Here is a 267,908-nt window from a genome sequence, read left to right on the forward strand (position 1 = left end):
AGTAAAAAACCTTCCTCTAATATCCCCCTTGAACTTCCCACCCCTTACCTTAAAGCCATGTCCTCTTGTATTGAGCAGTGGTGCCCTGGGGAAGAGGCGCTGGCTATCCACTCTATCTATTCCTCATTATCTTGTACACCTCTATCATGTATCCTCTCATCCTCCTCCTCTCCAAAGAGTAAAGCCCTAGCTCCCTTAATCTCTGATCATAATGCATACTTTCTAAACCAGGCAGCATCCTGGTAAATCTCCTCTGTACCCTTTCCAATGCTTCCACATCCTTCCTATAGTGAGGTGACCAGAACTGGACACAGACTCCAAGTGTGGCCTAACCAGAGTTTTATAGAGCTGCATCATTACATCGTGACTCTTAAACTCTATCCCTCGACTTATGAAAGCTAACACCCCATAAGCTTTCTTAACTACCCTATCCACCTGTGAGGCAACTTTCAGGGATCTGTGGACATGTACCCTGAGATCCCTCTGCTCCTCCACACTACCAAGTATCCTGCCATTTACTTTGTACTCTGCCTTGGAGTTTGTCCTTCCAAAGTGTACCACCTCACACTTCTCCGGGTTGAACTCCATCTGCCACTTCTCAGCCCACTTCTGCATCCTATCAATGTCTCTCTGCAATCTTTGACAATCCTCTACACTATCTACAACACCACCAACCTTTGTGTCGTGTGTAAACTTGCCAACCCACCCTTCTACCCCCACATCCAGGTCGTTAATAAAAATCACGAAAAGTAGAGGTCCCAGAACAGATCCTTGTGGGACACCACTAGTCACAATCCTCCAATCTGAATGTACTCCCTCCACCACCACCCTCTGCCTTCTGCAGGCAAGCCAATTCTGAATCCATCTGGCTAAACTTCCCTGGATCCCATGCCTTCTAACTTTCAGAATAAGCCTACCGTGTGGACCTGATTCTAATTTCTTAATGGTCCATCAGCTTCGTTACTCCCTTTGGATATGCACTACGTATTTATTTGTCATTTGTAGTAATTTTATATCTTTGCACTGTCCTGCCCACAGAAAAAGATCACCACAAATAAGTCAGTGACAATAAATCTAATCCTGATTCTAAACAGGACAGATGAATGTCATCAATTTTTTTAATTCTCTTTTGCAACAATTTATACTTTATTACAATTTCATTTGTTTACCTTAAATACATCCTCTTAAAGTTTTAATTTGAGAGAACAACATATTACGATAGATACACAATACAAGGTGATATCTACTTCTAATAATTATTGCAATATAACACACAATTTGCACAGTATAAATGTTTCTACTAGTACAAATGTTAAATAATAGTTATTTTTGAAAACTGCATTAAAATAGATTTATATTTAGGGTAGCTATTAAATAACACAGAATTAAAACAGCTGTCACAGTAACTACAAATAATGAGAACGATACCACATGGAGAAAATGTAAAAGGATTTCCAAAAAGCTTTTGAATTAATACTCAATGTCTAAAGCTATCTGCAAAGTTATGCATTCAACATATTCATAGAATTCACCACAAAATTCATCTTAAAGAATGGCTGGACAGAGAATATTACGAGTTAATTCCATCTTGTTGATGGGAAGCTCATATAATAAAATATAAAATACCTATCAGATCTATTATTAAATGAAGTGACTGAATCATTAAGGAAATAAAGAATGCAGTGCTACTGTTTGTGTCATTTGAACAGTTACTGTTCACACTGGAAATAATTTATAATCATGAATAGATCAAAAGAGGTAAATTATTGACCGACCTTTTGGAACAGGAATGTGATAGGAATTAAAATGGTTGGTAACTGGGAAATTCCCAGTTTTGGCAGATGGAGCAGAGGTGCTTAGCAAAGGGGTCCCCAGTTTTCATTGGCTCTCACCAATGTGGAGGAGACCATATTGGGAGCACTGGACACAATACATGACCCCAACTGATTCAAAAGTGATGTGTTGCCTCACCTGGAAGGACTGTTTGGGGCCCTGAATGGATGTATGGGAGGAGGTGAATGGGCAGGTGTAGCATTTCTGTTGTTTGCAGGGATATGTGCCAGGAGGGAGATTAGTGGGGAGAGATACGTGGACAAGGGAATCATGGAGGAAGTGGAGTGTAGGACGGAGGTAAAGATGAGTTTGGTTGTAGGATCCCAGTGAAGATGGCGGAAGTTGCGGAGAATGATATGTTGGATGCAGAGGCTTATGGGGTGGCAGGTGAGGACGAGAGAAACTCTATCCTTTTTAAGTCAGCAGGAAGATGTGGTGATTGCAGATATCCAGAAAATGGAGGAGTTATAGATGAGGGCAGCATCAGTGGTGGAAGAAATGAACCCCGTTCTTTGAAGAAGAAGCAGTAGATATGGCCGCTCCCCACCTTTGAGCACTCAATAAAAAATGTTGCAAGAACGCAGCATCCATTATCAGAGATGTTTACCACCCAGGTCAGGCTCTCTTTTTGCTGCCGCCATCAGGAGGAAAGTGCTGGAGCCTCAGGACTCACATGACCAGGTTCAGGAACAGTTATTACCTATCAACCATCAGGCTCCTGAACCAAAGGGGATAATTTCACTCAACTTCACTTGCCAGTCTTTGAAATGATTCAACAACCTATGGACTCACTTTCAAGAACTCTTCATCTCATGTTCTTGATATTTATTGCTTTTTTATTTATTATTATTATTATTTCTTTCTCTTAGTATTTGCACAATTTATTGTCTTTTGCACACCTGTTGAACACCCAAGTTTGTTCGGTCTTTCATTGATTCAATTATGGTTATTGTTTTGACTCGAGAGGCTTCGACGAGAAGCTTGCTCGCAGTTAGTCTTTACAATGCCTCCTGAGACGGTGATGTGCCTCTCATGTGAGATGTGGCAGTCTTGGGGGAACGCCCTTCGCCCACAGAGTCACATCTGCCTGAAGTGCATACGGCTGGGCGATCTGGAAGACCATGTAAGGAATCTGGAGCAGCAGCTGGATGACCTTCGACTCATAAGGGAGAATGAAGCAGTCATAGATGAGAGCTACAGGGAGGCAGGGTTTGAGAGTCGGCACATTGTTGGCCGAAGGGTCTGTAATGTGCTGTACTATTCTATGTTCTATTTCTATGTTTTATTATGGATTTATTGAGTATGCCCGCAAGAAAATGAATCTCAGAGTTGTATATGGTGACATATATGTACTTTGATAATAAATTTACCTTGAACTGTCGAAATGTCATTTAATCATTGCAATTATACCCACCTTGAGCATTTCCTCTGGCAGCTCATTCCAGATACTCATGACATTACATTCATCAGTGCCCTGCCACACATTGTATAAAGCATACCCTGGTTTGACAGTCGAGATACATACCTCACACTTATTTTCGTTGAAACACATTTGCCATTCCTCAGTTCATCTCCCTAACTGATCCCTATCTGCCCATTTATTTCTTCCACCAAAGTGCATGACCATACACTTTCCAACATTGTATTTCATTTGCCACTTCTTTGGCTATTCCCCTAAACTATCTAAGTCTCTGTTTCCTCAACACTACCCACTCCCCCACCTATCACTGTATCATCAGCGAATTTAGTCACAAATCCATTACAGTAATCCCATAGTCCAAATCATTGACATGCATCGTAAAAACCAGCGGTCCCAACACCAGCCCCTGTGGAACTGCACAGAATAGGATCCCTTTATTCCCATTCTGTATTCTGCCAATCAGCCAATGCTCCACCCATGCTAGTGTAGCACGCTGTAATGTTTCACTGCTAATGTAATGGTCTCGGTGTAATATTTCACTGCTAAGGCTAATGTAATGGCTTCTCTGTAATGTTCCACTGCTAAGGTAATGGTTTCTCTGTAGCAGTAATGTTTGGGTTATGACTAGAGATAAGGGGGCATGTTAGCCAATGAGGGGGATGTTCTTTCTTGTGTGGCTGGGAGCAGGGATGTCACAGTCTTTTGTCAGGGAGTGATGAAGAGAGAGGATGCAAATGGAGAGAGTTGGTAGACCGCTGGATGGAGCAGACTGAGGAGCGAAGGTCCGAGGGTCGGCTACGCTCGGAGGAGGTCGACGGGAACAAATGGATGACACTGTGAGCTCTAACGTTGCACATTAGACTGTTTCATGAGAGTGGGCCCTTTTTTTGTTTCTTTACTAACCATTTAGTCAAATTAAGAATTATAAAGTTCAATCGTTTAATTGCATATTGTGTACTGTTTGTTATTTCGTGGTGCTGATTTGCAACAGAGGACACATCGCGCGGCATCCACTCAAACGAGATTTCTTAAGTTTGGCCGGGCTGGAGCTGTCATCCCAAGATTAAGCCGCTCGCCGAACCGAGGATTACACTGGTAACTTCCCTGTAATTCCTTGGGCTCTTATCTTACTAAGCAGCCTCATATGCAGCACCTTGTCAAAGGCATTCTGAAAATCCAAGTAAACCAGATCTACTGCATCTCCTTTGTCTACCCTGCTCGTAATTTCCTCAAAAAAAATTGCGGTAGGTTTGTCAGACAGGATTTACCTTTCAGGGAACCATGCTTACTTTGGCCTATCTTGTTGTGTGCCTCCAGGTACTCTATAATTTCATCCCTAACAATTGATTCCAACAACCTCCCAACCACCGATGTCAGGCTAACAGGTCTATGGTTTCCTTTCTGCTGCCTCCCACCCTTCTTAAATAGCAGAGAAACATTTGCAATTTTCTAGTCATCCAGTATAATGCCAGAATCTATCAATTCTTGAAAGATCGTCGTAATGCCTCCGCAATCTCTCCAGCTACTTCCTTCAGAAGCCGAGGGTACATTCCATCAGGTCCAGGAGATTTATCCACTCTCAGACCATTAAGCTTCCTAAGCACCTTCTCAGTCATAATTTTCACTGCACTTACTTCACTTCCCTGACACTCTTGAATGTCTGGTATACTGCAAATGTCTTCCACTGTGAAGACTGATGCAAAATACACATTCAGTTCCTTTGCCGTCTCTGCGTCTCTCATTACAATATCTCCAGCATCATTTTGTATCTGTCCTATATCTACCCTCTACTTTCTTTTACCCTTTATATACTTAATAAAGCTTTTAGTGTCTTCTTTGATATTAGTTGCCAGCTTCCTTTCACAATTCATCTTTTCCTTCCTAATGGGCTTCTTAGTTTCCTTCTGCAAGTTTTTAAAAAAGCTTCCCAATCCTCTATCTTCCCACTAGCTTTGGCTTCCTTGTATGCCCTCTCTGTCATGGTCCAGTCCGTGAAGTCCGCATTCTGGTTCACGGTCCAGTCCATCGACCCTTGCTCCAGGTTTTCCTGTTCCTGTTGAGCACTAATTGAAGCAGCTAATTCTCATTGGGGCTGGCTGCATAAATATCTCCAGAGACCAGAGTGTGGCTTCTGGATTGTTCTTGTCCTTACTCCTTGTATCTCTTCCCCTGCCTTCTGTTTCCTCACCTTAAGTCATGCCTTGTCTTGCCGGTAACTCTCGCCTCGCCTGAAGTTCTTGTCTCACCTTGCATTGCCTGAGGCCTTGCCTTGTCTTTCTGGTAACTCTCGCCTCGCCTGAAGTCTTGTCTGGGAGTCACCCTGTACCTAGCTCCCTTCCTGTCCCTTACCTCCATCGGGTAAGCCAGGCCAGATTGCCGTTACCCTGCAGTTGGTTCTGTCCCTTCCTGTCCCTTGTCTCTGACGGGTAAGCCAGGCCAGATTGCCGTTACCCTGCGGTCGGTTCTGTCCTTTCCTGTCCCTTGCCTTTGACGGGTAAGCCATGCCAGATTGCCATTACCCTGCGGTGAGTTCTGTCCCTTGCCTCCGTCGGGTGGAGATCCGCTCCCTGCCTGGGAGAAGCTTCAAGACCCCAAGCCTCTAGCTCAGCCTCGCCCCAAGTCTCAAGCCTCCAGCCTCGTCCGGCCTGCCAGCCAAGTCATGTCCTTGCCTAGTTCTGGGGTCCAAGCCAGAGGCAAGACCCAGGTTCAGAGTCCTTGTCCAGTCTCTGGCTCAGAGTCCAAGCCTGGGCTCCAATCCTCTTGTCCAGTCCTGTTCCGGGTTCCCGGTTTTCATGTCCATGTCCTAACCCTCACCCTGTATCCTAGTCCTATCCCTAGTACTTCAGTGCCTGGGTCTTGCACTTGGGTCCGTTCCCAGCCACCTCCGTATGACAGCAAGATCCAGCCAACCATGGACCCAGGGACACAGACAGTGTCGTTTTCCTCTTGCCACCCGGGGTTCCCTTCTGTTAAATACCCTCCCACCCGGCCGGGTCATCCATAGCCTGGATAGCCTGTTTGGTCACCAGGAGGCTCCCATAGGGGGGTGGGTACTGTCATAGTCTGGTCCGTGACATGGAGAGACTTCCCTATTGCTCCGGCTTAAATCCCAATAACTTCCCAATCGATCCTCTGGCTGTGTACAAGTCACTGGTATTTGCTTACTGGAATGAGGACCTCACGCAGGACCCGGTCATGGAAAACAATGCGGTTTTAGATGAGGGCAAAACAATATCGTATACTGTCCATGCCAATGGCCCATGGCAAAGCAATGAGATTAGCAGATTTAGTAACTTCAAATTTGGCTGCAACCCTTTCCACAATGCGAGCTTACAAGTCGACAGACCATGGGTAGTAGAAAAACTCCAGGCTCCTGCCAGTCTTCTCCCTTCCAATTTTGCTCCAAATGTCGCTGACAGCACTCAGACTGAAGTAGTTGGCAGGGATTCTGCACACGCCACGAAAAAGAAAAGAGTTGACCCTAATGCAGGGAGATTCAAAGTGACACCTGCATGGAAATCTACTGACAGGATTGTCCTTCGGACACCTGACCATGTCCATTTTCCTTACGGCTTGCTAATGAACATTGCGTTCAATGCAAAGGCACCACAGATCCTCATGAAGTCCGATCCAGGCTACTCACCTGACGTTAGCATTGTTAAGTCTGTTGAGGGTTACATTAGGATTTACATGAAGAGCGAGTACAAACCTAAGTTCCCAGTATCTCAGTGGAATTTAGAAACACTTCCAGACACTAACAAGCAAGAATTCGATGCTTCTAAAGTAAAAGATATTTTCCCTTACGCAGAATCTACTGCCAGAATTAAGCAGAGAGAAATTAAAGACACAACTACTGTACCCTGCTCATTCGACATGTCGGATGTGGAGTTCGAACTTCAGACACCAGGCAAAGTACCAGGCACACCGCCGCGGTGCAGTACCGCTCAGGTACCGAGTGTCACTTCAACATCAAGACAAGCTTGATATTGTATGAATGTATAATGAAACCTATCTGTACTGTACTGACTACATTGCTAATCATTTCAATAAAGCTCATTCAATGACAATTGCCTAAGGACTACGTTATTCATGTGTCCACCACCACGCAGCTAGCCGGCATCAAGTCCTAACTCCCTTTCCCACCACCACCCATGTTAATATATAACGGGTGACATGGCAACGACACATGAGGGGCAGAGCTAGGGTTGTCAGGCGTCCAACCCTAACTCTAATCCTAAACCCAAGCAAAACCCTAACCCTACCTGGGGTTAGCGGCCAGCGCAGTCGATCTGCCTCTTCCTGCCCTTTGCCTCCTTCGGGTAAGTCAGGCCAGATTGCCGTTACCCTGGGGTGGGTTCTGTTCCTTCCTGTCCCTTGCCTCCATCAGGTGGATATCCACGCCCTGCCGAGGTGATCCACGCCCTGCCCAGGAGGAGCTTCAAGACCCCAAGCCTCGCCCCAAGTCTCTGGTCTCCAGCCTCATCCCCAAGTCTCAAGCCTCGCCCTGCCTGCCAGCCAAGTCACGTCCTTGCCTAGTTCTGGGATCCGAGCCAGAGGCAAGACCCAGGTTCTGGGTCCTTGTCCAGTCTCTGACTCGGAGTCCAAGCCCGGGCTCCTAGATCTCTTGTCCAATCCTGTTTCAGGTTCCCGGTTTTCGTGTCCATGTCCTAGCCCTCACCCTGTATCCTAGTCCTGTCCCTAGTACTTCAGTGTCTGTGTCTTGCACTTGGGTCCGTTCCCAGCCACCACCTTATGACACTCTCTTGTAATACTAACTGCACCCACTTCTCTCACACCCTTCAACATCTGGCACACTGCTAGTGTCTTCCACAATGAAGACTGATGCAAAATATCAATTAGTTCATCTGCCAGCACCTTGTTCCCATTGTTATTTCTCCAATCTCGTTTTCTAGTGGTCCTATATCCACTCTCATCCCTACATTTAACATACTTGAAAGCTTTTACAACCCACTTTGATATTGTTTGCTAGCTTGCTTTCACATTTCAGCTTCCCTCCTAATGATTCTGTTAGCTGTTCTCTGTAGGTTTTTAACAGCTTCCCAATCCTTTATCCTCCCACTAATTTTTGCTTTGTTGTATGCCCTCTGTATTGCTTTTACATGAGCTTTGACATCCCTTGTCTGCCACGGTTGTACTGTTTTGCCATTTGAGTATTTCTTCATCACACGTGGCTTGCACATCTTGAAGACAGCTAAGGCACAATATCGATTGCCCACCCTGACCAATGGAGGGCTTCTAAGAAAGAAAAAAGTATGGTGGCATAGATGTACCTTGGTAATAAAGTTACTTTGAACTTAGACAGACATACAGCTTGTTCATGCATACTAGTCAGGGGGGTGGACGTGGATGGATTTGTCTGTTACTGTGCAGTTACTGGACAGGGATAGTGCTTTTCTGCATGACTTCCCCCCACAAATCCCTCCCTCCACCTCCCTCCCCCCCCCAAACACATCAAGCCAAGTGATAGCAACGAGCAAACTCACACTTGAGTGTTAATAGCAGCTCTTCCAACACTTGCTCACTCCTCTGTCACAGTTGTATTGGATCATTTCTGACCCTATGAACTTTTTGGGTTATGGACAATTCTTGGGAACAGAACCTATAAAAGTCCTGCAAGCAAAAGTAAGAATTTATACTTGTAATTAAAAGTTAAGCCAGCAGGTTATCTCCGAGTACTGCTAGCTGTCCAGGCATGAGGTGAGGGACGGGCCCATTTAACTTGTTTCTCCACTCTGCTCTGAACCATCTTTAGGGACTGACCCTCCATGGACTTCATTTCAGAATGCTATTTATTGTTCGTATTATTTGTTTTCCCCCAACCCACCCCCCGCACATTGGGTGTTTGATGGTCTTTGTTTTTTTTAAAAAAAATATGGGTTCTTTTTGGTTTTCTTTGTTTCAAGACCGTCTGTTAGGAGACAAATCACAAGGTTGTATAATATATACACATTTTGATAATAAATGTGTTAGAGTGATTTTTGGGTTTAGGTCATTTACATTTAGCAAATGGCTTTGGCTACCTGTCTTGTTCCTTGATAATCGTATCGTGGATATAATTTGGAACAATGCATTTCCTAAAAGCTGCAGATCCCAGTCCAGATGCTGCTGGCGCCTGTGGGATGGATGTGATTTAGAAGGTGTGAAGTTTGTATGTAGCTTCAAAAGAAGCATTGTCTATACTTTGTAAATATGAAATTGTCCTTTGTGCTTAGCAAATAAATATCGAGCCCCACCTTGGGCCAGCAGACCTTTCCACCGAAAGCATCTCCATATGACGCCTGCTGTACCTTGTTTTGTCGAATAAAGAAGCTGCTTTGTATCTGCCAGTAACACTCTCTCCGGCGATTTCATTCACGCAACAACAAAGCCTTAAGTTCTTTTACACTGTTTTAATTTAAGAATCACAATAGCCAGTATGCATACAGCAAGGTACTATAAACAAATGCATCAGTGACCAGATAATCTATTTTAAAGAGAAAAAATAGATAACGATTGGCTTTATTCATCACACATACATCAAAACATAGTGAAGTGTGTTGCTTGCATCAATGGTCAACTCAATCCAAGGATGTGCTGGGAGCAGCCCACAAGTGTCAGCATATTTCTGGCATCAACATATCCCGATCACAACTGACCAACAATTACTATGTCTCTGAAGTGTGATAGGAAACTGACACCCAGAGGAAACCAACATAGTCATAGCAAGAACATGCACACTCCTGCAACAAAGCCTGATCATTGGCCCTTTAAAGTGTTACACTAGCTGCCACGCTACCATGTAATGTATAATATTGACTGAGGGACTAGTAATGAAGACAACTCAGCAACTCTAGTAATGAAGACAACTCTTCTTCAGATAGATTAAATAAGACCATTGGGTCCAGCAGAGAAAAGGGACAGGACTCGAGCTTAAAATTTCATCAAAAAGTGCATCTCTGATGGTGATAGACACCTTCAGTGCTGCAATGAAAGCTGCAAAAATATTTATGTATATAACAATCAATTTCTTAATAAGCTAAATATCTAAAAAACCTAAAAGCATGTTCTGTCAGGCTTAAGTACAATTTCTATTTCACTGTTATAAGATTATCAAATGGACTTTTTGCTAATAAGATGGATACTTGACTTCAGTCTACCTGGTCATAACCTTGCGAATTCCTGTCTGCATGTACTACACTTACTTTGTAATTGTCACACCTTGGTTCATTCTGTACATGTGACAATAACAAATTTAAAACTCACCACAAAAGATAGAAAATTATTTTCTTAACAAACAAATAGATGGGTGTGCAATCATCAGTACATTTGATTTGGAGCTGTGGCTAGTTTTGTGGGCATAACCAGCTATTGCCAAATCCACCTGCACCAAATGAAATTTTTGCCCGAAATTCAATCCTAAAGTTTATACAAAATGTTATGCAAGCTGAACCGGAATGCAAAATTGCAACCAAATGGGGATTTGGGTCTGGATGAACATTGGCAAAAGTATTCTGGGGTTAAAATACAGGCCACTACAAATGGAAGGTGAACTCATTGAGACATCCAGCTGGGAAACAGAGCCTTCACCCCACCGAATCTGAACTGATCAACATTCTATTTGCTGAACTTGTCAACAGTTATTATCCTCAATTTCAGTATAAAACCAATGTATGGAGTTGAAAAGATTTAATTTGGCTGCACTTCATTTCATTTATCCTTCTCCAATAGAATTTTAAGACGTATTTAGTTTTACACTCTGATCATAGGTTTAGTGGAAACTGAAAATGAATCACTCAAGGTTTTGTTTAGGATTAGTTGGGACTGGTAGATAGAGGAGATTGCCAAACAAAGAGGGCACCCTAACCCAATAAGACAAATATTCCTTTCTCACATTTAAAAATTTAAGGCTAAAACACAATTAGATAAAAGTATGCAGATAAAAGTTAATTCTGATGTTGCTGAAGGAGATGGTAACAACAATCAATCATCACATATAGTAAATTATGAGAATGATGGAGATGAACTTGAGCTCCAAGGTGATACCACAAGCCTGGTTAGTGGGGATTCACTGATCATCTCCACTGCGGCTCCACTTGAACTCGTCACAGCGACCAAGGATGAAGGAGTTGTTGGCAAGCTCAGGTTCCCTCGAATAAATGAACTTTGAGGATTTACAGCAGCTGAGGTCATTTGGTTAGTTGGACTAACCGAACGATTGCCCACGGCCCAATGACACGTATACTGGCTGAAAATAATGTATAGACAATTATTATCAAACACTTTAAAAACTACAAAATAACATTCATGCATTATGTAATTTGATCAAAGATTTCAAAACAAGCATTTTTAAATCATTTTCTAGATTATTTGTAGGCAACTACAATTACTCAGTTTGGAGTGAAAGAGGGGAGTTCTCAAAACCCTCACTTTAAAAAGTGCAATATTCTCATCAACTCATGAAAATATTTGGCCTGAATGCTCAAAATGGTGGAGAAGCTAAATATAAAATAAGTCAAGGTCAGCATGGTTTCTGTCAAGAGAAATCTTGCCTGACAAATCTTAGAGTTCTTCGAGAAAGGAACAAGCAGGGTGGAAAAGGAGAGGCAGTGGATGTCATTTACTTGGATTTTCAGATGGCATTTAATGCAGCACCACAAACGAGGCTGTTTAACAAGACAAAATGATATGGTATTACAGGAAAGATACTGGCATGGGCAGCGAGTGGAAACAGAGACAGCCTTTTCTGGTTGGCTGCCAGCGACTAGTGGTGTTCCTCAGGGAACTGCTACTTTTCACATTGTATGTCAATGATTTGGATAATGGAATTGATGGCTTTGTGGCAAAGTTTGCGGATGATACAAAGACAGGTGGAGGAGTAGGTAGTGCTGAGGAAGCAGTGCAACTGCAGCAGGTCCTAAACAAATTGGAAGATTGAGCAAAAAAAAAGTGGCAGACGGAATACAGTTTTGGGAAATGAATGATAATGCATTTTGGTTAAAGGAGCAATAGTGAGGACTATTGTATAAATGGGGAGAAGGTTCAAACATCAGAGATGCAGAGGGATTTGTGCAAGACTCCCAGAAGGTTAATTTACAGGTTGAGTCTGTGGTAAAGGGAATTGCAATGTTGGCATTTATTTCAAGGGGAATAGAATATAAAAGCTTTATAAGATGCTAATCAGGCCAAACTTGGAGTATTATCAACAGTTTTGGATCCTATATCTCAGAAAGGATGTGTTGTGATTGGAGAAAGTCCAGAGGAAGTTCATGAGGATGATTCTGGGATTGAAGGGGTTAATATACGAGGAGCATTTGGCAGCTTTGTGCCTCTACTCACTGGAATTTAGAAGAATGTGGGGATTTCATTGAAACCTATTAAATGCTGAAAGGACTAGATAAGGTGGAGTGGATGTTTCCTATGGTGGGGGTATCCAGAACTAGAGGGCACAGTCTCAAAATTGTTGGGCAACCTTTTAGAACAGAGGTAAGGAGACATTTTTTTAAGCCAGAGAGTAATGAATCTGTGGAATGCTCTGCCACAGGCTGCAGTGGAGGCCAAGTCTGCAGGTAAATTTAAGACAGAAGTTGATAGCTTTCTTAACAGTCAGGGCATCAAAGGATATGGCAAGAAGGCAGGTGTCTGGGGTTGAGAGGGATCCGGGATCAGGGACCAACCATGATCCTATGAGTCTATTTGAGTGAAAATAAACTCAACAGGCTGAATGGCCTAATTCTGCTCCAATGTCTTCTGATCTTATGGTCCAAGTTTGAGGAAAGGCAGTAAGCACAAATTTCTCCAGGTGTACATGAGTGCAAAATAATCAGCTGAAGGGTAAGGGGCTTGTTTTGCTGACATTGTTTCGCTGAACATTGTGGGAATGCCATGTTGGCGCTGAATGTGTGGCAACACTTTTGGGCATATTGGCTGTACTGAGAATTTCACATTTCTGTGTACCTTATGATGTACGTGATGAAAAAAAAATCTGAATCTGATGTAAGAACAGGTGATGGAAAGCAGGTAATTTCAGTCTCCAGACACTATTCAGAACCCCCCCAAAAAAAAAAAAAAAAAAAAAAAACAGAAATTAAAGCAGGTCACTTTTAACCCTGAAGGATTGGCTTAGCAGAAGAATTAGGCAGTTGAAACAAATTGTTTTTAAAAGGGCTTGCTACAGAAAATAGTATGATTTTTAGGGAACTGTAGGGAGTCATAAGCCAGTTGTTTTTGGATCAGTTGAATTTCCACAATGGAGCAACATCCACTCAAAAAATTTAAATTGCAAGCAATTCCTACTTTTCCCAATCACAAGCAAGAGAAAGTCTGCAGATGCTAGAAATCCGAGCAACACAAACAAAACGCTGGGGGAACTCAGTTGGCCAGGCAGCATCTATGGAAGAGTAAACAGTCAACGGTTCGGGGCCCAAAACTCATTTTGTGTGTGTTGCCTAGATTTCCCAACCTGTTTTCCTCACCTGGAATTGGATCCAGTTCCAGATGCATGAGTCAGTGGTAACATGTTGGCATGTGGAGGTGGCGGTAAGGTTGACCAATTGTCATGTCCCGGTAAAGCCTGAAAGTTGTTAGTGTTTTCTGCAAAGGGCACTTGTTAAAAATAAAATATTGTTCAGTAACCAGAACTTTAGCATTATAAAGAAATAAGTAAAACACAAATCCTTACTACCTAGCTTAATCATTCTCAGAGGAAAAATTCCATGCTAAACTTTGGAAAAAAGAAAATCCTATTCCTTTCAGTTAAAGCTGGAATCTTTTTCAAGCCTCCATCCACTAGAACATACCTATGAAATAGAATTAAAACTGGTCATCTAACGATGATAAAAATCATTTAGATTTCTCCAGTATACGTTTTGTCTACAATTAAAGTCATTTTCTATACACATAGATCATCCCTAGGGTTTACATCAACACATTAGTTCTAAAGTTATAGAGCATGCAAACAAGCCCTTTGGCCTTACTTGACAATACTGAGCAACTTTACTAGCTGAGCTGGTCCTATTTTGCCTGCATTTGGCCCATATCCCTCTAAACCTTTCCTTTTCATGTACTTGTCTAAATGGGTTTTAAAGTACACTTGTACTCAGTTCTACCACTTCCTCTGATGGTGTAGTCCATTCACCACCCTCTGGAAAAATCTGTCCCTCAGATCCCCTTTAAATCTTACCCTTCACACCTTAAATCTCTGCCTCTAGTTTTAGACTCCCTCATCTGGGGTAAAAGACTAACCATTTATCTTATCAATGTCCCCCATGATTTTATAAACCTCTCTGATGTCTCTGTCAAGCCCTCTTGACTGCAGGGAAAACAGTCCTGCTGCCTATCCACCCTCTCTAATTCCATCCCTCCAATTCTAGCAACATGCTTGTGAATCTCTTCTGCATCAACTCACATCCTTCCTATAGCACAGGAGATTGTCACTTTCCATAACTAGGAACTCACTAGCTTTTCACCTCACATATAGCAAGAGTCCTCCCAGTATGTTATAAAAAAAGGAAATACTCAGCAGTGGGAGATGTGTGGAGTGAAAAATCAGAATACAGTCATAGAAAAATTCAGCTCAGAAACAGGTCCTTTGGCCCCTCAAGTCCATGCTAAACCATTTAAGCTGCCAACTCCCATCAACCTGCACCAGGACCAGAGCCCTCGAGACCCCTACCATCCCTGCATTTATCTAACCTTCTCTTAAATGTTGAAATTGAGCTCTCATGCATCACTTGCACTGGCAACTCATTCCACACTCACAACCCTGAGTGAAGAAATTTCCCCTCATGTTCCCCTTAAACTTTTCACCTTTCGCTCTTAACCCATGACTTCTGGTTATAATCCCGCCCAACCTCGGTGAAAAAAGCCTGCTTGCATTTACTCTATCTATAAACCTCAATTTTGTAAACTTCCATCAAATCTCCTCTCAATCTTCTACATTCCAAAGTCCAAACCTATTCAATCTTTCCTTATAGCTCAGGTCCTCCACAACATCCTTGTAAGTTTTCTGTATTTTTTCCAATCTTATTTATACATTTCCTCTAGGTAGGTGACCAAAACCAGACACAATACTCCAAATTAGGCCTCACCGATTTCTTATACAACTTCAACACAACATCCCATCTCCAGTACTCAATACTTTGATTTATGAAGGCCAATGTGCCAAACGCTTTCTTTATGACTCTATCTACCTGTGACACCATTTTCAATGGACTATGGACCTGTATTTAAAGATTGGAGTTAAAGTTTTAACATGTTTAAATCAGTCATGGACGTTTTGTTTTATTACCAATATATCTTGAAATACAAAACTCATTTTGAAATATTCTGATTTACTGTATATACTTAATATCTAAATCGGAATCTTAACAAATCAGAGCTTACCTGCTGAGTAATTTCTATGTACATATGACGTTGGATATGGAGTGGCAAGGTGGCTGCAACGCGAGCTGTACCGTTCACTGTTGTGGAGTGTGTGGGCACCACTTGGAAGTGGTAAGGCAGAATGGTACTGATAACTTGGATTTGCTGGGATACAAATAGTCTCACCATTAGGTATCAACCAGCTGCTTACTGGAGAGAATAAAATCAGTAATAATTCAAAATTATGGAAAATAACTACCAGAATTCATTGACTTACTGTGTGAAACGCCTCACCGACAAGAGAATTTCAAATATCTGGGCCATGTATAGAACATGACAACACAGACCTTTTAGTTGACAGTGCTCTGCCAAACATTTACCCTACTCCAAGGTCAATCTAACTCTTTCCTCCTACATTGCCCTTCTTTTGTCCATCATCCATGTGCCTTTCTTAAATGCCCTTAACCTATTTGCCTCTACTACTAACCTTGGTAGGACTGTATACATCTACCACCCTGAAACCCTTACCTCTGACATCCCCCACTCCCGATTCTCTATTCCAATCACCTTAAAAGATGCCCCCTTATACATTAGCCATAACATTTACATACTCCAATCGATCAGCATTGACATTTTCTTAATAGCCAGCAAATCAAATATTACAGATCATACGTCAAGAATAAAATTTGATAGTTTCAGAATATGAAAGTTATGAAAACAAACCTCATTTAGGGGATTCAATAAATGATTCACATTTTCTAATATCTCAGAGGTTGCCAATATTAGTGGCAAGATGCTGAATTAGAAATACAAGCACAAAGTAATAATGGCTTAAAAATGTTACCTTAAAAATTAACGTTGACGACTTTGAGATACAAGTTATTTTATCTAATTAAATCACACACAAGTACAAATCTGAAGAACAAGCAATAGAAAAAAAGAGCAGCAGTAGCCAGTTCTAGTCAATTAAGCCTGTGCTGCCATTTAGAAGATCATAGTCAATCAGAATGTGCCCACATCTCTACATTCCCACCTACCTCCGGCATTCTTTTAACCAGTAATTTTAAATCATAAACCTGCCTCTACCTTAAAAATATTCAAAGACTCAGTTTCCACCAGTTATCAAGGAAAAGAGTTTGAAGGATTCATCTGCCCTTGAGAGAGAAAAAAAAGTCCTATTTGTCTTAAATGGGCAACCCTTAGTTTTAAATGGCAACCCCATTCCAAGTTAATTTACTGGGGGAAAGAAAGAAAATCACTCTCCACATCCACACTATCAACATCACTCAGGATCCTACATTTCAATCAGGTCCCCTGTCACCAAGTTCCAGTTGACAAGTGTCTCATTCTGATGAAGGTTCATCAAGCTGAGACATTAATTCTCATCCTCTACCCACAAATGCTGCCAAACTTCTACGTGCCAAGCATTTTCCAGTTTGACTCTGTTTTTGTATTCTGAGCAATAATCAGAACTAATCAAATCATATAGAGTCACTGTACAAATCCTTTAAACTCTTAACTACATTAGAACCTTAAACTGAATACAGGGAGAAATGGCCTGTGGATAACTATTCAGCCATTACAAACCAGAAGGAGGTTTAGCAGATGTTTGAACAGCCTGTTGGTACTTTTTCCTCATCTGTCATCACACCCTTGTTTTCAGAATTCTGTGATTCTTAACACACGGCACATTTCTACACCTTCAAAAATCCTACAATATTATTTATGCATCTTTGAAATTTAAAGCTCAAGTTAATACTTTACAATATTAATATGGTGAATGTAGTTCAATCGTCAGCAAATATCCCTCCTTCTTACAACTGATGAAAGGTCATTGGTGAAGTAGTTGATGGTTGACACCAGGACACCCTGCAGAGATGCCCTCTGGTTGAGATGATTAACCTCCAGCTACCACAGCCTTTGTGCTAGGTTTGATTCCAACCAGCAGAGAGTTCCTTCTTCCATCAATTCCCATTGACTCCAATTTTGACAGGGCTCCTTGAGGCCATAGTCAAATGCCCCCTCTATTCCAGGAGCAGTTACTCTCAATTCACCTCTGGTTGATTGCCATGCTTTATTGTCCATGTTGTAATGTCAGCATTATTAAAAATAAGTTAATGCTAATTAGGACAATGGGGGGTTTTACTTCAGTTCTTTTTACTTCCGGTGCAATGCCGTACGGGCTGTGAAAGCCTCTGTATATACATAGCTGTTTTGACGTTCGAGATAAAGTTGTTTCTTTGGGCATGAAGCTGTTGAGTGTGCCTTTTTCAAGGTAGAAGTTACCACATATTTTTGGCGACGAGGTGAACTGGTTTTGTGGATGTGTCGGCACGTTTCGAACAGGAGCATCAGCGCTGATAAGGGGCCTCACTTTCAGATGGCTATGTTTGGGACTATCGTTGAATTTGTGGAAGTAATGGAGGACTGGCCGGAGTATGAGGAAAGGTTGGGACACTTTTTCTGTGCTAATGGAATTACTGAGGAGGAGGCTAAGAAGCGCTCTATTCTCCTGTGTGTGTGTGGGGCAGAGACTTACAAGCTAATAAGGAATTCAGCCACACCACGGAAACTGGGGGCCATTCCATATGACGAACTGGTCAAGCTCGTGGGGAACCACTACAATCTAAAACCTTCTGTGATAGTCCAACGGTGTAAGTTTCACAGCCGTTTCAGGAAGCCAGGTCAGTCTGTGGCCGATTTTGTGGCCGAGCTTCGGCAGCTGTCGGAGCATTGAGATTTCGGAGCGGTGTCAGAAGACATGCTCTGGGACAGATTGGTATGCGGCATTGATAATGATGGTATACAACGCTGCCTATTAGGGGAAACCCCACCGTTGACTTTCAAGAAAGCCTTAGAGATTGCCCAAGGCATGGGGACGGCTGCTAATAATGTCAAGGATATCCAGAAAGGACATGGAGGGTCGCAGTCGGCGGCAGTGCATCAAGTCAGGAGGGAGACCGGTAAACAGGCAAAGCGGGTGGAATGTTTCCAGTGTGGAGGGACGCACTACGCAAATGATTGCAAATTCAAAGACACTATCTGCCATGCTTGTAGCAAAAAGGGACACTTAACTAAAAAGTGCAGAAGTTCAAAGGGTAAGATTAAGCCTGAGCAGGGGAAAGCTCAACAGGCTCAGGCAGCCACACACCACCTAGAAGATGCAGATGAAGAAGCGTGGGCCTACAACATGTTTGGAGTGGAAACGGATGAGGAACCGCCTGAACCATATAATGCCACAATCACTGTCGGGGAAAGGACATTAAGTTTGAGATTGATTCAGGGGCTACAGCATTGGTCATTAGTGAGGAGACCTACAGGACGACGTGGGGGTCCAACCTGCCTCCCATTAGACCGTCAGAGCTCAAACTTAGGACCTCTACGGGGCAGCCCATACCTCATTTAGGGGTGTTATACGTGGACATTTCAGCCAGGGGTCAGAAGGCTGAAGCCAGGCTAGTGATAACTAAGAGCAGGGGGCCCAGTCTTTTGGGTCGCGATTGGCTTCGCAAAATCTGGCTAAACTGGCATGAAATTAAGTATGCACACACAACGTAGGACATTCTGCAGCGGTATAGCGACGTTTTCAGGGATGAGCTGGGAACACTGAAGGGTGTGACAGTGAAACTCCATGTCGACCCTGAGGCTACACCACATTTTTTTTAAGCCCAGGTCTGTGCCCTATGCCATGAAAGGCAAAGTCGAGGAGGAGCTGGAACGTTTACAGGGGCTGGGCTTTATTGAGCCCGTCCAGTTTTCAAGGTGGGCGGTTCCCATTGTTCCAGTTTTGAAGGTAGACAAAACGGTGAGGATATGTGGGGATTATAAGCTTACGGTGAATCAGGTCTCTAAACTGGAGGAGTATCCATTGATACGGGTGGATGACCTGTTTGCGACCCTGTCAGGGGGTAAGCTGTTCACAAAGCTGGACATGAGCTACGCCTACCAACAGCTGCTGCTCGACGAGGGTTCCAAGGAGTACATCACAATTAATACGCACAAGGGATTATTCAAGTACAATCGCTTGGTGTTTGGAGTGGCATCCAGCCCTGCCATTTTCCAAAGGAATCCCCTTTGCTGCAGGGGATTCCACACGTAGCAGTGTACCTTAATGATATTTTGATCACGGGGGCTACAGAGGTAGAGAATCAGGCTAATTTAGAATGGGTGCCTAAGAGGCTGTCAGACGCAGGGCTGCGGTTGAAACGCGGAAAATGTGTGTTCCTGGCATCAAGGGTGACTTACCTGGGACACAAGATCACAGCTGAGAAACTTTGCCATGTGGAGGACAAAGTGAGAGCTATTAAGGAGGCCCCAAGCCCTAAGACTGTCACGGAACTCAGACCATTTTTGGGCATGGTGAATTATTATGGCAAGTTTCTTCCTGACCTCTCAAGGGTTTTGACCCCACTGTATAAGCTGCTTCACAATGACACTAAGTGGCAGTGGGGTGAAGAGCAGGAGAAAGCTTTCAAGGAGGCGAAAGAATTCCTCCACTCAGCGAAGCTGCTTGTTCACTATGACCCAAACAAGGAGATCACCCTTGCATGCGATGCCTCGCCCTATGGAGTCGGGGCAGTTCTCTCACATGTAATGGAGGACCATTCAGAGAAGCCTATTGGTTTTGCTTCACGCACCCTAACAGCTGCTGAGAAGGGATATTCACAGCTCAACAAAGAAGGTCTGGTCATTGTTTTTGCGGTCAAACGCTTTCATCAGTACCTTTATGGATGTGTATTTACAATTTATACGGACCATAAACCACTGATGAGCCTGTTCAGTGAGACTAGATGCATCCCACCGCTAGCCTCAGCCAGGATACAGCATTGGGCTCTTACATAGTGTACAGAGCGGGTGAGGATAATGCAAACGCCAATGCACTGAGTCGACTACCTTTACCTGAGACACCTGTTACTACACATGTGCCTCCAGAGACTGTGTTTTCATTGGAGAGGCTGTCAGAGACACCTGTAAAGGTGACCCAGATCAAGCAGTGGACAGAGAAGGACCCAGTCCTGTCCCAAGTCAAGACTTTTCTTTTACAAGGTTGGCCCAGAGTCGTGGAAAGAGAGGAACTGAGGCCTTATGCCAAACACAAGACAGAAATCAGTCTGCAGGATGGCTGCATTTTCTGGAGGGCGAGGGTCATTGTGCCTCCCCCTGGCTGTTCACAGATTGTGGAGGAAATTCATGAGGCTCACCCAGGAGTGTCTCGAATGAAAAGCCTCGCAAGATCCTACGTCTGGTGGCCAAGAATGGATCAGGATCTGGAGAACAAGGTAAAATCATGCACGCAATGTCAGACTAATCAGAATATGCTACCACCAGCTCCTTTGCACCCATGGGAGTGGCCAGACCACCCCTGGTCCAGGCTACATTTGGACTTTGCTGGCCCTTTTATGGGGCAGATGTTTCTTGTAATGGTAGATGCGCATTCTAAATAGATCGAAGCTCACATCATGAGCAACATCACAGTCCCCTCAACCATAGACAAGCTCAGGCAAGTGTTTGCAGTCCACAGGTTGCCTGACACTCCGGTCACTGATAATGGCCTGATGTTCACCAGTGAGCTCTTCAATGAGTTCATGCAGCAGAATGGCATTCAGCACATTCGAACAGCCCCTTTCCACCCAGCCTCCAATGGTTTGGCTGAGCGGGCCGTTCAGACAGTGAAGGAAGGCCTGAAGTGGATGACAGGGGACTCTCTTAGCATGCGGTTTTCATGTTTCCTGTTTAAGTACTGCCTCACGTCACAGACTACAACTGCCCACACTCCAGCAGAGATGCTGATGGGGCGTAGGCCCAAGTCAAGATTGGACCTGCTGCGTCCAGACATGAAGGCAAAAGTGAAACAGACTACTGTGGAAGCATGTCCACCAGTGACTTTGCCAGAGGGAGAGACACTGGCAGAGGGGTCGGGGTCCCCTGAAGAGGATGGACATTCTCATGTAGACATACAGACCCCTCTCATGCCCCCAAACCCAGATCCACCCAAAACTCCATCACCAGTGGTGCCTGCTGGGTCACTGGGGGTAGTGTGCAGATCACAGCGCACTCGTAAACCTCCTGACAGACTGAATCTTTGACGGGACAGTCTTTTTGTTGTTGTTGTTAGATTGAATGTTGAATCTGTTGTGTTTCCCAGATGTTTTGTATTGCTAAACTGTTGCTGAGATACTAGTATAAGTTTTCAGGGGTACGCAAGTTAATAACACCACTGTTTTTATTTCCTAGTTTTTACATTTGGGGAATGTTGGATTTTAAAGGGGGAGAAGTGTTGTAATGTGAGCATTATTAAAAGTAAGTTAATACTAATTAGGATTCTGGGGGGGTGGGGTTTACTTCCGTTCTTTTTTTTTAAAAACTTCTGGTGTGCTTTGTATATAGTGTTCCTGCCATGCCGTACGGGTTGTAAAAGCCTCTGTATATACCTATCGGTTTTGACGTTCAAGATAAAGTTGTTTCTTTGGGCATGAAGTTGTCGAGTGTGCCTTTTTCAAGGAAATAGTTACCACATTCCACATTAAACTTCTTGGTGTAGTTTCAGTTTTAACTATAATGACAATTAAAACTTGCCATTAAAAACCTTCACACAGCAATCTATGGGGAAAAAGAAGAAAATATTCAACCAAAGGAGAAAAATGTTGAAAGTGAAGTTAATCCTTTAATCAGTGATTATTGTAAATGATTGGGATAATGTTCTCCCAGGATAAAACGGGATAATTTTCTCAGTTAAAAAAAAATGTATATTGGAATAATATGCACTTCAAATACTAGTGAAGTCCACTTGCACAAAAGTCTAGCTAGTTTTTTTCTTCAACAAACAGGATACATGCTTGCAGACTGATCTCACGTCCTCCCATTATTCATCCTCCAGAACCAAGAACCTTTCATTCTACACAAAGTTATGACTTACTGTGAGAGTAACTCAAGTGATGATTTCCAGGAATGTCATCTGAACTCTCCTTATAACTGACTCTGTAAGAGCACAAGTAAAGATAACATCATGCTAAATGAGGGAATTGAGCAACTAAATTATAAAGTTGTTTTTTTCTAAATGTAAATACCATTTATTGTGTCTATGTGAAAGGCAGCGGCACATGCTGTATTAATAATTCTTCTTAACTAAAAGTTTCCCAAATGTGCGTGAAGAGTTTTCAGTATCACTTGTGTTCCCTTTTACTTATTCTTAGATGGCTTAATTATTTAATTTGCAGTACACTATATTTCTCAGGTTGCTGGACCTCAAGTTGCCTCTGATTATCCTGAAGAATTTTGATCCGAGGTGCAATTATATTTACAGAAAAGCTGTAAGATGGGTATTACTCTCGACTTCTGGCACAAGAGATTGTGAGGTTCTTGATTATTTACAACAAAACTGAAGCACTTTGCAAATGTGTACTATCTCCAAGCCAAGCCAGTAAGGGGGTCTCTCTAAAGCAGAGGTTCCCAAGATGGGGTCCGCAGACCCTTTGCTTTGTGTTATTGGTCCCTGGCACAAAAAGAAAGGTTACGAGCCCCTGCTCTAGAGGAAGCTAAAGGATGAAATTACCAGTTCTACCGTCCACGGGTAATTTTTCTTCCTGGGCTCGTGCTCCTGAGAAAAACCATTCAGCAGGGCCAACATCACATTACACTCAACATCCTTGTGGGTTTAATGCATTGCCTCCATTGACTCTGCCTACTCATTACCTCAGTAAAGCAACCAGCATAATCAAAGACCCCACTCACCCCACACATCCTCTCTTCTCCCCTCTCCCACTGTGCAGAAAGAACAAAAGTCTGAAAGCACGTACCACCAGACCCAAGGAAAGCTTCCATCCCTCTATCATCAGACACTTGAATGGACCTCTTGGAAGATAAGATGGACCCTTGAACTCAGTGCATCTCATTGCGAGTTCAAGGGTCAATCTTATTAACGCAAAACAAGTGCAAATGGTATGTAAAACTACACTGCATTTTCTCTATAGCTTTCACATTTGTTCTGCATTGTTATTGTTTTACCTAGTTCAATCTTAATATATTGTATAATAATTTGATCTGCATAATCAGTATGCAAGACAAGCTTTTCACTGCATATTGGTACATGAGTCTGGCCTGAACCCATCAGGGCAAAGTAAAATCAGTCATGACCTAGGACCCTTGCAAAACTTTGCATAATTTAGTTAATTTTACTATGATCTGACACATTGTCTACGTGTATGGCTCTTTCTCTGTAGCTGTTACACTTTATTCTGCATTCCGTTGTTGTTTTACCTTGTACTACCTCAATGCACTGTGTAATGATTTGATCTGCAAGAACAGCATACAAGGCAAGCTTTTCACTGTATCTTAGTGCACGTGACAATGACAAAACAATTCATCGGGAGACAAAAAGCAATGTAAACCAAGGCAGCAAAATGACCGTCAGCATGAGAACAGGAGGAATCAGACACACTGGTTTACAGTTAAAGGGCAGAAAGATGAATTATCAGACACATTACACAACTGCATAAGGTTACCAAACACATTATACAACTGCATGTAATGAATTGTAGAATATGCCATGCAATAAAATAAAATAGAAATGTATGCAAAAATGCCCATACCTACATTGGCATTTCCTGAGCTGCTAATAGATGTCTTCTTTACCTATACTTAGATTTACATTTTTTTAAAAATTTCTTTAATTCAGGCCCTCAGTAGCTGCACTTGAAGGGTTTAAAATCACTGCTTCTGGTCACTTTGACTAGCATGCCAAGTGCAAAAAAAAATGCAACTAATTTCATAACTACAGTAATGAAGAAGCAACTTAAATCAATCAGCAGAATAACTTGCCGTTCTGTTGCAAGCCATTGCCTTACCTTTCTTTAGAATCTAGGAATGCTTTGGCGAAGGGATTATTCTTAATCTTCAGTGCTGTAACCTTAAAAATAATTATGCACAATAGATACTGTTATGCAATTAGATAATTACCTAGACAGCAAAATCCAACTAAATGTCAAAACTAACGCAAGAAGCAGGCCATTTTCCCTACAAGGCTGTTCAAACAGCGAATTTGCAGCTGCCTGTAAGCAGACAAATTCCAAGGTGTAAAACTTATACATTTATGATAATAAATGTACTTTGAATCCCTTTTGAAAGTTGTAGCGGTTTTACATTTCCCACTTCTAGCAGGTAACATTATGAAGTTGCAAAATTTTGAAAAAGTGAGACACATTGAAAAATTATATATTATGTCCATGCCAAGCCAGTAAAGGGAACTCCGACGGTAGTTACTAATACACCACCAGGGTGGAAGTGACAATTCCACCATCCCTGGGCCATTTTTCTGCCCAAGCTAGTGCTCAGATAGGCATATGAAAATGCAGAGAATGGATGGATATGGACCATGCACAGACAAAAGGGGCTAGTTTAATTTGGTGTAATTAGTTTCGCACAACAGCATGGGCCTGTTCATGTGTTGTACAGTTCTATATCGATGGAGAGAAGAATCTTGCACTCATAGCATTTTTAAGTTCTGGCAGACTACCAGTAAGCCAATCAGGAATAAAAAATGGCTTGCTTATTGGCCAACTGGAAAAGCAGCATAATTCAGAAGGAAGACAATGTAAGTACTACCTGCAGGAAGAAACAGTTGCAATAATATATTTAAACTCCTTTAATCCACCAAGCTCAGGTCCTGGAATTGAATTGACTTTATTTCTTACATCCTTCACATACACAAGGAGTAAAAATCTTTACATTACATCTCCGTCTAAATGTGCAATCATAGTAATTTATAATAAATAGAACAGTCAATGTTTCAGAGTACACTCAAATCAGTGTGAGTCTGATGGCCTGGTGGAAAAATTTGTCCCGGAGCATGTTGGTCCCGGCTTTTATGCTGCGGAATAGATTGCAGTTGGGGTGACTCGGGTTCCCAATGATCCCATGGGCTCTTTTTTTTGGCTTTGCACCTGTCCTTGCAAATGTCCTGAATCATGGGAAGTTCACCACTACAGATGTGCTGGGCTGTCCACACCACCCTCTGCGATTGAGGGAAGTACAGTTCCCATACTAGGAACCATACTGCACCATACTGATGCAGCCAGTCAGGATGCTCTCAAGTGTGTCCCTGTAGAAAGTTCCTAGGATTTGGGGGCCCCTATACCAAACTTCCTCAACCATCTGAGATGAAAGAGGCACTGTTGTACAGACCACGTGAGAATCTCAGTGATGTTTATGCCGAGGAACTTAAAGCTGTTCACCCTCTCAACCCCAGATCCATTGATGTCAACAGGGGATAGCCAGTCTCCAGTCCTCCTGTAACCCACAACCAGCTCCTTTGTTTTTGTTACAAAGAGGGAGAGATTATTTCTTGACACCACTGTGTCAGAGAGATGACTTCTTCCCTGTAGGCCACCTCGTTATTGTTTGAGATAAGGTCTATCAATGTAGTGCCGTTGGTAAATTTAATTAGCAGATTGGAGCTGTGGGTGTCGATACAGTCATGGGTATACAGGGTGTAAAGGAGGGGAGTTAGTACACAGCCCTGAGGGGCTCCTGTATTGAGAGTCATTGGGGTGGAGGTGAGGGAACCCATTCTTACCACCTCTTGCGATCTGACAGGAAGTGCAGGATCCAGCTGCACAAGGCAGGGTCAAGGCAGAGGTCTCTGGGCTTCTTGTTGAGCCTGGATGGAACTATGGTGTTGAATGCTGAACTGTAGTCCAAGAACAGCATTCTCACATAAGCATCCCTCTTCTCCAGATGTGCAAGGACGGTATGTAGAGCAGTGGCTATTGCGTCATCTGTCGATCAGTTGTGTTGGTAGGCAAATTGTACAGGGTCCAGTTTGGGTGGTAGCAAGCTGCAGATGTAATCCCTGACCAGCATCTCAAAGCATTTGCTTATTATTGAGGAGAGTGCGACAGGAGGCCAGTCGTTCAGACATGTTACCTTGGTCTTTTTTGGTACAAGGACAATGGTGGATAAGAAGCAGGAGGCACTCTACACTGGGAGAGGGAGAGATTAAAAATGTCAGTAAACACCTGCCAGTTGTGCTAAGCACATTCTGAGTACTCGCCCTGGGATGCCATCTGGTCCTGCAGCCTTGCGACTGTCCACTTGCTGGAAACATCTGCATGCCTCAGAGATGACCAGGTTGCAAATTGCAGCGGTGGCTTTCCTCGGAGGCTCAGATTTAGCAACATCGAACTGAGCATAAAAATGATCGAGGTCATCGGGGAGAGAGGCCGCGATGTTGGCGGCACCACAACGTTTTGTTTTGAAGTCTGCGATGGTGTACAGCCCTCGGCACAAGTCACGTGTGCTATTCATTGTGAATCTTGACTCAATCTTGTCCCTGTATTGTTGTTTCACAGCCTTGATAACTTTGCGCAGATCATAGCTAGATGGGTGCTGGGTTAGCAGAATGTTGCAGACTATCTGATATTTTATTGATGCTGCAACATGCACAACTCACTTTCTCCGTCAATGTTTCACAATAAGACAATGCATTTTTCCAGCGACCCCAGTCAATTTAAAGGGAGCATGTTGTACAAGGCCCCTTTAAATTTAGTGGCAATATTAAAGGAGCCAGGCACCAGGGCCCTCATGAGTGGACTGTTTGGTTTAGAGATACCACGACAACAGGCCCTTCCAGCCCCACAAGCCTGTGCTGCCCAATTACACCCCTGTGACCAATTAATTAAAGTAATTAAGAGAAGTTCAATACAAGTTGGCATTGCAACAATGACTGTACTGACCTCTTCATTCTGGTATGCAGTCACAGCAATGAACTGAGTTTCAGGGAAAGTGTGATTAGAAATCATTCTGTGAGGGCCTCCAACACGCACTATATGAACTTGGGGCTTGTACTTATGCAGAGAATTTAAAATCACCTGAAAAATAATGAAAATGACATAAAAATTAAGTGCAAACCACATGGATGGAGTTTATCAATGAAGTAAAATCACAACTGGAATGATCTAGCTGCACTGGCTGATGATACACACTCCCAATTCATGTATACAAAGTAAAAGCTGCCCCTCATTTTTGCTATGAATGAGGAATAAGTATGTTATCAGGACCAATATCAAGTGACGCGTGCTTATTTTTTTTTTAAATGACCACCAAAGATGACAAATTTCTAAACCAATAAAATCTCTTTGCCACTTGGACTCACCACAACGGGCCTTTAAGTGCAATTGCTGTTCTTCTTGTACTTGGTTATAATTAAGAAACAAATCAACAGATTTTCAGCATTCTTGTTACCAGATTCCTCACTCAGTAACCCCAGTTTTAAAGATGCTAATATCCCAAGGGCCATCAATCAAGCACACTCGCAAAAAACAAAAGATCCTGGCTGCTTTCTGCAACAGTGATGCACATTTCAAATATCAATAGGCAGGTTTGCATTTACACCCCCAAAACGTACCAAAATTCTTCACAATTTTAAGTGCTTGTGAATTATGGATCTGATTCCCTCTTCTCACAACAACACACTGTCTTATAACCACAAAACCTCTTCCTAATTCTGTAGTGTATTTAACATTTCCATAACATTTGAGTAATATTGTAAATATATTGTTTAAGTATTATTTGTTTACACAATTCATTACGAGTTATATGTAAAAATTGCATGAATGGCATAGGTCGGTATGCCACCACATCATATGTAAGGCCCCACTGAAGAAAAAATAGATCCGTTTCCTGACAACCATGTTTTCCTTTCATAAAATTTCAGGAGCTGGAAATCAATAGTGGTGATGAACAAGTCTAAAATAAACTGAGTTAACTACCTCCTGTTCAAATGCAACATGTTTTTCTTCACAAGGAGAGAGGTGTTAGAGTTTTTAGAAGCGCAGCACATTTCTTTGGAAGGAGACAGAGATGATCAAGTGTTTTTTTTTATAAAGGCAGAGATAAAATGAAATCTGTTCATAAACGAGTAGCAGGTGATAATATTCAAATTTTTATTTTAAAAAGAGCAGAAATGGCTGGCTCAAAAAGATAGGTGCATTTGATTGCACAACAGATGATGTATACTGAATGAATTGAGCAATAGTTTGAAGCAAATTAAATTGCCAATGAAAAGCAAGTGCCAGTGTGACTGAGCGCAATAGGTGGGAAAACACACTTAGAAGTTTGATTGCTCCAACCACACCAGCTGAAATGAGTTTTGCTTATATCATGAACATAATGCAGGAACATTTAGAACCAAACCCAATGTAGACAACAGAATACTTTAGGTTTCATAAATAGAACCAAAAGGAAGGGGAGTCCATTCATTGGCTGAACTGAAAAAATAGTCCAAACAATGTCAGTTCAATGATGAGCTTAATGATGCACTGAGAAATTGTTAGTTTTTTTTGGAATCTTACAAGAAAGCATTTAAAAACAGGTCCCGACTGAAGTACAACTCCATTTAAAAGAGCAGCTGAAATTGCTGTATCAATAGAAACAGCAGCCAGAGACACAATTTAATTGCAGTCAGAAATTAACGTGTGAACAAAATTGCAACGTCTTAACAGAAAAACTGCCTGGCCAAACAAATTGTGCAGCAGCTGTGACGCAGGCTCACTTACGCCAGACCAAAGAAGATTTAAAGGTGAAACTTCCAGAAAATACAACAAAGTAGGACAAATACAAAGAGTAACAGTGAAATACAACAACCAACTAGCCACATTGGGCTCGTAGGTGGTAAAAAGAGGAGGGCCAGCATTGTGGGGTTGAGAGTGGCTGAGACAACCATAACTTGATTGGAGATCCATCCAGCATTTGCATGCCACATCCCCTGCAATAGAGTCGACTGAAAGTGAATTAATAAAGATATTGGATGATGCCACAGCAGTTTAAGGACTCAAACACAAAATGGATAAAATAGTGCTAAATGAGAAAGCAGCACCCTAGTTTACAAAGCTGTCTGGTTCTGTATACCATCTGTGATAAATTAGCCAGTGAGCTAGCTCACATGGAGGCTGAAGGAATTCGTTCCAAGGTTGAGTGGAGCCCATGGAAAATACCAGTGGTCCGAGTAGCCAAGATGAATGGGGCTGTCAGGATCTTGGTGATTTTAAGGTAACTATAACCCAGTACTGAAAGTAGGTCAATACTGTCTGCCCAGGATAAAGGTCATCTTTGCAAACCTTTCTGGAGGAAAACGCTTCAGCAAAGTGGACTTAGCTGAGGCCTACCTACAGATAGAGATGGAAGAAAACTCCAAAGATTTCTCACTCATTTAGTAAGTAAACACGCAAAGGGCTTATCACTATAATCGGCTTATTTTTGGAGCAGCATCTGTACTTGCAGGCTGGCAAAAAGCTATGAACCAGGAGCTGCAAGGCTGCCCAGGCGTTCAGTGTTACCTGGATAAGATCATTGTTATCAGTGAGGATGACAAGGAACATCTCCAAAATCTTAACACAGAGTTAAAAAGATTAGAAGATTATGGGCTCAAGCACAATGCAACAAGTGTGAATTCTTTAAACCAAGCATCACTTACTGTGGTCACAGCATTGATGTACAAGGATTACACAAGTGTGCTGAGAAAATTCAAGTAGTGGTGGCTACCCCGAGGCAAAAGGACACGTCACAATTGTGGTCCATTTTAGGATTGTCAATTACTATGACAAGTTCCATCAAACCTGGCTACTATATTCTTCCTCTTGAGCGCGTTACTACATGGCTTTCCAAAAGGCAAAGGAAATGGTAGCATCAGACACTGTACTCACACATTATGATCCACATTGTACATTGAAGCTTGTCTGGGAAGCTCGCCTTATGGTATAGGGGCAGCTATGTCACATGTGATGAGTGATGGAGGTGAATGCCCCATAGCCCTTGCATCACGTTTACTAACCACTTCAGAGAAAAATTACGTGCAGATTGACAGAGGCCTGGAGCCTGGTTTGAGGTGTAAAGTGTTTCAACCAGTACCTGCATCGGAGAAAGTTTACCCTCATTACTGATCATCAACCACTAGAGTCCATTTTCAACCCACAGAAGGGTGTTCCACTAATAGCAGTAGCACAAGTGCAGAGATGGGCTCTGTTTCTTGGAGGAAACAATAACAAGATGGAATTCATGAAGACAACTAATCATAGAAATGCTGATGAATTGTCCCATTTACCCTTGGAAAAGGAAATACCTGAAAAATTTACCAAAGAGGAGACTCCTCTTACTGTATTCTCCCTATTACAGCAGAGATGATTCAAAGGGAACCAGAACCAGGAGCCAGACCTGAGTGTCATTGTACACCAGTCATTGAAAGTGGGCGTGCAGGTACAGCAGGCGGTGAAAAAGGCGAATGGTATGCTGGCATTCATAGCAAGAGGATTTGAGTACAGGAGCAGGGAGGTACTACTGCAGTTGTACAAGGCCTTGGTGAGACCACACCTGGAGTATTGTGTGCAGTTTTGGTCCCCTAATCTGAGGAAAGACATCCTTGCCATAGAGGGAGTACAAAGAAGGTTCACCAGATTGATTCCTGGGATGGCAGGGCTTTCATATGATGAAAGACTGGATCGACTAGGCTTATACTCGTTGGAATTTAGAAGATTGAGGGGGGATCTGATTGAAAGGTATAAAATTCTAAAGGGATTGGACAGGCCAGATGCAGGAAGATTGTTCCCGATGTTGGGGAAGTCCAGAACGAGGGGTCACAGTTTAAGGATAATGGGGAAGCCTTTTAGGATTGAGATGAGGAAAAACTTCTTCACACAGAGAGTGGTGAATCTGTGGAATTCTCTGCCCCAGGAAACAGTTGAGGCCAGTTCATTTTCTACATTTAAGAGGGAGCTAGATATGGCCCTTGTGGCTAAAGGGATCAGGGGGTATGGAGAGTAGGCAGGTACAGGGTTCTGAGTTGGACGATCAGCCATGATCATACCGAATGGCGGTGCAGGCTCGAAGGGCCGAATGGCCTACTCCTGCACCTATTTTCTATGTTTCTATGTTCCTAAAAGACCCCACACTGTCTCAGATCTACATGGCAACACAGAATGTCTGGAATGTGCAGTTAAAATTCTAGTTCCCTCATTTCTACCAGTGCCAAGATGAACTTGCTTTATGTGGGTATTCAAAGTTGTTGCACCTTCCAAGCTGACAGCTAAGTATTGGAGGAACTACATGCCGGTCATCTGGGTGTGGTCTAAATGAAAGCCTTAGCTCAAACTTTTGTCTGGTGGCCTGGGATAGATCAGCAGATCGAGCAGCTTGCTATACACTGTTCTGGATGCCAACACAACCAGGAGAAAGGCATTCAGAGCTATCAGGGCCACTTCCTGCAGTCCCAGAATCAACTCTTGCAACCAGGAGAAAGGCATTCAGAGCTGTCAGAACCACTTCCTGCAGTCCCAGAATCAACTCCTACAACCACCACGGAGAGGCCACAGAATCTGAGATTATTTTCACAGCCACAAGTCTCACCTGCCAAGCAGAGTGACCCCTCTTGTCAGGAAAGACATTATCCCACAAGAGCGAGGAGTATGGTATATTTAATATTTCAGTAATACGTATTTGAGCAATATTGTAAATATTTGTTAGATTAAGCATTCTTTGTTTACACAATTTCTTAGTGTTATATGCAAGCAGCACATGAATGGCATACTTCTTTATGCCACAACGTCATATGTGAGCACCTCATTAAAGAAAAACTAAGTAGACCTGTTTCCTGGCTCCAGAGTTGTTCTTTCACAAGTTTCTGGAATCACAAAACATATCATAATCCCCACACCCCTTGATTAGATAATAGCCTGAAGATTAGAAGAAAATGTATTCACCCAAGACACTTCTTATAGGGAAAATATAGGAGGATACAGCAAACAAAATCCCTCAACAGTAGATTGATGATTTAAACCTCAGTGGGCTCAGGCACTGATTAAGTAGTCAGAGAGAAATCCAGCACCTGCAACAATAACACAGGGAAATTTCCAACTCTATGCAACAAAAGGACTTGCACCTAAACAAGAACAGCTGATGTTACCCAGCAGAATGCTAGCTGATACCAGCTAAATAATTCTTTAGTAAACAAAAATGTGCTTCCCTGCCCCCCCCCCACAAGAATGGATCAAGGCTTTCTGCTGATTGATGGAGAAAAACTGAAAGGCCTTCCATTATATTACTGTAAGTTCATTCATAATAAATTATAAGAAATGCCAATTTATTAACAGGAGTCATAATTGATTTACTTGTTTACAAGGAACCTTTTGAAACAGGGTTTAAAAGGGAAGGGACTATGTGATATTTTGAAATATTGAAGATGTCATACAAGGCTAATCAAGGATTAAATGACTATCATGGATGTTGATCATTTTAAATGCAGCCTTGCAACTTTGTCCCAGAACTAAAAACACCATAGGCTTACCACCACCCCCCCACCAAAGTAAATTTGTATATTCCTTAGTGTGATTTTATTAGGCTTTTTTAGGCATTCTAAAAGATTCGCAATTAATTTCATAATTACAAAACAACTCCAATTATGTAATTTTGCATAAAGCACTTACTTTTGTTTGTGTCAATTTTAGAAAATTTTGTGCCAAGAAAAACATAAATGACTGAATTCATTACAAATGCTTTTACATGAAATTGTATTCATAGGGAGATCTCTTAATGCTTACTGGGCTGCATCAAGCAAACCCTTTTTTCCCCTGACTACAACATGATGTCCATTAAACTCTGAATATGCCAATTAGTCCCGTTTATTCTTGTTTACATTTGGTTTCCTTTCAAACAATAGCCTATATGAGTAGAGCAGGATGAGTGGATTGCTATAATTACATTAATGCACACTTGATATTTCACAATTGCCCTGCTTGTGATTACTAAATGAGAGGAAAAAAAGAAAGCCTTACCTGTCCAGTGGTGTTTGCTTTATTCGTCAACTTGACTTTACTGAAAGATATTGGTGCTTTCATCCAGTGTGCGCCGAAGTTAGGGGATTCTGGGTGGATGTAAACACAGCTTTGTGTCAGGGGTTCCAGTTTACCAGCTGGGATCCATTCACCATTCACGTATTTCCAGCGATGACTGTCAGCAGCAACAAAGTCGAGCAGGAATGAATACATGCCATTTGGATCTAATCCAGATACACTTATTTTCAGAACTGGAAACATCCGCCTGAAACAAGGAAAGAAGCGGGTGGGGAGGAGGGGATAAAAAGAGTTGGGGGGGGAGAAGGAGGAGGAATATCAATTTTTGCTTTTGGGAAGTATAAAGATAATTCCAGAAAATACCAAGAAAGCATAATAATCATTTCAAAAAAAAAAGCCTGATTAATATTCAGGTGCAAATACTAATTCTCATGTTAGTCCAAGCACATATTTAGGCAAGTAGGGAGTCAATAGTTTCAAAGCCATGGTAGCATAGTGGTTAGTGTGACACTATTAGAGTTCGGGGTGGGGGCGGGGGGAGTAGATTTGGGACAGAGATGAGGAGGAACTGCTTTTCCAAGAGAGTGGTGAACCTGCGGAATTCTCTGCCCAATTTAAGCAGTGGAGGCTACCTCAGTAAATATATTTAAGACAAGGTCGGATAGATTTTTGCATAGTAGGGGAGTTAAGGGTTATGGGGAAAACAGCCGGTAGGTGGAGAAGAGTCCATGGCCAGATCGGCTATGATCTTGTTGAATGGCAGAGCAGGCTTGACATGCTAGATAGCCTCCTCTTGCTCCTATTTCTTATTCTGGAGTTTGGAGTTCAATTCCAGCACTATCCTGTAAAGAGTTTGTATATTCTCCCTGTGGATTTTCTCCTGGTGCTCCAGTTTCCTCCCACAGTCCAAAGATGTACTAGTTAGAGAGTTAATTGGCCATTGTAATTTGTCCTGAGATTAGACTAGTGTTAAATAAGTGGGTTGTTGGGTGGCGTGACTTGCTGGGACAGAAGGGCAAGTTCCACACTGTATCTCTAAATAAATAAAGTGTTCATCAAATCAAAGGCAGATGGAAAGTAACAGGATTAAAAATACAAGTTGCAGAATTGATCTTTCAGGACAGGTGTAATTTTACTACATCATGGAACAAACCAATACAGTGAAAAGAATTAATATTTTTCAAAGGCAAAATTTATCAGTGCATTATCAGATAATAATACAAAGAGTGCATAATCATTTGCAACTTTCAGCATGTTATCTAAAACCCTACATACATTTCAAACAACTTATCAACATTAATCCACTGTTGCATTATGAGCCAATGACCATTTTGTTTATGGACCTATTACATAAAAATTCAGAAGCATCGCGAGACATCTTGTGATGCACAAAAGCAAGCGTTCTCATTAAAGGAAGCCAGTTTGGTTTGGAGACAAAGTGCAAATGGGCAGTTACAGAGTGCTACAGCAAGACCACAGTAGTAAGCAAGGACTGTGGGGCTCAAGTTTTATTGGAAAGGGTTTCCAGTACAGCGGCTGTGAAAACAGTGAGGCAGGAATTTACACATACTATTTTAACATTCATTGCTCAGAATGACAGCTCTTCTGCTATGGAGGCACTAAAGCGAGGATGACTATTTGCATAAACTTCCCCAATTCATCCAGAAATGTGACCACAAGCTTCAGCCCCTTACACTATTCCAGTGAAAACTATTGTGTGCCCAGGGATCATCATCTATCTGGGCAAACTGCAGCCATCAAAGTTCAATAATTTCGGGTTATCAGCAATTCAGCCTTGTATCTCTTAATTCCAATTTCATTTTTTCCCCTCCAAGTCCAGTTAATAATTCATTCTCTCCCCTTTACTATTCCTCTGGGCCTACTTTTGTTATGCACAACTGACTACCATTCTTTCACATTACACTAAAATAGCATTTGTTATTCAATCTCTCCTTCCCTTGAAATGTATGTAGGATTTTAGATGTGCTGAAAGTTGCAAATGCTTATGGACATTCACTGCATCCTTTTCAAAAGGTCAAAGTTTCTGCTCATCTTAAAACTTATTTTACCTCTGACTTTAGTTCTAAAGGAAGATCATCAGCCTGAAAGATTAACTCAATATCTTTCTGTATAGGCATTACCCAAACAACTCTTTGCTTTACTCCAGGCATATTGAAATTAGTAATAATAAGGCTTCTCTGAGGATTTTCACTTTGTCATGGGGGAAAGGCTTGTGAGTTCCTCGGATGTCAAGCGTGATGCCTTCTGGAGCTCAGCTCCTGGTGGGGTCACGCATGATGGCAAGGTCAGAGGACGGGGTTCAGACAAAGTGAAATCCAACCAAGACCTCAGCAATGGAGCTGGTAGAAGATGATGCCTCACAATGGCAGTGAAGGCAGACGAAGGCTGCAGCTGTGAAGCATCCCCAGTCACCTTGCATTCCATGTAACCTGACCCTGACTCTGATCTGTCAAGATCTGCCGTGCATCAGTCTTCCTATATTAAACAAAGCCAAGCATGGCTGTTCTCCAATAATAGTTAAAAAGATAATCACTATTTTGCTTCAGTACATACAAAGCAATGGCCTGGTGATAATTCTGGGAATGGTGTGAATGATAAGAGTGATGTGTAATCCAGAGATTTTTTTGTATTTAATCGATTCGTCTCAAATATTTCCTCTGGTGGAAAGTCTCAAACTCAGTGCTGTCAATGTAAACAGAATGATGAGAAAGTGGAACTAACTGTCAAGGGTAATTTAGGAAAATAGCTCAGATAGTAAGAGAGGATACTTGGTAAGCATCTTCTAATGAGAAAGAAAGAGGATTATATTGATACATATGTTGTAGGGTGGCACAGTGGTGCAGTGGTTAGCACAATGCTTTACAATACAGGCAACCCAGGTTCAATTCCCACCACTGCCTGCAAGGAGTTTGTACATTCTCCCCATGACCACGTGGGCTTCTCCAAGTGCTCCACAGTCCAAAGACAAACTGGTTGGTAAATTGTAAATTGTCCCATGATTAGGATAGGATTAAGTCAGGGGATTGCTGGCTGTTGAGTCTCAAAGGGCCAGATGGGACTACTCAATAAATAACAATAAAATGGAAGGAAATCTCATTTGAAACATAATCACATCGTGTGGTGCCATGTATTCCACATCCTCTCACAATAAAAAAATTGTCATGGACTATAATATTTTGCTGTGATAGGCAAATGGATTGCATTATAAACACAACATCTTGTACACCAAGTAAGATTTTCAAAAGAAGAGATTGGATCAATGGGGATTGGATCGGCACAGTACCTCCAGCAAGATATCATTCAAGTAGTTGGGTTTCAACTTATTCTCGGTAAGAGTGCCAGCAATTGCAAGCCATGGTAGGTGAGATAGCACAAAGAAAGCAAGGACTCTTTCATGAAAGTTGAAGATGACAAGTCCCAGAGCAGAGAACAAGTGGGACAGGGGGTGGAGGAATTAACTGGGCAACACCAACCACAGTACTGCCACAGTCCTCAGAGCTGCAGGCGGGAACACCAGCCGCTAAGACCCCGCCTTGCCGTGGGCAGGAACACCAGCCACCCAATTTATTTCTTCCATTCCCAATTTCAGGCCATTCTCCATCTCAATTCTCAGCAGTTTTCACCAGTGAAAACACAATGAACCAAATACACCTTCACGCTCAGTTATTTACCAGGCCGTCAGCAGAGCCTTTCAGAGTGAGAGGGGAAAAAGTAATTACCAGACTTCTTCTACTCAACGGTGCCAATAACATTAGTTTTAATTTTTAGAAACTGTAGGCTTTGAAAAGGTAATTAGCAAGTGCCTTGTTTGCTATATTACATTCAGTGTTAATGCCAATACACTCCATCTCATTGAATGTGCATAGAAAAAAAACTGCAATCCAGGAATTGCATTCAAAAGTTTTAAACACTGATTTAACACACAGTAATTCCAATAACTGAAACAGAAATTTTCATTCAGCCGGTCCTGGTTTGGCACAGGTTGCGATTTGTGTAACTTAATGATATTGTATATGCAACTGCCGGCTCTCCACAACTAGAGGTCAGAATTCAAAGGATTCTTTGGGGAAGTTTGTACTCCGTTGAGGGTTAGAACATTGACACTGCACTGCAAGATTTACGCTTTTTAAAAAATATATACTTCAAAATTCCAGGATCTACTGTAGTTTTAATTTTTTTTCGTTGTATGGAACTGGGTACCTTTCCAGTACTCTCTCCCGCACGCCACATCATCCGTGCCCTTAATCAGGTCGTGGGGCCCCCACGAAGGCTATTAAAGTGGTCCAAAGCTACGCTCACAGCTGGGTTCGCCATCAATTGTGTCCACGTGAATCGGGGTCACTTTCAGCCTTGTGGTAGGCTTGCTGGAGACTGCACCCGGAACGTGCCCAAGGGACCGCACCCGCCACCCGGTTTCAGACGCTGCCTAACCAACCAAAATTGGCAATATATTGGTTTAATCTTTGCCACTTTCGAAGTTAATTCTATCATGCCTTTTACAATGGGAAACACTGAGGATTCTCTCTCCTGACCCAGTTTTGAAAGACATTGAAAAACTGACGAGAACGATACGATTTTCTCCCGGGACCCCCAACTCTGCCTTTTGACAGCTCGCTGCTATTTTTCTGAAACTAAACACATGCAAAAAGTTCACACAGAAACAAATAATTTCAAAATAAACATCTTTTAGTAATTTAATTGTGACTTTTAAAGACCTAAGCAATTTACGTGCACGGAAGTCAAGCCCGTACACAGAAGAAATGTTATCATCTGGCCCACTCTCGTTCATTTCTTTATTCGTCATCACTGCTATTAATATTCCAGGAATTCACTTTGCTTCTGACCACCCTCGATCCCTCGCTCGGTGAAAGTTGATTTCCAACTTCCCTTTCTCTCGAACATCACGTTCTCGGTTTTGTCATTATTTTGCAATTCTATCAAGCCCTGTCTTCACATGTGAAGATGTTTAACCCGATTAAGTTCATCACTTAGTTTGAAGTTTTCCTTTACCTCTTAAGGAAAGGGACATAAGTGAATTCTCTCTTCCCCAATTGTCACGAGGGAATGAACTGCTTAACATAGTACCAGTCTTCACTTTTGAAACATCTTGTTTTTTCGGGGTATTTTTAATAATTAGTACATTTTTCAGATCAAAATGCTGGATGAACTCAGCAGGTCAGGCAGCGTCTATGCAAAGGAATAAACAGCCGACGTTTGGCACCGAAACTCCTCGCCACTTGAACTCATTAAAGTTATCTGCTTTTACTGCACATTTGTCTAAACTCAACACCCATCCAACTAGCTACTACAATGACATATTTACACAACTCCCATATAATCTGAATTCCTTTTCCGTTTCAAATAATAAAATGAATAAATAAAATGAAGAAATGCAAACAAATGATAATCAGAGACGAATCATAGGAATTGAACGAAAGAGAACAAACAGAAAAACAAATTAACTGAACTAGGTCAGAGTAAAAATAGTTTTGTATACATCTCTTTAACATCCTACCGTTGGGGGGGGGGGGGAGGTAACAAGGACTTTGTTAGGCTAGGTAACAGTTTCTTCCCCCAAGGCTGTGAGACTTCTGAGCACCCAGTACACATTATTTATAACAGCGCCAGTAGCAGTAAAACTGTTGCATACTTAACTATATGCTTTTATGTCAACTTGAACAGCGTCTCCACAGAGTACTTTTTTATCTGTTAATAATATTTATTGTGCTGTATGTTGCACATTGGTCCCCGAGGAACTTGGTTTTCTTTAGCTGTTTACATGCAAGTGTTGAAAGACAATAAACTTGAACCTGAAACAAACGTACAATAAGCAGTTTGCCCACTAAAAATAAAATTTCATTAAGAACATTTGAAAATGTATATATAAAAATTGAACATTAGTTAACAGCACCGCTAAGTATCATATAGAATATGAACATGGTAGAAGATATGCATAAACATGGTGTATATCATAAGTATTTGAGCCATACTTTTTCAATTAAATGGTTGCAATTAATTATTCACAATGTTATTAATAATTATTTTACCAACACTATTTGACTAAAGTTATCTTATTCCAGTAACTTAAGATTCTTGAATCCTAATGATCGCAAATCTATTAATGTATTCTACATTTAGCTGGCCTGTAGGTTGATTAACTGACCTTCCATTCTTGGTGACAATCATTTCGTTGGTGACTGCTTTGAACTTTTGCCAAAGATTTGCATCTTCCAGGACCACTTTCAATTGCTTTTCGGTGGGATCTCCCTTCTCACTGCCCGCCACCAGGTCACATTCAACTGCACTGAGCAAACGGGCCACACTCGTCTTCCCCTCAGCTTCATTCATTTCAGTTGGACGAAGTTCTTGGAAGGCCAGTCGAATTTAAAGTGAAACTAAGCTAATATGAGCATTGGCTATTGAACGTTCCGGTTAAAAATAAAATTCACCATAGGAGGGTATTCGAAAATAATCGTAACACAAACTACTTCTCTTGTCACATGACTTTCACCCGATTTGCTATTGGTTTGGTTGCAATATCAGGTGTTGCAGAAACCGTTAGTTAAAACCTGTTAGATTTGCCACTGCCCAGTCGCCCGTTAAATGTTGCGAGAGTAATTAGCTGATTTACCGTTGTTAATTATTCCCAAATTGTTTTGGCAATCTTTTCTCTAACAAAAAAAGTGTTTATTAATTCAACATGTAGTTAAGTAACTTGCAGTTTTATTATAAATGTAAAATTGATAGATTATAATTCTAAGTAATAGAATGGTAAACTGCACAGTCCATATTCAGTATTCGCACATTTGCTCTAAGATAATGTACCTTTCAAAATAAAAGAATAGTTAAGATGACTAGCAATGAGTAATAATGCCGCTTACAGACAATTCTTCTTTTACTTGCAAATTTGACTTATTTTGTTTTATAACTGAAGATACTTCAATTTCTGTAAAAAGTGAGCAATTTCAAAGTATCTTTGACTGTATTGGGTCGGATTCTGACGCTTTGTATATTATACATAAATTTTAAACGAACAAGGCACGTAGGAATGTAATAATTCTCTCACACACACACGGATAAGCTAATGCGTCCTCTCTGCTATTAATTATACGGTTATGTTCTCTTCACGGGGGAAAAAAATAATTGAAGATATGTAATTGTAGTTAGACCTTAAATTAGGAACGATTTACAAATTTGAGTATCCGCCTTTATACGGACGGGCCTTTGAATTCATAACTAATAACGAATTGAAAGAAATTGGCACCATTAAGATCACTGGAATATAGTCAAAAGCAAATAGCTGGTAATCAAACAAAACACATTAAATGGGAAGAAATTCTATGAGCCATAACAACCATCAGTTTCGCACAATATCAATAACTCGATTATTCCAAATATTATTCCTTGACGCTTTTTCTGTCTAGATTCATGAGCATGTAGCGTGTTGGTTGTAACCATATACAGTTGCTTTAAAAGGTGAGATTCTCACCACTTGTCTCGCAGACATCGTTATAACAACAATTTTATAACAATTGGAACACATCTGAGTGAAATAGACACATTGCGCTGCAGGAGCTCAGCAAGTCAGGCAGCATCAACAAACAGTCGACATTTCGGGCCGAGATCCTTCATCGCATCTCGGCCCGAAACGTCGACTGTTTATTCCCATCCGTAGATGCTGCCTGACCTGCTGAGCTCCTCCAGCGCATTGTGCGTATTGTTCTAGATTTCTAGCATCTGCAGTACCTCTTGTGTCTATGAAATCTGAGTGTCAGCAGTGTCCTCCTGAGGGAAACCTTTTGATTATTATTGAGATATTCAAGGCCTAATACAGATTATCCCGGCAAAAATAAACACTGTGATTGTTTCTCACAGGTTACAGTTTGGGAGCGTTGATTGGATATATCAATATCAGAGCAGCCAACTGGGACATGACCCACCCAGGATAGCCTTGGTCGGTCTCCTCTCGCTGCCGCCTGCAGAAAGGAGGTACCGGAGCCTCGGGAGCCACGCCACCGGGTTCAGGAAGAGTTATTACCCCTCAACCATCATTCTTGAAGCAGAGGGGATAACTTCAGCCACCATAACACTGAATTGTTCCCATAGTCTATGGACTCACTTTCGATATTTATTACTTATTTCTTTATTATTATTATTCTTTTTGTATTTGGACAGTTTTGTTGTTTTTTGCACATTGGTTGTTTGTCCGTCTTGTTGTGTGCGGGTTTCCTTTGATTCCATTGTGTTTCTTTGTATTTACTGCGAATGCCCGCAAGAAAATGAATCTCAGGTGACATATATGTACTTCGATAATAAATTCACTTCGAACTTCATTCTTAGTGTTCCAAAGGAAACGACGCTGAACTGAGCACTGTGCCCTTTAACGTCGCGCTTTTGTAATGTTTTAAATAAGGAGCGAGTCGTATTAGGCTGCACATTTCCATTGCTCTTTTATTAATTTGAGAACACTATAGCTGCAGGACATTTTAATCGCACCTAGGAAAAAAAATAAAGTCGTTGTGTTCAAAAGTAGCCTCATTGTCAGACCTAATCAATATCGGGACTCGTTCTATTTACCAAAACATACTAAACATGTAAGTTGTGGCCATTATTCCCTCAGTTCAGTTCTGTTAGGATAAATCAGCGGTATCATTGTAAATTAACCCTTTGTCTTTTGGTGTAGCAGGGAATAGCGTTCTATCTTTGTTTTCTTTTTTATTTCTATTTTAGATTGAAATAATCTCTATGTGAGATTCCATTTTTTTGTCCGAGTCCTGTTTATTTTGCACTTCAATACTGCCTTTAATAGAGTGATCATTGCCCCATAGTCCAGCAACCGCAGTGTCTTTTGTCTCTCCACTGACTTTAATGTTGCAATAAAATGCAATATAGTGTTAACTTCCCCCCCCCACCACCACCACGACCACCACCACCACCACCTCCACCCCCAAGACTACGGAGAAGCATAAATCGGGATACCTGCTTGTATTTTATTTACCGATATACATTGGTATGGTTTCTGCGATATTACTATCGTAAATTCAGGATGAAATGTGTAGCTCGTTTCTGACACTGGGCCGGCTTCAGGCTACGATTCGATTTTAATTATCTGCGCCAGGTCATTAAAAGAGCATCTGGCGACTTTTTTCTAAATTTTCTGACATTGGTGTTCATTTTCAGCGTATTCTTCCTCTCTAGGTCACCTGTGATTACTTTACCTTTTCCAACCCTGATCTGCCTTATTGGTGATTCATTTGTACCGGCGGTTCTTCATTGTTTTGTCACAAAGCTAGGAGATTATGGAAAGAGCAAGTGAAATGGGATTTTTTCCCTGCAGGTCACCAATTAGGTGTTTTAATATTCTGATCGATTTCTGCACCTTAGTGTAAATTATCTCTAGGAGTTAATATAAAAATGGAAATATTAAGGAAGATTAAAAATATACATTTATTTAAAATGAAATACACAAATACTCCTTCAATCGCGAGAGAAACGATTAAGAGAAATTGAGAAATTAAGAAAAGTGAAAAACGATTGAGAGAAATAGTTAAATCAATTGATCTCCCAGCAGAATATAAATGAGTGCAGTCCAGCACAAGAAAAGCATTGAGATGAGTGCCCACCCTTATCTTTTTTTTGGTTATGTGTTCAGATAATATTTTAGAAAATGTATTTTTGCTCCAGATTTCTGGTCTATCAATAAGGATCTGCACTACCAGGATTTTCTATTCAAGATATTCTAATTCCTATACACGCATTCAACTGTGACTTGTAAATATTGTAAAAATGTATGAAAAAACATAACCATCCGGGAGAAAAAGAAACGGGCAAGTGATTAATTCATATACAGCTCTTAGTGACACTTTACCTATTTGTATTCACTTAACACAAGACTGAAGTAGAATGATGGTGAATTAAGAACTACAGAGCGGGAAAACATTAGATTAGATTAGATTCAACTTTATTGTCATTGTGCCGAGTACAGATAAACATGAAGGCAGGTGCACAGAGTATGTATCAAGAATGCAATGCTTGACGGTAAACCGTGGCAGACACTTAGAAATATCTGTCGCTGATTATGGAGACGCACATGCACACTAGCTCCAAGATTTGTCTTCCGAATCAAGCTGAATCCAGGACGGAGATCGCAGAGAGCTCAGCGCCAGATAGTTGAAGAAAGTTAGTCTAGAAACTATAGTTTCTCACTTGGTGATTTGACTTACTAGTTAGTACCTTCTGGTGGAGAATGAACCCCTTGTTCAACGTGGTTTAACGCTTTTTTACATATCACGGAGTGGAACATAACACATGGATGCAGAAGCTGAGGAGAAACATCAGCGAATATAAAGATCAGTTTCACACATTTTTATCAATCCCGTTTAGTATTTAATATATAGTAATCATTCAGAGAGATGCTATTACTAGAATGCATAAAATATATACTAAAAGATGCAGTTGACAATAGAAGACACACAATGAAGAGTAGCAGCGATTATATAAACTCTTCTGAGATCTGACTTGATATTCCACGAATTTTCAAAAACCTTTTCCTTTATACCATTAAAATTAACCTGTCAAATAATAAACTGAAAGCAATTAGATAAACGATTAAAACAGCTTTTGCAACTCAATAAATTCCCATGCAGCTTGGCTCTGGTGGTCTCAGGTGCTAATTACTGTTGTTACGGTTCTGGGTTTTGAGTAATTATTGGTTGCATTTCTGTTGAAACAAATGCTTTTAGGGTATAGTTAATATCTAATAATTGAATGTATGCTTGTAGTCATTACCAAACTTAACCCTGTTGTAATTTGTACTGGTGCGATGAAATGATCGGCAAGGATGCCGTGGAAAACATTATTTTTCTGCCTATGTGACAATAACATCTCAATAAATATTTTAACAAATAACAGTTTTAAGTCGGATCAAGGAAACAGAATATACACACGAGACGCCACAATGCCGAGCATAAAACAGCGGGGACTACAGGCATGGTCAACGTTATTTATTGGTGAAATATCCCGGTTCATTCTCAAACCGTTAAGCTTTCTTTTTGTTTTTGACCGAAAAGAGTTTGAATGGGAGAAGGTACATTAACACGAATGGATGATTTATCAGGCAAAATAGTTGGAATGAAAAATGTGAGGGAGACATTTAAATCAATGCGTACGGAGGGCTATAGTCCGGGTGCAGGTCGTTCGGACTAGGTAGTTTAAATGGTTCGGCACGGACTAGATGGGCCGAAGGGCCTGTTTCTGGGCTATACTTATGACTCCATAAATCACAAATGATCATTCTGCTTTCCAAAAATCGATCAGTTCAGAGTTCAGCTTCTTAAATCTCTCTATGAATTAAATATATCAACATTTTATTCTTATATTTTATTTTTTATTCTCAAGATGGGGTTTATTGATACAATAACCATTATATTCCGAATACCTGGTTCAGCTAAAGTTAAAGTCACATTTTTTCTCTCTGGATATTTGGTTTCTAAGCGGGAAATGATTTTGTTTCAACAGACTATTGACAGACATACGTTTTCTCCACTCCTTTTCATATACTGTATCATTTATCCAGTCATTCTTCTAATTAACCAAATGTTTGTCCCAGCTGCGTGACGAAACCTGGAATTAGGAATGTGATGTTCTGTTAGGTTTCACGCAAAAAGTAGTGCAGACCATGAGATGCGTACGCAAGTATACATGACTCAGTTCAAAGTAAAGTTATTACATTTCGTGACATTGTTCTAATAAGCCGCTCTGAATAACGTATTTAAGGTCAAATAGATTGGCATGTAGTCACCGGATGACATCAGATGCAAACTTCACTGTGTTGGAGAGTGGTCTCGTTCTGCTCTTAATCTTTCCCAGTACCCATTATTGATCTCCTCTATAGTCCCTCACCAGGAGTATTTGTCCAGTAGTAAATCATTGAACCTTCTTGTTTGAGGAAACCTCAACTTGTTTCAGCTGTTTGTCCTGCAAACTCCTCCTGATCTGGGTTTGAGGAGATCCAAGCATGTGCGTAAGAGACAATGCAGGGATAGCATAGCTGGTGAGTTGCTGGCTGTGGGGTATGCAATATGCTAAGAGGAAATTGGCAAGCTTCCGATTCAGTGTAGTGTGTTCTGCTGATATTGATCATCGTGCATTCTTTAGTCTCTGGACAAATCTCTCTGACAAGCCGCTTGTAGTTGGGTGATACGGTGCGGATGTAATATGTCTTATTCCATTCATTTTCAGGGATGACTTAAACAATCCTGCAACAAATTGTGTCTATTGTCACTGACTTAGTGTTCTAGAACTCCAGTCATCAAAAAGGGCTTCTCAACACATCAACAGTGTGCGAGGCAGTAGTGGAGACCATTGGGAACACTTCTGGCTACTTCGTACCTGTACCTACTACTAAGAAGAAATTTGCACCCATGGGTGGTCTGGCAAAATCTACATGAATCCTCTGCCAGGACAATGTAGGCCATTCCTAGGATTGAGAGGCACTGGTCTTGAAATCCTCTGGTTGTGTTGGCATCTCGAACAATGCATGACAAGATGCAGATCTATCCCAGGCCACCAGACAAAGTTTCAAACCAAGGCTTTCATTTTGACCAAACCTATATGACCGGCATGTAGCTCCTCCAACTCTTTTGTTCTCAGCTTCAATGGTACAACAACTCTCAATCCCCACAGAAGCCAACCTCTGTCAAGGGCAAGTTCATTCTGGCACTGGTAAAAATGTGGGAACTAGAATTTTTGCAGCACATTCCAGCCATTTTGGGTTGCCACGTACACATGAGGCAGCATGGGGTCTTTTCTGATTTCCTTTTAGGTCATTTCTGCCGTGATAGGGAGACTTTCAAATTGCAATGGGAGAATACATCAAAGGAGTGTCCTGGTCTGTAAATTTTTCAGGTATCTCTTTTTCTGAGGGTAAATGGGACAATCCATCAGCATTTCCATGATTAGTTGTCATCTTGAATTCAATCTTGTAATTGTGTCCTTCAAGAAACAGACTTAAGACCTCTTTGTAAATCTGTGCATAATTTTTCTCTGCAGTAGTAAGTGAATGTGATGCAAAGGCTGTGGGGCATTCACTTCCATCAGCCATAATATGTGACATGACTGCACTTAGACTGCAAGGTGAAACATCAGAGGCAAGCTTCACTGGACAATATGGATGATAATGTGTGAGTACAGTGTCTGATACCACCATTTCCTTTGCTTTTTGGAAAGCCACCTCACACTGCTTTCTTCCCACTCTACAGTAATGAGATCAACGTGTGAAGCACTGTAGTTGTCATAAAGGGGGCACTGGTAACAGACCCAAATGCAAGACACAGACACTGAAGTACAAGGAACAGGACTTGACTAGAGTAGGGACATGACAGGATACAGACCAGGAGCAGGGACAAGAATGCAGACTTGGGCTAGGACATGGACAAGACAGGGAACCCTGACAGGGAACTATGCACTAGGAGCCTGGGCTTGGTCTCCGAGCCAGAGACTGGACAAGGACCCAGAACCTGGGTCTTGCCTCAGGCTCAGGCCCCAGAACCAGGCAAGGACATGACATGACTACAGGACAGGCTTGAGGCTGAGGTCTTGGTCTTGAAGCTGCAGGCTGGGTCCTTGGGTCTTGAGCTTGGCTGTAGGCTCTTCGAGGCTTGGGTTTTTGGAGCTTGGCTGCAGGATCTTTGAGGCTGGGGTCTTGGTCCTGAAGGCTTGAGGCTGGGGTCTTGAAGCTGGAGCTTGGCAACAGGCTGGGGGTCTTGAAGGCCAGACAAGGACATGATGGGGCAAGGGTACTTTGAGGGAACTCCTGGGCAGGACACGGGACTCTAACCCGACAGAGGCAAGGGACAGAACCTACCACAGGGTAACAGCAAATAGCCTGGTTTACACAAAGGAGGCAAGGGGCAGGAAGGGACAGAACCAGCTGCAGAGTAGTGGCAATCAGCCTGGCTTACCCGACGGAGGCAAGGGACAGGAAGGGAGCTGGGTCCGGGGTGGCTCCAAGACTCGAGGCGGCCAGTAACCTCAGCAGGCTATGGAACAGCCAAATCCATATCTCAAAGACTGCACTAGCCTTCCACTGGTGGGTTGTTCCAAGGCGAGACTGATGAGGCACAAGCGAGGCAAGGCTTCAGACAAGGCAGGACGAGGCAAGGCAACAGAAGGAAGAGAAGGGATTCAGACAGGAACAATCCAGCAACAAAGCCCTGGTCTCTGGAGGTATTTATGAGTCTGCCCAAACTAGAATCATGTGGCTCAATTAGAGTGTTCAAGAGAAACAAGGTAAACAGGAAAACCTGGAACAAGGGTCAATGGACCGGACTGTGAATCGGAATGCAGACATCATGGACTGGACCATGACAGTAGCGGGTTTGGCAGGAACCTGTTATGCTAATTGACAATTCAAAGTTCAAAGTAAATTTATTATCAAAGTACATATATGTCACCATATACAACCCTGAGATTAATTTTCTTGAGTGCAAACTCAATAAATTCATAGAATAATAACCATTACCATCATCATCATTGTCATCATGTATCAGAATAGAGTCAACGAAAGACCACAGCAACTTGGGTGTTCAACCAATGCACAAAATACAACAAACTGCAAATACAAAAAGGAAGAAATAATAGTAATAATAATAATAAAGATATAAACATGAACATTGGACTGGATAAATGCAGAACATTAAACATAAATGATAGGTGCAATACAGCTAATAGAGTACAGAATACAATTCGACCGATGGATGAATATGAAACATATAAGTATCTGGGATGTCAGCAAGGAAAGAAAATAGACCACAGTGTGATAACAGATAAACTTTTGACAGAATTTACTTCAAGGCTTAAGAGAATCTGCTAAACAGGGCTCAATAGTAAAATATGACAAAGGCAATAATCACTTTTGCTATACCTGTATTAACGTATTGTTTTGGCATAATATCTTGGTCCAAAGCCAGTCTGGAAAATTTACAAAGAAAAATAAGAACTGAAATGACAAATCTCAGGAAACATTATGTACACTCCAATGCACTTAGATTAACACTACCTAGGACAGTAGGGGTAAGAGGTATAACAGACATTAGAAATCTTCAGAACAGTCAGATAAAACTTCTAAGAATATACTTTCATCAACGAAAACAAGAATCAGCACTCCAAGTAAGATATGATAAAAAGTATACACTACTAAACCTAAATGACAACACAACCCAGAAAAATGAAGGCATCATCACTAACGAAGAAAAAGGGAACCAATGGAAAAGCATGACCCTCCATGGAAGACATCCCCACAATCTGAGCAGACTAGATGTTGACAAGGAAGCCTTGAACGCCTGGCTCCGAGTTGGAAATCTCTTCTGAGAAACAGACGGGTTCCTTGAGACAATACAGGACCAGATTGTTAACACAAAAAATATCAAAAATACGTAACAAAAGTCCAACAAATTCAAGATGATGAATGTACAAAATGCCAAGAGAAAACAGAAACAATCCAACACTTACAGGATTCTGTAGTTTAACTCAATCTGATTTCTTACACAGGCACAATAAAGTGGCAAGCATCATTCATCAAAATCTTTAAAATACACTCATAAGTGCAATCATACCTTACAAGCCTGATCCAGTTTTATGACCAATCAGTTATTACAGATAGAACAATCCATAATAACTTTCTTGATATAATAATACAGGATAAACAAGAAAGAACAACTTATTTAATAGATATAGCTATTCCAAACACACATAACTTACAGAAATCAATAAGTGAAAAACTTCGGAATTGTGCTAAGTTGAAAGAGGAAATTGCAAGACTTTGGAATACAAAACAAGGTATTTTCCAATAGGAAAATGTGCAACTGATGTCATCCCAAAGGCACTACACAATAGCATTAAACAATTAAGCAATATCTATTTAGATATTCAGAAAGCCACAATACTGAACACCACCAGAATAGTCTGAAAGTTCCTAGCAATTGACGAATGAGTGTGCTTTGCCATGCCCATACCTCAGGTTTTACCAGATTGAGCCGAGAAAAAAAAGATAAATAAGCAATAAACATCGAGAACATGAGATGAAGAGTCCTTGAAAGTGAGTCCATAGGTTGTGGGAACATTTCAATGGTGGGGCAAGTGAAGTTGAGTAAAGTTATCTCCTTTGGTTCAAGAGCCTGATGTTTGAGGGGTAATAATTGTACCTGAACCTGGTGATATGAGTTCTGAGACTCCTGTTCTTTCTTCCTGATGGCAGCAGCAAGAAGAGAGAAATGGACCACAACTGCCACATGTCCTTTGGCCTTGGAGCATCCGCCACTGCTTGAATTTTCTCAGCACAATTGTCCAAGTCTTGAACATCAATGGTGTGACTGCAATAAGAAGAGTTGGTTAAAAGAATTCACACTTGTCCCATTGTGCTCTGAGCCCATAATCTTCTAATCTTTTTAACACTGTCTTGAGATTTTGGAGGTGTTCTCTGTCATCCTCACTGATAACAATGATGTCATCCAGGTAACACTGAATGCCTGAGAAGCCTTGCTGGTCCATCACTTTCTGCCAGAGTGCAGGTACAGATGCTACTCCAAAAATAAGCCTATTATAGCAATAAAGACCCTTGTGAGAGTTTATGGTGAGAAACACTTTGGACTTTCCTTCCAAATCTGTTGGTAAGTAGGTCTCAGCTAAGTCCACATTGCTGTAGTGTTGCCCTTCAGAAATGTTTGCAAAGATATCCCCCATCCTGGGCACAGGATATTGATCTACTTTCAGTACTGGGTTGATGGTGACCTTAAAATCACCACAGATCCTGACAGACCCATTCTTCTTGGCTACTGGGACAGCTGGCATTGCTCATGGTCTCCACTCAACCTTGGAAAGAATTCCTACAGCCTCCATGCAATCACTGGCTACTTATCACAGATGGGCTTTGTAAAACTTGGGTGTGGCATTTTCATTTATTATTATTTTACCCTTGATATGTTTGAGTTTTCCAATGCCATCCTTGAACATTGCTGTACCAGCACCCGGTACCTTTCTTAATTCGCTTTCAGTTGACTCTATTTTAGGGGGTGTGGCATGCAAGTAGTGGATGGTCTCCAATCAAGTTGTAGTTGTCTCAGCTAATCATGGCCCAACAATGCTGGCATTTCTGCTTTTACCACATACAAGCCCAATGTATCTTGTTGGTTGTTGTGTTTCACTGTTACAATTGTCATCCCCACAGAAGTTTTTAGCTGATACCTGCAGCCTTCGGTTCACTATCTTTGAAATGCTATTCAAACTCATTTTATGGAATGACTGAAACAGCCAAGCCAGTATCCAATTCCATTTTAATTAATTTGCTGTTCACTTCTGGTGTAAGCCATATTGCTTGTCTCTTGTTAGTTTTCACAATGTAATTCTCAAAGCTACTCAGTCTTGTGTCACTCTCGTGATTATCAGATTTTTCATCAATAGCATGCAGACTAGTGCTCTTTTTGAAACTGCAATTTGACTTTTTTTTATCTTTTTCGCTTCTTTGTGCAGTCCATTTATCTTTGTCTGTCCAACATACTCTTTGTATGTGTCTTACTTTGTTGTATTCTCTGCAAGTATCACCTTTATACCTGCGTTTGGTCTGGTGAATGTGAGCCCCTGCCACAACGATAACACAGTTTGTTTGGCCAGGCAGTTTTTGTTTACATATTGTAACCTTGTTCATGCTCACTTTCATTTCTGACTGCAACTCAATTGTTGCTCTGGCTGCTGTTTCCATTGATACAGCAATTTCAGTAGTTCTATTAAATGTTAGTTGTGCTTTAGTTAAAGCATTTTTGAATGCTTTCTTGTAAGATTCCATAAACTAAACGATCTCTCAGTTCATCATTAAGCCCATCATTGAACTGATAATGCTTGGCCAATCTCTTCAATTCAGCCATGCAAGTTGAAATGGACTCCCCTTCCTTTCGATTCAGCTTATGAAACCTAAAGTGTTCTGCAATCAACAATGGTTTCAGTTCTAAATGTTCCTGCATTACATTCAGGAGTAAAGCAAACCTCATTTCAGCTGCAAACAACAGAAATTCTGCAGATACTTGAAATTCAAGCAACACACATCAAAGTTGCTGGTGAACACAGCAGACCAGGCAGCATCTGTAGGAAGAGGTGCAGTCGACGTTTCAGGCCGAGACCCTTCGTCAGGACTAACTGAATGAAGAGTGAGTAAGGGATTTGAAAGTTGGAGGGGGAGGGGAAGATCCAAAATGATAGGAGAAGACATTTTAATTCCACATCCCATTCCCATTCTGACATGTCTATGCACGGCCTCCTCTGCTGTAAAGATGAAGCCACACTCAGGTTGGAGGAACAACACCTTATATTCCGTCTGGGTAGCCTCCAACCTGATGGCATGAACATCGACTTCTCTAACTTCCGCTAAGGCCCCACCTCCCCCTCGTACCCCATCTGTTACTCATTTTTATGCACACATTCTTTCTCTCACTCTCCTTTTTGTCCCTCTGAATATACCTCTTGCCCATCCTCTAGGTCCCCCCCCCCACCTCCTTGTCTTTCTTCCTGGACCTCCTGTCCCATGATCCTCTCGTATCCCCTTTTGCCTATCACCTGTCCAGCTCTTGGCTCTATCCCTCCCCCTCCTGTCTTCTCCTATCATTTTGGATCTCCCCCTCCCGCTCCAACTTTCAAATCCCTTACTCACTCTTCCTTCAGTTAGTCCTGACGAAGGGTCTCGGCCTGAAACGTGGACTGCACCTCTTCCTAGAGATGCTGCCTGTCCTGCTGCTTTCACCAGCAACTTTGATGTGTGTTGCTCATTTCAGCTGGCTTGGTTGGAGCAGTTAAACTTCTAAGCAAACTGTATTCTTTCTACCTATTGCACTTAGCAATACTGACACTCGTTTTTCACTGGCTATTTCACTAGCTTTGAACTACAGCTCAATTCATTCTGTGTACATCGTCCAGTTATCTGATGTGCAATCAAACATGTCTATCATTACAATTTAGCCAGCCATTTCTGCTTTTTAAAAATATTATTATCATCTGGCACTCACTGTTTCTGAACCTGTTGCCATACTCATTGTTTGTTAATTTCATCTGTTTTCTGCCTTTTTTTAAAACTCGAATATCTCTATCCCCTTCCGAAGAAAAACATGCTGCACTTGAACAGTCTCCTCAGGTTTGTTTTAAAACTTCCTCATTGCTGCTGTTTTGTAACTCCAGAGACTAATGAAAAGAAAAGCAGAGGAGCGAAGATAATTGTCTACTTCATTTTTTTTCTTTATTTCTAGTGAGGCACTCACGTGTGACCTTTTAAGCAACCTTGGTGTCCGCCCCAACAAAATTTATTCCACACTGCATCTCCGCAATTTAACACAATCTGGCTTGCATCACATTTGGAAAAGTGAAAATATATCAACCTGAATTATTAATTCTCTTTTTATCTCCACAGGCATTATCTCATTGGAAGATTGTTTCTAACTAAAACTTTCGGATTTTATTTTTGTTTTTTAATTACAGGTACTGGTTTGCTTGTTGTCCTCATATCCTGGGTGGTAAAAGTTTCGAGTCTGAGAGATACCAGGGAAGAAACTTTGGGAAGTTGCTGGAAGGCATCATGTAAATAATACACACTATGACTTTATGTATCTCAGTATCTGTAAGTGATACATATTTATTTATAATTGATGCAATGATACCATTCCACTCAATGGAGCATGTTGCATATGACATACCATTCATTAGATGGTGCAGCTTTGCTTTAATGTAGTTTAACAGCATTTGACCAAAATGTCCTGCACTACAATATCATCTCATATCTGTTTTGTCTCAATAGTGCAATTACCTTTTGATATCCAGTGCAAGTCACAATCCAGAAGAACTGTTAATTTTAAAATTAATTTTAGATTATTGGTCAACTGACTCACAGACTTCAGGGAGGGTGAAGGTAGAAAACATAAATAAGAAATGGCCAGTAGTTTCATTAAGCACATTCTGCTCTCAAATAGCCAGAGCTTCAAGGCAAAACATCTCTTTCAGCTCAAATTTTTGGCCACTTCTCCTGTCATGTAATCTCCTGGGAAAGGGAAGAGTGCCAAAAAATTATAAAAAGATAAAAATCCTCTGTAAAGTACTTTTCCGATTATCAGAAATAGTCTAGGAGTCTCACAATCTAATTATCAACCTTAAACACAGTCATGAATTTGTTGAAGCACTCCCTTTTGAAGCACTACGGCAAACACATCGCACCAGCTGATTATGTCTATCAGTGCTTCCTGGTCCACTGGGTAACATGAAGAATCTAACACCCTTGCCGTTGGTCCTTGAATGACACAGTATATCAATTGCAACACATTACTGACTGTTATTTATATCCTAAATGAGGCTGATAAATAAATGCTGTTCTAAAATGAACAGACCAAATTTAAACCTGAGGAGAAAAAGTATGAAGGAATTATGCTTATCCCTTCTCTTTTTGCCCCCAAGGCCACCATGTAATTCAGTTTGAGACTAGAATCAGCCATGGTACCCAGTCAATCTGATTGGTGGCCATATAGCAACAAAATACTGCCCTTCGATTTATTAGATCCATTGGTACAACTGAATATCCAATTAACTTTATCTACATTTACTCTATATTTTGCATAAGCCAGAAGTGATCTCTGACCTACTATTGAACTGTTTTGGTTTTCTCACAGAAGTCTCAAGCCTGACTCTCCAATAAAGTTATATTGAAGGACGTTCAGGAAAGAAGAAATAAAAAGGGTAAAACAACCCCAAGTTCAGGTTCACTGAAAATCCCAGGAAACCTTTGTATGCTGTGATACCAATCTCAGTTTGTTGGTATGTTGTCCCTGCTCACCAAGTTAATCAAATTTAGTTCTGAATTTACTTATTTTAGTTATTTATACATTTAAATATAAAGCTGGAGAGCCTGTCATATTGTTGTAACAAAGGCAAAATAAATTAATATGAGAACTATAATTCAAACCATTAGGAATATGAGAAATCTTATCTGCACATTATTGCTTTGTTTCCAAATCAACTGGGAACAGTCTCTCTAACCTGCAAAGCTGTAATCACCCACTCTTACCAGTCATGAAGCACCTGTATCTACTCAATGGCATTTGAATAAACTAGTACATTGTTTTAAAATTTGCAAAACAAAATGAAGTGATGCAAGTATTCAATGTTATATCAAAATTCTGTTAAAAATTCAACTGCACATTCTTGCATGTGTGAATTGTCTTGTAATTATCACAAAGGTAAACTCAGTGAAAGATTGCATTAACACAGTAACTTCACAGCATGTCTCCCAACATTTTGATCTATCTCGATTTCCTCTTTTTTTCACAGTGTGGCTACTAATAAATGTATCATGTGAGAGATTGGAAGCAGTAGCCAAAGCCCAGAGTAAATTAGCTTTGTAAATACTGACTATATGTTGTACATCATATATGACAACAGTTTCTTGGTGTTCTGAATCCAATCAAATTAGGAACTTTATGGAAAAAGCATGTCAAAATCTTATTTTTAAACAAGTAGCATTTTGATTAGAATTTACATTCACAAATATGTTCACTTGTACTAAGTTTTGTATTTCTTCACCTCAGGTTCTCATTTAAACTTCTTAATTTAAAAGTGTCGACAGGTGTTTTAAATAACTAAGGAAAGGTATTAACTGTCAGCCTCCCAGCTGACATCTGATCATTCTGTTTTGTTCTTTGTCCGCTCATAATTCTGCACAAAATCAACACATCAGCCAAAATCTAAATGAGACAGTTGACTAATATTTCCATCTCCTGTATATTATCCAAATCACTTGAAGCAGAAAAGTGTCCTCAATGTACCAGAAGCCTGCAGAAATCTAATCTCCGAGAAACTCAATCTCCTACTCTGTACACTATTGTCGACAACCTCAAGCAGCACGTTGCTTTAGGCAAGGCGAAGATATAATTGAATTTCTAAAATAGCCATCTGTCTACTCATGCTTTTAATCACTGATAGGTTGTGCTTTAGGATTATAAAATTTAAAATGGCTTACCATTGACATTAAAAATTGAGATTGGTTCCGTAGAAAAAGGCTAATTGAACCAATCTCTTACGACAAGTTCAGGTGGTGAAAATACCAAACTACAAATCTCTATTTTTTTTGGCACTAGCACTTTAACAAACTCCCATCGATCCAACTAGTAACTATAAGAAGTTATTTGTTTTTGCTATATCTTTCTTTTAAGAAGTGTTACTATTGTACTATTTATTAAACTGTACACAGATCCCATTTGCTCACATTAGCCTATATCCCTCAGCACTTTTCCTATCCAAGTACCTGTCCAATTAATTTCTGAGCATTGCAGTTGTATCTGTCTCTACCACCTCCTCTGATAGCTTGTTCCAGATATTCACTATCTTCTGCATAAACAAATTACCTCTCAGATCTCCATTAAATTTCTCTTCCTTTCATTTTATACCAGTACCCTCTAGATTTAGACTCTGTTCCCTGGGAAAAAGATTCTGACTATCTATCCAATCTATGGACCTCTTCATTTATAAATTTATATAAGGTCATGACTTGATCTCCAAGCTTTCAGTAAGAATAACCCCAGTCAGTCTGATCTTTCCTTATAACTACAGCCCTCTATTCCGGGCAACATGCCTGTGAGTCTCTTCTGCACTCTCTGTTCCTACCACATCCTTCCTGTAATGTGGCAACCAGAATTGTACATAATATGTGGTCTAATCAATGTTTTGCATAAATGCAACATGATGTCCTAACTTTTATACTCACAGCCTTGGCCTATGAAAGCAAGCTTACCAAATGCATTTCTCTCTACCCTATCCACCTGTAGCAGCACTTTCTGGGAGCTATAAAATTTGTACATCAAGGTCCCGCTGTATACGAACACTAAGGCCCCTGCAATTTCCTCTGGCTGTCCTAACATAGTTTGACCTCCCAAACTACTTTTATCTCCCATAGGACATGGGCAAGCAGTTCTTTTGATGTTGACCATTGGAGTCACTCACCCCAAGTACCCAGCTCTTCCTACATTATGTGTTACACTGCCAGATCGCAATAGTGTAAAGGCTTGTGATTACAACTGGACTTATTGTTAATTTCTTTCTCCACCAGGCTGAGTAATAAATCTCTGCAGCAGGGACGCTGCGTGGCCTCAGTCACGGTGACTACTAGGCCTCAGGCTGCCCAGTGCGCTCCACCAGGATGCCAGGGGCAGCAAGGCATCCAAGCTGGAGTTAGTGCTACTACCAGTGTTTGCTTGGCAGAAGACAAGCTGATATGGTGTTTGACTGCAGACTGCTGCAACTTTCAGTCTTGGACCATATTTTTTGTGTGACTGTAATTTACTGATATCTTATACGTGCCTTGTGCAGTGTATGACTATTGGTACTGTGTTTTGAACTTTGGTCCTGGAGTAACACTGTTCAGCTTGGTTGTATTCATGGGTATTTATGTATGGAACAATTAAACTTGAACTCCTGATTACTGCTTTGTATTCACCATAGGAAAGTTTACAACATGAATTTCAGGAAAAACAAATTCAACTCTGACATCTCTGGTTACAGAGTATCACAGTCAAAGGATAATGCACAGTATAAGAGAGGCAATGTGAAGTCTACTAAAGAATGCAGTCATTCCAAAGGATAGTTTTTTAGTTGGGGTTCCCAATTATCAATTATTTATGGCAATTGGTACTCAGCTTAGCAGTCACATTGAAGTGAAGCATTCTGAGGAAAGGATTTTGATCTGAAACATTAACTCTTGTCTCTCTGCAGCCTGACTTGTTGAGCAATTTTTGTTGTTAATTATTGAAGTCAACAGAGACCAAACTGGTGTGTAATTTGTGGGTGCACCCATAATCAATTTATAATGTGGAAAATTAATGTCACTTTGAGGATGAATAAAAGTTGCTGTACAAACTAGATTGATGGTTTTGGCCAAGTTTGCAGACAATAAGAAGATAGGTGGTTGGCAGGTAGTGCTGAGGAAGCAGGGAGACTGCAGAAGGACGTTGGCAGATTATGAGAATATGCAAAGAAGTGGCAGATGGTACAGTGTAAGGTCATGCACTTTGGTAGATGGAACTAAAGGCATGGACTATTTTTTAAATGGCGAGCAAATGCAGAAATGGGGTGCAAAGGGACTTGGGAGTCTTTGTGCAGGATTACTTAAAGATTAGATAGTAAGGAAGGCAAATACAATATTAGCATTCATTTTGACAGGACAAGAATATAAAAACAAGAATGTAATCCTGAGGCTTTATAAGCATTGGTTAGACTGCATTTGAAATAGTGTGAGCAGTTTTGGGCCCCGTATCTAAGAAAGGATGTGCTGGCATTTGAGAGGGCCCAGAGGAGATTCATGAGGATAATCCCGGAATGAAAGGATTAACATATGAAGAGCTTTTGATGGCTCTGGACCTGTTCTCGCTGGAGTTTAGAAAAATGAGGGGTATCTCTTTGAAATGTATCAAACATTGAAAGCCTAGAGAGAGTGGATGTGGGGAAGATGTTTCTAATAGTAGATGAGGGGTAAGTCGAGGATCAGAGGGCACGACCTCAGAATACAAGGACATCCCTTTAGAAAAGAGACGAGGGGGAATTTCTTTAACTAGAATATGGTGAATCTGTGGAATTCATTCTCACAGAGACTGCGGATGCCAAGTCATTGGGTTAGAGCAGAGGTTGATGTGTTCTAGATTAGTCAGGGCGTCAAAGGTTAAATGGAGATGGTAGGGTAATGTGGTTGATAGGGATTATAAATCAGCCATGATGGAATGGTGGAGCAGCTACGATGGGCTGAATGGCCTAACTCTGCTCTTATATTTCACTGTGCAGAACCCTATCTGTGTGTGCATTTAACAGTAAAAGTTGTCCAAGAATGGAATCTAGTAGCTATACTACAACACATAAGCATTACCATTTCTTAACTTTCTCACAGAGTATTTAATTGCAGTTCCTTTTTAAGAAGTAATTTCAGTTACTGATCGTCGGTTCCAGTAAGGGTCTGAAACATTTCAAATGTTGCAAGCAATCTACAGTCAATGCCAAACACATTAGCTAACCAGTGTCACAGATGTTTGCTTTGTACATCTTATAACGCAATATGGAAGCAACATCTTACACTATTTTAAATTAATAACAAACGGATATACTTTAAGTCTGATAATTAGCATAAAATGAAATAAATTTAGGGGTTGCAATTCAGAATTTTATGCTGTCTGTGGATTGCATTTTCATAGTGCTGCCCTTCCACTTATTAGGAAATCATTGGCTATCAAGAAAATCGCCGCCAAGGTAAAATATTTCCAAAGATAGCATTTTGATAAAAAATAGACATGTAATACATTATCCCTGAAACTGAAGCTCCCTCCAGTGGTAAGATGGGACATAAAGGATACAAAATATTCAATTCAAGATCATCCCTAAAAAGTTAAAGGTTCAAACCAAATTTATTATCAAAGCACATGTACAACCTTGAGATTCATTTTCTTACCGGCATGTTCAATAAACCTATAGCATCATAACCGTAACAGAATCGATGAAAGACTGCACTAACTTGGAAATTCAACCAATGAGCAAAAGACAACAAACTGCAAACACAAAAAGAAATAATAATAATAAAGAAGCAATAAATATTGAGAAGATGAGAAGAAGAGTCTGTGGAAGTGAGTCCATAGCTTGTGGGATCATTTCAATGACAGGGCAAGTGAAGTTGAGTGAAGTTATCCCCTTTGGTTCAAGAGACTGACAGTTGAGAGTAATAACTGATCCTAAACCTAGTGGTGCAAGTCCTAAGGCTCCTGTACCTTCTTCCTGAAGGTAGCAGTGAGAAGAGAGCACGTCCTAGGTGATGGGGGTCCTCAATGATGGATGCTGCTTTCCTGCAATGGAGTTTCATATGAATGTGATCAATGGTGGGGAAAGCTTTGCCCATGATAGACTGGGCTGTATCCAGTACTTATTGTAAGACTTTCCATTCAAGGGCTTTGGTGTTTCCATACCAGACTGTGATGCAGCTGGTCAATGTACTCTCCACTACATATCTATAGTGGATGTGTACTTGAATGAATATTCAAATACTTTTATTTGAACACAAGTTCAAATGTCAGGAATGTTAAGTCTATTGAGAACCACCCATCCATATCAATCAGTAACAGGTTTTTTTCATTACCTAAATGCAGGTTATAATTGGCAAATAGTCATAGTCATAGTCATGCTTTATTGATGCCGAGGGAAATTGGTTTTCGTTACAGTTGCACCAACCAAGAATAGAGCATAAATATAGCAATATAAAACCATAAAAAATTAAATAATAATATGTAAATTATGCCAGGAAATAAGTCCAGGACCAGCCTATTGGCTCAGGGTGTCTGACCCTCCAAGGATTTGATGTTTGATGGCCGCAGGCAGGAATGACTTCCTATGACGCTCAGTGTTGCATCTCGGTGGAATGAGTCTCCAGCTGAATGTACTCCTGTGCCCAACCAGTACATTATGTAGTGGATGGGAGACATTGTCCAAGATGACATGCAACTTGGACAGCATCCTCTTTTCAGACACTGCCTTCAGAGTCCAGTTCCATCCCCACAACATCACTGGCCTTACGAATGAGTTTGTTGATTCTGTTGGTGCCTGCTATCCTCAGCCTGCAGCCCCAGCACACAACAGCAAACACGATAGCACTGGCCACCACAGACTCGTAGAACATCCTCAGTATCGTCCGGCAGATGTTAAAGGACCTCAGTCTCCTCAGGAAATAGAGACAGCTCTGACCCTTCTTGTAGACAGCCTCAGTGTTCTTTGACCAGTCCAGTTTATTGTCAATTCGTATCTCCTGGTATTTGTAATCCTCCACCATGTCCACACTGACCCCCCTGGATGGAAACAGGGGTCACCGGTACCTTAGCTCTCCTCAGGTCTACCACCAGCTCCTTAGTCTTTTTCACATTGAGCTGCAGATAATTCTGCTCACATCATGTGACAAAGTTTCCTACCGTAGCCCTGTACTCAGCCTCATCTCCCTTGCTGATGCATCCAACTATGACAGAGTCATCCGAAAACTTCTGAAGATAACAAGACTCTGTGCAGTAGTTGAAGTCCGAGGTGTAAATGGTGAAGAGAAATGGAGACAAGACAGTCCCCTATGGAGCCCCAGTGCTGCTGATCACTCTGTCAGACACACAGTGTTGCAAGCACACGTACTGTGGTCTGCCAGTCAGGTAATCAAGAATCCATGACACCAGGAAAGCATCCACCTGCATCGCTGTCAGCTTCTCCCCCAGCAGAGCAGGGTGGATGGTGTTGAGTGCACTGGAGAAGTCAAAAAACATGACCCTCACAGTGCTCGCTGGCTTGTCCAGGTGGGCATAGACATGGTTCAGCAGGTAGATAATGGCATCCTAGTCGGGGCTGGTAGGCAAACTGGAGGGGATCTAAGTGTGGCCTGACCATAGGTCGGAGCAGCTCCAGAACAAGCCTCTCCAGGGTCTTCATGATGTGGGAGGTCAATGCCACTGGTCTGTAGTCATTGCTCATCTCCCATCTCTGGCTAGTGTTATTAGCCAATCCTCATGATCTGCTACACATAAAGAAATCAGGTACAGAGTTGCAGGATTTTTCCCCACCATGAATAAGGTCTAGCAGTATGCACTCCGATGATAGTGGCAAGCAACTTGGAGGGGAAATTGAATGTAGTAGCCATTTAGGCTTGCTGCCTACAGGTTGATGGATTGCACTTTGCAATGCTACACCTTTGAAATATTTGCTTGATGGCAGGGAGGGTGTTAATGTTTAACCTGATTATCATACTACTTATTGGTTGCTGGAACTACACTTAGCCAGGAGATTGCAGAGTACTTCCTCACACCTCTACTTTATAATGGTGATTCCCCCAAGATATTCTGAATGTTGAGTAACTCACACAGAGTTTATAACCCTTGATTCGCACCTAGTGAATTTGGTCTTAGTATTAAGAAAGCTCTCTTCCTGTAAACTGTATGGAGGGGTGGGGGAGAGGGCAAGGTTGCATATCCTAGGGAGGCAGTTAGACCCTCTACTGCCAGAAAGAATTACTTACTAGCACTTAGAATATTATTTTTGATACTTTTGAACTCAAGCAATAATGTTGGCTAGATGCTCTGAGATTTACCAATGGAATATTGTAGAATTTTAATTATTAAAAAGGGAAGGTCATTGAATAAAGAACTGAATGATCAGACCTGAGAGACTGTGTGGGGAACTCTTACAGTGACAGACTGGGGCTATAATGATCACCCTTCCCTTTTTTCCAGGTTTAACGAGTGACTCCCGTGAAGCTGTTTGATCTCATTCAAGTTATTTCAGGACAACTCCTCTTCATGTTGTGGCAGCACAGTTGGTCTGATCCATCAGCTTCTAATGTTTAGTATGCAATTGTCATGTATCAAGCTTCAGGTTACTATCCCACTATTTCTATATATAAAAGTACATCTGGAATCACTTTATGCCAATGAGCATTGGCAGGAAGAGAAACAGTTTGAATGGTTCGGGTGAAAGACCTTTAGTCAGAACTCTCGTACTGAGATGGAATGGGAGGAGAAAGAGAAAATAATAGTATGGAGGAGGGGTAGGACAAGTAACAGGTGAAACAGATAAAAGAGAACTTATGGAGGAAGGGTGAAGAATGGGAAAGTTGCAGGGGGTGGAGTTGGAATGAGAAGGGACAGAACATACAGGAGTTTTATTGAGGATATGTGCTTTGTCTGCAATGGCCATCTTGAGCTTCCACTTGCATGCCACTTCAAGTCCCACTTCTATTCCCACACTGACCTGACTCTCCTTAGCTTTCTGCACAGAGGTGAAATCCAAACTACAAAAACACCGCCTAATTTCACTCCAGCAGTCTGCACTCAGTGTTCCTTACCCACTCCCACCAATCTTCTTGGCTTCTCTCCCCTTTGGCTTATTTTTTTTCCATTCACCCCGCTTGGTCTCATCTGCCCATCATTTCCCTCTTCAAACCACCCACCACCTCCAGTCTGCTAAACTTCAAACCACCCACCACCTCCAGTCTGCTAAACTTCAAACCACCCACCACCTCCAGTCTGCTAAACTTCAAACCACCACCTCCAGTCTGCTAAACTTCATACACCCACCACCTCCAGTCTGCTAAATTTCAAACCACCACCTCCAGTCTGCTAAATTTCAAACCACCACCTCCAGTCTGCTAAACTTCATATTCTAGCCATCTTTCCTCTTCCTCCCCTATCCTGACCTGAAGCGTCAGCTCGTTCCTCCCTCTTGCCTCTACAATGGCATAAGGTCAAAATCCAAAAGGAGATAATTAAACCAGATCATTTATCTTTCTGCAATTATACAGAAATTAACTTGTATAAGCCTAATCGGTAAACAATTTCTAAACTACTACCCAAGCTTCCTTATATAAATGCCATGCTAGTTCACGAGTTAGAAATGAGTAGCAATGACATGATTAAGAATTTGGGGCCAACATCATGAACAGCAAGACTTTCTTTTTACCATCCTCCTCTACCTCCCAGTGTCATTGGAGCTTTTGTATTCCCCAAATCACAAGAGGAAAACAGAAGCTGTGTTTTGTCGATGGAAACACTTCAAATGAAATTAAGCTGTGTTCAAGAATTTGATGCAAGAAGAATTTAAGAGGCATTGACCCGAGTAATATACTAGCATGACAATCACTTTGTATTTGAAGATCGTTTTGTTTGAAAGAGAAGCTTCAAAAGAAACTGAAAGCTGTTTTGTTTATTTGCAATTAAATAATGTTTTACAATAATCAGAAGCCAAGAGAACATTTTAGTGAAAATCTACAGCACAGCATGGTACCAATTTATTCTAGTACATATAAAGCAATAAACACCAGTAAGCAGGAACTCTTCAGAGAGCTAACAGGCACTTTGCTCTTGGTTTACTACACATTAACCTGTACAAATCAAAAATGCAAAATCCATTTCAACATTTGCTCAAGTACAGAGTTAACACTTCTATAAAAATATTCATTTACATAAAGTATACTACACTTCCATCATCTTAAGTGTGCAAAATCTAGAACAGATGCACAGTTATTATTTAATACAACTATCTCTACGTGCAAGTGCCGATGGAGATGCAGGTTCATAGCTTTAAAATATAGATACAATATTTTCTCTCTGAGCAAGTGTGCAATGAGAGACTAAGACATGCTTTATTTTTTTTCTTGAAACTGGTTAGCAATAATTACTTACACAATTTGAAAAAAGTCAAATGGAAATTGAGTTGGTAAAAAACATGCAAGTTAAAATCAAATTTCATTCAGTATCAGTACATATTATTCTCTGAAACTTCATCTCAACAAACAACTCATTCAGAGAAAATAGCAATTTTAACCAAAAATTATTTCTCATTAGAAGTTCAGATACTAGACATGAGGAATTTAATAATAGTCAATTTCACTCATGGGTTATACAGATGCAAATTTTGATTTTGAAAAGTGAGATTTGCACCAATATCATAATCAAACCATCTTTGTATTACACAAGAAGGAATCTCAAATGGGAGTATGTAAAGGAAAACAAAGGAATTCTTTCTTTGTCCATCCACAAAATAACAATTCAATGTATCCACCCAATGGACACTGATCTAAATGAGTGACTCAAATTTAAAATGAAATAGAAAATGCTGGAAACACACTGCACGTCAGGCAGCATCAGTAGAAAGAGTTCTACAAATAGTCCTGGACTTGAAACATTAGCCATTTCTCTTTCTACATATGCTGCCTGAACTGCTGCAAACTTTCAACATATTCTTTGCTTTTATTTCAAATTTCTGGCACCTGCAATTTTTTCCCCTTTTATTGACTCCAGAGTTTGATCTCCAGTCTAGCTACAATGTCCTTGAAAAGTCGATCTGAAAGCTGTTTTAATGTTAATTCATGCAGTTTAATCTTCAATGTTTAAATAGAAAATGCGAAAAAAGATTAAGTATTACAGTAGATAAGACTAGATTTTAACATCAGTCATAAACAAAGCAGCTAATTAAAGCACATAACTACAATCCTACAATGCATATCTGCTCTAAGGCACTTGTTGCTCAAAAGTGGGCTGAGTATATTGCTGTTACAGAATTGACAAAAACATTCTGATCATACAGATCCAATTAGCAAAAGAAAAAATATATACAAGCATAGACTTCAAAACCAGAAGCAACTTTCAATGTCTGATGTATTATAAGCACTGATGGAAGTAGCTTTATTTACAGCAAGTACTTCTATACTAAAATATCATCCTTTCATCCTAGGTCTCAAATATTACCTTCGATACTACAATTGGCCAAAGTAAAATCCCTAGAATAAACTACATCCCAATCTACAGAATGGCAAGCATAAATTGGTCCCAAAGTTAAATTTAGTTTTTGCCCTCCGTTCAACCTTCATCCATACTTCTATAAAGTTGAAACTTCAGAATCAAAATGGAAAATCTCAGCTCAACACCATCTAACATTTTAAACTATTGTTACATTTAACTGAAATAGCTTTATAAAGGTTAAACTTGCAATAAGCTGCACTTCAATATTTGTAATGGAAAATAGAAAAAATAGAAAAAGACAAGTCATTAATGCAGTTCACCAAAATAGGTTTTATAAGCGTTAGTGATTTACCAAATTATTGATACACTGTTGAAACATCTATATTAATTTTCCTCTGATTTTTTACATTGCATGCAGTTCAGATGCTTTGAAATAAAAGTAATCATAAATCCTATATTATCAGCTTTCATTTACCATAAAAAGATGGATAATGTTTGGTGAGTGCATTTAAGACCTACATCATATTAATCCAAAAGGCACACTTGTAACCTGCAGCCCCAAGATATTTAATATCAAAGTGTTGTTACTTGGAGTTCACCAGGCACCTGGATATTAGTAGATTGAAAATTGTCTGATCATTGTACACTGCAGCTAAAGACAGCATCTGAATTCCCAAAAAATAAAGGCACTGTTGTTTATACTTCTGGTGTAAGCCCTTTAAAAATCATTGGATTTGTACTTTTAGGAAATAAATAGGAGCATCACATTTGACAAACTGTTTTTCCTTTTGATGATTCAGTAGTGCAGAAAACAAAAGCTAGTTGTCATGATGATACATAATAAATTAAAATTAGCGAGTTTTGTAAAAACTATACTTTCCCTCCAAAAAATGTCAATACCAAAAATATTTTGTTTCAATCACAAAATTAAGGTAATAAGGCTACAAAGCTTAAACCACTGTGGTCAATATTCAAAATGGTTCAGCTTAATGAATTACCATGTGTTTTCAGTTTCATGTAAGATTTCATTGTCACAAAACCCTTGATGCATTTGCAGAAATTGCAACAGCATTTCTGAAATCCCTCTAATCCATGTTCTGATGGTCATTTATGGTTATTCTGATGGACTTTATGATCAAAAGACTAAACAGAATAATGACCATTGGCCCCCTTATTACAAAAGGAGTAAATGGTCATGAAAATGTATATTATTTACATAATATTAATAATGACCATTTACCCCTTTTATTATAATTAGATGATCAGGTCAAGCGGACAATAATTTTCTGAATGGTAAACAAGAATTCAAGAAGTATAGATACAATTATTGTCATTACTGAAGCATACATTAAGATATTTAGCAAAACTTGTGATTCTTCGTAACAGACACAGAAAAACGCAGAATGCGAAATCTGCCTTTAACATGATGTTGCTCCTTTCCACCTTCAGGCAAGTAGTTTTCACGCCAAACATGTTGTAAAGCACTTTATCACTGCATCTCTGTGAACAAGATTCAAACAGACATCAAAACAAAGCTGCCACTTCTCAAACACCAAGTAAATGCTGCCTGATGGCAACATTTCAATTATGTAACTTTTGTATTAAAACCGAAAAAAAAACTCTACTTCAGATGTCAGGTGCAAGGGAATTCCAGTACAATTTAAGTGCATACAGGTCAAAATTTACAAAATAATAGCAAGTTTTGTGTTATACATTCACAGAGGAAACACCATGTCAGTTATATGTAAATATAAAATCCCCTTTAGCAGTGGGTGTGACTGCAATTCACTAAATTAGAGTAGCATGATGATTAGGTAGAAAATTGGCAATCATTAGAAAGGAACCTGTGTGTTCAATTAAGCTGAAACAACAGCCAAGAAAGGCCAGTGATCCATGGACCTGAGAAGAATACAGGAAAAGCAGATACTGGGATACCAACATAAAACTAATAAAATCTAGATGTTAAATATCAACTTAATTTGACTAATAGCATGCAAAATAAGAGCTTTCACACTAACTGCAATGCAAAGATTGTTTTGGTAGTGTAGTCACTGTGACACAGGAAAAAACAACAACCGACTTTCTTAGGTTAGGACAATACAGCAAATAGCAGTGGTATGGAGGGCAAGCTAAACAGTATTGGTTTAGGATGAATATTGGCCAAGACATCAAGACATTATTTGCTGCAAAATAAGTCACAGCAAGCATCAAACTCAAGTGAAACTGAGCATCTGATATAGCAATATTCCTTCAGCATTCCACTGAAGTGATACTTCAGAATGCCTACTTTACTCCTGGAGTGAAGCAACAGCAGTTCTTCCAACACTGGCTGATACAATATTTTCTCAAATACGTTTTATATAGGATGTATGATTTCTAAATACTGTATATCCTTAACAGAACAGATTTTGTTCACATGTTTTCAGTACTCTAAATGATGTAGGTTAATGACACTGCTTAGATGCCTATAGCTTGGAAATAAATTGTAGTAATCTGAGGGATTATCAGGTTTGGGTAGGAAATAGTATTTCTATGATACTCACAGTTCTGTTGAAAAATGCACCCAAAAGAAATAACCCACTTTTCTTTATTTTTTTAAGAACAGTTAATTACCAATGTACTCCTTAAATTCCTCTTTCTATTTCAGATGGCTGTGGAGGCCAAGTCATTAGGTATATTTAAGGCACAGGTTGATAGATTCTTGATTAGTCAGGGCATGAAGGGATATGCGGAGAAATCGAGAGATTGGGGCCGAGAGGGAAATGGATCAGCCATGATGAAATGGCAGAGCAGACTCGATGGGCCAAGTGGCCTATTTCTGCTCCTATGTTTTATGGTCTTATACACATTCTTACATTTGTATTAAGTACTCACCTTGCAAATGGAATATATGAAATACTATACCTGTTGAAAAGAAGAGGAAACAATTATTACTGTCACGTTTTTTTTTACACTAACTGCTGTTGTCAAAATTCAGAAACAGTCCAATTTTAGCTAAAAGATAAAGGACAACTCTGGCCACAGACTTCTTCACATCCCCCTTTAACACAACTAAAATCAACTAGTAACTGCAATACGGTTCTCTTTTAACAGCAATATTGTGGCTAACTTTTGTTTATGTCCTTCTCACCTACTCAAGAACAATTTTCTATTAATACTGAGCAGAACAAAAGCAACCAATTATAAGCACAAGATACTTACATTATGATTCACATACGATGCATTATCAAAAAGAATGCAAGCAAATACAAAAGGTGGCTCATGGTTGAAGCCAAGGAATGAGGAAGTGCAAGTATTCTTGTATCAACTGATGACAGTGTGCATTGCTGAAATTTCCAGCATTTTCTGCTTTCACTTGGACAGAAAGTACAAGAGGAACCAGGAACTAAATTTTCTTCTTACAACATGCTACATATACATTTTATGATTGGGCAGTGTTTGAAAGTGACATGCATTTCTTGCTTAGTAGCGCTCTATAAAATAAGTGCATGTTAAAAATTAATCCTATGGTAGGTTCAAACAATTATAGCTTTCACATTCAGCCAAAAAGGTCAAGTTTATTTGAGCTGACTCTTAAAAGATAACTGATCGTTTAAAGTGGATCATTAACTTTGTGTAAAGCAAAAGCCTCCCATGTTTAGATTTTCCTCTAACTTGCCCAGTACTAACTTTGTCTTTTTGTGAATTTACAACTTGTACTCAATCAAATTATCTTCTCACTTGCGTAAACTAGTGAGAACATCTGCTCCCTTTGGGAAACTGCCTTTGAATCCAGCCCTCTGTTATAAGGCTGGATTCAGAACGTGCCAAACCCATTTTCGTGTCCACCACTGCACAGCAGCCTTTAGATTTCATTTCAGTAACTGTACTGGACACCATTTGATCTCTTTTCCTTCATGGTTCAGAGTAGTTTGGAAATTTTATCAGCCATCTTATTGACCTATTCAATGATCATGCAAAGCAGCAAATGTCATGCATGTTAACTGACACACTTGCAAATAAAGTAAATTTGAAGAACTTTCAGTATAAACTTGTTTGCCTACCAAGTCATGGCAAAGAACTGCAACACACAGAATATCAAAGCAAGTCCTGCTTTCTTCCACTGCAAGAGAAAATACAAATGGATTTCACATTTTGAATAATTTTCTCTAAATAATTTCCTTTTACATTTTTAAGGAAGAGAGACATACCCAAAATGCGGAGCACAGTGTACACGCAAGGCAAACCTGTAGAAAGAAAACATTTCACACTTTGAGATAACATCAATAAACAAAGTGACTATTTCAAGATTTCCACACATCTACCCAACAGTTAGTTGATGTCAGGAATACTGTAACACTGCCAAATTCTGTTCAGCACTATTCAATTCCAAATCTGTAATTTCAAGATTAAAAGGCAGACTCAACTAAAGGAACTAAATAACATTTTCAGATGTTGTAATATTTAGTTCTTGGATACCTAGACTTACCAGAAACTTCACCATTTCCACTTCCTTTCTTAACATCTATCCATCTGCTTTTGTAAAATGCCCAACACAAAAACTGTGTGATGGAAAATTTTGTTGCAAGGTGGCAGACTTCGTAATTTTTAGTCATACTGCTTTAAAAAGAGGTAATTCTAAATACAGGAAGATAGCTTTGTGCTATGTACACATTCGAATACTTAACTGTTGGAATACTTTTGAACCCTCAACTAAGAGACCTTTTTTTTGTACATGGAGATTCCTGATTCTTTGAATATACAGTATTTATCATTGCCTTATCGAGTCATGGAAGCATGCAGCATGGAAACTGTCCATTCAGTTCACAGCATCTACATCAGTCACTGGGCACTCATCTGCACTATCCCGTCTCCATCATTTGGCCCATACTTTTCTACGTGTAATTGATTCAAGAGTTCATCAAAAGCCTTCTTAAATGCTATCAGTTTCTACCATTTGTTCATGACTAAATTCCAGCTACTCACCGCTCATTTGGTCACAAAAGTTACCCTCACTTCCCTGGTGAATCTCTTCCCCCTTTTTCTACAACCATGTCCTCTGTGCTCACATCCAATATGCATTAAGGTTCAGAGAATTATCACACCACTTAAGGCAACCTAGAAATTCACAACCTCCAAAGATTTTTAACATTTCAGTATCACTTCTCATTGTTCTAAACACCCAAACTCCCATTTAATGCAATGACAGCGTCTTATCTTTGGAATCAACTTTGTGAATCATCTCACCACTTACAACCCTTCTATCTCCTCTTCTTTCCATCTCATCTCACTAATGCCCTGCATAATTGCAGACTTACCATAAAACTCAAATACTTGTATTATCATTTAAACATTTTACTTTCTGATCAATTGCTGTACCTGCATGTATACAGGAACAGTTAAATCCTTTCAAAATATCATTTGTTAGGTCATTATCTTTCAAAATAAAATTAAAATTTATATATTTACTAACAAGTGGATGCTTGCAATAGTCCACAATTACCTGCACCTACCGCCTTTTTGCCCAATCATTTAACCCTGAGACATCTCCCTATGTGATCTCACGTCTTCATAGCTTCCTTTCTTCATTTAGCTCTGTTTAATATGCAAATCTGATTAGATTTCTCAAACTCAGCTCAGTTATACCTGGATGAACCATCTTTTGTAGCACTATACATCAAAGTTAATGCAGGCCAGGCAGCATCTCTAGGAAGAGGTACAGTCAACGTTTCGCGCTGAGACTCTTCGTCAGGACATCGGCCCGAAACGTCGACTGTACCTCTTCCTAGAGATGCTGCCTGGCCTGCTGCGTTCACCAGCAACGTTGATGTATGTTGCTTGAACTTCCAGCATCTGCAGAATTCCTCGTGTTTTTGTAGTACTACACAGGACGCAATTCAATCAGCCAAAAATGAATGGTTTCAAGAGATCCAAGTTAATGGATTTGATTAGTGTTATTCATAACACCTTTTTATTTCATAATCTGATAAAACATGGAAGACCGTTTCTCAATATCAGCATTACATTTGAATGTACAATAATTTTTTAAAACTTTATCAATTAAATATTGTTTTGAAGTAGAAAAGCAAATCTGTTAGATAAAAATATACATAGGTAGTTTCCACCTCTCAGTACAACCCAAGACAGAACAAGGACAGCCCTTTGGAACAGAGATAGAGGAATTTCATTCACTAGAGAATGGTAAATCTGCGTTGCCACAGATGGATGTGGAGGCCAAATTATTGAGTACATTTCAAGCGGAAGTTGATAGGTTCTTGATTAGTAAGGGCGTCAAAGGAGAACAGGATTGAGAGGGGTGATAAAAATCAGCCACGATGGAATGGTGGAGCAGACCCAATGGGCCAAATGGCCTAATTCTGCTCCTAGGCCTTATGGATGTTATCAGCAAATAAGCCTAATTATGATTATAATTCCAACCAAGGAGTCGTGCATAGTCCAATTCAGAAACAGGATACATATATAGAATTATGTACAAGAAAATTGCATTTGGGAATGCCAGAGAAAGTTCTGAAATGCTCAAATAGAGATACAATAAAATACTCAAATACTTACAAGCATAACAATGGTAGCAATTAATCGAGTTGGCTCAAACATTTTTTTCAATTGTTTGACAGGCCCCATCAAGAACAATGTACTGAAAAACAAAAGCGAAGCGCAAGATCATAAATTATCAATAACAAAAAATTGAGAAAAGTATGCAAGGGGAAAAAGGTTTGGAGAGCTGCTATTTCTTTATGGTTCAAAATCTCATTGACAAAGGAAATAATTACATTTATATAGAACCTTTACAACAGCAGGCCATCCCAAAGCCCTACAAATATTTACAAACTGTAGACATTGTTTTAACGTATTAATAATTTGTACACAATAACCTTCAACAAGTAACAGTATATTGCCGTCTCCATCTCCAAGCCTACTGCTTCGGCAAGGACTCTTCCACCCCCACCGATGACCCCTTCTCCCGTCTTCAACCCTCCTCCTCTTCATGGACACCCCGCTCTGGTCTTCTGCCTGCTCTGGATCTCTTTATTGCTAACTGCCAATGGGACATCAACCATCTCGACTTCACCGCACCTTGTTCCCATTCCAACCTTACTCCTTCTGAACGCTCTGCTCTGCACTCCCTCCGCACTAATCCTAACCTTACTATTAAACCCGCCGATAAGGGGGGTGCTGTTGTAGTCTGGCGTACTGACCTCTACCTTGCTGAGGCACAGCGACAACTCGCGGATACCTCCTATTTGCCCCTCGATCGTGACCCCACTAAGGAGCACCAGGCCATTGTCTCCCACACCATCACCAACTTTATCCGCTCAGGGGATCTCCCATCCACTGCTACCAACCTTATAGTTCCCACACCTCGCACTTCCCGTTTCTACCTCCTACCCAAGATCCACAAACCTGCCTGTCCTGGCAGACCTATTGTCTCAGCTTGCTCCTGCCCCACCGAACTCGTTTCTGCATACCTCGACACGGTTTTATCCCCCCTTGTTCAATCCCTTCCTACCTATGCTCGTGACACTTCTCACGCTCTTAAACTTTTCGATGATTTTAAGTTCCCTGGCCCCCACCGCTTTATTTTCACCATGGATGTCCAGTCCCTATATACTTCCATCCCCCATCAGGAAGGTCTCAAAGCTCTCCGCTACCTTTTGGATTCCAGACCTAATCAGTTCCCCTCTACCACCACTCTGCTCCGTCTAGTGGAATTAGTCCTTACTCTTAATAATTTCTCCTTTGGCTCCCTCCCACTTCCTCCAAACTAAAGGTGTAGCTATGGGCACGGGTATGGGTCTTAGCTATGCCTGTCTTTTTGTTGGCTTTGTGGAACAATCTATGCTCCAAACCTATTCTGGTATCTGTCCCCCACTTTTCGTTCGCTACATCGACGACTGCATTGGCACTGCTTCCTGCACGCATGCTGAGCTTGTTGACTTCATTAACTTTACCTCCAACTTTCACCCTGCCCTCAAGCTTACCTGGTCCATTTCCCCACCTCCCTCCTCTTTCTGGATCTTTCTGTCTCTATCTCTGGAGACAGCTTATCTACTGATGTCTACTATAAGCCTACTGACTCTCACAGCTATCCAACTATTCCTCTTCCACCCTGTCTCTTGCAAAAATGCCATCCCCTTCTCGCAATTCCTCCGTCTCTGCCGCATCTGCTCTCAGGATAAGGCTTTTCATTCCAGGACGAGGGAGATGTCCTACTTTTTTAAAGAAAGGGGCTTCCCTTCCTCCACAATCAACTCTGCTCTCAAACGCATCTCCCCCATTTCACGCACATCTGCTCTCACTCCATCCTCCCACCACCCCACTAGGAATAGGGTTCCCCTGGTCCTCACCTACCACCCCACCAGCCTCCGGGTCCAACATATTATTCTCTGTAACTTCCGCCACCTCCAACGGGATCCCTCCACTAAGCACATCTTTCTTTCTCTGCTTTCCGCAGGGATCATTCCCTACGTGACTTCCTTGTCCATTCATCCCCCCCATCCCTCCCCACTGATCTCCCTCCTGGCACTTATCCTTGTAAGCGGAACAAGTGCTACACATGCCCTTACGCTTCCTCCCTTACCACCATTCAGGACCCCAGACAGTCCTTCCAGGTGAGGCAACACTTCACCTGTGAGTCGGCTGGGGTGATATACTGCGTCCGGTGCTCCCGATGCGGCCTTCTATATATTGGCGAGACCCGACGCAGACTGGGAGATCATTTTGCTGAACACCTATGCTCTGTCCGTCAGAGAAAGCAGGATCTCCCAGTGGCCACGCATTATAATTCCACATCCCATTCCCATTCTGATATGTCTATCCACGGTCTCCTCTACTGTAAAGATAAAGCCACACTCAGGTTGGAGGAACAACACCTTATATTCCGTCTGGGTAGCCTCCAACCTGATGGCATGAACATTGACTTCTCTAACTTCCGCTAATGCCCCACCTCCCCCTCGTACCCCATCCGTTATTTATTTATATACACATTCTTTCTCTCTCTCTCCTTTTTCTCCCTCTGTCCCTCTGACTATACCCTTGCCTATCCTCTGGGTTTCCCCCCCTCCCCCCTTTCCTTCTCCCTGGGCCTCCTGTCCCATGATCCTCTCATATCCCTTTTGCCAATCACCTGTCCAGCTCTTGGCTCCATCCCTCCCCCTCCTGTCTTCTCCTATCATTTTGGATCTCCCCCTCCCCCTCCCACTTTCAAATCTCTTACTAACTCTTCCTTCAGTTAGTCCTGACGAAGGGTCTCGGCCCGAAATGTCGACTGTACCTCTTCCTAGAGATGCTGCCTGGCTTGCTGCGTTCACCAGCAACTTTGATGTGTGCTGCTTGAATTTCCAGCATCTGCAGAGTTCCTCGTGTTTACAATATATTGATGAACAGATAACTTTTTTAAAGTGTACAATCAGACAAAACAATCACTAAAACATCAACTCTTCAAAATATTGCCACTGGATCTTTTACATATGAAAAAAAACACTGATGAAGAATGATAAGTTCAAAGAGCCAGGGTAACAACTCATTGTTCTGAAAGGATAACAAACAGGTGCCTTATAGCAAGTCAGCCTCAACTTTTTTTGTGTGCTCAAATCTCTAGAGTGGGCCCTGAACCCACATCCTACAATCGTGGAGACAAGAATGTCAAAAATGGAATCACAGCTCACATTCAAGAATAATATTAAGTTGGCTTAAATCCCTAAGCAAGTAATCAGCAGGCTAAATTCTGGGAACTAACACTGCTACACTACAAAAGCAAATGATTATAAAGACCATCCAGAAAATACTGGAATGTCTACTTGAATACTTATGCACATTTAGCTAAGCCATTGCAGAATGAAGATATTGCATCACCTCCAAAAACCAGAGGTTAGGCAAGAGTAGATAAGCTTGAGTTCTACTTCTTGGCCTCCAAACACTCATTTTCATACCAGAAGTGCATTTAAAAACTGAAAAGGTCAGAATAAACTTTAGCAGTGTTTTAATCCAAACTAAGATATGCCTCAGAGTAACTGTACACAACTATGAAATGTAGAATTCCTGCACTTCAAGAACTATTTGCAATAAAAAGTGAAAAATCTTGCACTACCTTACAAATATCAAGTATTCCTACAAGCTGCATGCTTTTAAATACTTGAATCTTTTTGTGGGATGCTTTTTGCATCATCTATTTTATACTGCTGTAATTCAATTACCAGAACCAAAGGTTTCATGGCAGAATTTTAAGTGCAACCCAGATAGGATGTAAATAAAGTTTCCATGCATCTAAATTAAGTGAATTTGAATAAAGCCACTATAATTTCATTTTTTTTTTCCATTTAGTAGTGCAAACTCCTCATATTATCAATCCTGAGAAAACTAAAAATACTAACGGAGCAGAATAATTGAAGGAACCAAAGTTTATGTTCATTGTTGGGCTAACTTGGAAGATCAGCTCTTCGTATCACATGCTGAAATAGGCATTGGCTTCTGAAAGTGCACAAAGACAGTACAGCTCCTACATTTCATTTGAATTGTATAAATCACAAAAAGACTCAAAAGTAATAAACAATTAAAAAAAAGCCTCAGAACATTTCGTTGCATTAACAATTTGTAAAATATTCTGGGATAAAAAGCTTGAAAATTCTGTATGGAATAACAAGCAAATAACTGCCATTTTGTAAATTGGACAAATGGCTTAAAAATGTTTAGCATTTGCTCTGATTTCACGGTAGTTATTTGTATACTAATTGTGACTTACCTACCAATGGATGATATGTTCCCAATGCTATAAAACACAGCGAAAAGTATTAAGCCTTTTTTTGGAATCCAGAGAAAGCATACACCCTGGGAAAGAAATGTATTTGTAAACAGACTGTTAATTAACTAACACAAACTATGTATGTACTTTTTAAACAATATCCCTTTCATTTCCTGATTTGGAGGTGTGGCAGGGAAAAGTGTAGATGTCTCAACTTGGCTTTGACAGCTGAGTTAGACAATGAAGTTTTTGTATTATTTTACCATTGGTTATATATAAAAAGATCAATTGCAATCTAACTTAATGGCACTGCAAGAGCTTCAACACACCAATTGCTGTGCCCTAAGGAGGCAGATCACCATCTTCTTTTGTAATGCAAAAAGTGTTCGGAACTAGATGCAAACTTTGTCCCCAAGGGCTGCATGGAGTATTATATTAAAAGAAATGTCTTTGCTTGTAACTATGCATTGCATAATCCTTCAGTTTGATAGTTTTGATTTAAACACCCTGGTAAACAAAAAGTGGCTACAAATGTAAAGATAATTTATGGACTGCCCCAAGAAGTGTAAATTAGATGTCATAAATATCAAGTCATAAAGATGACTGTGGGGAAGCAGCTTTGCTTACTAGGTTGAACATTCATTTCAAGCATTAGAAATATCTAAACCAGGTCCAAAGAAAGGGCAAGGATTGAACCTAAGTATTTCAGGGTGACAATGAGTTTCTGTTTTCTAAACCGAAGTTACTGAAAGTTTTAGGTGCTACCAAAGTTCAAAAGCTCAAAGTTCAAAGTAAAATATATTACCAGAGTGCATACATGTCACCACATACAACCCTAAGATTCTTTTTCTGCAGGAAATCTAAGCAAATCTATGGAACAGTAACTGAAAAAGGATCAGTGGACAACAAACTGTGCAAATTCAGATATAAATAAATAATGAGCATGAAATAATAAGATAAAAGAGTCCTTAAATGAGAAAAGTTATCTCCTTTTGTTTAAGAGCCTGATGGTTGAGGGGTAGTAACTGTTCCTGGACCTGGTGATGTGACTCCTGGAGCTCTTGAATCTTCTACCTGGTGACAGCAGTGAGAAAAGAGCATGGCCTGGGTGGTAAGGATCTTTGATAATGGATGCTACTTTCCTATGGCATCATTTCATGTAGCAGCACTCAATGTTTGCAAGAGTTTTACCATTGATGTACTGGGCCAAATCCACTACCTTTTGTAGGATTTTCCGTTCAAAGGCATTAGCGCTCCCATACCAGGCCACCATGCAGCTAGTCAGTGCACTTTCCACCACACATCTATGGAAGTTTGCCAAGGTTTTTGATGATATGTCGAATTTCCTGAGACTCCTGAGGAAGTAGAGGCACTGCCGTGCTTTCTTCGCAGTTATATTTATGTAACACCCTGGGAAAGGTTTCACTGCTAATGTAATGGTTTCTCTGTAGCAGCAATGTTTGGCTTATGACTAGAGATAACGGGGGCTTTGGAATGTGTGCCGGCCAATGAAGGGAGTGTTTTTCCTTTCTTGCGTGCCCGAGAGTGAGATTCGTGGTCTTTTCTTCGGCAGAAGGTGGAGAGAAAAGATGCCAGAATGGGGAAGTCATAGACTTGCAATAGGGCCGAGAGTCGAGGCTGCCCAGGGGAAATCGATGGAAGACTAACAGACAGGAAACTGTGAGCTCCAACATGCGTATTAGACTGTTTCATTAAAATGGGTCTTTTTCTTTTTGTTTTCTTTACTAACCCGCTAGTCAAATTAAGAATTATAAAGCTAAATCGTTCAATTGCATATGGTGCAGTTTGTTATTTTGTGGTACAGATTTGTAACAGGGGTAACACATCAGGCAGCATTCACACAAACAAGAGGTTTTGCACCTCAGATTTCACACGTTTGGCGGGCCAGAGACGGTCTTCCCTAGACTCACTCTGTCCCCCAAACCTGAAGGTCACATTTATATAATGGGCCTAGAACAAGTCTTCTGAGATAGTGACACCCAGGAATTTAAAGTTACCGGCCCTCAGCACCCTCTCCTGAAGTCTACAATCAGTTCCTTGGTCTTATTGACATTGAATGAGAGGTTGTGTTATTACACCACTCAGCCAAATTTTCAATCTCGCTCCTGTATGGTGATTCATCACCACCTTTGATACAGCCCACAACAGAGGTGTCATCAGCAAACCTGTATATGGTGGTGGAGCTGTACTCAGCCACGCCAGCAATCATGGATGGATTTAGCAATAACCCCTTTATTGGACGGGCAGAGAAATTGTGGTGAGTTGTTTCGGAGAAAAACTTTGTATTAATATTACTCCTACAAGAATAGTATGAAAAGGACATCAGAAGAGTGGCACTGAATTGAAAAAAAACTGGGAGAGTTAGTAATCGGGCAGCAGAGAAGAGCAATACAAATCTGCTCAATTTTAGTGGTAGCCTTCAATGTATCTAAACCTTCAGGAAAAAAAACATTTCCAATAAATCAGATACTAACAAAACTGCAAAAAAAAAAATCAGCCAAATTTGAATTGATTTAAAATAACACTTACTGTAAAATCAAAAGAATGTTCTTAGGGTCAAAGGAAAAATAGATAGGCTATTGCTATTCAAATGACATTTTTTTCCCAAAAATCCACACAGGCTATTTTTCTATTGGCAAGCCCATTTTGTGCATCATGGAGACAATTAACTTACAGTAAGATAAGCATAGAACCAACCAGAATCAAAAACAAGGGATCAGTGATTAGAAAACTTATAAGTTACCCACTTGTGCTCTTAACACTGCCATCAAAAAATATGATTAAGTTTGTAATACATTTGGACAGTTATATTTGTGAATGTAGGCCTCAAAAGAAGAAAACGTTTCAATAAGAGAACCGCAGCACTTATCATGAACCCACCGTCATTAAGAACCCTCCAACTTTCATTTCATTAGAAAAAGAAATTTTTGAACACTTTTGGTCCTTTGCCTCTCAATCTTACCCTGGATAACTCAGATATTAGAATGAAACTTTAAGTAGCAAACATAGTGATCATAGTGTGCGTTTAGTACAGGTGACCCCACAATACAACAGTTTGGGTAACAGAATTTCATCCTTGCAGAAATCTACTTTTTTACAATTTTCTTGACATGCGCAAATGACACTACTTCATATTTCATAAAATCAGAATAAAGATTGCTTTCCAGAAAGACAATTCCCCAGTAAAGTGGGGGTTACTTGCATAACACTTTAGAATGCAAAGTTCCAACTTTGTACATACTTCAGATAGAATAAAATCTGTCAATTCAAATTAGCTTACCAAAATAGAGCACAGAATTCCAGCTACAAAACAGACAAGAAAGCCCTTCACTCGAGTTCCCCATCCTAAGGTGCTTCCTTCCATTACCTACAAGAAAAGTAAAATAGCATCATATTAATTAGGAAGGGGAAAAAAGATTATGAGAGAAAACTGGCAGGGAACATAAAAACTGACTGTAAAAGCTTTTATAGATATGTAAAAAGGAAAAGACTGGTAAAGACAAATGTAGGTCCCCTACAGACAGAAACAGGTGAATTGATTATGGGGAGCAAGGACATGGCAGACCAATTGAATAATTACTTTGGTTCTGTCTTCACTAAGGAGGACATAAATAATCTTCCAGAAATAGTGGGGGACGAGGGTCTAGTGAGATGGAGGAACTGAGGGAAATACATGTTAGTAGGGAAGTGGTGTTAGGTAAATTGAAGGCATTAAAGGCAGATAAATCCCCAGGGCCAGATGGTCTGCATCCCAGAGTGCTTAAGGAAGTAGCCCAAGAAATAGTGGATGCATTAGTGATAATTTTTCAAAACTCGTTAGATTCTGGACTAGTTCCTGAGGATTGGAGGGTGGCTAATGTAACCCCACTTTTTAAAAAAGGAGGGAGAGAGAAACCGGGGAATTATAGAGCGGTTAGCCTAATGTCGGTGGTGGGGAAACTGCTGGAGTCAGTTATCAAAGATGTGACAGCACATTTGGAAAGCGGTGAAATCATCGGACAAAGTCAGCATGGATTTGTGAAAGGAACATCATGTCTGACGAATCTCATAGAATTTTTTGAGGATGTAACTAGTAGAGTGGATAGGGGAGAACCAGTAGATGTGGTATATTTGGATTTTCAAAAGGCTTTTGACAAGGTCCCACACAGGAGATTAGTGTGCAAACTTAAAGCACACGGTATTGGGGGTAAGGTATTGATGTGGATAGAGAATTGGTTAGCAGACAGGAAGCAAAGAGTGGGAATAAACGGGACCTTTTCAGAATGGCAGGCAGTGACTAGTGGGGTACCGCAAGGCTCAGTGCTGGGACCCCAGTTGCTTACAATATATATTAATGACTTGGATGAGGGAATTAAATGCAGCATCTCCAAGTTTGCGGATGACACGAAGCTGGGCGGCAGTGTTAGCTGTGAGGAGGATGCTAAGAGGATGCAGGGTGACTTGGATAGGTTGGGTGAGTGGGCAAATTCATGGCAGATGCAATTTAATGTGGATAAATGTGAAATCCACTTTGGTGGCAAAAATAGGAAAACAGATTATTATCTGAATGGTGGCCGATTAGGAAAAGGGGAGGTGCAACGAGACCTGGGTGTCATTATACACCAGTCATTGAAAGTGGGCATGCAGGTACAGCAGGCGGTGAAAAAGGCGAATGGTATGCTGGCATTTATAGCAAGAGGATTCGAGTACAGGAGCAGGGAGGTACTACTGCAGTTGTACAAGGCCTAGGTGAGACCACACCTGGAGTATTGCGTGCAGTTTTGGTCCCCTAATCTGAGGAAAGACATTTGCCATAGAGGGAGTACAAAGAAGGTTCACCAGATTGATTCCTGGGATGGCAGGACTTTCATATGATGAAGACTGGATTAACTACTCACTGGAATTTAGAAGATTGAGGGGGGATCTGATTGAAACGTATAAAATCCTAAAAGGATTGGACAGGCTAGATGCAGGAAGATTGTTCCCGATGTTGGGGAAGTCCAGGACGAGGGGGAAGCCTTTTAGGACTGAGATTAGGAAAAACTTCTTCACACAGAGAGTGGTGAATCTGTGGAATTCTCTGCCACAGGAAACAGTTGAGGCCAGTGAAGATTGATTTAAAACAATTTCTGGTCATTAAGGGACATTGCCACAGTTGCTCATTATAGAAGTTCTAACAGAAAGCAAGACTGAAAGGTAACTAAGTAGAAATACTTTCTTCTCAGATAGATGCAAACAGAAAAAATTACATTGAAATATATAAAGAGTGATATTTTGAATTTCTACATTTTTAAAGATATTCATAGCAAGTGCCAGGGCCTTTGTAAAACTAATTGAAAAAGCCTATGGGATCTGGAGCTTTAGCTGTTGCATAATATAATAAGGTATTTGGTAGAAATAATGAGGTAGTCAGGTGTCCCTGGTGACAGTTGGAAAATTTTATAAAATATTGTAACCATGGAAGAAAAAATTGAGGAAATGAGGTCTTATCTAGATCTTTAAACAAGCCTAAGTATTGATTCTGGATCAATGGTAACAGACTGCGGTGGAGGCCAAGTTTAAGTTTAAGGCGAAAGCTGATTGTTTCCTGATCAGTCAGGGCAACAAAATATATGGCGAGAAGGCAGGTGTATGGGGTTGAGTGGATTCCAGGATCAGCCATGACGGAATGGCAGAACAGACTCGACGGGCTGAATGGCCTCATTCTGCTCTTATGTCTGATGGTCTAAGTTCTTATACTCTATTTGTGAAAAATAATGTAGTCACAATAACCTTTATAAAAACAAAAGTTTGACCACACATGGAGCATATACTGGGCACCATACTTTGGGAAAAGTTAAGGCCAGAAGAAATGTACTAAAATGCTTCTGGGAATGAGGGATTCTAGTTATGTGCGGAAGCTGGAGCAGAAGGAGATTGAGAGCCTTTTAAGATTATGAATGGTAAAAGGTAAGAAGAATGAAACCACACCCATCATTAAAGGATACAGAATTAAAGTGTACAAAACAGCCAAATTTGACAACAGAAATGACGTCTTTATTTCAAAAAAAAAGTTAGTGGTAACAATACCTAACGTACTGATAAAGGATTAATTGATACAGATCCAACTGCCGATCCATTAAGCATCTGAAAGATAAGATGGGCTCTGTGGAGCAGGCACAGGAATTGGACTAATTGAATTGCGGTTACATTGAGCTAGCACTGACTCCATGGGCCAAATGGTTCTCCAGTTGTAATTGTTAGCTTCTGCAAAAATCTTTTGCAATTGAATTCCTTAATGCAGCTGTAATCTGGCATTACTACTGTTGTCATTGACTTTGTTTTTAAAAAAATCAGCCTCACTCAAAAGGCCAGTGCTTTTACTCATCTCTGGCTGCCCTGGAAAAGTGGACTGAGGAACGTTCAGGAACCACAGACCATCATTTATTACAAGCGAGTGTACGGTCAGATTACATCAGAAGGTAAACATGGCTCAAGGTGGAGTCTTCCAACAAGAGAGACAGAGAAAAAAGGCTAACTTTCAAGATGAAATAGAGAACAAATGAAGGAAGAGTATTGGTGAGATGCAAGACTGAGGTCAATAAATATAATTTTAGAATAACACATATTGTCCACATACTCATTGTTTTCTTGGGAACTTTTTTCACTTTTGAGAAGTATCCTTCTACATACCAAAACTGAAAATATCTGAATCAAATGTTCAGCCACTACATAATGAAATACAGTGGATTCTGGTTAATTGGGACAGCTATTTATTTGGGACAACTCAAAGAACAAAAACCAATTGAAAAATATCCAAGATTCCCTTAATTTGGGATACTATGCTGCTTATTTGGGGCAGGAAAATGTTGCCGTTTCTAACTAGCATCAGTTGAACGCACCTGCAGGGCCATTAGACGCAGCACTGTGCTTCGAGCAACCAGTTTTTAAGTAGTGTCAGTTGTATGCATGTGTGTTCAAAAGCAGCAATTTTTGTCACAGATGGTTTGCACGAAATAAGGAAAGAGACAATTCAGAACTGTTTTGCTCACTGCGGTTTCAAGCATTCAGGCTTGGATGCGAGAAATGGCTGGGAGTGAAAATGAAATGATTTCACTAATTCAACAAGTTAGGAACTATGAGGAAATGAAGGTATCGACAATCATCTTGAATGTTACAATGAAAACTTGGAGAATGCAATTGTCAACAACATTGTAGGAAGGCCGTCCAGCATCTGCACAAGATGCCTGCGCTGATTTTATTTAGTCAAAAGAACGCGACGCAGATGAATTCCTCCACTGACTAGCACTGCAGCAGTATTAGTAGTGTTCTAATTTGGTCTGTATTTCTTTTAAATACATAATTTGTTACTCAGTTAAATGGTAACTCATCTTTTTAAAAAGTATCTTTTCAACTATTTCTATGAAACTTCGGCTAATTGGAGTAGCTGATTGATTAGGCCAAAATGTACTGGTCCCGATGTGTCCCAACAAGCTCATGATTTAAAAATCTTTGAAGTTTCAAGGGCAGCTTTTTCTCCCCCCCACAACATATTTAAGCTATTGGTTTTTAGTCTTTTCTTCACAAGGACAAAATTCCAATAAGCTTCTTCAGCATTACTTTCCCCAGCTCACAAAATGTTAATAGTTTTTCTTTCGACATATACCGCCTGACCTGCTGCACATTTCTCAGCACGTTCTGTTTTAATTTCAGATTTCCACATCAGCCATTTATTTGATAGTCATTTATTCAACTCTCTTCAACTAAATACCAATGATTAACTAAGGTTTGTACACCAATTACAATTAAAGCATTTTGGTCAGTGAAAGGTAAATTGAAAGGTAGTTTGTCAAGTTATTTCAAAGCTTCTGTGCAACACTGGAAGAATTAACTCCTCAGATGGATAACAGGCAGCTAGTGGAGCCACATATGCAATCAGAATATCCAATTAAATGTCACCATGTTCCGAAAAATCATTGCGGAAACTGTGGATGCTGGAAATCCAGAGGAACATCATTAACAGAATCCTCCTCTGCCATCTCACACCTCCTCTTCAAAAACTGCCACACTGGACCCTCTTAAGAGTGAAAATTTCCCTCCAATTTTCCACTACACTGGTAGCTTGTTTGCTCCCATAAGTCGGTCGAATACACACAAGGGGAAGTTGGGGAAAGAGAGAGGCTGACATCATAGCCCAAGTTGGGCAAGTCCATTCAATGCTCAGAAAACACGCTTCACGCTCCTCTACACCCTACCGCCCTCTCCTCTGAGCAATACAGCGCTCACCAATTATCAACAACCTCCTCTATCTTGTGTATAAACTGAGAATGGACGCAGCCAAACGAACACGGTCCAACTGTGCACTGCCATAGTGGGCTGAGGTTGCTAACAGGACTGCTTGGTCAATGCTCACCACTGTTGCACAATGCTAGAAAGATGATTTTTCATAAATCACCATCTCTTGCAGAACCCCTGGGCTATAGCATTAAATTGTGGGGTTGCTGGGTGGCATGCTCAAAGGGCCGAAGGGCCTACTCCACGCTGTATCTCAATAAATAAATAAATAAATAAATAACACCATAAGACATAGGAGCAGAATTAGGCCATCTGGCCCATCGAGTCTACTCCACTAATCATGGCTGATCCTTTTTTTTCCCTCCTCCTCAACTCCAGTTCCCGACCTTCTCCCCGTAACCTTTGATGCCATGTCCAATCAAGAACCTATCAATCTCTGCCTTAAATACACCCAGCTGCATGTGGCAACAAATTCACCACCCTCTGGCTAAAGAAATTTCTCTGCATCTCTGTTTTGAAAGGGCATCCCTCTATCCTGAGGCTGTGCCCTCTTGTCCAAGACTACCCTATCATGGGAAACATCCTTACCACATCTACTCCGTCTACGTCTTTCAACATTGGAAAGATTTCAATGAGATCCCCCCTCATCCTTCTGAATTCCAGTGAGTACAGACCCAGAGCCATCAAACATTCCCGTATGAAAACCCTTTCATTCCGGGAATCATCCTTGTGAACCTCCCCTGGACCTTCTCCAATGCCAGCACATCTTTTCTAAAATGAGGGGCCCAAAACTGTTCACAATACTCAATGTGAGGCCTCGTCGGTGCCTTATAAAGCCTCAGCATCACATCCCTGCTCTTGTATTCTAGTCCTCTTGAAATGAATGCTAACATAGCATTTGCCTTCCTTACCACCAACTCAACCTGCAAGTTAACCTTTAGGGTGTTCTGCACAAGGATGATGCTTCAGGCCAAGGTCTGATGAGGGTCTCAGTCTGGAGTATCTTTGCGTACAAATTAACATAGATCTAATTTAGATTATGAGAATACTCAGTCCTCGTTGATTGTCATTTAGAAATGCATGCATTAAGAAATGATACAATGTTCCTCCAGAGTGATATCGCAAAAAAACAGGACAAACCAAAGACTAACACTGACAAAACCACATAATTACAACATTTAGTTACAGCAGTGCAAAGCAATACCATAATTTGATGAAGAGCAGGCCATGGGCACAGTAAATAACGTCTCAAAAGTCCCAATTGACTCCCGAGTCCCCGATAACAGGCAGTAAAAGGGAGGAATCCCTGCCATAAACCTCCAGGCACCGACAACTGCCGATGCATTGGAAGCACCCGACAACAGCCGACACTGAGTCCATCCATCCGAAAACTTCGAGCCTCCGACCAGCCCCTCCAATACAGCCTCCTGAGCGCCATCGACCTCGCCCCAGCCGCTAAAGCAAGCAAAGCCGAGGATTTGGGGCCTTCTCCTCCGGAGATTCCGGATCTCACAGTACCAGCAGCAGCAAAGCGGGCATTTCAGAAGTTTCTCCAGATGTTCCTCCGTACTCTCACGTCTGTCTCCATCAAATCAGAATTGTGCACGGTACCCTACTTGACAGATTACAGATATCATTCACCGGAGTAGCCGCGCGCGCTGCGTCGCACCGCCATCTTCTCCTCCTCCTTCTATAATTAGTATAATTAGTCAGTACTCTTCAGTATTATTACTTACTTTATACTTTGTCGCCAAACAATTGATACTAGAATGTACAATCATCACAACGATATTTGATTCTGTGCTTTCTGCTCCCTGGATTACAAATATTAAATATAGTAAAAATTAGTAAATATTAAAAATTTAAATTATAAATCATAAATAGAAAATAGAAAAATGGAAAGTAAGGTAGTGCAAAAAAAACGAGAGGCAGGTTCGGATATTTGGAGGGTACGGCCCAGATCCGGGTCAGAATCCGTTCAGCAGTCTTATCACAGTTGGAAAGAAGCTGTTCCCAAATCTGGCCGTACGAGTCTTCAAGCTCCTGAGCCTTCTCCCAGAGGGAAGAGGGACGAAAAGTGTGTTGGCTGGGTGGGTCGTGTCCTTGATTATCCTGGCAGCACTGCTCCGACAGCGTGCGGTGTAAAGTGAGTCCAAGGACAGAAGATTGGTTTGAGCGATGTGCTGCGCCGTGTTCACGATCTTCTGCAGCTTCTTCCGGTCTTGGACAGGACAACCTCCATACCAGGTTGTGATGATTGGATATATATAAGATATGTATTTTACTCAATACATCAAATATGATCAGTCTAATTTCAGCTGGAATAAAGAATTCTATGGAACAGAAAGGGGCCATTTGCTCTTTATACTTATGCTAGATTATTTCTTTGTCAAATATTATAGTTCTTTACAAAGCTTCTAGGGAACATTTCACAATTACAGTAATCAACTTTGTAAACAATTTCAGTCTACTGTTAAAGTCACTTGTAATTGCCTTTATGGTCACAAAAAATGAATGTGGTTATCTAAGTTCTAACACTTTGCACCCTTCAAGTTTCTATACAGCCTGAGAGAAAAACAAGCCTAAACCCCTGGGAAATATCACCGCTTACCATTATTCAATATTAATAAAACTCTTGATTTCTGTGGTTTTCCTGAATTCAGTCATGCCACCACATTCCTGCAATCATTCTCATGTTTGACCCCAGGCTCTCTGGGAATACTTCTGAAATTCAGAAAGCCATTTCCATAAAGAGGTAAAACTGTGGATTTCTGGTGCATGCAATCAAGATCACTAGCATAATAACACTGTATTCCTCTGGCATTCAGGTGACTTCAAAACATCACTTTTGCATTCTCTTGGGCATTCTGACATAAGTGTTATTTAACTGAGATGCAAATGGTAGAATCTTTAGAATTAACAATAGCTCCAACAGCTGAAACACTAAACAAAATAATTCAAAGCCAGTTGGAGATGTTCCTATGCAGAGCTACAGATGATTTTAAAAAAACACTGGTATTTTGCATTATTTAGAATATTAAAAAACTTGTCCAAAGTGATTCCATCATAAATGTCAGGATGTCTGTCTAGATTATTAGATATCTCAATCTAATTTACTGACATTTGTGCAGACTGACTTGGCAAACATGTTCAGGGTCTTCTAGCAATACTCCGCCAAATATGGTCTACCAGTCCCAATGTGAATGGATCTCTAACTAAAGATTACCTGCTGCAAATGGGAAAAGCAGCTTTGGAGGTGTTTATTCACATGTTGCAGAACAAAAGTAGTGAAACAAACAACAACTTCTTTGGAGAAGTAGCAGTAGAAACAGGAACGAAAAGAAAAAGAAACAATTTGCAGATTTTAAGAAAGTACTTATACCTATCAAATAAAAAGTTGACTACCAAGTTATGAAATCGTACAAAAGTCCAAAAATAGGGCCACACAATAGACTCTATTCCGTCATTTGACACACTAGCTTAGGGGCTAACAGTTTGAAGATATAAATTCTAGAGTTACATTTTCTGGCAACTTACACACACACAAATGCAGTACTTTAAACAAAGGCACCAGACAGAACTAAACTGGAGAACAGCAACAAAGACTTACATGCAAAAAAAAATCATAGCAGAGCACAATGAATCGTTACAAAAATCAATATAAAATCAGAACTTGATTTAAGTACAAACTACAATGCACACATAATCCTGACATTTTGTACAACACATATAAAACAAAAGAACAAATTTTGTAGACACAAATATATAATCAAATGCGAATCGACGTGATTAGCATGCACTAGTTTTAGAGTTCTGTTTCTGACCGCTCGACTGACCGATAAGTTTGCAGACATCACTGAGACTTACCCTCGACACTAATAAACTGCTAATAGCTAATTTCCATAAGGGATTTGAACTATGACCTGAAAGTTACACCCTTGTTACAGGTTAGAGCAGCAGAACTAAAAATTCTTTAAATGAAATGTGATACGTACGTCTAACATCAAGGAATGCCCACCATCTGAGACGTAGATAATACCAAGATACCAATAAATAACATAATAAAGCGACAGCACAACAGGAAGCACTTCTATTTAGAATTTAATTTTCCCAAAATATGTACTCTCCCAAGAAAGGCGTTTAAAACAAGGTAGGATTTATGTTTAAATGGCGATCTTAGAGTTCAGGAGTCCGCGTTAAAGGTGAAAGGCTGTAGAGAGAGAGAGGCACACGCCAGCGTCCAGCACCGTCCTTGCCCAGGCTGCCCGGCCTAACCCCTAACTCTAAGCCACGGCTCCACGACTAACCCCCACTCGGGACGTCGCCTTACCTCGCTCAAGGCGCCTCGATCATCCGACGAATCCTCCCCGTTCAACACCTTCTTCAGCTTGTCCATCTTTCCGTGACCGATCTCGCACCCCTGACTGAATGCGCATGCGCAAGGTCACTACTAGCGCCCCTCGTGGCCACAGGATGCATTAACACCACAAAGCGCACCGTAATCTGAGATAGAAGGTTCTTTCTCAGTTGGGTCGCCTAGTCCATTTCTCTCTGCAGAAGCTGCCCGACCCGCAGAGTCAATTATCACTGGGTTTCTTTGTGCAAGGAGACTCAAGTTGCACCTGTTGTCCAAGATTGCTCTTTTAAATCATTCACCATGCTGTGTAAATGGATCCGTGACTCCTTCAGTGGGAGACCACAGTCTATGAAGATCGGAGATAACATCTCCTCCTCGCTGACAATCAACACTGGTTCACCTCAAGGATGCGTACTTACCCCACTGCTCTACTCTGTCTAAAACCACAATTGGATGGCTAGGCACTGCTCAAATGCCAGCTATAAATTTGCCAACAACACAACTATTGTTGACAGGATGGTGATGGGACTGAGGAGGCATACAGGAGTGAGATAGATCAACAGTTGAGTGGTGTCACAGCAACAACCTTGCACTCAACGTCATAAGACCGAGGAAGTGATTGTTGATTTATGGGAGGGGAAGTTGAGGGAAAACACACCAGTCCCTGCCATGGGTCAGAAGTGGAAAAGATGCGCATTTTCAAGTTCCTGGATGACAACATGTCTGAGGATCTAACCTGGGCCCAACTGATGCAATTACAAAGAAGGCACGACAGCAGCTATACCTCCGTTAGGAGTTTGAGGAGAATTGGTATGTCACCACCAAAGACCCTCACAAGTTTCTGTAGGTGTACTGTGGAGAGCATTTTAACTTGTTACATCATTGCTTGGTACAGATGGACCACTGCACAGGATCAGAAAAAGCCGCAGAAGTCTGTAAACTCAGCCAGCTTCATCATGGGCACTAGCCTCCCCAGCATCCAGGGCACCTTCAAATGGTAATGCATCAAAAAGGCAGCATCCCCCATTAAAGATCCCATCACCCAGGCCATGCCCTTTTCTCATTGCTACCATCAAGGAGGAAGTACAGGAGCCTGAAGACACACACTTAACTTTTCAGGAACAGCTTCATCCCTTCTGCTGTCAGATTTCTGAATGGACAATGAACCCATGAACAGTACTTCAGTATTTTCCCCTCTCCTTTAGCACTACTTACTTAATTTAATTTTCTTATATATATATATATATATAGGGGTTATGTCAGATTGGTGGAGGAATTATGTTTTACATAGTACATTAAACAAGGAAATTACAACTCAGTATAGACCCTTTGACCCAGAATGTTGTTTCAACCATTTAACATACTCTAATTTAATCATTGGCTCCTACGTAACCTTCCTATTTATTATTATCCATGTGCCTACTTTTTGCAGGTGATTATCATAAAGCTGTCCTCCTATACAAATCAGTAATGAATTTCATCTTGTTTGGTCTCCAAGTGAGTACACATACAATCATTCATTTGGATTGACATTGGTTCCAGAGCGCAGATCAGTTTGAATCATTTCCCAAAGATTAAATTCATTCCGTTGGGAATTTGTTGGAAGTGAGGTGTAATATTATAGCTTGAAAAACTGTGAGTAAGGTTAGAGGAATGACACAGCCTTGATGACCGGAATCTGCACTGGGACAGGCTCTGTGCTAGTTATGTTGTTAGAATGATGTAGCAGGTGTAGAATGGAGGCAAATTTCTAAGGACGTCGCCTTTGCAAAAGTTTCCTTACATCTCTCCTCAGTTTTCAGAGTCAAAAGCTACTGAAAGTTTTAAAAGTTGATGCTGTCCATGACTTTACTTCGAGTATTTGCATTGTTCAGATCATGCAATAACTGCAAATCAGCGAGCAGCCCATTGTCCATTAGGAACTGTTAGGATTGATCTGCTGTCACCTTTGATCTTTAGCATGTAAGATGTCATGTCGTATTGGGTCAAGCAGGCCTCCTCCTCCAGGAGTGTCTCATTTTGTTGAATGAAACACTTCTGTATCCACTGGCTTCAGTTTCCCTCTGGTGACTCTGTTCACATTACATTTGGGGCCTCGCCCGGAAGAGCTTCATGTGACTTCTTTCTTCTTCAAGGTGGCTGGTGTCCTGTCGGAATCCGTGATCTACAGCTGCACTCAAACTGTGTTTGTCATGGCTCTTATTTAAAATTAAATTTAAATCTTACATCCACTCCACAATGTGAGGGAGTAAAAATCTTTGCGTTATGACTCCCTTGCAATACACAGACACGAAAAAGGTTTGTAGAAAGATGCTGTCCTGGAGCCTGTACGTCCCGGCTTTAATGCTGCAGTACTGTTTGCCAAATGAAAATAGCTGAAACAGTTTATGGATGGGGTGACTGGTGTCCCTGATGATCTTCCAGGCCTTCCTTCTGCACCTGCTGCTGTAAATGTCCTCAATGGAGGGAAGCTCACGTCCACAGATTCGCTGGGCTGTCCGTACCAGTCTCTGCAGTGCCCAGCAATCAAGGTTGGTGCAATTCCTGTACCAGATGGTGATATAGCTAGTCAGGATGCTCTCAATAATGATCCTGTAGAAGGTCTTGAGGATCTGGGGCCTCATACTGAACTTCTTTAGTCGTCTGAGGTGGAAGAGATGCTGTTGTGCTTTTTGGTCACAAAAAGGATGTGTATAGTCCAGGTGAGATCATCGGTGATATGTATACTGAAGAAGAAGAAAGCCCTTAACTCCAAGTGGAGTCACTGGGATGCCGTCATGACAGCGTTTTTTTTAGCAGGCCTTCTTATTTTCACAAGGCCAAGTTGCTAGCTCAACACTCAACCCAGCACAGATGGAAAGCATGCAAGGGAGTTGGCTGGACTTGAACTCGGGAGCCTTCGCTCCGAAGTCCGGCGCTGGTGCCACTACACCACCAGCCAGCATGTATACTGAGGAACTTGAAACTACTCACCTTCTCAGCTGCAGACCCATTGATATCGATCAGGCAAGCCTGTCTCTGGTCCTCCTGTAATCCACAATCAGCTCCTTCTTTTTTTGGACATTGACGGAGAGGTTGTTATCTTGGCACCACTGTGTCAGGGTGTCACCTCTCCTCTGTAGGCTGTCTCATCACCGCTAGGCCAACCAAAGTTGTGTCATCTGTGAATTTGATCAGCAGATTGGAGCTGTGTGTGGCAGCACAGCCATGGGTGTAAAGGGAGTAGAGGAGGGGATTCAGAACACAACCCTGGGGGACACCTGTGTTGAGGGTCAGAGGGATAGAGATGAGGGAGCCCATCCTTACCATCTGTTGGCAATCCGATAGGAAGTCGAGAATCCAGCTGCACAAGGTGGGGTGCAGGCCGAGGGCTCTGAGCTTCCTGTCAACTCTGGAAGGTATCATGGTGTTGAATTCTGAAAAGTAGTCCAGGAATAGCATTCTAACTTATGCATCCCTCTTCTTCAGGTGAGTGAGGACGGTGTGTAGTGCTGTGACTATGGCATCATCAGTAGATCGGTTCCACCAGTAGGCGAGCTGTAGGGAGTCCAGTGTGGGTGGTAGCATGCTGCAGATGTAGTCTCTAAGTACAGGGACAATGGTGGATGATTTCAAACAGGACAATACACACTGGGAAAGGGAGAGATAAGGCCACTGAAGTTGGAGTACATTGAGTGGCCTGGCGTTTCGATATCTCCAAGAATAGCCTGGAAGACGGGCGCCTTCATGCTGCAGCCCCGATTCCATGCCAGAGCCTGAAGATTTCAGTTCGGAACATTGAGACAGCAGTGTACGCTTCAGACTGTGAAACAGTGAGCTGTTGGCCTCCCTCTCACTGTGGCAGGAGCAATACTTCTCTTTCCCTTGTTAGTGAGAGAGAGAGAGAGAGAGAAGGCCTGTGGCACCCCCTGGGGAGAAGCAGAACATTTTGTCAGAATTGCCCTCAGTTAAGGTCGCCTGTGGGAATGCAGAATTCTGGCGCAAGCTCAAGGAAATGAATGAAATTCACCAGATGCCCCTAAAGATATACATGTGTTGGTAAAAGTGAAGTGCCCAAGGAATATGTGGGACAGAATGGCCTAGAAAATGCAGGATAGTACATGGACAACTACTGGAAACACCAGCAATGAAGAGAGATATCATTTCTTTAAGGGGGAAGTGAGGCAGCAACTGGGGGGAGGTGAGAGTAATTTAGGAATGATAATGGCAGTGATTCAGAGAGTTGATGGATCATGCAATATGTAAATATCGAATGTGTGAGTCAGGGCTGGTTAATCCAGGGAGGGATTACTCAGCCTTCCTGAAAATGCTGAGGTAAAGCTTGAGCTCAGTCCACCAGGAAGTTTTAGATGGTGGAGGAATCAACCTACTCCACGATAGTATCATGGACCAGTGAGACAGACCAGAGGAGGGTGAAGAGAAGTGGAAAAATGGCTGTAATGAATGTAGCTGCTGTGATGTCACAGAGAACTTGCTTTGTATGCCAGCAGCCGGGGCATGTAGCAAGGAACTGTTGGGAGGGTAAAGGAAGTGATTTCTTACAGCTGCAGCTCCCCAGGCCACGGTTGGAGACAATGTCCTGAAAAGAGAGCAAAGTGTGAGAATCGCTCACCAAAGCAGGCAGAATCCACAGCAGCACCCTCTCTTTCCGATTTGAATGCTGAATCCGATATGAATCCGATAGAGCGGGTGAGGTTAGACAGATGGCTGACGGTAGCCTCTATTGCCTGTGGTGGTCATCCATGGATGTATACAAGAGGTTTATTAGGGGGTCAGCAATGTGAAATGTTAGTGGGATTATCAGTATCAATAACTGATCTACTCTTGCCCACGACTCCTGATGCGATTTACATTACCAGTGGGGGAGGTGAATCAATATGGGCGGAGAGGAATCAGCCCCAGGTTCTTGAGACTGAGGGAGTGTAGCTTCCTGTAGATTTTTGGGTGTGCCCAAACAATTAAGGTACTATCCTGGGGATAGACACACTGAGTAAGGCAGGTGCAATCATAGACTCAGGAGAAGGAGAAATAACATGGACAGCAAACATGTGTGACCTACAAAGCGGCTAACATGTCCACAGTGAGACAGCAGCCCCAGAAAGTGAGGAGAGATGGGGCCATGTGTGGGAATTATGTCACGAAGTCCCAAGGGGAGGGACCAAGTACAGTCAGGAGCTGTTAGAAGTAATGGAGCTGCCCGAGCAGTAAAGGCTCACCACAAAGGGGATAGTAAGGAGCAGAAAGGGAACGAGTGGGCAGACATCAGTGCGAGGAGAGCAGCGGAAGAACAAGAAGCAACAGAAATTACACATGTACAGGAAGAAACTACAATACCAATTTATTAGGATTACATGGAGATGTGAAGGGCCACTGTAACCTGGGTAACACAGTGAGGGATCAAGCAATGCAGCAGCAACATATTGTGGACAGCCAGATGACCAAGTCATGGTAAGGGAGCTGGTTGAAAAGGCAGGAAACAATCCCGGGTGAATAGAAACCGGACAAGTGAAGCCTGTGTTGGGGTACAGTTGCGGCAAGGCAAGGCAGCCGGTGGAAACGCTGGTCTCAGGTTAAACTGTATAGCCCACTGTCTTGTTGCCCTCACAGACAGAGCAAGAGATCAAGTGTACCTGGTAACAGTGTCACTGCAGAGAACCCAATATTGAACACCAGCCTAACCACAGCTGATGGAGGCAAACACACCATAAAAGTGAAGGCAGATCACACTGAGAGAACGCAACAGCAGGCTGTGAATAGCACGTTAAAGTGTAACGGTAACAGTACTCTGTAATGAATGCTGGTTGCCGAAGAACATAGAATAGTACAGCACACTACAGGCCCTTCAGCCCACAATGTTGTGCCGACCCTCAAACCCTGCCTCCAATATAACCCCCCATCTTAAGTTCCTCCATATACCTGCCTAGTAGTCTCTTAAACTTCACTAGTGTATCTGCCTCCACCACTGACTCAGGCAGTGCATTCCACGCACCAACCACTCTCTGAGTAAAAAACCTTCCTCTAATATCCCCCTTGAACTTCCCACCCCTTACCTTAAAGCCATGTCCTCTTGTATTGAGCAGTGGTGCCCTGGGGAAGAGGCGCTGGCTATCCACTCTATCTATTCCTCTTATTATCTTGTACACCTCTATCATGTCTCCTCTCATCCTCCTTCTCTCCAAAGAGTAAAGCCCTGGCTCCCTTAATATCTGATCATAATGCATACTTTCTAAACCAGGCAGCATCCTGGTAAATCTCCTCTGTACCCTTTCCAATGCTTCCACATCCTTCCTATAGTGAGGTGACCAGAACTGGACACAGTACGCCAAGTGTGGCCTAACCAGAGTTTTAAAGAGCTGCCTCATTACATCGCGACTCTTAAACTCTATCCCTTGACTTATGAAAGCTAACACCCCATAAACTTTCTTAACTACCCTATCCACCTGTGAAGCAACTTTCAGGGATCTGTGGACATGTACCCCCAGATCCCTCTGCTCCTCCACATGACCAAGTATCCTGCCATTTACTTTGTACTCTGCCTTGGAGTTTGTCCTTCCAAAGTGTACCACCTCACACTTCTCCGGGTTGAACTCCATCTGCCACTTCTCAGCCCACTTCTGCATCCTATTAATGTCTCTCTGCAATCTTCGACAATCCTCTACACTATCTACAACACCACCAACCTTTGTGTCATCTGCAAACTTGCCAACCCACCCTTCTACCCCCACATCCAGGTCGTTAATAAAAATCACGAAAAGTAGAGGTCCCAGAACAGATCCTTGTGGGACACCACTAGTCACAATCCTCCAATCTGAATGTACTCCCTCCACCACGACCCTCTGCCTTCTGCAGGCAAGCCAATTCTGAATCCACCTGGCCAAACTTCCCTGGATCCCATGCCTTATGACTTTCTGAATAAGCCTACCGTGTGGAACCTTGTCAAATGCCTTACTAAAATCCATATAGATCACATCCACTGCACTACCCTCATCTATATGCCTGGTCACCTCCTCAAAGAACTCAATCAGGCTTGTTAGACATGATCTGCCCTTCACAAAGCCACGCTGACTGTCCTGATCAGACAATGATTCTCTAAATGCCCATAGATCCTATCTCTAAGAATCTTTTCCAACAGCTTTCCCACCACAGATGTAAGGCTCACTGGTCTATAATTACCCGGACTATCCCTACTACCTTTTTTGAACAAGGGGACAGCATTCGCCTCCCTCCAATCCTCCGGTACCATTCCCGTGGACAACAAGGATATAAGGATCCTAGCCAGAGGCTCAGCAATCTCTTCCCTCGCCTCATGGAGCAGCCTGGGGAATTTTCCGTCAGGTCCCGGGGACTTATCTGTCCTAATGTATTTTAACAACTCCAACACCTCCTCTCCCTTAACATCAACATGCTCCAGAACATCAACCTCACTCATATTGTCCTCACTGTCATCAAGTTCCCTCTGATTGGTGAATACTGAAGAGAAGTATTCATTGAGGACCTCGCAGGTGATTAGATGTGTAGTTCAGTATGGAAAACAATCTGGGTAAAATAGATGGGAAGGGATGCAAGTTATAGCAGAGACATCAGGTTCCACAGTTTCGATGGCATGGCAGACCGAGAAAGAAAATGAATTACACTCTGCCTCACCCCTTCAGAGGTTGAGCCATCGATCCCCTTGACAGATTGGAAGGGGGTGCCACTGGGGTGAGTTCCTTGCAGCCAACCAAATAGAGACCACCCAAACCCCTCCTGTACATCAATGAGAGGGTCTGAGAGACCTGTCGTCAAGATTCTGACAGTCCTTTGTAATGACATGGAGCATGAACTGTTGCCTGTGAACCTGATACGTGAAGGGGTGAAGATAAAGTAGGTGATAATCTAGAGTCGGCCGTTAGGGAAGGAGGCAAAAGGCACAAGAATGACAAAGCTGCATTTTAAAGACTTAGTCAAATTTCTGGAACAATCTCTGCTTAGAGAATTATGGGTAGCCATTAGGGATGATAGCATAGATGTAGATGCACATGTTAGCTAATTTGGGACGGGGTTCCAAAGTACAGGTCATTTTTGATGCCCTATTTGATTGGATCCTCCTAAAAGTTTGACCTTTGCTGGAAAAAAATTATTTTTGTCCAGGAGGGCCAAGAGGAGGGATTGTTGGGGTGTATTCTGGAGTTAGGGTATATAACAAGTATTAAGTTCAACGACACACACAAAGTGCTGGAAGAACTCAGCAAACCAGGCAGCATTTATGGAAAAATGTATTGTGACAGTATACTCTTTTCCACAGATGCTGCCTGGCCTGCTGAGTCCTTCCGGCATTTTGTGTGTGTCGTTTGGATTTCCAGCATCTGCAGACCTTCTCTTTTTTTGTTAAGTTCAACATCAGCAATTATTCAGACCTGAAGGTGGATTGTAGATTAAATTTCAAATGCAACGCCGAACAATAGTTTTCCTGGAGCTATGAGCTAGAGTTAATTTCAAATCAGCTAATGCTGATTAACATTCATTTTGGGTGTCTGAAGTGTGGGTTGGGCACGTGGCCAAGTGGTTAAGGCATTCGTCTAGTGATCTGAAGGTTGCTAGTTCGAGCCTCAGCTGTGGCAGCATGTTTGTATCCTTGAGCAAGGCACTTAACCACACATTGCTCTAGTGTCTGTGCAAAGAGTGGCATCCCACACAGACTTCCAATCTGTGCCTTGTAAGGCATGAAAATGCCTGACGCATGCCTCTCATGGTCTGAGTCAACGTTCCCCCTCCCTCCCCGAAGTGTGGGTGTGAAGAAGGAGGTGTGTGTAATTCAGAGGAAGCATTGTAGATACATTGTAAGTATAGAATTGTCCTGATGTTACCTTTGATCTTTAGCATATAAAATGTTATGTAATATTGGGTCAAGCAGGCCTCTTCCTTCATTTTGTTGAATAAAACCCTTCTGTATCCACTGGCTTCAGTGTCTCTCCAGTGACCTCATTCACGTTACAACAGGAACAATGGAATAGGGATCATGCTTGACTTTCCCCATGGAGTGGGAGACACCCCTCTGTTTACACAATGGAAATTATTTCTTTACTGGAAGATGGTCATGTTTACACTTCCTGAGGTCCCCTAGCATGTCCTGCACTTTTCAGATAAAATAGGTGGGGCCTTGAATTTGTTCTTAGAAGTTTTAAAACTTCAGCAGAGATATTGTCTGCTCCAGAGGCATTATTGATTTTCTTTTGGAATATGGTGTTTTCACCCTCCAGTTGGACTTTGGACCAGATGGCATGCCATGAAATGACAATTGCATCAAGGATTGATTGAGGAATTCTTCCAGTGGGTGTCACTGCTTTGCTATCCTTGATAAGCTCTCCTCCTTTCCGGGCTCTCTGTAAGGTGGCCCCTTGTAATTTTGGCCCATAGCCTCGATAGTGGAAAAAACTATGTACTGTACATTGTAATAATTAACAAATTCTGACATTTTGTGTACTCTTTCAGTACACCATCTGTTCTGCGGGTCAAGAAGCTTACGATGGAATTTGGTCCTCACAAACATGTAGAACTATTTTCTTCCCTTGAGTCATGACTAAATTTCCAATGCCAAAACATTTGAGCTGTGATCAATTAGTGGCAGATCTGGCTCCTTTCATCAAAGCAGTTTTGATGTTTGCTAGTAGAGAAGCCAAGAGTTCTTTCACCAATTCTAATGATACTGGGATTTCAAGGGAGCACAGGAACAGCTCATTTGGCTCATTTGGTTGCGGGACAACAGGCTTTCTATGAGGCATGAACTGTGAAAAGCAATTTTTAATATATTCTGAGTTACAGTATGGTAACAGATCCTCCCGACCCAACAGGTCTGCGCCGACTTCTAACACACATGTGATCATCTCAAGTCAAGTTTACTGTCACTTAACTATATACCTGTGTACTGTGAAAAGAGTGAAAGCACAGTACTGCACATAACATACGATAACTTACGAAAGTAAGGATAAAGTCTATAGCTGAATCATGCACAAATAACAAACTAAAGTGCATAAATTAAATATTATCAGGTACAGAACAGATTAACTAGTGACACTTTGAATGCGATGTGGCAGGGAGGTTAGAAGCCTAGTAGCTTGAAGGAAGAAACTGTTTCCCATCCAGACCATTCTTGATTTTTATGCATCAGAGTTTCCGGCCTGGTGGTAGAAAGTCAAAGCAAATTCTGGATGGATGGGAGGGATCCTTAATAAAATGCTCTGCTTATGCAGCACACCTAATAAATGTCCCCGATCTGTGATGTATGGTAGGGAGACCTCTACTAACCTACTAAGTCATACATCTTTGCAATGTGGGAGGAAACTTGAGAGGCTGCAGGGAGAATGTACAAACTACTTACACACAGCAATGGGATTGAATTCAGATCACTGGCATTATAATAGCATAACACAAACGGCTACCCTGTCCTGTAGATTCTTTCAGATCTGTGGATTTGACTGTCTTGCAGCATTATACTGGTTAATGTTATTACTTTGGAGCCAAGGTTAATGGAAGTAACAGTGGGAAGCAGGCAATGGCTCATCAACAACTGTCACATTACATAGTATTGCTCAGATGATGACACAGTCTAAGCGGTACCAAAATGTGGACCAGAGTTGTTGCTGCAAGGTTTTGTATTTGTCCACTTGAGGAAGCAGAACCTTAATTGAATAAAACTATGTGCCAGGTATTTTATCAGAATGACTTCATTGATGTCAGCTTTCCCTTCTTCTTCTTTACTAATCATACGTTTGCAGAGGTTTGCATAGAAGCAGACCCTTATCCTACCATGCAACCAGGGCCAGATTAACCTAGTAGCAAAAGTAGCGTATGCTACAGGCCCCGCATTTTCGAGGGCCCCACCCACACTAAGTGCTTGCAAGCTGCAGTCTGGTGCGGCATCTCGCCGTATTCTCACGACTGTTAGAGTGAGTTTTGGGTATACGATTCATTTACACTTAAATAAATGACTTCAGCCATCAGTCTTCTGTTCTTTGACAAAGTATTGTGGATTGAGTTCATGACAAAGCATTTCCTAAACGCTGTGAACCCAGTTTCATTTGTAACAATGCATCTCTGGCGCCTCTGAGACAAGAATGCTAAGTTTACAGGTAGTTGCGAAGACACCATATCTATGCTTTTTGAATATGAATTGTCTTCTATGTTAGCTCGTAACATACCAAATAATCTATTAGGGATTTTAACTTGCATTCCTAAAGGCCATGAATGCCAGTTTAGGCATACTGGCGCCAGTAGAATGAATTTAATCAAAAGATGTGAAAACTTCAAAGAATTGTCTATACTTGTAACCATGAACTGTTCTTTGTGTTTAGCAAATAAATATCCAGCCTCAATCACGAGGCAGTTAGACCTGTTCTGCCAGGGGTCTCTGCCTGCTGTAACTTTGTTTTGTCGAATAAAGAAACTGCCTTGTACCTACCGGTAACTCAACGCTCCATGATTTCGTCCACGCCACAACAACAATGATCTGGCAACGCTGTTGTTTTCATGTCGGGGGAGCTGCATGCTGCATGGTACAGTATGTGTGTGCAGGTGTGTGTTGGCTCCTTGCTGTGTCGTGGTATAAATGTTTATGCAAACCAAGGAAGGGGACATAAATCATACCTATCTAAAACAACATGTGAGGAATTCATCAATTTGATTGGATCCAGCATACTGGATCACATTAACGGTGAAGTGAAGAAATACAAGTATTATTTTGTTTCATTGGATTCGACTCCAGATATATCTAATGTGGACCAGCTGACTTTGACTGTGCGCTATCTTTTGCCATCTGGACCAGTTGAAAGATTTGTGAAGTTTTTGGATATGGAAGGTCATAGTGCTGAACAGCTCGCTCAAAGTTAACTTGACTTTTTAAAGAAAAATGACATTCATATAAAAGACTGCTGTGGTCAAAGTTGTGACATTGCCAGCAACATGGGTGGCAAGTGTAGTGGCTTACAAACACAAATTAAAGAGCTGAATGAGTTTGCGGATTACATTCCATGTTTTGCACATTCACTAAATTTGGTTGGAAAATGTGCTGCTGAATGTTGTCAAGAAGCATTAATTTTCTTTCAGCTTGTAGAAAGCCCGTACACATTTTTTTCTGCTTCTACTTATCAGAAGGATCTCCTTTCTGCTGCATTATCTGATGGTGGTGCTCATTTGCCCATTGTGAAAAGAATATCAGATACCAGGTGGTCAGCTCGTGCAGATCCAACAGAAGCACTTTTACACAGCTTTTCTGCAACAAAACAAGTTTTGGATGACATTTCAAATAACAATGATCAGAAGGCACAGTGTCGACAACAGGCTCGTGGACTACTTTCAACCATGATGAAGTTGGAAACAGGAATAATGGCCATATTGTGGGATCAAGTATTACAGCATTTTCAAATGATCAGTGCTTCTTTGCAATCTTCTGGCCAAGACTTGAACACAGTTTGTGCACTCTATGAACCCTTGCATGGATATATTCAAGCCCTGCAGTTTACTTTTTCAGACATTGAGCAAAAAGCCAAGGATCTGACTAAGTGTGAAGATTATCAACAGCAAACTCGAAGAAAACACAAGCAAGATCGTGCGTCTGATGATTTCAGTGGTTCCAGCACTCTTGATCCACTTGTTGAATCTCAAACGCCTTCTCAGAAGTTTACAAGCCAAATGTTTCTTGCCATTGTTGACAGCTTGCTTTCTGCCCTGTCAAAAAGGCAGAAATCTTATCTAAAGGTGAATAGTGCTTTTGGATTCCTTCATCAGTTACAGTCATTTACACCTGAAGAGATCATAAAGAGGTCATCAAATCTTATTAAATCATATCCAGAAGATCTGGAAGAAAGTCTTAATGAAGAATTTTTGCAGTTTATTGAACTGTTGAAAACTGATTTGCTTCTCATATTGGCGCCAAACAAGATCTTGTAGAGTTCCAGTTGTACCGTTTGATAACTGGCAATTCTTTGGAGTCATGTTTTCCAAATGTAGAAAATGCCTTGCGCGTCTATTTGTCACTCATGGTTACCAACTGCAGAGGAGAACGCTCATTTTCAAAACTGAAAAGGATTAAAAATGAACTAAGGAGCACCATGGTTCAAAACAGATTGAACAATCTCCCTCTAATGAGCATTGAACATGAACTGCTGCATGAAATAGACATCTCCAGTATCATCAACAAATTTGCTCATGCTAAATCTAGAAAATCTAAATTTTAAATTGTAGTTTTGTTACTTTTGACATTTGAAATTGGTACCTACATGTAAGTAATACTATTACTGAAGTGTCAGACATTTGTCGTATTATCTGGCTGTATTGCAAATGAAAAAATTGAATTACTTTACTATGCAAGTAAATAATTAGCATTTTAATACTTATGTGCATTTTTTTAAAATTTAGGCCCCCTTTATAACATATGGTCGCCGAATTATAGGAAAGATGTCAACAAAATAGAGAGAGTACGGAGAAGATTTACTAGAATGTTACCTGGGTTTCATCACCTAAGTTACAGAGAAAGGTTGAACAAATTGGGTCTTCATTTTTTGGAACATAGAAGGTTGAGGGGGGACTTGATAGAGGTATTTAAAATTATGAGGGGGATTGATAGAGTTGACGTGGATAGGCTTTTTCCATTGAGAGTGGGGGAGATTCAAACAAGAGGACATGAGTTGAGAGTTACAGGGCAAAAGTTTCGGCGTAACATGAGGGGGAATTTCTTTACTCAGAGAGCGGTAGCTGTGTGGAACAAGCTTCCAGCAGAAGCGGTTGCGGCATGTTTGATGTTGTCATTTAAAATTAAATTGGACAACTATATGGACAGGAAAGGAATGGAGGGTTATGGGCTGAGTGCAGGTCGGTGGGACTAGGTGAGAGTAAGAGTTCAGCACCGACCAGAAGGGCCGAGATGGCCTGTTTCCATGCTGTAATTGTTACATGGTTATATATGGTTAAATGGTTATATGCTACAGACCCCGCACTAGCTTAATCCGGCCCTGCATGCAACACACACAAAATGCTGGAGGAACGCAGCGGGCCAGGCAGCATCTATGGAAAAGAGTACAATTGACATGTTGGGCCAAGACCCTTCAGCAGGACTGGAGAAAAAAAGATGAAGGGTCAGAGTTAGAAAGTGGGGGGAGGGGAGGAAGAAACACAATGTGATAGGTGGAACTGGCAGTGGGGGAGGGGTGAAGAAAAGAGCTGGGAAGTTGATTGGTGAAAGAAATACAGGGCTGGAGAAGGGGAATCTGATAGGAAAGGACAGAAGGACATGGAAGAAAGAAAAGGGGGAGGAGCACCAGAGGGAGGTGATGGGCAGGCAAGGAGTTAAGGTGAGAGAGGAAAATGGGAATGGGGAATGGTGAGGGGTGGGGGGGGGGTGTATTTCCAGAAGTTCAAGAAATTGTTGTTCATGCCATCAGGTTGGAGGTTACCCAGATGGAATATAAGGTGTTGTTCCTCCAACCTGCGTGTGGCCTCGTTGTGACAGTAGAGGAAGCCTTAGACTGACATGTCAGATCGGGAATGGGAAGTGAAATTAAAATGGGTGGCTACTGGGAGATCCCGCTTTTTCTGATGGAAGGAGCGTAGGTCCTCAGCGAAATGGTCTCCCCATCTACATCAGGTCGTCTACCACGTCCCACTCATCCCATATCCTACCACGTTCATGTGGGCTACCAATAATCCATCCATACTAATCATTTTTACCAGCACTTGGTCAGTAGCCTATCTTGGTAATTCAAGTAGTTATAAGGATACTTCTTATATGTTTTGGAAGTATATCAGCCTCCACAATGCCTCTGCTTTGCATTCCACATTCCAGCCAATTTCTGGGTGAAAGAGATCTTCCTCTGTGTGCAAACCAGTTGTATATTAACAGATTGGAAGCCTTGCCGATTGATAAAGTTGCTTTGATTGCCACATGTGCTGTCCATCACCCCTGAACCTATGGGAAACAGGCCAGCCCAGTAGATAAACAACAGGTCGAGCTCAAGGTGGTAGTGTTCTACTGCCACCTGGTGTTTTACCTTGAGCAACGCACACGAAACGCCAGAGGCATTCAGCAGGTCAGGCAACACCTATGCAAAAGCATACAGTCAATATTTCAGGCCAAGACCCTTCATCAGGACTGGAAAAAGAATTTGGGAAGAGTAAGAAAGTGGGAGGAGGGGAGGAAGAATCACTAGGTGATAGGTGAAACCAGGAGAGGGAGGGGTGAAGTAAAGAGCTTGGAAGTTGATTGGTGAAAGAGATACAGGGCTGGAATCTGATAGGAAAGGACGGAATGCTATGGAAGAAAGAAAAGGGGGAGGAGCACCAGAGGGAGGTGATGGGCAAATAAGGAGATAAGGTGAGAGGGAAGTGGGAATGGGGAATGGTGAAGGAGAGGCAGGGGTGGGGGCACTACTAGAAGTTCGAGAAGTCAATGTTCATGCCATCCGGTTGGAGGTTACCCTGATGGAATATAAGGTGTTGCTCCTCCAACCTGAGTGTGGCCTCATCGCAACTGTAGAGGAGGCCATAGACTGACATGACAAAATGGGAATGGGAAGTGGAATGAAAATGAGTGGCCACTAGGAGATTCTGCTATTTCTGGCGGATGGAGCGCAGGTGCTCAGCAAAGCGGTCTACCAATCTGTGTCAGGTCTCAGTGATATACAGGAGGCCACACCAGGAGCACCAGATATAGTAATGATCCCAGTAGATTCACAGGTGAAGTGTCGCCTCACCTGGAGGGACCATTTGGGGCCCTGAATGGTAGTGAGGAGGTGGTTTCAGGGCAGGTGTAGCACTTGTTCTGCTTGCAAGGGTAACTGCCAGGTGGGAGATCAGTGGGGAGGGATGAATGGACAAGGGAGTCACGTAGGGAGCAATTCCTGTGGAAAGCAGAAAGTGGGGGGAGGGAAAGATGTGCTTGGTGGTGGGATCCCATTGGAAGACAACAGCAGTGTGCCAGTGGTCTACAAGTGTCAGGGAATAGAGGTACCATTGTTATAACAAAGGAGAAAGTGCTAGGAAAACTCAAACATCTTAAGGTGGATAAGTCGCTTGGACCAGATGGACTACATCCCAGAAGAAAATGAATGCATTGGTCATGATCTTTCAAGAATCACTCAATTCTGGCATGGTCCCAGAGGACTGAAAGATTGCAAATGTCACTCCACTCTTTAAGAAGGGAAGAAGGCACAAAAAAAAAGGAAATTATAAGCCAGTTAGCCTGACCTCAGTGGTTGGGTAAGTGTTGGAGTCTATTATTAAGGATGAGGTTTCAGGGTACTTGGAGACTAATGATAAAATAAGTCAAAGCCAGCATGATTTCTGTAAAGGAAAAGGTTGCCTGACAAATCTGTTAGAGTTCTTGAAGGAAGTAACCAGCAAGGCGGACAAAGGAGAGGTAGTGGATATCATTTACTTAGATTTTCAGAAGGCATTTGATAAGATGCCATAAGATGCCAAACATGAGGCTGCTTAACAAGATAAAATCCACAGCATTACAAGAAATATACTGGCATGGATAGAGGAATGGATGAATGGCTGACTGGCAGGAGGCAGTGATTGGGAATAAAGGGGACCTTTTCTGGTTGGCCGCCAGTGACTGGTAATGTTCCTCAGGGTTCAGTATTGGGACCGTGACTTTTCACATTGTTTGTCAATGATTTGGATAATGGAATTGATGGCTTTGTGGCAAAGTTTGCAGATGATACAAAGATAGGTAGAGGGGTAGGTAGTGCTGAGGAAGCAATGCGATTGCAGCAGGACTTAGACAAATTGGAAGAATGGGCAAAAAAATTGGCAGATGGAATACAGTGTTGGGAAGTACATGATAATACATTTTGGTAAAAGGAACAATAGTGCAGACTATCATCTAAATGGGGAAAAGATTCAAATATCAGAGGTGCAAAGGGACTTGGGAGTTCTCTTGCAGGACTCCCAGAAGGTTGACTCACAGGCTGAGCCTGTGGTTAAAAAAAAGGCAAATGCAATGTTGGCATTTATTTCAAGGAGAATGGAATATAAAAGCAAGGAGATAATGTTGAAACTTTATAAGACCACACTTGGAGCATTGTCAACAGTTTTAGGCCACTTATTTTAGAAAGGGTATTATCATTGGACAGAGTCCAGAGGAGGTTCATGAGGATGATTCTGGGATTGGAGGGGTTAATATATGAGAAGTGTTTGGCAGATTTGGGCCAGTACTCACTGGAACTTAGAAGAATGCGGGAGGATCACATTGAAAGCTACCAAATGTTGAAAGGACTAGATAGAGTGAATGTGGAGAAGATGTTTCCTCTGGTGGGGGTATCCAGAACTAGAGGGCACAGCCTCAAAACTGAGGGGCAACCTTTTAAACAGAGGTAACGAGGAATTTATTTTAGCCAGAGAGTGGTGAAACTGTGGACGGCTCTGCCACAGATTGTGGCCGGAAGCCAGGTGCATGGGTATATTTAAGCAGAAGTTGATAGTTTCCTGATTGGTCAGGGCACCAAAGGATATGGTGAGAAGGCAGGTGTATGGGGTTGAGTGGGATCTGGGATCAGCCATGATGGAATGGCAGAGCAGACTCGATGGGCTGAATGGCCTAATTCTGCTCCTACATCTTATGGTGTTTCTCACTGCAGGAGTGCAGCTTTGAACAAGTCATACTGGATGATTGCAAAACATTTTACCAATGGAAAATGCTGCTGTGACAATGTTCCAGTGGTGGAGAGAGAGGCTGGTAGGCGCTAATCAAGATAGGAGTTGAATCCTGGGTGATGTCAAACCTTTTGACTGTTGTTCATACTGAATTCATCCATGCAAGTGGAGAGCATTTCATTATATTTAACCTGTCCTCTGCCTCATGCGTGTTTTAAAGAGTTTGGGAAGTGAAATAACTTTCTTACTAAAGAAGTTCATTAATTTATTAATTGCTTTGCCACAATTATGATTGGTTGACTAGCAAGCCTCTTAGCTATTTTTATAGAAAATCACATTTAAGGGTGATCGCTCAACCCTCACACTGTTGATGGTAGCAAACTGCAAGGTATATTTCAAGAGACATGGTAGACTCTCTCATTGCCCTGTCAATGGCGTACTGTGATTATTATGCCACTTCAAATCCATCATTGAATGTTTACCAGGGGTACAAACACGTGCAGTTTTTGTATTGTTCATTTAGCACCATGGTCCTGAAACACATTGTCTCGTTTTTACTGTGTACTGTACCAGCAGTTATGGTCGAAATGACAATAAAAAGTGACTTGACTTGACTTGAATGCCGGAGGAACTCAGCAGGTCAGGCAGCATCCATAGAGAGGAATAAACAATCAACATTCCAAGCTGAGACCCTTCATCTGGACTGGAAAGAAAAGGGAAAGAAACTGGAATAAGGTGGGGGAGGGGAAGGTGATAGCTGAGACCAGGCGAGGAGGAAGATAAGTGGGTGGGGGAGGGGGGAATGAAGTAAGAAGCTGGAAGGTGTTAGGAGGAAGGGGTAAAAGGTTGAAGGAGTCTGATCAGAGAGGGTGAATTACTTCTGACAATTCGCTCTCCCTCATCGTCCACTTTTTCCATTCCCCTTTCTGCCCCCCTCTTACTATTACTTTTCTCTGCAACTCTCCATCACCTCCCTCTAGCACAATTCTTCCTTCCCTTTCTCCCATGGTCTATTCTCCTCTCCTATCGGAATCCTTCTTCTAAAGCCATTTATCTCTTCCTCCTATCACCTCCCAGCTTCTCACTTCATTCCCTCCCCCCCCCCCACCTTTCCCCTCACCTGGATTTACCTGTCACTTAAACAACAGGAATTCTGCAGATGCTGGAAATTCAAGCAACACACATAAAAGTTGCTGGTGAACGCAGCAGGCCAAGCAGCATCTCTAGGAAGAGGTGCAGTCGACGTTTCAGGCTGAGACCCTTCGTCAGGACTAACTGAAGGAAGAGTGAGTAAGGGATTTGAAAGTTGGAGGGGGAGGGGGAGATCCAAAATGATAGGAGAAGACAGGAGGGGGAGGGATGGAGCCAAGAGCTGGACAGGTGATAGGCAAAAGGGATACAAGAGGATCATACGAGAGGAAAGGGATACGCATCTCCCCCATTTCACATACATCTGCTCTCACTCCATCCTCCCGCTACCCCACTAGGAATAGGGTTCCCCTGGTCCTCACCTACCACCCCATCAGCCTCCGGGTCCAACATATTATTCTCCATAACTTCCACCACCTCTAACGGGATCCCACCACTAAGCACATCTTTCTCTCCCCCCCCCCCACATTCCGCAGGGATCGCTCCCTACGCGACTCCCTTGTCCATTCGTCCCCCCCATCCCTCCCCACTGATCTCCCTCCTGGCACTTATCCATGTAAGCGGAACAAGTGCTACACATGCCCTTACACTTCCTCCCTTACCACCATTCAGGGCCCCAAACAGTCCTTCCAGGTGAGGCAACACTTCACCTGTGAGTCGGCTGGGGTGATATACTGCGTCCGGTGCTCCCGATGTGGCCTTTCATATATTGGCAAGTCCCGACGCAGCCTGGGAGACCGCTTTGCTGAACACCTATGCTCTGTCCGCCAGAGAAAGCAGTATCTCCCAGTGGCCACACATTTTAATTCCACATCCCATTCCCATTCTGACATGTCTATCCACAGCCTCCCCTACTGTAAAGATGAAGCCACACTCAGGTTGGAGGAACAACACCTTATATTCCGTCTGGGTAGCCTCCAACCTGATGGCATGAACATCAACTTCTCTAACTTCCGTTAATGCCCCACCTCCCCCTCGTACCCCAACTGTTACTTATTTTTATACACGCATTCTTTCTCTCACTCTCCTTTTTCTCCCTCTGTCCCTCTGAATATACCTCTTGCCCATCCTCTGGGTCCACCCCCCTTGTCTTTCTTCCCGGACCTCCTGTCCCATGATCCTCTCATATCCCCTTTGCCTATCACCTGTCCAGCTCTTGGCTCCATCCCTCCCCCTCCTGTCTTCTCCTAACATTTTGGATCTCCCCCTCCCCCTCCCACTTTCAAATCCCTTACTCACTCTTCCTTCAGTTAGTCCTGACGAAGGGTCTCGGCCTGAAATGTCGACTGCACCTTTACCTGTCACTTGGCAGCTTGTGCTCCTTCAGCAACCCCCCCCCCCCACCTTCTTGTTCTGGCTTCTTCCCCCTTCTTTTCAGACCCGGTGGGACTCGGCCCAAAATGTTGACTCTTCATTCCTCTGCGTGGATGCTGCCTGACCTGCTGAGTTCCTCCAGCATTTTGATTTCCAACAACTGCAGAAAATCTTGTTTTTATGATTGTTTATGAGATTTTGCTGCACATGAGCATAGGTTACTTCATTATCTGGAGGTTTTTTCCCCCGTGTCTTGTGGTGCCTCACTGTTTCTGTAGCATTTGTCTTTTTTTTTTAAAAAATGAGGGCCAGTTGCTAGCTTGACCTCAGCCTCGCATGGATGAAAAGCATGCGAAGAGCTGGCCGGATTCAAACATGGGAACACTCACCTCAAAGTCTGGTGCAGATGCCACTACACCACCAGCCAAATATCAGAGGCGTTGAACACTCTCCCTCAATGTCACAAAAGCAAAGAAGTTGGTTGTGGATTACAAGAGAAATGGAGGCAGGCTAACTCCTATTGACATTAATGGATCTGGGGTTGAGAGGCTGAACAGCGTTAAGTTCCTCGGCATCCACATCACCGAGGATCTCACGTGGTCTGTACATATCAGCTATGGTGAAAAAGGCACAGCAGTCCCTCTTTCACATCAGACAGTTGAAGAAGTTTGGCATGAGTCCCCAATTCCTCAGGACTTACTGCAGGAGCACAATTGAGAGCATCCTGACGGGCTGCATCACTGCTTTGGATGGGAAATGTACTTCTCTCAAATCGCAGGACTCTGCAGAGAGTGGTGCAGACAGCCCAGCACATCTGTGGACGTGAACTTCCCACTATTCAGGACATTTACAGGTGCATTAAAGGGGCCCAAAGGATCATTGGGGACCTGAGTCATTCCAACTACAAACCGTTCCAGATGCTGCCGTCTGGGAAACGGTACCACAGCATTAAAGCCAGGACCAATGGGCCTTGGGACAGCTTTTTCACCCACCATCAGACTGGTTAATTCACACTGCCACAATAGTATTTCTAAGCTATATTGACTGTTCTATTGTGTATCTTACTGTTTATTATAGATTACTATAATTGCACATTCAGACAGAGATGTAACATAATAATTTTTACTCATGTATGTGGAAGATGTAAGAAATAAGGTCAATTCAACTCAAATAGCCCCATTTCGGTTTTTATTTATTATTGCTTTATTATTCTGTTAATATGTCGAATCAATCACTTTTGCTGGAACATAATTTATAGAGAAATGAAAATATTAATTTAAGAATAACATTTTTAGAAACTAGACACATCAACATATGTATATTGCAATAACATTATTTAACAAATTTAATATGTAATGATTTCTAGAATTTTCATTTCCTATATTTCCTTCTGCATTAACATTCATATAACCAAACAAATTCAGTACCAATTGAGTTGTGACAGGTATATTGTTCCCAATATATAGTAAAGGTATGAAAAGCTTCAGAAAGTCAATGCACTTCAGGCAGCAAAATTAAATAGAAAATGTATCAATTTAAAAACAAATATATACATTCTTTTGACGTTATCTGCTAATTAAGACAGTTTGAAGATTGATTTTGGTCCTTGCTGAAACAAAGATTGCATTTTAACTACACTCAGTAGCAAACTGAAACAATTGTACAATATTTAAATTAATAAATGAATCAACTTCAATGGCTGTGCTTGTTTAACGACAAAACTACTTAATATATTTTTCAGTTTTAGAAAATAAATACTCATTTCATCCATGATATATACTGCTTACCAGACTATATATTATTTAGGACTGCATAAAAAGAAAATCTAAGTTTATCTTCAAGGTATTTATTTATAAAATGTTTCTACAAAAAAAATCTACAATTTTTAAATGGTTTCAAGCTTTCATGTTCAATCTTTTGCATACTGCACATCATGTATAGATCTTACAAATCCTGTATATTATGTAAATATGAACTTAGAATGCTTAACATTTTAAAATGGTAAGTATGTAGACACATAAAAAAAAGTAATTGGAAGAATACTCAAATGTCTTAAATGCTGAAGGCAAAATAAGAATATTTGAGTTCGCCAAATGTCAAAAATTCTGCAATTTTTCAATATTTAAACACACATTGAGATCATTTGACTGAAGACAGACAGACAGACACAATAGTAGATATTAAGAGCCATTAGGCAGGGAACAGGAAGAGAAGGGTAGCCCAGAGCTGTTTTCTTCGGAGGTAGAGCTCTGACAGCATTAGATTTGGAAGAGAAGGCTGAGTTGGATGGGTGGAGGCGTTAAATTAGGGTTAGGGTAAGGGAGGAGTCATTTATATTGCCTGAGGGGGTGGCCAGCACAGGCTGTTACCATCATGTGTAGGAGTGAGGGATGGCGTCAGTATTTTTAATCAATGAAGAAAAATGCTATTATATATTCTATCAACATACACATGGGATGCACCTTTACCTTCATGAACTACAGCAACATAGTAGTGCTTCTATTCATTTTATCTACTCTATGGCTTCATAAAGACACATCCCTCCCTAATATTTCCAGTTAATTCAATATTTTTTTTTAATCCAGGATTCCAAATACTCCCAAGTTTACTTAGTCTTCTTTTTTTCCCCCGAATAACCACCACAGCAACAACCACATCCCACCACCCCCACTCCAACACATATCCATGTCCCAGCTCTGCCAGTTATGAATGAGCAAATTAACTATCTGTTGCTGTGGCTGGCTAGATTTTGTCAATAGGGTAGGATTTTGGAAAGCGGTGATGAGTGGGTTGGCGGCTGGATGCTGTTTTGAATTCTGGCATTGACAATATGCTCAGGTAGCTGTTCTGAAGCCCCATGGGGAGGATTACACGGCTCAGTAACTCACTCACACCAGTAAAGGAGCACGATTCGTTTGCCTTAATTGAAAACAGTATATTTAAGTATCATGAAGCAGCACTGATGTGAAGATTGCGTGTAGAAGTATACTGCAGTATTATTAATTTTATTTTCTTAGGGATACAGCATGGAGTAGGCCTTTCTAGCCCCATGAGCCACACGTCTCCAGCAACCCCAATTTAAACCTAACCTATTCACAGGAGAACTTACAACAGCCCAATGTGTCTTTGGACTGTGGAGGAAACCAGAGCAGCTGGGGAAAAGCTCGTGAATGCCACGGGGAGGACGCACAGAGACTCCTTACGGAGGATGCCGGAACTGAACTCCGAACTCTGACGCCCTGAGTTGTAATAGTGTTGCTCGAAGCTACCGTGCTGCCGATTCTGGCAAATAACTGAGAAATTCTGGATGTTTAGGGGGTGCGAACCAAAATTCTTACTGAATTTTCTTCCGTCTGATTCTAAGTTGGGGCAGCATAGTGGCATAGTAGCCAGCACCACACTTTACAGTGCAGGTAAGCCAGGTTCAATTCCCACCACTGTCTGTAAGGAGTTTGTACGTTCTCCCCGTCACTGAGCAGGTTTCCTCTGGGTGCTCCGGTTTCCTCCCACAGTTCAAAGACGTACCGGTTGGTCATTGCCAACTGCCCCAGGATTAACAATTCAGGGGAATAGCTAGGTGGTTGGCTGGAAGGGCCGGAAGGCCTATTCCACACTGTATCTCAATAAATAAATGAATAACAACTGCACCACACAGCAATACTGCTTTCTTTAAAAACACTGTTGCAACAGTTTCTGATGTTTTCCAAAACCTTTCCAAAATACTTTCCATCTAACTTATGAAAAACTGTAAACCTTTGTTAGGTATAACTGGTGGATCTAAATGTTAGAAAGTGATTCATGCTTGTAGAGCGTGTTTGAAGTAATGTGATGAGTGCCTTGTTCATGGGAAGAAGCATGTGATGCCAGATATCACATAATCTAATAACGTGTCCTCAATATCACAGCATCATGAAAACTACAAAGTTTACAATTAATTTCTTGCTCCTGAAAAATGTTTTAGAGGTAAAGAAATATGTTAGTGTTATAGTTTGTGGAGGACCATTGTAGTGAAAGGCACCTGTTCACTACATACAGTTGAATATGCATTAGGCAGTCTAAATACTCATATTTCTATCACTAGACATGCCTTTTAGTCAGTCCTCAGTACAATGACAGGAGAATACTTCTATCTATAAAATGGTCCAACAGAAAAACATTATTGAATAAACCCAGCTGGGAATTTTCTTGGAACATATCAGTCACCATGCCATTATCATAAGATTGCGAGTTTGTGGGAAATTGCATTCGTGGTGGCTAAATTTAAAGATACCCTAAAGGCACCAATAATTTCTCAAGTAGGACTAAGATTATTTATCTTAGTTTGCAAGGTTTATTTGCTTTCTTAACCATAAACATATGTATAAAGTACTCAAGACTTCACTACAAACATAAAAATCAAAGATGATATTTCATGCACGACAGAATCATGGTTACAATATTACTGCAGATACTTCAAGCATCTGAAGGTAGGCACAGGGGACAGGGGAAAGTAAAATTTTACCTTTGACTAAGCTTGAAGTGGACCAGTTGGAATCCTTGAGCTAGCATCAACTTTCTTTCATATCAATGAAGAACAGATTTTTCGTTCAGTCTGAGCCTGCCCCATGGAAGGGGATAGACCAATTTCTATTAGCCTCAGCTCAAAATTTTCCCTTTGTAACTTCCACTTTTTAAGCGCTTTCATGTTTTATGTCCTATTATCAGCAAAATCGTACTTTTTGTTAACTAAAATGAACAACATCAATCTAAAGCATTTTACACTTTCTCATGGAATGTCAATGGTATTAATAAACTGGAATGCAGCCTGTATTCAGAAAGGTTAGACTTTCAAGATTCATTGAAATTGAAGTCAGATTCTACTCTCTCAGGCAGCTAAACCACATTTTACAAATCACCTAATTCCTATTTTGTTTTATGTTTTAGAGCACAAAAAGTGAAATTCTGACAAAAAGATGCATTTCTGCCATCTTCCATCACTGACAAAGGGTAGAACGCAGTATAAAGTTCTGATTATTGCCAAGTTACTCAATACCACCATCAGACTTGTCAGAAATTATGGGCAATGCAGGAAAGTACAGACAGTAGATTTCATTATCATGCATAAAGTTATTAACTATCATCGACACAGGTTTACCCAGAAGAAAGCCCTCAACCAAATATTAAAGTATTTTCTAAAAAGGCAAATTCTAGTAATAAAGAAGGCACAGTAGTAGCAAATAACAAGATTTATCTGGCTACATTTCTTCTTCAGTCTCTTGATCTTTCTCGGTTGATTTAAGCAGTCCCATCTCCAGAGGCTCAACATGTTTTAACTTTGTATGAATTATCCTGTAAATTCACATAAGGTATGCGTATAAGTTTGATGAACATAGCCACAGTGAGAATGATACCAATTAGTCTTTATGTTAAATAAATTTGATTGGTACCCCATCATGACCATAAACTTTAATTCCCTCCAAAATTGGTGCATTATGGCTGGACTGTGAACCGTTAACAATAAGGGTCTGAAAGTACCTCTTAAACCTGTAAAATCTACCGATAATGGCAGCAGACACCACTTTCTACAGGTTTTCTTCCAAGTCTCAGACAGTCCTAACTTTGAAAAAAAATCCCCAGTTTCTTCATTGGTGTTTAGTATCAATCCTGGAGTTCACAAAGACAAACAAGGATGGACAAAGAAAAAAAAACTGGTCTTACCAGTAATACCCACAACACAAAAAGTGAGAAAAATATAGTTTTAGCTAAAAACGTAGAATACATTCACCATTTATTGCTACGTTCCATGCTATGGGTGATATGGTAGCACAGCGGCTCGTTCAATGCTTTACAGTACGAGCGGTTGGTGTTTAATTCCTGCCACTGTCTGAGAAGAGGTTGTACATTCTTCCCATGACCACGTGGGTTTCCTCCACGTCGGGGATGGTGGTAAGAGTGGGCTCCCTCAGCTCTGCCCCTCAACACAGGAGCACCCCCAGGGCTGTGTCCTAAGCCCCCTCCTTTACTTTCTGTACACTCACAGCTCCAATCTGCTAATTAAATTTGCAGATGATACTACATTGATTGACTTTATCTCAAATAATGAGGCAGCCCACAGAGAAGAAGTCATCACCCTGACACAGTTGTGTCAAGAAAACAACCTCTCCCTCAATGTCGCAAAAACAAAGGAGTTGGTTGTGGACTACAGGAGGAACCCCTATTGACATCAATGGATCTGGGGATGAGAGGGTGAGCAGCTTTCAGTTCCTCAGTATACACATCACCAAAAACCTCACTTGGTCTGTACATACCGGCTGTGTAGTGAAAAAAGCACAGCAGCGCCTCTTTCACCTCCGATGGTTGAAGAAGTTTGGAATAAGCCCCCAAATCCTAAAGACTTTCTACAGGGGCACAATTGAGGGCATCCTGACTGGCTGTATCACTGCCTGGTATGGGAACTGTACTTCCCTTAATCACAGGATGCTGCAGAGTGGTGTGGACAACCCAGTGCATCTGTGGATGTGAACTTTCTGCTGTTCAGGACATTTACAGCAACAGGTGCATAAAAATGGCCCAAAGGATCATTGTGGACCTGAGTCAGCCCAACCACAAACTGTTAGGGCTGTTGCCATCTGGGAAATGGTATCGTAGCATAAAAGCCAGGACCAACAGGCTTCAGGACAGCTTCTTCCACCAGGCCATCAGACTGATTACTTCACACTGACACAACTGTATTTCTAAGCAATATTGGCAGTTCTGTTGTTTCTTACTGTACATACTACTTACTACAGATTACTACAATGTGCACATTGCACATTCAGACCGAGACGGAATGCAAAGATTTTTTACTCCTCTCAGGTATGTGAAGAATGTAAGAAATAAAGTCGATTCAATTCAATTCCAGGTGCTCCAGTTTCCTCCCACATTCCAAAGACGTACAGAACGGGTTAGGATTGGTAAATTGTGGGTGGGCTACTTTGGCTCTGGAAGGATGGCAACAACTGCTGGCTACCTCCAGCACATCCTGGGACCTTGCTGGACACATTTCACCACATGTCTCGATGATTTGATGTACCTGTGACCAATCAAGCTAATCCTTATCTTTACATTCTGCTTTTAATTATCTTGAGAGTCACACGTTTGGCTAATGTTTTTATCCCCATTATACAACTCCATTTCTTCTTCAGTTTCTCCTGCAGAAACCAGCATTAAAAAAAAACACTAGAATGCATTTAGCCTTCCAAGGCTCAATAAATTCTACTGATACCTTCTGGGAGAAATCTGCACTCTGTTTTAAAACTTGAAATGATTTGATCGCCTTGTTATTTAATCAATTTGTGTGAATTGAACACCAGGGGGCAAGATTGCAACTTCAGGCTTTCACATACTGTACCAATACAGCTAACCCAACCAATTTTCAGGTTTCAACATTCAGGACTGTTTAATTTCATCTCCAGTACACAAGTGGAAAGGAGAGCAAAATAATTCTTACTCTGGATTCAATGCAGCACCAAAAGAAACACAATAAGATAAAGAACACCATCCTAAAAAAATGCATGGCTTATATATATGTATTGATTGTAAGTTCATAAAGTGACACCAGACACAGGGGTGTCTGTATGGAAGATGACTGACAATAAAAGAGCAAGTAGTGGTGTTGGTGGGAGTGGGGGTAGTGAGGTGGGTTATTGGTTGAAGGTGTTGATCAGCTTTATTGATTAGGGAAAGTAACTATTTTTGAGCCTGGTTGTACTGGCATGTATACTACATAGTCTCCTCTCTAATAGGAATGGGACAAAGAGTCATGAGCAGGGTGGTGTCCTTCATGATGTTACAGGCCTTTTCCTGGGGCCTTTTGGTATACATGTCCTTGATGGTGAGCAGGCTGGTGGTGATGTGTCGGGCAGTTTGACTACCCATTGTAGAGACTTCCTGTCTGCCAAAGTGCTGTTTTTGTACCATGGAATGATGGAACATGTTAGGATGCTCTCTACTGCACATTGGTAAAAGGACACAAGTATATATATCTATAGTCCGGCTCTCTTCAGTCTCCTCAGAAAGCAGAGGCATTGGTGAGTTCCCCTATTTGTGTAGAATGTGTTCTGGGCCCAGGAGTTTGAAACTGCCTGATTTAGATTTGTCGCCGATTTAGAAAGTGTACGAGTTTCACCTCCTCCCTGTATGCATCTCGTTGTGGGTGACGAGCCCTACCACTGTTGTGTCATTGGCAAACTTAGTAATATGATAACGTGAGTGTTTGGTTGTGCAATCAGGTGTGTCATTGCCAATAATATACTTTTGCACATGGAATGGTAATGAATTGACACATCTCTGTCGCATAATTAATCATACTTTCAAAAGTGCTGATTGGCTGAATTTTGACTGATGTTTAGGATAGTATGAGGCAATCTTTGTCATGAACAGGGATTTTTTTTTAAAGCAGCACAGTGGAACTGTATATAGAACTGCTGTTTCACAGCTCCTGGAGTATCCTATCTCTGCGTCTGCCTGTTGTGCCTGTCTCTCCGAGTCTGTGTCCATCTGAGTGCTCGCCTGTGCCCGCGTGCATGCCCCTGTGTGTCCGTCCATGTGTGGTGTTGGCATGCTTTGTGTAAATGTAAGTTTCTCCCAGGTGTTCTGGCTTTCTTGCACATTAACAGGGATGGGTGAAATTAGAGTCACAGAGTCAGCGAGCCCTACAGCACAGAAACAGGCCCTTCAGCCCATCTAGTCCATGCCAAACTGTTATTCTGCCTGGTCCCATCTAACTTGCATCCATCACTTCCGCTGGCAGCTCGTTCCACACTCACATCACCCTCTGAGTGAAGTTCCCCTTTCTGTTTGCCTTAAATATTTCACCTTCCACCCTGAAGTTGAGTTCTAATTCTAGTCTCACCCAGCCTCAGTGAAAAAATGCCTGCTTGAATTAACCTATCTACACCCTTCACAATTTTGTCTACCTCTATCAAATCCACACCCCACCCCACAATTCCCCTATGCTCCAGGGAATAAGATCCTAACCTATTCAACCTTTCCTTATAACTCAAGTCCGCAATTCCCAGCAACTTCCTTGTAAATTTTCTCTGTACCCTATTTTACTGATACCTTTTCTGTAGGCCGATCACAGGAACTACAAGATCATATTATAGTAGAAATTGGGCGTCACTGAATGATATAACTTCCAACAAAGCTTTGCATTCCTGTACTTTGACCTATGAAAGCCAATGTGCTAAAGGTTCTCTTTACAACCCTATCTGCCTGTGATACCACTTTCATGCAATCATGGAACCCTCTGTTCAACCACACTTCTCAGTGCAAGTCCTACCCTGGTTTGTTTTCCCAAAGTGCAACACCTCACACTTGTCCACATTAAATTCCATCTGCCATTTCTCAGCCCGATATTCCTACTGGTGCAGATCCCTCACAAGCACTGGTTGCCTTCATCGTTGTCCACTATGCCACCAACATTTGCAAATGTGCTGATCCAGTTTACCACATTGTCACCCAAATCGTTGCTATCCCTGAGAAACAACACCAATCCCCATTGGAGGTCACAGACCTCCAATCAGAGAGGCAACCATCTACTAAGACTCTCTGGCTTCTCTTGTGAAGCCAGTGTTCAATCCAATTTATCAGCTCAACTCAAATGCCAAGCAACTGAAACTTTTGGGGCCAGCCTCTCACGTGGTACTTTGTCAAAGGTCTCGCTAAAGTCCACGTAAACAATGTCTGCTGCCTTTCCTTCATTTACTTTCCTGGTAACCTCTTTGAAAAACTAAAAGATTGGTCAAATACGACCCAAAACAAGCAAAGCCATGTTGACTATCTCCAATCAGGCCCCGTCTTTCCATTTATATATCCTGTCCCTTAGGCAATGCTTGTTTTACTTTAGTTTAAAGGTATTTTCCAAATTTGCATTAGTTTTAAATTACAAGGGGAGAAGACTGGGTGTGTGCAACCACATTTTAAATGTTCATCAGGTACAGACGAGTGCAGGAGCAGGACAGAGAAAATTCCACCCGCAACAGGTTTTTTTTGAATTTTGAATTCATTAATATTCAGACCACTATCATGAACTTCTCTTGGAGATGCCGATCAATATTTGGGAAATGAAAATCTCCCACCACGACAACCCTGTTATTATTGCATCTTTCCAGAATGTCTCCCTATCTGCTCCTCGATGTCCCTGTTACTATTGGGTGGTCTATAAAAAACTCCCAGCAGAGTTATTGACCCCTTCCCTGTTCCTAACTTCCACTCACAGAGACTCCATAGACAATCCCTCCATGACTTCCTCTTTTTCTACAGCCGTGACACTATCTCTGATCAGCAGTGCCACACCCCCACCTCTTTTGCCTCCCTCTCTGTCCTTTCTGAAACATCTAAAGCCTGACACTCTAAGTAGCCATTCCTGCCCCTGAGCCATCCAAGTCTCTGTAATGGCCACAACATCATAGCTCCAAGTACTGATCCACACTCTTAAACTCATCTGCTTCGTTCATGATACTCCTTGCATTAAAATAAACACATCTCGGACCATCAATCTGAGGGCATCCCTTCCCTATCACCTGCCTAACCTCCCTCTCAAACTGTCTATAAGCTTCTCGATTTGTGAGCCAACTGCCTCTTTCTCCGTCTCTTCAGTTTGGTTCCCAGCCCCCCACAATTCTAGTTTAAACTCTCCCCAATAGCCTTGGCAAACTTCCCTGCCAGGATATTGGGCCCCTCGGATTCAAGTGCAACCCGTCCTTTCTGTACAGGTCACACCTGCCCCAAAAGAGGTCCCAATGATCCAGAAATCTGAATCCCTGCCTCCTGCTCCAATCCCTCAGCCACGCATTTATCCTCCACCTCACTATTTCTATACTCACTGTCGCATGGCACAGGCAGTAATCCCAAGATTACTACCTTTGAGATCCTGCTTCTCTGCTTCCTTCCTAACTCGCTGCAGTCTGTTTTCAGAACTTCCAACCCATGTCATTGGTACCAATACGTACCATGACTTCCGGCTGTTCACCTTCCCACTTCAGGATATCGTGGATGCGATCAGAAACATCCCGGACCCTGGCACCAGGGAGGCAAACTACCATCTGTGTTTCTTTCCTGCGTCCACAGAATTGCCTGTCTGACCCCCTAATTATAAAGTCCCCTATCACTGCTGCCATCCTCTTCCTTTCCCCATCCTTCTGAGCCACAGGGCCAGACTCCGTGCCAGAGGCACGGCCACTGTTGCTTCCCCCAGGTAGGCCGTCCCCCACAACAGTACTCAAACAGGAGTACTTATTGTTAAGGGGAAACAGCCACAGGGGTACTCTCTAGTATCTGACTCGTACCCTTCCCTCTCCTGACTGTTACCCACTTATCTGTCTCTCGAGGCTCAGGTGTGACTACTTGCCTATAGCTCCTCTCTATCGCCTCCTCACTTTCCCTGACCAGACAAAGGTCATCGAGCTGCAGCTCCATTTCCCTAACCCGGTCCCTAAGGATCTTGCAAACACGAGGAAATCTGCAGATGCTGGAATTTCAAGCAACACACATAAAAGTTGCTGGTGAACGCAGCAGGCCAGGCAGCCTCTATTGGAAGAGGTACAGTCAACGTTTCGGGCCGAGACCCTTCGTCAGGACTAACTGAAAGAAGAGCCAGTAAGAGATTTGAAAGTGGGAGGGGGAGGGGGAGGGGGAGATCCGAAATGATAGGAGAAGACAGGAGTGGGAGGGATGGAGCCGAGAGCTGGACAGGTCATTGGCAAAAGGGATATGAGAGGATCATGGGACAGGAGGCCTAGGGAGAAAGAAAAGGTGGGGGGGGGAACCCAGAGGATGGGCAAGGGGTATAGTGAGAGGGACAGAGGGAGATAAAGGAGAGAGAGAAAAAGAATGTATGTATATAGGTAAATAACGGATGGGGTACGAGGGGGAGGTGGGGCATTAGCGGAAATTTGAGAAGTCAATGTTCATGCCATCAGGTTGGAGGCTACCCAGACGGAATATAAGGTGTTGTTCCTGCAAGCTGAGTGTGGCTTCATCTTGACAGTAGAGGAGGCTGTGGATAGACATATCAGAATGGGAATGGGACGTGGAATTAAAATGTGTGGCCACTGGGAGATCCTGCTTTCTCTGGTGGACAGAGTGTAGGTGTTCAGCGAAACTGTACCCCAGTCTGCATCAGGTCTCGCCAATACATAGAAGGCCGCATCGGGAGCACTGGACACAGTATATCACCCCAGCCAACTCACAGGTGAAGTGTCGCCTCACCTGGAAGGACTGTCTGGGGCCCTGAATGGTGGTAAGGGAGGAAGTGTAAGGGCATGTGTAGCACTTGTTCCGCTTACAAAGATAAGTGCCAGGTGGGAGATCGGTGGGGAGGACGAATGGTGGGGCAGGTGCAAGCTGAGACAATAGATCTACCAGGACAGGCAGGTTTATGGAACTAGTTAACTGCCGATGGGACATCAACCGTCTCGAATTCACCGCACCTTGTTCCCATTCCAACCTCACTCCTTCCGAAGGCTCTGCTCTCCACTCCCTCCGCATTAATCCTAACCTTACTATAAAACCCGCCGCTAAGTGGGGGGGTGTTTTTGTAGTCTGGCGTACTGACCTCTACCTTGTCAAGGCAGAGCAACAACCTGCGGACACCTCCTCTTACTTACCCCTCGATCGTGACCCCACTGAGGAGCACCAGGCCATTGTCTCCCACACCATCACCGACTTTATCCGCTCAGGGGATCTCCCATCCACTGCTACCAACCTTATAGTTCCCACACCCTGCACTTCCCGTTTCTACCTCCTACCCAAGATCCACAAACCTGCCTGTCTTGGCAAACCTATTGTCTCAGCTTGTTCCTGCCCCACCGAACTCATTTCTGCATACCTCGACACGGTTTTATCCCCCCTTGTTCAATCCCTTCCGACCTATGCTCGTGACACTTCTCACGCTCATAAACTTTTTGATGATTTTAACTCCCTGGCCCCCACCACTTTATTTTCACCATGGATGTCCAGTCCCTATATACTTCCATCCTCCACCAGGAAGGTCTCAAAGCTCTCCGCTTCTTTTTGGGTTCTAGATCTAACCAGTTCCCCTCTACCACCACTCTGCTCCGTCTAGCGGAATTAGTCCTTACTCTTAATAATTTCTCCTTTGGCTCCTCCCACTTCCTCCAAACTAAAGGTGTAGCTATGGGCACCCGTATGGGTCCTAGCTATGCCTGCCTTTTTGTTGGCTTTGTGGAACAACCTATGTTCCAAAACTATTCTGGTATCTGTCCCCCACTTTTCTTTCACTACATCGACGACTGCATTGACACTGCTTCCTGCACGCATGCTGAGCTCGTTGACTTCACTAACTTTGCCTCCAACTTTCACCCTGCCCCCAAGTTTACCTAGTCCATTTCCGACAGCTCCCTCCCCTTTCTAGATCTTACTGTCTCTATCTCTGGAGACAGCTTACCTACTGATGTCTACAATAAGCTTACTGACTCTCACAGCTATCTGGACTATTCCTCTTCCCACCCTGTCTCTTGCAAAAATGCCACCCCCTTCTCGCAATTCCTCCATCTCCGCCACATCTGCTCTCAGGATGAGGCTTTTCATTCTAGGATGAGGGAGATGTCCTACTTTTTTAAAGAAAGGGGCTTCCCTTCCTCCACCATCAACTCTGCTCTCAAATGCATCTCCCCCATTTCACGCACATCTGCTCTCACTCCATCCTCCCGCCACCCCACCAGGAATAGGGTTCCCCTTGTCCTCACCTACCACCCCACCAGCCTCCGGGTCCAACATATTATTCTCCATAACTTCCGCCACCTCCAATGGGATCACACCACTAAACACATCCTTCCCTCCCCCCCCCCCCCCCCCACTTTCGGCAGGGATCGCTCCCTACCCAACTCCCTTGTCCATTCATCCCCCCCATCCCTCCCCACTGATCTCCCTCCTGGCACTTATCCTTGTAAGCGGAACAAGTGCTACACATGCCCTTACACCTCCTCCCTCACCACCATTCAAGGCCCCAGACAGTCCTTCCAGGTGAGGCGACACTTCACCTGTGGGTCGGTTGGGGTGATATACTGCATTCGGTGCTCCCGGTGTGGCCTTCTATGTATTGGCGAGACCCTACGCAGACTGGGAGATCGTTTTGCTGAACACCTATGCTCTGTCCGCCACAAAAAGCAGGATCTCCCAGTGGCCACACATTTTAATTCCACGTCCCATTCCCATTCTGATATGTCTATCCATGGCCTCCTCTACTGTAAAGATGAAGCCACACTCAGGTTGGAGGAAAAACACCTTATATTCCGTCTGGGTAGCCTCCAACCTGATGGCATGAACATTGACTTCTCAAGCTTCCACTAATGTCCCACCTCCCCCCGTAACCCATCCGTTATTTATTTATATACACATATTCTTTTTCTCTCTTTCCTTTTTCTCCCTCTGTCCCTCTCACTATACCCCTTGGCCATCCTCTAGGTTCCCTCCCCCTTCTTTCTCCCTAGGCCTCCTGTCCCATGATCCTCTCATATCCCTTTTGCCAATCAACTGTCCAGCTCTTGGCTCCATCCCTCCCCCTCCTGTCTTCTCCTATCATTTCGGATCTCCCCCTCCCTCTCCCACTTTCAAATTTCTTACTAGCTCTTTTTTCAGTTAGTCCTGACGAAGGGTCTCGGCCCGAAATGTCGACTGTACCTCTTCCAATAGAGGCTGCCTGGTCTGCTGCGTTCACCAGCAACTTTGATGTGTGTTCCCTAAGGATCTGCGGCTCAACACACCTGGCGCATATGTGGCCATCCAGGAGGCTGGGAGTCTCCCGGTCTTCCCACATCTGACACTCAGTACAGAACACCGGCCTTACAGACATACTTCACAAGAAACTTAGCTCGCCTCGACCCATTGAGCTGAAGCCCTCCTACTCTGACTCCCTCTAGTCAGACACCCGCTCTATAAAGCTGTCTTCCTTTAAAATTCTTCCCAGCAATCCAGCTCGCTGACGTCCATGTGCCTGCACATTCTGCGCAGTCGTGGCTCGAATAAAAAAGCTGAGATTTAGGGAAGGGGTTTAAAGAAGCAGTGTGGGAAATGGATGAGCTTTGGTCAACAGTTTTGTTAACAATGGTGGAGGGGAATCTCTGTTTCATGAGAGATGAAGACATCTTACCACACTGATGGCAACTTTCTCATATGAGGAGAAATTAAGATGACCATAATTATGCTCTCCACAGTTTAGAACAGGGGTTCCCAACTTTTTTTTTTTTCACATCATGGACCTTTAACATTAACCAAAGGCTCTGTGGATCCCAGGTTGGGAACATCTGGTTTAGAAGAATGAAATTGGTCTCATTGAAATACACAAAATACTTTCAAGGTTTGGCAGGGAGAATGTAGATTTGCTGGACTAACTAGATCCAGATGTCACTATCTAAAAATCAGGGATCAGGAAAACAAGATACAGAATAGAATAAAACTCCTTCAGTTAGACAGCTGTAAAACTCTTCCATGGGTGGTTCCAAGCCTGAATGGGAAAGGAGGAGGATTGCACAAGCAAACCCTATCCCGAAACAACCCAGAAACACCAATAGGATCTCCAAAGACCTCATCCCTGGGAATGGAAGGATCTTCACCAAGACAGACAAGATGAACTACACCAGGGGACAACTTGAAAGACTAGTCCAGGACAATCGTATGCCTTTTGAATCCTCTACCCAAAAAAAAAACGCTGTGTAGGTTGAGTCAATAATTATATTGAAGACAGAGACTGATAGATTTTTAGATATTAAGGAAATCAAAGAACATGGTATTTGTGTAGGAGGATGGCATTGAGGCAGAAGGTCAGAGATGACCTTAATATATGCAAAACGGGCATCAGGATGGAAAGACCGCTCATACTTCCGTCTCCTAAGCTCTTAACCACACTTGGCTTCAGATACATGAAAGAGAAGTGCATCCACTCACCAACTGACAATTGCATAGCTAATGGCCACAATGAGAAGCGAAAAGGCATAATGCCAACAGTAGCACATAGTAATAAACATCAGATTGTCGTGGCTGCTTTGGTCCCATTCAGGGCTTCCATTTGGAGGATATAGGATAAACCCAATCTGTAAAAGAGAAATTAAATTATCTCAATTAAAAGAATTAAAAGGTATGCAGATTTATTTATTTATTTATCCATCCTCGAAAGATCCATCAGGGTAGTTATTAATTCAGCTCCACCATGGACAGTCCCAAGCCCGGCTGTGAAAGGAGGGGGGGTTGGGCAGCCCCATCCTATAAAAACCAACAAAAGCTCCAAAGACCTCATGCCTGAAAGAGGAAGGACATACCAAGATGATGGGACATCTTGAAAGAACGGACCAGGACAGAGGAACGCTAGCAAACTACTGTTGGTGGCCAAAGACCAAGAAGGGGTGATGCACTCATGAAGAAAAATAGTTATAAATTCAGAGTCTTTGTGTGGAAAAACTTGAAGAACATTGTAACCAAACAGTAAGAATTGTTTCACATGGTTTTCTTACATGACACTTTTTTTTTTAGAGCGATGGATTAAAAGACAGAGTTAAAAACACATTCACTTTGCACCTGGAAAAGGGTTCAGAAAACATTTTACAGTGATCAATTTTAGAATTCAGGCACATAAACAGGATGGAAATAAATGCTAGTTTTGGATCGGTATCATTCTAATTGCTACTGTGAAACCAAACGTACAAAATATGATTAAATATTTAAACAAATACAAAACTAACCTAATGATACTCATTAACTATTTAATTTAGTGGTTTTAGGCTAGGAAAACTAATCATTCCACTCTAAGTGATATTATCAGCTCACCATCTGGAAACACTGCAAGTATGGCAGCAAGCCCATCAGGAAACATACCAAAAGAAAAACATCACTCAGACACAGGGGAATTACACAGACTGGCCCTTCTGGACCATTACTTCTGCATTTGTTTCTTCACAAGTATCAGTTATCACCAAGTATATGATCTAGATATAATAAACGCACATCACATTTTTAGCTAATGTAGATGAGCACTATTGTATCAAGCAACACACATCAAAGTTGCTGGTGAGCGCAGCAGGCCAGGCAGCATCTCTAGGAAGAGGTGCAGTCGACGTTTCAGGCCGAGACCCTTCGTCAGGTCAAGTCTGAAGGGTCTCGGCCTGAAACGTCGACTGCACCTCTTCCCAGAGATGCTCCCTGGCCTGCTGCGTTCACCAGCAACTTTGATGTATGTTGCTTGAATTTCCAGCATCTGCAGAATTCCTGTTGTGAGCACTATTGTATCCTCACTGGAAAAAAGGCAACACAATATTGCTATTGCAATGAACTTTGACTGAAAGGCATTAATAACAAGCCTGCAATGTTAACTTTAGAACAATAATCCTAAATCCTAAAGACTAAAATATCAAAATTAACTGTATTCCAGAATGGTATGAATCCTTTTTACGATTGTTTAATTCTGAAGGTCAATGATAAATTTTTCGTATTGTCAACTGTATCTAATCCACCCATATAAGCAGAGACGACACTTTGAATTTTGAGGAGCAGCAAATACAAAGTACTGGAGGAACTCAGCATGTCAGCCGGCATCTAAACAGCCAGCTGTTTATTCTCCTCCATAGATGCTGCCTGACTGCTGAGCTCCTCCAGTGTTTTATGTATGCTGCATAAGATTTCCATCACCTGCAGAATTACTTGTGTCTATGATTCGGAACACAGCCTCTTTTTACAGCTACTAATTAAATACCTGTATGTTACTGAAGAGTGAAGATTTATTTCACATTTCACTCATATTTTAAACCAATTGCATCAAAAGAGCCAATCAATTAACCATACCCAAAATATTAAGCAACTTATTCAGAAAAAGCACGCTCTCTGCAAAACATCCATGATTCTTTCAGTTTATAGAGCCAACTTCATCCATACGTTCTTTAAGTTGTTTTCACTTGCACCCACTGGTTTTGCCACCTAATTTTCAAGGGAAAAAACTTTGCTCTGCACATTAATCTCGAGTGCAAATAGTTTTGCCAGTACTATTTCGTTGGTGTAAACATGTTCCAGATGTTAAGCATAGAGAATGAAACCCAAAGGAACAAGCAGTTTCTGCTTATGTATTGTATGTTATGCCTCTGTGTTTGAAGCATTAGCAGAGGCCATTCTGATCCCTATTCTCATACTTGGGAGTTTTTGCTATTTTTTCTTTCACTGGTACATATAATTATGCTCCAGTAACCTCATTATTGTATCCTAGAACATCTTTATTGTTATTTTCTTTCCTATGTTCCCCTCTATTGTCCCTTATTCTGTTTTGCTAGTGTAACCAGGTGACCATTGAATACCATTTTTGTTTATTGTTTAAGAGCACTTATGTATTCACCTTGGTAATGCTAAAATAGCTGCCTGTGCCTTTACGAGAAAACCATGATGTCATCTTGCATGGGTGGAGTAGAACGAAGAGTTACCATGTTCTAGAAAGGACAATGTTCGAATGCTTTTCCCAGGTTTGGTGAGGAAAGGTGAATAATATTTGATAATATCTATGTAAATTCATTTATATGGTATATTCCAAAAATACCATATAAATGGACAGGTATATTCCAAAAAAGAAGAAATTTTCGAATGGAAAAAGGATGCAACCGTGGTTGACAAGAGAAGTCAAAGCCAAAGTTAAAGGAAAGGAGAGGGCATACAAGGAAGCAAAAATTAGTGGGAAGACAGAGGATTGGGAAGTTTTTAAAAGCTTACAAAAGGAAACTAAGAAGGTCATTGAGAGGGAAAAGATTAACTATGAAAGGAAGCTAATAATATCAAAGGGGATACTAAAAGCTTTTTCAAGTATATAAAGAGTAAAAGGCAGGTGAGAGTAGATATAGGACAGATAGAAAATGATGCTGGAGAAATTGTAATGGGAGATAAAGAGATGGCGGAGGAACTGAACGAGTATTTTGCATCAGTCTTCACTGAGGAAGACATCAGCAGTATACCGGACACTCAAGGGTGGCAGGGAAGTGAAGTGTACGCAGCCACAATTATGACAGAGAAAGTACTCAGGAAGCTGAATAGTCTAAAGGTAGATAAATCTCCCAGACCAGATGGAATGCACTCTCGTGTTCTGAAGGAAGTAGCTGTGGAGATCGCGGAGGCATTAGTGATGATCTTTCAAAAGTCAATAGATTCTGGCATGGTTCCGGAGAACTGGAAGATTGCAAATGTCACTCCGCTATTTAAGAAGGGGGCAAGGAAGCAAAAAGGAAATTATAGACCTGTTAGCTTGACATCGATAGTTGGGAAGTTGTTGAAGTCGATTGTCAAGGATGAGGTTACAGAGTACCTGGAGGCATATAACAAGATAGGCAGAACTCAGCATGGATTCCTTCAAGGAAAATCCTGCCTGACAAACCTATTACAATTTTTTGAGGAAATTACAAGTAGGCTAGACAAGGGAGATGCAGTGGATGTTGTATATTTGTATTTTCAGAAGACCTTTGACAAGTTGCCACACGAGGCTACTTAACAAGATAGGAGCCCATGGAATTATGGGAAAGTTACATACGTGGATAGGGCATTGGCTGATTGGCAGGAAACAGAGAGTGGGAATAAAGGGATCCTATTCTGGTTGGCTGCCGGTTACCAGTGGTGTTCCACAGGGGTCCGTGTTGGGGCCGCTTCTTTTTACGTCAACGATTTGGATTATGGAATAGATAGCTTTGTGGCTAAGTTTGCTGATGACACAAAGATAGGCGGAGGGGCTGGTAGTGCTGAGGAAACAGAGAGTCTGCAGAAAGACTTGGATAGATTGGAAGAATGGGCAAAGAAGTGGCAAATGAAATATAATGTCAGAAAGTGTATGGTTATGCACTTTGGCAGAAGAAATAAATGGACAGACTATTATTTAAATGGGGAGAGAATTCAAAGTTCTGAGATGCAACGGGACTTGGGAGTCCTCGTACAGGATACCCTTAAGGTTAACCTCCAGGTTGAGTCAGTGGTGAAGAAGGCGAATGCAATGTTAGAACATAGAATAGTACAGCACACTACAGGCCCTTTGGCCCACAATGTTGTGCCAACCCTCAAACCCTGCCCCCCATATAAGCCCCCACCTTAGATTCCTCCATATACCTGTCTAGTAGTCTCTTAAACTTCACTAGCGTATCTGCCTCCACCACTAACTCAGGCAGTGCATTCCACGCACCAACCACTCTCTAAGTAAAAAACCTTCCTCTAATATCCCCCTTGAACTTCCCACCCCTTACCTTAAAGCCATGTCCTCTTGTATTGAGCAGTGGCGCCCTGGGGAAGAGGCACTGGCTATCCACTCTATCTATTCCTCTATTATCTTGTACACCTCTATCATGTCTCCTCTCATCCTCCTTCTCTCCAAAGAGTAAAGCCCTAGCTCCCTTAATCCCTGATCATAATCCATACTTTCTAAACCAGGCAGCATCCTGGTAAATCTCCTCTGTACCCTTTCCAATGCTTCCACATCCTTCCTACAGTGAGGTGACCAGAACTGGACACAGACTCCAAGTGTGGCCTAACCAGAGTTTTATAGAGCTGCATCATTACATCGCGACTCTTAAACTCTATCCCTTGACTTATGAAAGCTAACACCCCATAAGATTTCTTAACTACCCTATCCACCTGTGAAGCAACTTTCAGGGATCTGTGGACATGTACCCTGAGATCCCTCTGCTCCTCCACACTACCAAGTATCCTGCCATTTACTTTGTACTCTGCCTTGGAGTTTGTCCTTCCAAAGTGTACCACCTCACACTTCTCTGGGTTGAACTGCATCTGCCACTTCTCAGCCCACCTCTGCATCCTATCAATGTCTCTCTGCAATCTTTGACAATCCTCTACACTATCTACAACACCACCAACCTTTGTTTCGTCTGCAAACTTGCCAACCCACCCTTCTACTCCCACATCCAGGTCGTTAATAAAAATCACGAAAAGTAGAGGTCCCAGAACAGATCCTTGTGGGACATTTGTGTTGGCATTCATTTCTAGAGGAATAGAGTATAGGAGCAGGGATATGATGTTGAGGCTCTATAAGGCACTGGTGAGACCTCACTGGGAGTACTGTGGGCAGTTTTGGTCTCCTTATTTAAGAAAGGATGTGCTGACATTGGAGACGGTACAGAGAAAATTCACTAGAATGATTCCGGGAATGAGAGGGTTAACATATGTGGAACGTTTGTCCGCTCTTGGACTGTTTTCCTTGGAGTTTAGAAGAATGAGGGTAGACCTCATAGAAACATTTCGAATGTTGAAAGGCATGGACAGAGTGGATGTGGCAAAGTTGCTTCCCATGATGGGGGAGTCTAGTACGAGAAGGCATGACTTAAGGATTGAAGGGTGCCCATTCGGATCAGAAATGCGAAGAAATTTTTTTAGTCAGAGGGTGGTGAATCTATGCAATTTGTTGCCACGGGCAGCAGTGGAGGCCAAGTCATTGGGTGTATTTAAGGCAGAGATTGATAGGTATCTGAGTAGCCAGGGCATCAAAGGTTATGGTGAGAAGGCGGGGGTGTGGGACTAAATGGGAGAATGGATCAGCTCATGATAAAATGGCAGAGCAGACTCGATGGGCCGAATGGCTGACTTCTGCTCCTTTGTCTTATGTCTATACTTGTTTGTAAATATAGAATATTGATAGTTTGAGATGTTTTACTTGCCTTAGATTTCTGCAAGTAAAATTGATTGATGCTGGAATAGCATGATTGTGAAGTTCCATAATCGGCCGACTAGGTTAGCCTTCTTAGTAATCCAACCACAAAGTAAAAGCTTACTTGTCTTTCTTTATTGTTTCATGACCGAATGTGAATGTAACAGTAATGTGAATGTGTTAATCTCTGTTCACGTAACGTGAGCGAGGAGACCTCATTTCAAGGTTAGCCTATATGTGTTTGGAAGTTAAGCATGTGCGTGCCAAGTGTGAGTATCTCTCTTTAGTTAAGATGAGATGTATTTATTCACATTTTCGTTGTTGTGTATAAGATACAGGGTTGGTGGGATTCTAACATTGTTTGTATTTTTTTTAAAAGAATTGCCACTACCGTATTGGTTTGATATAGTTTGTATTTAGTTATTTTCATACTGCATACGTAACAAGGGTGTGATCCGAAATTAAGCTGAGATTTTAACAGCAGGAACTGTGTTTTTTAAATTTATTGATTTTAGTTTGTCGTTTTTTTTATTTTGATACCTTCTTTCTGTAATAAAACATCTATAACATAAAGGAATTTAAGACCTAAAAAAGTATTTGATGTCCTGCATGTGTATCTTCCCCAGGCTACACTAGTAATATATCAGATTTAGTGGAATGAGGGCAATGTCTCAATTAGTGTTCACCTACGTTTATAAACGACTAACACAGGTCTCTTACCTGCCAGAACCAGCTGCCCTGCAGTATACACAGGCTTGTCCTCAAAAGTTCCAGTACGATATTCCCACGGAGAAAGACTTCAAGAAAGATGCTAATGGAACCGCCAAACACAGCCACCAGCAGCAGAATATGGACATGAATATCAAGCATTGCACGCCCATGGACATGGTAATAAAATAAGAAACCTGTTTAAAAGAAAAGATGAAGGCTGATTGTAAGAGACATGATTGCAGACTTCGGATTTTTCAAAGTGGCATGGAGGTCAAATCCTAAGGAGAAATTAAAGGCCAGAATTTTTGTGGGGTTGTCCTAATTGCCTTATGTAATGTCAAGAGAAATTAACCAGAATTCAAATCCATAGCATATTGTAATTAAATTCTGATTCTCTGTCACTTAATTATTCTAGAAAATTTTCCATTGCTGCACTTAGTTAAGCTTTGTGTCCAAAAGATGAAAGGATGAACTTTAACTTTGCCTAATCATCTAAATACATGTGTCATAGTTTTCTTTCACATCAGTGGCATTAAGAGCACAGAATCAATTAAACCTGTCCATAATGTTGAGCAATATATGAAGAAAAATTTGTGATTCCTCTTCTGGTAATGTAGAACAAACAGAAATTTTCCATGTGGGCCAACTTAATCCATATTTATTCTCATTTATACCTACAGTCACTTGTTACACCATCTATACCGAAGGAAGTAATATGCTCAACATATTAGGCTGAAGGGTACACATTTCAATCAAGAGCATTTAAAAGTGCATTCAATTTCAGCTTTAAAAACAGTTGTTATTACTCATGCATGTAAAGAAACTTCAGAACTTGGGACACCGATGCTGAGATACATCCTAGGACGTGCTGGGACACATCATCAGTGATGTATCCTGGGGTTACCGGGTGCTTCGTGTCTTTCAACATCAAATACTCTCACCCAGGCAACCCAGCCAGGGTTGATCAGGCCCTGGCTTGTGTCTCAGCAACATTGGTCCACGGGTACACCTCTTGATACATAGCCATTTGGAGGCTTACTCAGCAGGAGTTCGAATACAGACTGGGAGTCATTGACTAAAGCTGAAATTTTTTAGTACTTGTTCGGAAAGAAAATTTAAAAAGCAGCTTAGAAGAATTTGTCTTGATGCTGCAGATCTCCATTTTAAGTTGCAAAACTGCAGCCTTCTTGCGTAACCCAACTGATCCAATTCCATATGCAGACTTATCTGCATTAAAGTGATATTAACATATGCTTTGTCTGACTTTCTGATAAAGTTAGAAAGGAAAAGCAAAAGGGAAGATGAACATTTAGGGAGCTGAATTTCAAATAAATAGTTTAAAGAAAGATAGCTTTAAACAAAAAGATTCAAGCACAAGATATACGGTGTGCATCATTGGCAAAACCAGAATTTATTGCCTATCCCAGACAGCCCTTGAAAATAGTGGTGAGCCTTTGTCTAAAGGTTTTGCAGTCCAAGTGGAGAACAATCTCCCATATTACATCGGGAAGTGAGTTCCAGCATGAATGGAGGAACTGTAATGTAAGAATGGTGTGCATTTGGGCCTGCCTTAGTATTGTGGTGTTCCCACATGTCTGCTGCCCTTACTCCTCTTGATAATAAAATCTGCCGTTGTAATTTTCTTTGCAGAAGGGGCACAGAGGCTCATCTTAAAGCATCACTAATGCATCCAAGAAATTCCTCAGATGCTGGAGACCCAAAGCCACGCACACAAGTGCAGAAGGAACTCAGCAGGTTCACCAGCATCTATGGAAATGAATAAACAGTCAATGTTTTGGACCAAGACTCTCCTTCAGATCCTGAAAGGAAGGGGGAAGTTAACAGAACAAAAAGGTAGGGAGGAGGGAAGGAGGATAGCTGGAAGGTGACAGGTGAAGCCAGGTCGGTAGGAAAGGTAAAAGGCTAGAGAGGAAGGAATCAGTCCTGAAGAAGGGTCCCGGCCCAAAACATTGACTATCTACTCTTTCCCATTGATACCGCATGACCTGCTGAGCTCCTCTAGCACTTTGTGTGTGTTACCTAGGAATCTGATAGGAAAGGCGAGTGGACCATAGGAGTAAAGAAAGGAAGAGGATACCCCGGGGAAGCTGATAGGCAGGTGAGAAGAGTTAAGGTGCCAGAGCGGGGAATAGAAGAGAGGAGGTGGAGGAAAACTTTTTATAAAAAAAACTAGGATAAAACAATATTCATGCCATCGGGTAGGAGGCTACCCAGACAGAATATAAGGTGTTGCTCCTCTGCCCAGAGGGTGGCTTCATCATGGCACAAGCAGAAGCCATGGACCGACATGTCGGAAAGGGAATTGGAAACGGAATTCAAATGTTTGGACACTGGGAAGTTCTACTTCTGGACATCCATCCTGCCTTCCTATAGAAGATGCGCATTGCATTCATTGTGGGTCAACAGTGGGAGCAGCCAATACTCTATTTTATAAAGTGAAACACAATTGAAAGCATGTGAAAAATAATTGGTTCAATCTACATGAAGAGCTTGCTATATTGTTTAAGGATCTCTGAAGATATAATTGATTAAAGGATTTATCAGTGAGTTCCGGGGTCGATACCGAAGATCGAAGCCTGAAGGTTGCCCAGAGGACCAGAAGTCAAGGCCTGATTGCTGAAGTACTTGCTCTACAAGTCCAATGGATGCTGCAGGCCTGGAGACAGCCTGTCCTGTGAGGGAAGGAGTGTGTGTGTGTGTGTGTGTGTGTGCGCATGCACGCGCGCGTATAGAAAGGGACTTGTTTTGCTGCTGTTCTGCTGAACACTGTGGGCATGCCCTATTGACACCAGATAGTGTGGCAACACTTGCGGGCTGCCCCCAGCACGTTCTTCAGTCGTGTTGGTTGTTAATGCAAGTGAGACATTTCACTGTATATTGCAATGTATATATGAGAAATTAATGAATCTGAATCTGGTTAAAAACATTGTTTTTACATTAATTATAACTACTGATCTGCAAGTTGGGTAGACACAATGTCACTATGAAAAAGGACAAGAGATAGAGGAAAGCAGCATTTAGCACCTTGTTTGAATCTAAGCAGAGTGAACCTGGTCCACACAAGCGGGAGTGCCTTGTATAGAACTGTGGATCAGTCCGCCTTGCTTGGGACAAAATGAAAACAGTGGAATGAGGGGACCTGGAGCTTTATCAATGGCTTCCTACCTCCTGCACTGAGCAAGGGGCAAGCTCAACTTGGGGGACAGCACACAGTCCACCTCATGGAAAAACTGCAGCCTTCCAGACACAACATTTATTTCAACAACTTCAGGTAACTCACTTTCTTCGGCTAGTTCTACAAGTTAAACATCTATAATGTAACGGGGCAATAGACTGATTGCCTGAAAACAATCAGATGTAATAGTGGCCAAATTACCTAGGGTAATGGATGAATTGAAGGAAATTTATATTAGGCAGGAAATGGTGTTGGATAGGCTGTTGGGTCTGAAGGCTGATAAGTCCCTGGGACCTGATGGTCTGCATCCCAGGGTACTTAAGGAGGTGACTTTAAAAATCGTGGACGCATTGGTAACCATTTTCCAATGTTCTATGGATTCAGGATCAGTTCCTGTGGATTGGAGGGTGGCTAATGTTGTCCCTCTCTTCAAGAAGGGAGGAAGAGAGAAAACAGGGAATTGTAGACCCGTTAGCCTGACGTCGATGGTGGGAGAGATGCTGGAGTCAATTATAAAAGATGAAATTACCACACATCTGGATAGCAGTAACAGGATAGGTCTGAGTCAGCATGGATTTACGAAGGGGAAATCGTGCTTGACTAATCTTCTGGAATTTTTTGAGGATGTAACTATGAAAATGGACAAGGGAGAGCCAGTGGATGTAGTGTACCTGGACTTTCAGAAAGCCTTTGATAAAGTCCCACATAGGAGATTAGTGGGCAAAATTAGGCCACATGGTATTGGGGGGCAGATTACTGACATGGATTGAAAATTGGCTGGCTGACAGAAAACAAAGAGTAGCAATTAACGGGTCCCTTTCGGAATGGCAGGCGGTGACCAGTGGGGTACCGCAGGGTTCAGTGCTGGGACCGCAGCTGTTTACAATATATATTAATGATTTAGATGAGGGAACTAAAAGTAACATTAGCAAATTTGCCAATGACACAAAGCTGGGTGGCAGTGTGAAATGTGAGGACGATGTTATGAGAATGCAGGGTGACTTGGACAGGCTGGGTGAGTGGGCAGATGCATGGCAGATGCAGTTTAATGTGGATAAATGTGAGGTTATCCACTTTGGCGGTAAGAACAGGAAGGCAGATTATTATCTAAATGGAGTCAAGTTAGGAAAAGGGGAAGCACAACGAGATCTAGGTGTTCTTGTACGTCAGTCACTGAAAGGAAGCATGCAAGTACAGCAGGCAGTGAAGAAAGCTAATGGCATGCTGGCCTTCATAACAAGGGGAATTGAGTAAAAGAGCAAAGAGGACCTTCTGCAGCTGTACAGGGCCCTGGTGAGGCCACACCTGGAGTACTGTGTGCAGTTTTGGTCTCCAAATTTGAGGAAGGACATTCTTGCTATCGAGGGAGTGCAGCGTAGGTTCACAAGGTTAATTCCCGGGATGGCGGGACTGTCATATGTAGAAAGATTGGAGCGACTGGGCTTGTATACTCTGGAATTTAGAAGGCTGAGAGGGGATCTTATTGAAACATATAAGATTATTAAAGGATTGGACACGCTGCAGGCAGGAAGCATGTTCCTGCTGATGGGCGAGTCCAGAACCAGAGGCCACAGTTTAAGAATTAGGGGTAGGCCATTTAGAACAGAGTTGAGGAAAAACTTTTTTCACCCAGAAAGTGGTGGATATATGGAATGCTCTGCCCCAGAAGGCTGTGGAGGCCAGGTCTCTGGATGCTTTCTAAAAAGAGATGGATAGAGCTCTTAAAGATAGCGGAATCAAAGGTTATGGGGATAAGGCAGGAACTGCATACTGATTGTGGATGATCAGCCATGACCACAGTGGATGGTGGTGCTGTCTTGAAGGGCCGAATGGCCTACTCCTGCACCTATTGTCTATTAAAACACCAGAGATCCAGATTCAATTGTAATTTTGGGTGCTACCTTTGTGAAATTAGCATGCCCTGTTGACCATGTGGGTTTTCTTCAAGTGCTTCAGTTTTAACTCGTTTTCCAATGACTTGTGGGTTGGCAGGTTAATTGGCCATTGTAAACTTGCAATTGGTGTGCAGAAGAGTTGTTGAATCTAGGACTAATTGATGAGAATATGGGGAGAACAAAAAGCGGGATTAATTTAAGATTATTGTGAAATTCTCCCTCCTTTCATGAACCTATCAAGCATTAATTGCTCTGGTGGCATACTGCAGCTTCTCCAACAGGTCCTCCCCCAAGCCGCAACCTACCAGAGGTATTTGTTTTGTCCTATCCATCCCTCTCTTACCCATCCTCTAATTTAAAAACAACTCGTTTTCCTCTCACTCACTCAGTTCTGACAAAGAATCTTTCACTTGAAAGATGCTATCTCCTGTTTTCTCTCTGCACAACTGCTACTTGACCTGTTGAACATGTCCAACATTTTCTGATTTTTATTATAAACAGATACAAATGTAACTGACAGACTTAGTGCCTTGATACCAAAAGGCAGCATGGTAGCATTGCAGTTAGCGTAATGCAATTACTGCGCCAGATTTAAGATTGGGGTTCGATTCCCACTGCTGTCTGTTAGGAGTTTGAATGTTCTCCCTGTGACTGTGCGGGTTTCCTCCTATACGACGGTTAGGGTTAGTGAGCTGTGGATGTGCTATGTTGGCGCCAGAAGCATGGCGACACCAGCACAGTCCTTGCTGATTTGACTCGATGCAAACGATACATTTTGCTGTATATTTCAATGTACACGACAAACAAAGCAATTCTTTAAATGCCTTCCAACATGAAGCACTTCAGAAAAACAACAAAAAAATTGTAGATGCTAGAAATCTGAAATAAGAACTTGGTCTGATTTTAACTACTACATCGTCTCACCCTTTTCCAAGAAATTCTCACCCACCACCCTACCCCTCCTTCTCATGGAGGAACTTGTTTCTCTCCTTCTGATGAAATGATGAACAGTTCCAGACCTGAAACATTACAAAATGCTGCCTAAGTGGCTGAATTTTTCCACCAGTTTCAACTTTAAATACTTTTGAAGTCTGGTTACTATGGTTAAGTGAGGAACATGGCAACACGTTTGTGCATATGAAGGTTCCACAAACATTATAAGCAAATAATATATCTTTGGATATTTCCTGACAGCCAAAAGGTAACCAGCATGTCCAGAAAAGACCTGTTTGCAACTCCACATTCAAGCTGGTTCAACCTTTTACCCTAAAGTTCTTGTAGAGCTAACTAACACATCACAAGTGTCGGCCAAGACACAGTTCCAATTTCTGGAGTGGAGCTTCTGATTTTGAAAGCCATTACTGAGCCATAGCTGAGAGGAAGAACCTCATCTGTCAGGAACGTGTAAGAAAAGACAGAAATTGTTTCACACTAACAAGAATGAAAACAGGGAACCCTCATCTCAAAGTAAACACCATAATATTTTGTTTAAGAAAGAAAAATGCACAAATGTCTGGCAGTCAGACTGCTAAATAGCTGCTCTACCCGACTCTACTTTGGACACTTTTAACTTGCACTAGACACTTATAACTTGATTTTAACGGACATGTGGCTGTTGTGTTTTACTATTTATTGTTATGTTTATTATTTAGTATTGCGTTTGTTATGTTATGATTGCACTGCTCCTGAGAAACGCTGTCTCATTCTGCCCTGCAGAGCTGATGTACAGTTAGAATGACAATAAAGTTTTTTGAATCTTGAATCTTGAAATACTCCAAGGATCATGGAGAAATTAGACTGATTAGATTCCTTTTAGAAAGATTACATAAACCTTGCTGTCTCCATTTAATTCTTTCCATGCTGTGAAATATGGTGCAGGAATTTGTTATTTGTGATGAAAGGGCTCAGCCTGTCATCAATTAACATTTAAAGTCAAGGACCCTTTACCAGAGCTGATACAGAGTCTTTGACTTGAAATGTTGACTGCTTCTTTCTCCATGGATTTTGCTTTCTGTTTTCGTTGCCATGAGTTAGAAACTATGCGCACAGCACACACACAAAATAATGGAGGAATTCAGCTGGTTGGGCAGCATCTATGAAGAGAAATGAACAGTCAACATTTTGAGACAAAACCCTTAATTAGTTTTGGCCTGAAACATCGACTGCTCACTTCCCTCCATGGATGCTGAGCTCCTCCAGCATTTTGTGCATGCTACTCAAGCTTTCCAGCATCTGCCGAATTTCCCATCTCTAGTACGCATATCTTACTAAACTAACATATCAAAAGATATCACATAGACCAGCTAAACGACTGCCTGTATAACATTTTAATTTACTGAGGCTACTCTTAACTTTGAAATTTCCTTTACATTGTAAATACAGGTAAACAATGAATCATAGCACCTGTTTCTGGCTTAATACACTGATTAAGATAACAGAGTATGATTGTCCTGATAGGTATAAATACCGTCAATAAGAGTTATCCTCTTGAGCAACTGTGAAACCGCTTAATTAAGGAAATGAATTCTCACCTTTGGGAATGGAGGAAGAAAACTAGACAGCTATCAACTGGACTGAAAAATAGCAGTATCTCGGTGGGAATCCAGTTGCTAATGCTTTGTACATTTCTAATTGAGCTCAAATGCAAATATCACCAATTGACCCATGAGTCAGAAGATTTTAAGCTCTAGATCCAATTTCATGACATCAACACAATTTCATTTCTGACTGAGTTCTCCGTTTTCAGGCCCTCAGGGGGTCTCATTCATTCCAGTTATTCAGCCAATAACCATTTTCTTGGATAAAAGAACCAACTAGGATGAGCATTTTAGGATGTCAGCAGACCACTAATGAACTGGGTTATAGGTACTCCGTTGGGTTATGGTACAGTCATGAATAATATACATTTGTACAATTAAGCCAAAACACTGAATTTAAGAAAGAATGGCCAACCTTCAATGAAGACTGCAATAGCCAACATGAGTCTATCCAGGGCTAATGGCACTGCAGGTGTCAAATGGACAATAATGTCCACAATCCCTGAGATACCATAGAAGAGATACATAGTCGCATGCTGCCAGTTCATCAGATGATCCCAATGCTGTTCCTCATAGTTGTAGAGCTTCAGATGGGGTCCATCGGGAACAAATTGTTCAGCTAACATTCCTGTAACACAAAATGGAAGACTTGGAGGATATTTCAGTCTCATACTAAATTGGTATTGTTTTTCAAATACTGAACACTTCACACTTATCTATAGAACTTGATTAACTATATTGAAAAAAGCAAAATTATCATTTTCCCTTTTTTAAAAATTATTTTCAATACTACTCCAGCAATAACTGCAACACCAATTTCCTTTTAGAACATTCAGGTGCCACCTCCTGAAAGCAATCAGCATTTCTGTAGATCCTGTAGTGTGGTATGTGGGAGATAAGGCAACAGAGATATATGGTCCCTGGTTCTACTGTACCCACTGCATGTCAGACTATCTCATGCAGAATAGCCAATGTAAATTAACTTTACTTATCATATTCTAAGCTCCAATATTTTATCCTCTAACAATTCAATATATTGTTAGTTCCCCCCCCCAACTAGAAAATCATGTCCAGGATGTACCCTCCTGACTTAGATCAAACTATGCCCAATGCCAGAATGTTGGTGGTTCTTTGTACTATAAATAAATGAAAGTTCAAAGCAGTTCATTGTTTCATTATACTGTTAAGATCAATATCAACTGTAGCTAAGATCAATCACAATTGTTCTGGTAATGTCTATAATTACGCGACCTTCTGTAAGTTATCCGGAGATCCTGTATACATCTCAAGGAAGAATATTTAACAAGGGGTCATTAGATGCAACCATTCAAATAGATACAAATCACAATTAATAAAGCAGTAACTCTTGGGTATAAAAATTGCTTACTTTTTTGTATAAGTAAGTGGAGTCCATTGTCCGTGACTCCATTTTTCAAAAGCTTCATTACCTGACAGTTGATTAGGTGAAAATATTTCTGGATTTACCCAAAAAGTTGCATACCCTGTATTAGATTGGTTTTATTTGCATTAATTATAATTTAATCCTGTTCATCCTCTTCTCATTATCTCTTGTCCACATAATTCCACATTCTGTTTTGGTGGTTACCTGGCCCCAATGCCTGGGAAGTCAGCCCAGCAAGATCAAATTATGAAGACCAAGATACCATTTTAGAAATGCATGACATAGAAACTAAAATATTGCATTTAATCTTAAAAGTACAATATATATATATCAAAAGCAATAATAATTGTCTTTGCGGGTCAATTACAATATTTAAAGCACTGAGAGAAAAAATAACATAATCTAGCAACAATAAATGGTAACATTCAGATTTTCAAACAATTAATAAATAGTTGCAGTGCTTAAACCTTTTGTAACAACAAATGGAGGAACTCAGCAGGTCATTTTGGGTCAAAGTCCTCCATCAATTCCCACAGAGGCTACTTGACCCAATGGGTACCTCCAGCACATTGTTGGTCCAGATTCCAATATCTGCATCTTGAGTGTCTTTTAAAGCTATTGTACTTCCAAACATTTCAGGAACTTGCCACACGTTAATTCTACGTCTATGTTATCACCACGGTTTTCCATTTGCTCCATCTTCATTCATATCAATGTCCAGCACTGCCTAACACCTCATTGTATATCAAAGGCATTTGAGACTTTGTAAGATGTTGTTTTATGGAAAAGCACAACTACAAAACCCAATTCTGTAGCAGTACTATTACGACCATTTCATGTTTATCTTTGGTGTGTGCTAGAAACAATTGTAATGAACAGTTTAATCACCCGGCATCTCTGAAAGAAAGCTGCTAATGTCCTAAGCCATGAAATCCTTCAAGCGAAACATGACATACCGTACATATCCAGTTTATTTTTATTTCAATTTTCCAGCAAATATAATCACCTTTTCACATCTCTAATGCTTTTGATCATTATGTTTTATGTCATGTTGTTGTCAGTGCTATCTGCCCAGCTCCGAGTTACAGACTGAACAAGCTGGATATAGTTAGGATCATCAGCCTGCAGTAAATGAAGCTTTGATGAGTATAATCAAGAGACCACACCATGGCAACAGGTGAACATTAAAACTAGGTCAGATTAACACTCGTCACATAGGTAGCAAGGTTGTAAACAAACCTAGTCTCTAATTACAATGAGAAAATTACCAAACCACCAAAAAAATTTCAAACAGACACAAAAATCAAATGCCATAGAGCGCTGTCATTGGTATGTTTTGGTCTTATACTTCAGTGTTTTCTAAATATAATTTAGAGCATTGGTAAAGAGAAAATATAGGTATTTAGCAGTACATTTCATTTAATAAGTGGTTCTTTCAGTCTGCAGATGCCTCCTGGACTGCAATATATTTACAGCAGTTTAATTTTATTTTCAATCTCTTCAGATCTTTTTAACCATTTTCTTGACTGATATATTCAACTATAAAGGTGAAGGGAACATTTGCACACAGACTGATAGAGCTACTGCCTCATGGTTCCAGTAGTTAAATCCTAACCCCGAGGTCCGTGTGGAGTTTGCACATTCTCCTTGTGAGTTTCCTCCTCGAGCTACAGCTTCCTCCTACATCCCAATGACACTGGGCTCGGTAGCTTCATTGGCCATTGTGAATTGCTTCCAACGTGCAGGTGAATAATAAAATCTGGGATGAGTTGATTGAACAAACCAGGATTACTGCTGGATTAGTGTGCCAGGATGCTGGGAGGTCCTTGCAGACTCAGTGGGCTGAATTACACATTTTTGGAACTGTAACTCTCTTGTTATATGTAGTTATACTTGCACTCTACTTCACCAAATGATGTCTTTGAGTAAACTCTGTTCTATTGCAGGACCAAGCTAAATTCTTGCTCTTCCTTTGCATTCACAATTTATTGCTATCCCTTTTGGCTCAGCACACTCTTTTTTTAATCTTGGAGTATGTGGTACTGAGTCAATCCTGCCCTGCAATGACAGTAGCTACAAGTACTGTGGGACATAAATACTTACCAAGAACATTGAATTAGTTAAAGGGTCATAGAGAAATGCAGCATGGATATTCTGGCCCAACACATCCATGGTGCCCACTCAGCTAGTCCAAATTTCCTGCATTTGCCCCATAGACCTCTAAGCCCTGTTCCTCCACATCGCCATCTAAGCGCTTCAAAAATGATAAATGTCTCAACTTCCTCTTTCAGCTCGTTCCATATACTCACCACACTCCACATGAAAAGTAGTCCTTCAGTTCCCTTTTAAATCTTTCCTCTCTCACTCTGAATCTAATCCCCATATTTTTGCTCTCCCCTACCCTGGGGGAAAAAACTGTTGCTATCCATCTTATTTATGCCTCTCATAATTTTTAAACACTTCTACCAGATCACCTCTCATGTTCCAAGAAGTTTCATGTTCTTGGCCAACCTCCCCTGAACTCAAGCAACATTCTCATAAATCTTTTCTGCACTCTTTCCAGTTTAACTACATCTTTCCTACAACAGGGCAGCCAAAAGTATACATAGTACTCCAGGTGTGGCCTCACCAATGACCTAAACAGCTGCAATGTAATATCATATCTCTATACTCAATACCCTATGCCAAACACCTTTTTCATCATTCTTTCTACCCATGTCACCACAATAAATGAACAAACACTTGTACCCCATGGCCCCTGTGTCCCATTACACTCCCTAGTACCCAACATTCACAGAACAAGTCCTACACTAGTTTGACTTTCCAAAATGCATCATCTCACACTTATCTCACTTTGCCACTTCTTTGACTCACTTCCCTAACTGATCACGATAACCCTGTAATCTATAATAATCTTCTTCACCAGCAACATCTACTTCCATATCATCCACAAGCTTACTGATCAAGACTTTATACTCGCATCCAAATCAGTTATCAAAACTGAAGAGGTAGCCCATGGAAAACGCTGAGTTTCAAAGTAAATGAACAAACCGGAAAAGACCAAATAATCTTGTTAGACTTACCTATCAGTGCAAAGCTAGCTTTTACAATTCCTTCAATGATATCTAATCGCCGATGCCCAGATATTGATGTTAGATAACAAATGTTCTTATTCTTTCTGCAGAGGTACCTCATAGGATATTTCACTGACCACCAGAGGCCAAAGAGAAGGAAAAAGCTTCCAGGAAGTGCATGTCCTTTGAAGTTGCCCATGACTTCTTATTTCCTGGAGTAAAAAAAAGGAAGCACAATCAGTAACAGAAGAAAAAATAATGAATATAAATCCATTCCCCATATAATAAAGTATAATACCCATGTATTTAATAGATTTAATTAATAAACATTATTCTACATACATTTTTAAATCTGCCTCTATTTTCTTTTATGAGATTTGTTAAAATTTTGATTCATTTCATTTTCAAACTATGAGGTTAACAGAAAATAAATACATTGATTGAATTTATATTGATTTTTGAAAGTTGTGGTGCAGCAAAATCGATTTGTATATAATACTGATCCCTTTACAAGTATGCAATATGATAATAGTCAGTCTCTGCCCCCTTACATCACTCAAATCATTAGTAGCTTCATAGAGAAGCATATGGGGAAAGGTGGTGGCTACAACTGGACAAGTGGTGGAAAGAATCATCTTCGCCAATGCCTTCCTCACTGGGCACTTGGCTGTGTGTATGTGGGGTGTGGGGATCCTGAATCCTACTCTTCATACACTCGAACTCTGTCAGAGTGCCAGCATTCTCAATCTATCCTGTTCAGTAGGCCTGCTGACTTTCTATTCAAAACACCCTCTCAAAGTCATTTGAAGGGCTACATCTCACAGCCACTTGCATTTGTATTGTTATTCTTTCCCTCTCCTTTCAGTCCACCGTTTTGTTTCGTCAATTATTAAATTTCCTCTATAGATTATTCGTCCTTCCACAGTCACAAAAGCACGTTCGAGTGTATAATCTGATAATATTGTTGAGAATTTTCTCATTGTTGAGGATCTAAATGCTGAGTATCATTTCATTGGCTCTTCACTCAACCCTGGAACATCTGGGCAGTGAAGATGCATATATCAGGATACTCTTCATTGACTACAGTTCAGCATTCAATACTATCACCCCCTCAAAACTAAACAATTAGCTTCAAGACCTTGGCCTCAATACCTCCTTGGGCAATTGGACTGTCAATTTCCTCACTTGCAGATCCCAGTCAGTTTCGATTGGCAACAACATCTCCTCCACAATCTCCAGCAGCACAGGTGTACCACAAGGTTATGAAACAATCTCAGGTCTGGGGCCTCCACAGTGGTGGCTGTAAGAGCTAACTCTAGAACTTTTTGAAGTGGCTTTGACAGCTCTGGGCACATTTCTTCTCAAACAATCAACTCTGTTCTCATCAACTGATTGATGCATTGCCTCCAGATGAGATCAGCCACAATCTCCATTGTGTAGGAGAGTGGTCCAGTTCTGTCCTTAATCATTCAAAGTATGCATTTTTGATCATCTCTGTAGTCTCTCATAGGACTGCTTGTCCAGGAGTGAAACATCAAACCTCTTTTTTTGAGGACTCCTCAATTTGTCTCAGCTGTTTGTCCTGCACACTCCTTCTGAGATTGAGATTGAAGAGATCCAAGCATGAGCCCAAGGTACAATGCTGGAGGAGCATTGCTGGTTGTAGAGAGTGCTGCATTGTGATATGCAAGGAGGAAATACTGTATGTGAGCTGCCGATGTAGTGCATTCTTTATATTCTGGACAGACCATATCCCCAAGCCGTTTGTAGTTGGGTGGTATGGTGCAAATGTAACATGTCTAATTCCATTTATTTTCAAGAGTGACTGAAAGTGCTCCACAACAAACTGTGGTCCACTTTCACTAAGTGTTCAGGAACAACAGTCTTTGAGAAGAGGCACTCCATCCCGGGGATGGAGAGGCACAGCTCTTGGCATCTTCTGGACATGTTGGCATCCTGAACAGTGCTTGGCAAGCTGCTCGACCTGCTGATCTATCCCAGGCCACCAGATAAATCTTCCATCCGACACTTTCATTTAGTCTAGACGACTGGCATGTAGCTCCTCCAACACACCAGCTCTCAGCGTGGATGATACAACAACTCTCAATCCCCACACAAGGCAAACCTCAGCAAGGACAAGTTCATTCCAGCACTGGTAAAAAAAAAAATTGGGGAACTGGAACTTCCACTGCACGTTCCAGCTATTCTGGGTTGTCCCGTAGACCAGAGACAGTGTGCATCTTTTCTGGATTCCCTTTGGATCATCGCTGCCACAATTGGGAGAATTTTGACTTGTCTTACGGAGAATACTTCAAAAGGAATGTCCTCTTTTACAAATTTTCCAGATATTTCCCGTTGCAGGTGGCGGAAGTTATGGAGAATAATATGTTGGACCCGGAGGCTGGTGGTGTGGTAGGTGAGGACCAGAGGAACCCTATTCCTAGTGGGGTGGCGGGAGGATGGAGTGAGAGCAGATGTGTGTGAAATGTGGGAGATGCGTTTGAGAGCAGAGTTGATGGTGGAGGAAGGGAAGCCCCTTTCTTTAAAAGTATTATTCTCCGTAACTTCCGCCACCTCCAACGGGATCCAACCACTAAGCACATCTTTCCCTCCCCCCACCCCCGCTTTCCGCAGGGATCGCTCCCTACGCGACTCCCTTGTCCATTCGTCCTCCCCCATCCCTCCCCACTGATCTCCCTCCTGGCACTTATCCTTGTAAGCGGAACAAGTGCTACACATGCCCTTACACTTCCTCCCTTACCACCATTCAAGGCCCCAGACAGTCCTTCCAGGTGAGGCAACACTTCACCTGTGAGTCGGCTGGGGTGATATACTGCGTTCGGTGCTCCCGATGTGGCCTTCTATATATTGGCGAGACCCGACGCAGACTGGGAGACTGCTTTGCTGAACACCTATGCTCTGTCCACCAGAGAAAGCAGGATCTCCCAGTGGCCACACATTTTAATTCCACATCCCATTCCCATTCTGACATGTCTGTCCACGGCCTCCTGTAGTATAAAGATGAAGCCACACTCAGGTTGGAGGAACAACACCTTATATTCTGTCTGGGTAGGCTCCAACCTGATGGCATGAACATTGACTTCTCTAACTTCCGCTAATGCCCCACCTCCCCCTCGTACCCCATCCGTTATTTTTATACACACATTCTTTCTCTCACTCTCCTTTTTCTCCCTCTGTCCCTCTGACTATACCCCTTGCCCATCCTCTGGGTCTCCCCCCCCCTTGTCTTTCTTCCCGGACCTCCTGTCCCATGATCCTCTCATATCCCCTTTGCCAATCACCTGTCCAGCTCTTGGCTCCATCCCTCACCCTCCTGTCTTCTCCTAACATTCTGGATCTCCCCCTCCCCCTCTCAAATCCCTTACTCACTCTTCCTTCAGTTAGTCCTGACGAAGGGTCTTGGCCCGAAACGTCAACTGTACCTCTTCCTAGAGATGCTGCCTGGCTTGCTGCATTCACCAGCAACTTTGATGTGTGTTGGTTGAACTTCCAGCATCTGCAGAATTCCTGGTGTTTGCTATTATAGCAGTAACGCCCTTTGTGATTGTTTATGGTGAGAAACTCTTCTTCCATCTCCATCTGCAGGAAAGCCTCAGCTAGGTCCACTTTGCTGAAGCGTTTCCCTCCAGAAAGGCTTTGTGAACAGATCCTCTATCCTGGGCAGAGTGTATTGATCTACTTTCAGGACTGGATTGATGGTGATCTTTAAAATCACCATAGATCCTGTTAGATCCACTCTTCTTGGCTACTAGTACCACTGGCATTGCCCATAGACGCCACTCAACCTTGGAAAAAATTCCTTAAGCCTCCTTGGGATCTAGCTCACCGGCTACTTTATCACAGATAGTATAAGGAACTGGATGAGCTTCATAAAACTTGCTTGTGCCATTTTCATTTAACACTATTTTACCCTCAAGTTTTCTTCATACTATTCTTGAACTCTGCTGTGGCATCATCCAGCACCTTTCTTAATTCACTTTCAGTTGACTCTATCGCAGGGGATGTGGCATGCAAATAGGAGCTGGATCTCCAATCAAATTGTACCTATCTCAGCCAATCACAGCTCCACTATGCTGGGTTCCCACAACCTATCAACTCATTTTCAAGAAATCTCCATCTCATGTTCTTAATATCTATCGCTTATTTATTTAAGCATTTGTCTTTTGTATTTGCAGAGTTTGTTATCTTTTGCACGTTGGTTAGTATCCGTCCTGTTGGGGGCAGCCATTCATTGATTCTATTGCGTCACTTGGATTTACTGTGCATGCTTACAAGAACAAAAAAACTCGGTCATATAGGGTGACATATATATACTATGAACTTTATCATCTTTTTCTGCTTTAGTGCAACACATCTGTGTCTTAAAAAAAGTACTGTTTTAATAGAAGTTCATCCTTACATAATTTGCAGCATGGTGGCAATTTGAACTGCTACCAGAGAGACATGTATTTTATGAACACTATGATTATATTAAAATACAACTTCTATATGCTCTTGTGAATCAGTCAGCCTTAAAAGTGGTAGAGCAAAGGATTGTTGATGAGAAGGGTGTGGTATAGAGAATATGCAATAGATTTAATGAAAATAAAATAAAATTGATAAGCATAGCCAAAAAAAACTTAAAATTTCCAGATGTGCTAAACTTCGAAGTGCCTCTTTAATAAATATGTTCTGTTTGTGGCACTACACGCTTTGAGACAGAGCCTTGCTCGGAGACATGTTCGTGTAATACTTAATCTTTCCAGTGTATTCCTCAGTGTAATTAATTAACAGATTACCAGACTCCATTTGGAAAAACTGACATAATGAATGGAACAGAAGCGCGCATGAGATCGAAAGCAGTTCTCGCTGCAAAGTTGTGAACCTGAGGCTCACTAGTAAAGCATTCCTGCCTTTGATCATGTAAAAGGGGAATGTGAAGCAAGACGTGGGTGTTCACTGAAATTGCACGGCAAGATGGTACTTCATTTCGGTGTGCTATTTTTTGACAATCAAAGCCCCTGAGCTAATTTCAAGTATTTAAAATGAATAAACACAGAAATAGATACTACTATGCAACAGCAACTCCCTTCTATGTTATATTGACAATTAAACTCGGCAAATCCAGAGATCAAGATACACAATTCCCTCACTAGCCGAGTAAGAAGAGAACTTTCCAGTCAGGATACTGTTTCAATGAAGTAAGTGTCCTGATACCAATGCTTTGGGACAAATTCACCACCAGAAATGTGACCATGTTAAATGCATTCATAGCTAATGCTATTAATATCAGTTTCAGGCACAAGCTATGGAACAGAAAATTAAACTTCCATTTTAACTGCATGACGCCTTATACCTTCAGCTGGATTAGTTTTGCAGACACCCCTCACCCTTCTCTCACAAAGTACAATGCATTACGTGCAATCAACTGGAGGCACCACGGTAATGGTTAGCGCAATGCTATTATAGCTTGGGGTGTCGGAGTTCAGTAACAGCACAGTCCACAAGTAGTTTGTACGTCCTTCCCATGAACTTGTGGGATTCCTCCAGTTTCCTCCAACATCCCAAAGTTATTAGTAGATGAATTGGTCATTGTAAATTGTCCTGTGATTAGGCTAGGGTTACATAGGCGAGTTGCAGGGAGGTGCAGCTCGTTGGGCTGGAAGGGCCTGTTCTATGCTCTCTCTATATAAAGTAACTGATTTACATTTAATTTCACAATTCTAATGTGCATTTCTGAATTTGGCCTATTGCTGAGTAAATATCTCTCAATCCGGTAGCTGAAGGAAATACACAACCGTTTCTCCATTCACCAAAATCTTCCAATGTCCTTTAAAAGGTGACATATCATTTGGACCTTTTGCTGAAAAAAAAACTTGCTATGCAAAGCATCATTAAAAAATCCTTACGGCAAGAGTAGTTCTCAAATAAAACCAGCTGTACTCCAAATAAAACAGGAAAGAAACTTAAAAATCCAGACAGTTTTTTTAAACAAATATTGGTACTGGGCTCTTTAAATAAGATTCTAGAAACAGCACAGGTCCTTAAAGACAAATGTCAATTCATATGGTTGGATAGTTACTGAGCATTTTGCCTGGGTACAAAAACCTTGTATAGATGCCATGGTGCTTAATTGAAATATCTACTTGTATTTAATGCCTGTTTGTGACCTAATCACTATTGGACAAGGAGCAAAGTGGGCAAAAGTTCACCATGATTTTTTGTTCCATTTCATCAACCAGTTGCTCACAATTTATCCTCAACTATTACATGTAACTAATCTGAAAATCTGCTCCTAAATCCACACTGCAAACACCCAAATTTAGATAAGTAAACATTCACTTGTTTGCTTAATTCCTAATATTCCTCTTGCTGCGTTGTCAGAGGCAAGCAACACTTCCATGATCAGTGGTAAATGGGATTAGTTCCAACTGAAGCCTTCTTAATTTTAGATGAGCTAACAAACTTTTCACATCGGAGTTTTCCAATTTGATATGTTTATTATCTATCCTAAACCAATAATCCAGGAGAATAAATGAAGGCATTTGTTTTATTCAGATATGCCATTCACCAGCACTACCTTTGGTATCATAGTATACATCTCTTTGAAAACAGATTCTTAAATATTTGATGCATTCCTATTAAACTTTTACTAAATGTTTGCATGCATCAGAGGCCCGACTTTTTCCTATTGATTTAACTTTCTTATCCCTCCTTCAATGCACAGAATGTAGAAAATTAAACAACATTGCCCCATCAATCTTATCAAAGCATTCAAAAGCAACCCACACAAAATGCTGGAGGAAAAGAATTACAGTCAACGCTTCAACCCAAAGTGTTGGCTGTGCTCTTTTACACAGATGCTGCCTGACCTGCTGAGTTCCTCCAGCATTTTGCGTGTGTTGTTTGGATTTCCAGCATCTGCAGGTTTTCTCTCGTTGGCAAAAGCAACCGGATTTGCTTTCAGCGTCCATGAGGTATAGAGGAATATATTTGCATTGATCAATGAGTTTACTTTAGCAGCACACACACAGTCAAATCTCACTGAAAAGAAATCCACTGCAGATGCGCAAACACTTGCATCAAAACAAGGGCTTCAAACGTAAGGGCAAACACATTTATAGACTGATGTATCCATCATTTAAATCAGTTTACTGCATAAATATATATTACATTTTAAAAGTTAAAGGTTTTATTTACATTTTTAAACTAGTTAATGCTGAATTGCAATTTAAGGAGAATTTATATTTCAGGAAAATGTTTCTGGAATATTCCTTTTAAATGAACAATGAATTTAAGAAACAGCTGTGTAAAACAAGTGTCCTCACATTAAATATTAACATCACGAACCAACTACAACCGACAGAGATTAGAGAGTGCTGAAATTGAAATTTACTCAAATTCCAGTCCCCCCACCACCACAAAAACCTAAGATCTATTGAACAGAATTAAGAATCCACCCTTTTTTTGCACTAATTCCTATTTTTTTTTCAGGAATAAAATGGCCTTATGCATGTGATCCACACGGTCCTATAAAACTCGGATTACTTTGATATTTAGAAAGACCACCGATGCATTGGTATAATTTGTATTGTTATTTTATAGCACACATTACACTGGAACAGAGTGTGTCCTCTGGGTGCACCAATTTCCTCCCATATTGCAAAAAAATGCACAGGTTAGTAAATTGCGGGCATGCTATATTGGTGCCAGTAGTACGACGACTCCTACAGTCTGACCCCATCCTCAGATGGTTGGTCGTTGACACAGTCGACACCTTTCACTCTATGTTTTAATGTATATCTGATGTTAGAGTGAGCTTTTGGGTAGATGATTTGTTTACACTTAAATGACTTTGGCCACCAGACTTCTATTTGACAAAGTACTGTGGATTGAGTCCACCACAATGGGCTTCCTAAAAAAAGTGTGAATACCAGATGCTTTTCGCGCTGTAGTTTGACCTGATGCTGTAGTTTCGGAAACAGTATTATCTATACTTTATAAATATTAATTGTCTTCTATGTTAGCACGTAAAATGCCAAATAAATGTATTGTGGATTTAAATTGCATTCCAGACATGTTGGCGTAGGAAGGAAAGGATGGTGTGATATTTTGTATGTAGCTTCAATAGGAAGCATTGTCTATAACTTTTTAAGCAGCAATTGCCTTTGTGTTTAGCGAGCCCACATTGAGCTAGCAGACCTTTCTCCCGAAAGCGTCTCTGTCCGTATGATGCCTGCTTGTTGTGCTGAATAAAGAAGCTGCTTTGTATCTACCAGTGACTCTGTCTCTCCAGTGATTTCATCCACCCTACAACATCTGACATATAAAGCTAATCTTGCTTACTTTTCAATGAAACAATCTTACACAAAAGGATTTCCATTCTGCAAGACACTAGTTTCTTTCTAGGATTTGGAATTGTCATTTTTTTAATATCAGGACTCCTCCTTCAAATTCTGTATCACAAGACCATAAGATATAGGATCAGAGTGGGTGAGAATACAACTGGAGGTAATGGATTAAGAATGAAAGCTGAAATGTTTTAGTAGAATACTAGGGAGTTTCTTCAGAGGGTGGTGAGAGTGTGGAACGAGCTGCCAGCAGAAGAGATGTATGCGGGTTCAATTTCAACACTTAAGAGAAATTTGGATAGCTGTATGGATGAAAGGGGTGTTGAGAGTTATGGCCCGAGTCAATGGGACTAGGTAGATTAATAGTTTGGCACAGACTAGATACACTGAAGGATCTGTTTCTGTGTTGTCGTGTTCTATGACTCAATACCCATGGAATAAAACGGGTTGAAACTATATTGACAGAAAATTGCCTTTGCAGGAACACTAGAAGTTGTTTCTCAGACTGATGGAAGTTTCAGGACTCGGACCACTACATTTTAGACTTAAACTTGCGTGTAAGGGACATAATTTCCAAATTTTTAGTGTTACGTACCCCGTAACTGGGTTGCCAAACCAGCAGAAATGGACCACTTAGTTGGAGTCTGGATTACTGGAACTAAGAAAGTTTTATTAAAGAAATAAGTAACACAGTACTCTAATCATAAGGATATAAACGCAACAGATTAGAAATGATAAAACACACATGTACATAGAACTAGGGTAATAGGAATCAACCAAGCTCTATCGCAGCCTAGGGGTAAAATGATCAGTCTCAAGTGACGCAGAGCTCAGTTCAGCTGAGTACAGTTCGCAGTAATCACTGTTGTGCCATTGGAGAGCGAGAGAATATGCAAATCTGATTCAGACAGACCTTTGTTCTTCGCAGTTAGCTTTCCGGTGAACCCTTTTATGTCTTCTGTGGTCACCGACTGTGACCCCTCCGTTCCGGATACGACCGTTCTTCCGCGGTGAACCCGGCACCCAGGCAAGGGCGGACACACACACCAGGTTCCCGTTGATCGTATCTTTTCACCCTGTGCGTCTATGGTCGGTTCCCCGCGATCAGACCTCCAAAACTCTCACCAACTTGTGGGGGCACACTGCTTTTCCAGAGTCTCGTTATCTCGTGGTGTCTGTCGTGCCTTAGCGAACCTGTTCCTTTTATCCCCCTGCTGGGCTATCACCTGTCCATCAAACTTCAAACAGTTCAGGTTCAAAGCAACCGGTCTGTCAATACTCTTAATTGTGTTTCTTTTCTGTTACCTCTCTCCTCTCTCATTAACATTTTGAATGCTTCTCCATTGTCTCCCTTATCTCTCTCATCAGTATCAATCTTCTGATAACTTAGTTTTTCGGCACATTAGAAATGCAAAAAATTTGAAATGTAGGAATATTCAGTATAATGTAGACTTCAGGATTAACAGAGTGGAGCAATGGGCATATAGGTAGCAGATGAAATTTAATGTTGAAAAATGCAAAGTATTGCATTTTGGAAAATAAAATGAGAAGAGGCAATGTAAACTGGGCAGCAGAAATTTGAAAAGGTTACAAAAGAGATCTGGGAACATACTGTATGTACATGGTTCATTGAAAGATCATTGAAATCTTCCGGTAAGATGGCGGCCTGCTCAGATGCAGCAGCTTCTGAGGGTCAACCCAGGGTGTTTTTGGCCATTCAAAAACAACATATTTTTACGATCACAAGACCCCACTGGACATTACAAACTTAAAGTACTGCCAGGTCTCCCCTATCAGCAAGCAGCTCATTGGCAGAGAAACCGGAGCTGGTCTTGGTGTGGGCCATGACGCTGCCTGCATCAGAAATGTTGCTATGCGAGGGAGCTGTGCAGTCTAACAGCAAGCGATTGTCTTAGTTGCTTTTCTTGTGATCACAGGACCCTGTTGGACATTGGAGGAGTGGAATGCTGCAAGTCCTGCTCACTAGTTTACTGCTGAACAGTGGGGTGAGATAGCAGGGAGGTGGTGCATATTCACGTATGGTTGAATGACAATTAAACTTGAACTCGAAAGAGACAGTGTAGGTTAAGAAAGTGGTTGAAATAGCCTACGAGAGCTTTGCCTCTATAAACCAGAGCAAAGTGTACAAGAGAAAATGAGTCATAGAAGTCCATTATGTATTTTTTTTAAATATTAGCTCAGAGATGTGGTGGTCATTTTGAATGCACTCCTCTAAAAAGCACGTGAAGGTTTTGGAGAGAGAATTAAACACAGAGGCGTTTATCAATATAATTCCAGGGTTAAGTAAATGGATTAGAGAAAAATGGTTTGTCCTCCTTGGAACAGAAGAGGCGCTAAGGGGTCTGATAGAAGTATTTAAAATCATGAAGAGCACAGACAGGAGAGCTGAAAACCTATTAGCATAGGGGTCAAGATCAAAGGCATATGATAATTTTCTTTCAGAACCCATGAGTGGTTTGGGTTTAGTTGCAATTGTGCTGCTCAAAAAGAAACTAGCTAAGTATCCAAAAGAAAAGGTTTGGCAGGGCTGGGGTGGCTAATGGTAGGGATTACGAACGAGATAAATCAAACATCCTCCTTTCATGCTGTAGCTATTGTATGCAATGCCAAAATATACAGAAACAAACATACAAAAACATCAAAATATGCAGCCAGAAGAAAAGGACATAAAGACAATTGCGTGAATGAGCTACAGGATTGCAAAGCCTACTCCCAACCTTCCTCTCCGAATGCCCATTTCCATAACTCTCATCCATTCCCACATGGAACTGTGAGCAAGGAGCCTTCAGACTACTTGGAAGGGATGGAAAGGATGAAGGCAGGTCACAATATTTAGAGTTTGGGAAGAATTAAGAAGCAAAAAATAGTTAAAAGTGCCCATATATAAAAAAGTACTCACAACCGCCCCCCCCCCGGAAGTTATCATGTTTTATTGTTTTACAACATTGAATTACAGTGGATTTATTGTTTTTTACCTTGATCAACTGAAGAAGAATTTTGCGAAGTTTAAACAGATCTCTACAAAATGATCTGAATTAATTATACAGATAAAACACAAAATAATTGATTGTACAAGTATTCAACCCCACTCCCTTTAATATGACACACCAAACCATCACTGGTGCAGCCAGTGGTTTTAGAAGTCACATAATTAGTTAAATGGAGATCACCTGTGTGCAGTCAAAGTATTTCAATTGATTGGAGTAAAAATACACCCATATCTGAAAGGTTCAACTGTTGGTGAGTCAGTATCCTGGAAAAAACAACACCATGAAGACAAAAGAACACTCCAAACAACTCTGCGAAAAGGTCATTAAATGAACACAAGAAGATGGACACAAGAAAATTGCCAAGTCACTGAATATCCCTTGGAGTACAGTTGTCAATGATTAAGAAATGGAAAGAATATGGCACAGCTGCAGATCTGCCTGGAGCAGGCTGTCCTCAAGAACTGAGTGACCGTGCAAGAAGGGGTCTAGTGAGAGAGACCACCAAGAATACCTAGGGCAGCTGTGAAGGAGTTACAAGCTTCAGTGGCTGAGATGGGTGACACTGCACATACAACTGTTGCCCAGGTGCTTCACCAGTCATAGCTTTTATAGGAGAGTGTCAAAGAGAAAGCCATTGTTGAAAAATAAAACTCACATCTCGGCTGGAGTTTGCCAGAAGGGATGTGGGGGACTCTGAGGTCAGCTGGAAGAAGGTTCTATGATCCGATGCAACCAAAATTGAGCTTCTTGCCCATCAGACTAAACACTACGTTTGGCATAAGCCAAACACCACACATCAACAACACACCATCCCTACTTTGAAGCATGGTGGTGTCTGTATCATGCTGTGGGGATGCTTCACTGCAGCAGCCCCTGGAAGGCTTGTGAAGGTAATTCTGCAAGAACAGCTTGTTTCCAGCTTGCTCCATTTTCAGCTTGTTTGGGTTATTGTTTAAGATAAGCGATGAGGAGAAATGTGTGCCATCCAATTAGGATGGTCGAATTAAGGGGAGGTTTCTCTGGTGAGGGACACTAAGGTTGGGCTCGGGGGCTTTTTTTTGGCGGGAGATGGAGAGAGAAGGCACTGGGGAGAACAGGTCGTAGCATACAATCCAGTGGGAGACCCGTTTGTTCAAGATGGATTGCGAGCGACGATCGGAAGGTGGTGTGCGAGTGACAGAAGTTCAAGATGAGCTCCAACTTGTGCACGTTTGTCTGTTTAATTAGAATGGGCCCTTTTCCTTTTGTTATTCCTTACTAACCCTTTAGTTAAGATTCATAAATATAATTCCTTTAGTTGTATGCAGTGTACTGTCTGTCATTTTGTGGCACTAATTTGTAACGGGGTAGTAAATTACACAGCATCCATACAAACAGGGGGTTCGGGGCGGTGTCGAGCTACCTCAATCTCATGAGTTTGGTGGTTCTTGAGAGGGTCTTCCCTAGACTTCCACAGCCAAGGAAACCAGGGTGTTTCATATATTTGTAATTGAGTTCATTTTGACGAGATCTGTTTTCACTTTGACACAGAAGAGGCTTTTTCTGTTGATTGGTGTCAAAAAAGCCATATTAAATCCTTTGAGATACAATGTTGTAAAACAACAAATCATGAAGACGTCCAAGAGGGGTGAATACTTTTTATAGGCCCTGTATATTAGTTATATAGCAATATATCATATGCTCTTATTCTTGCAATATTAATTTAGAATTACTGTGTTTATAAAAAGAGGCAGGGTCAAAACAATTCTGGGTTGGAAATAGGATCCAATTACATGTGCCTGAAGGAAAGGGATTTTTCATTGGCCCTCAGATTTCTTCATTCCCGAAGGATGTGACCTTTGCAAATCTAGATTCATAGATGCCAACATTCATCATTAGTCTTTTAAATATAAACTAAGAATGTCTGCAGCATTTAATTCAAATTACCAGTTCAGTGTAACATCATTTAACACAAGTTTTATCAACATCATAAGTTTTGAAATATTCTTTGGTGTTATTTTTAACGAATGTACAAAGCTCCCTAATCAGCATGACAGAGTCAAATGTTAAAAGTGGAATTAATAATAGTTCATTATTCTTAGCAAAGCTTGGGGGAATGCAGAGGAACTAGTCACATGATTAGGTAAGCATTAGGGAGACGTGATACTGTACCTGCTGTCAATGGCCAACAAGCGACCTTTGTTTCTGTTTGAATAACTCACTCAGTCTGTGCCACATCACCTGCAGAAGAAAACAACTTTAACACTCAAATAGACACAGAGAATCCATTATGATTTGAAACAGATTAGACGGGCACCAATGCTGCACATCTGAAAAGTAAAATGTGGCATTACTGTTCATAAGATAATATAATCAAATTATACTTAAAATATCTATCAATTACAATATGAATACCAGCTTTTGAGATGACTCCAGACCTTTCCACTTTTCTTCCTGTTCCCCACCCCAGTGCCCTATATTTGGCAACAGTAATTACAAAGAGGTTTGAGGCTTTAGAAACAGAAAAGGGAAGGAGGAAATATGATATAATCACAATATTATTCCAAAAAGGTGAGTGCCTGGCAAAGTTCAGATGATTGCAAAGAAACAGGACTACATTTAAGTAAAAATTCAGTGTCCCAAATGGCACTTGGCCAGATTCACATCTTGGCAGAACGTGTGGGTGAGGGCAATGTTGGAAAAGGAAGGTGTGTGTAGGGAGCAGAGGAGGAAGGCAGAGCTGGTCTTCAGAAATCAATTGGAGGAAGTGTCTGGAGTGAATGGGGTGTGAGCATATGGGAGAAGGGGGTTGGGTTGGTTTCAAGGGAGACTGGCTCCAGGGCAATTAGGGACTCTCAAGGACTTTCGTTGTTCCAGATTCCTCAGTGGTAGGGAAGGCTGTTGGTGGAAACAAGAGTTTGGGTTGCCAATGCTGGGTTTCAACAATCAGAGGTTGGGGGAGGGGATGTCAGAGATTTTGGTTTTGTTTGCCTGACCCAGTAACATTTTCTTCAGCATTTACCAATGGGGGCAGCGGGGGGGGGGGGCAGGTGGAATTACTCTGAGATTAGGTTTCAATTGAATTATTTTGGAGGTCATCGAACACAAAACCCTGTGTTAATCAGTTTGAATTAAGTGTACAAATTACTCAGAGATAGCAATCAAATCAAAATTGGTCCAGATTAAATCATTGTCGCTGCAGTGCTAAGATAATTCCGTGAGAAAAGTCCCAATTTTACCACTTAACTACAAAGCACCCCAATTGATATGGTATTGCTAGCAAATCTATTCCCTTATCTCCCCACTATTTCCCCCACATTACCACTTCTTACCCATTCAGCTGTCTGTGACTCCCTTCTTTCTTCTTTACCTTACCCCCATTTCTCCTTTATAAACCATCAATTACCATTTTCTCCTAGATCCCTTTCACCTCTTCAGATTTTCTTCTTTCCTCATGTAGAACGCGTTGACATTAAGCAAAAGAGAATGTACTGGAAAACCTCTGAAAAACATTAGGACAGGCAAAACCTCGGGGCTGGACAGGATATGGCCCAGTTTACGACAGGAAGCAAAGGAAGAAACTGCTGTGCCCTCGGCAATGATCTTTGGTCCTCACTAGCTACAGGTATAGTACTAGGTGATTGGAGAGCGGCAAATACTACTTTAACCAAGAAAGGGAGTAGGGAAGATCCTGGAAATACAGACCAGTGAGTCTTACTTCTGTGGTGGACAAATTACTGGAGAAAATTCTTAGAGACAGAACTTATGGGCATTTGTAGTTTGATTAGGAATAGTCAGCATGACTTTGAAGGTCAGGACATGTCTCATGAGCCTGACTGAATTCTCTGATGACGTGAGAAAGCACATAGATGAAGGTAGAGCAGTGGTGTATATGGACTTTAGTAAAGCATTCAATAAGTTTCCCCCTAGTAGGGGGGATCATTCAGAACGTCAGGAGGCATTGAATCCAGGGAAAACTGGCTGCATGGATTCAGAACTTGCTTTCCTACAGAAGGCAAAAGGTGGTAGTAGATGGGATGTATTCTACTTGCTGGTTGGTGACTTGCGGGGTTTCACAAGGGTCTATTTTGGGACCCCTGAACTTTGTGATTTGTATAAATGACTTGGATGAGGAAATGGAAGAGGGGGCAGTATGTTTGTAGGTTACATAAAGGTTGGTGGAGTTGTGGATAATGTAGAAAGATGCAGAGCTGGGCCAACAAGTGTCAGATGGCGTTCAATCCAGATAAGTGTGAAGTGATTCACTTTGGAAGATTGAATTTGAAGGCAGAATGCAGGGTTAATGGCAGGACTCTAGTGTGGAGGAACAGAGGGATCTTGAGGTCCATGTCCATTTATCCCTCAAAGTTGCCATACAAGTTGATGGGGTTGTTAAGAAGGCTCATGGTGCATTGGCTTCACTAGTCAGGAATTGAATTCAAGAGCCATGGGATAACGTTGCTGCTCTATAAAATCCTGGTTAGACCACACTTGAAATATTGTGTTCATTCAGGTCATCTCATTGTAGGAAGTAAGTGGAAGTTTTTGAGGGAGTGCAGAGGAGATTTACCAGATGCTGCCTAGATTAGAGAACATGTCTTATGGAGATAGGTTAAGCGAACCAGGGCTTTCCATTTTGAGCAAATGACAATGAAAGTTAACTTGATAGAGGCGTAGAAGATGATAAGAAGCATAGGTTGAGGGGATCGCCAGAGATGTTTCCCCAAGGTAGAAATGGCTAACACAAGGGTATGTAATTTTAAGATGATTTGAGGAAAGTATAGTGAAATGTTAGAGACAAGTCCCCCCACTCTCCACACAGAGAGTAGTGGATGTGTGGGACACTTTGCCAGGGGCGATGGTTGAGGCTGATACATTAGGGGCCTTTTAGGAAATTCTTACAGATGCACTTGGATGATAGAAAAATGGAGGACTATACAGAATGGAGAGGTTAGATTGTTCTTAGAGTAGCTTAAAAGGTTGTGAGTCAAAGAGCCTGTACCGTGATGTTTATTCACATCACCTCTGCTTTCTCCACTACTCTCCCTGCTCCTTTTCCTTCCTGCTTCCCAAGCTCCCCCCTGATATCAGGCCATTTTCAGTGCATTGTCAGAATGTCAGTTATGGGAGCTATGTACACCTGTTTGAGATGTGATAGCATGTTTATGGCATTTTGTGCAGAAAGGGAAATGAGAAGCACATCCCTCAAAACCCACCTCAGCAAAGACATAGCCACCAGACCACCAAATTCTCTCAGCAGTGGACAGCTACTTATATTTCTTGGTAGTTGTGGTGATCAGTTTTTGGAGCGCTGTGTTCTACTTTTTGATGGTCATGAGCGTTTACTAGATTCCTTCCTATCCCACCATCTGATCGTTCTTCTTCTTTTCCTGCCCTTTCTCTCTATCATTTTCCAACACTTAGTTCATCCACCTCTTTCTACTGTTCCGTCCATCCACAATTCCACCCTCTTAGTTTAACTATTACCCCCAAGCTGTTAGAAGCTACAACTTTGCCAATCAACCCTGAAATCCTATATCCTGGAATACAGTTATGTCAAATGTTCAAAATGACTGCAAGCACCATCAGTCAAAAAAACTTGACTGACTAGCCTCAGTGTCAGTTCCTAATGACAAGAACAAACAACAGTCTTCCATCACTTACAAGGAAGTATGTTTGCTCAGGATTTTGTGTGGAGCCAGGCCACAGTCTACAAATGGCAATTTCCACAGCAGATGGTTTCAGTTTCAGAGAACTCTGTATGCAAAAGCCTACGTGCACACACGCACACACACGCGCACACACACACACACACAAAAGTAATCAACGTACTTCACGACCATTTAGCTGGGATGAGTGCTGCCTCTCTGGTATAGAAATAGGTCAACAATCATAAATCCCTAGGGTTGACAACACTTAACTCATTCTACTTTTGGTGTATTAATCTGTCTAGTTACTGTAGCAGAGTTCTTTTTATTTCTGTTGCAGTCAGGGAAGTTTGTTTTCTTTGCTCTGTTCTAAGGAACCAGAGGGCATAGATTCATATCCACACACTGACAGGTTTTCAATATCTAATGTCCATAAAGATCGATAGATTACACTTGAAACTCAAATAAAATAAAACCAAATTAAACACTGACAGCCAAGATTGGCTGCTCAGCTGAGACCAAGAAATAATGAATCGTTATTTGAACAAGGAACTGTAGAGTTAACTCGACGTCCACGAAGCCTGAACACAAACTGGAATCACTTATCTCTACAAAAAGTATTTACTTTCTAAAATTTTGCTCTGAAACCAGTCCCCAAAGCTTCTCAGACATTGAGACAATGTCTACATTACTACAAGTTTAAAGCAAGTAAAACACCTATTTTCTCATGCTCTACACAGCAACAAAGTTCACATCCTCACAATATCTGTTGTCCCATAAGAAAGTGCTATAATTTAGACTGGGTCATGCCTCCTGCTTCTTTCTTTTCAAGACTAATGTGTTTTTAAAGGCATGAAATATCAAAGTAATGAACAATTTACTAATTATTAACAGATTACTAACTTTTTCCGATGGGTCTAAATCACAAGAATTAATTTTTATCCCGGTCAGATGACATGTGGATGAGGACTATCTGATGGCCCAATCAGCAGGAACAGGCCACAGCGACATGGTTTCTTGGAGGTCAGCTACACTTGTTTAAAAGTACGGAAGGGAGAGGCACGGCGGCCATTGTTGGGAGTAGGCCAGTGGTGAGAGTATAGGTGTCAGGCTTTAGCTCAATAGAGGTGTTGGCTCCGGTTAAGCTTTTGTTAAGGTTCCCCTCTTACTGCACCTGATGTAGTAAATGGCCGTTGTGTGTTCTTCATGCCAGATGTTGGGAGTCCTCTGAGACCCAGAGTCTCCCAGGGAACTACATCTGCATGAAGTGCTTCCAGCTGCAGCTCCTTGGAGACCATGTTAGGGATCTGGAGCAGCAGCTGGATGATCTCCGGCTTGTACGGGAGAGTGAGGAGATCATCGATCAGAGTTACAGGGAAATAGTTACCCTAAGTGGCAGGAGGCGACTGTCAGGAGAAATGGAAATGTGAATAGGCAGTTAGCGCAGTGCACCCCGGTGGCCATTCCCCTCAATAATAAGTACACCGTTTTGAATACTGCTGTGGGGGATGCTGTCCAAGGGGAATGCCATGGAGGGGTTACTGGCACTAAGCATGGGTCTGTAGCGTAGAAGGAGAAGAGGGGAGCAGTATTGATAGGGGACTCAATATTCAGGGGAACAGACAGGAGATTCTGTGGACGGGACACGCGAATGGTATGTTGCCTCCCAGGTTCCAGTATCAGGACATCTCAGATCTCATCCACAGCATTTTGGAGGGAGAGAGAGAGCAACCAGATGTCTTGGAACATATTGATACCAATGACGTAGAAAGGAAAAGCAAAGAGATCCTGAAAAGAAAATTTATAGAGCAAGGTAGAAAGCTGAGAAGTAGGACCTCCTGGGTAGCAATTTCTGGATTGTTACCTGTGCCATGCAGAAAAGAGAGTAGAAACAGAATGATTTGACAAATTAATGCATAGCTGAGAAGCTGGTGCAGGGAGCAGGGCTTCAGGTTCTTGGATCATTGGGATCTATTCTGGGGGAGGTATGACCTGTTCAAAAGTGACAGGTTGCATCTGAACCCAAGGGGAACCAATATTCTCACAAGCAGGTTTGTTGGAGCTGTTGGAGAGGGTTTAAACTAATGTGGCAGGGGGTGGGAATCAGAGTGAATGAACTCAGGATAGGATGGATGGTATAAAAGCAAAGATAGTATGCAGTCAGATTGTCAGGAAGGGCAGGCAGATGACAGGACATAATTACAGCCAGCAGTACGAGTATCAGTGCATTAGGGATACAGAATCAAAAAGGGTAGCAAATACAGTACTCAAAAGTGTTATATCTCAATGCAGGGAGTATAAGGAATAAGGTGGATGATCTTATTGCACTATTACAGATTGTCAGGTATGATGTTGTGCCCATCACTGAGTCGTGGCTGAAGGACGGTTGTAGTTGGGAGCCAAATGTTGAAGGTTATATGTTGTATCACAGGGACGGGAAGATCAGCAGAGGGGGTGGCCTGGATCTACTGGTAAAGAATGGCATCAAATCAGTAGAAAGATGTGACATGGATTGGAAGATGTTGAATCCTTGTGGGTTGACTTAGGAAACTTCAAGGATAAAAGGACCCTGGTGGCAGTTATATACAGACCTCCCAACAGTAGCTGGTATGTGGACCACAGATCACAACGGGGAAAATCGAAATGTGTGTCAAAAGGGCAATGTTATAATAGTCACGGGAGATATCAACTTGCAGGTCGATTGGGGAAAATCAGGTTGGAAATGGATCTCATGAGCGGGAGGTAGTTGAATGCCTATGAGATGGCTTTTTAGAGCAGTTTATCATTGAGCCTACTGTGGGGATCAGCTATACTGGATTGGGTGCTAAAAAATAAACCGGAGGTGGTTAGGGAGCTTAAGGTAAAAGATCCTTAGGAGGCAGTGATCACGATATGATTGAGTTCAACTTGAAATTTGATAGGGAGAAAGTAAAGCCTGATTAAGCAGTATTTCTGTGAAAATTACAGTGGTACAAGACCGGAGTTGGCCAAAGTAAATTGGAAGGAGATGCTGGCAGGGATGACAGCAGAGCAGCAATGGCTTGAGTTTCTGGGAAAAATGAGGAAGGTGCAGGATAGATGTATTCCAAAAACAAAGAAATAATCAAATGGCAATATAGTACAACCGTGGCGGACAAGGAAAGTCAAAGCTAATGTAAAAGCAAAAGAGGACATACAACAAAGCAAAAATTAATGGAAAGACAGGATTGGGAAGCTTTTAAAACCTACAGAAAAGGAACTAAAAGAATGAGAGAAAAGGTGAAATATGAAAGCAAACTAGCAAACAATATTAAAGTGTACAGGAAAAGCTTTTTCCAAGTATGTAAAAAATAAAAAGAGATGAGAGTGGATATAGGACCACTGGAAAATGCAGCAGGAGAAATAATAACGGAGGACAAGGAGATGAATATTTTGCATCAGTCTTTACTGTGGAAGACACTAGCAGTGTACCATGTTGAAGGGTGTGAGGGAAGAGAAGTGAGTGCAGTTACTATTACAAGGGAGAAGGTGCTTAAAAAGCTGAAAGACCTGAAGGTACATAAGTCACCTGGACCAGATGAACTGCATCCTAGGGTTCTGAAAGAGATAGCAGTGGAGGCATGATTAATGATATTTGAAAAATCATTAGACTCTAGCATGGTGCCAGAGGACAGGAAAATTGCAAATATCATTCCACTCTTTAAGAAAGGAGGAAGGCAGCAGAAAGAAAACTATAGACCAGTTAGCCTGACCTCAGTGGTTGGGAAGATGTTAGAAGCAATTGTTGAGGATGAGGTGATGGAGTACTTGGTGACACAGGACAAGATAGGACAAAGTCAGCATGGTTTCCTTGAGAGAAAATCCAGCCTGATGAACCTGTTGGAATTCTTTGAGGAGATTACAAGTAGGATAGATAAAGGGGATGCAGTGGATGTTATATGTTTGGACTTTCAGAAGGCCTTTGGCAAGGTGCCACACACAAGACTGCTTACCAAGTTAAGAACCCATGTTATTACAGGAAAGGTACTGACATGGTTAGAGCATTGGCTGATTGGTAGGAGGCAGTGAATGGGAATAAATGGATCCTTTTCTGGTTGGCTCCCAGTGACTAGTGGTGTTCTGCAGGGGCCAGTGTTGGGACCGCTTCTTTTCATGCTGTATATTAATGATTTAGATGATGGAATAGATGGCTTTGTTGCCAAGTTTGCAGGAGAGATGAAGATTGGTGGAGGAGCAGTTAGTATTGAGGAAACAGGTAGGCTGTAGAAAGGCATCGACAGATTATGAGAATGGGCAAGAGAAAGTGGCAAATGAAATACAATGTTGGAAAATGCATAGTCATGCACTTTGGTAGTAGAAATAAATGTGCTGACTATTTTTTAAATGGGGAGAAATCCAAAAATCTGAAATGCAAAGGGACTTGGGAATCCTTGTGCAGAACACCCTAAAGGTTAACCTGCAGGTTGAGTCAGTGATGAGGAAGGCAAATGCAATGTTAGCATTCATTTCAAGAGGTCTAGAATACAAGAGCAGGGATGTGATGCTGAGGCTTTATAAGGCACTGGTGAGGCCTCACCTTGAGTATTGTGAACAGTTTTGGGCTCTAAGTAAAGATGTGTTGCCATTGGAGAGTGTTCAGAAGAGATTCACAAGGATGATTCCAGAAATGAAAGGATTATCATATGAGAAACGTTTGATGGCTCTGGGTCTGTACTCACTGGAATTTAGAAGGATGAGAGGGTTCTCATTGAAACTTTTCGAATGTTGAAAGGCCTAGACAGAGTGGATATGGAAAGGATGTTTCCCATGGTGGGGGAGTCTAGGACAAGAAGACACAGCCTCAGGATAGAGGGGTGTCCATTTAAAACAGATACAAGAAATTTCTTTAGCCAGAGGGTGGTGAATTTGTGAAATTTGTTACCACAGGCAGCTGTGGAGGCCAGGTTGTTGGGTGTATTTAAGGCAGCGATTGATAGGTTCTTAATTGGCTACAGCTTCAAGGTTACAGGGAAAAGGCCGGGGAGTGGGGCTGAAGAGGGGGAAAAAAAGATCAGCCATGATTGAATGGCGGAGCAGACTTGGGCCAAATGGTCTAATTCTGGTCCTATGTCTGATGGTCTCATGAGAGAAAATGCATTTTCTGAAACTCAAGACCAGAAAGGACAGGAGTTTTCAAAATCATAAACATGCTAATTAATTAGGTGCCGCCGACACGTAATTGTCGGCCCAGATCAGAGATGACGCAATCGGAAATCGGCACTGATCTGGGCCGACAATTACGGGCAGCACCTAATTAATTAGCATGTTTGTTTCGGCTTTTTTCTTAAAGATGTGCTGTGTACCTCCCGGCTACCGCTGGACCCCTGCGTTCTTCACGGCAACGTATCGCTCAGCAGCCCGAAGGGTGGGGGCCACTGCACCACCCAAACTCCGACAAGTCTAACACACCATTGTGCGCTCGGCGCTGTCTTCCCGATTCCCATAAGTGATACTACACTGTACATACATTATTTCTACTTTATGTCGGCTGTGTATTTTTACGTGTTATTTGGTATGATTTGGCATCTTCATAGCTTAAAGGTTACTGGAGAGACTGTTTTTGCCAACAGCGCTTGCGTGAGATTTTTGCTTCGGCGAACAGTTCAGTAATGATTGTGGAAAAGTATTTCTACTTTATATAGGCTGTGTATTTATCGTATCATTCCTGCTTTTACTATATGTTACTGTCATTTTATGTTTTATGTGTTATTTGGCATGATTTGGTAGGTTATTTTTGGGTCTGCGAACGCTCACAAAATTTTCCCATATAAATAAATGGTAATTGCTTCTTCGCTTTACGACATTCCGCCTTACGAACCATTTCATAGGAACGCTCTACCTTCAGATGGCGGGGGGAAACCTGTACTGATAAATGACAACTACTTGCCAAGACATGGAAAGGAGGCCAAATGCTGGTCAATGGGACTGATGCAAATAGATCATTGATAGTCAGTGTAGACTTGATGAACCAAAGGCCCTATTTCTGGCCTACATAATCTTGTATCTCAATAAGAATTCCAGCAGTGGGGGAAAAGAAAAACTTTGTTGATGACAAGAACCAGGTCTATAAACTGTTTCTTGAGAAGAAGTGTTAACCACTGTTCATCTTCCATCAAACCTTAACCTAGATTCCCAATCTACCTTAAACTAGCTTGCCTTTCGTAACTGAAAATGAAACAGAAAATACTCAGAAACACTCAACTGCTGAGGCAGCATCTATGGAGAAATAAATAGAATTAATGTTACGCATCGATGACTTTTCAACAGAATTATAACTTGTTTTACAATTCAGGGGGAAAGGTGATATCTCTGATAGGATGGAGTCAAGGTTGCCCCAAAATCATGATTGTTTCTCCTGCATGCTGTTAAAGAGAAGCAACATGTTAGCTGAAAATCTGAAACAATTAAATATTTTACATACAGTAACAGCAAATAAAATTGGATTAACATTAGAGGTAGATGGCTTCTCATCAGAAGTGGCCAGTTCAAAACAGCATCAGCTGGCTTTCTGAATTTGTTCAATTCAATGAAAACAATGTGAAAAGGGGAGTGAAGAATTAAAAGTGACAAACAACAAGCCCAGGATAACATTTGTGGACTGAACAGATATTCCGCAAAGGCAACACTCAATCTTTTGTTAGATTTCTGCAACACCTCTTTTACCTCACAACCTGCTGTCTCACTCATTTGAGAGTTTTAATACTATTTATATTATCTTCCTAAAGTTATGTCCCCATTGTGGAAACAGAAACAGAGCTCTCATTAATTTACATGTTTAGGTTTATAAAACAGAAATATTTGAAAATACTTCACATTTAAGAACCATTCATATTTAAGATCCATCTCCCGGAGATGCATGGTAGAAAGTGTGCTGACTGGCTGTATTATGGCCCAGTATGGGAACACCGATGTCTTTGAGCAGAAAATCCTACAAACGGTAGTGGATTCGGCCCAGTGCATCAAGGCTAAAACCCTCCCAACCACTGAGCATATTTACATGAAATGTTGCCGTAAAAAAGCAGCATCCATCATCAAAGATCCTCACCACCTAGGCCAAGCTCTTTTCTCGCTGCTACCATCAGGTAGAAGGTACAATGGCCTCGGGACTCGCACCAATAGGTTTAAGAACAGTTACCACCCCTCAATCTTCAGGCTCTTGAACGAAAGGGGATAACTACACTCATTTAAGGACTCTTTCATCTTGTTGTTTAATGCTCATTATTTATTGCTATTTATTTATATCTGCATGTACACGGATTAGATCCTGATGTTTACAGTTTACTGATCCTCTACAGTTACTGTTCTATAGATTTGCTAAGTATGCCCACAGAAAAAGAATCTCAGGGTTGTATGTGGTGACATGTATATACTCTGATAATACATTTAACTTTGAACGATTTTGTCATGCAAATACTGTTACACACATACATTTCTAATTGAGCGCGAGATAGGACAAATAATTTTAAAGCAAAAACATACAGCATGGAGTAAAACATGTTCGGTCCAAAATGGAAGGAGAGGATGGATGTAGATTATGAGGATAATGATGCCAAGTCTTCAGCTGTAACTTCACTTACATCCAGCCTCCCACATAATAAAGAATAATTTAAATATAACATGTGTGCTGTTGATAGAGACTGTCTGCTCTCTGGAATAATAATTTCTTACATATTATCAGCCAGAGTAAAATAACATGCTATGCCAAGTTTTCATGCTTTTCCCCTTTCATACTCCAACTAAAAAAATTCAAGAGGGAGAGAAACCAAATGTTTGCAAAATAGACATGAGCTAAGACGTAAACTGTAATTTTGCCATGAAGTAATTATAACAAATCAAGAGTCCTTTCATCTATTTTCAGTGTTCAGCTCTTGTTTTGTAACAAAGAATTTACATCAAGGGGTGAAGAAATGGGAGTGGTTCAACTAATTATTATTTGCATCAGTGGTAGAGAAAGACTTTAAAAGGAGGTGCCCATTACTTCTGCATCCAGATTTCGAAATAATGAGTACTTTTGAGTAATCCTGTCCTGTTCTAAAATATCAGATTTGCTTCCGTAGACTTGGTGACAATGCATGCGTGAGGCCCTCAAAGCACTATGAAAGTCAAAACATCAAGTGATCTTTGGCATCTTCCTCCTCTAGAAGATACCAATGACACAGGTAGAAAGGTGAGGAAGTCCTGAAGAGAGATTTTAGGGAGCTAGGCAGAAAGCTGAATTAAAAAAAGGACTTCTAGGGCAGTAATCCCTGGATTGCTGCCTGTGTCACATGCTGGTGAGGGCAAGAATAGGATGATTTGGCAGGTGAATGCATGGCCGAGGAACTGATGCAGGGGGCAGGGGTTCAAGTTTATGGATCATTGGGATCTCTTCTGGAGACTGAACGAACAGTACAAAAGGGACAGGTTACACCTGAACCCATGAAGGACCAATATCCTTGAGGGCAGGTTTGCTAGAGCTGTTTGGGTGAGTTTAAACTAATTTGGCAGGGGTATGGGAATCAGAGCAATAGTGCTGAGGACGGGCTGTTGGCTTACAAACAGAGGCAGTGTGTAGGGAGACTGCTAGCAAGAAGAGGCTAATGATAGAGCAAATTACAGTCAACAGCATAAGGTGCAATGTAAAAGGTGAACAATATTGAAAAGGGTGACTGAAGGTGTGATATTTGAATGCATGCAATATACAGAATAATGTAGATGAACTTGTAGCACAGTTATAGATTGGCATGCATGATGTTGTGGGCATCACTGAATCGTGGCTGAAAGGCGGCTATAGCTGGGAGCTAACATCCAAGGATAGACTTTGTATCGAAAGGACAGGCAGGTAAGCAGAGGGGGTGGCGTGGCTCTGTTGGTAAAAAATGAAAGCAAATCATAACAAAGAAGTAACAGAGTCAGAAGGTGTTGAATCATTGTAGGTAGAGATAAGGAACTGCAAAGATAAAAAGACCCTGATGGGAGTTATATACAGACTCTTCCCCTTTCCCCCCCCCCCACCAAATAGCAAGGATGTGGTCTACAAATCACAATGGGAGATAGAAAATGCCTGCCAAAAGAGCAATGTTACAACAGTCATGGGGTATTTCGATTTGCAGGTAGTTTAGGAAAATTCAGGTTGGTGCTGAATCCCAAGAAGAGAAATTTCTATGAGGTGGCTTTTTAGAGCTGCTCATGGTTGAGCCCACTAAGAGATCAGCCATTCTGCATTGGTGTTGTGCAATGAACTGGACATGATCAGAGAGCTTAAGGTAAAAGAACCCCTGGGGAAAGTAATCAAAAGTAATCGAATTCATCCTGAAACTTGAGGAGGAGAAGCTAAGGTCAGGTGTATCAGTATTACAGTGGAGTAAAGGGAATTACAGAGGCACCATAGAGAAGTTGGCCAGAATTGCTTGGAAAGGAATATTGGCAGGGATGGTGGCGGAACAGAAATGGCTGAAATTTCTGAAAGCAATTCGGAAGGCACAGGATATATACATCCCAAAGAGGATGTCGTATTCTAAAGACAAGATGACACAACCGTGGCTAACAAGGGAAGTCAAATCCAACACGAAAGCCAAAGAGAGGGCTTATAAAAGAGCAAAAATTAGTGGATGTTAGAGGATTGGGAAGCTTTTAAAAACCAACAGAAGGTAATCAAAAAAAGTCATTAAGGAAAGATGGAATATAAAGGTAACCTAGCTAATAATACTAAAGAGGATACTAAGTTTCTTCAGATATATAAGGTGTAAAAGAAAGACAAGACTGCTAGAAAATGATGCTGGAGAGGTAGAAGAGTAAAAGACAGGTGAGAGTAGATATAGGACAGATAGAAAATGCTGGAGAAATTGTAATGGGAGATAAGGAGATGGCGGAGGAACTGAACGAGTATTTTGCATCAGTCTTCACTGAGGAAGACATCAGTCATATACCGGACACTCAAGGGTGGCAGGGAAGAGAAGTGTGCGCAGTCACAATTATGACAGAGAAAGTACTCAGGAAGCTGAATAGTCTAAAGGTAGATAAATCTCCCGGACCAGATGGAATGCACCCTCGTGTTCTGAAGGAAGTAGCTGTGGAGATCGCGGAGGCATTAGCGATGATCTTTCAAAAGTTGATAGATTCTGGCATGGTCCCGGAGGACTGGAAGATTGCAAATGTCACTCCGCTATTTAAGAAGGGGGCAAGGAAGCAAAAAGGAAATTATAGACCTGTTAGCTTGACATCGGTGGTTGGGAAGTTGTTGGAGTCGATTGTCAAGGATGAGGTTACAGAGTACTTGGAGGCATATGACAAGATAGGCAGAACTCAGCATGGATTCCTTAAAGGAAAATCCTGCCTGACAAACCTATTACAATTTTTTGAGGAAATTACAAGTAGGCTAGACAAGGGAGATGCAGTGGATGTTGTATATTTGGATTTTCAGAAGGCCTTTGATAGGGCTACTTAACAAGATAAGAGCCCAAGGAATTATGGGAAAGTTACATACATGGATAGAGCGTTGGCTGATTGGCAGGAAACAGAGAGTGGGAATAAAGGGATCCTATTCTGGTTGGCTGCCGGTTACCAGTGGTGTTCCACAGGGGTCCGTGTTGGGGCCGCTTCTTTTTACATTGTACATCAACGATTTGGATTATGGAATAGATGGCGTTGTGGCTAAATTTGCTGACGATACGAAGATAGGTGGAGGGGCTGGTAGTGCTGAGGAAACGGAGAGTCTGCAGGGAGACTTGGATAGATTGGAAGAATGGGCAAAGAAGTGGCAAATGAAATACAATGTTGGAAAGTGTATGGTTATGCACTTTGGCAGAAGAAATAAATGTGCAGACTATTATTTAAATGGGGAAAGAATTCAAAGTTCTGAGTTGCAACGGGACTTGGGAGTCCTCATACAGGATACCCTTAAAGTTAACCTCCAGGTTGAGTCGGTAGTGAAGAAGGCGAATGCAATGTTGGCATTCATTTCTAGAGGAATAGAGTATAGGAGCAGGGATGTGATGTTGAGGTCTAAGGCGCTGGTGAGACCTCACTTGGAGTACTGTGGGCAGTTTTGGTCTCCTTATCTAAGAAAGGATGTGCAGACGTTGGAGACGGTACAGAGAAGATTCACTAGAATGATTCCAGGAATGAGAGGGTTAACATATGAGGAACGTTTGTCCGCTCTTGGACTGTACTCCTTGGAGTTTAGAAGAATGAAGGGAGACCTCATAGAAACAGTTTGAATGTTGAAAGGCATGGACACAGTGGATGTGGCAAAGTTGTTTCCCATGATGGGGGAGTCTAGTACGAGAGGGCATGACTGAAGGATTGAACGGTGCCCATTCAGAACAGAAATGCGAAGAAATTTTTTTAGTCAGAGGGTGGTGAATCTATGCAATTTGTTGCCACAGGCAGCAGTGGAGGCCAAGTCATTGGGTGTATTTAAGGCAGAGATTGATAGGTATCTGAATAGTCAGGGCATCAAAGGTGATGGTGAGAAGGCTGGGGAGTGGGACTAAATTGGAGAATGGATCAGCTCATGATAAAGTGGCAGAGCAGACTCGATGGGCCGAATGGCCGACTTCTGCTCCTTTGTCTTATGTTCTTATATGGGAGACAAGAAAATATCAGATGAACTGAATAAGTATTTTGCATCAGTATTCACTGTGGAAGACATTAGCAGTATGCCAGAATTGAGTGTGTTAGGGGTTAGAAGTACGTGAAGTTGCCAATAGTTCAAAGGTAGTGTTTGGGAAACTGAGGTCTAAAGTCAGATAAATCGCCTTGGCCAGATGGTGTACACCCCAGGGTTCTGAAAGAGGAGGCTGAAGTAATTGTGGAAACATTAACGATCTTTCAAGAATCTCTGGCATGGTTCCGGAGGGCAGGAAAATTGTAGATGTCACTCACTCTTCAAGAAGGGAGAGAGGCAGAAGAAAGGAAATTATAGGCCAGTAAGTCCATAAGACCACAAGACATAGGAGCAGAATTAACCATTCAGCCCATCGAGTCTGCTCCAGCATTTCATCATGGCTGATCCCAGATCCTATTCAACCCCATATACCTGCCCTATTAGCATATTCCAATCATAACTCTGTCAACTTCCACTTTGAATATACCCATGGACTGGGCCTGCACCGCAGTCTATGGCAGACCATTCCACAGATTCACCTTTGTCTGGCTAAAAAACTTCCTCCTTACCTCTGTTCTAAAAGGTCACCCCTCAATTTTGAGACACCGCCCTCTAGTTCTGGATACCCCCACCAGAGGAAACATCCTCTCCCCATCCACCTTATCTAGTCCTTTCAACATTCAGTGGGTTTCAATTAGATCCCCACACATTCTTTTAAATCACTATGAGTCCAGGCTCAGAGCTGCCAAATGCAATGTTAACCCCCTCATTCCCAGAATCATCCTCCTGAACCTCCTCTGGACTCTCTCCAATGACAATACATCCTTTCCAAGATAAGGGACCCAAAACTGTTGACAATACTCCAAGTGCGGCCTACTAGTGTCTTGTAAAGTTTCAGCATTATCTCCTTGTTTTTATATTCTATTCCCCTTGAAAGAAATGCCAACATTGCATTTGCCTTCTTTACCACAGACTCAATCTGAGAATTAACCATATGGGAGTTTTGCCGCACTTCTGATGTTTGAATTTTCTCCCCATCATTCTCCTGTGGCCTTGGTCCGTACTAACTCTCTAAGCTCACCTTTTTTCCCTCTTTTTCGAGGTACTCGACAAGGGTGTCCTCTTAGTCCTTTATTATTTGATATTGCATTAGAACCTCTTGCAATTGCCATTCGAGAATCTCCAAATATTACTGGGATAACTCGGGGCTTAAAGTCCCATAAAATATCACTCTATGCTGATGACTTACTTTTATATATTTCTAATCCCCAAAAATCCATCCCTGCTGTTTTAGAGCTATTAGCACAACTGGGTCTTTTTTCAGGTTATAAATTACATCTTAGAAAGAGTGAACTTTTCCCGATTAATAAACAACTTTCCTTATATCATAACTTTCCATTTAAATTGATTAATAATTATTTTTCATATCTTGGGATTAAAATTACTTGTAAATACAAACATTTATTTAAGATTAACTTTTTACCCTTAATTGACCATATTATTCAACTTTCATCTAAATGGTTTCCTTTATATTTAACTTTGATTGGTCGTATTAATGCAGTTAAGATGGTTTTTTTGCCAAAATTTTTATATATATTTCAGGCATTACCAATTTTTGTTCCAAAATCTTTTTTTGATAAAGTTGACTCAAAAATTTCTTCATTTATTTGGCAAAATAAAAACCCGAGACTGGGTAAAATACATTTACAGAAAGCTAAGAGAGATGGAGGCTTAGCATTACCTAACTTTAGATTTTATTATTGGGCAATTAATATTCGACATATGAAATTTTGGTTACTTGACCAGGATATACTATCCATTCCTAAATGGGTAGCATTGGAATTACAATCTGTTCAGGGCTATACACTTGGCTCTATTTTAGGTTCCTCTCTTCCTTTTGATTTGAAACGCCTTAAACAGGTGTCTAACCCGATAGTTAAATATACCTTACGTATTTGGTTTCAATTCAGAAAATTTTTTGATCTTAACCAATTTGGGCTAGCGATTCCTATTTTAGGTAACATATTTTTTCCTCCCTCTTTTACGGATCGTGCTTTTCAAATTTGGAAGACTAAGGGTATTTCACGGTTTTTGGATTTATTTTTAGCTGGTTCCCTTATGTCTTTTGAACAATTATCTAATAAATATAATTTATCAAGAATACATTTTTTTAGATATCTACAAGTTAGAAATTTCCTAAGTACTATACTTTCTTCCTTTCCAATGCTTCCTCCTACATACATTTTAGATACTATAATTAAACTTAATCCATGTCAGAAAGGTGCATCGGCTATTATTTATAATATCATTATGAAACTTAGGAAAGCTCCATTTGATAAGATTAGGTCAGATTGGGAACAAGAATTGGGTTCTATTATTTCTGTGGATGACTGGGGGCAGATTTTACAATTAGTCAATACTTCCTCTATTTGTGCTAAACATTCCCTAATTCAATTTAAAGTTGTTCATAGAGCACATATGTCCAAAGATAAATTAGCTCGTTTTTATTCTCATATTAATCCTTTTTGTGATAGATGTCCGGGGCAGATAGCCTCTTTAACTCATATGTTTTGGTCTTGTCCTACTCTGGAAACTTCTTGGAGAGACATTTTTAATATTATCTCCAAGGTATTGAATATAGATATCTCTCCTCACCCTATTACTGTTATCTTTGGACTACCTAAAATTTCCAGTAATCTTTCTCCTTCAGCCCATAGAATGATTGAATTTCTTACTTTAATGGCGAAAAGATGTATCTTACAACATTGGAAAGAGCTTAATGCTCCAACTACCTTTTTTTGGTTTTCTCAGACGATATTATGCTTAAATTTGGAGAAAATTAGAAGCAATCTTTATGACTCCTCATTTAAATTTGAACAGACCTGGACATCTTTTATTCAATATTTTCATTTAATGTAATATATACCCTTCTTGGTTTTTTTTTACTGTTTTTAATGGAGGTCGGGATCGAGGACGTGATTTTAAGTTTTTTAACTCTGTTTGGTTTCAAGTTAGTCCATTGCTTTGCTTTGCTTTTAGTTTAGTTGCACGGTGGGTTTTTTTTGGGGTTTTTTTTTCCTTTTCTCTATTGATATATATATAAAAATTAGTATACTATTATGTTACCTTGGTACGTTATGTTTAAATTACATTGTTTGTATTTTTTTGTATTAATATCTTCTGTAATTTTATTATATTCTAACAGTGTATTAGTGCCTATATGGCTTACCTTTTCGTATACTTATTCAATAAAAAGATTTAAAAAGAACTTTCTCCCCATTTAGAAAATAGTCTGCACTATTGTTCCTTTAACCAAAATGCATTATCATACATTTCCCAACAGTGTATTCCATCTGCCACTTCTTTGTCCATACTTCCAATTTGTCTAAGTCCTGCTGCAATCACATTGCTTCCTCAGCACTACCTACCCCTCCACATATCTTTCTATCATCCGCAAACTTTGCCATCAATTCCACTTTCTAAATCATTGACAAACAATGTGAGAAGTTGCGGTCACAATACTGACCACTGAGGAACACCACTAGTCTGACCTCTGAGATTGGGAAGATATTGGAGTCTCTTGTTAAGGATGTGGTTTCATGGTACTTGGAGTCACCTGATAAAATAGGCCAAAGTCAGGGTTCTAAGGAAAAATCTTGCCTGACAAATCTGTTGGAATTTTTTGAAGAAATAACAAGCAGGATAGACAAAATAAAATCGATGGATGTTATGTACCTAATTTTCAGAAGGCCTTTGACAAGCTGCCACACATGAGGCTGTTTAACAAGTCAGAGCCCATGGTATTACAAGAAAGATTCAAACATCGATAAGACAGTGGCTGATTGGCAGGAGGCAAAGAGTGAGAATAAAGGAGTCTTCCCTGGTTGGCTGCAGGTAACTAGTGGTGTTCCACAGGAGTCCGTGCCTGGACAATTTCTTTTTATATTGTATGTCATGATTTAGATGACAGAATTGATGTCTCTGTGGTGAAGTTTGTGGATAATACAAAGAAAGGTAGAGGGTCAGGTAGCTTTGAGCAAGTAGTGAGGCTACGGAAGGACTCAGATTAGGAAAATGGGCAAAGAAATGGCAGCTGGATTACAGTATCAGGAAGTGTATGGTCATGTACTTTGGTAGAAGAAATAAGGGTTGACTATTTTCTAAATGGAGAGAAAATTCAAAAATTTGAGGTACAAAGTGACTTGGGAGTCCTTGTGCAGGCCGAGTCTGGTGAGGAAGGCAAATGCAATGTTAGCATTCACTTCAAGAGAACTAAAAGCAAGGGTGTACTGTTGAGGCTTTATAAAGCACAGTTGAAGCCTTACTTCGAGCAGAGGTCAGGTAGCATGTGCTACCGGGCCGCGAGGAAACGATATGATTTGGAGATATGAATTGATACATGTCAGCTGCACCCTTCCTCACTCCGTCATCCACTGTTGAAATTGAACATCCCCCCCACCCCCCCAACCTCGTCGGCCGGTCCACAAGAATATCCTCAATATTAAACTGGTCCGCGGTGCAAAAAAAGGTTGGGGACCCCTGACTTAGATCATTGTGAGCAGTTTGGGGCCCCTTATCTTAAGAAGGATGTGCTGAAACTGGAGAGGGTTCAAAGGAGGTTCATGAAAATGATTCCAGGATTCCAGGCTTGTCATACGAAGAGCATGTTGATGGTTCTGGGCCTGTATTCACTAGAATTCAGAAGAGTGAGGGCTGTCCTCATTGAAACTTATCAAATGGTCAAAGGCCCTGGATGTAGAGAGGACTTTTCCTTGGGGGGGGGGGGGGGGAAGAGAAGAGTCCAAGATCAGAGGACACAGCCTCAGAATAGAGGAGTTTTAAAGTGGAGATGAGGAGGAATTTCTTTAGCCAGAGAAAGGTGAATCTGTGGAATCCATTGCCACAATCAGCTCTGGAGGCTAAGTCATTGTGTATATTTAAGGCAGAGGTTGATAGATTGATCAGGGCATGAAGGGATTAGGGGAGACGGCAGGAGATTGGGAGGGCAGAAGATTGGGACTGAGAAGAAAAATAGATTAGCCATAATCAAATGGCAGACCAGACTTAATTGGCCAAGCGGCCCAATTCTGATCCTCTATCTATTGGGCTTGTTACCTTTTCAGGCTTCTTTTAAAGCCCCTTCTGAGATACATTGTTAATGACTGTACAACTCCTGTTCTCAATATTATTTATTATTTGTTTTAGCACAGTGTGTCTTATTTTGCACAGTTGTTTGTCTTTGTGTGTAATTTTTCATTGATTCTATTGTATTTCCTTTTTTTTTTTACTGTGAATGCCTGCAAGAAAATGAATGGCAACATACACATCCTTTGATAACAAATTTACTTTGAATTTAGGAGCAGTATATTCTGATGTGTCATAACCATTTAAGGACGAAAGGAATGGATTTCAGGCAGGGCGTGTTTGAGCCTTTAAACTTCCTTCCAAAAAAATGTTGAGAAACCTGTTGGAAAAATAGTGGTATTCATATTACTATTAGAGGGAGATATTGCACAAGAGGCAACCAGGCTTCCCAATCTGGCAGGACTAGGTACTGTATCTGAAACAACTACTAATTGGTTGTTTTACCCTTCCCAATTCCCACAGCACTGCAAATTTCCACTCCTTCAGGTTCACATTTAAAATCTTTACAATTTAGCATGTGAAAACAGTTTAGTCCGATTCCTTCGTAATTAGTAAAAATCTGAAAACAACTTATTTACTTTATGAAAATCAACTTTGTTTATTTAGAAGAGAAACTCAGAATCTGACAGCACAGAAACAGGCCCTTCGGCCCATTTAGTTCATGCCACACTATCATTCTGCCTCGTCTCATAACCTACACCCAGACTGTAAACCCCATACCCCTCCCATCGACATACTTGCCAAACTCCTCTTAAATGCTGAAATGAAATGTGCATTTACCACTTCCACCGGCAGCTCGTTCCACACTCTCACAACCCTCTGAGTGAAGTTTCCCCTCATGTTCTCTTTAACATGAGGGCACAGTTTTAAGGTGCTTGGAAGTAGGTACAAGGGGTCAGAGTTAAGTTTTTCAATACAGAACGTGGTGAGTGCATGTAATACACTGACAGTGAAGGTGGTGGAGGCGGACACAATAGTATCTTTTAAGAGCCTCTTAGATAGGTACATGGAGCTTAGAAAAATAGAGGGCTATGTGGCAGGGAAATTCTAGGCAGTTCTAGAGCAGGTTACATGGTCGGCACAACATGGTGGACTGAAGGGCCTGCAATATGCAGCAGATTTCTGTTTCTAAGCTTTTCACCTTTCACTCTTAATCCATAACCTCTAGTTGTATTCTCACCCAACCTCAGTGGGGGAAGAAACTGCTTGCATTTATCCTATATATACACCCCTCATTTTTTGTATACCCAGACATCCCACCTCTCCCAGAAGTTCCAGGAGTCTCCCGCATATTGATAGCAGCTCCCTGACGCCCGGAAATTATATACAATATCCCAGAAATCAATTTGAGGGAGAGCAAGAGGCAGCTGATAGGTCTACTTAGCACGAAGAGAGACCAAACAGTTTTCTCTGTGGGCGGGCTTTACAGTCGACCTCAAAAATAATGACAGTGTTGCTCACTGCACTGCTTGTAACAGTGACTTTTCTATTGCCCATGGGGGGTTAAAATGTAGAAGACATGTTGAGGTGAGTTTAACAGGTGTCATTCGTTCATTAGCATAGCTAACGTTATTTAAACTGGCTGGCTAGCTGCTAAGGAGCTACTCTATTGATGTCCTACGTGATGAGGCCAAACTCCCTGTAGACTTGCTTAAAGTTGTAATAGAATAAACATGATAACATAAGTACATGTTTTAATATATGGAAAACCACGGTCACCAAAGTCTGCATCAGATATGGTACCTAGACAGACATTTTAATGTCATATCTTCTGCATATATCCAACTTGGTTTACAGAATAGACAAAATCACTAAACAAAGTATTACATACACCCTTGGATGTCAACCGGGGGAGGGGGGGGATATGGGGTTGCGTGGGCAGGGTGCTACCTCCCTGAAATGAGTTTTTGCAGGGTGGGATGTCTGTATATCTCCATCAAATCCCTCCTCATTTTCCTACACTTCAGGGAATAACATCCCAACTTTTTCAAACTTTCCCTGTAACTCGGGTCCCAACAACATCCTTGTAAATTTTCTCAGCACTCTTTCAACCTTTTTGGTATCTTTCCCGTAAGTAGGTGACCAGAAATGTACACAGTACTCCAGTTCTGGTTTGTGATATGACTTCAATTGCTTCTAAATCTTCTCTGCACCATTTCTCAGGATTTGGCATACTTTACAAAGAATGCTTCTTACAATTTGAGCCTTACCAGTGTTTCATAAAGATATGCCATCATTTTTGTGACAATATACATGAGGCCTTTACTGATAAACCCAAAGATTCAGCCCCTTAATTCCTTTGTCAACTGTTCTAGTTCCCATACCACCTTCAATTGTACTATTTATAGTGCCTCTCCACATTCTTCCTATAAAATGAATTGAGATTTCCTTGTTAAACTTCATCTATGTCAGCCCATTACATTATCTGCTTTCAAAATCTGCTGCTCCTTCCTTATTGCTTACTATACTGCACACATTCCAGTAGCATTTCATGCAGTAATATACACTCTGACACCACCTCCTGAACCTAATGTGGCCACTGAGTGCATGCTTGTCTTCTGCTGCTGTAGCCCATCCACTTCAAAGTTCGACATGTTGGGTATTCAGGGGTGCTCTTTTGCTGCACTGTTCCAACACATGGTTATTTCAGTTACTGCTGCTGCCGTGTCACTTTGAAGTAGTTTGGCCAGTCTCCTGACTTCTCTCAGTAACAAGGCTTATCACTTTCCTCTAAGCCCCTCATCCTTCACTTTTTCCCCATGGTCTACTTTCCTCATCGGTCCTTGCTGCTCAGCCTCAGAATGAGATCCATGGATTTACACAGATGAACATAAATACTGCCAAGGCCTGCTTTATACTTCCTTCTAAAGGATTTTTTTTGGATTAATTCAGGTTAAACACTGACCTATCTCCTACAACCAGTGAATCTCCATTGACCCTTTACTTTGCCCCCCTCCCCCCAGGCAGTATTTTGCCACATGGTGTCTCAGATGACAAGGAAGGCACGACAGCGACTATGTTTCATTAAGAGTTCGAGGAGACTTGGTATATCACCCAAGACACTTGCAAATTTCTATAGATGTACCATGGAGAGCATTCCAACACCACCTGGTATGAAGGGGCCACTGCACAGGATCAGAAAAGGCTGCAGAAAGATGCAAACTCAGTCAGCTCCATCACGGGCATGAGCCTCCCCAGCATCCAGGACAGCTTCAGAAGGCAATGCCTCAAAAAAGGTCATCATTAAGGACCCCCATCACCCAGGTCAGGCCCTCTTCCCATTGCTGCCATCAAAGAGGTGAAGACACATGTATATCGTAATTTAGTTTTTTGTATTACAATACACTGCTGTCACAAAACATATTTCATGACACTTACCAAGGATATTACACCTGATTCTGAGAGACATACTGGCCGTATTCCACTTGGTTGCCTTTACTCTCAATGTTCACCACAGGTAAAAAGAGAGAAACTGGGCTAACAAATTTCTCCAAAATAGTCTTAAATCCAACCAGTATAACATTTCAATCAACACACATCAAAGTTGCTGGTGAACGCAGCAGGCCAGGCAGCATCTCTAGGAAGAGGTACAGTCGACGTTTCAGGCCGAGACCCTTCGTCAGGACTAACTGCAGGAAGAGTTAGTAAGAGATTTGAAAGTGGGAGGCAGAGTTAATCCTGACGAAGGGTCTCGGCCTGAAACGTCGACTGCACCTCTTCCTACAGATGCTGCCTGGCCTGCTGCGTTCACCAGCAACTTTGATGTGTGTTGCTTGAATTTCCAGCATCTGCAGAATTCCTGTTGATAACATTTCAATCTCTTTTTTCCAGTCTGAACAAAGGTTTGGGTTTAATTTGAAATTACTGGCCTGAAGAAATAAATATAGTTCTCTGTAGAAATGATATACAGTGCATTGTATATTTAATATTAGAGTAATCTTGTGTGTGTATATATATATACACATACATACATACACACACACACATATACATACACATATATACACACACACATACACACACTTATTTATTTATATTGATTAAGCATTCTTATTTAAGTAATTCATTTTGGGTTATATACATAAATATAGAAATTGCATATGCCATGCTACCACGTGACACGAGGGTGTCTCACTTAAACTCGAAGTTAGACACCTATTTTGTACTCCTGCATCTTCCCATGAAGTTTAGTGTTTTAAACTTACAAAGCCACAAGTGATTTCCAGTTAATAGGGTTATCTGTTAACCAGAGCAGCCGCTTACCTGGGTCAACTCTTAGAGAACAAAAACTAAGGAAGAAAATAGCTGAAATTTCCTTCGTTTATTTGGGAGACTATGCTGCATCACTGGAGCAGGAGACTGTTGCCAAATGGTTTCTAGTTAGCATCAGTCGCGTGGCCATTAGACACTATACCATGCTTAAAGCAAAGAGTTTTTAAATAACTTCAGTTGCATTTGTTTGTGTTAAAAAAAAAAGCAGTGATTTTTGACACTCATAGTTGGCAAGAAATAAGCAGCAAGACAGTTCAGAACTATTCTGCTCACTGCGGTTTCAAGGTTTTGGTCTTAGAGATGCAAGAAATGGCTGGGAGAGAAAAATAAAGCAATTCACTACTTCAAATTCTTCATAGTTCCTAAATTGTTGATTGTTATCAACAATCACCTTGACTATTACAAAGAAAATAAAAATTTGGAAGATGCAAATGTCCACAGCATCATATGAAGGAAATATATTCCCTGCATTAGGTTTCTTCACTGATTTTGTTCATTTACAGTCATAAGAATGGGAAGCAGACGAATTCTTCTACAAGTATTGGGAACGAACAATTTTACTTCACTGTACTAGTATTGGACGTAATGTCGAGACTTTATAAAGTACTGGTAAGGCCTCACTTAAAGTATTATGAACAAGATACTTATACAATTTAAAGTTTTACACAGGGTACATTTAAGTAAAGCCAGGCTTGCTGACATATATCCCGGGACAGATGCTGGCTGTGACAGGCATTCCTTTTCTCCCGCTAGTTTAGTGCATGCATTTTGGTCTTGCCCTCGGCTTGATGGCTTTTGAGCACTGGTTTTTTAAATTATCAGTGAAGTTTTGGGGGTGAAACTGAGACCTTGGCTGCTTATAGCTGTATTTGGTGTGGCAGATGATGTCTTGGGCTCAAATGCAAGCCAGTCGGATATCATTGCATTTACATTGCTATTGGCCCGTAGGAGAATTTTGCTGGTCTGGAAATCTGCCGCTCCCCCAACTGCTGCTGCTTGGTTAGAGGACGTAATGTTTTTTCTGAAATTAGAAAAGATTAAATTCACTTTGAGGAGGGTCTGTGAAAAAGTTCTATTCGAAATGGGGACCTTTGTTGTCATATTTCAGGAGTCTTAAGGAATTACCTACTAGTTGAGGGCACTTGATTGTACTTGGGAAGTTGCCTCCCATTTAACACGCTTATGGTTTACCTCACAGGGTGGCTGATGAATTGTAATATGAGTGTATTTTGGATCATCTGACATGTTGTGGATGTGTGTGGGCCTTCATCTTGAAGTAGTGAGGGGGTATGGCTGTGAAATGTCCGTAATCGTATTTGTGAATTGCTGCATTGTAAATACATTAGCTGCCATGGTATGTTCAGGGAGGGCAGGTGAGGGGAGGTTTGTTTAGGGGTAAGATATAAAAGCAAAATGGAGGAAAATGTAATCCATTATGTATTCTGTATTGTGTCATTCCTTCAATAAAAATATATTGGAAAAAAAAAGTATTATGAACAGTTTTGGGCCCTTTATCTTAGAAAGGATGTGCTGAATCTGGAGAAGGTTCAAAGGAGGTTTAAAAAAAACGATTCCAGGATTGAAATGCTTGTCATATGAAGAGCATTTGATAGTTCTGGGCCTGTATTTCCCGGAATTCAGAAGAATGAGGGGTGACCTTATTGAAACCTCAATGGTGAAAGGCCTTGATAGAGTGGATGTGGAGAGGATGTTTCCTACGGTGGGAGAGTCTAAGACCAGAGGACATAGCCTCAGAATAGAGGGGCATCTTTTTAGAATGGAGATGAGGGGGTATGTCTTTAGCCAGAGGATGGTGAATCTGTGGAATTCATTGCCACAGACAGCTGTGGAGGCCAAGTCTATATATACATTTAAAGCAGAGGTTGATAGGTTCTTGATTGGTCAGGGCATAGAATCCAACCAGTATAACATTTGGAAAAGGCAGGAGATTGGGGCTGAGAGGAAAATTGGATCAGCCATGATGAAATAGCAGAGCAGACTCGATGGGCCAAATAGCCTAATTTGCTCATGTATCTTATAGTCTCGTTAGTGTTTAATTTGTCCAGTGTTTCACTTAAATACACAACTTGTCACTCAGCTTTTCCTTTTTTTTTACATACCATTTTAACTATTTCCATAAACTTCAGCTAATTGGGGCAGTCACTTAATTTGGCCAAAATGTACTGGTCCCAATGTGGCTCAATTAACTGGAATCCAGTGCATCTCCTTATTCCCAAAGCAGCCATCGGTGTGACATCTTTACTTTACAGAATACTTAGCTGTTGTATACCAAAACAAAGCAAAAACCTCAGCCAAAATTCTGACCAGGCTGCCACCTTTAAGTCCCCTCTGTATGACTTTGATCCAAGGTTAGCTTAGAAGCAGAAAATTAAGAGATCCCAATTTTACTCAGTGAGAGCACAAAAAAAATGCAGTGTTTGCAATTATGCAGTGTGAATTGCTGAGTAATAACTACTGGCTAACATTAGAATATGCATTACAGTCAAGTTTCATAGGAAAACAGATAAGAGATGAGGCCATCACTGGGTTCCGGCAAACTAGCAACAGAGGAGCTGAAGGCAGTGTGGACAGGGCCAATGAACTTAACCTGTTCTTTAACAGATGTGACATTGTGGTCCCTGCCCATCCCCCACATGAGTCATCTGTTGTCGGCCCCCAACCAACACATATTCCACTCTCCCCTCCTACCCCTCCTCACAGTCCCCCACCCTGCTCTCATGACTATACCCTTTCCCCACACGAAACCACCACGGTGGGCTTCACAGCTGAACAGGTGAGAAGACAGGTGAAACGTCTCAACCCAAGCAAGGCTGCAGGACCGGATGGTGTCAGTACCAGGGTGCTCAAAGCCTGTGCCCCTCAGCTATGTGGAGTACTTCGCCATTTATTCAACATGAGCCTGAGGCTCCGGAGGGTTCCTGTGCTGTGGAAGACATCCTGCCTCGTCCCTGTGCCGAAGACACCACGCCCCAGTGGCCTCAATGACTACAGACCGGTGGCATTGACCTCCCACATCATGAAGACCCTGGAGAGACTTGTTCTGGAGCTGCTCCGGCCTATGGTCAGGCCACACTTAGATCCCCTCCAGTTCGCCTACCAGCCCCAACTAAGAGTTGAGGATGCCATCATCTACCTGCTGAACTGTGTCTATGCCCACCTGGACAAGCCAGCGAGCACTGCGAGGGTCATGTTTTTTGACTTCTCCAGTGCACTCAACACTATCCGCCCTGCTCTGCTGGGGGAGAAGCTGACAGCGATGCAGGTGGATGCTTCCCTGGTGTCATGGATTCTTGATTACCTGACTGGCAGACCACAGTACGTGTGCTTGCAACACTGTGTGTCCGACAGAGTGATCAGCAGCACTGGGGCTCCACAGGGGACTGTCTTGTCTCCATTTCTCTTCACCATTTACACCTCGGACTTCAACTACTGCACAGAGTCTTGTTATCTTCAGAAGTTTTCTGATGACTCTGCCATAGTTGGATGCATCAGCAGGGGAGATGAGGCTGAGTACAGGGCTACGGTAGGAAACTTTGTCACATGGTGTGAGCAGAATTATCTGCAGCTTAATGTGAAAAAGACTAAGGAGCTGGTGGTGGACCTGAGGTGAGCTAAGGTACCGTTGACCCCTGTTTCCATCCAGGGGGTCAGTGTGGACATGGTGGAGGATTACAAATACCTGGGGATACGAATTGACAATAAACTGGAATGGTCAAAGAACACTGAGGCTGTCTACAAGAAGGGTCAGAGCCGTCTCTATTTCCTGAGGAGACTGAAGTCTTCTAACATCTGCCGGACGATGCTGTGGATGTTCTACGAGTCTGTGGTGGCCAGTGCTATCATGTTTGCTGTTGTGTGCTGGAGCAGCAGACACCAACAGAACCAACAAACTCATTCGTAAGGCCAGTGATGTTGTGGGGATGGAACTGGTCTCTCTGACAGTGGTGTCTGAAAAGAGGATGCTGTCCAAGTTGCATGCCATCTTGGACAATGTCTCCCATCCACTACATAATGTACTGGTTGGGCACAGGAGTACATTCAGCCAGAGACTCATTCCACCGAGATGCAACACAGAGCGTCATAGGAAGTCATTCCTGCCTGTGGCCGTCAAACTTTACAACTCCTCCCTTGGAGGGTCAGACACCCTGAGCCAATAGGCTGGTCCTGCACTTATTTCCTGGCATAATTTACATATTTCTATTTAATTATTTATGGTTTTATTACTATTTAATTATTTATGGTGCAACTGTAACGAAAACCATTTTCCTCCGGGATCAATTAATTATGACTATGACCATGACTATGACTAGATGAGAGAAGAGGCCCTCGGTCTCTGTCCGCCAGAGAAAGCAGGATCTCCCAGTGGCCACACATTTTAATTCTACGTCCCATTCCCATTCTGATATGTCTATCCACGGCCTCCTCTACTGTCAAGATGAAGCTGAACTCAGGTTGGAGGAACAATACCTTGTATTCCATCTGGGTAGTCTCCAACCTGATGGCATGAACATTGACTTCTCTAACTTCCATTAATGCCCCACCTCCCCTTCTTACCCCATCTGTTATTTTTTTATTATTTTTTTCTCTCTCTCCTTTTTCTCCCTCTGTTGCTCTCACTATACTCCTTGCCCATCCTCTGGGCTTCACCCCTCCCCGTTTCTTTCTCCCTAGGCCTCCTGTCCCATGATCCTCTCATATCCCTTTTGCCAATCAACTGTCCAGCTCTTGGCTCCATCCCTCCCCCTCCTGTCTTCTCCTATCATTTCGGATCTCCCCCTCCCCCTCCCACTTTCAAATCTCTTACTATCTCTTCTTTCAGTTAGTCCTGACGAAGGGTCTCGGCCCAAAACATCGACTGTACCTCTTCCTATAGATACTGCCTGGCCTGCTGCATTCACCAGCAATTTTTATGTGTGTTGCGTGAAATTCCAGCATCTGCAGATTTCTTTGTGTTTGCAAAATTAAAGTTATGTCATTTTTGTTTCTTTCCCAGACTGAACTGTTTCTCTTTCCACAGATGCTGCCTGACCTGCTGAATATTTCCAACATTTTCTTTCCAGATAGCAGTCCAGGAAACTCACTGAACTATTTCTAACACATTAGCACCCTTCCTTACGCAAAAATATCACTGTTGGCAGTATTCCAGATTTGCTCTAACATAACACAGGCACAACTTTCCTACTTATGTTCAAGTCCCCTGGCAATAAACAACAGCGTTGCTAGTTTTCCTAATCATCTGCTGTATTTGCTTACCAGCTTTCTGTCAATCTTGCACAAGGATACCCATATCCCTCTGCAACTAAAACTCTGTGATCCCTCATAGTTGTGAAATAAACATCAGCCTAATCTCGAACATTCTGCTCCAGTGGGTAGTACAGGTTGCAATGTTATTGGCAGTGTTGTGAACACACTGCAAACGCCAGCATCTTACCTTCCGATGGAGAAAATGTCAATAAGTACTGCAAATTACGTGCACTTCTAGCAGGAAGGTGGGTCCAGAGGTTGTGGGAACGGTTCAGTGATAGAGCGAGTGAAGTTGAGTGGAATTATCCCCTCTGGTTCAAGAGCCTGATAATTGAAAGGTAATTGGTCATGGGGCCAGTGAACAATGCAGAAAAAGGTGCTGTCCAGCTCACAAAACTACTTCTCTTACCACTTCTTTCAAATATGATTCTACAACTAGGCTCTGCATGATTGGAACTTAGGACTTACGTTTCGGTAGTTTGTTTTTGGGCCATTTGAGTGATCTGTCTCCAAGGGAATTCAGCGAGGTTTAGAGTAGAATGCACAGCCTGGAGGCCCGGATCCCTGGAGATGGGGCACGATCCATTGCTTCTCCGTGAATGAGTCATCGAGCATGGTTGAAGTCGATGAGGACGAGAACAGAGGATGGGCACCTGCTTGCATTTGACCGGTCTTCCTCTCCTCCTATCAGAGGAAAGGCAGGAATCTAGGGATCCACGTTGCCAGGATTGATCGGCAAGGCTGTGGGCTCGTTTTGGGGGGCTTTGACGTTCATATTGGACGTGGTCCTAGATTCTGGTTACTGTTTTTGAGCAGTTTGTCTGGGGCAATCGGTGAGGACTGGGAGACTTCAGCAAAGAATGGACCCGCAGCCTGTACGGTTAGCAGCTCAGCACTGAACTAAACTGAATACTGCTGGTTTGATATTTGATATTCTATGGGTTTTTCGCTCACATTTTGCCGTTTACTCAATTCATTCTCTTTTTTTGCACGTTGGGTATTTGATGTTCTTTTGAACAGGTTCCATGGTGTTTCTTTGTTTCGTGACTGTCCATGGGAGGACAAATCTCAGATGTACTCTGGATACATAAATGTACATTGAATCTTTGAATTACTGGACAGGAATCAGTGCCAAACATCACATTACATTTGTCAACAGCTATTTAAATAATTGCACTCTCAGAAAGATTAACTGTTAAGGATGCCATAATAATGCCATTATTCTGTTCATGAGCTCACTGTTGCATGTCAGTAAAGTTCAAACTAAATTAACAGAGTACGTATACAAAAATAATAAATAAATAGAGAATATGGATGAAGAGTCCTTGAAAGCGAGTCCATAGGTCATGGAAATAGTTCAATGATGGGGCAAGTGAAGCTGAGTGAAGTTATCCCTTCTGGTTCAAGAGCTTGATGGTTGAGGGGTAATAACTTTTCCTGAACCTTGTGGTGAGGCTCCCGATCCTCCTGACAGCAACAGTGAAAAAAGTTATCTATTCCCAACTAAGTTAATGAAAAATAAAGTTGCAGTTCTAGGCTTTTTTTAAAAAAAAGACAATAAAATTAAGAAAAATTCTAATAAGATCCTATTCAGTCTTATAATTTTTGTCATGTCTTTCAGCAAAATCCTTAATGATGTTGAAAAGCGGTCAAAGCTAAGCAAGAAAAGTCTTTTCAGGAACAATGAAGATAATCAGTAGTACTTTAATGCTGGCAAAAGGAATTTTGCCACAGCAAAATACTACACTCCAACCTTGAAGTTTAGTGCACACCAACTAGCTGTCGTATCTGTATGCAGTTGGTTCTTCACTGGATCTTAAAAATTGTAAGTTGGTAAATTCGTTTATCATCACACGAAATGAACATCTTTGTTCTGCATGCCATCCATACAGATCATTTCATTACAATCACTGAGGATTATATATGGAAAAGCAATAAAAGAATGCAGTTACAGGGAAGTGCAGTGCAGGCTGACAAGAAGGTGCAAGGTCACAATAAGAGACTGTGTGGTCAACAAACTCATTCGTAAGGCCAGTGATGTTGTGGGGATGGAACTGGACTCTCTGACGGTGGTGTCTGAAAAGGGGATGCTGCCCAAGTTGCATGCCATCTTGGTCAATGTCTCCCATCCACTACATAATGTAGAATACTCCAAGTCCAGTTCACCAACTCATTGGCAAGACCAACTGTAGGGGAGCTGTATTGCCTTAGTAGCGGTGAGGACTAGGCCCTTGTATTGAGCCGCCTGTTGCACTCGCCCAGGGGATGAGACTCTGGGGCAGTGTGAAAGAGAGCAAAGACCTTTGTGTGTGCGCTAAAACCTGTACTGGGTTGGGGCTAGCACCTCCTGTCAGTGCTGCCCCCTGCTGCTTGCTCAGTGGAAGAACAAGCTGAACCAGGACAATTTTCTCTTTGCAACTCTGTTTCTCTGAAATCTGTGCTGTAGCCCCAGAGGAAAGCTGTTTCATTTGGCTATATTCATACATGGCTGAATGATAATTAAACTTGAACTTAGAAAAAGTTTATTACACCGTGATATGTGTTGCTAGTTAACTGTGCTCGAACTGTGCATCCTTAATGGTGATGTTATCCCAAAGAAAGCATCAGTACTCTAAATACCTTTAAAGATCACACTTTCCTTTGTCAGAAAGAATCCTGTGCATTCAGGATCCTCCCCAGGTTTTCAACAGCTGAAGTAGTCTGTATTGCTGTGTAGGACAGCTGCACTATCTGAGATGTTTAGAGAGGCAATTGAACAGAAAATATTTCACTGCAATATTGAAAGAAAGATCATTCTTACAAATTCCTTGCTGATGCACAAAATGGATGAGGGGCATCCAGGAAAGCACAAATACCTTTGAAACTCTTCAAGGGAAATAAGCAAAAATATTGGATTGACTACAGAAACAACTCACTGACCTGTCCAATCCAACATTTGTCCCACCCGTGGCAGAGTCTGCAAACCCACAAAGAGCTAATCAGCCAATTCAGGGCCAAAAAACACTTCAGCAGACAATAGTGAAGGCATTCAATAATTTATTGGCTGTTAAGACTGTGGAAGTTGTGCTCCAGTTAGTTTTTCACAACATGATTAATGATACTTAGCAAAAGCCTGAAGGGCATCAGAGTCGGTGAAACCCACCCCTATTAGCAGTGGCATAACACGAGAGCTCCTGTGCCACAGGAGCAGCAAGATAGGTTAGAAGGTTGGAAATCAAGCTAATGTGATGACTTGGTTTGGATTACTACCAATAAAGAGCCCGAGGAGACCAGTTTCTCTACAGATTCAAATATTTCCACATCTTTTGTGGTGAATGAGATTAGCTCATTGTTCCTTGTTGCAGGCACTGTCACTAACTGTGCTGTGCCAGTGTTGATGATGATATCATTATTCACAGGCGCTGCCCGGAATTCCAGTGAGATTGAATTAGGCTGTGCAAACAAACCACGTCATCCACTGGAACAAAATCCAATCTTGCCTGAAAATCCAATTTAAACCCCTTTGTGACCAGGTGGGCCCCACGTGCCCAAGTTGCTTCACACATCCTAAACAATTGTGGATTGATAGAATCAGAACCAGATTTATCATCAGGGATGTGTCATGATGCTTGTTGTTTTGCAACAGCAGTATAGTGCAAGCCATAATAATTGCTCCAAGTTACAAATATAAATAATAATGCAAAGGATCAATAAGGCCGTCTTCATTGACCATTCAGAAATTCAATGGCGGATGGGAAGAAACTGTTCTTAAAACATTGTGTGTTGGTCTTCAGGCTCCTGTACTTCCTCCCTGAGGGCAAAGGGTGCAGGTCTCAGATGCTGAGGGTATTTAATGATGGATGCCACCTTCAAAGGACGCAGCTCTAGAAGATCTCCAGAGCATGGGACAGTAGTGTAGCGGTTAGCACAACGCTTTACAGTACAGGCGACCCAGGTTCAATTCCCGCTGCTGCCTGTGAGGAGATTGTACGTTCTCCCCATGGCCGTGCAAGTTTCCTTTGGGTGCTCCAGTTTTCAACCACAGTCCAAAACTGTACCGGTTGGCAGGTTACTTGGTCATTGTAAATTGTCCCATGATTAGGCTAAGGATGGGCAGCATGGCTTGAAGGGCTGGAAGGGCCTATTTAGTGCCGCATTTTAAAAAATAATAAATAAATGTCCTCGATGGTACAGAGGGTTGTGCCCATGATGGAACTTGCTGAGCCTACAATCCTCTGCTGCCTCTTGCAATCCTGTGTTATGGAGGTTCCAGACCAGGCTGAATGCTCTCCACCAAACATCTGTAGAAATTTGCTAGTCTTTGATAACATACTGAATCTTCTCTAACTCCAAATAAAGTAGAGCTGCCTGTGTGTCATCTTTGCGATTGTATCAACGTGTTGGCCAAAGACATATCTATCCTCAGATATTGACACCTGGGAACTTGAAGCTGCTCACTTTTTTCACTGCTGATCCTTCAGTGAGGACTGGTGCGTGCTCTCTCAGCTGCCCTTTCCTGAAGACTACAATCAGTTTCTTGCAACACACATCAAAGTTGCTGGTGAATGCAGCAGGCCAGGCAGCATCTGTAGGAAGAGGTGCAGTCGACGTTTCAGGCCGAGACCCTTCATCAGGATCAGTTTCTTGGTCTTGTTAACATTGAGTGTGAGGTTGTTGATATGACATCACTCAGTCACTCCTCCACACCTCCTTGTCACCATAGCTATTTAATCAGACTGAAATTTGCTCCTAGTGTGTACAATCTGGTGAGGGTTGATTGGAATGTAGCGAAGATGAAATGGGTTAGTGTAAAAATGAGTGGTTGATAATGCACGTGGACTTGATGGACTGATAAGCCTGTTTCACTACTTTGTGATACGTCTTAGGGCAAGCACGAGCTTCTACAGTCCCACATGCACTGAATCTCAAAATGTTCTTTAAATTGGTATTAGAGTGAGAAATGGGAGCCTTGTGAGCCTGGTCCACCATTCAATTAGAATGTGGCTGATGTGTGACCACCCGCCTCACCCCTAGCCAACTCTATAGCTATGCCTTTACACAATCCCTCTTAGTAAAAGCCCTACAAAAGGAATGGTGGTGAAAAGGAGGAAATAATGGAAAGACTCATTCACAGATCTTATCAATAAAGTTTGGCAAAACATTGTATTTACCAAGATCCTTCATTTTGTATTCAAAGGTTAACACAGTAGCTGAACAAAGCTAAGGTAATAGTTGAAAACGAAATCTGTTGTCAACACATTGTTTTAAAGACAGTAAAAAAAATTAGCAAATAGTTCTTGTTTCTGCCTGTCATACAAAGGCCTCTTTCAGACAATGGAAGGGAAGTAATCAAATTAGATTTTGATAACATCTTCACATGGAAACTCGGAATGATACTGCTGAACCACGTGAAAATTTTAGACCACAAGACATAGGAGCAGAATTAGGCTACTCGGCCCGTCAAGTCTGCTCTGCCATTCCATCACGGCTAACTTATTATCTCTCTCAAGTTTAAGTTTAATTGTCATTCAACCATACACGTGAATACAGACGAAAGAAACAGCATTCCTCCCGGGCCAAGGTGCAAAGCACGGTACCAACAGTCACACTCAGCACATATCGTCACAATAGCAGAAATACAGTCATTAAAAAAACATTCTCCCACCTTCTACCTGTAACCTTTGATACTCTGACCAATCAAGAACCTATCAACCTTCATTTTAAATACATCCAATGACTTGACTCCCTACTATTGGAAACATCCTCCCTACATCCAATCTATCTAGACCTCTAATAATATTCAATGGGTTCAATGAGATTCTTTTTCATATTTCTAACTGCAGCAAGTACAAGTCCAGGCCACAAAAGCTCCTCATACATTAACCCTTTCATTCCTGGAATCATTGTCATGAAACTCCCCTGGATTCTCTCCAATGCCAGCATTATCTTTTCTCAGATGAGAGGCCTATAACTGCTGCCAATACTCTAAGTGCAGTCTGACCAATGCCTCACAAAACCTCAGCATTGCATCCTTGCTCTTACATTCTAGTTCTCTCAAAGTGAATGGTAACAGGACGACACCATTCAACATGATACTTGCTGGTTACTAATATTTGGAACTATCAACTCAGTTTCTCTAGATGAGATGGCAGGGTGGAGAATAAACCCAATTATTGCTATATTTCCTTACCTTGTTCATCTAAAACAAAAGAACCAATTTCTTTACGATGCATGGTTCCCTGAATGCCTGGATCTTGGTTAAGATAAATAAATAAGGTTGAAAGAGTGCAGAGAAGGTTTACAAGGATGTTGCCGGGACTTGAGAAACTCAGTTACAGTGAAAGGTTGAATAGGTTAGGACTTTATTCCCTGGAGCGTAGAAGAATGAGGGGAGATTTGATAGAGATATATAAAATTATGATGGGTATAGATAGAGTGAATGCAAGCAGGCTTTTTCCACTGAGGCAAGGGGAGAAAAAAAACCAGAGGACATGGGTTAAGGGTGAGGGGGGAAAAGTTTAAAGGGAACATTAGGGGGGGCTTCTTCACACAGAGAGTGGTGGGAGTATGGAATGAGCTGCCAGACGAGGTGGTAAATGCGGGTTCTTTTTTAACATTTAAGAATAAATTGGACAGATACATGGATGGGAGGTGTATGGAGGGATATGGTCTGTGTGCAGGTCAGTGGGACTAGGCAGAAAACGGTTCGGCACAGCCAAGAAGGGCCAAAGGGCCTGTTTCTGTGTTGTAGTTTCTATGGTTCTATGTTCTATGGTTAGGCACACAGTCATTTAGCTGTCAATCATGCTGATGCTCAGAGCAGCATTCAGTTAACAACGGGAGAAATAAAATATAAAGTGGGACATAGTTGTTGATGTGCAAACAGCCTCCTATGACAAAGATTCCATGTTTCTCTATAAAGGACATTTAGACTTCTCAGCCATTGAATGAGATCATGGCTGATCACACTGTTGACCATTTTCTTGCCCATCACTGAGATTCACCCATACTTTGAGAAACCCAGATCTTTAAATATATTGAATGATCCACTAGTTGAGTCTGTAACCTCATTCCCTTCAATATTTACAATATTACAATTCTTGCACCTTGAGGACGTCCAAACTCAATTCACTACACCGTTAGAGGCATCATGCTGAGGTTTTAATTCTCTCCTTAAAACTCTCTGCCTCTTTACCTCCCCTTTCTCTTTCAAAATTACTCTAACTTATTAGAGCCCTGATGAAGGGTCTCGGCCTGAAACGTCGACTGCACCTCTTCCTAGAGATGCTGCCTGGCCTGCTGCATTCACCAGCAACTTTGATGTGTGTTGCTTGAATTTCCAGCATCTGCAGAATTCCTGTTGCTAACTTATTGACAATGCTTTTCACCATCTACTACAGTATCACCCGGCATGGATTTGTTAAATTTAATTTGATGTCATTTCTGTGAAACACCCGTGACATCCCTTAAAATTAAAATAAGCAAAATGAGTACCATGCAAACATGAGGAAATCTGCAGATGCTGGAAAGTTGCTGGTGAACACAGCAGGCCAGGCAGCATCTCTAGGAAGAGGTACAGTCGACGTCTCGGGCCCAGATCCTTCGTCAGGAGGGTGTAAAATGAATACCAAATGTGTTCTTCTTATGCTCTCACTTCACACTTAAAGATATCAAGGATGTGCAGAACTGCAACATATTTCCTTTCCTTAACCTGGGGATAATTAACACAGAAATCACTTCGGTAATCACTCCTATCAGTATCCCATTTACTTTTAATCATATAACAATTACAGCACGGAAACAGGCTATCTCAGTCCTTTTAGTCTTTCTGGTCTACCTTGTGTCAAATCCTCAGCAAACGCTCCAGACTACTTCATTAGTTGTAACTGAGAACAGCCGGTACTTTGCGGATCAGCAGTGAACTCTGGGCTACTGCTGGTGTGCGTGGCTCAGTCCTGCTCTTGTAGATGATTTCATGCAGCAGCTTTGATAACGAGTGCCAATACAGCTTTCAAACGGAGCATCATTCTGCAATGTCCTTCAGCTCAACAACCTTCCAAGGTAGCTCCAATTCTGCTGTCTTGCATATTCCCAAACTTAAATAGATCTTGTCCTTGCTTGTATGATAGATATGTTTCATTTAAAAAGAGCAATGACAGAAGCTGCACAAAGGCATGAAACTCACTTGCTGTCCAATACATTAATAAATCATGTACTTTATTTTTGAAAGATCGGCTTTACTGGTAACATGCACATCAAAACAATGAAATTAGTCACTTGCATCAATGGCCAAATTAACATGTGCACAACTAACCCTAAACCATTTGTCTTTGGAATGTGGGCGGAAATCAGAGCACTGAGAGGAAAGCCACACAGTCACAGGGTGAACATACACAAATTCTTTGCAGACAGGAGCTGAAATTGAACCCCAGACTTACAGCTGGTGCTGCTCTGTTACGCTGCCGGGCCATCCTGTGGCGATATCATTCACAAAAAATATTTTTAAATTAAATCCCTTTTTGAACTGGTAAAACACACTTATACTTCCAGCTTTTTAAACTCAGATACACCTACTCGACATGCCTTATAGAAAAATTGTGACAGTGCTGAGGAGTGTGCCTGGGTGTCAACATTTGAGGATCCAGCCTGGGTCCACCATATTGATACAATCACAAAGAAAGCACGACAGTGGCTATATTTCATTGGGAGTTCGAGAAGACCTGGTATGTCCCCAAAGACACTTGCAAAATTCCTGCAGATGTACCATGGAGAGCATTCTAACTGGTTGCATCACCACCTGGTACGGAGGGGCCACTGCACAGGATCAGGAAAAGCTGCAGAAAGTTGTAAACTCAAGTCCCCAGCATCTTGAAAAGGTATTGCCTCAAAAAGGGGGCATCCATCATTAAGGACCCCCATCACCCAGGACGTGCCCTCTTCTCATTGCTACCATCGAGGAGGTATAGGAGCCTGAAACATTTCAGGAACAGCTTCTTCTCCTCTGCCAGATTTCTGAATAGACAATTAATCCATGTACTACACCACCTCACCTTTTTTTGCTCTCTCTTTGCACTACTTACCTAATTTATTATATATTACTTATTGTAATCTATTTAATGTGCTGCCACAACACAAGAAATTTCACAACATATGCCGGTGATATTAAATCTGATTATTCTGATTGATAAAGATGTTATACTGTGATAGCTGACAGTACAAAATTCAATATTCCACAAAAACGCACCCAAATTACTTAAAACTGAAGTAATATGATAGCTTTCGCTAGGTGGTGCTACTAGAGAGCTTCAAGGTTTTGCATTTTGGACAGTAAGACTATAAAGACATAGGGGCAGAAATGAGGCTATTCGGCCCATTGAGTCTTTTCTGCCACCCCATCATGGCTGGTTTATTACCCCTCTCAATCCCATCCTCCTGCTTTCTCCCTGTAACCTTTGACGTCCTTTAATCAAGAACCTATCAATCTCTAGTTTAATACACCTAGTGGTTTAAGCCGCTACGGCTGTATGTGGCAATGAATTCCACAGATTCATCACTTTCTGACTAAAGAAATTCCTCTGAAACTCTGTTCTAAGATATATCCTTCTATCCTGAGGCTGTAACCTGTGGTCCTAGGCTCCCATATGAAAAGCAACATCCTCTGCACCTCCACTCCATCTTGGCCTTTCAATATTCAATTGGTTTCAGTGAGATCCCTCTTATTCTTCTCAACTCCAAGTACAGGTTAATGTCCTGGAGAACCTTGTAGAACAAAGACACAGAAAGGTTACAGGTACATTGATACTGGAAATCAGCAACATAGGTAGTGAGGCTGGCGCAGGAGATGGGGCATCATATTGCAATTTACAAGTCAACAGTGAGACCACATTTGGCGTATTATGAGTAGTTCTGTTCGCCCAGCTATAGGAAGGATGTCATTAAACTAGCAAGAGCACAGAAAAGTGGCACGGGGTGTTACTAGTATTGGAGGGCTTGAGTTATTAGGAGAGGTTGGATAGGCTGAAGTGTTGGAGGCTGAGGGGTGACGTTATAGAAACCCATGACATCATAAGGAATGTAGTTAAGTATTTTCTTGAAAGAGGAGAGTCTACAACTAGAGAATAGATTTAAAAGAAAGGGAAAGATTTAAAAGGGACCCGAGGGGAAGCTTTTTCCACACTAATTCCACACCAAAGGTAGTCAAATAAACATCCCGTCATCAAATTTGCAACTTTTGTTTTAACGCTGAACTCTCATACTGAATACAACACAAAATGATATTGAGCTCTCACTGACCTATGACACTTAAAGACTTGAAAAAGGATCCGCGACTTCCTTATTGGAGACCATGGTCAAAGCGGATTGGTAGTAACATCTCCTCCAATCTCACTATCAACAAAGGCGTACCTCGGGGAGGCGTATTTAGACCAATGCTCTACTCTCGGCTCAAACGACATCTACAAACCGGAGTGATACCACTGTTGTTGGGAGAATGGCAGGTGACAATAAAGAGGCTTATACGACCAAGATGGATCGGCTGGTCGAGTGAAGTCGCAGCAACAACCTCGCACTTAGCGTCAGCACGACCAAGGAATTGTTTGTGGACTTCAGGAAAGGGAAGTCGGGAGGACACGCCAGTCCTCACTGAGGGGCCAGTCATGGAAAGGGTGCGCTGCTTCAAGTTCTTGGGTGCCAACATCTCAGTACCAATTTTGGACCCAACACAGTGATGCAATTACAAAGAAAGCACGCCAGTGGCTCTTCATTACGAACCTGGTATGTCACCAAAAACTTTGAAATTCCTATAGACGCTAGATGCATGGTAGAGAACATTCTGACTTTTGCATCACAGCCTGACGTGGAGACTCCAATGCACAGGACCGCCAGGCTACGGAGTGTTATCGATTCAACCAGCTCCATCAGGGCCGCAACCCACCAGCGAGGACATCTTTAAAGGTGGAGCCTCAGGGCGGCGACATCCACCATTAAGGACCCTTACAATCTGGCACATGCCATCTCCTTGTTACTACTCTTGGAGAGGTAGTCCAGTAGCCTAAAGTCCCTTTCTCAGTTTTTTAAGGAACAGCTTCTTCCCCCTCTATCGGATTTCTGAACAGTCAATGAACCTATGAACATTGTCTCGTTGTACCCTATATGCACTGTGTTTAGAATAGATTATGTCTTTTCGCCGTGCTTCTCCCTCAGAGCATTTCATGACATACATCAGTAATTAAAAAAAAACACCTGATCAGGTTCTTAAAAACACTAACTCGAAATATCGCTCTGTTGGGGATGTCTGCCTAACAGTTTCTGTTAAATGGCCAACCCCAGTACATTCTTTAGTACAAACGTTCTGGTGTAGGAAAAAACAGTAACGACTAACAGACCAGCTATGTGCCGGGACATTTTTTTTTACCCGCACTGAACATGAGGTTACAGAAAGGACAGTGTCTAAACGGACTCGTTTTCTTTGCAGCTGACCTGGAGACAAACAAATGTCATCGGTATCACCAGATGGTGTGTTTTCATGAAAAATCTTACTGGGAAAATGCCATTATTTTCAACTTCTCTGCGACCCGTTTTTGCAACTAAGATTAAAACCATTTCTTTCACGTAAAGAGTAGACTCGTAGACTGTTCTGGTCCAACAACACCGCAGCAGTTTCTACAACTATTTCACTATGTAAAGTGAGCAGTCGAATGTTCCTGTATAACACAGCAGATTAATACTGATTCTGTCACGTATCCGCGGCTAGCATTTAATGAGTCACTGATACTTCATATTTAAACAATGTTAAATAAAAAGTATCCTTTAACAGTATTTACATCCCAGTTATTTTCGCTAAGCAACACGCTGGAAAAGTAGTAAAACATACAAAGAAATAAGTAGCAACATTTTCAGCTTTTCGGAGGCTTGCTCATTTAAAATATTAATTGACTTGCCCGAAAGTGCTTTAAAGATGCTCCATACACTCGTCCTCAGTTCAGTCTGTCTCCAGAAGTCCTGAATAATACTTTCATCACTTCTTTCCGTTTCAAAGCAACACAGGTTTCAAAACTCCACCAGAATACAACTAATCGACACAGACCTCTAACTGTGATATATTGAACCGGCCGGAGAACGCCGCTCCACCTACTCAAACCGCTGATTAGGTAGAATCTGGTCCCGGCTGGTTAATTTCTGCCTCGGAATGGACGGCCGGACTGTCAATCCATGTAACAACGTGCTTACGCAGCGCCACCTCCCAAACAAAGGATGTAACTGCGGGAGCAGGGAAGTCGAAGGTCGATGTGGCAACAAGTTTCCTGTGAGTTTTCCCACTACATCAAGTTCTTATTATATATTGCGCATTTCAGATTATTTGTAGAAAGATTACAATTTCAGTTAGGTAATAAATTTATTATTTTTGATTGATTGCTTTAAATCATATTGCTTGAAATCCATATACTGTATTTTGATTCTTTCGCATGCCATTCTCTGTAACTGTAACAATTAATTCTGCAATCTATTCTTATTTCCCTTGTACTTCCCCAATGTACTGTTACATTGAAAAGATGTGTATAGATAGCATACAAAATAAAGTTTTTCACTGTACCTCAAAATATGTAACAATTTACCAACTTACTTTGAATTTCAATCATAAATTTCCTGCAACTAGAATGGAAATAATTATGCAGTGGTGGAATATTAACTTCATCAACAATAAAAGCTTACCTCAACACATTTTCTGAGCAGAACAGTATTCTGGCTTCATTGGTAATTGTATCTGCTCACATTTCGGCCTGACTGAGATTGAGCAGTCAAAGGTTTCATAGACAAGTCAGTCAGCAGGAAATGCAGCAACTCCACGATAAAATTTAATTTAAACATACAGCACTTGCTGAGCTGACGCAGTTTGTACCTGAGTTTTCAATTTAGCAGTGTACCAGAAAAGGCCCAATTCATGTGAATTGTGCTGAACCTAACTGAAAAGATAGATAGATGTAGTAAAGTGATCTGGTTGTTTACCCTTTGTTTGAATTAGTATTGATGTTATAATTAATTTATATTCACTAAACATGTTTTAATGTTTATATTTTTAAATTATAAATTTACTTTATGTTAGGTATTGTTATCAGAAACGTTTAGAAACAGTTGAACAGGTGATTCTGTTGAGGTCATCTGCTATATCCAGTGCTCCTGATGTGGTCTCCTTTGCATTGGTGAGATCCGGAATAGAATGGGGTCCGCTTTGTTGAGCATCTTCGCTCCATCCACAACAAGCAGGATTTCCCGGTGGCAAACCATTTCAATTCCAGTCCCCCATTCCCATTCCAACATGCCTGTCCATTACCTCCTGTACTGCCACAAAGAAGCCACTCTCAGGTTGGAGAAGCAACACCTCAAATTCCATCTGGATAGCCTCCATCCTAATGGCATGAACATTGATTTCTCGAACTTCCAGTATTTCCCCCCTCCCACTTCCCTCTTCTTAGTTCCCCACACTGGCTTCCCTCTTACCTCTTCTCCTCACTTGCCTCATCTCCCCCAGTGCCCCTCCACCTTCCTTTACTCCTGTGGTCCACTCTCCTCTCCAATCAGATTCCTTCTTCTCCAGTCCTTTACCCTTAACCTTTTCACCTTCCAGCTTCTTACTTCATCTCTCTGTGGTGAACATTCACTGTGTTGGGCCAGGGGGCCTTTTTGCCAAGCTTAACTTTCTAAAACAAGCAGCTTACACATCAAGAGAGCAAAAGTTGTTTTCAAGTTGAGCTTCCCAACCAATATTTTTTGTTTAGTTTCTTGTCATAAACAGGAGCCAGTCTTCAGTTCTTAATGTAAATGGCAAGTAATAATCAGCCTGAAGTTAAAAGGACAACCTTTCAAGCTGCAGCACTCTCTATAGGGCACAGGCTGCTGGCCCACAACATGGGACTGGGTGCAGTGTAAACAATGGAGTTATGTTAACCGGGTTTGTATCAAACCAGACAAAAACTGGCTAAATTATTTGGTTCAAGGAAGCTTGCAGACCAAATTGAAACTATCACTTAGCGTATCAAATAGCTGAAATATTAGTAGTTGGAAGATTTGTGTACTCAGAGAGTCAGCATTCATGCCACTAATTTTGGGTGTTTGGGACTCCTGTTGCTAGAAGCTTTCAGGACAGCTGTGTGAAAAGGTTTCTGAAAAATATCACACGTGTGTGAAGTTATCCAAGTAGGAAAACAAGCAATGTAAGTAAAAGAGAGCAATCAGACTTATTCGGATTGGTCAAAGAACATCAAGAAGAATTCAAAAAGATGGGATGAACTAGAATCCGTTTCTCTGCCTTCAGTTTCTGTCGGACAACTCGTTGATCTGCAACTTGCTGATAGGTCTTTCGGCTTACAGGAATTGCACATGTGTTTTGGAAACCCTTTGTGTTTTAGAAATTGTTTGTAGTTCAGAAATGTTTTTATAAAATAAAAATCCACTATGAGTTTAATTTTTTTTTTAAGAATTGTATTTAAATGTACACATGCATCTCAAAAACTAGATATTTAAACTACTTGGTTAGCTGGGAGTTTCTGGTGACCCACTGCTCAAATAATGGGTATTGGCAGCTGAACGTTCCATGGAGGATAAACAAGGAAATGAATTAGTCTTTGAAGGGAAAGTGGCAACAGTATAACCTCCATTTAGTGAGGGTACCCGTAGCTATCTATATCAAATAGGGCTCAAGATCTTCATTTGAGTTTCGAACTTTGCAGTCAGCAAACCCAATACCATCAGACACACACACACACACACACACCCCTCCCCCATCCACTTAGCTTTACCAATCACCTTCTAGCTTGTACCCCTTCCCCTCCCCCCACATTCTTATTCCAGCATCTTCCCCCTTCCTTTCCAGTCCTGATGAAAGGTCTTGGCCCAAAACATGGACTCCTTATTGATTTTCATAGATGCTGCCTGACCTGCTGAGTTCCGCCAGCATTTTGTGTGTGTTGCTCTAAGAACAGCTAAGAGGGCCTTTGGCAGTTCAGAACACTATCAGGATGGTCCTGGGGCAAGGACTCAGGCTCCAGCAGCTGAGGCTTGCTGGCTCCTCAGGTACCGACTGTGCCAGTGAAGCTTCTTGTGTAATTGGGCCCAGAGGATCACAGATTAGTGCTGCTGTGAGGTTTACACAATGTGCATGTAAGACATGGGCCATGTCATATATGGTCCAACCATTCTCTTTCAGTTTCAAAACCATCATTATTGTCAAGATTGAGTTACTGTCATGTGCACAGGTGCAATGAAAATCTTACTTCCGGCAGCAGCACAGGCACGTAGCATTGTATAAGCAACATTCACAAAAGAAACATAAATTATATACAAGAAAACATAATTAGAACACAAAAAACGAAGTCCATTTAGCGCGAAGTTGGGCATTGTTTCCTAAACTGTAATTATTAGGGTTTTGCAGATTGGAAGTACCTGCTCTAGAACCATGTGGTGTGGGACTTCAGGCTCCTGTACCTCCTGCCCGAAGGTGGTTGTGAAAAGATGGCATGGCCTGGGTAGGGAGGATCTTTGATGATAGCGATTGCCTTCTTCAGACAGCTCATACTACCACTGGTAGAGAGGAATATGCCTTTGATGTATCGGCAGTGTCCGCTGTTCTCTTTTGCTGCTTGTTTAAATTACTTATCAGGTTATGATGCAACATTCAGAATATTTTTAATAGTACTTCTGCAGAAGTCTGTTAGACAAGCCAAACCTCCTTAACATCCTAAGAAAGTAACAATGCTGTCGAGCTTTCAGTATGCTGAACTGTAATCTCTGAGGATCTAACCTGGTCCCAACAAATCAATGTGGTTATAAAGAAGGCAAGACAGTAGCTATACTTTATTAGGAGTTTGAAGAGACTTGGCATGTCAACAAATACACTCAAAAACTTCTATAGATGTACTGTGGAGGGCATTCTGACAGGCTGCATCACTGTCTGGTATGGAGGGGCTACTGCACAGGACCGAAAGAAGCTGCAGAAGGATGTAAATCTAGTCAGCTCCATCTTGGGGACTAGCCTACAAAGTACGCAGGACATCTTCAGGGAGCGGTGTCTCAGAAAGGCAGTGTTCATTATTAAGGACGTCCAGCACCCAGGGCATGCCCTTTTCTCACTGTTACCATCAGGTAGGAGGTACAGAAGCCTGAAGGCACACACTCAGCGATTCAGGAACATTCTGCCATCGGATTCCTAAATGGACATTGAATCTTTGGACACTACCTCAGTTTTTTTTAATATACAGTATTTCTGTTTTTGCACATTAAAAAAAATCTATTCAATATACATAATTGATTTACTTGTTTATTTATTATTTTTTATTTTACTTTTTATTTTTTTCTCTGCTAGATTATGTATTGCATTGAACTGCTGCTGCTAAATTAACAAATTTCATGTAACATTTCACGATAATAAACCTGATTCTGATTCTAGTTGTATCTATTGCTGGGTACGGGACAGGTCATCCCCTATGCTAATGCCCAGGAATTTAAAGCTGCTGACGCTGTCCACTGCTGATCCCCTGTTTTCCTTCCTTCCCCCTTCCTGAAATCTACAATCAGCTCTTCTAGTTTTGTTGAAAATGCTCCTGATGTTGATGTTGAGTGAAAGGTTGTATTTGCGACACCATTCATCCAGGTGACCTATCTCACTCCGGTAGGATGACTCATCCATCATTTGCTGTGATTCACCCAACTGCAATAGTGTTGTCAGTCAATGTTAAGATGGCTTTGAAGCGGTGTATAACCATACAATACAGAGAGTAGAGCAAGCACTTACTAAATCTTTCTAAAAAAAAATCCAGACTCAAATCCCTGCAATCCCAGTCCCGTTTTTAATCCAATTTTATCTGTTTATTAGAGTGGACATGTAGTTAAAATACCAAACAACAGTATGCACTGTTTGTTAAAACGCATCAACAATTTAACTCCTCACTGCATCTATGTGGAAATCTCCACCAATCCATTACTTGTTATCTGAGGTTTATTCTCTTGAATCCCTGGCGGAAATCAGCTCCGACACAGATTTCTGTCACAAGGCATCATTTTCTCCCAACTCCAAGTGGAAACAATTCCAACAAGTTTAAATGAAGTTGTGGAGTAAACAGGAGTAAAGCTCCTGGCCACGAGCCCTGCTTTTCAATGCCTTTCATTGCCAATATCATTTTCCTTTTCAATGTCCTTGAACAGGCTAATTCACGATCATAGTTCCTTAACCATAGATTTTAAATCTCTCCAATCACCTGCCACAGTATTGGAATCGGAGTTCTCCCTCAACTGCATGTGGCCCCTTGACAATATCAGCTGCAGACATTATCTCAGGAAACTGATAACATCCAGTTATGCATTCTGTACCTCTCTTGATTCCTTATCTGCCTTTGTTTTTTTACAGATTAAAGATTAACTTTAATTGTCATATGCACATATGTTTCAATGCATCATTTGTGTCAAATCAAATCAGTGGGGATTGTACTGGGCAACTCGCAAGTGTTGCCCCCTTCTGACACCAACAGAGCACACCAACACTAACTCGAACTGTAAAAGCCAGAGAACATAGAGGAACTCTGAATATAAACTACTCCTGATTGTTCTATTGTTGACATTCACATTTTGGAGCTCCAAAGTATGGTAGTCCCTCTCTAAACCTCTCTGCATTTCCAAATCCCTTATTTAATACCCCTATTAAGAACCAATTTCTTTAACCAATTTCCCTCTTAACTTCTTTGATAGGCCACTTTTATTATACAGCTATGAATGTCTTTAGGATACAAATCCTACTATGAGTTTATTTTTTCCAAGAGCATGATTTATCAATAACTTTTTTTTCAATTATGGCCATCCTGTCATAATCGGAATCAGGTTTAACGTCACTGGCATATGTCATGTAATTTGTTCTTCTGTCGCCGCAGTACAATGTAATGCATAATCAAAACGTAACTTACAGTAAATATATATCTATATATTTTAAAAAGTTAAATAAGCAGTACAAAAATAATGAAAAAGTAGTGAAGTTGTGTTCATGGGTTCAATGGCTGTTCAGTAATCTGATGGCAGAGGGAAAGACGGTGTACCTGAATCATTGAGTGTGTACCTTGAGGCTCCTGTACCTCCTCCCTGATGCTAGCAATGAGAAAGGAGCATGTCCTGGCTGACGGTGGTTCTTTGTAATGGATGTGTCTTTTTGAGCCATTGCTCTTTGAAGATGTCCTGGATGGCCCATGATGGGGGTGACTGAGTTTACAACTTTCGACAGCTTATTTCAGTCCTGTGCAGTGCCCCACCCGCCCATACCAGAAGGCGATGCAGCCATTTAGAAAGGTCTTCATGGTGCATCGGTAGAAACTTGTAAGTATGTTTGGTGACGTACCAAATCCCCTCAAAGCCCTAATGAAATACAGCCACTGTTGTGTGTTGTTTGTACTGCATCAATATACTGGGCCCAGGATAGATCCTCAGAAATGCTGACACACAGGAACCTGAAACTGCTCACCCTTTCCACTTCTGATCCCTCAATGAGGACTGGTGCGTGTTCCCTCATCTTACCCTTTCTGAAGTCCACAGTCGGTTCCTTGGTCTTGCTGATGTTGAGCAGAAGGTTGTTGCTGCAGCACCATTCAGCTGGCTGTTTTACCTGAGTCCGGCACGGCTTCTCGCCACCATCTGAAATTCTGCCAACAATAGTTGTGTTGTCAGCAGATTGCCACTTGAACTGTGCCTAGCCACGCAGTTGTGGGTGGAGAGAGAGTAGAGCAGTGGGCTAAGCACACATCCCTGAGGTGCACCAGTGTTGATTATCAACATGGTGGAGATGTTATTTCCAGTCTGCACAGATTGTGGTCTTCCATTGAGGAAGTCGAAGATCCAGTTGCGGAGGAGGTACAGAGGCCCACGTCTTGGAATTTTTTGATCGGAACTGTAAGATTCATCTATTGTGTATAAAGGTGATAGCAGAGTTGCAGAAACAAAGTTAGCCAAGGCCAACAGAAGGGAATTGGATGGGCATTTTAGGGAAAATAATTTGTCAGGGTATGGAGAAAAATGAAGGAAACAAATGATCAAAATGCTCTTCAAGGAGCCAGCATCGGCTGGAGGCCTGAACGTTCTCATCCTATTTTTATTCTGGGATTCATGAATAAGTGCTTCTGAAAATGCATCTGTTATGCAATAGATTCAAAAGATTACTGGTAGTCAGCCGGCTGTGGTTCTGGTATTTTGGGATCTATTCAATTTATATCTTGGATGGATGCCTCAAAATTAGCAGCAATAAACAATGGAATGTAATTCAGCCAAACTGCCAGCAACAGTTGGGAAAATTGTGTCTATTTCACTGCCAGAAATGTGATAAAAATAAAATCATATGTGATGTTACTGACCAGGGGTTCCCAACCTGGGGTTCATGGACCCCTTTCTTAATGGTATTGGTCCATGGCATGAAAAAGGTTGGGAGCCTCTGTTGTTGTCAAACTTTTACATCCTCAAACTTCTCGAACTTCTGGTACATTGATTTCTTGAACTTCCAGTAATGACCCCACTCCTCCCTCTTCTTCACCATTTCCCATCCCCTTTGCCCTCTCTCCTTGCCTGCCTATCGCCTCCCTCTGGTGCTCCTTCTTCCTTTTGTTCTTCCACAGCCTTCTGTCTCTTTCAGCAATCAATTTCCCAGCTCTTTACTTCATCCCTCCCCCTTCATGTTTCACCTATCACAGTGTTTCTCTCCCACCTTTTAAATCTACTCCTCAGCTTTTTCTCTCCGGTCCTGCCGAAGGGTTTCAGCCCAAACATCGCCTATTCTCTTTTCCTAGTTGCTGCCTGAGTTACTCCAGCATTTTGTGTGTGTTCCTTTACATCCTTGTTTGTTAGTTTTTTTTTATATGTGGACCTTCATTCATATTTCTTTAAGCACCATCATTATAAGTTTCGTAAACTTACTTATTTACTGGAAGCATTTCAAAAACATAAAAGAAGATCTTAAGAAAAAATGTCATACTATAGTGCACAAACTAAGACTCTATCAAGACCTGTATTGATTTGATAAGTGAATTAATTTTCTGCATTAATTTCTCAGATTACAACTGTGCTATTACTTATATTGATAGGGATGTGGAGCAGCAGAACATGTAGCAATTGCAAGTGCATCACTGATATTGTTCTACCATCATTAATTTATATTAAGTAAAAAATGCATTCTGTATAAAGTGCATCCAACATGCATAAAATAATGGATGTAACAATTAAGTCCAACATTATCTTTCAAAACTTATCACTGCAAGATCAGCATTACCTTCTCGGCTAGCCAATGGTAAAGCCATGTATTATCTAAACCATATGAGGAAGGTATGATGAGTTAATAAAGGCATCCGTTAGTCTTGCAAGACCATGGATCTGCGCCTGAAAAGTCTTCACTCTCCAGGGCACAGGCCTGGGCAAGGTTGTATGGAAGACTGGCAGTTGCCCATGCTGCAAGTCTCCCCTCTCCACAGGGAGTTAAGGAGTGGGTAATACAAGAGTAATCTAGGGGAATGCTTCCACTTGTGCAGTAATCTTGATATCAACAAAATCTTAACCCCACTTAATACATGTTTTTACAAAAGCTTACCACATAATAACAAAAAACCTATGTGTATTTCTTGGAACCGAACATTGGAATTAAATACTAAAGAATTTTCAGATAGTTTTTATTTCTAGTTATTCCTAATAACCTTACTTAGAATAAGCAAATTCAATAATTTATAAATTAGATCACTTAGTATTTTTAATGCACTGTCCAATGCAATGTCACCAACAACTCTGGATGAAATTGCACCAATCACAAAATGTTCTCAGGCATTTCCAGTCACAATCGATGTAGTAAGCCTGACATTTCTCTAGAGTTAGACACGCACCATAATGACGTCAATGTTCATGCAAGACAAAATTCTGTCCACACCAACATTAACTGAGATCCAAAACTTCACGCAACAAGCATCATGATATGGACAAGGTAAAGCAAGATGCAAGTAATATTGCACCTGGTTTTTGCTTTGCTCACTTTTTAAAAGTTTGTTGACTGGGGAGCATCAGTGTGCAACAACCAAGAGGAAAATCTTTTTCTTTTCCACATTTCAACTGCTAAACCACTCTCTCTGGAGTGCCCAAGTTGTGGTACAGTCAGAATAGGCTCGGAGAGGGTCATGGCTCTCGGGGAAACAGGCAAAGTTGTGTCTGTCTGCAAAGAGCCCGTGCCCAAAGTACTTCACATCACATCTGGACTTAATGAAGCTGTAACGTATTCAGACATGCAGGTGTTCAACGTCCAACATCACTGGAAATTCATGAAATTCTACAGGAAGGCCTTTGGCTTTCACTCCTGGAAAGTTTACAAAGGAGGTTAAGGTGTCTCTGAACTTCCTGCCTACTGGATCATTTCCAGACAGCAGTAATAGATCAATTTCATATTTCCCAAGTTGCTACGCAATGCAGCAGTAGAGAGGTCAATAAGGCATGATACTCTTGGAGGATATGTTTCATTTTTTGTATTTCAGAGAGGTGAGGATAATATCTCAGACATGGGATTTTGCCAACATTGCCTCATGTGAAGGTCACAATTGACTGGATTCATGAGCCATTAGTGCTCCCTGTGATAACCTGGTGCACAAGACATTCAGCGGTGCTGGAAATACAGAGCAACAAACAAAAAACGTGGGAGGAACTCAGCAGGTCAGGTAGTATCTATGGAGAGGATTTTCAGGCTGAGACCCTTCATCAGGAGTGAAAGGAAAAGGAAAAAAACTAGAATGAGTACAATCTGGCAATGTGATAGATGAAGCCAGGTGAGTGAGTGGGGGAGGGGAGATGAGCTAAGAAGCTGGGAAGTGATAGGTGGAAAATGTAAAGGACTGAAGAAGAAGGGATCTGATAGGAGAGGAGAGTGGACCATGGGAGAAAGAGAAGGAGGAGGGGCAACCAGAGGGACGTGATAGGCAGGTGATGAGAAGGAGTAAGAGGAGAGCCAAAATGGAGAATTGAAAAGTGAGAAGGGGAGTGGGGTAGAAATTACTGGAAGCTAGAGAAATCAATGTTCATGCTGTCTGTCTAAAAACGACTGACAGAAAATGTTGCCACTCCTTTAATGTGCAGCTGGTTTTAAGAGTACAGTACTTCTTGATAGTGAATGCCATATTTCTTGGTAATTTCTTCATCCTTATGGAATTGGCAATGCAAATATTTTGAGCAGTCAGTAAGGCTCTGTAAGATGGCCCTGTGGATTACCCTCCACCTCTTTCACATAGTCATAGTCATACTTTATTGATCATGAGGGAAATTGGTTTTCGTTACAGTTGCACCAACCAAGAATAGAGTATAAATAAAGCAATATAAAACCATAAATAATTAAATAGTAATATGTAAATGCCAGGAAATAAGTCCAGGACCAGCCTATTGGCTCAGGGTGTCTGACCCTCCAAGGGAGGAGTTGTAAAGTTTGATGGCCACAGGCAGGAATGACTTCCTATGACGCTCTGTGTTGCATCTCAGTGGAATGAGTCTCTGGCTGAATGTACTCCTGTGCCCAACCAGTACATTATGTAGTGGATGGGAGACATTGTCCAAGATGGCATGCAACTTGGACAGCATCCTCTTTTCAGACACCACCGTCAGAGAGTCCAGTTCCATCCCCACAACATCACTGGCCTTACAAATGAGTTTGTTGATTCTGTTGGTGTCTGCTACCCTCAGCCTGCTGCCCCAGCTCACAACAGCAAACATGATAGCACTGGCCACCACAAACTCGTAGAACATCCTCAGCATCGTCCGGCAGATGTTAAAGAACCTGTCTCCTTAGGAAATAGAGACGGCTCTGACCCTTCTTGTAGACAGCCTCAGTGTTCTTTGACTAGTCCAGTTTATTGTCAATTCGTATCCCCAGGTACTTGTAATCCTCCACTATGTCCACACTGACCCCCTGGATGGAAACAGGGGTCACCGGTACCTTAGCTCTCCTCAGGTCTACCACCAGCTCCTTAGTATTTTTCACATTAAGCTGCAGGTAATTCTGCTCACACCATGTGACAAAGTTTCGTACTGTAGCCCTGTACTCAGCCTCATCTCCCTTGCTGATGCATCCAACTATGGCAGAGTCATCAAAAAACCTCTGAAGATGGCAAGACTCTGTGCAGTAGTTGAAGTCCAAGGTGTAAATGGTTTCACGGTAGAATCTTTAATTACTGCAGTTGAGCACTGAAATGACGAGAACCACCAAAGCATCAGGAAAGTAGTGGCTTTTGAAACACCGGTACTTTAAGGATGAGATGCCATTAATTGCAACAATATGGGCAACCATGCAGTAAATACCAAGCAGATCCAGAGGTGCCTTCAGCTGCTTGACGTTGCAAAACACAATTAGCACCCTGGTACTGGAGAAGAAATAGGACACACACCTTCTGCATCAAGGACATGACGCATTATCTGAGGACTACCTAGGAGAAGTTCCAGGCAAGCACCAATGGTTTTATTGCTCAGAAGATCAAAGACTACAAGAGACATCCTGATATAGAGACACTTTTTACTGGGGCAGCAAAGTACCAATGACTATCTCTACCTTCAGTATAGTTAATGAGAAAGCTGTTGACCCCAGGAGATGTGTTCCATTAAATGGAATTGTCTCAGTAAAGTGGCCCACATAGTTTCAACGTTACTGATGCCACACCTTTCGTATCATTATGGAATTGGTTGAGTATGACATCCAATGTAAAGCTGATTTTTAGCTGTGAATTTTTCTACCCTCTTTAATCTGAAATTGGAATTGGCTTAGTATTGACATGTACTGAGATACAGTGAAAAGCTTGTCTTGCATACTGTTCATGCAGATCAGTTCATTGAGATAGTATAAGATAAAGCAATAACAGAAAGCAAAATAGCATGTAACAGCTACAGATAAAGAACAGTGCAAGTAGACAATAAGATACAAGATCATAATAAGGTAGATTATGAGGTCAAGAGTCCATCTTATCATAGACAGTAACCATTTAATATTCTTTTGCTCCTGGAAGTCCTCAGGTATGTAAAAGATTGAAAGTGACAGGAATGATTTTGATTATCAGTCAGAGGTGTTTGTGCTGGAAAGCACGACATTGTATTGATCGCATCCAGTGAAATACTAGTGAAATATCAGTTCTTCTATAAGGTGTACTTTCAATTAGTTATCTAAGTTAAACTGACGATCATAGGGTTCAAAAGGGGCATTTCATCAGTACATGAGTGTGTCTTTCATTGTCCAGAAACGTTAGCCCATCCTTGTAGCTCTGCAAGTGCATGTGTGCTGTCTCTTATTTGTCAATGTATGAGTCCCTGACTCCATTACTTAAATGACTTGCAACTACTTGCCTGTCTTTCCCCATGTTTGACACCTCACTAACAGAATCCTAACCATAGATAAGGTACGCAAACAAGAGGAATTCTGCAGATGCTGGAAATTCAAGCAACACACATCAAAGTTGCTGGTGAACGCAGCAGGCCAGGCAGCATCCCTAGGAAGAGGTACAGTCGACGTTTCAGGCCGAGACCCTTCGTCAGGACTAGCTGAAGGGAGAGTTAGTAAGAGATTTGAAAGTGGGAGGGAGAGAGGGGAGATCCAAAATGATAGGAGAAGGCAGGAGGGGGAGGGATGGAGCCAAGAGCTGGACAGGCAATTGGCAAAGGGGTTATGAGAGGATCATGGGACAGGAGGCCTGGGGAGAAAGACAAGGGGGGGGACCCAGAGGATGGGCAAGGGGTATAATCAGAGGGACAGAGGGAGAAAAAAGGAGAGTGAGAGAAAGAATGTGTGTATAAAAATAAATAACGGATGGGGTACGAGGGGGAGGTGGGGCATTAGCAGAAGTTAGAGAAGTCAATGTTCATGCCATTAGGTTGGAGGCTACCCAGACGCAATATAAGGTGTTGTTCCTCCAACCTGGGTAGCCTCCAACCTGATGGCATGAACATTGACTTCTCTAACTTCCGCTAATGCCCCACCTCCCCCTCGTACCCCATCCGTTATTTGTTTTTATACACACATTCTTTCTCTCACTATCTTTTTTCTCCCTCTGTCCCTCTGACTATACCCCTTGCCCATCCTCTGGGTCCCCCCCCCCCTTTCCTTCTCCCTGGGCCTCCTGTCCCATGATCCTCTCATATCCCCTTTGCCAATCATCTGTCCAGCTCTTGGCTCCATCCCTCCCCCTCCTGTCCTCTCCTATCATTTTGGATCTCCCCCTCCCCCTCCCGCTTTCAAATCTCTTACTAACTCTTCCTTCAGTTAGTCCTGACAAAGGGTCTTGGCCTGAAACGTCGACTGTACCTCTTCCTAGAGATGGTGCCTGGACTTCTGCATTCACCAGCAACTTTGATGTGTGTTGCATAGATAAGGTACAGTTTCCTTGTAGGAATCCACTGCAAAGGTAAACATTTGCCAACATGCTTTAGATTTTAGTTTGCCGTTCAAAGACAAAGTTGGCTACCCACCACTCTAGCTAGTGCAGCTGAAATTAATGAAAAGCCACAGTATTTGGATTACATTAGCATGGAATGGATAGGGAGCTGCAAGGAATGAATAGCATTTCAAACCTTTCATTATGTTCTCCATCTAAACAGGAGAATTTTGTTTTTTTAAATTAACGTAGCAGGTATGCATGAAAGGCATAAGCAATCAGATATGCATGAATGAGATTTTAAAATCTATGTGAAGCTCTACATCAGTTTCCATTGACACCAGTTTATTAGTCCTATCTTGAATGCAACAAAACTAACAGAATATGTGATTTGGTCAATATTTATAGTCTGTAAGCAAGATCCGTAAAACTACAGATTGAGCTAAGAGCTCAAAGTCTAGAGATGATGTTTTCCAGCAGCTTTCAGAAGTCACATATTCATTTCCTATTTCGCCAGCTGCTAGTAGGCAAAGAAATGAGTGTGTATATATTTAGAAAGGGGTTGCTCAGAAATTAGGGTATTGACCTTAAATTAACAAAATTATAAAGTCTATTTTGTATTCCATAAGTGTGGGAGTACTTTTAGTTAGGATGCTGCTCATTTAGCATGCAAATTAGTTTTTCAGATCTTATTCAAAATGAATTTACCCACAGGCATATTTTAGACTCTGATTTTCAGTCTGTTTGTCATCTGGGATTCTTTATCCCATACCAATTGAAGAACATCAACCTAACTATGAAATATTCCTTAGAAAAGACAGGTTGTACTGAGAATTTTCTGCAAACCTACTACAAATCATTCTCAATAAACCCCCTTGTGTGCTGGAGTTTCAAATTAATTGTCAATGTTTACAGTAAAAAAAATACAGGACTTAAAGTGAAGTTAGGTTGCATCTAAGATAAGTAAATAGATTGAGATCTCAGTTTAATCACAATTTAATTATATGGCAAAAGAGCTATTTCTTTAAGACAGGAAAAGGACAAATCATGCAGAAGTGTCGATATGATATTGATTAAAGGTGATGTCCTCGTTATAGTGATAGTGTTCAGCAGGTTTTAAATTGACATGCACTTCAAATCGGAAATTATACTAAACATCACAATAAGGAATATTACCTCTATAAATAAATAGATATTCTAATTAAACTATCTTGGCATTGTATCACTGCTGGAAAGAGAAAAAACATAGCAGGAAGTCTGGTTCTTAAAAATGATTCAGTGAAACATAAAAGAGACACCATAAATCCAACCTATTAACATCTAATTGCATATCAAAGGCAAATGTTATTACTGACTGTAAAAATGGAAAACATTTTGTTGCTCATTGTCTACCCAACTTTGCAGAGTGCCTAGCAACCAGAGAAAAAGACAAATCAATTTGTTATAAAAGTGGAGCCTCCTGGTTAAGAATAACAGCAGAAAAGTTATTGTTTGCCTGCTCATTAGCCTGCAATACTATTAAATTATCCACATTAAAATGTACCCTGTGTGATTTTTATTATGCTTTTTGACTGAGGAACTTTGGTAAAAAGCCAATGTATACAGCAAAATGCAAGACTTAAAGGCGTAGTAGAAATGATAAAATCAATATACTGGTGGTTGGGTGATGTAATTCATGGGTTTAAAAGGAGGAGCTGACAATTAATAACAGCTAACAATTTATGATCTTGGAAAATAAGAGCAAGAAATAAAGTGGCACTTTTAACCTACCCAGCCAAGCGGCAAAACTACAAGATCTAATGGAATGCTTCATTTAAAATTATACTACAATGGAGAGTGATAACAGGAATAGTGATGATAATTGTACACCTACATTGTATGTAACTAATTCTGGCAGTGTTCTTTCAGGGTAGTTTTAAGTTTGTTCCATTCCACCTTCATACAATATGCCTTATTCTGCAACAACACACACAAAATGCTGGAGGAACTCAGCAGGTCAGGCAGAATCTATGGAAATGGATAAACAGTCGATATTTCAGGCCAAGACCTTCTTCAGGGTCCTGAAGAAGGGTTTTGACTCAAAACATCAGTTGTTCATTCATTTCCGTAGATATTGCCACACCTGCTGGGTCCTGCCAGCATTTTGTGTATTTAGCTTTGGATTTCCAGCATCTGCAGACTTTCTCGTATTTACCCTTTCCTGCTTCGTAAATGTCTCCAAGTGTTTCACTGTAGCAATTTGTTTTCATGCAAAATAACGTAGTATAAAAGTATGGGTTGCAGTGAACACAGCATGATTCCAAACAGAACAATAGGAACAGAACAAAACTGCATTTGGTAGAATCTGGAGAAGAAACATTTGCCAAGCATTCAGAAGCTCTTGAATCATCAAATATTGATGGGGCACCAATGGGAACGGGGTATCACAGGTGAAAGCAACAGTTAAATACAGTAGATTGACCCCAGGCCTGATGGCAAGTAGAAAGGCAAAGAGTAGGAAGTTTGCAGCTTGAAAATACAGTTGTAAGTGAATTGGATAGTTTTCACCATGAAGAATGAAGTTCCAAGTAAATTTATTCTCAAAGTACATAAATTTTACTATATGCTACCTTGAGATTAATTTTCCTGCAGGCATTTACAGAGAAAAAAGGAAATATTCTATAATTTTTGAAAATCTATACATAAACAGACTGGCAAACACCTTGTTGTTCGTCCATCATTGACGTCGATGAGGACCTCGACACCATTATGATGGTGTCGAGACTAGCGCGTGATTTGGATTTAAGTGAGGGAGAGTTGCGCAGCATCAGCCTCACTCTCTCTTCCCAATTCCCATCTGGATCCAGTGGCAAGACAGAGTCGAGACGGCTGGAGATGGGACTAGGCGCAGTGGATGACCAGGACGTCTTCTGTGTCTTGTCCTGCTCTACACGTTCCACGACGCTTGCAGAGACCGCCTTCTTGACCGTTGGACCTTCCATTGGTCTCGTCCGTTCAATCCGCCAGAGTCTATCTTCACATGCTGGGATAGACAACTCCCTATCTCACCGAGGGTTTGAGACCCGTCGGCTACCCTCACCTGGCTTAGCCGGCTTGTCGAAGCTGTTGCCCGGGGTGTGGCTGCTGTCGCATGCAAACAGCTACGGGGAGCCACAGGTGAGAGCTGAGTGCCAGGTGGGGACCAAAGGTGGACTAACCGCCCTGAAAAGGACGCGACATGTTCCCCCACCAGAAGTGCTACCCCTCCCTGACACCAATGTGCAAAAGAATACAAAATGTGCAAATTAAGATTGAGAAGTAAAGGGTCTTCATGAGTTGTAAAGGGTCTTTAAAAATGAGTCTGTAGCTCGTAGTATCAGTTCAGAGTAGTGATGATTAAAGTTATCAATGCCAGTTCAGGAACCTGATGGTTGTTTGGTAACTGTTTCTGAGCCTGGTGGTGTGGGGCCTAAGGGATCTCCTCTTCCTGCCAGTGGTAGTAATAAGAAGAGGGCATTGCTAAATGTTGGGGTCTTTGATGGTGGATACTGCTTTCTTGTGGCAGCATTCCATGTAAGTTATTCAATGGTGGGAAGGGCTTTCCCTGTGATTGATTGGGCTGTATCCACCATGTTCTGTAGTCTTTTCCATTCCTGGTCATTGGTGTTTCCATGCTAGGCCATGATGCAGCCGCTTAGGATACCTTTCTCTGTGTATCTATAGAAGTGTGTCAAAGTTTTTGATGACATGCCAAATCTGCGCAAACATCTAAGAAAATAAAGGCATTGTTTTGCCTTCCTTGTGATGACAAGTATGCACTGATCTCAAGACAGATCCTGTGATGTGTTAGCGCCAAGGGACTTAAAGCTGTCGTCCATTCCTGTTGCTCAGCCAGTGGTGAGTGGCATCAGCACCAGACTTCGAGGCGAATGGTCCTGCGTTCGAATCTGGCCGTTTCCTTGCACACTTTCCATCCTTGCTGGGTTGAGCATTAAGCTAGTGACTTGCCCTCGTAGAAAACCATCAAAATGCTAAAAATAGGGCAAGGTTGCCACCCGATGAGCCACAAAGTGCAGGGAGGAACAACAATCTGTTACCATAATGAGGACTAGCACATGGGCCTCCAGCTTCTTCCTTCTGTGGGTGATAATTTGCTCTTTGGTTTTGCTGATGCTCAGTGAGAGGTTATTGCTCTGCTCAACCAGATTTTCTGTCTCCCTCTTATATGCCAATTCGTCACCATCTTTGATTCAACCAACAACAGTGGAGTCATTAAAAACTTAAATACAATATTGAAGCTGTACTTAGCCACACACAATCATTGAGAGATGTTGTTTCCGATCTGTACTAACTGGGGTCTGTCAGTAAGGAAATAGAGGATCCAGTTGCACAGGAAGGTACCAAGACCTGGGTCTTGAAGCTCAGTGATGAATTTCATGTGGATGTTGGTGTGAAATGCTGCATTCTAGTGAATGAAGTGTATCCTGACATATGCATCTTCATTGCCTAGGAGTTCCAGAGCTGAGTGGAGAACTAGTGAAATGGTGCCTGCCGTTGATCTGTTGTGATGGTAGGCAAATTGGAGAGGTCCCAGATCACTCCTTAGACAGTGCAGGTAGAAGGAAGAGTTCTGCAGTGAATGATACAAACAATTGATCGGCATTGACCTTGACTGTGGTTAATGCAGAAAGAGTAAAATAGCATGCAAGCTATCATAGTCTAGTACAGGGGTTCCCAACCATTTCTATGCCATGGACCAATACTATTAAGCAAGGGGTCAGTGAAACTCAGGAATGGGAACCCCCTGGATGAGGAGATTAATTAGGTGGGGTGGGGGGGGGTGGAAGATGAGGAGGGCAGAATCGTGGTGAACCTGGAAGAGACTGGACAACATAAGTTTATGTGGAGTTTTAAATAAATGTAAGTGAGGAGTTGATATTGAAGGATCGAATCGAATTGAATTGACTTTATTACATACATCCTTTATATACTGTACATGAGGAGAAAAAAATCTTTACATTACATCTCCATTCAAATGTGCAATGTGCAATTATAGTAATTTATAATAAACAGTATGTACAACAGGACAGTCAATAGAACATAGAAATACAGCTGCGTCGGCATGAATTAAGCAGTCTTGATGGCCTGGTGTAAGAAGCTGTCCCGGAGCCTGTTGGTCCTGGCTTTTATGCTATGGTACTGTTTCCTGGAAGGTAGCAGCTGAAACAGTTTGTGGTTGGGGTGACTCGTGTTTCAATGATCCTTTGGGCTCTTTTTACACACCTGTCTTTGTAAATGTTCTGAATAGTGGGAAGTTCAGATCTACAGATGCGCTGGGCTGTCTGCAATGCTCTCTGCAGAGTCCTGCAATTGAGGGAAGTACAATTCCCATAGCAGGCAGTGATGCAGCCAGTCAGGATGCTCTCAATTGTGCCCTGTAGAAAGTTCTTAGGATTTGGGGGGCCATACCTCTTCAACTGTCTTTTTCATCACACAACTGGTCCGTACAGACCATGTGAGATCCTTGGTGATGTTTATGCTGATGAACGTAAAGCTGTTCACCCTCTCAACCCCAGATCGATTGATGTCTGTGAGGTTAGCCTGTCTCCATTCTTCCTGCAGTCCACAACCAACTCCTTTGTTTTTGCAGCCTTGAGGGAGAGGTTGTTTTCTTGACACCACTGTGTCAAGGTGATGACTTCCTCTCTATAGGCTGCCTCATTATTATTTGAGATTAGGCCAATCAGTGTAGTGTCATCAGCAAATATAATTAGCAGATTGGAACATTTAAAAAAATTTCTTTCTAATATACAGTATTTTCAAATTAAAATCAGGAACGCTGGAAACATCCAACAGATAGGGCAGATCTGTAGAGAAAGAAAAATTACTGATCTTTCAATTCAAAAGCCTTTTATTAAAAGAGATTAAGGTTGGATATTTTGCAGTATTAAAGTATACAATCAGAAAAAAATGGATGAGAGAAGAAGAGGTCAGTGACGTACAGCAGTTCATCTTTCTAAACCAGATATAGCAATTCATCTTTTCCTTTTACAGAGATAATTAAAGAGGTTAATTATTTATGTTCTTGTGAGATGCCTGACTCATATAAACATTGAACTCAGCCAAGTCATGTAAACATGTACCAGGTAGAATTGTAATCGATTTTGCATGGGTCAGCATTGTATGATTAATCAAATTTGAGTATCTTCAAAAGTCATTGTAATTTTTTTTCAGAAGGGCCTAATTTTAAGTAGCATTTCTAGAATAGTAATTAGACATCAGTAATGATGCATTTGCAGTCAACTTAATGGAGACATAGTATCCAATTCCCAGCAAACAGGTTTGATTATTTCAAATCAGCTTCCTAAATTCAAAATTAGCTGGAAATGAGGCGTTAATTTATAGTAAACATTACCCTTTTTGCTCTATGTCAACTGTATGCTACTGACAATATCAGAGACATTCAGAAACATTCAAAAACAATTACAATTCCTAAATCAATAAAAATCCAAAAGCAATTAACAGTTTAAGAAAGTAACTCACCTAATCTGCTTAAAGCACTTCAAAATACCATTCAGCATTAAGCTCAATTACTGTAAGAAAGTAAATGACCTTAAACTTGCCCTTGTTCCTTGCAGCATGTTTAAGTTTTGGACCTTGTCTCTGCTAAAAATGCACGTTGAATTCCATTTGACATTGCAAATTGCCTATCACCGCAATAGGTCAATGGCAGATGCAATCTCTTTTTTCAATCTTTTTATTAATTTCAAAATATAGAAACAAAACATAGCAATAATACAGATAATATGAGATGTATTATTACATTTAAAAAAAGAATAATTGCAAAACCAAATAGTGGAAATTACCAAAACTCCCATACATGTAGAACTGATCACGGATAATATAAAGCAAAAAAAAAGGTAAAAGACAAAAAGAAGAAGAAAAAACCCATCCCAAAAGAAAAAAAAACAACTAAACTAAACTAAAAGACTTGGGCAAAACTAACAACTGAAAAATGGAAAAGAAGAAAACCTCAGCGTTGACGCCTCCATTCCCCTCCAACAACAGTACAGAGAAATAAAACCAGTTTGGAAATGATCAAATTACATCAAATGAAAATGCTGAATAAATGGCCTCCAAATTTTTTCAAACTTAATGGAAGGGTCATAAACTGCACTTCTAATTTTCTCCAAATTCAGACACACCATAGTTTGTGAAAACCAATGAAATACTGTAGGAGGGTTGATCTCTTTCCAATTCAACAAGATGGACCTTCTAGCTATTAAAGTAAGAAATGCAATCTCAATGGCTCTCCACACGGCTTTGGACCACCTGGACAACACAAACACCTATGTCAGGATGCTGTTCCTCGATTATAGCTCAGCATTTGATACCATCATTCCCACAATCCTGATTGAGAAGTTGCAGAACCTGGGCCTCTGTACCTCCCTCTGCAACTGGATCCTCAACTTCCTAACCGGAGGACCACAATCTGTGCATATTGGTGATAACATATTTTCCTGGCGCACCTCAGAGGTGTGTGCTTAGCCCACTGCTGCACTCGCTCTATACCCATGACTGTGTGGCTAGGCATAGCTCAAACACCATCTATAAATTTGCTGATGATACAACCATTGTTGGTAGAATCTCAGGTGGTGACGAGAGTGCGTACAAGAGTGTGATATACCAACTAGTGGAGTGGTGCTGCAGCAACAACCTGGTACTCAATGTCAGTAAGACAAAAGAGCTGATTGTGGACTTCAGGAAGGTTAGGACAAAGGAGCACATACCAATCCTCATAGAGGGATCAGAAGTGGAGAGAGTGAACAGTTTCAAGTTCCTGGGTGTCAAGATCTCTGAGGATCTAACCTGGTCCCAACATATTGATGCAGTTATAAAGAAGGCAAGACAGCAGCTATACATAATTAAGGGTTTGAAGAGATTTGGCATGTCAACAAGTACACTCAAAAGCTTCTATACATGTACTGTGGAGAGCATTCTGACAGGCTGCATCACTGATTGGTATGGGGGAACTACTGCACAGGACCAAAAGAAGCTGCAGAGGGTTGTAAATCTAGTCAGCTCCATCTTGGGTACTAGCCTACAAAGTACCCAGGACATTTTCAAGGAGTGGTATCTCAGAAAGGCAGCGTCCATTATTAAGGACCTCCAGCACCCAGGGCATGCCCTTTTCTCACTGTTAACCATCAGGTAGGAGGTACAGAAGCGTGAAGGCACACACTCAGCGATTCAGGAACAGCTTCTTCCCCTCTGTCATCCGATTCCTAAATGGACATTGAAGCTTTGGACACTACCTCACTTTTTTATTGTACAGTATTTCTGTTTTTTGCACGATTTTTTATCTATTCAATATATGTATGTTATAATTGATTTACTTATAATTATTATTTTTAAAAAATTTCTTCTATATCATGTATTGCATTGAACTGCTGCTGCTAAGTTAACACATTTTCACAACACATGCCGGTGATAATAAATCTGATTCTGATCCTGATTCTAATTCTGATTCATAAAGCATGCCTAGTGACTTCTAGGTGCATCCTTGTTACAAGTATATCAGGTTGTATAAAATATCTGTTGGTAGCTAGTACACAACACATTTAACAACACGGTTTTCTGTTCAAAATCAATCTGTAATGCATAAACTGTCACACTACATGGTCAGCACATCCAGCACTGGAGCATTCACCCAGCATTCCGATGAAATGTCACTAAAGCCTTTGACTGTATCAGCTGGATGCCCTCACCAAATCTGGCTGTCCACAGAAATTCTCTCAATCTTCCATTGTTACGTGAGAGCAAGCAAACCACACTACTGACCAGGTAGTCCACAGCAAAACCAGTGTCATAGGAAACTGATATCAGACAAGGCCACGTCATTTCCCAACACTTTTTCTCAATCTGTTTCAGAGCAACGTTGTACCTCACCTCCAACGAATTTCCTGGGTGTTTAGAGCTTATCTTCAGATGCAGTGGGAAAGTGTTCAAGTAAAGTATGTAAGCACGAGAGAGTCTGCAAGTGCTGGAAATCCAGGGCAATACACACAAAATTCTGGAGGAACTCAGCAGGTCAGCCCTGATTATTCCTCTCCATTGACAGGGCCTGACTTGCTGAGTTCCTCCAGAACTTTGTGTATTGTGGAAGATTAATAGCTAATCTTCAGAAACAATGGGAAACAGTTCAAATTTCAGAACCTATGGTCCAGATCCAAGGTCACCTGAATCTCAGCAGTAAAGCTAAAAATGTAGATGTTTCATGAGCCTGGGAAATGTGAACCATTTCTCGTACGCTGGGAGCCACCTCTTGCCAAATGGAGACATTAATGATGGAATCCACTTCTGCGTTCAATAGGTAGCACAGCCTTCGGTCAATTGAGGAAAGGGGTACTTGAATATCAAGATCTTGGAGCTGCCATGAAACTCATGGTGTAGTAGGCAACACCTTTCACAGTAATCCTTTATGTTTCTGAGTCATTAACTACTGGCAGCGGGCACCTCAAGGCACTGGAAAAGTACCACAAACATTGTATCTGTAAAATCTTCCAAGTTCACTGGAAAGATAAGCAAACCAATGTGGGGTATGTTTCCTCTGAAGCCAACATACCCCACCACTGAGATCCTAGTTAGTCTCAGTCAGCTCGACTGGGCAGGTTATGCTGATCACATCCTGACACCGCACTCCAGAAACGGGCACTGAATTCCAGGTCGGTAATGGGAGGAGATTATCAGGCAGGCAGAGAAAGAAATATGAATGTGCTCAATCTAGGTGTGCACCAACTTTTGCGAATCTCTGGTTCGGAACCATACAAAATGGAAAAGGAGCATTCAGGAAGTATTGAAAGGTTCTTGATTCATAAGGCGGTTAAGGATTACAGGGAGAAAGTGGGAGAATGAATTTGTAAAAGAAAATCAGCCATGATTGAATGGTAGAGCATATAAAGGCCAAAATAAATGCAAGAGTGGATATTGCATCAGTGGAAAGTGACACTGGAGAGGTAGTATGTATCTATAAATATGAAAAAGTCTGCAGATGCTGGAAATCCAAAATAACACACACAAAAATATAGAAACTCATCAGGTCTTGTAGCATCTATGGAAGTAAATAAACAGTCATTGTTTCAGGCAAGGATGCATCATCAGGACTGAAGGAAGGGGGAAGATGCCGGAATTAAAAAGGTGGGGGGAGGGGAAGGAGGATAGCTAGAAGATGATAGGTGAAGCCAAGTGGGTAGGAAAGATAAAGGGCTGGAGAGGACCTTAGGAGAAAGGGAAGGAGGAGGGGACCCAGGGGAAGGTAATGGGCAGGTGAGAAGAGGTAAGAGGCCAGAGTAGGGAATTGAAGAAAATGGGAGGGGGGATGGAATTTTTTTTATATAGGAAGGAGAAATCAATATTCATGACATCAGGTTGTAGGCTACCCAGACGGAATATAAAGTGTTGCTCTCTGTCCTGAAGGTGGCCTCATCTTGGCACAGGTGAAGGACATGGACCAACATGTCGGAACAGGAACAGGAATGGAAATTGCAATTAAAATGTTTGGCAAACGGAAAGTTCCACTATTGGCAGATGGAGTGGAAGTGCTCGATGAAGTGGTTCCCCCAATATAGTATTTATTTATTTTTTATTTATAGATACAGCGTGGAACAGGCCCTACTGGCCCACCGATCCACCGATCCGTACTGCCCTGCAACCCACGTATCCGTACCTCCCTGTAACCCACCGATCCGTACTGCCCTGTAACCCACTGATCTGTCCATACCGCCCTGCGACCCACCGATCCGTACCGCCCTGCGACCCACCGATCCGTACCGCCCTGCGACCCACCAATCCGTACCATCCTGCGACCCACCGATCCGTACCGTCCTGCAACCCACCGATCCGTACTGCCCTGTAACCCACTGATCTGTCCGTACCGCCCTGTAACCCACTGATCTGTCCGTACCGCCCTGTGACCCACCGATCTGTACCACCCTGTGACCCACCGATCCGTAGCGCCCTGCGACCCACCGATCCGTACCGCCCTGCGACCCACTGATCCGTAAAGCCCTGTGACCCACTGATCCGTACCGTCCTGTAACCCACCGATCCGTACCGTCCTGCAACCCACCGATCCGTATCACCCTCCTGGCCCACCAATCTGTCTGTACCGCCTTGTAACCCACCGATCCGTACTGCCCTGCAACCCACCGATCTGTCCGTACCACCCTGTGACCCACCGATCCGTACCGCCCTGCGACCCACCAATCCGTACCGCCCTGTGACCCACTGATCCGTATCACCCTCCTGGCTCACCGATCTGTCTGTACCGCCTTGTAACCCACCGATCTGTACCGCCCTGCGACCCACCAATCCCTACCGCCCTGCGACCCACCGTTCCGTACCGCCCTGCAGCCCACCGATCCGTACCGCCCTGTGACCCACCGATCCGTACCGCCCTGTGACCCACCGATCCGTACCACCCTCCCGGCCCACCGATCCGTACCACCCTCCTGGCCCATCGATCCGTACCGCCCTGCGACCCACCGATCCGTACTGCCCTCCCAGCCCACCGCTCCGTACCACCCTCCTGGCCCATTGATCCGTACCGCCCTGCGACCCACCGATCCGTATCACCCTCCCGGCCCACCGATCCGTACCACCCTGTAACCCACTGATCCGTACCACCCTCCCGGCCCACCGATCCGTACCGCCCTGCGACCCACCGCTCCGTACCACCCTGCGACCCACCGATCTGTACCGCCCTGCAACCCACCGATCCGTACCACCCTCCTGGCCCATCGATCCGTACCGCCCTGCGGCCCACCGCTTCATACCACCCTGCGGCCCACCGCTCCGTACCGCCCTGCGGTCCACCGATCCGTACCGCCCTGCGACCCACCGATCCGTACCGCCCTCCTGGCCCACCGATCTGTACCGCCCTGCGACCCACCGATCCGTACCACCCTCCTGGCCCACCGCTCCGTACCGCCCTGTGGCCCACTGCTCCGTACCGCCCTGCAGCCCACCGATCTGTATCATCCTCCCGGCCCACCGATCCGTACCGCCCTGCGACCCACCGATCTGTATCATCCTCCCGGCCCACCGATCCGTACCACCCTGCGACCCACCAATCCGTACCGCCTTGCGACCCACCGATCCGTACCACCCTCTTTGCCCACCGATCCGTACCGCCCTCCTGGCCCACCAATCCGTACCGCCCTGCGACCCACCGTTCCATACCACCCTCCTGGCCCACCGATCCGTACCGCCCTCCTGGCCCACCGATCCGTACCGCCCTGCGACCCACCGCTCCGTACCACCCTCCTGGCCCACCGATCCGTACTACCCTGCGACCCACCGATCCGTACCGCCCTCCTGGCCCACCGATCCGTACTGCCCTGCGACCCACCGCTCCATACCACCCTCCTGTCCCACCGATCCGTACCGCCCTCCTGGCCCAACGATCCGTACCGCCCTGCGACCCACCGCTCCGTACCACCCTCCTGGCCCACCGATCCGTACTACCCTGCGACCCACCGATCCGTACCACCCTCCCGGCCCATCGATCCATACCGCCCTGCGACCCACCGCTCCGTACTTCCCTGCGGCCCACCGCTCCGTACCGCCCTGTAACCCACCGATTCGTACCACCCTCCCGGCCCACCGATCCGTACCACCCTCCTGGCCCACTGATCCGTACCGCCCTGTGACCCACCGATCCGTACCGCCCTGCAGCCCACCGATCCGTACCACACTGCGACCCACCAATCCGTACCGCCTTGTGACCCACCCATCCGTACCGCCCTGCAGCCCACCGATCCGTACCACCCTCTTTGCCCACCGATCCGTACCGCCCTCCTGGCCCACCGATCCGTACCGCCCTGCGACCCACCGCTCCGTACCACCCTCCTGGCCCACCGATCCATACTGCCCTGTAACCCACCGATCCATACCACCCTCCTGGCCCACCAATCCGTACCGCCCTGTGACCCACCGATCCGCACCGCCCTCCTGGCCCACCGATCCGTACCGCCCTGCGACCCACCGCTCCGTACCACCCTCCTGGCCCACCGATCCGTACTACCCTGCGACCCACCGATCCATACCACCCTCCTGGCCCACCGATCCGTGCTGCCCTGTAACCCACCGATCCGTACCGCCCTGCGAGCCACCGATCCGTACTGCCCTCCCGGCCCACCGATCCGTACCACCCTCCCGGCCCATCGATCCGTACCGCCCTGCGGCCCACCGATCCGTACCGCCCTCCTGGCCCACCGATCTGTACCGCCCTGCGACCCACCGATCCGTACCACCCTCCTGGCCCACCGCTCCGTACCGCCCTGCGGCCCACTGCTCCGTACCACCCTGCAGCCCACCGATCTGTACCGCCCTGCAACCCACCGATCCGTACCACCCCTCCTGGCCCACCGATCTGTACCGCCCTGTGACCCACCGCTCCGTACCGCCCTGTGACCCACCGATCTGTATCATCCTCCCGGCCCACCGATCCGTACCGCCCTGCGACCCACCGATCCGTACCACCCTGCGGCCCACCGATCCGTACCACCCTGCGACCCACCAATCCGTACCGCCTTGCGACCCACCGATCCGTACCACCCTCCTGGCCCACCGATCCGTACCGCCCTCCTGGCCCACCGATCCGTACCGCCCTGCGACCCACCGCTCCATACCACCCTCCTGGCCCACCGATCCGTACCGCCCTGTGACCCACCGATCCGTACCGCCCTCCTGGCCCACCGATCCGTACCGCCCTGCGACCCACCGCTCCGTACCACCCTCCTGGCCCATCGATCCATATCGCCCTGCGACCCACCGCTCCGTACTTCCCTGCGGCCCACCACTCCGTACCGCCCTGTAACCCACCGATTCGTACCACCCTCCCGGCCCACCAATCCGTACCGCCCTGCGGCCCACTGCTCCGTACCACCCTGCAGCCCACCGATCTGTACCGCCCTGCAACCCACCGATCCGTACCACCCCTCCTGGCCCACCGATCTGTACCGCCCTGCGACCCACCGCTCCGTACCGCCCTGTGACCCACCGATCTGTATCATCCTCCCGGCCCACCGATCCGTACCGCCCTGCGACCCACCGATCCGTACCACCCTGCGGCCCACCGATCCGTACCACCCTGCGACCCACCAATCCGTACCGCCTTGCGACCCACCGATCCGTACCACCCTCCTGGCCCACCGATCCGTACCGCCCTCCTGGCCCACCGATCCGTACCGCCCTGCGACCCACCGCTCCATACCACCCTCCTGGCCCACCGATCCGTACCGCCCTGTGACCCACCGATCCGTACCGCCCTCCTGGCCCACCGATCCGTACCGCCCTGCGACCCACCGCTCCGTACCACCCTCCTGGCCCATCGATCCATATCGCCCTGCGACCCACCGCTCCGTACTTCCCTGCGGCCCACCACTCCGTACCGCCCTGTAACCCACCGATTCGTACCACCCTCCCGGCCCACCAATCCGTACCACCCTCCTGGCCCACTGATCTGTACCGCCCTGTGACCCACCGATCCGTACCGCCCTGCGGCCCACCGATCCGTACCACACTGCGACCCACCAATCCGTACCGCCTTGCGACCCACCCATCCGTACCGCCCTGCAGCCCACTGATCCGTACCACCCTCTTTGCCCACCGATCCGTACCACCCTCCTGGCCCACCAATCCGTACCGCCCTGCGACCCACCGCTCCGTACCACCCTCCTGGCCCACCGATCCGTACTGCCCTGCGACCCACCGCTCCGTACCACCCTCCTGGCCCACCGATCCGTACTACCCTGCGACCCACCGATCCATACCACCCTCCTGGCCCACCGATCCGTGCTGCCCTGTAACCCACCGATCCGTACCGCCCTGCGAGCCACCGATCCGTACCGCCCTCCTGGTCCATCAATCCGTACCGCCCTGCGACCCACCGATCTGTACCGCACTGCGACCCACCAATCCGTACCGCCCTGCGGCCCACCGCTCCGTACCGCCCTGCAGCCCACCGATCTGTACCGCCCTGCGACCCACCGATCCGTACCACCCCTCCTGGCCCACCGATCTGTACCGCCCTGCGACCTACCGCTCCGTACCGCCCTGTGACCCACCGATCTGTATCATCCTCCCGGCCCACCGATCTGTACCGCCCTGTGACCCACCGATCCGTACCGCCCTCCTGGCCCACCGATCCGTACCGCCCTGTGACCCACCGCTCCGTACCACCCTCCTGGCCCACCGATCCGTACCGCCCTGCGGCCCACCGCTCCATACCGCCCTGCGACCCACCGATCCGTACCGCCCTGCGGCCCACCGATCCGTACCACCCTGCGACCCACCGATGCATACCGCCCTGCAGCCCACCGATCCGTACCACCCTCCTGGCCCACAGATCCGTACCGTCCTGTGACCCACCGATCCGTACCACCCTCCTGGCCCACCGATCCGTACCGCCCTGTGACCCACCGCTCCGTACCACCCTCCTGGCCCACCGATCCGTACTGCCCTGCGACCCACCGATCCGTACCACCCTCCTGGCCCACCGATCCGTACTGCCCTGTAACCCACCTATCCGTACTGCCCTGCGACCCACCGATCCGTACCGCCCTGTGACCCACCGATCCGTCCGTACCGCCTTGTAACCCACCGATCCGTACCACCCTGTGACCCACCGCTCCGTACCGCCCTGCAGCCCACTGATCCGTACCACCCTGCGGCCCACCGATCCGTACCACCCTGCGGCCCACCGATCCGTATCGCCCTGCGGCCCACCGATCGGTACCGCCCTGCAACCCATCGATCCATACCGCCCTGCGGCCCACCGCTCCATACCACCCTGCGGCCCACCACTCCGTACCGCCCTGCGGTCCACCGATCCGTACTGCCCTGCGACCCACCGATCCATACCACCCTGGATAGGTCATCTGCTCCAGTCGCAGCTGCTCCTCCTGTTTAGACTGAACTTCACAGATTAGGATGACTTGCTTCCACTCCAGTTCTGTAAGTTCTGGGCTACCTGACAAGCTAATGCAGAACCTGCAGGGTCTGTCACAGATAACACAGAGGAAGCTCTTCTCAAGGCGGGCAGGTGAGGAGTCTGGAAGGTGTGCTCTCGTTCTGCTGCTCATTCTGTACCTCTGTGTGATCCTGAAGAAATGACGAGTTCTCAGAGCCATGCCAAATGCTCCTTCATCATTCTGAATGGTCATGGTACAGGGCATCCCACCATTTGGTGGGGACATTAAACGTTTCTGAGAGGCTTCGAGAATGTTCTTGAATTGTATCGTCTGTGACAGTCCTCAGCATAGGATATCAATTTTGGGCATACAAATGACCTGGCATGTCCAACATACCCTGCCAAGTATAATGAGAGCCTCAATTCTGGGGATGTCAGCCTGGCAGAGACTGCAGACTTTGTTTTGATTCACCAGTTGTAGATTTGGAAGATCCTGTGGAACAGCATTGATTGTATGTCCAGTGTCCGGTGCTTTGAGGTGTCTGCTGCAGACAGACCATGTCTCAGGAGCATTTCAGTGGGTGAGGATCGTTTCATCCATGTGTGCAATCAACTTTTTTGTTGGGTTTGAAACTCTGATGTTAATAGATATCTTTCATCAGGCAGCCAAAGTTTTTCTTCTGACATACAGAATGATAGTGATTTTCATTATCAATATCTGTCTTGGCCAGAAGATGGCCCTCAAGCTATGAGTTGAGTTTCATATTTTCCTGGATCTCATTATGAACCTTTACCTTTAAAGGCTGTGTTTGTGAATTGGTGACATCTTTATTTTGCATTGTGAGTCGGTGATGAGGAAGCTGATCTCTGAATATCAACGAGCATAGGCATCTTTTCTGTGCTGCAGGTGAATGACGGAGTTTAGAGTGGCGTTGATTATGGAGTGGATACAACAGTTTTGTCATGCAGACTAGATCTGCTCTAGCAGGAGGCTTATTAGACATGAAGCCTAATAGTGCAGTGAGAAAGTTTGAAGAAGTTTGTGGGTCAATGATGCAACCTTGCTTGGCAGCAGCTTGCACTGAGATTAGGTCTGCAGGAGACATATTGGTTAATGTTACTTCTTGCACGGCATCTTGAAAGCAATAATCTTGCCTTTAAATGGAATCAGGTTTATTATCACTGACATACGTCATGCAATGTATTGCTTGTGGCTCTGCTACAGTAGAATACATTAAAAATTCTGTAAGTCACAATAAAGAGTATTAAATAATAAATGAGCAGTGCAAAATGAGAGCAAAATGAGGTGGTGTTGAGCAGTTCATGCACTGTTCAGGAATCTGATGGTGGAGGGCGTGAGAGCGATATTTGGGTTTAGTACATATACATTTAGCCATTGATTTTGGCTACCGGTCTTTATATCTGAATATGTATTGTACATTTAATTTGGAGTGCAGCTCTGAACAATGGTTTCCTAAAAGCTGTGTATCCCAGACCAGACAATGCTGATTAAAACTCATTTGGATGTCTACGGTGTGGACGTAAACAGGGAGGTGTGAAGGTTGTGTGTACTTTCAAAGAAAGCATTCTCCATACTTTGTAAATATGGATTGTCCTTTGATAGTTAGCACAAAAAATATCGAGCCAGCCAGACCTTTCAGCTGAAAGCATCTCCATATGATGCCTGCTGTACCTTGTTTTGTTTTGTAGAATAAAGAAGCTGCTTTGTAACTACCAGTACTTTTCTCTGGTGACTTCAGTCATGCAACAACAGAGGGGAAGAAGCGGGTCCTAAAATATTGAATGTGCATCCCTAGGCTCCAGTACCTCCTCCCTGATGGTAATAATAAGAAAAGGGCATGTCTTGGATGGTGAGGGCCCTTAATTATGGATGCCACCTCCTTGAGGCACTGCTTTTAAAGATGTCGTCGGTGACAAGGAGGCTTGTGCTTGCGTATGTAAAGCTTATGTGTTAACAGGCACCTTCACTTAGGTCAACATGTGGGAGTGTTTACGTCAGGGCTGCAGACCTTCATCTCTAATTATTTTGTCACTGAAGCAAGGTCAAACCAGTACAGTAGTTGGTGTGAAATGGCTACGCCATGTGAAAGGAAACAGTGACTCCACAAGAAGGACCTCTAGCATCAGGACCTGCATGGGCAGGCCCAACATTGACCATTCTAAATGTCACTCAGGTATCATAACCTCAGAATTCAGGCATCCTAACATTGACATACCAGACTGAGTGAGATGTTGAGCCAGGAAGGGACTGCTGAGAAACAAAGAGACAAGGGTACCCTTTTCTGAAAGAACAAACCTAGAATAGGAAAGCCTTTGTTGTCTCTGGGTTTTGCTGTCAAGAATAAGCTGGTGCAGGGTGCCAGAAGGCCAAAAGATCATGGGTTTTTTTGAATAAAGTCACTTATCAGGTGCCTTAATTCAATGAGGCATTGATCTAGTTTTCTAAGTGGTACAGTACCCATAAATGGATGCATGGTTTAAATTCCCTGCACTTTTCAAGGAGAGATGCATGAGCAACGACATCGTCAGGTATGCATCAATGCAGAAATTGTGTTAAGGCAGTGCATGCCGAGCAGATTTTAGGAATGAAATTTTCTTTACTGTACTTGACAATGAATAAAAAAGATTTTCAAATTGCATTACAGTGAAAGAGAAACGTTTGAGAAATTTAATTTTTAAGTTGCTGTGTATTCAAATTTCATCTTCAAATTACATGTTCCCATATTTTATCCACTTCAAGCACAAGTGAATTGATACTGGGTATACCTGCAGGTTATGTTACAAAGACCATGTAAGCCATTTGTTTTCACATGTCAAATGCTTATGGTCTTACAGTATCAGCTTTCTTGGAGCTGTTGTTCATTTTCTAGGTTTACTTTTGAGCTTCCAGTAAGATGACAGTTTGATCAGGTGCGAGAATAGAAATGGCCTTTTCACACCCATTGTGTTGCAATAAAGAGGGTGAAAAATCCAGACCCATGTGGGTGGGGGGGGAAGGGGATTTGATGTTTGTTCAACGGGTTGGTTCCATGGTTCTGCTTTGGTTTCATGGCTGTGGGGAAGATGAATTTCAGGATTGTATTCTGCAAACGTACTTTGATAACAAATGTGCTTTGAATCAGCAAGTGTTTTCTAACTGCTGCACAGTAAACTTGAAGTGAAATTGGAATCATCACTCACATGCACAAAACCCATCCTCTGGGTGTGCATGATATGCACGAGTATTATATCTCCTGGGCTCAGACCAGTGAAGTCACATTAAATTTTACTGTTGTATTTAAATATTCAAATGTGCTTTATAAACTGCAGAGCGCTCAGCTACACGAGCACTCCTTACAGCGAGGAAGATGACTGCATCCATATATTTAAAGACCCAACCTTTGCCTGAATCGCTAAGAACTCAAGAGATGCTGGAAATCATGGATAAATGAGAAATTTCTGATCTATGAGAGGTGAAGTGTGATGAAAAGTCATTGATGTGTAACATTAAGTAAGCATTTCTCTCCACAGATACTAATGACCTGTTGTATGAACGTAATGCTAAGGCTTTATAAGGCATTGTCTAGACCGCGCTTGGAGTATTGTGAGCAGTTTTGGACTCCTTATCTAAGAAAGGATGTGCTGGCATTGGAGAGTGTCCTGAGGAGGTTCACGAGTATGATCCCAGGAATCAAAGGGTTAATGTATGAGGAGTGTTGGACAGCTCTGGGTCCGCTCTTGCTGGAGTTTAGAAGAATGAGGGGGAACTCTCACTGAAACCTATTGAATATTGAAAGGCCTAGAAAGAGTGGGATGTTTCCAATAGTCAGCGAGTGTAGGACCAGAGGGCCCAGACTCAGAAAATGAGGATGTACATATAGAACAGAGCTGTGTTATGTTTTGTAACTTCAAAACACTAAAGTAACTCAAAGGGAGACATAGGAGTACGAAACGTGAGTCTAACTTTGTCTTTAAGCAAGGTGCATATTACATATGCAATTCACGTATTTTTACATATAACCCATAATGAGTTATTTAAATGAACAAGAATGCTAATATATATATATATATATATATATATATATATATATATATATATATATATACATACATACATACATACACACACACTCACACACACATAAGATTACTCAAATATTACTGAAATATTAAATACACAAGATGAGGAGAGATTTCTTTAGCCAGAGGGTGGTGAATCTGTGGAATTCATTGCCACAGACGGCTTTGGAGGCCAAGTCTTTGGGTGTATTTGAAAGGTTTGAAAGGTTCTTGATTAGTAAGGGCATCAAATGTTATGGGGAGAAGGCAGGAGAATGGCGTTGAGAGAGATAATAAATCAGCCATAATATAATGGTGGAACAGACTTGATGGGCCAAATAGCCTAATTCTTCTTATAGTCTTCAGAATACTTTTTAAATATCAAGCCTTAAGCAATAGACTAAAATGTCTCTGATGTTTAAAGAAAGGTCTTCAGCTTTTTGTAGTTGAGATGGGGCAAAGACCTAACCTTACACTTCCACTTCTGATACATTCATAATGCAATACCTAATTCCCACTCCCATCTTTTACCAGTCAATGAGATCCCCACTCATTCTTCTAAACTCCAGCAAGTACAGGCCTAGAGCTATCAAATGCTCCTCATACATTAACTCTTTCATTCCTGGAATCATTCTCATGAACCTCCTCTGGACCCTCTCCAAAGCCAGCACATCCTTTCTTAGATAAGGAGTCCAAAACTGCCCACAATACTCCAAGTGTGGTCTGACCAATGCCTTATAGAGCCTCAGTATTACATCCTTGCTTTTATATTCTAGTCTTCTCAAAATGAATGCTAACATTGTATTTGCCTTCCTTACCAACAATTCAACCAGCAAGTTAACTATTAGTGAATCCTGCACAAGGATTCTCATGTCACTTTGCACCTATAATTTTTGAACTTTCTCCCCATTTAGAAAATATTCTATGCCTTTATTCCTCCTACCAAAGTGCATGACCGTACACATCTCTACAATATATTCCAGTCGCCACTTCTTTGCCCTTTCTCCAAATCGGTCTAAAGACTCCCTGCTTCCTCAGCACTACCTGCCCCTCCACCTATCTAAGTATCATTCACAAACTTGACTACAAAGCCATCAATTATGTCATACAAATCAATGACTTATAACTTGAAAAGAAGCTGTCCTAACATCGATCCTTGTGGAACATCACTTGTCACCAGAAACCAACCAGAAAAGTCTCCTTTGTTCCCACTCTTTGCCTCCTGCCAGTCAGCCAATCTGCTATCTATGCTAGTATCTTTCGTGTAATACCCTGGCCTCATGTGGGGCACCTTGTCAAAGGTCTTCTGAAAATCCAAGTAAGCAACATCCATTGACTCTCCTTTGTCTATCCTGCCTGCTCTTTCCTCAAAGAATTCCAACAAGTTTGTCAGGCAATAATTTCCCTTTAGAATACCATGCTGGCTGGCCTATTTTATCACATACCTCTAGGTATCCCGAGATCTCATCCAACATCTTCCCAACCACTGGAGTCAGGCTGACTAGGTTATAATTTCCTTTGTTCTGCCTCCCTCCCTTCAAAAAGAATGGACTGATATTTGCAATTTTCCAGACCACCGGAAGCATTTCAGTATCTAGTGATTCTTCAAAGATCACTACTAATGCCTCCATAATCTCCTTAGGTACCTCTTTCAGAACCCTGAAGTGTAGTTCATCTGGTTTAGGTGACTCAACAGGTCTTTAGGCCCCAGCTATGCTAGCCTTTTCATTGGCTACATAGACCAATCCACGTTCCAAGCCTTGCCTGGTAATACGCCAGCTCTTCCTCCACTGCATTGATAACTACATTGGTGCTGTTTCATGCACCCATGCTGAGCTTGTCAGTTTCATCAACTTTGCCTCTAACTTCCACCGTGCCCTTAAATTCACTTGGTCCAATTCTGATACCTCCCTCCCCTTTCTCAATCTCTCTGTCTCCATCGGTGGAGACAAACTGTTGACTGACATTTTTCATAAGCCTACTGATTCCCATGGTTATCTTGACTACACTATTCCCTTTTTTCAGTTCCTTTGTCTCCACCACATCTGTTCCTAGTATGCAGCTTTCCTTTCCAGGACATCAGAGATATGCTCCTCCTTCAAAGACAGTGTTTCCTTTCCTCCACCATTGATGCTGCCCTCACCCGCATCTCCTCCATGTCCATAAGACCATAAGACAAAGGAGCACAAATCGGCCATTCGGCCCATCGAGTCTGCTCCACCATTTTATCATGAGCTGATCCATTCTCCCATTAGTCCCACTCCCCCGCCTTCTCACCATAACCTTTGATGCCCTGGCTACTCAGATACCTATCAATCTCTGCCTTAAATACACCCAATGACTTGGTCTCCACTGCTGCCCGTGGCAACAAGTTCCATAGATTCACCACCCTCTGGCTAAAAAAATTTTTCGCACCTCTGTTCTGAAAGGGCGCCCTTCAATCCTTAAGTCATGCCCTCTCGTACTAGACTCCCCCATCATGGGAAACAACTTTGCCACATCCACTCGGTCCATGCCTTTCAACATTCAAAATGTCTCTATGAGGTCCCCCCTCATTCTTCTAAACTCCAAGGAATACAGTCCAAGAGCAGACAAATGTTCCTCATGTGTTAACCCTCTCATTCCCGGAATCATTCTAGTGAATCTTCTCTGTACCCTCTCCAACGTCAGCACATCGTTTATTAAATGAGGAGACCAAAACTGCCCACAGTACTCCGAGTGAGGTCTTACTAGTGCCTTATAGTGCCTCAACATCACATCCCTGCTCCTATACTTTATTCCTCTAGAAATGAACGCCAACATTGCATTTGCTTTCTTCACCACCGACTCAACTGTCCTGAAGATATGCACTCACCCCATCTTCCTGCCACCTGAACAGTGATAGAGTTCCTCTTGTCCTTACCTACCACCCCATGAGCCTCTGTATCCGACACATCATTCTCCAAAACTGACACTATTTCCAAAGGGATCCTACCACCAAACATATCTTTACCTCCCCCTCCGCTCTGTTTTCCACAGGATTCCCTTGTCCACTCGTCCCTCCCGGCACTGATCCCTGCAAGCAGCCAAAGTGCTACACCTGCCCACTTCCTCCCTCACCTTCATTCAGGCCCCAAACAGTCCTTGCAGGTGAGGCAACACTTCACCTGCCATTCTGCTGGGGTTGTCTATTGTGTCTAGTGCTCCTGATGTGGCCTACTCTACATTGGTGAGACCTCTCATAAATTGGGGCACCGCTTTGTCGAGAACCTCCTCTCCATCCACCAAAAGTGGATCTACCATGTGGCCAAACACTTTAATTCCAATTCCTATTCCCGTTCTGACCTGGCGATCTATGGCCTCCTCTTGTGCTATAATGAGGCCACCCTCAGGGTAGAGGTGCAAAATCTTATATTCCTTCTAGGTAGCCTCCAACCTGATGGCATGAATATTGACTTCTTTTTCCAGTAAAAATATTCCCTTCCCCCTCCTCCCTTCTTCTTCTGTTCTCTACCCTTCTCACCTGCCTATCACCTCTCCCTGGGTCCCCTTCTCCTTCCCTTTCTCCTCTGGTCCATTCTCTGCTCCTATCAAGTTCTCTCCAGCCCTTACCTTTCCTACCCACTTGGCTTCATCTTCTAGCTATCTACCTTCCCCTCCCCTACCTTTTTATTCTGATATCTTCCCCCATCCTGAAGAAGGGTCTCAACCTGAAATGTGAACTGTTTATTCATTTCCATTGATGCTGCCTGACCTGCTGAATTCTTCCAGCATATTGTGTGTGTTGCTTTGGATTTTCAGCAACTGCAGATTTTCTCGTATTTATTATTAGGGGACTTATCTATCTACAGACCTTTCAGCTTTCCAAGCACCTTCCCCTTAGTAATAAGAACTAGACTCACTTCTAGACTCACTCACTTCGCCTGGCACTCCTGAATTCCTCGCATTCTGCTAGTGTCTTCTACAGTAAGGACTGATGCAAAATGCTTATTAACTTCTTCCGCCATCTCTTTGTCCCCTACTACTACTGATTATATATGATTCCACTGGCAGAGAAGGAGGCCCAACATAAAACAACCTTCCCGCATTACTGTGTACATACATCTATTGATGCTTCTGGACACATCTTCAGTGATGTTCCTGGAATCATCGGGTGTTTCGGGTCTTTCAACATCACACAACCTCCTCCAGGTGACCCAGCCGGGGCTGATCAGACCCCAGTTTGTGTCCAGATGGCTAGCTACTTATGACTCCATGGCTCCCCTCTTTTGAGCCACAGCCATCTTAAGGCCCTCTCTGCCGCATCGGTGGTACTGCGGATGGCTCTCCTTTTCCTCTCTCCCTCGATGTCCAAAATGCTGAAGGCTCTAACTAAAGAACGAGCTACGAATCCCTGACAACCAACCTCCACTGGGAGACACCTCGCTGTCCATCCAGCCTGCTGACAGTTACTGACCAGTCCTGCGTACTTGGAGAGCTTCCTTTCAAAGGCCTCCTCCAAGCTATCTTCCCATGGGACTGTCAGCTCCAGCAGCACCACTTGCTTAGTAGACTCAGACACTAGGACAATGTCTGGTCGCAGGGTGGTGGCTGCGATATGGCTGGGGAACTTCAACTGCCCTTCGAGGTCCACCAACAGCTGCCAGTCCCTTGCAGAGGTCAGGATGCCTGCAGATGTTCTTTTGGCAGGTATTAGCTGCTCCCCAGCTCTGACAAAGGCAATGGTCTGCTTGGAGGGTCGGGACCGCTTCGCCTACTCAACTCCTGTGCTGACGGCTTCAGTGATGGTCTTCAGGACCTGATCATGTCTCCACCTGTACCGTCCCTCACCAAGTGCCCTTGCACAGCCGCTGAGTATGTGCTCCAGGGTTCCCCGCTTGGAGCACAGTGGGCACGCAGATGACTCTGCCTTGCCCCATGTGTGCAGGTTTGATGGGCTTGGAAGCACATCATACACTGCCTGGATGAGAAATTGGATGCAGTGTGGTTTGGCTTTCCAAAGATCAGCCCAGGTCATGTAAATATTATTCTCCATGTCTCCTACATTCTTATTCAAATGCATGAAACGTGATATTTCAGAGTAGAGAACAGTGTTAATAATGATGTTTGTAATAATGAATGTAAACAGTTTGAGATATTCTATCACAATGTGTACATTACATTGTGTAAATGCAGATTTCAAACTTATGAATAGAAAAGATCGCTTTTACACCAGGTGTAATGCATGAAATTAAGATGAACTGATCGATTTTGGTTGTCGGTCATATCCAATGGTGGCAGTCAGATTTGTGCAGCTTTTCATGATGTAACCTCCACAAAGGAACCTGTGTAAGAGAGTTTTTAAAGTGGAAAAGCTGTTGCATTCAGGCAGTGCCACTCTCCCGACCTCCGAAGTCTCGATCCATGGTTCAAGTAGTCGTCACACATGTGGTCTTCCTTGACTGCAGTGGATGACTATAGCTTCTTCTGTGCCTTGTTATGCCATTCGCTTTCCATGAAGGGTTGCAGAACCGCCTTTGTGGCCACTGGATCTCGCTGTTGATCTCATTCGCCTCGCCTGCTGGAAATGACTTTTGCATGCTGGGTTCATTATCAAGTCGCATACTGTCCTGACTGGGAATTATTGTCACTCTTTCTCCTCACCGGACAGGTGTTTATGACATTGTTTTAAAATATTGGATCTCCTGACACCATGTGACAGTACCTTCATTGAAATTGCAGCTTTTAATGAAGGAGATTTATCCTAACCTTTGTAAAGCTATTTGAAGAAGAGATGTAAATTCTGATCATATGAGTAACACCCATATCCCATCAATGAAGTAAACAATGGTGAGGGCTCACTTACTGTATCAGTTTACTGTGTGGGCCTTGTCTAGGCCAGGATAAGTCTTGCATCTTTTATTGCTTTTGTGTTTGATAAGGTATATATGTTAGGAACTCTGGATAAAAGTCACAAGTCCTTTGTTTATTCTTTAGTTACTGTTTAACCCACACCTTTAATAAATCTGATTTTACAGTTTGCAACCTCAGCCACACTGTTTGACAAGGTAATTTTCTTTCACAATGCGGTGTTAAGGAGACTATAGGGGATTTCCGCCAATCTGCAAAAACCCATTGCTCTTAGCAAGAAAGAACAGGAATTCTGCAGATGCTGGAAATTCAAGCAACACACATAAAAGTTGCTGATGAACGCAGCAGGCCAGGCAGCATCTGTAGGAAGAGGTGCAGTCGACGTTTCAGGCCGAGACCCTTCGTCAGGACTAACTGAAGGAAGAGTGAGTAAGGGATTTGAAAGTTGGAGGGGGAACTCGAGTCTAGTTGCATTACCAGATCCAGGGCCAATCCATGTACTGTATTAGGATCAATTTTGCTCATTGTTGTATCTGTGAATTGACAATTCCATGCTATAAAGAGGAAAGGGGGTCTGCAAGTGCAGTACTGGATTCTCCATCATGTCATTTTCTTGCATGACTGCTGTTAGTCCTCAAACATAAGGGCAGTTATATTGGAGCTCCAGGGAAAACCCAAGAGCTAAGATGATCACTTTGCTGTTTCAGCTGTCTCTATGGATAGCGTGGATCTCAATTCAGGGTCCTGCCAAGTGAAGATCATTCCGGGTCTTATCAATGGCAGGAGACTGAGATTTTGCAAGGCTGTGAGTTTAGCTCCCTGCTCTACTTGCTTTACACTTATATCTCCAATTGAGGTGACGAATCAGCACATAAGAGAGAGACTGAAAACAAAACCAGTCTCTAACTCAATGACGGCAAGACCAAGGAGTTAATTATTGACTTCAGGAAGAGGAAACTGGAGGTCCATGAGGCAGTCTTTATCAAGGGATCAGAGGTGGAGAGGGTTAGCAACTTTAAATTCCTTGGGGTTATCATTTCAGATGATCTGTCCTGGGCCCAGCACCAGTGAAATTACCAATAAAGCATTGCAGTGCCTCTACCCTACCAGAGTCCATGAGCCAGTAATCATCAGAGGATCAGAGGTGGAGAGGGTCAGTAACTTTAAATTCCTGGGTGGCACTATTTCAGAGGACCTGTCCTGGATCCATCATATAAGTATTATTGTGAAGAAAGCACAACAGCACCTCTACTTCCCCAGGAGTCTGTGGAGGTTTGGCATGACATCAAAAACCTTGGCAAACTTCTCTACATGTGTGGTGGAAAGTGTGCTGACTGGCTTCATTATGGCCTGTTATGGGAACACCAATGCCTTTGAGTGGAAAATCCTACAAAAGGTAGTAGACTCAGCCCAGTACATCACAGGTAAAGCCCTCCCAACCGTTGAGCACATCTACATGAAACGTTGCCATAGAAAAGCAGCATCTATCATCAAAGACCCTCATCACCCAGGCCGTGCTCTTTTCTTGCTGTGCCATCAGGTAGAAGGTATGCATGCCTCAGGACCCACACCACCAGGTTCAAGAACAGTTTTACCTCTCAAACATCAGGCTCTTGAACAAAAGGGGATAGCTACACCCACTTAAGGAATCTCTTATACTGTTATTTCATGCTAGTCATTTATTGCTATTTATTTATATCTGCATTTGCACAGTTAGCTTACAGTCAACAGTTCCTAATGTTTGCAGTTCACAGTTGCTGTTCTATAGTTTTGCAAAGTATGCCCACAGAATAAAGAATCTCAGGGTTGTATGTGAAGACATGTATGTACACTGATAATAAATTTTACTTTGAACATCCTTAGACGTTTGCGAAGATGACATAATATCTAAAACTTTGATAAACTTATATAGTTGTGTTGTGGAGAATATATTGACTGGCTGCTTTATGGCTTGGTATGGAAACATCAATGCCCTTGAATGAAAAATCCTACAAAAAGTAGTGGATACAGCCCAGTCCATCATGGGTAAAGCCCACTCCACCATTGAGCATATCTACCTGGAGCGTGTTGCAGGAAGGCAGCATCCATTATCGGGGACCCCCACCACCCAGGTCTTGCTCTCATCTCGCTGCTGCCATCAGAAAGAAGGTACAGGAGCCTCACAACTCACACCACCAAGAACAATTAATGCCCCTGTTGTGTCAGTGCAAACACATATCAATTAAAATAAAGGCACGCATGCAGGAGATGGCTTTAGCTGATGTATTCACATTGCAGTGAGAGAGAGAGAGAACAATGTGCATGTGCAGACAACATTCTATGCATAGTGCTAAGGGGAATAATTGCTCCAAAAGAAATAGATCCATACATTACACTTCCTCCCCTTTAGATTAATGTAACATAAAACTGTATATGTACAAAACATTCAATTTCCTTTTTACAAACTATATACAAATAAACATGTTTTTACAGTAACAGTCCATAACTAACTTCACTACCCTAAAGATTCAGTCTTTAGACCATAAGACCAGAAGACACAGGAGCAGAATTAGGCTATTTGACCCATTGAGTCTGCTCTGCCATTCAATCATGGCTGATACTTTCTTTTCCCCTCCTCAGCCTCACTTCCCGGCTTTCTCCCCATAACCTTTGATGCCATGGCCAATCAAGAACCCGTCAATCTCCGTCTTCAATACACACAATGACCTGGCCTCCACAGCTGCCTGTGGTTACATATTCCATAAATACAATGAGATTCCCCTCATCTTTCTAAATTCCAGCGAATACAGGTCCAGAGCCATCAAACGTTCTTCATAAGATAACCCTTTCATTCCTGGAATCATGCGTGTGAAACTCCTCTGGACCCTCTCCAATGCCAGCACACTCCTTCTTAGATAAGGAACCCAAAACTGTTCACAATACTCAAGGTGAGGCCTCACCAGTGCCTCATACAGCTTCAGCATCACTTCTCTGCTCTTATATTCTAGACTTCTTGAAATGAATGCTAGCATTGCATTTGCCTTCCTCACCACCGACTCAACCTGCACGTTAGTTCTTCACAAGGACTCCCCAGTTCCTTTGCATTTCAGACTTTTGGATTTTTTTCCCTGTTGAGAAAATAGTCTGCATATTTATTTCTTCTACCAAAGTGCATGACCATGCATTTTCCAGCATTGTATTTCATTTACCACTCTCTTGCCATTCTCCTAATCTGTCTAAGTCCTTCTGCTGCCTTCCTGTTTCCTCAACATTACCTGCTCCTCCGCCAATCTTTATATCATCTGCAAACCTGGCAACAAAGCGATCTATTCCATCAACTAAATCATTGATATACAGCATAAAAAGAAGCAGTCCCAACACCAACCCCTGCGGAACACCACTGGTCACTGGCAGCCAACCAGAAAAGGATTCTTTTATTCCGACTCGCTTCGTATAAGCCCATCAGTCCAGGTGCCAATGCATCCAAATGCTCCCTCAGCACCAAACCCTACCCTCCTACCTCCTCCCCCCTCCAGTTCAACATGTGGATGAACAACACAAGCTAACACTGTCTACATCCCCTCCTTGCCCTGCACCCACCATCCACTCCTCCACATACCAACTGCTATCGTCCTGATCTTCACCTCCTCCAGTCCCTATCTTCCAACAATTTCCCAGTCAGCATGGGCTCACCTTCACGATTGAGCAAGTGAGAAGGGCTCTGGGGAAATTCAGACACAGTAAAGCATTGGGACCGGATGGTGTGAACCCCAAGGTCCTGAAGGAGTGTGCTGAGCAGCTGTGTGGAGTTCTCCAGTGCATTTTCAATCTGAGGCTCAGCCTGGAAAGCATCCTGGCTGTGTAGAAAAAAACACGTGTGGTCCCAGTACCCAAGAAGGGCCAGCTGAAAGTCTTGAATGACTACTGTCCGGTGGCCCTGACCTCACACATCATGAAAACCCTAGAGAGGCTGGTCCTGGCTCATCTCTGACCCCTGATCTGAAGGAGACTGAGGTCCTTTGGAGTATGCAGGCCTCTCCTTCACATGTTCTACCTGTCTGTTGTTGCCAGTACACTGTACTATGCAGTGGTGTGGGGGCAATGGCATCAACATGGGTGATGCCAAGAGTCTCAACAAACTTATTAGAAAGGCTGGCTCTGTTATTGGAGTTGTTGTGGTGTGGATGAAATCACTGGAGAGACAGTTACTGGTGGATACAAAGCAGCTTCTGTATTCGACACAACAAGGTACAGCTGGCATCGTACGGATGGAGACACTTTCAGTAGAAAGGTCTAGTAGCCCAATGTGGGCTCGATATTTATATACTAAACACAAAGGGCAATCGCTATTTAAAAAGTTACAGACAACGCAGAGACAATGCTTCCTTTTGAAGCTACATTCAAAACATCACACCTTCTGACTTCATCCTTTCCTTCCGATGCCAACATGTCTGCGTTGGTATTCACAGCCTTTAGGAATGCAAGTTAAATCCACAATACATTTATTTGGCATTTTACATGCTAACATAGAGGACAATTCATATCATAAAGTATAGATAATACTGTCTTCAAAACTACCTGTAAACTACACACTTCCATCCGCAGCGTCTGGCTAGTATCCCGATATTTACAGCTCTTAGGAAATACATTCTTGTGAACTCAATCCACTGTACTTTGTCAAATAGAAGACTGGTGGCCAGAGTCACTTAGGTGTAAATGAATCATCTACCCAAAAACTCACTCTAACAGTCCTCCCTCTTGGCCCTCCTGGACAAAAAATAGTTAAATTTGTACCAGGAAAGGCCAACCTAGGAGGATCTGCTCAAATAGGGCAGCAAAAATGCCCTGTCTCAAAATTCCCCCTCCCCCCCAATTTTTATGTACCTTGATATCTATCCTAATCGCATCAAAATGGGTGATGCCAACAGTCTTAACAAATTGATTAGAAAGGCTGGCTCTGTTATTGGAGTTGTTGTGGCATGGATGACATTCCCTAATCGCTACCTACCAAATGTTAAGCAGAGAGGCTGTTCCAAGTCTTTAGAAATGCGACTCCTTTCGTGTGTTTGTCAGCTCTTTCCCTGCAGGTTGACTGTAGCTTAGTCACATTCGTTTGTCTTCAGCCCTTCATCCTCTGGTTGCTGAAACCCTCCTTCCAGGAGCACCCACAGGCTCTCTCATCAATGTACAGGAAGGGGTTGGGGTGGGCTCTATGTTAATGTCTGCAAGAACCTCTCCCCGGCGGCACCCCCTTCCGAACTGTCCGGTCGATCACTGGCCCAACTGCTGAAAAGGGCCCAGCTCCTCAGACTGGGGGCGACTGCTTCCAGATGCCGTGTGCAGCCTTAAATGCCATCGATGTGGTGGAACCATCTCTGCTTTAACTCAGAAATCCCTCCCCATCTATTTCCCAATAATTTTCAATACTATGCTATAAAATTAATCATCTACCTTCAGAACCAGCCTTCTTTACAGAGTACCATCATCATCACACTTTAGCAGGCTATTCATAGTTTTACAACACGTTCTAAGTGTCTGCTGCCACGCTCTCGGTGTTTTCTGCCTTTGCGTTATCTCCGGGTATGTTTTCGTCAGCTGTGGTCAGGTCTGCCATGGCCGGCTGGTGTTCCTCTCTTAGGTTCTCTGTAATTACATGGTTACTGGGTACACTTGGTTCTCCGCTCTGTCTGTGGGAGCAACAAGAGGGTGAGTCGTATGCTTTAACCTGGGTCCAGTGTTTTCACTGGCTACCTCGCCGAGTCTGCACACAGACACACGTATCATTGGTTAAGAGTACCGTCTGTGGTCCTATCCACTTGGGGGCAAGCCCTGGCCTTTCTGGCAGCACCCTCACCATAACTTGGTTGCCGGGCTGTGGAAGGACTAACCCCTCTCCCTCTGGCTCTCTCTGATCAGTGATTCGCTGCTGTTGTTTCGCTCGGTCCTTCAACACTTTAAGTTGGTTACAAAGGTCTTTCACATATTGTGTCAATCTATCCCTGTAAACCCCAGGCTCCCCGCAACCCGTAATTACCCCATAAGGGAGTCGCATTGTTCGCCCCATCAATAATTCGTCCAACATGCGGTTCGGGGTTGCGCGCAATCTCATCAGGATTCCTGGTAATACACCAACCCATGTCTTTCCTGTCTCAGCTATAGCTTTGGCTAACACATTCTTGATTGTTCGGTTCATCCTTTCTACCGTCTCTGAACTCTGGGGGTGGTAGGGTACGTGGAACCGTTGTCGAATCCCTAGCAGTCAGCACATTTCCTTCCTCACTTTCCCCATGAAATGTGCTCCCTGATCTGAATCCACCTGAACTGGGGTTCCCCACCTTGGGAGGATTTCCTGAACTAGGATCCATGCAGCGGTGCGGGCGGTGCAGTTGGGAAAGCCTCTACCCACCGAGTGAAGTGATCCATAATTACTAGACAGTAACTTTTCCCCCTGCTTTTTGGCAGGGGCCCTGTGAAGTCTATCTGGATGTTTTCTCAGGGTCCCCTCGGCCAAGGCTGATTTGCCAGCTGTAGCTTTCTGCCCTTACCAGGGTTATGCTGGGCACAAATGATACAACGGTGGCAGAATTTCTCAACATCCCCACCCATCCCTGGCCACCACCAGTCCTGCAGGAGGGTTGTGATCATGCTCTGCCTTCCCGGATGCATCGCCCCATGAGATAACTTCAGTAGTATCTGTCTAATACAGGGTGGGGCCACCACGACCCTTTCCTCCCCGTGTGTCCAGCACCCATCTGGTCCCTCCTTTGCTCCTTTTCTCCTCCATTTTTCCTTCTCTTCTGCCTCTACCTCTTCATATAATTTTACTAAGCTGGCTTCTGTCGTTTCCTCCTGCACACTTGCAATTTCAATTGCCTCTTGTTCCTTTGCTGTCTTATTCGCAGTAATGTCTGCCCTCGGAGGAACTGAGAAAACTTTATGTTCTGGAGTGGCCGCAGTCTCTCTGAGTATCCCCTGGTGTCTTTGTTCCTTGGCTATACCCTGAACAGCGGTCAGTGTGTCAGTTTGTATAGGGTCCTGCTTAGGGGGTTTATACAGACCCTCCTCTATTTTAACTGGGTTTATCTTTACTCGACCACAATCTTGCATGTGTGTAGCCCACACTGCTGGGAACTGCTGACAAGGTAAACCATAGACACCATCCTGGCTGCAGTCTTTAATGATCAAGGCAGCTGCAACTATGCTAGCCAGGCTGTGTATTCTGTTGGTTGTGCGCTTTCGCTGCCCCTGACTCGTCCATATTATTTCTCCCTTTCCCGAATCTATAACAGCTCCTGCTTCCTATAGGATGTCTATTCCAAGGATTGTGCCCTCATTATTTGGACATACGCAGAAATACACTGGAAGCTGCACTCCCCTGATTTTGAGTATTTGCGACTCGCTTCTTTCTGCTTTTACTGTTTTTCCTCCTACACCCCTGATATAACTGGCCTGTCCGGTTGTTGGTAAGGGTAAGTCTGTTATCAATACTGATGCCCCTGTGTCCACTAACATATTGTATTGCCATCCCCCTAACAATGCTGTTGTGTACATCCGCGGGTCACCAGCGCTGGCAGTGGAGACCACTGCCACATCTTTTTCTGTCCTAAGAGGCACCATTACTAGCTCTTTGATCTGATCGACAGTCAGATTGGTTGCTGATGGGGTGCGTGACTGGGTATCTGCCGTGACCTGCAGCACAGAGCGTCACAGGAAGTCATTCCTGCCTGTGGCCATCAAACTTTACAACTCTTCCCTTGGAGGGTCAGACACCCTGAGCCAATAGGCTGGTCCTGGACTTATTTCATAATTTACTGGCATAACTTACATATTACTATTTAACTACTTATGGTTCTATTACTATTTATTATTTATGGTGCAACTGTAACGAAAACCAATTTCCCCCTAGGATCAATAAAGTATGACTATGACTATGACTACTATTTATGTTTGAAACTTTTCACTCAGTGTAGTTTTTCTCTTTGGTTGTGTTTTTTGTCAGCATTGCACTCTCTCTATAAGACCTTGTCTCTGACTCCTGCAAACTTTTCTTTGAACTAACAGTTATTTGCATCATGGGAGGATTTGTCACATCAATAATATTTTTGGCTTTTTACACCATTCAGGGATATTTTGTGCATTTCACATTCTAATCTCTTTTTCTGCAGTTCTGCTGCATCCTTTGCTGCAGTCTCTAATGAAATTGCAATGGTCAATGCCCGTTCTAAGGTTAGGTCCCTTTCTGACAGTAATCTCTTCTGAATGTTTTGACTATGCATGCACATACAAGCCTGTCCCTTGAAGCATCAGAAAGTCCATCTCTAAAGTCAAGGTACTGGGAATCTCTAAAGTCAAGGTACTGGGAATGTGTCAGAAATGCTTTCGTCCTTTGACTGGTTCCTTTTGTAAAATCTAATTTTCTCATCTATTACCAGTGTTTTAGGGCTTGAGTGTTTTTATAAAATTGTGACAATTTTGTTGAATGTTTTGCATGCTGGCTATTCAGGAGTTACTAAGTTGCATAACAGACTATGTTCTAACACCCTTAAGCCAAGAAGTGTAGGGGCTTTCTTTACCTTATCCACGTTGTTCACGTTGCAATACAGTTCAAGCCTCATGATATATGACTCCTAGCCTTCATTAGCACAATCAAATTTGTAAACGTTCCCAACTGAAGCCATCACCATGTTATTTTCACTTTAAATTTGCTATTTGTGCATCTTTCACTATGTACTATGTGTCCCACTGTTGAAGTCCATGATAGCCTACTCCATACTGTTAAACTCTCTCCTCTTGCTGTTTCATCCTGTAATCATGTCAGTGCAGGCAGTGATGTTCTCTGACATTCAGGTTCGTACTCATCACCAAATTGTTGTGTCTTTGCAACTACATATCAATTAAGTAAAAGCACGGATAGAGGAGATGGCTTTAACTGAGGTACTCCATGTCTGATTGCCAGCATCCACTGTGTACATCAGTGGTTCAGTTCTTCTAGCTATCCTACCAGATGTCCACTTGTCCGCTTGGTAATCTCGCACCAGGATTTCCTGTCCTATCTCGAAGCGCCTTGCTGATTCACTTGGTGATTAGTTGAACTGTTTATTCTGCACTTCCATCCATATGAATGTTTTCAGGATATCCATGTGAGATCTCAGATTCCTACTCATGAACAGCATTGCAGGTGTTTGATTTGTCATCGCATGAACAGAGTTCCGACATACAAAAAGGATGTTGTGCATCTTTGTGCTGTACAGAAGTGCGTCCTTGTCCATAGTTTTAATGGACTTCGAAGGTTTGCATAAACCTTTCAGCTAATCAATTCGTTGCTGGGTGGCGAGGAGTTGACTTGAATTGTCCGATGCCATTTTTCTTTATGGACAGTCGGAATTCTTCTGATGTGTATTGTGGTCCGTTGTCACTCACAATTTGTTCTGGTACGCTGTTTCTGGCGAAGATAATCCTCAGGGCAGAGACAGTCTTTGGTGTGGTGGTTGACTTAATTGATTTAACCTCCAGCCACTTCGAATGAGCATCCACAGCAAACAGAAACATGGAGTCCATGAATGGCCTAGCAAAGTCAGTATGTACTCTTTGCCATGGTGATGACGGCTGCTTCCATGGGTGTAATGGTGCCTGTGGGGTGCATTTTGAACTGTAGAGAACAGATCAACCATCTGGCTGTTGAACCAAAGGGAATAATTTAACTCAACTTCACTCGCTCCATCACTGAATTGTTCCCACAACCTATGGTCTCACTTTCAAGGTCTCTTCATGTCATGCTCCTGATATTTATTGCTTATATATTAATTATTATTATTATTACAATTTTTCTTTCTTTTAGTATTTGCACAGTTTGTTGTCTTTTGCACACTGGTTGTCCACTGTGGTTGCAGTCTTTCATTGATTCTATTATGGATATTGGATTTATTGTGTATGCCAGCAAGAAAATGAATCTCGGGATCGTAAATGGTGACATATATGTACTTTGGTAATACATTTACTTTGAACTTTGAATCTATGAAATGTACAGATTTTCAGATCTCTACATGGAATGGACCTGTTTCTATTTGAGGTTTGTTTTTGACCCCAGTACTGAATCTTTCTCTTCAGCAAACACTCAGGATCAAGGGCAAATTGTTTTCCCTCTGGATCTGTGGATTCTTACTTGACTAATGAGGTCAATGTGGGCACTACTTGAGGTCCAAGTGAAGTGTCTTGATCCAAAACATCAACAGTCCAGTTGCCTGAATAACCCAGTGAGTTCCTCCAGCCTTTTTTCTATTTGAGGTGCCTGATGGAGCAGATGTTTTGGTAGATTGTGAAGTGATTCTCTCCTTCCACCATTCACACTGGCTTCTACCAATGTATGGACTCAAGGCTCTCAATTCCATCTTCAGATTGCGTGATCATGGGCCAGGTTTACCAGGAGTTAATCAGGATGTTGCGTCTTTACAAGGAGCCTTTAGGACATCCTCATATCTTTTCTTTTGCCTGCCTGGTGATCTCTCTGGTAGCAAACCTTAAAATTGTCTGTTTCTGGAGTCTGACTTTGGATGTTCAAATAATGTAGCTTGCCCAATAAAGTGAACTGAAGCCTTAATACAGGGTGTGTTGATCTGGGAAAGGACACTAACTTCGATTTGCTCATCTTTCCTCTACTACCCGTGAGACAATGCATTTCACTCCAGGGATGACGACCTGATCTACAAATGCCTCTTTTTTTAATGATAAAAGCCTATGGTGGATAATTGAAAGCAAAGGTGAATTCCACTATCAACATCTGCCTTTACAGTCACAGAACCATATAGCATGGAAGCAGTTAACTTGCTTCATAATGTCAATGGGGACCCATGCGCTATTAATTCCATCTTCTAGCACTTGGTCCAGGCGAGTCAAGTGCTCATCATGATACTTCTTGAAGAATATCAGTAAGTCTGTTTCCACCACTTTCTCAGACAGGGTATTCCAGGTAGTCACCCACTCTCTGGATGAGAAATGCCCCGCCGAAGTCTGTTACCTTTCTCCTTAAATCTATGTCCTCAAGTTTAGTCTACTTTTGCTGAGAGATAAATCCTGGGATATGGGAAGTGCTCCACCTTTTCCAGGAGCTCCCTGTGAACCATCAGTGTCAGAAGGAAGTGTAGAAAGGGGTAAGGTTGGTAGAGGATCTTGTTCTGCGGTGTTTTATGGGTGTTGTAATGTCCGTCCTCTCGTGAATGAGTCAAAAATTGCTTGAAGTTCACTCTTCGGGTGAAGCAATCACAAGTATCATTTACACACCTCAGCTCAATTACTGAGGTAAATGTGAGCTTGGATACCCTCATCATGATGAAGATTTGCCCACTTTAATCTCTGGAGCTTTGCTTATTCCCTATCCCTGTACTGACCCACTGACTGGTGAAACCCATAACTAAACCTCTACACACAAAATGTCTCTCTCACTGGTTGTTGCATGCTTAATGATTCACTTTGGTTCTTACGGTTATCATAGCCAGGGGAGAAAGAGGGGATAAGCTCCCACTGCCTATTAAATGCTCCTGATGGCGTGCGTCTCAAGTGGCCTCTGACAACCAGGTCCAGCTCCTGGCCTTCACGCATGGCTTAGCTACTAAGCCTGGCAGAACCATTTCTACTGACAGGAGGAGGGGCAAAGGCAAGTTACTGGCACTTTGGTGGGGCTCCTTAGCTGTGGTTGGCAGCTAATCTAGAGGAAATCTCTGATCTCAAACCTCTGCTGCCTTGTGGCTATACCTACACACAGGGAAGGCTTTGGGAGTAAACCCCAAGGAAGGATGTGAAGCTGGAATCCTTAAGGCAGTCCTACATTGAGTTCAGTGCTGACACCAAACTGCATCAGTCTCTGCTGTTCCTTTGGAGTCATCAGTTGCATGGAGGGGGGATCCTGCTACATAGGAAATAGCTTGCTCTCCGTATCGTACTGCCCTGGCATGCATATCACATAGACCGCTGGAATGCAACATCCGCGGTCGACCCCACACATGTGGGCTCACTTAAAAAAACACTTAAGTCCAGTGGAACCATTTCTACTGACAGGAGAAGGGGAAAAGGCGCCTTAAAACCAGTCGCTTTGGGCAGATGGGGCTCGTCAGCCATGCTTAGCAGCATATCGAGGAAAAGGAAAACTCTGATCTCAAACCTTCGGCTATATCCACTCATGGGGAAGACTAGAGTCCCTGAGACTGTCTTACATTGAGTTCAATGCTAACACCACTGGAGCCCAACTGTATCAGTCTCTGTCGTTACTTTGGATTCCTCAGCTGCATGGAGAGGGGTAGCTTGCTTCATAGGCAGCAGCTTGCTGTCCATAATCATACTGCCCTGGCTTGCATATCTTGTAGACGGTTAGCACACAACATCCATTGTCGACCCCAACCAACAGAGGATCTCATTAGAATGATTCAGATTCTAAATTCTACTCATGATCTTTAATTTCTTCCTATATTTTTGTAGCCTATTTTAATCTACAATTTTCTAAGAGCTCTGAGGCCTTGAATATTTTTCTGAATTTAAAGCACATTCCATGAAAGTCCATGCGGGGGCGACATCGTAACACGCTCACAGTTCATAGTAACGAAGCACCAGACACAAATCACTGGAGGATCTCAGCAGGTCAGGCAGCATCTATGGAAAAGAGTAAACCAATGGTCTCGGCCCAAAATGTTGACTGTTTACTCTTTTCTGTTGATGCCGCCTGGCCTGCTGAGTTCCTCCAGCATTTTGAATGTGTTCTTTTGGATTTCCAGCATCTGCAGATTTTCTTGTGTTTGTGGTACAATTCATACAGGCGTTAGAACTACAAATGCCGCAGCCTCTGTGGGGTTTCATGCAGAGGCTGTGTTTCAGTTGCAGTGTTGTATGAGAAGTGTAACCTTTGCTGACCATGTTCTGCATGGGTGGAACCTTCCCAGTAGTGATGAGATTCCCTGGCTCAGATGTGCCTTCCAGTGTCCAAAGTAAATTTATTATCAAAGTACATCTATGTCCTATGTAATTCACATTCTGTTGCTCCAGGTTTCTTAGCAAGAGTGACAAATACAGATTTTTTTCATCTCTTCTGGTATTATTCCAGTCCATTAAACGTCATTGATTAAATCAGTAAGTTTTTCAATTCCATAATCTTCAAGGGCGATAATTTGTTCTATTACTGATTCATCAGACCTGCTGCCTTTCCTTTCTTCATCTTATTTATTGCATTACGAACTTCAAATTTTAAAATACTTGGACCTTCAATGCTCTTCTTAGTTTCTGATTTTTCACCTCGATCATCTTCACACAATTCCTAAGTATACTCGGTCCATCTGTTCATAATCTCCGTCCTTTGCTTTCAAACATCCACCTAAAGAACAGAGGAGCTTTTTACCAGAGATATTTTTGATTTGTTTATGTAACCTTTTTGGATCACTAATAGGGATTCTTTCTAATTGCTCACGTTCCTGGTTTAACCATTCTTCTTTGGCTTTTTGACATAAACCTGGAGCAATAGAACGTGAATTACATAGGACCATAAGTTTAATGAGTCATATCACTAAGATACTTATAAGAATTTTGATGACAAGAGCTAAAAGTAAGATACAAGCTGAATAGGTAAAGAACAATGTGGTTTTGTGAAAGACAAAGGTACAAGAAACATGATATTGATGTTAAGGATACTATCAGAACGAGCTATTCAAGTGCAAAAAGATTTGTTTGTTTGTTTTATGTACTACACAGAAGCATTTGATCAAGTGAAGCACAATACGTTATTCGAAATATTACAGGAAACTCTAGATCTAGATTCGAAAGATCTCTGCCTAATCAGAAATCTGTACTGAGAACAAACTGCTGCTGTAAGAATAGATGGAGAAGTGAGTCAGTTTACGAAAATCAAGAGAGGCATTGGAGAAGGATGTGTTTTCTCTCCTGATTTGTTTAATGTGTACAGAGAAACAATATTACAAAAAATAAGAGACATCTTTGGAATCAAAGTTGGCGGTGAAAACATTAATAATTTTAGATATGTGGATGACACTGTGTTAGTTGCAAGTACGGAGGAAGAACTACAAAACTTAATTAATATAGTTGTTGAAGAAAATGCAAAAATGGGTCTATCTATCAATTGCAAAAGGACAGAATGTATGGTGATATCCAAAAAGAAGGAGAATTCTATCTGCAGGCAGAGAATAAATGGGGAAGACATAAAATAAGTACAGAACTTTTGCTACTTAGGAAGCTGGGTGACATCAGATGGCAGGTGCAACACGGACATCAAAAGAAGAATAGGGATGGCAAAAGACACCTTTATAAGAATGAAGAGTATACTGACCAACACTAAACTAGGCATGACAACCCGCCTCAGAGTACTGAAATGTTACGTTTATCCAGTTATGTCATACGGCTCAGAATGCTGGACAATATCTAGTAACATGAGGAAACGAATTGAAGCAGCAGGCTTGTGGTTTTTTAGGAGGATGCAAAGAATATCATGGACGGAACGAATATCTAATGAGGATGTCATGAACAGAGCAAGCGCAAAAAGAGAAATAATGTATGACAGGGGTCACCAACCTTTTTTGCACCGCGGACTGGTTTAATATTGACAATATTCTTGCGGACCGGCCGACTGCGGGGGCTGTTAATCACGACCGGAATATAGGTGATATGTCAACTATATAAGTCACTTATCAGTGGCTAATACACTCAATTTTGTTTCTAAAAGGGTTTATCTAACGAATTTAATATTAAACACACAGCGCATATTTTCCTCGCATGAATATAGTGATAAGTCAATTATAAGTCATAAGGGGGTTCCTCGTGTCCAGTCTATTCCGCAATTTAGTTTTCGTTGCATTCATTGCAGAAAACACCTATTGCAGAGATATGATGTTGGAAATGGAAGCAACATTTTCAGTGCTTTCGTGGCTATCTCAGCCTTGACTTTGATCCAGAATGCCGGCAGAAATGCTATGTCAAACATACTTTTCAGCCCGCTGTCATTTGCAAGCTCGAGGAGTTGATCGCTGACATGGATGATTCACCGGGGACCCATTCCCTTGCACGACCCATTCCTTTGCACGTCTTGGGTCATTTGCGGTTGGGAAGTAACGCTCGAATTCTGTCAACAGCGAAGGTAGGTGTTCGCGCACCAGCTGTGAGCCTCAGTCTCTCCCAAATTCCCAGCTAATGTTGGGAACATGTCAAATATGCCCCTATCCACTCACCGTCCCCACAGTTCCAGTTTGGCTGTGAAAGCAGACACTTTATCTGCCAACTTGAAGACAATTGTCATTCTCCCCTGAAGTGACAAAGTGAGTTCATTGAGCAGGTGAAGATGTCACACAGATAAGCAAGTTTTAATATCCACTCCTCGTCACTGAAGTGTGCTGCCATTGGTGACTTTTTTCCTGAAAAAAAATCTCTGTAGCTGCTCTCTTAACTCAGAAACCCTGGCCAGGGCTCTCCCCCTTGATAGCCACCTGACTTCAGTGTGTAAGAGAATGCGTTTGTGCTCTGCATCCATTTCCTCGCAAAGCTGCTCAAACAGACATGAGTTAAGGGCTTTTGCTTTGATCTGATTGATAACTTCAACAACGTCACTCAATATGCTGTTTTTTGGTTCGCCAGCATTTGCCTGGGTGTTACACAGTGTGTAGACTGGCATTCAGGAGCAACCTCTTTGACTCGGGTAGTGAAACCAGATTCGTTAAGTCATTCCAACAGCTGTGCTTCGATGTATCCGCTATGTCATCGATTCTCCTTGAAACCGTGGTAGCTGAAAGAGAAACCTGTGCCATCTTGTTAGCTGCAGCTTCTCCCAACAGTTCACGGCACATGTCCTTGGCAGCAGGCAGAATCAATGCTTCACCAACAGTGAAAGGCTTCTTAACCTGAGCAATACGGCTAGCCACTAAGTACGATGCTCTCAGAGCAGCAGCATTTGTGGAGCTGGTGGCTCTCAGCACCTGCTTCTGTTCTGCTTGCTCACATTGTTTTCCGCTGAAAAAACTCAACGGGTTTGTCTTTAAGTGCAGGGTGCTTGACTCAAGGTGCCGAAGCAGTTTTGAGAGCTTCATTGCCTCATTAGACAGCTTGTCTCCACATATCACACACAAGGAGGCTTGGACCATGCGAGTCACCAGTTGCAATAAAGCCATATTTTATGTACGACTCGTCATATTTTCTGTTGAAGGAAGCTTTCATTTTTTTGCAGTCTCGGCCTCAGCTGTCTCTGCGTTATCATCATCGTTAGGCCTTTTATGTCCACTACCATCTCTTCCAAAGAAACTCTCAAGCAACATTTGTTTTTTACTCATCGAGTAGTTGTAGGTTAATGACCGACTGATGTCCTCGCGTGGGTAACGACATCGCGTGCGTTCAAGTTCAACAGTGGATGTGACAGGGAATGAGGAAAGGTGCAGTTGACTCATATCGTTTCCTCACAGCCCGGTAGCACATGCTTTACGGCCCAGTACCGGTCCACGGCCCGGTGGTTGGGGACCACTGATGTATGGGATCATGAAAAGGCAACGTAACTTCATTAGACATGTGATTAGGAAAGAGGAGTTAGAATGTACAGTAATTATGGGAAAGATTGAAGGGAAGAAAGCAAAAGGAAGGCAAAGACAAATGACGATGGAGACAGCAACCAGAGAACTGGAAATGAATACCAATAAATTGATCCACTTGACCCGAAACAGGAGTGTGTGGGCCATTGCAGTCAAAGCTCAAACTGGGCATGGCACCAGATGATGATGATGATGACATCTATGTCACCATATACAACCATGAGATTCATTTTCTTGTGGGCATACACAGTAAATCCAAGAAGCACAATCAATGAAACAGGATGGAAGACCAACCAATGTTGAAAAGACAACAAACTGTGCAAATACAAAAGAGAGGAAATAAACACAAAATATTGAGAACATGAGATAAAGAGTCCTTGAAAGTGAGTCCATAGGTTGTGGGAACAGTTCAGTGATGGGGTGAATGATTTGCAACAGTCTGGTTCAAGATCCTGATGACTGAGGGGTAATAGCTTTTCCTGAACCTTGTGGTGCGAGTGCTGAGGCTCCTGTACTTTCTTCCTGCTGGCAGCAGTGTGAAAAGAGCCAGGCCTGGATGGTGAGGGTCCTTGATGATGAATGCAGTTTTCCTGTGACCAACGCATCATGTAGGTTTGCTCAACGGTGGGGAGGCCTTTACAAGTGATGGATGAGCAGGTGATAAAATGAGCATCATACACCTTCAATGAAACAATGAAGGTGGAGCCTCTACAGGGTCAGTCACCATGAGAGGGTGGGAAGGGGTTCTCATCAGCACCCATCCCTGTCCCAAAAAGAAAGGAGGACTTACCTTGCAGATGGGGAAGGAGTTTGGATCATCCCTGAAGATTCCAGGAATTCAGATTTCACTGCTGGACCCTTGGCACAGGCTTTGGATTATGATCTGTATAACCCACAAGTGGTTTCTGAGCAGTGCAAACATACACATCAAAATGCTGCAAAGCCGAAATAAATTCTAATAATTCTTTCTCTATGGTGAAATAATTTCTTTGATGCTCATTGAATTTCTTTGAAAAGTAAGCCACAGGATGGTCAACATCATCATAATCATCCCTTTTTACAGTAACAATTTTCCTGCAGCTTCATCACTGGCATACACAGCTATGGAGAATGGCTTGGCAAAATCAGATGACCTGAACCCAGGTTGGTGACATAAGATAGCTTTCAATTTATCAAATACCTCCTGACAAGGTTCTGTCCAAACAAACTTTTCACCCTTCTTCAGGAGGTTAGTCAATGGGAGAACAATATCAGCAACGTTCTTACAGAACTTGTGATAATATCTGGCCATTCCTAGAAATTATCTAAGAGCCCTTTTCCTGGTTGGAATGGGAACCTCAGAAATTGCCTGAACAGGAGCCACCCTGCCTTGACCTAAACATAACCAAGATAGGTCACAGTGGCATGACCAAATTCGCCCTTAGCTAGGTTAATTGTAAGGTTGGCTTTTGTGAACCTTTCATACAGCTTTTCCACTGCAGAGATATGGGCTTCCCAGTTGTCATTCCCCGTGAATAAATCATCAATATAGGCATCTGTGTGTTCTAACCCTTGAATTACAGAATTAATCATTCTCTGGAATGTTCCCGGAGCATTTTTCATTCCAAATGGCAGAACACTGTATTCATACAATGCAGAAGGCGTCACAAAGGCAGAAATTTCTCTATCTCTATCCGTTAATGGAACACACCAATATCCTTTCAACAGATCAATCTTTGTAAGAAACTTAGCTTTTCCAACTTTGTCTACACAATCATCCACTCAAGGGATTGGATAAGCATTGGTTTTTGTTACAACATTCACCTTTCGGTAATCAGTGCAGAATCTGATATACCATCTGGTTTAGGTACCATGACACAAGGTGAATGCCAATCCTAAGTAGAAGGTCTAATAATATTATTTTCTAACATATACTCAATTTCTTGTTCAGCAAGTTTACATTTTTCAATACTCATACGATATGGATGTTGTTTTATAGGTTTGTTATTACTCACATCTACATCACGAAAGGCCACTAGTTCTTTTTGGGATACAAGTTTCCCCCACCATCCAAAGGTAGAGTGTTCCTATGAAATTGTTCGTAAGCCAGAATGTCATAAAGTGAAGAAGCAATTACCATTTATTTATATGGGAAAAATTTGTGAGCGTTCGCAGACCCAAAAAATAACCTACCAAATCATGCCAAATAACACATAAAACCTAAAATAACAGTAACATATAGTAAAAGCAGGAATGATATGATAAATACACAGCCTTTTCAAGTAGAAATACTTTTCTACAATCATTGCTGCACTGTTCTCCATAGCAAAAATCTCACGCAAGCGCTCTCGGCAGAAACACTCTCTCCAGTAACCTTTAAGCTATGAAGCTGTCAAATCATACCAAATAACATGTAAAAATACACAGACGATATAAAGCAGAAATAATGTATGTACAGTGTAGTATCACTTACCGGAATCGAGAAGTCAGCGCCGAGCACACTGATGATGGTGTGTTAGGCTGAGTCATTGGAGGTTGGGGTGGTGCAGTGGTCCCCAACCTCCGGGCAGCGAACCGATACCGATCCGCGGAGAATGCAGCGGTAGCCGGGATGCACCCAGCACACCTTTAAGAAAAAAGCTGAAATAAACAAGCTAATTAATTAGGTGCTGCCCGGCACGTAAATGTCGGCCCAGATCAGAGGCGATGCAATCAGCAATCCCACCAGCCTCCGGGTCCAACATATTATTCTCCGTAACTTCCGCCACCCCCAATGGGATCCCACCACTAAGCACATCTTTCCTTCCCCCCCCCGCATTCCGCAGGGATCGCTCCCTACACAACTCCCTTGTCCATTCGTCCCCCCCATCCCTCCCCACTGATCTCCCTCCTGGCACTTATCCGTGTAAGCAGAACAAGTGCTACACATGCCCTTACACTTCCTCCCTTACCACCATTCAGGGCCCCAAACAGTCCTTCCAGGTGAGGCAACACTTCACCTGTGAGCCGACTGGGGTGATATACTGCGTCCGGTGCTCCCGATGTGGCCTTTTATATATTGGCGAGACCCGACGCAGACTGGGAGACCGCTTTGCTGAACATCTATGCTCTGTCCGCCAGAGAAAGCAGGATCTCCCAGTGGCCACACATTTTAATTCCACATCCCATTCCCATTCTGACATGTCTATCCACGGCCTCCTCTACTGTAAAGATGAAGCCACACTCAGGTTGGAGGAACAACACCTTATATTCCGTCTGGGTAGCCTCCAACCTGATGGCATGAACATCGACTTCTCTAACTTCCTCTAGGCCCCACCTCCCCCTCGTATCCCATCTGTTACTTATTTTTATGCACACATTCTTTCTCTCACTCTCCTTTTTCTCCCTCTGTCCCTCTGAATATACCTCTTGCCCATCCTCTGGGTCCACCCCCCTTGTCTTTCTTCCCGGACCTCCTGTCCCATGATCCTCTCGTATCCCCTTTTGCCAATCACCTGTCCAGCTCTTGGCTCCATCCCTCCCCCTCCTGTCTTCTCCTATCATTTTGGATCTCCCCCTCCCCCTCCAACTTTCAAATCTCTTACTCACTCTTCCTTCAGTTAGTCCTGACGAAGGGTCTCGGCCTGAAACGTCGACTGCACCTCTTCCTACAGATGCTGCCTGGCCTGCTGCGTTCACCAGAAACTTTGATGTGTGTTGCTTGTTTATTTCGGCTTTTTTCTTAAAAATGTGCTGGGTACGTCCCGGCTACCACTGCATTCTCCACGGCAATGTATCGGTCCGTGGCCCCGGGGGTTGGGGTGGTGGGAAACTAGGGTGTCATCTCATCATCGTCTGTTTCCATCAGGGCAGGCAGGTCACCTTCTTCTATCTCTACCTGCCTCGATGTCGAAGGTCGAGGTTCGTCATCTGCTGTGGCTGATGTGGAATACTTGAAAAACGACAGTATGCTTGACTGCTTAGCCTTGCGCATTTTTCTATCATACAGTTCTTTGTAAGCACTCAAACCATCCTGCAAATATGCTCTAAACCTACGTACCCTTTCAAAATTAAAGTCATACTTTTCTGCAATCATTGCAGCGAAAATCTCACACAGTTGCTTCACGTTCAGTTCCTGGACAACTTCACTTTCAGTCCGTTCACTACTGCATTTGGTTTTGATTGTTATCCTTTCCTCTTCTAATTGCATCAGCTCTTCATCTATCCGTTCTTGGTCATGCGATTCCAAAACCTCTTCAACATCAACTTCGTCAACTTCCACAAGCCAAACTCACTTTGTCCTTACTTCGTTCACCACGATCGAAACACTTAATTATGTCTAGTTTTACGCTAAGTGTTACACCCTTACGAGCTCTTTTAGGCTTTTCCAATACCTCAGAACTCATCTTGCCAACAGCTGCTCACAGGCACGTGTTTAAGCAATGCTGGCTAGAATGCAGTTCTGGGGGAGGAGCTTAGCTGCTCAGGGCGCGCACTGCCTTTTATCGTGCACTGCCTTTTTTCGTAACGGTGAAAACACCTTCTGTTAGCGAAACAGGTAACTAATATAGGTCTTCTGTAACAGCGAGGTTTTGTAAAGCAAACGTTCGAAAAGTGGGGGACACCTGTATCAGGAAATAAATCCTGAAATTTCATAATTAACTGCATTATCTGCTGCCGCTGCTGTGGCTGTAAATGAGCCAGTTTCTCATCAATATTTTCCAAGATAGTTGAATTTGTCAATCTGGCTGGAATAATGTTCGGTTTAAAATAGGCCTCAGATGGATCAGCTAATAAATTTCCAGAGAGCTCACATCCATCTGTGTTTACAGCAACCACCACAGCTGCAGTTTGTTTTTCATGATACAGCTTAAGCTTATTTATATGACAAAGCTGCGTTGGCCTTTGTCTATCTGGCATTTTGACTAAATTGTCCACATCATTAACTTCAGCCACAATTTCATAGGGACCATGAAACTTAGCTTGTGGAGGGTTTGTTTGTACAGGAAGCAAAACAAGCACTTTATCTCCCAGCTTGAATGACCTCATTCTGGCTTGTTTATCATACCAAGTTTTCATTCTTTCCTGGGCTGATTTTAGATTTTCCTTTGCTAGATTGCAAGCCGTTTGCAATTTGTCTTTGAACTTCAAAACATAATCTAGCAAATTATCATGCAGGTCATTGTTAACCCACTGTTCCTTTAACAATGGCAAAGGTCCTCGGACCTGGTGACCTAAGACAAGTTCAAAGGAGCTAAAGCCTAGGGACTCCTGTCCTGACTCCCTTACTGCAAATAAAAGCAAATGAACTCCCTCATCACAATCCTCCTTATTTTCAATACAGAATGTCTTAATCATGGTTTTGAGGGTAGAATGGAATCTCACTAAGGCCCTTTGGGATTCTGGATGATAAGCAGACAACGGAATCTGTTTGGCTCCCAGTTTGTAAACTACCTGCTGGAATAATCGTGACATAAAATTACTCCCTTGATCAGACTGAATTTCTTTAGGCAAACCAAATAAAGTAAAAAATTTTACGAGAGCCTTCGACACAGTTTTGGCTTTTATATTTCTGAGAAGTATTGCCTCTGGAAATCTAGATGCTGTACACATGATAGTTAGCAAATACTGATGACCAGTTTTAGTCTTTGGCAATGGGTCAACACAATCTACAATAACTTTAGAAAAGGGTTCACCAAATGCAGGAATAGATTGCAGTAAGGCCACTGGGGTGACTTGATTAGGTTTACCCACAACCTGACAAGTGTGACAAGTCCTGCAAAATGTTGCAACATCTTTCCTCAAACTAGGCCAGAAGAATTGTTTTAAAACTTTGTTCACAGTTTTCTTCACACCTAGATGGCCTCCCAAGGGCTTACTATGGGCCAAAGTTAAAATCTCATTCCTATAGGCTTTAGGAACTACAACCTGGTGAACAATTGCCCATTCCTCACTTGCAGGAACATCAGCTGGTCTCCACTTCCTCATTAACATGCCATCTTTCAAATAAAACCCTTCTGGCACTTTATCAATCTCCTCACCTGAGAGAGCTTTTTCTCTTAAAGCTTCAATCTCAGGGTCTCTGCTCTGTTTTGCTATAAACTCCTTCCTAGACAGAGATAAATCTTTATTATCAGATTTAATACCTGGATCCTGGTGAAACAATGAAGGCAGAAAAATCCCTGACAAGTCATAAAAATCTGATTCCCTATTTGGGCTATCATGAGTAGCCGAATCAGGCTGCACAGGACCATCTGCATTGGCAAGTTTCTTAGCCCTAGCTCGAGCTACTGCAGACGAGGGATAAATGTTAGAGTTCACCTTTGAATCATCATTGATTGGCTTAGTTGTCAGCTGCACTGCAGGAACAACTTTACCACCTGCTAGATCATTCCTTAACAACAAAGAAATACCTTCCACCTGTAAACTGGGTCATAGACCTATTTTACCAAGTCCTGAAACTAACTCTGACTTCAAAATTACCTTGTGCAGAGGCACAGGAACAATGCCGCACCCAATACCTCGAATAGGATTTACCTCAGCAGTGTCAGTCTCATCACCAATCTTTAGAACACTGTCTAACATAAGTGACTGAGAAGCTGCAGTATCTCGGAGAATTTTCACCGGTACCAGAGTTGACCCTTCCTCTACTGAAACAAACCCATCTGACGTAAAATGACGAATTCTTTCCTGACATGACCAGACGTTTTAGCCTTTGATAGAGCTTCATCAGGATGTTCAGAACCCCGTGGGTTCACAGGTGTTTCATCATTTTGAATACAGGCATCTGGAACTGCCTCCTTTTCCTTCCTCTTTTACCTCTCCACTGACACCACCAGCCTCCCTCCCCCTCCCCCCTCTGATCCCACTTCTCATCCGTGCCTGGTCTTTACCATCCCCTCTGACCTTCAACTCTCTGAGGCAGAGCGCTGTGTCCTCAGTAAGGGCCTTACCTTTGTCCCCCTTTGCCCACACCACAGCAAGTTCCGCGTTCGCCATGATGCCGGACTCTTCTTCCGCTGGCTCCATCTTCGAGCCTACTTCTTCGGCAAGGACTCTCCCACCCCCCACCGATGACCCCATCTTCCGTTTTCAACCCTCCTCCTCTTTTTCTTTTTAAATCTTTTTATTATTATTATCCAAAATTAACAAGAGTACATTGAAGTAAGCAACACTTACAATGTCTCAAGAAAAAAAAACATTATTTTAAAGATTGAAAAAATTTTGGTGACAAAAAAGAGAGGGAAAAAAACCCTACTAAGCAAGAAAAAGTGAGAAGAAAACCCCATTAGGTGTTCAACCCCGGAGCCATACGTCAGACAAAAAGCTTTTACCATTTTTAAATTTAACATTAGGTCCCTAAAAAAAGCTTTAAATTCGGTTATAAGATGCTATAATAAAGCAGAAACCCCGGTCTGGTCTTCTGCCTGCACTGGATCTCTTTATCGCTAACTGCCGACGAGACATCAACCGTCTCGACTTCACCGCACCTTGTTCCCATTCCAACCTCACTCCTTCCGAATGCTCTGCTCTCCACTCCCTCCACATTAATCCCAACCTTATTATTAAACCCGCTGATAAGGGGGGTGCTGTTGTAGTCTGGCGTACTGACCTCTACCTTGCCGAGGCACAGCGACAACTCGCAGATACCTCCTCTTATTTACCCCTCTATCGTGACCCCACTAAGGAGCACCAGGCCATCATATCCCACACCGTCACCAACTTTATCCGCTCGGGGATCTCCCATCCACTGCTACCAACCTTATAGTTCCCACACCCCGCACTTCCCATTTCTACCTCCTATCCAAGATCCACAAACCTGCCTGTCCAGGTAGACCCATTGTCTCAGCTTGCTCCTGCCCCACCAAACTCATTTCTGCATACCTCGACACTGTTTTATCCCCCCTTGTTCAATCCCTTCCCACCTATGTTCGTGACACTTCTCACGCTCTGAATTTTTTCGATGATTTTAAGTTCCCTGGCCCCCACCACTTTATTTTCACCATTGATGTCCAGTCCCTGTATACTTCCTTCCCCCATCAGGAAGGTCTCAAAGCTCTCCGTGTCTTTTTGGATTCCAGACCTAACCAGTTCCCCTCTACCATCACTCTGCTCCATCTAGCGGAATTAGTCCTTACTCTTAATAATTTCTCCTTTGGCTCCCTCCCACTTCCTCCAAACTAAAGGTGTAGCCATGGGCACCCGTATGGGTCCTAGCTATGCCTGCCCTTTTGTTGGCTTTGTGGAACAATTCATGTTCCAAGCCTATACTGGTATCTGTCCCCCACTTTTCCTTCGTTATATCGACGACTGCATTGGTGCTGCTTCCTGCACGCACGCTGAGCTTGTTCCCTTCATTAACTTTGCCTCCAACTTTCACCATGCCCTCATATTTACCTGGTCCATTTCCAACACCTCCCTCCCCTTTCTAGATTTTTCTGTCTCTATCTCTGGAGACAGCTTATCTACTGATGTCTACTATAAGCCACGGACTCTCACAGCTACCTGGACTATTCCTCTTCTCACCCTGTCTCGCAAAACTGCCATCCCCTTCTCGCAATTCCTCCGTATCCACCGCATCTGCTCTCAGGATGAGACTTTTCATTCCAGGACGAAGGAGATGTCCTCCTTTTTGAAAGAAAGGTGCTTCCCTTCCTCCATCATCAACCCTGCTTTCAAACACATCTCTCCCATTTCATGCACATCTGCTCTCACCCCATCCTCCCACCACCCCACTAGGAATAGGATTCCCCTTGTCCTCACCTACCACCCCACCAGCCTCCAGGTCCAACATATAATTCTCCATAACTTCTGCCACCTCCAGCGGGATCCCACCACTTAGCACATCTTTCCCTCCCTCCCTCTCTCTGCTTTCTGCAGGGATCGCTCCCTACGCGATTCCCTTGTCTATTCGTCCCCCCCATCCCTTCCCACCAATCTCCCTCCCGGCACTTATCCTTGTAAGCGGAACAAGTGCTACACATGCCCTTACACTTCCTCCCTCACCACCATTCAGGGCCCCAGACAGTCCTTCCAGGTGAGGCGACACTTCACCTGTGAGTCGGCTGGGGTGATATACTGCGTCTGGTGCTCCCGATGCGGCCTTCTATATATTGACAAGACCCGACACAGGCTGGGAGACTGTTTCGCTGAACACCTATGCTCTGTCTGCCAGAGAAAGCAAGATCTCCCAGTGGCCACACATTTTAATTCCACGTCCCATTCCCATTCTGATATGTCTATCCACGGCCTCCTCTACTGTCAAGATAAAGCCACACTCAGGTTGGGGGAACAACACCTTATAATCTGTCTGGGTAGTCTCCAACCTGGTGGCATGAACATTGACTTCTCTAACTTCCGTTAATGCCCCACCTCCCCCTCGTACTCTATCCATTATTTATTTATTTATTTGTTATTATTAATTTTTTTCCTCTCTCTCCTTTTTCTCCCTCTGTCCCTCTCACTATATTCCTTGCCCATCCTCTGGGCTTCCTCCCTCCCCCTTTTCTTTCTCCCTAGGCCTCCCGTCCCATGATCCTCTCATATCCCTTTTGCCAATCAACTTTCCAGCTCTTGGCTCCATCCTTCCCCTTCCTGTCTTCTCCCATCATTTCTGATCTCCACCTCCCCCTCCCACTTTCAAATGTCTTTACTATCTCTCCTTTCAGTTAGTCCTGATGAAGGGTCTCGGCCCGAAACGTCGACTGTACCTCTTCCTAGGGATGCTGCCTGGCCTGCTGCGTTCACTAGCATTTTTTATGTGTGTTGCTTGAAATTCCAGCATCTTCAGATTTCCTTGTGTTTGAGCCATAACATGACCAGGTTTCCTACAATAGTGACAAGCAGGAGCAAAGGGCTTCTCCTTTAATTGTTTCCCTTCACCCTTACCTTTGTCACTAGACCCAGATTTGATTTCTGGTTTATCATGACTGTCCATGCTACTCTTTTGGAAGGTCTTACTCGGGGTAAACTTATACTTGTGGGTTAAGGCAAAGTCATCTGCTAATTTAGCAGACTCTTGCAAAGTGGCAGTATCCCTTTCATATAAATATGCCTTTTTGTTATAATGGACACACCTCTTAAGTTCTTCAATTAAAACCAACTCTTTCAAGTTGTCAAAATTACCATCCAGATTTTTAGATGTGCACCAGTGGTCAAAACACACAAACTTCTCATAAGCAAATTCCACATAAGTCTGGTTCACAGATTTCCTCAAATTTCTAAACCTTTGCCCAGAGGCTTCTGGAACCAATTCATAGGCTTTAAGTACAGCCCGTTTCACGATCTCATAATTAGCTGCATCTCTAATTGATAGGGCAGAATAAGCCTGCTGAGCCTTACCCTTAAATACACTCTATAACAAGAGAGGCCAACTTTCTTTCGGCCACTTTAGACTCTGAGCTACTTCCACAAAACGCTGAAAGTATTTATCACCCTCAGTTTCATCAAGTGGAGGGACCAATTTAACTTCCCGACTGGCAACAAACTTATCAACAGAGTCAAATATTGGACCCCTTGCTTCTCTATCCTCTCTAGCTCAAACCTCCTTTTTGCCTCTGCTTCTTCAGCTGCAAACAGCCTCTGTTTATCTGCTTCCTCAGCCTCAACCTGTTTTTGTTGTAACTCAATCTCAAACTGTTTCCCTTCCTCGAGCTGTTCTTGTCTTCGCCTACCCTCAGCCTCCATCTTTAGTTTTTCCAACTTGTACTGAAGCTCAAGATCACTGGGTTTGCTTTCAGGAAAGCTTTCTAACACCCCCTCTTCAAACTTCCTCAAAGAAATATAGTGCTCAGCTATCCTCCTCTGAATCTGTATCTTTTCCATATTCCATTTTACCGCAGTAAGTCGCAGCTCCTTAGCAATGGCCAACAAGTCGTCCTTGCTGGCATCCCCTAATGCCTTAGGGTCTGGCGATGCCAGAAATGCCCCAATATCCATTGCTGCTGGTTTCCCCACACAAGTCAATCAAAAGCGTAGTAGCCAATGAGATCGATAATCAATCAATCAATAAGCTCCAATTTTGTACATTTCACGGATGAGCCCCCAATTTTGTCATGATTTCGTAATGTACCAGCAGCAAGAGATGACAAATTGAGTCGGGTTTTAATATTAAAACCACTATACTTATTTACATCTACTCACAAATATAGAAAATTAAATAAACTACTTTCTTAAACAGAAGTTAACAGTGTTATGTGTCTATAGCTTCCTTACAGTCAAACTTAGAACCCGTTCTTAACAAATCTTACTCAGCACAGTCTTAAGGTGGCAGCTCAGAGAGTCCCAGTAATTCACGAAATAGGTGAGGAGGGACTTGTCGATTCACAGTGCAGCGATGAGGCAATCACGACGAATTCCAAAGATTCCACGGCTAGCGAACGAAGAAACGGTTACCAAAGATCCCAGCCAAGGGATACTGTTCTGAAGTCCACGACGAGCGGTTTTACGAAGTGACTATCACGAAATCCAACACACATGGATCATATGAAGGACAGACACTCCTCCACAATGCACAGTGTGCCGCTAATAAACCCAATCCTTTGGGTTTGGGTAAGCATTAGACTTTACCCTTCTCGATCGTGGGCTGTTCCCGGATAGCTGAAAGCCTACGATCTTCACTCTCTCTCTCTTTCCTTCAACTCCTTCTCAGCAAAATGTCCACATTTCTTTTATACAGTCGGCATACGTCGTAAGGTAACGCTCACAGAAACAAAACTGTGGACTCAAAGTAAAACGAAACTGGGGTCATGCCCACAGTAAACGAAACTATGGACTCCCAGGAAAACGAAACTGTGGACACATAACACATGGAACATGGAGTGTTCTACATAGCCATCAAAGAGGCAAGCATGGCTGAGGCCCATGCAGGTGACCATGGCCACAGGAAATGAAAGGCCAACAAGATCATCTTCTAAATCATCATCATCATCATCATGTGCCATACTCTACCAGAGCCCCGGCGACCACTTTCTTCCACTGCGATCTGTCGGCAGTCAAATCTCTCGCATCTCTGGCGGTGAGGCTGGTCCACTTCTTGATGTTGTCGATCCAGGTTGTCCTCTGTCTGCCTCGGGAACAGCTTCCTTCTACTCTGCCCTCAAGCACAGTGCGTTCCAGTGTGTCGTTAGTTCTTGAGATGTGTCCAACATAGCGAAGTTTCCTTCGCATAACAGTTTCCAGAAGTATTGGTCCTGTGCCAATCCTTTCTAGGGTGAAATTGTTGGACCTCCTTTCAATGTATGATACCCTGAGGATCCGTCTGTATGTCCACAACTCAAATTCATCTTCTTTTCATCAGCTGCTTTTAGGTTCCATGCTTCACAGCCATATACTGGCCAGACGAGACTCTTGAGGAGGTGTATCTTGGTATCCGTGCTCACAGATCTATCTTTCCAGATGTTCCAGAGTTTGGTAGTGCTTGTGTGTCCCATTGCTAGCCTTCGCCTTATTTCCCTGCTGAATTTGTTTGTGTCATTTAGTTCTGCACCAAGGTATATAAAGGAGGACACTTGTTCAATCTTGTTGTTTTCGATGTAGATGTCAGCTTGAATTGCAGTTTTGCTTATCACCATAACTTTGGTCTTTTTACCATTTATCAGCAATCCAAATTCAGCAGAGACTTTTGCAACATTATTGAGTAGTGCTTGTAGGTCTTCTTCTGTTGTGGCTAGCAGGGCTGTGTCACCTGCATATCTCAAGTTACTGATGGTTCTTCCTCCTATTTTAATGCCAGTGTTGTCTGGAATTGCCAGTGTCATGATCATCTCAGTGTAGATGTTAGAAAGGTGTGGAGAAAGGATGCAGCCTTGGCGGACTCCTTTCCCATTGCAGAATGCTTCAGTCTCGCCAGATATGGTCCGAAGGCTGGAGGATTGCGTAGCATACAGTGTTTCTAGAAGAGTCACTAGGTGTGGTGCTACGCCCAGTTGAATCATTGTCGTCCACAGTCTGGTGTATTGGGCACAGTCAAATGCCTTTGATTAGGGGTTCCCAACCTCTTCATGGTTCAGGTCCCTACCGTTAACCAAGGTGGTCTGTGGATCCCAGATTTGGAACCACTGTTCTGAGTAAAGACATTTCCCTACCCTGCCCTCATCTCCTTGGAATTCGCCAACTACTCCAGAATTCTATTGATAACAAATCTGAACAAAATCAATGGCTGTACCTCTATAGCCCACAGGAGAAGAGATTTCCAAAGACCATTAACCTTTCAGTGAAAGGATTTCTTCATTTCAGTCATAAATAGTCTACCCCTAAATTTGAGACTGCACTTTTGAATACTGGGAATCAACCTTCTCTTATTTCCTACATGCAGGCTTTTAGAATTTGAACATTTCAGCGAGATCACTACTCCGTCTTTTAAACTCTATGGCTTCTTCCATGTGATACACATCATCCAGTCTAGTAAATCTTTTTAAACAAATGTATCCTTGTTTAAGCAAGGAGCCCAAAATTGCACACGATTCCCTGGCTATGGTTTCACCAAAGCCTTGTGCCAGCAGAGGGATGGGACAATTTGAGGAGACTTTTAAAAAACTGAAATAATTGCAACGATCAACCTGCGGCCTGACCTGGTCCTTTGGTCCAACTCCTGTCTTTATCATTGAGCTGACGGTTCCCTGGGAGGATGCTGTGGATGAGGCTTATGAACAGAAAAGGCTGCGATATGCCAACCTTGCAGTTGAAGCAGAGGAGCGAGGCTGGAATGTAAAAGTGCGCCCAGTTGAGGTGGGGTGCAGGGGCTTTGTAGCCAGCTCCACCGTAAGGCTGCTGAGGGAAGTAGGAGCCAGAGGGCAGGCCCATGGGAAGGCAATCAAAGCACTTGCTAATGCCAACACAAAATAATCTGCAGATGCTGGGATCAAAGCAACACTCACAGCATGCTGGAGGAACTCAGCAGGTCAGCTAGCATCAGTGGAAACGATGAGGCGACATTTCGGGCCGGAACCCTTTGTCAGGACGAATTCACTTGCTAATGCTGCCGAAATGAGCAGTCACTGGCTGTGGCTGAACAGGAGGGATGCTGTCTGGGCTGCCAAGTGACCATCTAGAGGCTAACCATGTGACACACACCCAGGTCTGATCAGCCTGTGGTGGGCCTGCCGCGGCTGGGGGTGTCTTGTGATAAGAGGCCAAAACACCCAGTGATGTTGAGGTACACAACTGAAGATGTGTCGTAATGGTAGTAACATCAACCACTGGTCATCTTTAAGAACTACTTCCACTC

At 42.5% G+C, this 267,908-nt stretch overlaps 3 protein-coding genes across 6 annotated transcripts; all 3 read right to left on the reverse strand.

Moving 5' to 3' along the window:
• Window positions 1–9,688: 9,688 nt before the first annotated feature.
• LOC140199748 (T-box transcription factor TBX19-like) lies at window positions 9,689–39,816 on the reverse strand. 2 transcript variants are annotated; one of them, XM_072262228.1, is made up of 8 exons: window positions 39,632–39,816; window positions 33,430–33,694; window positions 27,343–27,477; window positions 24,457–24,518; window positions 22,530–22,591; window positions 15,635–15,823; window positions 13,726–13,855; window positions 9,689–11,498 (listed from the first exon to the last, which is right to left on the reverse strand). In XM_072262228.1, exons 1-8 carry the CDS (start codon window positions 39,814–39,816, stop codon window positions 11,255–11,257), a joined length of 1,272 nt encoding a protein of 423 aa, XP_072118329.1. In that variant the 3' UTR covers window positions 9,689–11,254. The 2 variants fall into 2 exon arrangements, with proteins under 2 accessions (XP_072118329.1, XP_072118330.1); XM_072262229.1 differs by lacking the exon at window positions 39,632–39,816 and adding an exon at window positions 39,119–39,244.
• A 23,409-nt stretch (window positions 39,817–63,225) lies between these two features.
• Window positions 63,226–88,219, reverse strand: sft2d2a (SFT2 domain containing 2a). The gene is made up of 8 exons (XM_072260124.1): window positions 88,121–88,219; window positions 78,818–78,904; window positions 75,517–75,602; window positions 71,331–71,412; window positions 68,969–69,004; window positions 68,822–68,880; window positions 67,653–67,682; window positions 63,226–66,278 (listed from the first exon to the last, which is right to left on the reverse strand). The coding sequence occupies exons 1-8, from the start codon at window positions 88,184–88,186 to the stop codon at window positions 66,239–66,241; spliced, it is 486 nt and encodes a 161-aa protein (XP_072116225.1). The 5' UTR covers window positions 88,187–88,219; the 3' UTR covers window positions 63,226–66,238.
• Window positions 88,220–109,423: 21,204 nt separating this feature from the next.
• On the reverse strand, window positions 109,424–198,090 carry tmem45a (transmembrane protein 45a). Of its 3 annotated transcripts, XM_072260125.1 has the most exons (7): window positions 197,894–198,090; window positions 156,213–156,281; window positions 142,709–142,911; window positions 138,639–138,851; window positions 130,605–130,789; window positions 124,166–124,311; window positions 109,425–113,566 (listed from the first exon to the last, which is right to left on the reverse strand). In XM_072260125.1, exons 3-7 carry the CDS (start codon window positions 142,896–142,898, stop codon window positions 113,473–113,475), a joined length of 828 nt encoding a protein of 275 aa, XP_072116226.1. In that variant the 5' UTR covers window positions 142,899–142,911; window positions 156,213–156,281; window positions 197,894–198,090; the 3' UTR covers window positions 109,425–113,472. The 3 variants fall into 3 exon arrangements, with proteins under 3 accessions (XP_072116228.1, XP_072116226.1, XP_072116227.1); XM_072260127.1 differs by lacking the exons at window positions 156,213–156,281; window positions 197,894–198,090 and adding an exon at window positions 151,964–152,198 and having other exon boundaries at window positions 109,424–113,566; XM_072260126.1 differs by lacking the exon at window positions 156,213–156,281.
• Between the last annotated feature and the right edge of the window lie 69,818 nt (window positions 198,091–267,908).

Source organism: Mobula birostris, chromosome 6 (assembly GCF_030028105.1).
Source record: "Mobula birostris isolate sMobBir1 chromosome 6, sMobBir1.hap1, whole genome shotgun sequence".
Lineage (NCBI taxonomy): Eukaryota > Metazoa > Chordata > Chondrichthyes > Myliobatiformes > Myliobatidae > Mobula > Mobula birostris.

Coding starts and splice junctions, on each gene's coding strand:
- tmem45a (XM_072260127.1), bottom strand. CDS start 142,898: ATGGGCAACTTCAAAGGACATGCACTTCCTGGAAGCTTTTTCCTTCTC. Junction 138,852..142,708: donor AGCTAGCTTTGCACTGATAG/GTAAGTCTAACA, acceptor TTTGTGTTACAG/GAATGTTAGCTGAACAATTT. Junction 113,567..124,165: donor AGCTATGCAATTGTCAGTTG/GTGAGTGGATGC, acceptor GTGAATTTACAG/GATAATTCATACAAAGTTAA.
- sft2d2a (XM_072260124.1), bottom strand. CDS start 88,186: ATGGACAAGCTGAAGAAGGTGTTGAACGGGGAGGATTCGTCGGATGAT. Junction 78,905..88,120: donor ATCGAGGCGCCTTGAGCGAG/GTAAGGCGACGT, acceptor CTTTTCTTGTAG/GTAATGGAAGGAAGCACCTT. Junction 68,881..68,968: donor CACTGTGCTCCGCATTTTGG/GTATGTCTCTCT, acceptor TTTCTCTTGCAG/TGGAAGAAAGCAGGACTTGC.
- LOC140199748 (XM_072262228.1), bottom strand. CDS start 39,816: ATGAATGAAGCTGAGGGGAAGACGAGTGTGGCCCGTTTGCTCAGTGCA. Junction 24,519..27,342: donor CTGCATACCAGAATGAAGAG/GTCAGTACAGTC, acceptor ATTATTTTTAAG/GTTACAGCACTGAAGATTAA. Junction 22,592..24,456: donor TTCCTAGATTCTAAAGAAAG/GTAAGGCAATGG, acceptor GTGCTCTTACAG/AGTCAGTTATAAGGAGAGTT.